Below are 233,925 nucleotides of genomic sequence, written 5' to 3'. Positions count from 1 at the left end.
TCCAAAATAAACAAGAAGAAAGTGAGCGACAACACTGCAGAGCAATAGACGGATGTGTTTGAATACTCCAAAGTCATAAGCAAATATGGTGTTACCGGAATAGCAACACCAAATCCTTGTATCTTCCTCGGTGCATGTGATAGTCACATTTTTGGGCAATCAAGCAAATTGTCTAAAGGACGTCACAAGTTGCGTCTGTGCCAATAAGGACTATACAACCTCCCAGAGCGAGGCGGTGTGATTGACTCACAAGCGCCCATCTAATCACTGTTCTTTTGTAATCTTGGTAACAACAAACTCAAGCAGTCACTTTTACTCTTTTTGACGTTGCCATATGATTAAACCTTTCAGTCATTGTGCCCCTGATTCTAAAACAGAGCAGACACAAAGACACATCAAATCTCTTTGGATCCCCGTCCATCTTCGCAGTCTGTTGCAGTGTATTTTTAGCCTTGTGCGTAAACCTTCAGAGGAGTGGACAGACTGTCAGACAGATGTGCCCTGTCTTCACCCCGCTCTCCTCTTTTTACTTCTAAATGAGTCAAGATCAGATGCACAGAGCTCCTTGGCAGCCTCCACATTTCACAACGTGTGGTCCAACGATCAGTGCAAATTCGCACCCACAAACACTCATACGTGCGCATACACAAGAAATCTGAGGAACGCCAACAGAAGGGGGATTTTTCATTCATAAAATCATTTTTTGTGTGTTTGCTGCTCTTTGCTATGGCATCTTCTGTCTTGATTGTTTGTGTCTCTCAAATTAAAAGATTATCTTTTGATGTGTAATTGTTTGGTAATCGTTCAGTGGATCTTGTAAAGAACCTTTTTACCTGGTTCAACCTGTTTCAACTTAAAAATGTTTCTTTGCTGCCATGAAAACGTGAGTTAAGGGAACTAAACTAAAGTCAACTCCTTAAATATTGTAATGTGAATCAACTGAGTTAAGTAGCTGCCTGAGTGCAAACAAGTTTGATAAATGTGAGATATTAAGTTCAGCCAACAACAGTTTAGTCACACTGATGCACATAACAATAACATTTCCGGTTACTCAGTTTGAGGAGGCACACAAAGGCTTTTACTTCACTCATTGTGCATCTGTTCCAGCAGGAGCCTGATTTGGGACCATTTACAAATGTGCGAGGCTACTCAAGTACAGTATCTGTCAGAGTCTCTATTCCTTTCTGTCTTTTCATGTCTTTTCATTTTTACCAACTCATTAATCATCTTCCTTACACAGTAATTTACACACACATTCATTCTTACCTCCAACACACTACACTGCAATTTGTTGCTTTTGATGACGCCTTCAACCCTTAACCATTGTTCAGTGTCATAAACTGTTTTTTTTCTGTGTTGTCTTAGTGTCTGTACATTTATTACGCACAACTTTGTTGCTTTCTCTGTCATACTGCTCAAAATTATAAAAAAGTTTGAGTACAGTGATCAGGTTGGTTTCCATCAACTTTCTGTGATTGTTTTAGTTCCTAAATGTTTTATTATGTTCATCAGCTTTGTCTTATTTGATGCTATATATACAATGTTTTAAACAATGAAATCACATTGCTTCACTGGTTTCATGTTGTCATTTGATAACTAGAGGTAAAATATAGATTTATGAAGTTCAAGTTTTTTTATCTGTTGTTATATTTTTAAGCAATGAATTACGCGAACCTGGTTTAATCTATTCAAAACTAGTTGTATGAAACAAGACGAATAATTAAAAGAAATAAAATCAAACCTCCAGTAGTGCTCATAGTATAAAGAGCTGAATAGTAGTCGGTATAATTCAAGTATAACAACAAGTTTTGTTAGAGTTTTTTGCATCTCCAGTCTCATTCCCTTCTGCACCTTGTAAAACTACTATTTTACTTATAAGCAGTTTAATTTACTCCTTTATTGTCATTTTGTAAATATTTCGGGGGATGCCCTTCTTGTTTCTGGGGTAGCACTTTATCCACTGACACACGAGCAAATTATAGGATCATCGTTCCTAATTGGGTGAGCTCACGGTTTCTTTAAGAATACTCAGTGTTTCCACTCAAAATGATTTATTCAGATCGCCCGAGGATCCCGTCACATCATGTTTGGCCTCACTCATTTTTCTTCCCTTTCCATTTGCTGGGCTTTCACGAGCAGAGGTTCACTGACCCTGAGGCTCATGTTTCCACGTGCTTGACAAAGAGCTGGTCATTGCAATGGTGCTGAAAATGAAGTTCATCAATTATGGATGTGATAGGTCAGTTCTCACGTTCACTGCAGCACTGCTGTGTCACAGTTATGTTTTGTTTTATAATGTCAAGAAAGACATCGTTCCTGTTCTTTTTCAGTGTGAACACTTTGCATGCAGGATAGGGGAATGAGTTCATTTCATCCCTGTGCAAGTCTCTCTCAGCCTCTTCATTTCCTTCCTGGGCCTTTCTGACGTCAGGGTGTGAGTCTTGGTTTGTCCACAGCAAAAAAGACATGTGTGAAGGTGAACGTCAGAGAACACGCAAACAGGCAAGCCAATACACAAGCTCGGCCAAAACCAGCATATCCATGTGGGGGAGACTGTGCAACGAGGAGAGAGAGACATCAGTTTAGACAAAGACTGAGTGACAGCATATGAAAGGCAGGCAAACACACAAAAGAGATGAAGGAAGGCAGAGGCTAGGAAACTAAGATAGAGAGATGGGGAAAAATGAGTGGGCACAGTGTGTGATAAGCGCACATCATCAAAGTCTGAAGACTTCAGAGAAATTCTCTCTGCTAATGGGCTTTTTGCTTTCCTGCACCAGAAAATCCGTACGTCCCGTGACCACCCAGGAAGCTGCTGTCAGACAAAGAGGGCTAATGTATACAGTTTGCGAAGAGGAACTGCATTAGTCATAGTTAAAGTTTTTGATGTAAATTTCTTAGGATGGTTAACTCATGGCAGGGAAAGAGGGGGTGTTCACAGTCATCTCCACAAGTATGAGAAACTGGAATTTGAAATAGAAATATTGAAATAAATGTCTATGTATATGTTAGGTGTCTCATATTAATATAATATGAGCTTTAATTCTGTTTAAAGTTGAATTATTAAACTTGTCTTGAGTTACAATATGAAATAATATAAAACTTTAAACTTATTTGGTTGTAGTTTGTATGTGCCTCTTGTATTAGGAACATATGTTCTATAAAAATGTATTTTATTTTTAAATAAAATACATTAGACTGGCTCCTTCCAGTAGCTACCAAATCTTTGTACCAGCACCAGCTTCATGTACACTTCATTTATTCTTTAGAAACACAACATGACTTGTATTGGTGAGCTTTAGAGGTACTGAACGGGCAGCTAAAAGAGAATATGTCAAACTTAGCATCCTAACATGTAAGAAAAACTCCACCCTCGAATCCCCTGCAGCTTCTGTTCATGTTTCTCAGGTTGCCATGCACCAGACATCAGGTGTAAACTTGTTACAGTCAGTATTTTGGGATGAAAAAGGAGATATGACTGTGAATAGCAGCATGTTGGGGACAAAGATAGCCTCATGTTGAGAAAAACAAGTTGCACCCTTCCCCCCAAACACATGGCATTACAGTCTGGCCTCTTCATGGAGATTCTGTAAATTCTGTCTCATATCATTTTATAAAAGTGACTGGAGATTATAGCTTTTTGACCACAACCTCCACTGCAGCGAAATGATAATACACGTTAACATCTAAAATCAAAGGTGAAATAGGTTGTTGTCCAAATATCTAAATTTCTTAATAATGTAAGTAATAAGTCTATACTCAAAAACATTTTTACTCTTGCTAGTGTTGTAGGAACAACGGTTACGCCCTCATGCTGTCTGTTTTCTCTAATTCTAAACATGTTTATTGGTATAAATGTTGATATTAGCTCTTGTTAAGGTTTAAGATCATTTTTTCTCCTGTGGTGCCATGACTCTGACAATAATAATAACCAGCCTTGTCCTGAATGTTTTTCAACCATCCTTGCACTTACAGCTTCTAACTGGCTGAACACACCTGATCCAGGTAATTAGCGGTGCATAGAGCAAAGACAAATTTGTTAATATGCTGGAAATTGTGCCAGATGGAATTATAAATTAACATACATGCACAAAACCAAAGACCTCACAATTTACTACATATATTTGTGTTGGAATCTGTGTGTACCTCTGAGGCTCACTACGCCTCATGTGGGTCTTCTGTCAACTCATCCCCTCCCACTAACATACAACAGTTTCTCCTTCCTCACCTGATTTCCTCTGCTTGCTTCACTGATCTCCTGGAACCCTAAGTCTCACGCACACAATACATATATACAAGGGAACTAATGAGGGAATGGGTGGCAGGTGAGCAGGTTGGTGTGGGGGAATCAGGTTACTGGAAAGGTGGGAAGGGCTGAAGCAGATCATAGGAGGTCATAGGAGTGTTAGGTATAACATGGCAGCATGCTCATGTTAACGTCTTGCTCAGAGCACTGTGGTACCTCAAACAAACAATAAAATGAAATTAGAAGTTTTGAAGGAGTTTAAGAACATAACTGTATTTATATCTGATGATTTATCTAGTGTAAAGAAGTGAGGGTGTTTTGTTTTGAAGAAAGAAAGGTGAGACCATGGTAAGGTGTGAAAGTGATGAATAATTAGTGAGCTGTAAGACAGAAAAGACTAGATGTGTGCGTCTGTGCGTACAGGCAGCTCAACCAAACTTCTTGGAAGTTTACAGTTTGCGTGTGTGTGTGTATTTGACAGTGTGTTTAAGCACACAAATGTGTATGTGCATATGTCCTTGCACTTGCAAATACATGCATGAGTGTGTGCATCGTAATCATCATGGTGAGAATTAATCTGTTGAGGGGGCTGATTCCGGGACACATAGTCACATTTTCAACCTGGCTCGTTCCCCACTCTGCCCCAACCCTGAATCATGCCTCAGCACCCTCTCTCCCCACACACACACACACACACATAAACACAAACTTAGACAGCTCATTCACCCACTCGCTGTACGTTATGGATGTACAGCGAGTGGGTGGAGATAAAATAGATGCCTTCTGCACATGGTGATCAAAGTGACATGGGTGACTAGAGAAGACCGTTCAGATTGGCGACCTTCACCACATGCTCTCACACTATCACACTGATTAACACACAACAAATACCACCTCCCATTTCAAAGGGGCTTGACAGGAGCACCATGGTATTCTCCTTAACAGTTCAGAAATAGCAAAGCTAGTACATGTTAGTACAAAAAAACTTTACTCGTTCACTTGTTTTCATGTTTATCCTCATTTTTCCATGCTTTTACTCGGGGAAAAATACTGTGAGTAAAATAGTTTGTAGTTAGTGATACATGCTGTGATGCTCAAGCCAAATGTGTCACTAAGGTTTCTTCTATATAATATTGTCTCTATTCATTGTGTTTGTGCCAACAAAACTAACTTTAGCAGATGTTGCGCTCATCATACCTAACAAACAAAGATGACAGCCACACAACGAAGAAACTCCCACTCACTTCTGTTTGATTGTTTCTTTATTTTTGTAATAAAGCAAAACACTTTTCTAACACATTTCACCTTTGGAAAAATACAGAATATCTAGTATCTTTCAGGTTGTATGTAGAAACTCACAGTTATGATTCAGGTTTGTTGAACATGTGGAACTGACAAGGTACATATGGCTTCCATGATTAATACAGCTGACAGTCAGATTGGATTGGTGTTGTGTTGAACAGATTGCCAAGTAAATACTCAACCTTTTGGAAAAACACATTGGAGTCATAAAGGTTCTCTAATAAAGTAAAGCTTTAATAGAGGAGAGATGGTTTTCTGTAAAACAGCTTGATCATTGTGATAGGACTACAGTCTGTATGACAATAAAATACAGATATATCACTGAAATCAGATAAAAACTCACAGATTTATCAATCGTTCAGGATTCAGGATAAAAAAAAAAAAAAATGATACACCCATTCACATTCCCATGTATTTTTGACAATATACAGCTGGTTGTTAAACAGTTTTGGGTCCAAGTGATGTTTCATTTTAGTGCATAAAGAACATGCAGTATACAAAGACACACACACACACACACACACACACACTGATGCTGACCACCAGCAGGTGAAACAGTAACGTAACTGGAGTCAGCCAAGGTTTTAAACAACATAAAAGGCTGTGTCAAACTCACCCCTGATGTTGTTCTCACCTAGTTCTGTGTCTGTTTGGGCCTCCAGAGAGACAGACAGGAGGAGGACTCATATTTAAGGATTAAACAGGCACATGCACACAGGCACTCTTTTCAATAGGAGACCTGATTAGACTGGTCTTCTTTGAGTCTTTTGGTCTACGTCGGTCCACTTTCACTCACACACAACCAAAACAAAACACACACTAAACAATCAGAATCTGCAGAATAAGCCTTCCTCCTTTTTCTTGATCTTATTCTCTCTTATTCTCATTAGCTCTGATATGTTTAATCACTCCTAGAAATCAGTTTTACAAGTTGACAGAGAGAGGAAGAGACAAGACTGGAAAAAATGAGGGTGAAGAAGGAGTTTCCATATTTCAATTATTTGCCTTTCAGTTACAAACTAAGTATCTGTTGTCGTACTAAACAGTACTAAAAGGAAAGTACAAATCCAGCTAGTCTAATACCACAGAGCTGTGTGCGATGCGTGTATGTACAGTAATGGTGCGTGGTATGTACAAGTGTAGGCGGCGGTGGTGGTGGTTTGCTGGTCTCTGGGATCACACGAGACTTAGAATCTGAAGGAGAGACGAGAGTCGCTCTTGGCTAAAGACCTAATGATGCTCTCATCCTTTTCTGCCTTTAGATGAACATCTAAACTTCACTCTGCTCGCACTGTATTGATTTTCTTTTCACATCTCCCTTGCATTTATGTTTTCTTTGCTCTCAAGCCTCTCATTATCGTTGTAAACTCATATCTCTCTCTCCGTACTTCTGGTGGTGCCATGTAACCTCTTACTCACCATTTACAGTCATGATGACTTAAATAAATTAGTGTTGGATAATGTTACGGGTGATTGGATTGTGAACACTGGCTGATATAGAAAAAAAGCTGCTGATGTATCACAACGCCTGCGCTGTTTACTGCCGTGATATCAAAAGACATCTGGAAACACCACCAACTGTCAGTACTTCGTGCTTTTATCATTTCAGATTGCTGTTGTAGGTTTCTGCCTTTGTGCTGTCACTATCCATGTTCGCTTTTATGAGGTGATCCCTGAACTGGTAAGCAGCAGCTATTTCAATACGGAAATCCTGTCCTGCTCTACGTCAGCTCAACTGATCTTTGCTCTTTAAAACATCTCCCTGCTGCCTCACCTGTCTCCTGTGTCAGTGTTGCACCCCCTGCACCTCGAGGAGGTAACTGAAAGGAATCAAGATACAGGTTTTTGTTAAAGTTGGAAAGAGCAGGGGGAGAAAGGAGAGAAGGAAAAAGACTGTGGATGGCTGAAGGGTTCAGCCAAAAATGAAATGTAGGGATAGTGTGACCATGGAGAGACAGAGGAAGTGAAGGAAGGATGGGGTGATGGGTAACGAGGAGGATGAAGAGAAGGCTGGATTGTCATAGTTTGGAGGGCACTCCAGCTCGTAGCAGCGGATGGAGGAGTCTTCATTTCCATAGTTGGTCCAGTATTCTTCTGGGTCCACCTTGGGGAGCGCAGCCTCATGCTCTGACAGCTCGTACTTGGATGAGAGAGATTCAGTGGGGGTTTTGGGGACGAACTGAGGCTTGACAGCAGAGAAGGGGAAGGACTTTACCGACTCCGAGCTCTTCTGGTACAAGGCCTTGGATGAAGATGCGGGCTTGTGCTTGGAGAACCACCAGCGGGTCTTGGTGCTGAAGGTGGTGGTGGTGGATCCAGCCAGTGAGCCGGGGTCAGGCAGAGGGCAGAGGGCAAAGTCCAACTCCCGGAGAAATCTGAGATCTTGGCCACGACGCTGGGATGGGGAGGTGCACATGAGCTCAGAGGAGGAGATGCGGGCATCACGAAACCACTCCCAGAGGGCACGGGCCTCGCAGCCACAGGACCAGGGGTTGTCATTGAGGCGGAGGAACTGGATACCCTGGGTGTCTTTCATGGCTTGGCCTGGCAGCTCGGCCAGAGAGTTGTTGAAGAGGTAAAGGATGGTCAGGCGACCCAGATCTCGGAAGGCCCGGCGGTTGACCTGCCTGATGCGATTGTCATGGAGAAGGAGACGGTCCAGGTTGACCAAGCCTCTGAACACATTCTCAGAGAGGGCGCGAATGCGGTTTCCATGCAGGAAGAGATGGGTGAGGTTGACCAGATCAGAGAACAGGTCATCTTGCAGAAAGTGGAGCTGATTTTCCTGGAGCAAAGTCAAAATACAAGAAGTCAGTGCTGTAGAAAATTCTGAGTCAGTGATTACTAGCTGCTTCCTTTGACACTACCATATATGTACACTATTTGAAAGTAGCTTTGAAAGAAATGACCTCAACTGGTACCACAGTGAATGTGGGAGGGATTTTTTTCATTCCCTGAAGGCATCTTGGCAGGAACTTATTGTCTGATCCAACAGCTGAGCCTCATTGTCAGCTGCCAAAATACAATTATGGCAGAAAATACAAGTGATGTCTGGAAAGATTTCTGCAAGCTAATTTTCACAGTGAATTAAAACTGTGAAAATTCAAACAATAAAATGGTATGCATCACCTCTAATGTAAATAAAGTCTGCCATTTAAAGGGAATGTTGCATATACATTTGGTTTGGTTTGATGTTGTTCTTTCAGCTAAATCTTTTGTATGTAAGCACCTGCTTCTTTTTTAACTATTCATTTATATGTAAATGTAGGATCTTGCAAACACTGTTTCAGTACTGTTTATCCAATGCACTAATAGCACTAATTGTTTTTGCAGAGGCATGTTGCTTCAGTTCTAAATCTTCTTAAATATGTTTACAGCTTGAATTTGTTTTAATTTTGTGCATTTCCTGTGGAATAAACTGTTGCATGTATCTGTTTATACATATCTACATTTTATATATTTATTATATAAATACATTTGTTTATTGTTAGGTGTATGTGTGAGTGTGGGAATTATTGATTTACCTGCAGGTAGAGAAACTGGAGACTGTACAGTTTGTGGAAGATATCATGGGGGAGAGTAGCCAGCTTGCACCGATGCATGTGCAGGCTCTGCAACTTCTCCAAGCCCCTGAAAGCTCCACCTTCCAGGTGTCGCAGCGAGGGGTTATCGCCCAGATCCAGCTCTTCCAGCACCCTGAGGTTGCTGAAGGCTCCAGCCTCGATCCATGTGATGTTGTTGCCATATAACCAAAGCACCTGTACAGGACGGAGAGAAAATAATGGGTTGTGAGAGGACAAAATAACAGTAAGCAATTCAAATACAGGTTGGGAATTCGGCATAGGTACACACTCACACACACATAGTACAATTTTTACCTGTGTCTCAAATCCAAATGAGTCTGCACGAAGCTCTGTGATGCGGTTGTTCTGCAGGAAAACACGCTGTGAGTCATAGGGCACACCGGCCGGCACTATGGTGAGATTCTGGGACTGGCAGCTGACCGTCATGGGCGTGGGGTAACACACACACAGCCTGGGGCATGGAGCCACCCCGCCCGGCTTCATCACCACCAGCCACAAAATCAACCATAGGGAGAGTCCACCTGTAGAGAGGCAGAGGAGATTATTTGTTACAGAGAAGAAAAAGACAACTGCCTGAGGTCAGATTGAAGCAACGATGAGAACGGAAAGCTGTGTGTATTTGAAAAGTTGACAGATGAAGAAAGAGTGGTTGATTTCAGTGTTGAGCCTCTCTTTGCTGACTGTCTGTCAGACCTGTTGTCAGTGATTGAGAGCTGTGCTCTCACCCATGACTTGTTGATGTCCTCAGAACTTTGGGGTTCATATATAATTCACTAGGTTACATTACAGAAATCATTCACCCATTCATATCCACCAGATCACTTTACATAGGTCTGGGTGCCCCTTGTGTCACGGTTATATAACTCTGAATTTCAGTCCTTTTAAATTTAAAAAAGCACCATAAAAAGGAACCAACCTTTATGAGACTAAAAACGTGAATCACTCGTGCCTGAACGCATTAAATTAACCTGGTTGCCTAGTTCTCATGCTATCTCCACTACAAGGATGTTTTAGTGGAAGAGTTTGTTAAGCAGAGGGCACGCGTAAAACAGGTAATAAGACTCGGATCGGTTTCCGTTCTCATCAATAATTCCGCAGCTTCTTGGCACAGCTCTGATAACTGCGCACAAAAGTGACCACAGCGGGAAAAGTACATACATGAAATAATAATGAAGTTCCCATTCATCTATTGTGCGCAAGATTTTCCAGCGCCTCACCTCTTGACCTATTCACAAGTTAGACTATTAGCTGCGCTGGACGCTGAAGGAGTGTAGAAGACTGCACTTCTAGTGGCATCGTTACCTTTAAATCGATCTGAGAAATACATTTTTAAAAAGCGCGTAAAAGTCAAACTTAGACGTGCATCGCTTCATGCCCAAAGGTGATGTGGAGAGAGAGAAAGCGTTTTGCTAAACTTTACAGGACAAAACGAAAATGCGAAAACGAAAATTTGTCATCACATAAGAATAATTTCACTGGACTTCTTAAAGACCTTATACTAGGGACACCGTAAATTGCCCTAAATGTCCTCACTGGGTGCTTCTCAATTTTTTAGATCCACTTACAAAAATTTTACATTAAAAAACACAATTCAGATTTAAATGGATGTTATACACACGTAATCGTTCCTATAATTTCAAATATCCGCAAAATGACCGTGCGTAAAAGAAGCATTACGCATATAAACATACAGTTTCCACAATTACATTGAAAATCTACAGCAATTTTAAATGTACAGTTTTTTATATTTAAACTATGTACAGCAATACACTAAGTTGCAAACTTCTCTCTAAGTTAACAGAAATGCATAACAAAATCAAAAACCGTCGATGCATTCAAGCTGCAGGTGCACGATCGAGGTGCGTAACTTACTCTTAAAGTTGCGGGCGCTGGAGCCCCTCAAGGTCCTACGAGTCTGCATCTCGAACCAAAAGCCGAAAGCGAGTTAGCCTGCGCGGCGTGGAGGTGCCTGCTTGCTGCTATCTCTGCTGAGGTTCAGCTCTGGTGCTCGAGGTACTGCGGCTTGAGGCAGTGACGCTCTGGAGTCCCGGCAAGCTGTTTATACTCGCGGCCGGTGCTCGCCCACAGCAGTGGGCAGCGGAGGATCCTCTCTACGTCAGCCCGAGAGGAGGGGTGAGAGTCACCGGAGGAAGCGACAAGAAAGGCAGTGGCAAGACGGGCTTTGTCACAGCTTTAACAGTGGCATTGCCTTAAAAGTAACCGACAAAGATTATTTCTGGATAAGGCTTTTAGGCTACTTATTATAATGATGCAATCACAAGACATCACAAGACATTGTTGCATTGTCAGACACGTTTAGGTTTGATGACCATGAGGAAAGTGTCCAAATTTGTCACCGTTCAAGGATTCATACCCCGAATTTAGTTAGAGTATGAACTTTATTAATTAATTTAAAAAAAAAACAGTGTGGGAGGAGGTCGACTGCTAATGAAGGGTGGAGGTGTGATGAACAAACCAGCTGTTTGCTGGCAAAACATAAGAAGTCTTAGTGCTTGGCCACTGCTCGTTAAGTAGACCGTTTGTGTGGGTCCACCGTGGCACATGCGCTCACAGCGGGGCTGGAGGAGGACAGGACGTGGGTAAGCTAACTTGATATTAAAGCCAAAAAATCATCTGTCTCATTTAGTGTAGGCCAGTTTGGAAAGAAGCCAGAGGACGCCCACAACTCAGAAGAGCAGATGGACATGAAAGGGAAACCCAGTGGTGGAGCAAAATGATCTAACATAGCTGGTTAGATTTGTACGAGGAGGAGAGATGACATAGTGCTGACAAGTTCCAGTGGGATAACACACACTGTACATCCAGTTACACTTGTCACCTACAGTAAATACTCTGTCATGTGTATTAAAGCAGGGTTATCTACTGTAAATATTAGAATACGCAGTATTCTTTGTATGGAGCATCTGATTAGGGATGCTGGCAACTCAGTGCACTGACACTGATGGTGTTGGACGCTTTGAGCATATGTGAGTCAATAAGTCGCAGCTTCGGCCTAATTGTCCTGTTGGCTGCAGTGCAAACCGTTTTCTGGGTAAGGTGCGGGCGGAACGTGGGACGGGACAAGAAGGGACACGGAGGTCTTGTGCATGTGTTGCAGTGTCAGGCCATGGGGGGTGGGTGGGGGGGGGGGGCAGCTTTACTCATTTCTCAGTCCTCCCCTCATGGCCAAGAGAGGGTCAAGACCAGGTCCAACATGATGCACATCGTCTGTTCCCAAGTGAACACACACTCATCACAACGTGCTCCACGGAAGGTCATCTGCAGCTCCAAGCTGTGAGCGCAGAGCAGGGCGGCATACAATGGCCGTCTGGAATCACACGGTTTTTCTTGGCTGCCGTGAAGTAACGAGGAGGCAGACAGCTCACCGTGCAGGCACGCCTCTGCAGGGCGCTGTGGTTCAATTAAGGTCGCATGTGTGTGCGCGTAATGACACTGTTCTTGGCTCCAGGGTAGTTGGGGGAGGCAGCCAGCTCACCAGATTCCATCTTCAGGGAGGTTGTGGGAGTGTGTGTGTGTGTGAGTGAGAGAGAGAGTGAGAGGACCAATGGTTTTAGGCCATGGGAGTGAAGTTCTCACTTTCCCACATCCCTCCAAGGCCCTGATTGAGGTTTAAGACTTGGGTTAAATTTAAAGCAGGGGAAAAAGGGTTAGGGGCGGCATCAGGTCAATCAGAGAAGTCAATGTGTGAGTTTCTTGGCGCCCCTTTCACAATATTTATCCAGTCTGCACAGTGATGCTGTGACCAATCTCTGCGTGTTTGTATTTTGCAACATTTGAGACTTAGACACAGTTACAGCATACAGTATATTTGCGTGCTGCTGCAGCCTCGATCCATCCAAACACACAAGCACAAAAATTACATAAATATATGTAACAACATACACATCTATACACCACCCCCACCCCCCTCGTCCTCTCACTAGTCTGCTGTGTCAAAGTGAATCACGGCACTCTGGCATTTGAACTGGTGTAAACACAACATGTTCCAAGGATCTGTCCTGATCCTAAAAAGGAACGTGTTGCTGACTCCATCCATAATCCCCACTAATCCACACACACACAAATTCACTCAACAACAGTGCTGAAGACCTTATGTGTAGACAGAGTGTGTTTCTCTGCCCATAGGGTCCAGAGGTGAGAAAACTCCAGAAGCTGACCGTGAAAACACTTGTCAGAACTTGGTGTTCAGTGATTGCTTAACTTTTCTCAGAGCTTCTGCAACTGTGTTGATGTTTTGACATTTTGGTGTATTTTCTATGGTATTTCTTGAATTTGAAATTCAAGCTTGTAATTAAAAGCCAAAGTTTCCACAAATCCCAGATACTAAAATGGGTGTGAGGGTCGTATGTGTAGAAGTGTGAATCAGACAAACTGTGGGTGTCGTTTGGGACATCAAAGGTCTGACAACACTCTGTTAATGAGATAATGAATCATTTGATATTTACTAGCACTGTGTTGGTTACACTGTGTGTAAAGTTCACATTTGTAACTCGTTTAAATAAAAACTTTGTTAGGCTCTTGAAGGCCTAAAAATCATCCATTGCATGTGACGTGGGTGTTTTTTTTTTTATCGTAGATTAGATAAAAATCTAAATTACAAATCTGAAAGCTAGTTTTAAAACCAGGAGAGATAAAGTAAGAGAATTACAAACTGTGTGGCATTTAATGTGATTAGCCACTGAAAATAGGAGGAAAAAATAAATAAAAGTATATTTAGCAGGTAAAACACATATGGAGAAACATTACGTGCTTCCTGTTGTCGTGTTTGTCAGTAAGTGAGCACGTACATTACCAGAGCCCGGGAGCTGATTAAAATGCAACAGAGCAATCATTAATGTTGTTATATGCACCTGTGCTTTTACTGCTTTGTCAAGTAGAATTGCCGGTGAAAAAAAATATACCACACAGTTAAATACTTAATTTTACATAATAAAAGTGCATAATCATGAATTCATACGCAGTAGAAAAATGCACAGAAAGTATCAAAACTAAAGGTACCCAGGTTTTATGTTATAAATTATATAGCTGGTTTATTATTGTTACATTTCAGCTTTTGCCTATATAGCTGTACTAACTATACTGTTTAACATTTAGCAGCATCTTTTTATCCTGCAAAGAGTAAAGTACTAATACTCCAAAACTGTATAAAAAAAGTAAATGCACGCAAAATGTGTTAACATGGTTGTCAGCTGATGTTTGTAAATGATTCTCATGGCATTTTATTCCCTCGCTGGCAATTACAGAAAAAATCTGTGACTATTAAGACTAATAAACACTCACTAGGTTCATTAGTTGGATGGGTTGCAACCCACAACATGAGTGCATAAATAAGCTGCGTATGGCAGCCTGTTGAGCCATGCATGCGTTCAGTTTCAGAGCTAATTTGCTTACACACCAGCTCCCAACAGCAGATGGAAAACAGCACATTAGCACTGACAATGTGCAGCCATCACATTTTTTTTTTCTACTGCACAAATCAAAAGGAACAGACATGAGTTAGTTGGCAAATTTTGAGTAAGCCTGTCAAATCTATGTGTCATAAAGACATCCTCAGAGCAGTCCCTGCGACACATTCACTCCAAAGAAAAAAAAGAAGAGCATAACACACAACAGATCACCTCATTAACGGCTTATTTTTATCCTACACTCCTCCTGCGTTCGCTCGTATTTTTGTCATACATTTGTTTATGCAAGTCTGTATTTTTAAATCACAGAGATGGTGGGGTTGTGACCATCAATGACGCAGATGCATGGAAAGAACCTGTCATTGTGCACTTGTTCTCTGCACACACACATGCGTGCACACACACACACACACATTAGTGTGGAGCTGCATCAAGTTTTCTGGGCTCACTGTGTTATGTCACAGCAGGTGCACAGAGAACTCGAAAGAGGCTGTTGTGGAGGAGTGTCCCTGTTATTTCAGGTCTGAACCCTGCCAGAGATTTTCCCCCCGAGGATTGTGCCCTGTGCTATCAGTAACAACATGGCAACTCCTACACACACCGATAAGAATCTCAGTATGACTGAAGATGACAGTCCGCTGGGGCTGCTGTTAATCCTGCAGATTTAAACACCTCTTTTGATTTTGTTCTGTGGTGTAGAGCTACAAAAAGCTGTTGCCTTGCCACTGATGGTTATCTGATCCCTTCTCCTACAGCCAGTCCCACTGGAGTCTCCACAGGACTATGGAAGGGAATGCCACAGATGTGCATTCATGAAGTTTGTAGACTTGCAAACAGGAGCATCAGAGTAGGTGCAGCAAAAACCAAGACTTACACACCTTGATAACATCTTTCATTAGACCTCTATGGCTGGGAATTACTCGTTTCTTTAAAACGCTGCACTTACAGCATGCAGCACAGGCTTTGTTATAGGGTTGTGACATTTTTAAAGTCATTTTCTAAGACTTTAGAAGACTTCTTCCGGAGCCCCAACACTGCCCCTGATCCTCCTGTAAGTAAACAAATTGTTTGCGCTTTAACATTTTGTGGAAAATCGTGGTTACATCAAAATGACTCTACAACATCCACAAAATATATATAAGACAAGTTCTAAGTTGCATAATTTGCATAAAAAAACACGTTTCATTCAGTGCTACACAAAAAAGAATTTTAATAGTTACATTTCTAATCTTCCATTAATTTGAGTCTTGGTACTTCATAAAAATACTGTGTCCCTTTACAATTCTTTACAGGCCAATAAAGTTATGGCACATTTTCACTGAGAAACATCATCCTTTAATAAAACCCAGGTTCAATGTTTGACATAATGGTGTTGTGACAGCTCCGCTGTGAGGCCAACAGGTGGCAGAGTGGTTTCCTACTCTACTGCCTCATCAGCAGTGATCCTGAGCTGCACATAGTGAGCAAAGAGAGGAACTTCACTTAGTAATGTCCAAGAGTGAACCTGAGTTATCTTATAACGCCATACACATGAAAGACTGATGTTTGTAAAAAAAAAACGTCCCTTATAGAGTCACTATACAACCTAAATACAACCTCACTGGTGTTTAAGGACAGTACATAGGAACATATTCATATATGTAAACATCTATAATTTGTATTATGCATTATGCTTCAGCACTTGGATATCACCATTATCCTGGTGTGATTGATGGCTAGGATTATACCAAATAGAAAAACATGACATGAACACATTATAGGCTTACATAAACAACAACACCATTACTCCAAACACTTGTCTGCAGCTAGCTGTCCAACAAACACATCAGCACCAGGTCCTTGACTACAACACAGTGCTGAGATCAAATACTGTAAAACAGAAATCACATGGACTAAAATTATGCATCAGTGAAAATAAAATGATACCATGTCAATTACACATAAAACTTTGTGCAGACTGTTGGTCGGAGGAGGCTGCAGAGCAGAAGCTTCTACAGTGATTATTACACATACGTTCAGATTGACTAAAATGTTCCATAGGTGTGGTGAATGTACTGTGATGCAACTCAAAACCGCACTTCAGTGCAATCTGAAATGCATTTCAAGCACTTGCTGGTACATTTTAAATGGTAAACATGAGACAATACACTCACATTAGCAAAATGAATGAAAGAAATTTAAAGAATACACAAGAGAACATTTAAGTGCGAGTTAGAGGGCCTCTTTTTACAGACTTTTACTGAGAGGACGTATTGTTTGCTTTGTTCTTGGCTCGCTGGGAGGCAAGACTTCGGCAGTGCAGGTAGACGGAGAGAGGATGGATGAAAGCAACCAGGCTGAGCAGCGTCAAACCGATGTTCACCTGCAGACACGTGAGAAGAGTGACACGAAGAAGGTGATTAGAGATGTCAAAGGAGAGGAAAGATCCCAGGAAGAAGGCAGGATTGACCAAAAAACTGTCAATTTAAAATTGGCATGTACTCACATAAAAAGGGTCTCCTTTCAGAACTCCATTCACCAGAGCGAAGCAGGGATACTGCAGCAAAGAAAACACTGCAGACAGAGCCATGACCAGACCGTACAGCTTCCCGAAGTGGCATGGAGGAAAACTACACACACACACACACACACACACAAAGTAATGACTTAGCAAGAAGAAGGTGAAAAAGACAGTGAGCATAGAGACAGAAAAACCAAAACCCTTAAAAGCAAAAGAACGCGCCAAATACAGAAGCAGACATGCTGATGAATGTGCAACCAACACATTGGTATTAGTTCCCCCTGTCAATGCAGTGAATATGACATGTATTTTGTACATATTTCTTTTTATTTCTTTAACACTTACGCCACGCTGATGAAGGCTGCGTTGCCACCATACAGGAAGGAACGGTTCAGCACCTGCAGGATGAAAGTCAGGTACTGCAGAGGCAGGTACTGGGTGGAGGCACAAACTGAGAACAGCACGCACTGCAGCGCTGTTATGAAGAGAGAAAGCACTGAAGCCCGCAGGTCAGCCTCGTGTTCACTCTCTCCTGCACACATGGACACAAATGTGCAAATCAAAACACGTGTGTCCTCAAAATAATGATGTTTACTGATTATAGTAACAAAAAATAAATAATAAAAAAAGTAGAAGCCATTTAACCACTTCAGTTATGCAACTCAAAAACAAAAAAACACAGCCAACCAAAATGTGCATTTCATTAACAGCTTTGACAGTTTCTCTATTTGGTATTGCAAAACCATAAAGAGGAACAGAGAGGAGTTTTTGCCGTGCCTCTTTAATGTTTTGCTTACTTTTTAGAGCCCCACTGAAACCCCCAGTGTTTGGGTCCATTAGTAGTCATTATTACCTGGAAGACGGGGTTTGCCCTTGAGTCTGTCCATGATGAGGCCGTTCCAGGGAGCACAGAGCACGCCACACAGCTGCGTGATCGCAAAGGCATTGAGGTACTGACTCACTGCAGAAACATGCAAACAAGGAGAAGATGGGTAGGGAATTAAAGACTCTAGTGACAATTCAGGAGAGTTGAATGATTAGAAAGGTTTTCCTACATGTGTAGGCCAGTTTATTCATCTAGTTTATCTATCCTCTGTGTGGATAAATCCTTAAAGAAAATAAGGAAGCTAAATTACATCCTCACTACCCTACGTAGATACTTACAAAAATATTAATGACGTAAGTTCTTGTTTCCATCCAACCATTACCCAACTTTTCCCGATAGTCTGTTTTCTTTACCTACATTTAGGTAACAGTATGACGTGGTTCTTAAACTAGGAACAGTCTAAGTGCCGCTAGAACTACTTTGTCTTATGGTTGCTGTTTTGTTGTGTGAGTGCATTTACCCAGTGAAGAATCATTAGCTGCCAGCCTGTTCAACATGGAGTAAAGGGTGCCGATAAACAGGTAATGTCTGAGCTGCATCACTGACAGCCAAAGCAGGTGCCACACAAAGAACCTGGACAGCAAACACTGACGCAAACTCTTCACTGACAGAGTCGAGACGATGGAGATGAAAAGAAGAAAGATGAAGCAAATAATGAGAAATTACACGTATAATCCCTTTATTCTGTCATGACTGTGTATTTAGTCTACACACATGGACTATACGGTTGTGTTTGCCAAAGAAAAGTGTAAAGACCACTACTGCAGCTAACCTTGTTTCGAAGGGACATCCTTCTCCAGTGGCGTTTCCTCCGTTGCCCGGCTCACTACGTTACTGTTCTCTGCCACCTCTGAACTCTCTGATTTGCCGCAGGTTATCCTGACACAAGTTAAAGGTCACAGAGAGGTCAGCCGCAGACTTAGGAGGCTATGGAAGTTCTTTGACAAATATTTAATTTGGCAATGAGGTTTTAAGTTTCAGGATGAGGTGGTGATGCCTGTGCTGTTTCTCGGGAATTCGTACCCATATGTGTAGTGATCAGGCAGTGGGTAGGGGATGAACTTTCTGGGAAGCAGGAAGAAAGTCCTGAACAGGTGAATGACGCTGCATCCGGAGAGAAAGAAGAAGGAGGCTTGGAGAGAGATGCCAGCCTCAAACACCAACTGCAGGGGAAAAACGAAACCGAGTGATGATCATCTATATTGAGGTAGTATCGGGATTTAAATCATGACAGTCATGTGTGAGTGTTTCTTACCTTGACGACAAGAAAGAGTGCTGAGGAAGAGTCGAAGGCCCCGTTATAGAGAGTGATGATGGTGGAGCGATGTGAGCCGAACAGGTTCCCGACCTTTAGGAAAGGAATTCAAACAGATCAGATCAGCATTTCTTTTCAAACTGAATTAGAAATCTGCTCTTTTGCACAAATCTCTTGTCATTCAATGTAAAATGCCGTTCTTGACAGTTCTTTGTTGAACGTGACTCTGGTTGATCCAGGAGAAGCTCTTGCAACCATGCATGTCAGTCAGCTTACAACACATGTGATAGACAATTAAAAGTTTAAGTAGTAGTTTAATATAGTTTTCCCATGTGATTACAAGATGTGTGTTACAACTATGCAACATATGAACAAACAAATGAAAGTGTAAGCGTGTCTTTGCACACGATACCTGCATGTTGGTGACGAGAAGCAAGATGCCACCCACTGCCAGGAGGGAGAGAGCCGGGAAGAGCAGGTTGGCCAGAGCTGGTGGAAGAAGATAAAATGAAGAACAATGAGAATGCACGCCTGTCATTAGGAGCGTCTCAGGCCTCGTATGCTGACATGAATTTGAAACAAACACATGAAATATGTACCTGCAGTCGACACAGCCACCATCAAGGTGCCCGTGGTGTAAAGAAATCTGGTGGGAAAAAGAAATCCTTGTGTTGTCAAGTGATTTTACTGGGAGATTCACAGTATCAGCTATGAAACAAACAAACAGTGACAGCTTTCGAAGGCTGATTGCTAGAGAAAGAATCAGACAAATAAAAAGGCGACACTCGATACAATGATATCACACTAAATACACATTCACATGCAGGTTCAGTGCTTCTGCTGCTGTTTGGAGAACTTTTGACCCACTTTAATTTCCTTCTCTCAGCCCATAATAAGCTAAGATTCATCCTCATCTCCAATTTCCATCTCTCGTCTAACTATTTACCTTCCATGTTTTTCATTTTCCCACGAGCCTGTTTTAGTGGAAACACCTGGGGACTCCTCACGACCAGTTTGTTGCTGTGGATTTAAACTTATCTGGGGCAATAAACTGGCCCAGGATGTGTATGTTGTGACATGTTAGGCTATATGATAAATTTAAACTTTGACCCCTATTGTCTGTGCACAAACAACAATCCACACACACACACACACACACACACACGGATTTACCACAAATACAGAAATAGCCTGTCTCTCTCACCCTCCCTCCTTGTGAGAAAACAACTGTTAAGCAAACAGATTTGGGAATCCCTCAGAGCAAAATACCAGAGAGACAGACTGAATTTATTTTGTTTAGTCACCAGGAGTCACAACGGTAAAGACAAATGGAAAAGAGGAGATAATCTGCCTTTAGTGAAAATATGTTCAGTTGAGTAAGTGAGTTCTGTGTTGGGTTAGATTTGACTTTTGATCTTGTTTTTCTTTTGCTCCACAATTTTACTCCTTGCTAAGAAATCTGAAATCTAAATCTTTTGTTTTCATCAAAAGACTTTTTTGTTTTTTAGTTTAAATTGAAAAATAAAAAATACTTTTCTACTATTTACTTATTCTTCTCTTTTGTTATACTTTATTAGTCAATATTTATCACCTTCTCCCTTTTAACATCCACTATGTTCTGTGTAAAATGAGTTGAGTTGGACTCACATTGCGAAAAGCCGAGCAACTGTAGTCCCAAACTGGTCAAACAAGAAGCCATTGGGCAGCGTCAGGAAATTGTTTAAGAAGGAGGCGATGGTGAAAACAAGAGAAAACTGCTCATCCTGTCCACTGCAATCTGCAGATACAGACAAGGTTTAGAAAAACATGGTTACACCGCTGATTTTCATTCATGTTTTCTATAGCTGCAATGTATTCTTAAAATTCAGGTGTTGGGTCAATATCTACACACATTCAGAAGTCGAAGTAGAGAAGGTGAAGGCAAACTGACCTAAGGGATGTGTTGCATTGACTCCTGTGCTGTTGACACACAGAGAGCTGAAGTATCCATCTGTCTTCAGGACAAAAACAAGTGAAGCCCATCCAAACACAGCTCCAGCAAAACACAGACACTCCACTAGACCTGTGAAAAAGGTGAGCCATCGGCGGACTGCCATGCTGCTCTCACCACTTGGCATGGTGTCTTCCTCTCTATGTCACACACTCACACACACAAGCAGGCAATTCAGAAACACACAAACAGGTGGCTTCCGTCAATGCATCTGTGGTAAAGGGAACAAAAATTGAAATGGATTTGGTTTTCACCTGAGCACACTCTGCTGCAAAGTCATGATTCACTTTTCACAATTTCAAATCAAATGGCAAAACATTAAAACATTAAAACTGCAAACATCCATGAATAAAAGTTAAATAAGATTTTAACAGTGCACAGAGTTAATTAAAATATGCAAATATGTATTTTGTAAATAGTGGCTTTCCTGTGAAGCCACAAAGAGTTCTGCAAAAACTAAATGTTCCGTTGTTGTGCTGTAATACTTTCCAGTTTTCTACTCACAGTCCAGCCAATGAGGATCTATCCAAATGCTCTGGTCTAACCCTACTCTCTTTATTTACATGGACCAGCTTTACGTTCCTCTTCCTGTTCCCTCCCTCTCGTCTCTCACCAGTGTTTATCTCTTTCTCACTCTGTCTATACTTCAGCAGAGAAAATACTTTGCTCTTTGCGATGTTGGCAGCTGCAGAAAATAAACAGTGCTGCATTCCAAGGCAGCCGTCCTACTGGGACCCCAAGAGGTATTCCAGATGTGGATGGTTGTTGAGCCTGATGTTCCTACAACTGACAAAAGACACAAGTCATGTGTGAAAACGTGTTGTTTGTATCATAACTTCAACATCATCTCCAGTAGACCTTACCACTCCCAGACAATGTGTAAGAAAGGATGTAACTGGTGTAACTGTGTTATAACTGTGTTGTAATCACTGTGTGTTAACCCAGTGTTACACAGCTGGGAACGTAGCTGCTACTGGAGTGTTAAAAGTCCCATAGGCTGTACTCTATTAGGGAAATCCGGCTCTCTGAGTAGGGTGCAGATGCTGTGTGACAGTAAACTTTGAGGTTTCGTGGGTTTAAAGTTGGTTTGGCAGCAGCCTGTCTGTGAATACCGAGTGCATCTGTCCCAGCTGTGCAGACTGCAGCTGTACTAATGTCAGCAACAGCGAACATCGCAAGCCTCTCACACGGCGTAGATAAGATACAGATATAGCCTAAGGAACATCTCACAGTGTTTAAAACCAGTAGAACCATTATCTGCTCTGGAATGACTGGAGTAACCAGTTTCATGTTAGCTAAATAACACTGGGTTATTTACTGTTACTTAATGTTATGAGCTTAAGTATGTAGAAACTTCGAAAAAAAAGAAAAAGGCTTTTAAATCCAATTTAAGTCACTGAGTTTTATCCATTGAACATGTTCAGGTTTGATCTACTCTTCAGAAGCTTGTTCCCGTCAGCTTGGAGCTATTGTCCATCTGGTATGAATATTATAAATAAGCTCGGTTGCTGGAGAACATTGCTGACTAAGCAGCACTGTGGTAAGATGGCATCAAAAACGAAAGTGTGAGAACACAAATCATTCTCTCTTTTCTTCCAGTGACTGCGTCAAGCTCCATTTAGTGGGTTGCTGCTTTGGCAGATAAGAAAACCCAGTTCATACATCTAACACTGCTCACGAGGCCACATAACATGTGGTCAAACATCATCATCACAAGACACAGGTCTATTTACACATATATGCTGTGTGGCATGCAAACACATTTCTACCCACTTCCTAAAACGTTAATCCACTACTCTGTATGTCTTTATGCTTTTCAGATGCACGACTCAAGTTCAAAGAAATTGCCATTATTTCCATGACAACTGAGCCAATTTTAGCATTATATATTAGTAGATTAATTAGTGAAAGTTCAAATTATGAACTAATAAGTAGGGAGGTGTAATAGCAAAGTGACAGGAATGGGCTGCTGGTCCCCACTAACCTGCCGTTCAAGAGTTTTCTTCTGCTGAAATGACACGTGTCTGAAAACAGATCTATAAATTAATCTTTTTAAAATAATTGAACACATTACAGTAAAATTCAGTAATTGCTTAAACAGGCATTGCCTTGAAATCTGTCTGTATTAGATGTATTTTCGACAGCAACTACAGCATGAGGTCTGTGGCAATAGGTGTCAGTCAACTCAACAAATCTAGACCCAGTTTTACTTCAACGTTCTCTGCAAAAGTGTTCGCGCTTCTCTTACATTCTGTATCTCAAGTATCCAATAAGCATGGTTGTTTCTCTCACTTGCATCTTCTCCTTGAGTCTTAAGTTGCATCTGAAAGCTCTTTTAAGATTGATCCTCACTCGACCCAGATGTTTTTAATGTCCTCCGAGTGTTGAGCGTGATGTTTAAGTCAAATCTCTTACATTATCTGTACATGCATTAAGAGAGAATATAAGAACAATCTTATTGTTCCCAAAGGGGTCAGACCACTGTGTGTGAATGTTTATTATAATGTTTTACTGCTTCTGTAGGTATTAACTATTGGACCAGATGCTTTAGACACATGTAAATTATGTAAATATATTGCACCGTATTTCCACTGGATCCAGAAAAATGTTCAGCCTAATGTGGCACATCAAACTTTTAGCCAGATGGTAAACGTGAAAATAAATTAAATGAAAGGTTTTAATAGATTCTGTTGTTAGACAATGTGGTTTCAGATCAGTGCAATCATCTGCAGCCGAACACCAACAGGTTTCCAATGAAGAGGTGTCTGTGCAGTAAAAGACTTCTGTGAGGGATGGTTATGTGTGGCCTTATTTCTGACTCTTGTCATATAAGACACCTGATATGTCCTATAGCATGGAGGACTGGTCCAACTTTGAGGTCAAGAGAGGATCAAGAAATGAACAATACTATGAAGGATGCACCTACAGACAAATTTCCTTATATTTTGCTGCTTTCATCTAATGGTTTACTTCCACAAGTCTTCCATGGACTGTTGCAGAGAAGCATCCTCACGGCGTGATGCTGCCACCACAATGCTTCACCACCTCTTCTTCTTCTTTCACCATCACTGCTGTAAGCAGATTTACCATATTCCATCTGTTTTTTTATTGACAGATTTAATCATATTCCAAGGGATATTCAATCACAAACTTACTGTTCTTTGTGTTCATGGTGTAGTTGTTGCCAAGATACTGATTTACCAGTAAGTGGGCCTTCTAGATAAAGTGTGTGTAGCTATACTACAATCATGCGAAACACATGCACTACATTTAGGTGACTTACTTTAAAGGGGGTGAATACTGATCACTCAGTTTATGTTTTATATTTCTAATTAATGTACATCATTAATTATTGATCTGTTTTCATATTGACATGATGTTTGATGTTCAGTTAAAAAAATAAATCAATGATAATTTATTGTTAGAAAGATTACAAGTTCAGGGTACAGGTGAGTTAGAGGTGATGGAGAATGTCTTTTTAAGCTTAAGAAACATGCATGTGTAAAAATGTGCTTACATAACCAACAGTCAAACACACTTTTGCAATCGTGCCAAAGGGAATCAACTGGTAGAACAGCTAAAGGCCATATGTCATCATTGTTCTAATAATGAACTGGACCACGGGATCTCTTTCTTCATCACACTCACTACTTCCTCTTTCTAAAATGTTGGGGAAAAGGGGAGAAACATAAAAATGAAATGCCACACATGACTTAACAGTTCATCACATGACAAAATCCTAAAATGATGTAGTGACACGATTCCTCAGTACAGTGTTTGCTATAACTGTTTGCAGGTGCATGTTTCCTTTTTGTTGAATTTTGATTTGAATTCAATTAAATAAGTTTGTTATAAAGCTTAATATAAAATATGTTAAATTGCTGTGAACTAAATGAGAGACTGCAGAGTTCAGTTTGATTGAATGTAAAAAAAAGTCAATGTTTGCCTGCTCCTGTCACAGGGTTAAACACATACCTGGAATGACAAACTGGTTAATGTTTAAATGTATGTGTAAACGTATACCCCAGAAACAAATTAGTAAACGGTAAAATAAAAGCAAAAGTCTGTTCATTATAATTCAATATTACTATTCACAGGCAGTCGCACACCTCTCCGAACTTCATTTGTTTCTACAATCTTTTTAATAAAACAATGAGAGAAAGTGCTGATGTTTAACTTTACTGTTGTTTGAAGATGTACATCTATATGTGGTGAGCAAACAAACACAAAGTCCCATGAAGCGTCCAAGTATTTTTTATGATTGGATGATGTGATGACAATAACCAGTTAAACTAAAATATTTACATTTGAACGAATACCTGTGTAAAATTCTCTGTGGTCCTGTGTGAAAATACACCTACTGCAGGTTATTTCACAAATCACCTCCTCATGTGTGGTTTAATATAAGTTGATCCGTGAAGTCACTTAATCCTGGTCTGAGATGACATTAAAACTTACTGATAAGTTAGATACTGTTTTGTATAAAGAGGTGACACTTAAAAAAGAGAGAAGTGCACAGAAGCACCAAAAACCTCTTATTCAAAACAGTATCTAACTTAAATTAAACTTATCATATCAACAAGTTATCAGCTTATATATACTCTAATGGAGACACTCAGCAAAATGTTCACAGTTATTATTTCCTCATTTTGATGCAGCAGATAATAAATAGTATCACTGCCACATTCAACTGTATTTTACACTGAGCTGAGCCATGAATGAGATCAAGGGAGAGCTTCTGATCTATTTTCACTCTATAGCCTCCTGTCTGGAGTTTTATCATGGGAGGATGTATAGCCTACTTACTTGATGGTATGCCCTCCTGCTGTTACCCCTTTGTCCATACCATCCACATATTGTTCGTCCCATAAGATGCGTGAACCGTTAGAGTCGGGGGGAGGACCCACACAGTGTTGCTGCTGGAGACAGGGTGGGTGGGGTTGAGGCTGGAAAAACCAAGCGACTGCTTTTCTACTGCTGCTCTGATGCTCCCATTCCCAAGGGAGTGGCCAGAGCGGTGGCCAGGATGGCACAGGCCACCCCCATAAGCTGATTGGACTGACCCTGATGCACCCCCTCACCAGAGATAGAAGGAGGGGGGCAATTGGCCTCAGATAATAACTCAGTGTTTAACTTTCAGCACAAGGAACTCTCCAAATTTGAGGATGAAATAAACCAATATCATGTATGTATCATATATCAAGTAAAAATAAATATTGTAAACTTTAGGAGTAATCATGTTTGTTGTTTATCATCCTACTATTCTGCAGCAGTTGTAACTAAGCAGATCATCCCTGGGTTTTTACCTCTCTGCAGTTGTTTGTTGCTTGTAGCTGTTATAATAAGCATTAAGTTTATTATAAAAAGGTTTTTAAATGTAACCCATCTCACAAATGTGTCACCCTTCTCTGAGTGAGTGCCCCAGTTTGGCCACCTCATTGAAAAATTTCTAAAGCTGCTTCTGCCAGTTCCTGGTCTCGTGGGTCTTCTTCCAGCTCTAAATGCCCTTTTATTCAGCTCTACTGCTGGAAAATAACAATCACACATCAAGAAAAACTTGCTTAGAAGCTTCATTTGTGAGTCTTAAAGTGAACTAAAATTGATTCACAGTCATTCAGGTCTTTGTAGATCTGGTGGTAACGATTCTAATTGTTTATTAGACTATAACTGTGCTTATCATTAGTAAATATAAGTAAAAATAAATGTATCAAAAGCATTATAGAATTGAAGCTTCAAGACAAAACAGTTGAATTCAGCAGCGATCATGGAGATGTGTTTACTGTCTAGTCTGTTGACGCCACCATGTGACACCTTCAGAACATTGCAATGTTAATATTGCCTTGATGAATAATGAACATGTACGACAATATAATATAATGATAAATAGGCCTTACAGCAGTGGTGTCAAGTATAGTATGTTTACTTTTCTAATTCATGCCACTGTTGATTTCTTCTCCTCTATATTTCAGTGGAAGTACTGTCCTGTTTTACAGCCGGTTTAGTTACACTGCAGATTTGAAATGCTCCACACATCCCTCATCAGTTAGAGGACAAAGGACAGACTGTACTAACTTCATTAATATTTCCTTGTGATGCAGTGTTAGCACGTCTCCAGAACAGTAGGTGGTGTATTCAGATCCGATTGGGGCCAAATAAATGATTGATTCATACATGGTCTTTTCACAAACTTTTACAATTTTTAAAAATAAGTTTAATTAAAGAAACAAATTCCCTGTTTTCAGTGCATTTCTAACCTTAACTGACTGGCCTTGTGAGAAGGTATGACAATCTGACTCCTTATTAAAACTCCTTGCATCATCAAGGTTGAATTAATGCCTTTGTTATTGTATTGCAACCCTCCTAAAATTCCACGGTAGAACTCAGTGTGTGACCTTGTGGCGCAATGGTAGCGCGTCTGACTCCAGATCAGAAGGTTGCGTGTTCAAATCACGTCAGGGTCAAATGGCAACAGGAGTCTGCAGCTCAACAAAAAAAAATGAGCTGGTTCACTTCTTGCTGTATATCATTAAATAAAAAATCTTTATATGCTCCATCCTCTGACACAGTTTGCATTTGAGTCCCAGAAAATGATTAGGAACTATCGACAGTGCTCTTCCAACTTTACCCTTTACATTTACATGTTGAAACTTTAGTTCATGTCAGCATCAAGATGTATTCATTAGGAAATTAATGAGCATTTGTTTCCTAATAGAAAGTGTTACTCCATGGCCTTACGGGCATTACAATAAATAAATGGTGTGATATGTTAGACAGCGTTTTCTGTTAATATCATTAAAACGTAAAATTAGGAAGTAACATCTGTGCAGAGATCAACTCAGTACTCAGTCTCGCTACTTGATATCCACTTGTACTGCAACCCTCTTAAGTTGCCATCGCAGTTTATGGATATTAAACGAGTTGCACAACGATAGTGTGTTTGACTCCAGATCAGCTGAAGTGTCAGGTTGCATGTTCAAATCACATCAGGCTCACAGCATAGAAGGTAAACTGAGTTGTAAAACCCCCAGAGGCATCAAATTGAATTCATTCAACTCGGACTTTGACTCATACATAAACATCGTTTTCATGCTGCAGAAAACCAAGTGGTTTCTTCCAGCGTCAAACCCACGTATAAGTAATCGCTAAATGGTGACAACCAATTTATTTATTCCAGGGTGTTGCCATTTATATATAGTTCAAAGACTAGTAAACAACAGGCATAGTGGTTCACCACATGGCCATTATGAGCAAGATGTTGTGGACTCACACAGACATTTAGATCATCAGCACAAAGATAATAACTTAAGATGATCCCTGAACAGCAACAAAAATAATTAGAGTTCTGCATACACACTCATACTCCATTAAAATGTGTCTGTTTAAATCTCAGTATCTCTTTTGTTTTCCTCATTTTATAGCATCAAACCCTTTGGGTTCACAACACAGAAAGTGCAACAGATGCATAGTTGTGCTGCAGTGATTGGGCCATAAACAGGAGAGGGTACACTAATGTATTTATAGCACCCAAGAAAGTAGGGAGGAGCATACAAGGATGTGGGGGTAAGAAAAGATAATGACAAACAGTGGGAATAAAGATAGAAGTTTATTTTTAAGACCATCTGTTTTGTGTTGAATGAGTAGATACAGTGTTCAGCAAGGATGGCAAATTGAGTGGCCTTGTTTGTACCATGTATGTATGTTATGCTAATTGTGCACTTTGTTGTTGCTCAAATTTTAATTTGAAAGAATTTAAAAAATGAAATAATAAAAAACACATAAAACTATTTTTGAGATGTTATGATGGTGAAAGAAAAACCTTAATTGAAGGGAAATGTAAAAAGAAAATGTGAATAAAACAGGATGAAACATTCATATTTAATAGTTTTACATTTTTACATTTTAGCATTATGTCCTACAACTTCATCCAAAGCTCCTTTAACCCTGTTTGTGGGAAGAATAATAAAATAATAGAATAAAACTAATCTTATCTTCTTTCATTAATCTGAATATAAATAACATGACTTGTGGTTTTTAGGGTTTTTAGGCGTCTCTTGTGTTTGCCCAACCATCTTAAGCAGTCATGTGCAATATATAATATAACAATATATCTACTCACGTAGTTGACAGAATCAGTCTAATGTCTCTGCAGTCTATGCTAAGCTAAGCTAGATAGACTTCATCACAATCATGTAATGCTTTGCAGTGAAACAAATACATGTGTTTCCCAAATACCGGAGCATGTGTTTTAAATGTGTGTGTACAACTACGGTTTCCACAGCAGGTGCAGCTGCCAAGCCTGTTGGATTGCGCCTGTGTCCGTGTGACTCTATTTCAGGACCCTGTGTTGTTCAAAAGGTCAGATAAAGAAGCATAGGAATCCTCACAAAGCGGAGGGTGGGGGTGTCGGGTGAAGTAGGGTGAAGGCGGATATCCACAAACCAACACACATATCACGAACACGGGGTAGTGCTGACAGAGAGAGCAAAGTAGAATAGTCAGAAGCGGAGAGGGGGACAGTCAGCTGGGCTCCTGTGAAGAGGATTCACCTCTGACTGAATGAAATCTTTCTAGGGAAGCTGGTAGGGATCACGCAACATTGCTGAAGCATTAGGTTACTAAACGTCTGATTTGACCTTTGATCATGGATGGAGAATCACTCAGCCAGGAGACGACTAATCAGACTGACACCAACAACAACAACAATCAGGTATGTGTTTTTATAATATTACAGTAAAATGTTAAAGTAAAAAGTTTGACATTTAAAAAACAGTCACTGGTATCAGGAATGGACAGTAAGAGTATTTGTAGCTACGGCAGGGGTCACGTTTGTAGAGAGGCAGACAGGAGAAGCAGTTTTGGCTGCATTTGCTGTGCTACACCTGTTCGTACTCCTGGCACCCACACACACACACACACACACACACACACACACACACACACACACACACACACACACACAATTTCACACACGTCATGCAAAGTAAAGCACATGTGCACACAAAACACACACCATGGAGTTTCCTATTCCCTCTGATGAGTCACTACTCCAAATCTTGACCTGCTGTTCCTGCAGTAGGACATTAAGAAATCAAGGACATTGGCTTGATATTGATATTGTTAAAAGAAAGTTACATTCAACTCTCAAACAAATGGACAGCATGCCACAAAAAAGCTTTGCTCGGATTAATTTTGTTCCTCACTTGTAAGTCGCTTTGGATAAAAGCGTCTGCTAAATGACTAAATGTAAATGTAAATTAGATTAAATTAACTACATGAGTGCCAGAGTTGTTTAGTTTGTCAAACTATATATATATCTATCTTTTTTTTTTTTTTGGTTATGGTGTTTAAAACAGCTCATTAAATATCTAAAAGTTCAAGCTAAATTTGTGAAATGCACCAACAAATCCCAGCCCGGAGAGCATCGGGTCTCACATTACGAGGACCATGTTATCCCTAGAGTAAAGTGTGGCCACTAATTTTAGTACATCTTACATAATGTCACAATTTGAACTCATGTTCTTGATATCAGATCAATTGAATCTTTAATGTAACTTACATGAATTTACTAGTTTATCTGCAGTGAAACTGGACCAGGGTTGCTGCTTTAATTTTTTATTTGAGATGCAGTTGTTTCTTGTCTTCCAGCAAGACGAATCTGGACTGGGGGAGAATAAAGACCCAGGGACAGAGCACTCAGGGGGGGAGACAGCAGACAGACAAGGGGAGAACAGGGAGGAGGCCACAGCACCAGAACAGGCAGGAGAAGAGCAGACCTGTGCTAAAGATACGGACAAGCCTGCAGGAGACGCTGAAGAGGCTGTACAAGATACAAATAAAGCATCTACGGGTGCTGATGTGAAGGATCCTGAACTGACAAATGAAGACAAAGAAGGACAGGGAGAGGCTGAAGAAGACAAGGAGGGAGTAAAGACTGAGAAAGATGGAGAAGAGGTAAAGGACAAACGCAAAGATGAAGTAAAAAGTGAGGAAAAGACGACAGAAGAGAAGAACGATGTGAGTGGAAAAGCAGCAAAGGAAGCTGAGAAGAAGAAACAAGAGAAAGAAGCTGATGTAGAGATGAAAGACAAAGGAAAGCTGAAGGAAATGGAAAAGCAAGGGAAGCCCAAGAGAAAGAGTGGCGCACCTTCCTCTTGTCTTTCCCGACCAAAACCCTCTGCACGCTCCATTAGAGCGGCCGCCAAAAACGACATTATTGCCAAGTTCCAACAAGGTGCATCAGAGTAAGTCACTGTATGACACAGTAAATTTGAGAGTTTTAGAGAGTGAATGATGTCTAATGAGAAATCATGTAATAATGTGGGATTTTTAGAAAGCCTATACCTCGCAACTTCAAAATTCAGAGGTCGTCTACAGCTGCGGCTACAGGAGCGTCAATCAAACAGAAGATACTCCAGTGGTGTCGCAACAAGACTCGTAACCATGAGGTGAGATCAACACACAATCTGCATTTGTCTCACTTCCAGATTTAAAAACCAAAGAAGGCTCAAAGTAACTAGATGATTAGATGAGGATGCACTTTTCTCTGTGTTCACTTCTTGTTTTTTGACTATTTTAGGGAGTCAACATAGAAAACTTCTCTTCATCCTGGAGTGATGGGCTGGCCTTCTGTGCTCTGATCCATCGTTTCTTTCCAGATGCTTTTGACTACACCTCCCTGAATCCAAAGGAGAGGGAGAAAAACTTCACGCTGGCCTTTCAAACTGCAGAGTACGGATAGTTTAAGGCTCTTTCTCATTGTTCTTCCTGCTGTGTACATGTGAGAAGTTAGTTAGACTCAGTGGCCTCTTAGTACCACTGAGTCATCATATATACAGACAACCAGAGGCCTGCAAGTAACACTATTCTTTAGTTTGTGGTAATGTTTTACGTTTCATGATTTATGCACCAAGACCACAATAAGACAGAAGTCTAGGATAATTTTGGATGAAAACAGCAGAAAAGAATTTTCACTTAGTTAAAGGTCCTTTGATCCAATATGGGGTTCAACAGAAACTGCTTCAGGAAACCAATTTAAAACTTTAAAGCTGATATATTTGTGAAAAAACAGAAGACTAGCTGACTACACTCAATCTGCTGATATGATTAAAGGCTCAGAAACTGTTCTCTCTCGCTCTCTCACCGTTGTGGAAACCACACTTTTTATTTTCATGTTTTTCTATTTTCCTTATTATTATTGTTATTATTATTCAGCTTATTTCAATGTTGTTTCTAATAGTTTATTTATCTGAAGTGGTGGAGAGTTTAATTCCTGTGTCCTCTTGTCCCCCTTCACCTCTCTCCCTCCAAGGTCGCTGGCTGACTGCTGCCCTCTGCTGGAAGTGTCCGACATGATCATGATGGGCAACAACCCAGACCCCATGTGTGTGTTCACATATGTCCAGTCCCTCTGCCACAGTCTGTCCAAAATAGAGAAGGAGAGGAAGGACAAAGAAAAGGCTGGGAATGATGGAGAGGCGAAAGCGAAAGGAGAGGACGAGGATCCCTCAGGAGAGGTCTCAGAGGAGAAGGATGAAGCAGACAACGGGACGATTGACAGTCACGTAGGAGAAGAAGGAGATCCAGAGACAGAGGGAACTGGTGAGGAGAAAGAGGCGTCAAAGAGCTGTGAGATGGAGGAAGGTGGAGGGGAGTTAGTCGAGGCTAAGTCATAAAAAAATACTGACAAAAAAAAAAAAAAAAAAAAAGACCAAAAAGAGAGTTGATGGTTGCAGTTCTTCAGTGAGTCTTAGCTTGGTGTTAGACTGACTACGCACATCAAGATGACTCTCAGATGTTGGTTATGTGTCGGTTGTATGTTTAAAAGTGAACTGTGCTGTTTGTTTGTTGTTGTTTTTTCTTTCATTCACTGCCACGTTATTTTTTAGGTTTGTTTTGAGCACAGAAAGCAGAAATGTTCAGTTCCTAAATTTATTGTGTGTTTACAGGAAAATGCATTAAACAATGAACCTTATGTGAAAAAGGAAATCGGTGTGTTGTGATATTTAACCAAGACCGATGAACCAGGACAAATCTTCTAATCAGTATAGAAACGTATTTTTTTCATCTGAGATACTGTAGTACTAGATAGTACAACAAATACATACTGCATGTTAAAGGGATGATGTGAGGTCTATAAAAAGTGCTGGCTCCATAAATAAAATGAATAGCCAGCCTGAATAACCAGCTATATGTATGGGTCTGTAAATAAATAACAGTGCCTACACATTAATGCATCTGTAATAATAATGCAGTAATATAGTAAATAACACAACTTTCATGTGGCTCACTCATGTATACTTTTAGTAACATGCACATTTTGCAAATCAAGCATCAGATTCAAGATCAATCCACTCAGGGCATCAAATGCTGATGCGGTGTTAAAATCATATGGTGCATGCAAGGTACAAAGCTTAAGAATGATTAATGCAAAGATGCCAAAGGTTCATTGGTATCAACTTCTCTGATTTATCATAGGAAAGGTAAGTACTCTTAGATTTTTTTATAGGATTTGTTCAAATTAACATAAATGTAGAGAATCCATGGCTTTATCCTTTGATTTTTAGTTCTGCAGGTTTTGTAATCACACAGTTACTCTACAAGACAGGACCATGTGAATGTAGGATGCTAGTTTATGTAGTTCAGTGGTAAATTAGATAACATAATAACATTTGATATTGTTGTGATGTGGATGTTGTCTGAGTAGAAAACCTGTCAACCACCAAAACACCAGGTTGCCTGCGCCGCCTGCGCTTTCTGAGTATTACGGTAATCAGTCTCATGCTACCGGAAAGGCCATTGTGTTGTCTCTCCTCTAAGCTAACCCCACGGTTCTGTCTCGCTTCTTCTTTTTTTTTTTTTTTTTTCTCTCCAACATAATTCTCGTCGGCAGCAAAGTGAAACATGTCTGCAAACATGCCGCCGGGCAGCCTGAACCTGGAGTCCCAGCTTTTGTCCATAATGGACGTGTTGGTGAAGGCGGCGGTGGCGGAGATCAGCCAGTTGTTCTCGGAGAGCTCGGCGTCCCTGCGCCTGCATTTAACCCAGAGCCTGAAGGAAAACGAAGCCCTGAGGATGAGGATGAAGCTGATGAGGAGCGAGCTGTTCTCCCTCAGGCTGCAGACCAGGACGAACCGGCCGGCGAGCCGCTTTTCTCCAGTCAGAGGAAACCTCCCCAAACCACGGGCTAAACCACAAGGTAACGAGTACTTCACAAAGTAACGCACCCTGCCAAAATAAAACTCCAGCTTGTTGCTTTCGGTTTCCAAAGAGTTCGAAGAGTTTAATGTTTTTGCAGGAGAAAAACCCCTGATCTATACATGTTGAACAGGTTGGTAAGGAGGGCTGCAGCCTTTCACACGTCCTGTCAAGAAGCTGATCACATTATTGTGAGCTCTATTTCCTGATGGCATGTCTCCAAAGAAGTGATCCACCCAGTCTGAGACGCTCAAAACGCACTGAGCAACCACGCACATGTGTCATTTGTGGTGGTTTTGTGTCATTTTCTAAGTGTTTTCCACTCGTCTCGTCTTTTGTAGCTGCTTCCTGCTCTATTTGTGTCGTTTTGCAGTCATTTTGCGTTACTTTGAAGCTGTTTTGCATCTCTTTGATGGGCCCCCGGGGGCCTCTATCCAGCAGGCGCCTTCAAAAGTCCAAATATGCAGTTTGATTCTGCATATTTGAAATATCACACTCTAAATCAAGCCAAACTCAGTTATTGATATTTTATCTATCCACCTGGGCAATTAGTAGAGGCAGCTGCATAGGATTAGTAGAGAGACAGATGGAAAACATGGGAGAGAGAGCAGAGCATGACATGCAGTAAAGATCCCCACCAAACACCAAGGATGCTGCAGCTATAGATAGATAGATAGATAGATAGATAGATAGATAGATAGATAGATACTTTATTGATCCCCAAGAGGAAATTTTGGTGTTGCAGCAGCCATTACACACAAAAACATTTGAACATTAAGTAACATAATCTACACAACAATACACAAAAACAGTACAAGAATAACACACAGTATAGACAATAATAACAAAAAAACACACCGAATGTAAAGTGACTTAGTTACACATTGTTAAACCATCAGCGTGGACACTGACTCTCTGTCAGGGAGTCATTGTACAGGCTGATGGCTGTTGGCACAAATGACTTCCTGTACCTTTCCTTGTCACAGCGTAGCTGGAGAAGTCTCTGGCCAAAAACTGCTCCGCTGTTTAATAAGCAGGCTGTGGAGAGGATATGAGCTGTTCTCCGTGATGCTCAGCAGTTTGTGCAGCATCCTCCTCTCCACCGCCTGCTCTAAAGGTTCCAGAGAAGCCCCCAGCACAGAGCCAGCTTTCCTGATCAACCTGTTCAGTTTATTAGTGTCGCTGGCTCTGATGCTGCTGCCCCAGCAGACGACAGCAAAGAATATCGCACTGGCTACAACAGACTGGTAAAAGATCTGCAGCATCTTGTTGCACACATTAAAGGACCTGAGCTTCCTCAGGAAGTAGAGTCTACTCTGTCCCTTCCTGTCTCTGTCTCTATGTGTCATGCACTGTAATCATCTGGCTACACAGGCACACCAAGGGTTCAGGGTTCAGTGTCTCATCCAGGGACACTTTGACATGGCTTCATTGACCCACTGCCCCTTGTAATTTTTAATCATCTGAACAATCATTAAACTGTTGATTTTTATTAGTGTAGTTTGGAAACTATTCTTGGATAGACCTGAATTTGGACCACTCTGTGAGGATGTGCAGCTTTGTCTCCACAGCAGCGCCTGCACACTGTTGAATTATCATCTAGGTGTCAAAGTGGTGTACATTTTGTCTTCATCAGGAAATCAACACACATGATGTTCATCTGTAACTACACCGACAACAGGGCTGACTGTCTTTTTCCTTCCCCCTTCTAGTTGTTGTAAAACCACCACTGACCCAAAATCCTGTTGGGGAAGCTGCTTCTATTTCCCTCCAATCAGACAATAAGACTTCCTCTACTGCCTCTCAAGTGCAGGTAAACACAGTAAATTCTTGTATTTTCAGTATCTAATTGTTTTGTTTGTAATGTTGTTTGCTAATGCACGTCTGACTTTGTTGGTTAGTGCACAGATGTGGAGAGTCCAGATGTGATCCTGATCAAAGATGAAGATGACATCACAGGATGTGAGCCAGTTGAAGGTGAGAAGGCTGTTTCTAATAATGTAATGCCACATGAACTGAGAGGTGTTCCTTGTCTTGCTCACAGTGCACAAGCACATCCTCATTAATTGAGGTTAAAATATTGATCAGATTCCAGTGTTTTCTGCTTCTAAATTACAATAACAACAAAATGTTAATGAATAATTTCCTGGTTCTCTGTATAAATTGGTTATGAAATGTGATCTGATCTTCACCAAAGCCACACAAACATGGCACAATATCCACGGGGATTATTGTTCCTCACAGAACTACCTCAGCTCAGCCATATTTTCAGGACGTCTGGTGTAAACGTCTCTCGTAATGTCATTCCACAGCATCCTGGGAAATGTGCTCGGCTGCTTGATTTCTTAGTCTACCAGCCACAAATGAGTGAAAAAGTTAATTTCAGATCCTGGAAGTATCCATGTGATTGTGTGATTTGTCTTTCCAGGCCAAGGTGACTTTGCAGCCCACAGCAAGCTAAGTGGTGTTGCCACAGATCCTGCTGCTTCCTCCTGCCTGACAGGTGATAATGAGGAGCTGAGAATAGTGAGCGTTCACGGCCGAGGAGAAGGGCCTCTGCAGGAGGAGAGCGACACCCTGTTCACAGCCTCTGAACTTCAGGCTTTTAGCTCTCTGTCTCCTGACCATGGCGTCACTCAGGACAGCCTCATGACTTTCACCTCGAATGACAGAGCACCCATGCAAGCGGTGCAGGATAACAGTGTCGGGCTGGTGAGAAACAGTCATCTGGAAAGAAATCATTCCACCCAGATGGCTTCAGCTGCATTGAATTCTTCAATTAAAACAACTATAGCAGGATCTGATTGCCAAGTGGGGCACCCCAGTCACATCAGCCAGTTGCCACAGCAGCAGAACGTCTTCGCTCACGGCGGCAACAAATCCCTGGATTGCAGCTTCTGTGGCGAGCGCTTCCTCAGCCGAGAAGACCTGATCGTTCATCGAGCAAGTCACACCGGGGAGTCGCCCATTCCTTGCCCCCTGTGCGGAAAGTCGTTCGTCAACAAGACCACGCTTAGCATCCACATGCGCATTCACACTGGGGAGAAGCCGTACGCCTGTCCGCAGTGTGGAAAACGCTTCACTCAGAACGGCAGCCTGAAGATCCACCTGAGGACTCACTCCGGAGAGAAGCCGTACACCTGCAACCAGTGCACCGCCAGCTTCAACAACCCCAGCAACCTGCGCAGACACATGATCACACACAGCAGCAACGGGGGGCTCTGACCATGACTGATGAGAAAATGAAAATGGTTACACAGAGTTTAACATGTGTCAGCATGTTGCTTTAATTACACTTTGGCCAAAGTGTATATTTCGTGGAAATGTATTTAATGGTCTACAAGTACATATATATCTGTTACTTAACTTCCACTAAAACAACAAACGAGCTGTTGTTGTTCAAAACACACAAATAACCAGTTATTCTAAATGAGGAGACCAATTCAACAGGAAAACAACCTTCAAAAATAAAAGCTGGATTGAATTTTTATACAGTTGGAAAAGCGGACAGACTTCAAGTTCAAGCTCAAGTCCATCATTTGAGGTGACAAACCTGGGTAACCACTCACTTTCTGTTTTTACTATAACTTTTAACAACTTAACATAAACATGAACAATGGAGTCAAAAGGACAGAGGGTACAGCTTTGGATGAGTGACATAAATACAGTTTTTATTACTGTACGTACTTTTATAATGGAATATTATATACACAGTATACTGTATTGTGGTTTTTTGGGAAGTCAAGAAAGGGAGTTCTTTAGTGTTTGATAAACTTTTTTAACTTTTTATTTTATAAAATTTTGACAAATCCAGTGAATTGAATATCAGACAAAAGTATTAACATTAAAAGTACCTTCAAATATTACCTGAAACATCTGACCTAGCATACATTTAGTTTTTGCTCTCGTCATTATAACAAAAGGAACGTTTATGGTACGTATGGCAAAATCAACTTGTGATTTGGCTGATAGTTTTTTTTTTATTATGTCACAGTTTATATTTTCACCCTGTTTACAGTATATAATGTTAAACTTTGATAATTTAAAGTGTTTTTAAAAGTTTGCAGGGCACTTGAGCAGTTGGCACAATTAAATGTTTAAATGTGTGGCTTGTTTTATAGTGAGGTCCATATAAAGGGAGGGCAATTTTCCTCTCCAGTTCTGTGTATGTTTCATTTTAAAACAAACTACCTCCAATTTTGTCTCTTCTCTTCCTTGTTTATTACTTCCCACATCGTTTCAGACTGGGCAATAATAATTAGTGTGGATTCTGTCTGTGGTTTCGTAGTCTGCATCTGCAGTTATGAATAAATAAAATTTTTTTAAAACAGTTTTTAATGTCTGACAAGTCTCACTTTGCACCTCTAGAGTGCAGCATTGGTTTTTTTATGGTTTTGAAGACTCAGGTTGACTTAAGCATTGTGTGTGGGGGGGGGGTCTTTTAAGGAAACTGGCGGAAATTCATTCCATTATTGCTCTCTCCACCCTGACCAGAAAGTATTATAAGTTTTTAAGTGTTTGGCTTGAATTTCACCCAAATATGCATTAGAAGTGCTGAAAATATAATAAAAATACTTGTTTTAGAAAAAGTAAACCAACTGAAACATAAATTTAGTTGTTTTGTTTTGCTTTGTTTTGTTTTACAGTAATACTGTGGTCCCTAAATAACTGTGGTCAAGCTTGATTCATCTATTACTTCATCTTTTACCGATTAGGTATTTGTGGGGGATCTGGTGGTCACTGGTAATGTTTGTATGCGGCAGTAGTTTTGTCGTGTTGGTGTGGAATGCTGTTGTTGTACTTCCCCATAAAAACGCTGCTTCCTCTCAGGCTATTGTTCTTGGGCAATCAATGAAGTGACCTCAGCATGTGTATATGTGAAGGAGAGGGAGTGACAGAGGGAAGAGAGGAGGAGAGAGGAGGTGCTGGGTGGTAGCCTGACTATTCCACTGTTGCAAAATTTGAACTCCCTACTACCATTTATCATCATAGAGTTACACACGTCAGTGTGTGTTTAAAACCGACCTGGGTTATCAACAAGGCAAAGTGCAAAGCTGCCCAGGGGCCCCACAAATATATTGTTAGAGACTTGCACTACTGAACTAGAATATTAACTGTGTCAGGTTCTGCAGCCTCCTGAATAACACTCAGAAACCTATTAATCTGTCATATGAGTACGGTTGTGCAACATAAAACTTCCATCATCAGTTGTATCAACGTGTCTGACATTACTGACAATACTTTATTTTATACAGTGCAATAAAATCAGTCAGTCAGATTTGTTACTTTCGCATATTCTCTCAACATCTAAAAAATATGGAAGTGACTGTATGGAAACTAACAAACCCTCACATTTGAGTAGCTGAACCAAGTGATTTTTTCTGGCATCGTTTGCTATAAATGACTTGAGTGAGTCAAAATTTTCCAGATTGACTAATTAGGCAATTAACTAATCATTTTATCCAAGGAGCAGCTCACTGTTGGTTTCTTTGTGCCTGGGGAAATAATATAACTGCAGTACAGTTCAAAGGAGTGTAGTCCAGACTCTGCACTGTCCACTGTCAGCACCAAAAGGTTTTTCTTTCCAGCTGATGACTCCTCAGGGACTGACCCGCGGAGCAACTTGTGACAAACACCTGTGTGAGGGGAGGAATTGTGCGTGCGCGGTGATTACGGTAAATCTGACCCCGCCCTCCCTTTGATAGAAAACTCGGTGATGTCGCTTCGTCTTAAACGAGCTTGACCCAGAACCCGGAGCAGGAGGGGACAAAACACACCCAAAAAACGGAATAGTCTCGAAGGGGTCGGGGCAGGTTTTCCACGAGCAGGTGAGTAATATTAATAAATGCTACTGGATGGTTTAAATAACGAGGACCGGGGGGGGGGTTCTTTCCACAGATAGTGGGTGCACTGCAGCGTTGGCAAAGGAGTGGTCACATCATCGACTCTCCAGGCTAACGCTAGCTAACGGTGCTAACTTAAAGTTCATGCCGTGATAACACTGTGATACCTCATTTAGTAGCCCCTCATTTAAAGACGCACCTTGCGGTCTAGCTTTAAAAGAGCGCCTTAAAGTGCCGCTCAATCAAACAGACGCTAACTCCAGCTCGTGTGGCTAATCTGTGTTTGCTATGCTAACGCTAGCCTAGCTACTTGTTGGCACAGCTCTCAGTCGGCTATGTGGGTTATTGTGATGCTAACGGGGCAAGACAGCCAAACCAGGTCACACGGGTGCTGAGCGAGCATCGTGGCCAACTGGGCTGATATGATCTCCAACATTGTCATTTATCTGAGCTGTGGCGATAGCAAACACCGAGTAACCCAGCGTTCAAGCGCCTGAGTCTTTGTTCGTGAGAGTCATTTCATGGAAGCGTCTTTTTGTTGGCGCTACTGTTTTTAGCTAACGCTGCCATTTCTGCTCGCTTCTCCTGCCCTAGATTGCTACCGTGCTTTAAAAAAATAAAAAATAAATTACTTCACTGCTGTGTGGGGCTGATGATGGCACTGCTCTCGAAGTGCAAGAGGCTCCAGATGGTTCACAGCAAGGTCTGCTAGTTAAAGAGAAGTTCAACAGGGATTCAAGCTGACATGCCAACGTGACGGTCAGCCGGGTTTACAGGGCAGAAGTAGGCTGGTTTTGGTTCCCCAGTCGTATATATTTGCTGTGGTTTGGCCTAGTTAACGTTGCTTGTCTTATTTTTAAGCGCCTTTCTGTCGGGAGCAGACAGTTTTATCAGTCGGAGCAGATAAGTAGATTTCATCACCACGACCCCGGAGAGAGGAGTGTGATTTAGGGTAATGCAAAACCTCTGTAAGTCGTTTAACTGAATATGTACATTTTGCTGGTTTTTGTTAAGCTGATCTGTTCGTTAAAGGGTGGTGGTCTTGCAGTTGTAATCTGTCACACTGGATTTTAACTTTGTCAGCCCGGGAACCTGTTGGGTGGGTCCTGTGTGGACTTGTTGTGGAAGGAAAATGCCAGGGTGGGGATAACTGTCAGCCGGAGTGTGAACAAATAAACTAGCTTTGCTCTTGTAAACACCGGTTTCTTCCACTCACATATTGCAGTGTAGGTGAGTGTCTCCTCTGTGGGCTTTAGGACTGTCTTGGATATGTTTTTACAGGTAGTATGCCAGTATTACTGCGTCACGTCTGTAGTTGATTTAATGTGCTGCAGGTGCCACCACTAATAACACATATGGGACAGTGAACACTCATACATTAAACTCCACTGGATACTTGTCTCCAAGGCATTGTTTGATTGTTGATGCATGCTCTAAAGCCGACCACAATTGTGTCTGCTCTCTGGAGGTGTGCAGGTTAATCCACAAAGGGCCTAATATGTGTGTGCGTGCGCGCTTGTGTGTCTGTCGATGTATGTGCGTGCATGTTAACATCATGTGTGTATGTGTTAGGAGGTAAGTGGATTAGTGAGTTAAAGCTTCAATCCCATTACAAGCCAGGCTCAGCTTAAACTACCACCGGTGGCATCACACTGACTTAGCAGCAAATTGCAGCGTTGGTTACCTTCAGGTGTGTGAACAGATGTACCTTTTGACAGTGAATGTGTTGTTTTAGTTGGACCTCTTTGCTGCTGGTGGCGTGTGTAGGCTCTTATTGCATTAACCAAGTTTAATTAAGTTTACAAAGGCTGTATTGTTGGTTGCGTATGTGTATGATCACAGATGTCTACTGGCAGGGTTGAGTGAGTCATGCTGACTGATAGCTCCACGGTCAGATGGAGGTATGTGACTCGTGGTGTGTCAGGGCTCAATCAGATGTTTAAAGTGTGCGTGTTGCTGACCTCAAGGCACTGTACTTGACATTTTGCTACCTTCATGTTTTTTCTCTCATTCTCTGACACTTTAAAGCTAAAATAAAATTGTTATTCTGCTAATAGTTACTTTTGTCTGATATTTGACATGTCAGTTTTTTGACACAAGATATCAGATGTAATACAAAGTTCATGTAATGTTGTGAATAAGGCTCAGCATGCATGACCTCTACCGTTAGTTTCTGCAGCTCTCACCAAAAGAAGTGTATGAAGATGAACTAATGTTCAAATATCAGAAGTAGAAACTGGGAAGTTTTAATATTTTTATCTGAATATTTTTGACCTCTGTTACTTTAGTGTTTCAGCAACTTTAAGATGAACTACAGTATATGAGGGTTCAGTGGTTACACTTTGGAAACACTTCTGTAAATAAATAAACCGAAATATAGTATTTATTAAAAAAAAAAAAAAAAAGAAAATGTGGTGATTCAGTCATGCAGGTTCACAGAAATGGCTTCAGAAAGTCCACGAAAGCAGAACTGGTAACTGTGGATTGGGAACAATAATAGAAAAACGAGAAGAGACTGGAGGTCGTATGATTAGCGTGTTGACTATAGGGAATATTTATTGCAAAAGAATTCTAGTGGAGGTCAGCTGTCGTAGTAGTTACATGGGTTTTTATGGTTTTGTGTGCAAACAGTTCTGTCAAGAAAAATGTTTTTTGTCCAGCCAAAGTTGCCTTTGTGTCCCTTTACTCATCTCTGATGTTGGATCCATAACATCCTGTTTCTCAGGAAGTGGGTAAGAGGGGAAAGGGGAGGGGAGTGGCAATGGGACAACACTGGTTGTTTTCATTGTTCAATAAAACTCACAGCTGACTTTCAAGGCCAAAACTAACAGCTTTGAGTGAGGGAGACAGGCGGAGGACAGAAGTCATCAGTGAATATAGACCAATGCGAAAGCGACCCCCTCCCAGGCACATGCTAACATACTCACACTCAAATGTGTCCAGTGATATCCTCCTCAATGTCCAACCCTTGTCACACTCGAGTTCATGTTCTCAGTTGCACAAACTTCTCATTGTTCCACCAACCTCCCGGACTGACAGCTGCAAATTCCCTCCTCTGGCTGTGGTTAACACACACTAACACACACACACACACACACACACACACACACACACACACTCAGAATCACGTTCCCAAAAACACTTGCCAAGAAATATCTATCACAGTTTATAATTAATCTTGTATGAATGATGGCTGTGCTTATTAGTGCAATAAGATAGCGTGTGTGGCATGTTAATGATTATTTGCTGCGTCTTGGAAGAGACCAGAAGTGATGTAGTGTTTACATGTGGCTTTAAATTAGGAAAAAGTTCCAGAGGAGGAGAGATTTGGTTTGTGTTTGTCTGCATTTGGCTCCTTGTTAGTGATAAACTTGTCTGGAAGTACTGCCACACATCTCTAAATGATTATTTGTCAGTTTCCTGCTAAGGTCTTTTTACAATAATTGTGTGGGTGGGCTGCTAAACTGGCAGGAGACAATGCTAGGAATGCAAGATTAGTTTCTGTCTTTCATTCAGTCCTCCTTTACTTATCTTTAACCTCTTTTTCACTCCTGCTCACCCTCTCCCTCCCCTTCTGACTTCTCCTCTGCTTGTTCTATTTGTTTGCAGCAGTCAGCCCATCTCTGTCTGTCTGTAGCAGATGATATCAGCCCCGTCCTGCCTTTGACCATATATAGGCATTTGTGATTTCCCCAGGTGGGAGGTCATGACTCAAAGGCGTTACAGCTACTGAGCGGGGGATAGTGTGTCACTGTGTGTATGCAACATCATGCTTTCCTGTCGGTCAGCCTTATTCCACATGCAAATTCTGCTTTTGGTTTCTATAAATTCCTTTGTGTTGTGAAATTCACTCCAGCCACTCCTCTTTTTCCTTATCAGGCAATCCCACTTTCCTCCCTCTTTTCCCACACTAGGCGCACCCCAAGCTAGGACTTTAAATTTTAAACAAGCAGTGTTGTGTTAGTCATTAATTTAACAGTAATAGCGGAACAGACGTAGCCTGTGCAGGCTTCACCTTTGCCAGCTAAAGCGTGTCGTAATAGTCTGCCTATCAAACGGTGATATCATGTCTGTGTTTTTGTTAGAGTTGAAACTCTGAGTCTCTTGCGATTATTTCCCCATTACTTCTCTTTAGCTCATTACCTTTATCTTTACTTGTCTGTGTATTTGTACTTAACAATCTACCTGACATGCACACAAACACCTGTCATCAGCAGTGTAAATGCAGGTCCCAGTTTATTGCCCAAACTCCTGACTCTTAGTGTGTCTGTGCATGTTGGCAAGACGGTGAGCAACACTGAGAAACTGAATTTTTTTAGCCCCTCCTCTACCTTGTCCAACCGGTTGTGCAGGTGTATGTGTGTGGCATTGCCTGAGCTTACTCACCTTTCAAGCTTGCGCTAATGGCAAGCTGGGCTGCTGCAGCAGAGGGTGTATCAGCTGATAAGGAGATCTGCATCTCTACTTGTTTAACACTGGTAAAACAGTTTCTTTGTTTGAGGGCACAGCGAAGATAAGAGAGATGACAGAGATGGGGGGGGGGAAAGGATTTAAAGTTGAAAACAGCAGAGTAGGAACAGAGGGCCAGAGCTGCAGGTTGATCAACATCCTTCAGCTAGCTGCCGTATGCGGGCCAAATGTTAAGTTACAGGGTGTGTCTCAAAGCTGGAGCTACTGAATGTCTCTGTCTCTTTGTATGTTTTTCTGCTCACAGAGCAAACAGCACCCTGTTGACACACTTGTACAAAATTCTCACCGTGTTGCTGTTTTTCAAACAGAGGTGTCTTCACTAAAACATTCTCCCTCTCTGAGCTTATTATTCCTCTCTCTCCACCTCTCTGTCTTTCTCCTCCTGCAGTCCATTTCTTCCTGTTTCTGGGCTTGGTGGTTTGGTGACCTTCTACACATGAGCAGCTAGAGCTCAACCTCTGACCTTGGTGCGATCTCTCACCTCTTCTACCAAACCACGCCTACAGGTGAAGGTGTGTATATCTGACTTTTAAAAGAGCTTTGAGAGTGTTTATTTTTTGGTATTTGTGTGTTCTGTTTCATACTTAAACTGTAAAGAGAGTTATGCCGTTCTCCTCGTACTGAACGTTGTGTGTTGTGGTGTTCAGCTCTCTTCCACCAGTGTGTATATAAAGGGTTTTCTATTTGTGTGAAACGGCAAAAATATGCTGAAAACTGAGCTCTTCTGAACAGTTTCTCTGCAATTAAAACCTTTTTATTTAAAGAAAAAAACCAACAACAAAAAAAACTTGTACTTAGACCAAATGAAACTGAAACTGAAGCTCTTCTTAGAGCACTTTAAAGTTTGTCTCCTTGGCCTAGATATTTGCTTGCTTTGTGCCTCACTTGTAAGTCGCTTGGGATAAAAGCATCTGCCAAATAACTAAATGTATATGTAACATGCTTCAGATCTTTCAGATTTAAACTGGTGGTTTAATTTTCAGTTCATTATGTGTAATTTATCACATCAGCTAAAACATCTCCCCATTATTTTGTGAAGAATATTTTTAATCTGGCTCTATGTGCCTTCTATTTTATGGAGTCTGACTCTCCCCTCCACAATCAGGGCCCTTATCCTGCAGCATTTGTCCTATATTCTGTTGGTCATGCCTGACAATGGTGCAGCATCATGTGAATTATACTTTCAATATCACTAATTGATCATTCTGTTGTGTATGCTTTTACCAGACACCCTCATGAAATGATATTAGTGATGCACTTAGTGTTGGCAGTGATGCACTTGACCTACTTGCTGTCATGCTGGTTTCATCAGTCGTCACACGGTCAGGTCTTGCCAAACACGCAGTCAAAGAGAGACACTTTTAATGTCTCAATGCCAGGAATATTCCACCGCCACAACAGACATTTTAAGGAAGAGGAGTTGTACACAAGAACAAAGTGTAATTTGAAGTTTTCATTGAAATCCACTGTTGTGTAATCCCTACTTAACCAGTGGGTTGGTTAAGTAAGGACGTGTTGTGTCAAACACAATTTGTTAGGCACATTACATATCAACTTATGTTTCTCGCGTATTAATAAGACGCACACTTGCTGCATCATCTGGTTCTTGCTATACCTTTTATTGAGTGGTGTGTCTGTTTTTGTTAGGCACCTGCTCATTGTGCTGTAGCGTGTTTGAGGTTGTATGGATGTGTGTAACACCCCTCCCCTCTCTCCCTTTGGGGCTGTGTAGTGTGTATGGAGCAGTGTGAGAGCGCAGCGGCTCTGCTGGAGTCGGTCAGGGAGCAGGAGGTGCAGTTTGAACAGCTGACCCGGGCACTGGAGGAGGAGAGGAGGAGAGTGGGCCTCCCTGCTACCAGTCCCTCGGCGCTGGGTTGCCCTCTCCCTCACACACAGGTAATAACTCCTCAACAAAACCTAACATCACCGCCCTGAGTCTAAAGCGCCCATCTTTCATTGCCAACACATGAGCCATCATTGCTTCCGTTGAGTCTTTCAAGTGAATTTATGCATCTTTTTCTGCCTCTGATGTTCGTTCATCCATCCATAACTCGCCCCTTTTCTCCTTTGCCCCGCCTCCTCTCCTTCACCTTCTCAACGAGTTTGTGGCCATGCATGTTTGTGCGTCATCACTGAATGTTGGATATTTTTTTATTTACTCTGTATCTCTTCGGACTTTGTCTGTTGGTCTGCATCTGCAAACATATCATCTCATACCTATGTTAGCGTGCCTGAGATGGTCATCATCAGATATTCAGCATGCCGTCACAGTCACTCACCAGGAGTCACATACATGCACCTTTCTAAGATTCCTGTTGTGGAATCTCGGTTATTTTCATCTCTGTTCGAGCATGTTGTCTTTGGAATGCATTTGTTTATTTTGTATGTGTCGCATAGTCCTGCGTCCAGTGTGGTTTGTCATCATGAAGAATGTTATCTTTTATCAAATGGGTGATAAACACAAAATTTAGGACTTCTTTTGTATCTGCTATACACTTAGTCTTTTTTGCATGCACAGGCTCTGTAATTTACAGTAATGAAATGACTTGTCATTTCTTCTTAAAGCATGTGTGTTGGGCTGGGGGTTGGCTGTTTTGTTTACAAATTACAGACTGTTTACATGTATCAACCGTCGCAGGTCAATTGGGAAGAGTGTGGTTTTCACAGTTTGCCAAATTACTTGTTTTGCTGACCAGCGGTTCAAAAAACAAGATAATGAAAATTGAGGGCAAAGAAAAAAGCAAATATTTACATTTGAGATGTCATTTGGGGCCTTTTGCTAAAATACATAATATAAAATGGATTCTGTGAATGCCACATTAACAGTGACTTAAATATTTTGTGATTGTACAGATCACATGTGATAAAGCACATTGATCTGTTGATCTACATTGCTGGACAATCCCATTAATAAGGTTCATTTGTTTCTTAGCCATCTCTAAGTTCCTAAAAATAATTAATCAAAATATTGATAGTGTGATATAGATATATTTTATATTTCCCACTCCTGCTACTCGTATGTTTGTGTCTGGAGAGTTTTAGGTTTATTTTTGTTAGAGTTGAGTTGTTTCTTTGTTCTGATTTGTAGTTTCTACTGAACTCCTTGACTAGAAGATCACTGTACACTACAATAAAGTCTCAGAAGGCTTGTAAGAACAATTACAGCAGAGCCAGTATCATTAGGTTCTCAGGTATCACAAAAGGATGAGCAGTGTATTTGTCAGGGTTTGACATTTTAATCTTTCATCTTTTGAACACTGTGTAGACTTGTTTAAAAGTTTTCCTGGGTATTTTCCTTCCTTGAAGGATTTACTGGCATTGATATGAGCTCATGTTTTGTCTTTTTCAGTCCTTGCTTGTGACTCATTTGATTAGCATAGCGGGATGATGAAGGTTAAGAAACCAAGAATCTTTATTTCTGACCTTGTGCTAAATGTCAGTGTTTTAGTTCTAAAATTATTAATGATGATGAAGACATGATGGGGCTTCTTGTAAATGAGGTGGTTATTATAAGAAAGACCAGCTGTAGAGGAAGCTTGCCCTTGTTGTAAAAATACAGTCTGCATTGCTTTTAATAACAGCTCTGCCTCCTTGTGGAAATAACATAAAGTGCAATATATATGTTACTGTATTACTTTGACGTGGTACAGCTCATGACATTGTTTTGTTGTATTAGTCAATAGTTTCACAATAATGCTGAAACTGACAGTCACGCTGTGTAATTTCCAAAGGAGCCAGATTTTACGGTGTTCACATGTGATTTAGCCTCAGGCAGTTGCATTAAAAGTATTACTCAGGTTGGGAATATAGAGGCTGACAGTCATTGATTATGTAACACATCAGAGGAAGTAGTGTGTGAGAATGAATGGCTGAACTCCAAAATGTCCTCCTCCAAGTCTGGCAGTGATTCACAGACCATAAACATGCAGGGACAGTTTGGTCAGCACTGAATGTGCCTCAGCAGCAGTAATATCATCTAGGCGGTTGTAGGAAAGTAGACACCAGTGGGTCCTGGGAATAAGACACTCGGCCTCACTTGTGTGACTATTTCAGTCATATTGTTGGGAGGGGGGGGGGCTTTAGATTATCTTTACACCATTTCACAATTGTTTCTTTTTCACCCCAGAACGGGCGTTTAGGGGATGCAGACATAGAACGATTGAAACTGACTGACTCCTATATAAACGGCGCACAGGTACTGTATGTGTTTGCAATTGAATCATGTAAAGGTGTGCGTTGTTTTGTTTTTTCTCCATGTTTATGCAGTAAAAATGTCAACATGTGCTGTGTTTTTGTTACAGTACAGAATGGTGGACCCTGCACACGGTGCTCTCGATGAGAGCTACACACCAGAGGATGACTCCCAGGAAGTACACTCAGTCTTTTCAGACGAGGGAGCCACACGGCGGCCAGACAATGGGGTAGGTGATGTAAAAATGTTCCAGTTTTATTGATGTCATTGGATTTTTTTGAATTTCAGAATTTCCTTAAGCCCATTTTAATGCATAACTTCTATCTCACTTTTTCACAGATGAAGAAACCAATCTCTCGCACAGTACTTCCCTCTGACACAAAGTCCATTGATGGGGGCTTGTCAGTGTCTGGTATGAGTGGCTACAGTGCCACTCTGGATCGTCCTTACAGACATCTTGGAGCAGGGGACTACCCCACTGCCACAGTACCCAGAAACTACCACTATGGCCCCATAGGGGGTTATGATGACTACAGACCAGGCCCACCATCAGAGGCCTATACTAGTCTCAGCAGGGGCTCACACATGGACGAGCGCTACAGGTACAAGATCCATTCATAGAGGAGAACCACGAGCATATCCACAGATGTGTCATATAATACATTGGTTGTATTAACATAAATAAAACACAATTTGCATTTTGCATTGTTGCACAGAAATTCCATGTTTAACAAGGACCATAAATATATGTCAGTATTTACATAATTCAAACCAAAATATCATCTGTTAAATCGTTCTTACGGAAAAGCCTGAACAGTGGTTCAGCTGGGATTGTCTTACTTAATACCCTCTCCTTATAGGAATGTCAGAGAGGCTCTTCTAAACAATCAATAATGTGTAGTTGAGAGGCCTAGAAGTCGACACCACAATAACCAAACAGTAGCATTATTAATGTAGAAAAACATGCTTTTATCCACCCTACATCAACATTTGTCTCCTTTTAAGCCAGATAATATGTTGACTACTTTAGATTATCTTGTATTATGTTAGACTATAGTTGACTATGTTGTGTCAAATCACCTCTGATTACTTTTCTTTTTTTCTTCTCTCCACAGGCCAGTTGATGGGTACAGGACTCTGGACTCTGGCTACCGGGCTCCAAGCCGCCAACAGCTTGACCCATATGTAGCACAGCCCCAAGTGAGCCGGGGAATGAGGGCCTTAGGCTCAGCTTTGGAGATGCGATATGGCCATGGCCACTATGGCCTGGACGATGACCAGCGTAGTGTGGGATACGACGACTACAGCATGGCTCCTCCACCCATGCACCCTGGAGGCTATGGTACCGTGCCACGTCTGGGGCTTGGCCCTGGGGGTATAGACAGACGCAGGCTCAGGTAAAATAGACAGAGACAGAGCTTTGCCGTTGTCGTGACACCCTTTTTTTTTCTGACTGCATATGAAAAGTATTTAACAGTGCTAGCACTGTTTTGTATGATGTTACCAGTAACCCTGAATCTTGAGATGCATCTAACCAGTGTTTCTTTATCTATATCATTAAACAACACTCAGGAGCTGTGAAGATACTTTGGAGACTGACATGGGAGGAGTTGACCCTTACGCCTGGGCTGTTCCCATGACGATGGACAGGGGGAGCATGGCTTCACTGGACAGCACACTGAGAAAGGGACCTCCCACCTCATGGAGGCAACCAGAGCTGCCTGAGGTCATTGCCATGTTAAACTACCGTCTGGACCCTGTCAAGACCAACGCTGCCGCCTTTCTCCAGCATCTCACATTCAAAAATGATAAGGTGACACAAAGGTCACACTTTAATACAGAATATTTGCATTTCAGTCCCATTTATCTTTTCTGTTTGAAATCTGTGTCTCACACACTCACTGTATGTCCGTGTGTGCGTAGGTTAAGTCAGAGGTCCGTCGCCTTAAGGGTATCCCAGCCTTGGTGTCAATGTTGGACAACCCCAGCAAGGATGTACACCACTCAGCTTGTGGGGCACTAAAGAACATTTCATATGGGCGAGACCAGGACAACAAAATTGCCATCAAGAACTGTGACGGAGTGCCTGCTCTGGTCAGGTTACTTAGAAAAACCCATGACCAGGACCTAACTGACACCATTACAGGTATCACAGAAAATCCATTTATTTTTTTGTTTTTGATTTTCATTTTTGTGTGATAGCTTGTAGCCTTTTGATTTTACTCTACTCTACTTTTGCATTCAAACGCACATTTAGGGTAGCTTCATTTTTAGTTGTAACCTAGAATCTGTAACAAAATCCACAAATTCAGTCCAGCATGGATGAGATAAGATATAAAGGGTAATGGTGTGTAATACAGCTGTTAAGGAATGCTGTCCCACTACTACATTACAGACTTGCAGAAGTGCTTCTCCACAAACACCCCACACCGAGCTTTTATGGAAGAGTCATGACTGTTTTTAAAAGGATAATCAGTTTTGAGGGCACCAAATGAGTCAGTTCTGAGAGCTGCAGGATGCTTCAATTATTGATCATATTTTATTATTAAGAGCCAAATGGTCTCTTCTGTTTTATTGTCAGTAACAGAATGTCTACTCTGTTATCTTTCTCCAGGCACTTTATGGAACCTCTCATCCCACGACTCAGTCAAGATGGAGATTGTAGACCACGCTATGCACGCTTTAGTTGACGAGGTGATAGTTCCTCACTCGGGCTGGGAGAGAGGGAACAATGGAGGGGAGGAGAGCTGTAAACCACGCCATCTGGAGTGGGAGACCGCCTTGACCAACACTGCTGGCTGCCTTAGGTACGAAAGGGATAAGTGGATGGAAATCAGAGAATGCCAAAAAAGGAGAAACAGGCTTATTTTAAGAGATAAAAACATAATTATGTGTTTAACTCTCTCCAACAGGAATGTAAGTTCAGAACGCAGCGAGGCCAGGCGAAAGCTGAGAGAATGTGCAGGATTGGTGGATTCACTCATGTACGTTGTTCAATCACAGATCAACCGCAAAGACGTGGATAATAAGGTGACTGTTTACTTTACACAGAAAACCTTACATGTAAAAAGATATATTTTACCACAGCTTTCTCTGCATCTTCACATTTGATCATTTTGTTTCCTATTTCTTCTCCTCTTCCTGTAGTTGGTAGAGAACTGTGTCTGCCTCCTGAGGAATCTGTCCTATCAGGTTCACCGTGAAGTCCCTGGCTGTGAACGCTATGCAGAAAACACACCCCTCAACCATGGGCCAACCCCCGCTAACAAAGGTGGCTGCTTTGGCTCTCGAAAGGGCAAAGGTTGGTGTCATACAGATTTTACATGTTAACCTGTGTCTGAGTTTCTGTTGAGAGATGGAAAGCTGCTGGCGGCTTTGAGCTTGTCGGTGTTGGAAGCACCTGTCGCTGTTTTTCACACTCTACCACCTTTTCCCTCCTCTTTTCCTCCCTTGTTACCTTTCTCCCTTCTTTCCTCCAACCCTTCTTTGCTTCTTCCCTTCTCTCTGCTGTATTTAGATGAGTGGTTTTCTAAAGGTAAGATTCTCCTTGGTGTTTATGCAATCTCTTTTAAAGCTGTTGACTACCCTGTCATCATCCATTTCACTAACTTCACTACAGAAATAAGCTTGTTGAATAATGTTGGATTCACACGCGGTACATGGGCATGATCACTGGATGTCACGCAAACAACATTGCACGCACACAGTGCTTGTTTCACTGGTTGCATGGTTGCATTTTACTCAACAATATGTTACAAGAGTAGAGGGCTGGCTGAGGACTGAATGCTCATCTGAACCATTAATTCATTTATTTGTGACTTTCTGTAATCATTCTTTGACGTGATCTCCTTTTTCTTGCTTTTAGGAAAGAAGGATGGAGATGATGGAAGTGGAGATCAAGTTGACATTCCAAAGAGGACAACACCTGCCAATGGTATGTATGTTTTCTCCTTTTGAAAATATTTATGAATCTGCTCAGCTTGGCTCATTTATTTGTACAGATTCCTTTATGTCCTACTCATACTTGTTTCATGGTCTATATGCAACAAACATTTGTAATCTGTCCTTTTTATTATCAAATTGAGTATAAGTTTTTATTAATGGGACAGAATTATTTAGTAACATAATTATTATGTGATGTCTGCACCTCATCTTTACACTTTTTTATGATTCACCTCGTACAAGTTCTGTTTATGCTTTATCTTTGTCCATCTCTTTAAATCAAAACACCATTCTGTATCTTCAGGTTACGAGCTGTTGTTCCAACCAGAGGTGGTTCGTGTTTACACGTCGCTGCTCAGGGAGAGCAAGAACCCCTCGGTGCTGGAGGCTGCTGCTGGTGCCATTCAGAACCTGTGTGCCGGCCGATGGACTGTTAGTGTTATTTTTTTAGACACTTTTAAAATACATATAATTAAAAACTGTTAATGAATATTATGATATTACTTATGTGCATTTGTCTGTTAAAGTAGATTTCACACGTTGTTCACTGGGATAAGATACTGTCAAGTTATTAGAATGAGTCTGCTAGTTAGTGAGTCTGAAAGTTAATTCATGACTCATCTGTCTGATTGTATTTTAAAAATTTTTATTTATTTATTTTTTTAGTATGGTCGCTATATTCGGGCTACTGTGCGTCTGGAGAAGGGTCTTCCCATGATGGCAGAACTACTGGCTCATGGTAATGACCGTGTGGTCAGAGCAATGTCTGGAGCCTTAAGAAACCTTGCCATCGACAATCGCAATTGTGAACTGCTTGGTAAGAATGTACAACATAATGTAGACAAAATTATTACTTAAAAATTAGATTTTATTTTCTGATATTGCTTGATATCAAGATTTATTCTGCTATAAGCAAATTTGTTGCTCATTGTTTGTTTTTTGTAGTTTGCGGAAAGCTGAGTTGTATAGTGTGTGTCTGTCCTCCGTAGGTTTACATGCAGTGCCTCACCTGGTGGCCAACCTGCCTACAAACCAGAGTCAGTCTGGGCGTGCTCTCTCAGAGGAGACTGTGGTGTCTGTACTGAGCACGCTCAGTGAGGTTCTAGGCAACAACCTGGAGGCAGCAAAGATCCTCCGAAGCTCGCAGGGCATTGAGAGGCTGGTCCTTATCAACAAGGACGGGTATGTGTGTTCTGTAATGTTTCTGTTGCTCAGCTACTTCTGTTATTTGTAGGTATTTGTTCCTGCTTGTTGCAATAAACATACTTTGTCTAATAAAAATTCTATACCTTCCTGTTAGGAAATCAACCTTGTTTTTAATTTTTCATTTCATTCATTGTGTGAAAGCTAAACATTTATAAATGAACACTATTTTCACCTATCCAACTACTGTGAATGGTCAGTCACTAAGACACTTGCTGCTGATTGCACAATTCTGAGGTAAAGTGACTTTTAAGTGTTGAAAAGTAAAAATGGCTTTCTGTGCTGAACAAACACTTGTTTGTATGTCTTGCAGAAAACGATCAGAACGAGAGGTGCGGGGGGCAGGTCAGGTGTTGCAGCTCATCTGGGCCCATAAGGAGCTGCGCCGGCCTCTCGAGAAAGATGGCTGGAAGAAGACAGACTTCATGGTCAACCTAAACCCCAGCACCACTACACCAAATGGCCCAAGCACCCGTGCGAATGGCACCCATGAAGACAGCACAACACCGTTACTGGACAGAGGTCAGTCTACAAGAAATAATTAGTGGTTAAAATCTACAGTGGTTAAAATGGCAGGATCTTGTAAAAGGCAAAATGTGTATAAAGTTTGTTTTGCTTCATCTTAGGGGAAAAGAGGGACATGATTCCACTAAATGATCTTGGCCCTGGTGAGGAGTTATTTCATTTCATTTTCTGAGAAAGACATTTGCAGAAAACTCTGGGCATGTTTCTCATTCTTGTCATATAATTTCAGAGGCCTATTCCACACTGGACCAGAGGGAGAGGAGACACACTCTGGATGACACCACAGACACTTTACCAGTACGCTGATGCACATCCTCTTGGATTGCTCACTTAACTACACTAACCCCTAATCTCCTTCACCACTATGAATATTTCCTGACTTTAACCATTTCTGTTGGCAGCATTTAAAACCTCAGAATTACTGACAAATTTCTTTTTTCACACTCACACACTTCTCTTTTTCTTTCTCTGGTTGTCTCTCAGAGAGGGGTGTATGGGTACAGAAAGGGCTCCCTGCCTCTGTTGGACTCCTACGATGGTTAGCCCTCCCCACTCCCCTCTTCCCCCACTGCATGTTACAGCATGGTATGTCCAACTGACCTCTCGTCCTGCATGGACTCTGAGCTCTCTTCCTATTGTCTCTGAAACTTAAACGAAAAACCTGGTTATCACTCTGATACTATGACAACTTGATGTAACGTGTACATGCTGGTATAGTATGCTGCAAGGTGCTCCTTGTGTGTGGTGGGCCATGCAGTCTGTCGGCGCAGAGATGAACCTGCAGCTGATAACAGAGATTCAAACCCTCAGAATAATAGCTGTTTGTACCGTACTGTTGTCACAAAACTAGAACTTTGACTATGATACCATCACTAATTTTAGTTTAAAAATATCATAACTACTACAACACAGCATTAAGGATCAGCCCAGGATTTGTGTTGCAGTACACTCTAGTGGCTGTGCAGAGTATTGCAACAACTCATTTAATGTATTTGATTTCCTTATTCATGTTTCAGTACTGAACTTACTACCTGATACTGAGTAACTTCATATCGGGATTGTTTTTGGTTGCGTCATTAAACAGTCTGTGGAGATCTCTTCCATTTACAGGTGACTCTGACTCTGTTTTCCAGTGATATTTGTGTTTTTACATGATGGAAATTAAATGTAATGAGAATATCTCTTTGTACTGTAAAAAAACGCCCAGTGTCTGCTTTATACTTTTATATCCATATTTACATTTTTCTTTCTTTTCGCATTACAGCAAGACAGAGTTGGATTAAAAAGTAAAAAAGTACACCAAAGTATTAAAGAAAATAGTTTATTTTATTATTTAAATTGCGTGTTGTGTTTTTGGTTGAAAAACACAATGAACCACAGCTTAGTTTTAGTGCAGCATCTGACAACTGTTTACATTTAATTTATAATACAATTTAATGTCTTCTGTCTAGTGTTCCATACTAAAAGAAGGGAATTCATGGCATTACATGCTCTATAAAGTAAACTAGTCAAAAATAAAAGTGTAGACCTGTTTTATGAAGTATATGCTCACGTTACAATGTACTTTTTAATCTATACATACAATGTATTTGTAATTTAATATTGGTATTGAACAAATGGTTATTGTGACAGCACTACTGTGCACTCTGCCATACTTATACCACAGAGTGAGTGTTTCTGTTGCCTCCTTATTTATTCTGCAAACTACTCCCATTTTAATTATGTGCTTCTATTTTAACGTAACATATTTTACTTTTTTCCTCCAGAAAAACTGATTGTGTGCATCACCCAGACTGGGCCGTCCCTGCCCTACCACTGCTACTGAGGAGAGAAGATCCAGATGCACAGTCTCTCTCCCTGTTGTCTCCCCCTTTCCCCTTCTTTCTTTTATTCTCTCTCTCTATCACCACACAGATGGGATTAGAAGATGAGGGTTGGCATCCAAAGAAAGTTGTGTTGCACACAGAGAATTTCATGCAACGCGCACACACACACACATACACACATATACAGATTCATTCCAGTGTAGCAACAATATAATACATTTTTAAATTATAATTCTTCTGTAAAGGCAATCATCTTTGTTGACAATCATTTAATTCTGCTGTTGTCATCCAGCTTGATTTTATTTTTTCACTCTGTTGTTAGCATTTTTGGTAAAATTTGTTACAGTTGACATGTTGTTGCCAACATCTGCATCCTAATGCTAAAATTGTACGTAGACCTCTATGTAGGGTATATACTGTATATAAAAAGAAAATGGGATGACTGCATTAGTTTTGGCTCATTAATTTAAATTGTCCCTCTACTGGGATTGTTGGGAGATGGGACGTGCCGACGAGCGACGGTCGCCCTGTAGGTTGAGAATGTTTATAGAGGATTTATTTTCCTGTCTAGAGTTATTTTCTCTCGGTTGGGATGAGCATAGGTGTGGACAAGAAAGGGCAGGTGTGTGTATGTCTTACATAGATCTGTGTGCATGTGTTTGAGTGTTAAATATGGACCTACTGAGTGAGAGAGGGCGTGTTTGTGTTTGCCCAATACACAAGACCACATGTTGATATTTCCATCTGCCTGTGTTGTCTAATTTTTATTGTGTGCTCCTGTGACAAAGGATTTTTATTTTCTTAGTTTTTATGTACTGACTGCCTCTTTTTGTTTCCTACCTTCATTTCTGACTTTTTTTTTGTTGTTGTTGTAAACTCCCCCAGTGGAAAAAAAGGTCAATTTGAGCTGCTGAGTTTTGACTTTCCTGTGTAGTTTTAGCCAATCAGACAAAGTAGAGCACAACAAACCTGTTATGGAAATGTGAAGCTGGGGACAAACACTACTAAACCACTAATACATTCTGACATATGGCTTCAGGAAACGTTCCTCGCTCTACTGTAAAAGAGTCACACTATAGCTGCATCTTACTTTATAGTTTGTTCTTCATTTAGAAGGTAACTAACACTTCTGGAATCATAGTCTAAGTATGATATGTCCAAAGGAAAAAGTCACTACTTCCTGTTTTTTATGTGATGTAGCCATTCACATGCAGATCTCCATTTACAGTATGTTCTGCTGTTTTAAGGCTTCCTCACTCACAGGGCACTCACGTTTTAAGTGACAGACTGGGGAGAGATACTGATGTTAAATATTAGAGGTGGAGAAAAAGCACATTTTGGTCCATTTGTTATTATCTTTTTTTCTTTTTTTCCCCCACTTTGTGTCCAGTTTGTTTGTATTTTATTTCGGGGTTTATACGTGAGGGAGCCGTGGGTGAGCTTTATGCAATTTGTTCTACATTTTAGTCAGTTTTACCACTCAGTTGTTTTAATGGCAAAAGAGACCAATCTTTGTTTTTGTTTTGTTTTTTACTCTCCACACACATAGTATATTTGTACTGTTGCTTATCCATGTAAAATTATGATGTACCATTCATACCTGCCTTGGCTCTGAGAAGTTGCTTTTTTCAGTAAAGTATGTAACTGGTAATACTGTTGTTTTTATAAATAAAGATCTTTTCTTAGACCAGATTTGGCAACATGTGATTGATGTGGCTGGATGTACAGGCTGCTGCATCATGTAGATAAACATGTCTAATTAAAGACGGTCCATCAGTCTGAGTAATTTCATCCCTGTGCTCTTGTTCTTGCAAAATGGCAGGTGCACAAACCTGACACCAACTCCTTAACTTTAGCATGCTACATTTTTTAATTATTTATTCAGTCATTTGTGTCTGCAGACCTTTATATACTCTCTACAAATGTATTAATGATCCAAATTAGATCCCAAACTGCGCTCAGGTTGTTAACGTTTGAACACCAAAGATTGTTAAGTGTTGATATTTCAGCTTTGTTGTACACAATGACTTTGCTGTCTGACAGGGAAGAAACTGTTTTGCATGTGTGTGTTTATCAGACCTCAAGACATGTTGGAGCACACAAGGGTTGTTCGAGGTCGTGAAAGTGTGTTTCCAGTATGTAACACATCTGAAATGGATCCCATGCAGATTGGGAAGCAGCTGCTGCATCACGAGGGCTTTAAGTGCATGTCAGTGTGAAGTTTTGGTATTAGTCACACTATGATGTGTATGTGTTGGCCTGTGACCCCTAACAGCTTCCACAATTTAACTTTTAAATAACAGTGTGAATGCTGATAAAGGCGAAGACAGGTTTACAAGTATTAAACCGGACATGTTCACTTTCCCCACATTGTTTAAATTAGTGTGGGAGATCCAGGATCGTTCTGGATGTGACAGTGAGAACATTGTGTCTTCTTGAGACCTTTGGCACCATCGGGACTGTTAATGTTCTACAGTTACAAACATGCAAATAACAACTTTTATAGGCAGATTCCAGTGTACATTTCCAAGCGGCCCCTCCAAATGTATTGGAACAGAAAGGCTGGTTTTATTTTTGCTGTAGACTGAAAACCTTTGGCTTTGACGACATAAGATCAATATGAGGCCAAAGATCAACATTTTAGCTTTTATTTTCAGCTGTTTACGTCTGGATCTGATACACAACTTGGAAGATAGCACCTTTTGTTTAAACCTGCCCATTTTTCATGTGAGCAAAAGTATTGGAACATGTGACTGACAGGTGTGTCCTATTACATTGATTATTCGAACAATGAATAGCACTGAATGTCTATGCTCAGTTTCAGGTTTTGCCTGTCCAGACTGCATTTATAGTTAAGAGGTTTAACCAACATGAAAACCAGAGAGCTGTCTGTGGGTTAGAAACAAGCAATTGTGAAGCTGAGGGAAAATGGAAAATCAATTAGAACCATAGCAACAACACTGGCACAGTACAACCATTTGGAAAGTCCTGAACAAGAAAGAAACCACTGGTGTGCTGAGTTACAGATGTTGAACGAGTAGACTAAGGAAGACAATAGCAGTTGATGACAGAAACATTGTAAGAGCTGCAAAGAAAGACTCCAAAACAACTGTTAGTGTATCAACAACAACCTCCAGAGGGCCGGAGTGAAGGTATCTCTATGTACTGTTCACAGAAGACCTCATGAACTAAAGTACAGATGACACCAGAAGATGCAAACCACTCATTAGCAAAAACAGCAGGAACACCAGGCTGGAATTTGCCAAATGGTGCAGAAATGAGCCTCAGTGAATGAAATGAAAGTTGTATGGACTGAAGAGACAAAGATGAACTAAAGTGACGGAAAGGCTAAAGTTTGGAGAAAGACAGAATCTGCTCATATATTTTATTTCTTTAAAAAAATCTAGTTTAATTGTTTTGCAATTTCAAATAGAAAGTTTCCATCTATTCATCCAAACTTCTTTTTCCTGGATAATGACGGACACAGGTCTTCTACACTAGACCCCCTTTAGACCAGATGTTCATTATTGTCTGAATTTTACAACTCCCCTTTGAGTAATTTGGATTTTCTTACATTAGTTGAATTTTCAAATGGGAATATTTAACTTAAACATACAGTATCTTTTCTAAATATATTTGACATCCCAAAAACATTTTTGAAAATGTGCAACTTCAAATTCACATTTACTTGACACTAAGCTGCAGACAGTGTATATATCAATAGAGCTTAATACACAGTCACAAAGCAGCCATGTTCTGCTGAGCAAACTATTTTCATTCAAGTGGGCGTCATTTTTAAATCCAGTATATACAGTAGTTCCAGTTACAAGTAAAAGTATTTTCCCACCAGTATTATGATTTCAAACCAGGAATTTGATCTTTGTATTTGTAAATAGAATTGAACTTTTTACGTGTTAAATACCTTAATTTTACATGTGATTATCTGTGGAACTGTGTTTTGTTTGGAGCTAGCTGTACAGACCTACATTAAACATCAAACTTGGCCTTACCAGTCAAGGCCTTGTGAGTTTACTGTCACAGAAATATCTTTACAACACAAAACCTAATTTAGCACAGCACAAAATACTGTGTTATGGTGGATTAGCTTTGACTGGCGTAGAATATAGACCCACAAACATTTCAAAATATCGTTTCAATAAATGTAAACTGTTGTGAGATTAATTTTTTTCAGTCTAGAGTAGTGTCTACACATATTCCTTTTTTAGACTGCACACCATCAATGTCCAGTAAGGTAGAGCAGCTGTTTGCAGCTCATTCAGATTATTGCTTTGATCCTGTGGTGATAAGTGACTGAGTTTCAACTCAGATGTTTTCTCTCTCTCTGGACGTTTTTTGTCTGGACAGTTAGAGAATAATATGCATAAAAACTGTAGGAAACAACCAGAATCAGTCAGATTTCCGGTGGTGCAGTGGGAGAACGTGGACACATGACCTGAGTATGTTATATTTAAAAACGTGGCTACAGCCCTAATAAGTTAGCTCCACCTCTCACAATTAGAATTTGTTGGCACGTAGCAGTCATTGTAATTTTATTAGAGCTTTAATAAAGTCTAAAGAATATATAAATGTTGCTGCTGCAAGCATGTATCTGACTGACAAGTATGAGTGTCTGTGTTAGTGACTGGATGTTTAATGTCTGCAGCCTGTGCAGCTGGTACACACACACACACACACACACACACACACACACACACACACACACACACACACTCCTTTCCTTAAACTTGAGATGACCAAGTGCAGCAGACTCTCCCTCCCTCCATGTGTCCTGTCACTTGGTGTCATATCTATTTAAGGCTCCCACGCTCTTCTTCATTTCCTCTTTTACTCTCTAAAGCTCAAATAGAAGCTGCGACATTTAACTCCTGCACCCGAGATCTGAGGGAAAACTACTGGGCGAATAAGACCCAAGGAACATAGGACATATTCACAGATTAATGGTCTCTGCTGTGAGGAATGAGGCAGTGGATTCTTTACAGTGAGAGTCCACGTTAGGGACACTACAAGGCCTGTTACCATGATAAGGAAGGAAAACCACACCACTGTTTCTCTCCTGATGATCCCTGGAGCTGAATTCTGGATTATAGTGAGTACAGATAGATCCGTTTAAGAACAAAGGAACTGCTTCGTTTTGAATTATAACTCATGGATTCACTCAGTGTTCCCAGTCCATCCTCTTCAAACTCTGATGACGAATCCCCTGATCGTACTCCTGTCCCAGACTCCTCTCGCCACACCTCTCACACCGGGAAGCAGAGCGGGTTCAGCGGCCTGACCTATGGGCTTGGGGTGGCCTGGCACCACCTGCGACCCTTCATCCCCTTCTTCCTCATCAGCTTCATGGTTGTGGCTCTCGTCTACTTGATGCAAGCCATTATCTATGGGGGGCCCTTTAAAGACCCCCTCTTCTTTGTCAAGTTCAATGAGCGCTGGCCCAGGCCCACTCCAGACCAGCAGGACTCTCCAACACCTACCAAGGTTTTCAGTCCGGTCTCATCATCATCCTTTGAGCAAATCCTAGGTAGCTTACACAGAGACAATGACACTATGTGAAGAGTTTTCAAAAACTGGAGGAACTATTTCTTTGTGGATATAAGCATCAAGGACTCATCTGGGATAAAACCAGGTCTCAGTGCTATTAAAAGAAAACAACACTAACATTTGACTGTAAATATAAATGCTGTGTGTTTTATTTTGGCCATATCTGAGCTGTGTTGTACAACTCTAATAATCAGGCCATGGGTTTGGTCATAACATAAAAGACGCCAAGCCATGTTAGCTATATGACAAAATTTTGACAATTTTTGTCTCTATAGTGCTTTTTTTTTAAATCCAAGTACGCATTAATCTAAGTAGTTGTGTTTCTGTTAGACTACCTAAATCATCTGTAATGTTCTCATTTGAAAATGCAGCTGTCTGACATTTTTAGTAAAGCACCATGAATATCATATGTTTTGCCTGTATTTATGTCTCTAACAGGTGTTGTTTACCTTTTTAAAAAAACCTTTATTGTTCCTTTAAAGTTTATCTGTGATAAATACAGTAGCACTTAAAACCTAAGATTCTCAATACTGCAATATCTGTTTGTACATGGTCCTTTAAAACCGCACAAAACTCAATTAGAAAAAACAAAACAGCACAAGACAGAAACACAGTTTTGAACAATGATACAACAAATTTATCAAAAAACTCAATGACAAGCACCAGACCATTATCAGGATTTCATAACAACATGACTATTCCTGCCAGTTTCAGTACATCTGAGTTATACAGATTCATCAAAGTTCCTTTTCGGATTTCTACGAAAGGACTTGTACTCACTTTTTCTGATGTCAAACCTGAATACTAAACCCGACAGCAATTATTTTTACATAAAACCAAACATTTTGTGGCACTTATTTTATGAGACACGTGGATAATGTCATCCTGGATGATTCACTTAATAAGTTCAGAATTAGCACTGGTACCAAGTTGTGTATGAGAGCCGTGCAGTCCTACTCCATAGCAGACTGATAAAAGCATAAAATCATAATACATCATAAGTTAAGTCATTAGTTAATTATATTTTGTTGTAAGATTCATCAGCAAAGTAACCAGTAACTAATACTGTGGGATAAATGTATTGGTGTAAAGATTAGCTATAATATTTTCCCTCCTAACCTTATAGGAGAAAAAATAAAAGATAAAAAACATGACATGGAAATACTAAAATAAAATTGAGTGGATGAGTAAATGTACTTAGTTTCTACCTCTGCCATCCCTGATTAGTGACTCCCACCAAAGAAGTTCTAGGCTAGTTTATTGTGTTTTGAGACGAAAGCGGAAGTTTACTGCGTGAACTATCTCGTCTTTAACACTGTTTCTTTACTCTTTGACTGACTGGCGGTGAACTCTCCTGCCCCCTGGTTGCCAAGAGACGAACTACAGTTGCACGTCGCCGCTGACCCGTGGATGACCTCGCAAGACTGGACTAAAAAAAAAAACAACAGACCGAGGGGGAAAGTTATATTCAGTAACTTTAATAACTTTGTTTTCAAAAAGATAAACTTTTAAAAACTAACGAGGTTTCTTTTTTCTGCCGTTGGAGCGGATTCATAGAGGGCAGCGAGCGGGCGGTGAGTGATGGCGGTGTTTGTCAGTCACCTGTCCGCGTTTTGACCGGCTCAGTCTATATAGTTTAAATAAAGTTAAAGTCACGTCAGCCGGCCCAGGTTGTAAATACTCCGAAGTTGTTTTTGAGTCCATAATGTGATGTTCATGACATGTTAACTACCAGCTAACCAGTCATGTATTAGCTCTACAGTTAGAGCGGTCGTTAGCTGGTTGCTAGCTGTCAGCAGGTATGCTAACATTTGCAGGTGTGCGGTGATGCTAGAGGGCAAAGCTGCAATAGCCTTAGCCTGCTGAGATCATATCCAGAAATCACGTAGAGCTTTGTAGAAGTGGAACAAAACTATAATTACCCAGATCCGATCTTTTACCAAAACCTTTGTGTAGAAATGTGCTGTTTAAAGTGAAGGTACTGCATGTGGAATTGCTTAAGTAAAAGTACAAAAGTATTAGCATAAATAATATACTTAAAGAAACAAAATTAAATGCGCCAAAATATTCTGCCTCAAGGTTGTGCGGCAACAGAAATACTGTATTTCACATGATTTCAGCAAGTTCTTTGCAGGAGTTGTAAATACTTACTTTCCATTCAACATGTAATTTGCAAAATATGTATTATTGCATTATAGGTATGTACATTTTTAGAATTATATTTATACTAGTAGTATTAGTACCATCCGTAGTCACTACCACAAACATTTTGGTTTTATTTCTTCTACAAAGTTATGTTTGTTTTCCAAAACATTTTCAAGCCTTCATTACATTTTATTAATTCACCCTCACTCCCCTGCTCTCTGTTTCCCTCCTGAAGCGAATGGAGAAATGTGGCGCTACCAAAAACCAGGGTTTGAAGCCCTCCTCCTTGCTGAGCTGCAGAAACAACAACAGTGTAGCCAGTTTTGTGACACTCTGCTCAAGGCAGGAGGTATAAAGAAACTAAATTAAATTATTTGATATTTCGCTGTTTTGTTTGCATGTAGTACAACTCCTTCCTGCCATTATCGTTATTGAAATCTTTCCTCCAGATGTTTCAGTGCCTGCACACAGTTGTGTTCTCTCAGCTGTCAGCCCCAACATTTCCTCAGCTCTGTCCTCCACACCAGTGCCCCCTGCAGGACAGAGTCATCTTCTGGAGTTTCGAGCTGTTGACGCGTGCACCCTGGTTAACATGGTCAGACTGCTCTACTCTGGAGAGATGGCTGGGGAGGGGGAGGAGGAGAAGCAAGAGGCTATTTTGGCAGCTGCCAAGTTGGGCATCCATGGGCTGGTGGAGATCACAAAGAGGGATCTGAATAGCAGAAATGAAGAAGGAGGAGGCCAACACACGGATGTTGGAGTGCAGACAGAGCCTCTAATGCCTAAGGAAAGTGAGGTGAGATTGGATAGGTGGAGGAGGGAGGTGAGAGATGGTACTACTACTCTGTGGAAAGAGATTCCTTTAGATGGTCAGAAAGACATATGTACTCAGACAGAGGCGCTGCAGGTAAACACAGTTCCCCCTACTTCCTCTAACCCCTACCCAGTGGCTTCCTTGAAGACCATTGATCTAAGTGCTCTCCAGGGTTTGGGGCAGACAGACTCCCATCTTGTTCCCCCTCAAATTCCCTATGTTCCCTTATCCCTGATCTACCAGCCAGATGAAAATGAAACGCCACATCCTTCCTCTGATCCTGCAGCTTCGATACAAGACTCAACATCAGCTGGATACAGTTCTGTTGCTGTTGTGGCACCACCAAACTCCTCTGTCCCCCTATCTTTTCTTACTTTTCCCAACCAAGTGATCCCATGTGCTGCAGACCCTCAGAGCTGGTGGACTGGCCCTTCAGGAGCAGATAGAGATGTCGTAGCTGGAGAAGAATGGGAGGATGAGCAGCTCGAACAGTTCCAAGGCAACATCCCAGGATTTATCAATCACTTTCTCAACCCAGACCAGGAGGAGAGCTCCCACCGGAGACAAGCAGGAAGGAGGCGAAGAGCAAGAGTAAGAGGTGTCAGGGGCGCCGGGACGGGTGAGAGACGAGCCAGAAGACCACGAGGAAGAACAGGAGGGAGGGGGAGAGGAGGGTTAACGCAGACGGTGGACGTGCAAGATGTAGGGGTGAGCAAGCTGCAGAAGCTGTTTCTGCAGAGAGGGGGAGTGAGAGCATCCAGGCCTGGTCAGGGCGGAGGAGCAGTAGGCAGGAAGTTGTACCTGATAACTAGAGACTTTCTGAAACCAACCAAGAGCTGTCGGAGAAGACCAAGGCACAGCAAAGAGTGGGAATTCAGCCAGACTGGAGACGTGCTGCGTCTCAGTGGGGGAGGAGGAGGAAATAACAAACAGTGTGGAGGGAGAAAAACAGAGCAGCGTGTAAACCAGGTGAGTGTATTCAGTTTGTGGCATCAACAAAATGTAAATGGTAGGGTTGTAGTGTTTGTTCTGATTTAATGAAAACACAACACATTTTACACCCAGAAGTGCAGCAGTTTATTTTTAAAATCATCAATCAAAGGTCAGAAACTTTGTAAATGAATCCACAAATTTTGTTTTGTGTAACAGGAAATTGCACCTGCTGGCAGAGGTTTGACTGTGAGAGCCAAACCAACAACGTCCGTTTCTCTATCTTCTCCTCACGCGAGATTCGACAGTGTTCATACTCTCTCTGGCTCCAGCTCCTCCGTCCAGTGTTCTCCATGTCCCAGCCTGCTCACTCCTGCAGATAGCCACGTGTCTCCAGCACCGTCTCTCCTCCACACCACCTTGCTCCCTCCTCCAGCTCCTCCTCCTAATGAGGAGCAGCCTGAGCACATTGACCGTCTTCTGGAGGAAGTGATGATGGGTCTTGACATTTTAACAGACAACAACGGTCCTCCACATTCTGATCCTCTTGATCAAAACAGTAGCAGGGGTTCTTCCAATGCTTCCTCTGGGAAAAATCTGACCCAAAATAAACAACAAAACCAAACCACTCATCACCTGAAAGCATGTCCAGGTTACCATGGGTCCACACAGGTTGGTGCTGTAGCAGGGTCTAGTGGCTCCAATTGTGCAAACAGTGAGGTGCCCATTCTGCAGCAGCAGGAGGAGGGAGAGCTGACTGAAATCCTGGAACACTTCCTTCAGTCGTTTGAGCAGCATCTTGAAAACTCTAGCACCAGGGAAAAGGAAGAGATGCGTGGTGGGAATTCAACAAAGGTTAACCAGCCTTACACAGTCCTGAGCAAACACAGGAAAACAAAGACCCTCTCCCCCTACACCCCTCATCAACAGAATATATGCAGACTCCAGCCAGTCAGACACTCTCAAACAACTGAACTGCAACAGAGTGACAAAGCGGGAGAATCGGGAAAAGCCAGAGCTCCAACCAGACAACAGAAGAAGAGAAGAACAAGCCAATATATGTTCTCATTAGAGAAAAATAGGAAGAAGTCAGTGTCACCTACTGCCCGAAAGCCTGAAACCTTTCCTGACCAAGACAAGCAGCTCCAACTGATGCCTGTGGTGAGATTAGAGAGGAGTGGCCCACTTCCAGTCAAAGTTACACTGCAGGTACACTGTCAGAATTGAGAAGTCAAGTTCATAAATACCTGAGTCTGTTTGAACTGATTTCAAGGCAAAATTGAATTGTGGCAACAGTAGAAGGTGAAACACATCTGTCTCTGCATATGTATTTGTTTAGAATCCAGCAAACACAAAGAGCACGTGGCCCATGTGGGGCAGCACAAAAATATACCCCATCAGGAGTCGGTTGAAGGAAGGACATATCATGGTGAGCATTCACCTTTATTAGAAGATTGAAAAGCTAGTGGTGACAAATGTGTCTTTCAAACATGTTCTGAGCAACCGTGTTCTTACATTTAAACTCAAACATGTTCACTGTTTGATTAATTGGCATTAAACATTTATCCAGTCATGGTGCCCAGAGGTGAGTAAGTACAGTGTTGCAGAGCTGTTAGCGTCTCCGTAGACCTTTAGTCTTGTTTTTGTATTTCTTCATATAATGTGGTAAGTTTGATTTGTTTTACAGGACTGTTATTTTGAAGAGCCATCTCCACATAAACCAGGCAGGAGACGAGGTAGGCCCAAGAAAAACAAGCAACTTCCCATCTTATCAAATGGTGAGGGTTCAACACCACGGATTCAGCCACAGCCTCTAGAGCCCTGTAGTATGGAAGAACAACTAGAGAAAAGTCATGAGAGACATGGACACGATTTGACTGTCCAGCCCCTGGAGGAGACAGAGGGGCCTACAAGGAGAGGAAAGAAGAGGGGAGCAGAGTCAGAGGAGGAAACAGGTGACAATGCCACAGTGGTCAAGAAGGTTTGCTTTGATCAAACTACAGAGGCATGTATACTGAGTTCTCATTCTGCAGACTCTGTCTCTGAAGCAGCAACTGCAGAGATGGAGGATGTAATCGATGTGGAGACTGTTTCACTGACCAGTGTTGGAGATGGTTTGCTGTTTGGAGAAGAAGACAAAAAAACAGTATGGAGTCAAATCATATTCAGAGAAACTAAGGACAGTCTGCTGGATGAAGAGATGGAAAGCTGCAGTGATGCGACAGTAGATGTGGATGGAGACTCTGATGGAATTACGGACCTGAAGAAACATAGAGATAACTGCAAAGAACAGGCAGAAAAAGGCCACTGCCCATCCAGACTAGCACCGGCTCTTCCACATTTTGTGAGCCTGGGGTCAACAGGAAGCTGGGAAGACGAGGACATTGATGTGATTGGAGGTTCCAGTCCTCTCCCAGATCCAGTGATGATCAGCTGGAGGGAGTCTTTAGAAGTCGAGGAAGAAGGAGACGAGGACGTTGATGTTATTGGAGAAAAGACGGACAGCACTTAATCTTTGTTGCTATTTGAGAAGGTGAGCTTCTTAGGAGAGATGATTAGACAGAGGTGCTCTGAAATTAGCAACTGTTGTGTCAACATTTCCTTTTCTGCTTATCTTGTTCGCTTTCTGTTATTCCCCAGAAAAAAATCCTGAATTTGTGAGTTTTAAGGGCAGGTAGAGAAAGTAGAAGTGACAGAGATCACGGCGACATAGTTTGATCAATAACATTTGGTTAGTGATGTCTTTTTATTCACCTGACAATCATGCAAGGAATGTTTATTTTCCTGCTCCCTACAAAAAAAAGAAAGAAAAGAAAACTTAGAGCAACGTTTTTTTGGACTGAAAACTAAAAAGGAAATAAATGTGTTTTGCATAAAGACACTCAATTGATAAACAAAACGAGGACTGTATAGTAAATGTAGGCTATAGAGCATACAGATTAATAATTGTGAAGCTGATAAAGATACAGAGAGTTTTTTGCACTTTAACCATTGGTTTTATATAAAGAGTTGTTACTGTTAAGTTCACTAATTGTGAGTTTTAAACACAAATGTTCAGCATAGTTTGTTTTATCTAAGTGTTGAAAATAATACCAAGTGTGTCAAAGCAACCAGGAGTATTTTATTAGTTGTAAAAATGACTATGACTGTTTTAGTTGTAATAATGTCAGCCTGTGTTCTGCCACGTGTTGTAAATGTTCTAGGAAAACTCTTGTCTTCCTTGTTTTACTGTTAGGTTATGTTTTAAGTTATGTTCCAGGACTCTGATTTGTGCAATAAAGATTTTGTTTCAAAAAATAATTAGTATTTGGGATCAAATCACAACATACACACACACAAAACACTAAATCAGCTAGTGTTGCAAGTGTTGTAAGTTGACTACCCAGCTATGGGAAACACAGTTTCAGTGTCCACAGGACGTTTCTGTATTATTTTGAACTTGTGGTTCTGTATTCGCAGCACATGTTTATGCTGCTGTCAAATATAAACTTTGATTCTCTTCTCTCTTCTGTTTTATTTATTTCCTGGGCTTTCTCTAAATGCTGCCAGCGTTTAAGCTGCACTGTGTTCAGCTGTTTTGCATTCTACTTGTGTTGTTTGTAAAAAAAAAAAAAGATATACCTCTGAGATGAATAATTGAAGATATTCCTCCTGTCCCTTTCCCTTCCCTATTTTTTCCCATCAGTTCAAACAGCCACTTTACTGAGATTTGACATGCAGGTTTAAAATGTTTGCAGTAACATCTACTAAAATCAGGAACCAGATTTATGTCAATTGCACTGCAACGCAATAGTGATGTTATAGAAACCTGAAAACCACTCCTGCTGCACTCCTTGAGACTATTGCAAGTCCTCTGAAAATATCCCAACTGACACCTTTCAGTCTCCCTGGTTGTTGTGAAATCACAGTCACACAAGAATACATGAAGTGAAAACAAGTTTATTAGTTATCATCCTGTGAATCAACCTGCTACACACAACAACAAAACACTTCTGAGCTGCACCACAGTGCTGATCATATCTGCACCGAGGAAAGAGGGTGAAGCTGGTTGTGGCACCACGGAGGACCTTGTTCTCCTCACTGGTTGGTTCCAGCTTGCTGAGGAAATGCTCTACTCATCACCCAGCTGAGGTGAGAGTGCAGCGCAGATGTGTGTTTGTGTATGTGTGTAGGGACCTCTAAACCAAATAAAAAGACACTGAGTGTCAGTTATGTCTGCGTGTGGATGTGTGGAGCGTGTGTTTCCCTGTGCTTTTAACAGTGCGATATTGTCTCTTATCACACTCTGGCAGCGACTGTAAATCAGTAGATGTGTTGACTCGGGCTGACGCGGCTGCTGTGGCTCAAGTCAAGAGGAAGGAAAGGACTGAAGAGAAAAAAGGAGAAAGAGAGGTGGGGAAGTGGAGAGGAGCTGCTGTCCGTGGGCAATAGCCTCAGTCTCAGCCTGTCCCCCTCTCAGTGCTGGATACGCCTGATGGACTGGATCTGGGGAGTCTGACAGTGGGAGCCCCAGTTCCTGCAGTGCTGGTAGTCTCCACTGTGTCTCTCACACTCCATGATGTACTGCTGGCCCCTGTAGCCAGGGTACTGGTAGCACACAAAGCTGTGGGAAGGATGGAGAAGGCAGCGGGGCTTAGTGGCACTATTTTAAGAGGGGAATGAGTTGCTGTGACTTATAAGGGGTTTAGTACAAGCTTAGAGCTTCTAGCAGCTATGACTATTAGATACCATACAAACTGATAGTGGATTATAGCGATATAGAGGATAGAGTGTTTATTTGAGCTGAAGTCTGTAGATTAAATTAGATGATTAATGGTCTGTGTCGGCGCATTTTTTATTAAGAAAAAGATGGAGAAAAAGTAAACTTACGCGCCACACTGCACGTGCATGGAGCCAACTTCAGGCATCATCCAGCCCATGGCCTGCAGAGAGGGGTAGTCATCACAGATCTCCACACTGCGGCCCATGAAGTTCTCCTTCTCGAAGATGATCATACGACTGCTCTGGTGGGACTGTAGGCGAAACAGTTGTCATTTGTTGGGTTCTCGATTATTGAGCCAATAGCTGACTGTCACCTGAACACTAAGATGCACTCACGGCACAGTAGATGGGGCGCAGAGACATTAGGCGCTCCACGTGGTAGGAGAGGGAGCCGCTGTAAGCGTCCCAGTGGGGGTACTCTCCCCTCTCCAGGATGAACTGCTGGCCCTGGAAGTCATGGTGCTCGAAACCCACCCAGCTTCACACAGAGAGAGAGACAGGGAGACTGTTTACATGATGATCCACGGGGAATTTGAAGACAAGATGTGCAAAATGCTTATTCTGATGTCGAAGTGCAGCTTTGCATAAGACACATCTGAGCTGATACAGTTCTTAAAACACCCACATGACCCTTTATCTTCTCTTTTGTGTCTAGGATGGATGCATTTATAGAAAACTAAACGAAGCAAGCTTCCCTTATTTCACCACCATCACTACGTGCCATTATAGAGGACGTGCTCCTCACATCTTTTTGCTGCATCTCTTTTCTGTCTGCTTAGACAAAGTTAGTGAAACTTACGCTCCGCTCTCCACCCTGATGGAGCGAATGTTGTCCAGACCGCATTCCTGGATGTTGCAGCACTCGGAGGTGAACTCCAGGCACTTGCCCTGGAAGTGCTCCTGCTCGAACACAGTCACCTGAAAAGACGGAGCAAAGGAGGAACATCAACACAGAACACAGAAAGATCATACAGGAAATGCTTTTGAACAGTCTAAATCCATTTGTGGCAAAGGTTTGTGCTCCTGTGTGTAGAGTCTGGGTGTGTTTACCTTGAAGAAAGGTGCCATGCCCATTCCTGAGTTGACCAGCGGCTGCATCATGGGGGACCTTGTAGTTCTGTACATCTTTACTCCTAAGGTGGCACATGAGGACAAAGAGAAGGAGATAGGAGAGGACGTTGCATTAATGGATCCAGTTGGAGCACAAACGAATGCTCTAAACACCAAAATGAGAATCTGTTTTTCTAAATGAACTGTAAGTGTGATGATGCCCAGTACAGTGCCACTTCCACTTACAAGACAAACACATTTTTATTTAGCTGCAGTAGTTTGTCACATCTCACTGTTAAACAGATCAAATAAAGGGTCAAACTCTAAAATAAAGCAGGTGAAATGTGTCATAGAAAGTCAGACAGCTACCACAGTGTATCACAGCTGTTTCAAACAGTGCTTTGGAGTTTCAGTTCCTGTCTGTGTGACCCTGGGCTGAGTTGAAAGCAGAGATGCAGCCTTACCTAGATCGGCACTTTATTGGAAGAGCTCGGACTGGGACGTGCCTGCCTCGCGTAGAGCTTTGAGAGAACCTGGCGCTTCAGTTTTATACCGGTGCTCGGGGTGCGCGCCGGTCACACTGCGCGTCCGCGACGGTGACCCGGACCGTGGCCCAGCGTCTGTGTGACGCAGCCGCGGCGTGGCGCGCTCCCGGCGTGGCCTCTGGCTGCTGTTGTCCCGCTGTTGTCCCGCTCCATCGGCCAGCTCAGCAGATCCCATAGAGCTGCTGGGGCTCTCAACAAAGGCGCTCCGGTATGTTCGGACCCCGGTCAGCAGTCCTGCGCGTACCCAGGCACAAAGGGCCGGGATCGGGCTGGAGAATGTGGGGATTAACTGCAGAGCAGATGCATCGCAGGGGCGCACGAGAAGGAGGCAACTGGGTGCGTCTGGTTGAATGTAAAGGTTGAATTAAAGTCCTTTTCACATATTAGGATCTGATTAGGTCCAAGTAGACCTGCGCACAGAGATGTGTAGTTTAACTGAACCAGAGATCTTTCAAAGTGAAGAGGAGACTGCAGCTTCACTCATTTGAGTTTGTACAAGCACCAGCTCCAATAAATTTCATCAAACACAGTCCTATTAAAAACCCTTTCAGGTTTTCTTTCCTTTAGTAATAACTATCAAATAGAGGCTTGAAGTCTCATGAGTATAAATGAGGGTGTTTGAGGGAAAGGTTTTGGACGCCTCAGGCCTCAAGTAGAGAAACTTTTCATTCAGATGTACGTATCACACACAAAATGTTACACCAAAGACCTTTTCTACTACTTTAAACTTTGAAGCCACAAACAGACACTGTCATCACACCTGTATACGTTACTCTTATATTAGGAATAAGTACGTTTTCATGGTGAATTATGTTGAATACACCTAACAAGTATTAACCTGGTAAAGACACTAACTACTAAAAAGTTGACATTCACTTGTATGTCATTAGTTACAAACTGTCTCCAGTTAGCTCTCAAACTTCTGTCAGTCTAGCGCTGTCTCCTCCCGTCCCCTCTGTCCGTCCCACTCTGATGATGTAGGGTTTCTTTTGTCTCTTGTCTCTGACCTCAGCAGGTTTGTTTCTGTCCCCATAATCCCTCTCCTGTGGGCGCCAGCGTATAAAAGAGAGGAGCACAGTCCGAGCCGCACACACTCTGAGTGAGGCTCGGCACCGGAATCGCACACACACACAGGTAAGGTACACACACAACACACACACGCATATATGCAGGCAACACCTGCAGGTGTGTTGAGCTACAGATCAAGAGAATTAGACTAGAAAATACAGATTCCTTTCCATACTTTAACTTTAACTGTGAAGTATCAGTGCTTTTTTTGTTGCTTCCTTTGATTGTTTTAAAATCCTCACATCACTCAGCATAGGTTAGATTCAGCTCATGATCATACCTTCACTCAGCGTGTTTACCTCTCTTCCTGCCTAGTAATCATGTCCAGTGGAGACAAGTCCAAGACTTCTTCCCAGACTGACGGCAAGGCTGCTCAGAGCAAGAAGTCTGAGATGGGAATGATGTCCTACAAGGTGGTGCCTCTCACACACGACTGCTGCTTCACATAGAGATAACTGTGTATCCCACCACTGTCGTAGTAACTCACTCGTGTTCATCTGCCTCCTCTAGATGTACGTCTTCGACCAGGAGAACTTCCAGGGTCGCATGATCGAGATCAGCAACGAGTGCATGAATGTGTGTGAGCTGGGCATGGACCGTGTGCGTTCCCTGCGTGTTGAGTGTGGACCGTACGTATCAAATCATATATCTAGTTTCATATTTGAGCTAGATGGGTTTGCATCGATTTGATAATATTGTTTCATGTGCAGCTTCGTGGGCTTCGAGCAGATGAACTTCTGCGGCGAGATGTACATCCTGGAGAAGGGAGAGTATCCTCGCTGGGACTCCTGGAGCAACTGCCAGAAGAATGACTACCTGCTGTCCTTCAGGCCTGTCAGAATGGTAATGAAACAGATCCAGTTCAGGTTTCTTGCTCTTCTTGTTTTTCAGTTTGGCTCTATAAACGTATGTTTCCTCTTTTTCTCTCTCACAGGACCCTGAGAAGCACAAGATCTGCCTGTACGAGGTGGGAGAGTTCAAGGGCCGCAAGATGGAGATTGTGGACGATGACGTTCCCAGTCTGTTCTCTTATGGCTTCACTGACAGAGTGGGCAGCATCATGGTCAGCTGTGGAACGTGAGTATCTTTCACTGAACCACTGATGGGATGACTCAAACAGCACATTAAATCTATCCTAAACTGACCTGTTTGCTCATACTTCTGCAGTTGGGTGGGATACCAGTTCCCTGGATACCGTGGCAGCCAGTATCTGCTGGAGAAGGGCGAGTACAGGCATTTCAACGAGTATGGTGCCCGCCATCCTCAGTTCCAGTCCGTGAGGCGCATCCGTGACATGCAGTGGCACCAACAGGGCTGCTACACCATGGCCAGCAAGTGAGGCTCAGGGAAGGAGAGAAAGAGAAAGAGTGGAAGTGAGGGAGAGGGGCGGAGAAAGAGGGAAAGGGGGAGAGATGTCTGAGGCCTTTACCTTTAACGGTCTTTGATCTAACGCAGCGAAGGCAAGGGTGAGGACCTAAATCTGCCCATGAAAAGAGTCAACACCTCAGTGGAAGGACCAGCAGGACCACCAAGACCCACCAGACCACCCTCCATCCCTCTCTGTCTCTACTTTTCTCTTTCTCCCCTATGGGCTGAGCTTTGCTTTCCCCCCTTTTCTCACTTTTTTAGTCCCTCACTTCATCCCCCGCCACAGTCCTCGGAGACATCGAAGAGGGAACATGATGCCTCTTGCTGTTTTACACACACGATTCTTGGCTCAGGGTATGATGCACCATGGGAAACTGAGTCTCTCAAGCCCCCTGTCCCCCAGTCTTCTTGCCCCTGTGCATTACACATCCTCTCTGCTGTACAGACTCCTGGCCAAGTTTTCAATAAAAAGGAAAATCTTGATTTCAAAGATGGTTGTTGCTGCTTATTATTGGAGAAAAAAGATGTTTGTATGGACACATCCAAACTTATGATTTGATGTTTATGCATGCTTTGTGCACAGATACTGAATGATACAGTTGAATGCCCATTTAATCCACAGTTACCTTTTGATACTGGCTGGTCTTTATATTATAAACTCAGGTTTTAATCATGTTAGTGCATGTTGAATTCTTTTTTAGGTTATAATAATACAACCATTCATTCAAATTTTGTAATTTCTTTTATTAGAAAATACTAAGTACAATTTTAAAAACAGGGTTTTACACTCAAATACAAGCACTGATATATAAAAATACATCTAAAAACACAACTTCATAAATATTCTCTATGATATGTCTCCGATTCTGTATGTTTATCGCATCTCAAGTAGAGACGTCTTTAGTTGTTTGTGCTATTGCAAATTCAAAGTTAATTTTAAGTAGTTGAATATAAAAAAAAATTATATACATGCTCTGAAGAGCAGAGTAGGAAGGTCCACTACAGCGTAGTGTGTTCTTTCAACCAACAGCAACATCCGGCTGATGTCAGTCTCACATGTGGACACCTACACCAGTCAGCGTGACATCATTCGCACAAACTCTGATAAAAGAAGAGAAATGAGTGAGACGGAGGACGAGAAATGTGGACACTCGACGGACAGTGAATTTCTCTCACCTTCAAAATCAACCAGACCGTCTCCGTTGAGGTCGACGTCTCGGAGGATCTCGTTGATCTCTCTGTTGGTCACTTGTTCTCCCATCAGCTTCTTCATGGCCTCGCGTAGCTCAGTTAAACTGATCAGACCGTCACCGTTGGAGTCAAACTGCAAGACGGAAAATGACACACATAACACATTCTTCACATACATGGTTCTTAAATATTTTCCTGATATGAAATGTTCCTCTGGGCGCCAACAGACTATTTCAGTAACTCCGTGCATCCTGACCTCTTTGAATGCGTCCCGTAGCTCTTTGACTCCAATCATGTCTGCTGTCTCCGCCAGCATCTTGGGTCCCATCAGCTCCACAAAGTCCTCAAAGTCCACTTTTCCTCCACCTACAGGACACACAAGGCTAAATGAAAACCAGCAAGAAGCAGAAGATCCATCCTGCTGCCTAGTTATCAGTAATTTCTCCTGATGTCCACAGATCTCCATGAAATGACTGCAGTAAACACTGAATAAGTTTTGTAAAGAAATTATTATTACTATTTTGTTCTATTCTTTTCTGGTTCTTTCCACTTATATTCTACTCAGATCTGTGTGTCTCTCCTAGTCTGTTGTTGTTCCACTCACAGATCTGCTGGCTCAGTTCGATCAGCTCCATCTCTGTAGGCATGTACCCCATGGTCCTCATGCACTCTCCCAGGTCTTTGTGGCTGATGTAGCCTTTTTTATTCTTATCAAACTCCACAAACGCCTCCCGGAGCTCTGGTCAACAGACACACATTAACATTTGAACATCAGTTATTCAGGCGCCCTAAAACAGAAACACTATCTGTTGCTCCAGAAAAGTCATCTCACCATCAAGCTCCTCCGGTCTCAGCTCTCTGTCCTGTCAGGGGAAGACGATTCACACATTAGTGTCTCGCTTCACATGGAACAAAACACACTCATATAAGAGAGATATAAACACAGTCAGATCCAACATCACATTGGGGCTTGTTGTACAATAGTACAGTATAACATAATAATACAATACAGCTGAAGAAAGAGTGTATGAGAGGTTGACCATCTACACTGTTGACTGTATTTTTTATTCTTCAGTATAATTTGCTAATGATGATTTGGTGCTGTGTGTTTTTAAAGTTTGTATTAAACAGCCTAACCCAGTGCATGTTGTATGAAAAACAGCTGTGAGTATTAAACAGTGTACCATCTCATAATATCAATGATATCATGAAGAGGTGACCAGATTATCTGCGGGAGGCTGATAAGCAGCAAACATCTGGAGATTAGGAGATGAAACATGTCCACTCTTTATACATATACATAATTTTTCCATATGGCAGATTAACAAAGCTCATTAAAAGCCAACATTCACTCAGTGGTAGCTGTGATTCAGTACAGAACATGTTAGGACGAGAGGTCCGGAGAATAAACAATGTAGAGCAAGTCCCAAAGGTGCTCTTCAGCGACAACTGGACTTGCTTTAAGTTCGTGTTTCAAGAAATTCAAGCAGGTCCAGTTACTGCTGAACAGCAGTTTTGGGATAATCATGACATGGGTGACAGAGAAGTTCCACAGGTTATACGTAACACATCCTCTGAGTAGTTGGTCTGACGAGACCCTTTCTTCATACGACAGTGGAACAACACAGCTGGAATTCATCATGGTATCTTTGACATGAAGGCAAATTATACTAAATACTATGAACTATGTAACTAGAATATACTATTTACTATGCTATCAAATATATTGAAAGGATGTCAAATGTGCTAATTGGACAAAAAACCCCATCACATTATGCTAAGAAGTTAGCCTTAATGTCCGAATTAACCTGTGACACACAGACACACACACACACACACACACACATGCACAAACAAAGGATTGTGCCACAAAACCAATCATTAGTTTTCCATGGAACTGATTGATTGACCTCTTTGAGAAGAGATTTGATCGTCTGACCCAGAGCAGTGATGCAGCGGGTGTGGCGAAGAGCAGGAGGGTCAACCACGATGTATGGATGACAATGAACTGACACAAATGAAAAAAGGTTGCTCGCAGGGTCGTGTGATGATGACACAGTGTACACACTCAATGTGTTTTTACATACGAGCGTCTGAGAGATGCCCTGTCTAAGGAAGATGCAGGCCGGGCCAACAATGTGGAGCATCTTGCAGTTCTTCAACAGCGCACCAAAAGGATCCTTGAACAGCTCATCCTCCGTGTCTTGATCTTCCTCTTCCTCCAGGTGCAGATCCTGCTGACCCACAGCCCTCACCTTAACCCGGAGGGGGCCCTCCATTACCCTCTTTAGGGGCAGACCAGGCTGTTAACCCACCACTCTCACTGTCACTGTCAGTTACACACTGGCTGTATGTACAAAACATAATTACGTCTTTCAAGGAACAAGGTTTTCTAGTCACGCACACATTAGATAGAGCGTGGCCATAAGCCTGGATTACATAAGCTACTTATTATTTCAAAGCAATCCATTCACATCAGACATTACTGCAAAAAAACCTTGATTTCAACGGCCTCCTTATGCATCCATGCTGCTGCTGCACCACAACAAGCAGAGGGGGAGCTGTGGGGAATCTTTTCCCCCACTCCACAATATTAATTAATTTATAATTGTATGGTCATTTAAATGAAAATACATAAAACAGAAGAAAATGCAACATTAAAGTTGATTTCAACTACATATTCACTATATGTTAAGTATTTCAAATTGCTACCCCCTTTTCAAAGCGGAGCCATGGTCCCCTGAAAAAACATGTATATTTCAGTAAAGGTCAGTGAGTTCACCACCATCAGTAGATATGTGGGAAAAACAAGTAGTGCCACAATTTTATTATACATATGATTAATAAAACTGGCATTCAAGAATTCAACTTTTAGGGGGAAGTTGCTCATAAACTTGGATTATTTTGCTACATTAACTGTTCTGAAGTCAAGAATGAATTTCCATGATGACAGAGCCAATGTTTTAGTCAAGTAAACTATCCAAACGCAAATTATTAAAATAAAGCTACAACAAGCAAATGCAAGCAAAAGCATGAAGCTCCTGCAAGTCAAGTGCCAACAAAGATGAGACTTACCTTCTTCATTTCACCTTTCATAGAAGGTTTGGTGCAGTTGCCCATTGCCCCTTGTCGACAACCCTGCTGTTTTCCCCTCCCTGGTCAATATCAAAAACGTCTCTGTTCCTATTTGTCTGTATTTATCTATTCCTCCTTCTTTTCACCCGTCTCTGGACTTCCCAGAGGTCCCGCTCAGATTGGAGCTTCCCATGCTGGATGCTACTCGTTACATCTGACACCACAGAGAGGAAAAGCAGCTCCAGTGCTGAATGACTCCACCCATCTCTACATGAGCCAAAGTCAAGCGATGACACCAAACAAACCAGCCTGAAGAGTAAACTAACTGAACCAGTTCACCTGAGCGTTTTCTTGCGGCAGCAGCATCGCTGTCCTTTTTCTCTTTACAACACACTGATCAGTGCTTTTAATCCCCCCCCCCACCAGTCCTTCCTCTCTCCCTCTCTTTCTCTCTCTTGCTCACATGTTCAGCATCAGCATTCAAATGACTTCATCTACAGTATGAGGACTTTGAGAGGGAGAATTAAGAGGACATAAACAGACAGGGATTAATCCCTACCACTTCAGATTAAAGAGGAAGCTGGGGTGAGGAAGCGAAAAAGAGAAAGGGAAAGAGTAACAAGTAGAGGGGGAACTTGACTTCAGCATCAGTACACTACTAAAAAAAAAAAAGATTAAATTGTGCTGAAAATGTAAACATATAGAGAGTAAAAATAACAATAAGTTACAAAGGAGATCAGTTTACTTTTGAATCAGAACTTTGTATTCTTCAAATTGAGGATTCACATTTTAAGATTCCTTCAAGTAACAGCAACAATCTTTCTTTCTAAAGGGTGAAAAGTGGTCACTGTGCTGTTTGGTGTCATGGTGTGTACCACAATGAACACGAACCAGAGAAAGCAAAGGAGAGAGATTGGAAATAAAAATGATAGACAAACACGTTAAAGGTAAAGTCTGTCAGACCATCTCCGAGCAGCTTGATGCTCCTGTGACTACAGTTGCACATATTACTCAGAAGTTTAAGTTACACAGGACTGAAGCCAACCTCCCTGGACATGGCCGCAAGAGGACAGTCGATGACAAATTGAAGAGACTGGTAACCAAAGAGCTCAGGACAACTTCCAAAGACATTAAAGGTGAAATCTAAGCTCAAGGTACATCAGCATCAGATCACACCATCAGTCACTGTCACTGCCAAGTGGATTTAATGGAAGACGACTGAGGAGGACTCCAATGTTAAAGGAAACTATATAAAAACGAGAAAAAAAAACGAGACAAAACTGGGGCTTTTTGGCAAGTCACATCAACTCTATGTTCACAGTCAAAAAATAAGCATACAAAGAAAAGAACACTGTACCTACTGTGGCACATGGAGGAGGCCTGGTTATGTTCTGGGGCTGCTTTGCTGCATCTAGTGTCTTAAATCTGTGCATTGTACAATCAAATCTCATTGTACCCTGACTAGACAGACTATCAAGATATTCTGTTCTGGAGCAAAACGTGCTGCCCTGTGTCAGAAAATTTGCTCTCAGTCATAGCTTGTGGTCTTCCAACAGGATAACGACCCAAAACACAGCTAAAAACACCCAAAAATGACTAAGAACAAATGATTGGACTATTCTGAAGTAAATGTTAGTAATGTTTTATTTATTATTACTTTTGTCAGTTTCAAGTTTTTCAGTGACCTTTGTGGGTTTTTCTTTCTTTAAGGGTAGGGTGCTAATAATCTCGTCCATGTCTGTAAACCTTAAAACTAATGAGCAAGTGCAACACATGACTTGACTTCAGCGAAAGGCAGCTTATGCAAGACACCAAGAGATCAAGAGTATCAGTCGCTTCAATCAGAGTCCCCTTAGGTCAAACTCAGCGGGATATAAGATACCAAGCAAGGTGGTTTGAGCTCTATCACATCCAAGGCTTATTTCTGCCATGATCTCTAAAACGATGACGACACAAAAAAATCACAAGTTATGGTCATGAATACAGCTCTAAGTGGTCAGCTGAGCTTGTACGAAGCATCTGTCAACAAATCTCTCCCAAAGCAGATTTGACATTCTGCTTACTACAGTACATCCATATGGAGATCACAGCTTGTGTGTTTGAGTGTGCGTGTGTGTGTGTGTGTGTGTGCGTACATCTCTTCAGATAATAGTATACAAATGCAATAGCAATAGCAGACTGAATATACAAGGCTTTTACAGCTTATACGTTTTAACTACTACTACTACTTCCTTTTACTACTACTTTTGGATCAAAATGCCAAAGTGCCTTCAGAGAATGAAACATTTAGTCTATAAGTCTGAGTAGCAGTCACCACTAGAGGCCACTTTAGGACAGGTCTAACAGCTGGGTTTAATCCGACAGCTGCTGCAGTGAAAATCTCACACAGTAATGATACGGCTACTATTTTTAGCTGAACTTTGTGGCAGATTGAGCCTTCGCTGAAAAATATGCAGATTAAGAAAACTTTAATGGAAAACTACACATATTTTCTATCAACAGGATCTCCAAAGTTGGTTAGAGAGTCTTAATCTTTTTATTTTGGTTTTTTTGATGCAGACTTTAAAGTTTTCGCTAACGGGTTCATGCATATAATTACACATTTGAAAACACAAAAGAAGTAGAAAGAAAATATGAAGAACCAGAGTGATGCAACGAACCCCTATTCCATGTGTACATGCACACGTACAGCACATACACTTACACTTTAGCATCGTTCATAGATTCGATCTGTTCCTGATGCACTGAATTGATTCAAAGTGTCGTCTTTAAAATCGATTTTATGATGTTAATGATGTTCAGTTTTCACAGTTGGTTATGTTGACCTCATTGCACTGAACTGCTGTTGTTTTAGATTTTACAGGAGAACCTTATAAAGTGGCCACTGACAGTGTTTTCTCCACAGTCTGTCTCACATCTCATCGTCACATCTTTCTAAACCTCAACAACATTATAAGTCTATTAATATCGTTCCTATTAAATTCTCTGCAGCTGTGAAGGACTATAAACTCCATACAGGACAACATAACCTTACTAATCAACTTAACTGTCCTTCTCCTTCACAATTCGCCCCACTGCTCGTGTCTTAGACCAAACTGACACCAGCGACTGCATGAATAACCCACGACTCAACCAATACCATTAAGCTGATTATTTACCAGGTTGATACTCCTGCACTGGTGGCTTCAATTAATCATGCAAATGAGATGCGGTTGGTATCTCTCCTCTCTCTCTTACACACACACACACACAAACACAAGCATATTTATGTTCCTGGGTTTCTGTTTTCACAACTCTCCAACTGGTTGTGTCGAGGAATGTAATGTTGTTGTATTATGGAAATTTTTTACATTATAGTCAACTGTGTACTTAAGTTCAGTAGTTGAGTAAATTTAGTTATTTTGCATCTTTGCTAAAGCCAAGTTCAAACAATCCCATTTAGGCTCTTATTGTTATTCTTAAGTAACATACCATTCAGTCAGACTGCAGACCTGTTAACAGTTCAGTTGTGATGTAATGTGTGTAAAAGTAATACTGAGTGAAATATCACTTTAAGAAAATGATGAGTTCATGCCAGAGTGTGGGGGATGAGTGTCTCTGGGAATAACACATGCTCACTGTCTATGATCTGCCTGTTACGCACAAGTTTCATGCTAAAATGCACTGGTTGCCAAAGTGAGGTTCAGGGACCCCGAGGGAACCTACAGTAACGCCAGGAGATAAATCATCTCTTTTCCTGCAGATTTCTCGGATGTGGTCCTCTCTCCCACTCACTCAGACATCCTCTCTTAATTTAGACCACTTGCATCACCGTTGCCATCAGATTTCTTTTTTTTCTTCTTCTATTGATTTTCTGCTTCTAACCTTAGCCTCGTTCATCATCACTTTGGTGACGCGATCAGGTGGATGTGCCTCTTTCTTCACACGGTGACTCACAGCAGGAAGTGAGTTGGGCTTATAACTTCTGTGTAATCTCTATTGATTTTATTTTCATACACAAACACGCCGCTTCCTCACGCTGTGATGTCTGACCCCTGGGGTGTCAGATGCTGTAATAGTGAAGCCTACCTGCTGTATCACGTGTCACCGCTCACCGTGTGAGTGATGGGCTGTGATGTGATACCGAGATGATATAATGGCTGCAGCGATCAGACCTCTGGCTGACTATGGTCATATCTGTTACGGATTACACTTTCGTAATGTTTGCCAAAGTAAAGAAGCTTAAATCCTCACAAACATGCCATCTCCACCCTTATCTCCAGCTCCCACCATTTCCAAAAGGATTTAGGGTTAGATGAGAAGGCTCAATGGTTGCGGTTTGTGTTGCTAGTGAACTTAGCTCTGTGCCCTTCTGCCATGTGAGATCCAGGAGGGCAGTGGTGTGCGAGAGACGGCTATTTACAGAAACTGGAGCAGAGCCAGGCTTTAAATTTAAATTGGAGGCTTTGGGTTTCAATCTAACTTTGGCGAGCTATTCAGTCAGCCAGAAAACTGGATGTCGCAGCACATGAAAACACACAGAGTGGCAGAAGTGGCAGATACACAGAGGTGCTCACACAGATGCAAACAGATGAACTCATGAGTCACACATGCTGCAGCAGATGGGTCCTACCTGCCCATACACAGAGTCCACTATGGGCAGCAGGTCGACAGGCTCGTCCTCCTCCTCTTTCTCCTTCTCCCTCCTCTGTGGTCCCTCCATCATCTCCTCCAGCTTCTCCTCCAGCGACTCTCTGTCCTCCATTGTCGTTGTCTGTGGACTCTGAACACCTTTCTGATGGCGAGCCGGCTGAGGAGTAGCAGCTTGAATGTCTCCGGCTCCCCCTCCCTGGTCATTGGTTTTCTTCTTCTGCTTCTCCACCTTCTTCTTGATGGCCGCTTGTACCTGAGAGGAGGTGGGGGCAGAGCGTTGTGTGTGTCCCTTCATATCAAACATACTATGATTAAAATGTTATACACTCCCTATTTTGGAAATATTTAACAGTGCACATAAATGCAAAAATACTGGGACAGGTTGTCCTGATGATTTCATTTAAAGATCATATTCGTTTATGGATTTTTTTTTTTTAAACTTTACCATGACAATGCTAGCATAGCACTTTATAATTAAAATCACGTTTCCCCAGTGTGTCAACTTTTTTATGAAATAAAGAAAGCAGTCTTGTACATTTTTGGAAACAATGGGAAGGAGCCTGAGAGATGAGTTTCTCCACCCACCCAGTAGCATGTCAAGTGATTGAATTTGTCTCAGAACATGCTTTTCATTAGGTAATAATGTCATACTTTGCATCAATTAAAATTTTTATCAGTTTCAATTCATCTTAAACTGAGTTTGGTGAAACACTATTAACACATGCAAAATAAAGTTGTTGCAAATGCATCTTTTTGTGAGTACAGTTACACATACAGAGGCACATGTAAAACATCTTTAAATACACACACACACACACACATATACACACAAACATACAGCATATATACAGTATTTGTAGAAAGGGAGAGCGAGAGACATCCACACACTCAGACACACACCTGTTTTGCACTCCTCTCTGGTGGCGCGCTCATCGCTCCAGCACCGCCTCCTCCGGCGGACGGCTCTCGAATGATCATGAACATCTCTTTGTCACAAGCTCTCACACACACTATCTCTCTTCCTCACTCCCCCTCCCTCGCCCTCTCTCGTTCCTCTTCCCTGCTCTCCTCTTCTCTGCAGTCTTTTTCGCAGTCTTTTATTTTATGTCCAAAAAATTTTCCACAAACTCAACAAGTCATCACTAGATTTGCCCGGTTTTCGGAGAAATTGCTTTGAAGATTGCTCCGTTGACACAGCGGTGATCTTTTCTGTGTCCCAGATTTCTTTTTTTTTTTTTTTTTAAACAAACGAACGAGGTGATTCCAGGAAAAATAATAGCTCAAATGTTCTCCTGTTTCTTCCTTCCTCTTTCTGACCTAGTATTCCCTTCAGGTGTTTTCCCTCAGTGTTGCACTGAGCTTCTGTCCATATCTTTCTCAGTGTGTCCAGGTGAGGAGGTTTTATCATCAGCCGTTGTCTTGTCTCTGGGATTGAGTTCCTGCACCTCTGCCCCTGCTCCCTATCTCTTGGTCTTTAGGTGACACTTTATACCTCCTAAACTTTACCTCTCCTGCGTTATCTACCAGTAACACATTGACCTCTCTCTCTCTCTCCTTTTCTTCCTCCCCCTTTTCCACCTTTTCTCCTCCATCACAGGTAAACACTCCTCCTGTTGCCTGGGTTCTTTGTCTCCGCCACGTTTCCTGTCTGTGTGTACGTCTACTTTATGCAATGGGGGGGTTTGCTTCTTGTGTTTATCTGTCATGTTTTGTTCTTCTTATCTTTATTTTTTCTCAGAATTGTCTGTCCTCCCACTCTCGTCTCTGTCTTGTCACCATCATTTCCCTGTGACAGTAATCCCCGCCGCTCTCCACACGTCTCCTTTTCCCTGTCTCTTTCAGTCTATCTGCCCTCAATCCCCTGTCCTCCCCCCTGTCATATCTGAAGCCATTTGTTGTAACACAAATCAGATTTTTTTAGAAGGTGCCCAGGTCAGCTATTCATTTAGTGACAGGGAAAGATAGAAAAGGAGGGAGGGATACAAACTCCAACCTAGCAGCTCCGTTATGATGACTACAGCTTTTGTTTAGCTGTAACACATCACCTCAGTGTTGTCCTGCATGCATAATCTCATCCAGTAAGCATGACTGAGTACACACACATGCACACACTAGTGAGCATGTCACCACTGTCCTCTATTTTTAGACATGAACGTCCACAGAACCCTATAAACATATTACAGTGCTTTTCAGCTCTCGGAAACAGCTGTATAGCATCATCGCTTCTGTGTATAACAACTAATTCTACTAAAAGCCTCACCTTGCTATGAATAAAACATCCCATAAACGTGTTGCCTCCCTCTCTCCCTCCTTACAGAGGAGAACAGGGATGTTGGCAGGTGTTTGGCAGCTCTAAGCTGATAAAGTGTCTCACTTTCCCCCCCCATTTTGCCCTTAACTGCCTCCCTAGAAATTGCCCTCCATCTTAACCTGCATTAAACATTTCTCTGTCAAACTGAAACCCTGAAGGTGTATATTCTCCAGACTTAGGGATAATGTATAGCTGGACTTCTCTTCAGTTTCTAATGAGGTTTCCATTATTCACATCGAGCCCGTCTTTCAGTTGCCTCCGTTTCTTTCTACAGCCCCTCTCACCATCCCTCTCCTCATCGATTATTGATGGAGGAGAGAGGCAAATTCTTGAGTGGATTTCCATTACAGAAAAGCTAACGAACACGCACTGAGGATTAAAAATAGGAATTATATTTTGGGAGCAGATCAATAGTCCGAGACAGGAAAAGATGATGGTTGAACGAACAAGACAGAAAATGAGTTAGGAACATAGAGGGAGAGAAAAAAATGCCTCTAGTTTAGAAGAACTTTCATCTCAGACTTATATTTCACCTTGACACTCCCTGAAACAGATCAAAGACAGAGATGGATGACAGAGGGAGTGGCAGCTGAGGAGTAATGTAGAACTGAAGGCTTGTGTTACTGCATGTTGATCAAGCTGCAATGATATCTAATTACAGATCATTTAATGGAATAAAAGGGCTGGGCCGGACACGAACATCTTGTTTTATATCTCAAGGCCAGCAGTCTATGAGTGATGTGTAGGCAGATGGCGTGCACAGACAAATCTGACAACATAACAGATGTTTTATTTGATTCAGACTATTTCTCATTACTTATTTGTTCGTAATAGTAGTCACAGATGATCAAACTGCTCAGTTGGCTCAAGGAAACTCATTAACCTTGCTTAACTGGACAGTGAAAAGGAACACGATCTGTGACACCAAACTCAAACACAGAGAAGCAACAGCTAATCACTTGATTATCTTGGGAAACGGGGATTTCAGCCACCAATCACAATAGAAATATGAATCAAATGTTCTTTGCTTGTCGTTGTTGAGCTTATGTGTCGTTTCGCGTCCATGCCTGTAAGTTGAGTTGAGGTTTATTAATTAAATGATCATTTTATTGGAGATAAAGTCTTCTCTAAAGGTTTTGAGTGTGCTGCCTTTTGTTATCTTGGCCTCGATATGTTTCATAAAAGCTGTATTATACAGTAACAACCACTCTAGGGCAGATGGATGGTGCATTTAACACGAGTTTTGGGCACCCTCTGGTGGAATCAAATGCATAAACAACAGGAAATCTAACCGTATAATTAGACACAAGCCAAGTATCTAGACAGTGTTTACTCTGATCTTAACCTGGATAGAAATGACATAGAAACCATTATTAGAAGAGTAGTGTTGAACAAATATGCAGGTGAGAAGTGGCAGATGTAAATGGAAATAGAAGTTACTATTGTGTGTTAAATACACCAATGCTTTAGATGTGCATGTCATCACAACAACATGATCAGATATAGAAAAACTGTAGAAATATATCATGTTAACTGTGTAAAAACAAGAAAAATATTGTAAGAAAGTTACAATTTTAAAACCTTTCTGGCACAACTCTGCCAGTAAAAGCTTACATTACATTGTAGTAGCAATATGCCTTACCCCAGTTTCTAATGAATTCCAATACAAATTGTTAGAAGATGAGATTACTCAGTATTTTTTCTTGATGTCAACAAATCCTATGAAAAAGCCAAAACCGTTTGTCATTCTGTCTTTCAGTATTTTCACTCTCAGCACCAGGTCCAACTCACTTCTACTGTGCATGTAAATATTCCAGTCAGAAAAATAAGGTTGATCTTCGTGAACAAAATGTTTAAGTAATTTACTTTTATGGGGAAAAATGTAGAATATAACCTTGACCGTGCCCTTTAAAGTGCTCTCTATCTCATCTTTTAGCAGATCCATCACCTTATCTCCCGAGTACCCGCCATTTATCATCACAACGTCCTTAGTTCAGCAGAGTTATTATGACATCGGGCAGATGAGCGCCATGTCCATTAATGAGTCAATCTAAATTAATTCATGTTAAAATTCTTTTTGCACTTTTATTCTGAACAGCTTGAGCTCTCGCATAAACAGAAACCTTCATCCCCAGTGTGGCGTTACTATGGTGAGCGGCTCCCGGTTGTGTCCATTGATAATTGGCCAGGGATTGAAGTACGGGAAAACGGGCTCTTTGAAGTTCGCTTCATAAAAGGTGAAGAGGTGGCTCATGTCTCCTGCATCATAAAACCCCACTTCACCACGACCATAGTCCAGGTAGACCCCCACCCTCTTGGGGGGTCTGGAGGGATATAACAAGTTCTCCTCTGAGTCTGTGCATGCTTCATAGTCACTAGTGTTGTTGCCATTGTCCCTCAGCACCAGGGTCCAGAAACCATCATCCGGGCAGAGGCTGATCTCCTCCTTTCTGTTGACAGAGGCCGCGGCCACACCGAGACCCCACGCTGTCTTGGAGCCCACCTCTACCTCCCAATAGTGTCTGCCCGACGAGAAGGCTTGAGAGCCCAGGACGATGTTGTAGCGAGTGAAGCGCTCCGGGTTGTTGGGCAGGCTGGCCTGGATTTTGCCCACATGGACACTGGTGCAACACGGAGAAACCCACAGACAGGGGTAGGCTGTGTCTGGGTCGAGGGTCACAGCTGTGACTGCTGGGAGGGAAAACAAAACAAAAAAGTTAGAACAAAGATGTGTTTTTGGAGAAAATTCGACAATCTGTTGAGTTTAAGATGAGTTCAGTCAAATGGATACAGATTCATTTAATTTAATCCTCGATGGTATCTCACAGGCAAATGACCCAGAATACTCAATATGTCTTTGAATAACTGAGTTACTGACAAACTAATTACACTTTAATCTTGAAATCCAACTCGTCCAGATAAAGCAGGTTGACACTAGACTAAACATTAAATGCTAAGAATTGTGAAGAAATAGACAACTCTTTGAAAAGAGGCACTCCACCCACTTATCGTGCCAAAGTCACATCATTAGTCACTGAGAATCTGGCACAACTTCATCTAATTGCAAAATAAAATGGAGAAAGAACATTTCGAGGACTTGAAGTAATGAGTAAGTAACGTCTTATGTGGCTCTGAAGGAGTTTTCAAATCTTCAGTCACAGATTTGAACGGAAAGCCAGCATTACAAACTTGAAAGCTTGAAAGATGAATAGGCGTCTTCAGTAAAGTATACTCCGCCAAGCACAGAAGTGAAACAGAACAAGTTATTGTGTTGCAGTATAATCCATTGTTTTTGGAGATTAACCACTACTATGTACTAAAAGTCAGGATATCTCAGCCTCTACTTGTGTTTAATGTTCTTTTTTTTTTTTTTTTTAAATCTGTCTCTTACAATCCCACAGCAGGAAAATCAGAGCAACAGGCAGGTGTGTCGGGGAGGTGTGTGTGATTATATACCTGGCTGAAGAATTGAGCTAATTTTCCTCCAGAGTCTGTACTGCAGAGGTCCCACAAACTCTCCCGACTGCAGATCAACACTCACCTCTGGGGAGCATTGAAACGAGCTCTCAGCCCTGAGAGAGAAACACGGAGAGTAGATCAAAGTCTGGCAATGCAAGAAAAGGATTACATATAGTAAGGAGATAATGTAAAAGATTGTTTGGATTACATTAGACGTATAGTTGTGAAGTAGTTGCAAGCATACACACATATATACACATATATATCAGCTATATGAATAAGAAACTGCCAAACCCTTCACTGTCCAAGTCTTAAATTAGTTTTTTAATGACAACAAATCCTAGTGACTACTAGTCAGCATGAGAATGTGTGACCAAATTTCCAAATCACGATCACGCTCCCACATCCTGTTTCAACAAGATTCATCGTTAACAAACTGCTTTCCTCATAACAGTTGATTTAGGTCCACAGTTATGTAGAGACAGTGGAGATAACGTAGAAATCATTGAGCAACTCTGTAATAACAAACTGCATGATCAAGATCATACTCACCCTCCAATGAAATCTCTGATTCCCTGTAAAAACACAACAGGTTCATGATTACAAAACACTTCCGTCTCTTCTGAAACACGTAACTGCTATCTGTGACGTTTCAGTTCTAGAGTATCAAACTGTCAGATTCATTCTCCCCAGCCCACCTCTCCTCTCTCACCTTGAGTTGCTCTGCGTTTTCTTCGATCAGTTTGAGCTGCAGCCGGTCAGCCGTGTTTTCCAGTTGGCTGATTCGCTCCGTCGCTCGAGTGAGCGCCTCCTCCAGCTGGTTGAGCTTGTCCTCTTTCTGCTTCTGCAGCCTCTCCTTTATGTGTTCCTCCTCCTTGAGTAGGAACTCTCTCAGACGGCCAATTTCTGCAGACACCATCTCCTCCAGATCTCCTGCTCGCTCCTGAAACACAAGAAAAGCCTCCAGTGAGACAGGAGATCTGAAGGTAACATGGTCAATATTAGTTGTGTTTGAGTATTTTACACAGTGAAGTTCATTTAATATTCATTATATCTAGATTTGGCAGATGTACAGATCTTTATGGAAGAGCCATTCGCAGGAAAAGACTAATTGACACACAGAGAAAAAGAAATCTGGAGGAAGAAAACGAATTGACAGACTTCCTCCCACCCTTGTTGACCCACATCCTGTCTTACTGACAGAAACAGAGAAGTGAAAAACTGTGAATGTGCACATAAACTGGGTCAAACAGACAGACAGGAAAATATACAAGCTGAGACAGGCAGACAGGCACGATAGAAAACGACAGCTTGTAGTAACCCACGGCGCAGACGTGTAGTTATCTGCTGCTGCAGAAATGCTCCACATTACGCACATATCTCACTTTAATACACACATGTACGAATGTGCACTAGGGCCTGTGTTTCACACTAACAGATAGAGAGAACTGCACACAGAATTTAGGCTGTGTCACTTTTCTACCACAGCAGCGTTCACCTCAAACAGACGTTGCTCTGTGTGTGTGTGTGTGTGTGTGTGTGTGTGTGTGTGTGTGTGTGTGTGTGTGGCTGTGTGTGTGTGGGTGTGTGTGGGTGCCTTGCTATGAAAAACGTGAGGGTGATGAAGATAAAATACTATAACGTGTACAGGAAGTAACTCCACATTTACAAAATATGAGAGTCAACTTGTTCACACAACAGTGAGTGATGACCTGCTGTGTCACTGTCAGTAAAGCAGTCAGTGGGACGAGTCATCCGTCATTCACGTCCATCAGGCAGGTGAAGGTGGATGACTGAGAGTGAACATTACACAACTACCAGAATTTCCAGTTCCACTCTAGTGACAACTTTGTACTTTTAGATTGCTTCACTAATAAATAGCCCCTACATGCAGTTACACAGACACACACACATCTTGATACCTTAATGAGGAGAATCTTTTCATTGGTCCGCCTTTGGAAGAGCGTGGCCTCCTCCGTCTGTAGCTGAACCCTCTCTAGAGCCGCAGACAGCTTACCCTGGAGGAAGCGGATTATAAAAAAAAGTCATGCATAACACAATTAAAAAGTGCTTCACTGTGAACAACAACCCTCTTCTCTGATGCCAGTCATATGATGCCAACTCGTTCCAAAACCCTCACACGCAGATTCAAACAAAACGGGAATTCGGCAGCAGTAAAACATGTTGAGGCCTCTCAGGGTGAGTCTCCAGACCAAACTGATGGTGGCAAGACCTCACAGAGGCCTGCTGAATTCCTGTAAAACACAAAGTTCCCAAAGGCTGCCACGGCAAGCAGGGAGTTTAAAAACAGCTCTGTACTGTCTGTGAAAGCTGTGTTTGTGAACTGCAGCAGGGGAGATTTGTTTGTTCTTCAATTAAATCTTAATAAAGGAGGTTATTTTGTTTAGACTTTTGGGAATGTTAGATCAAATTTTGAGATGGGAGTTCCCTCAGCGAATAACGAAAGGAATGTCCAATGAGTGGGATGGAGTGTGGAGGCCCTATCCTGGAGATCACATTAAATTGAAAAAGAAACACACACTGAGACATCAAGTCAGAAAGTCAGTGGCCTCTTTGATCTGATTTGAGGGTTTGGTGGCTACATCCATACTGTAGCCAAAGCTGTTGTCACTCCCTGAGCTACAGGACTGGGACACATCACAAAGAAGCCAAGAAGTCAGTACCTTGTAATTCTCCAAAGCCTCTGTAATCGGGATGACATTATGGTTCTTGTGGTCCCGGGACATTCCGCACACCACACAGATGGGGAGCTGGTCGTCTTCACAGTAAAGCTTCAGCTTCTCCTCATGCTCCTCGCACATATCCATACCCCGGAGCAGCCACTGCCCGACGGACAAAGCCAAGCTACTCACGCTGGACCCGGGCTCCTGTTCCTCCGGCTCCGGCAGCACATGTTCCGACTCCCGACCGGTCGTCCCCGCGGCCGTGTCCAGGGTCCGGGCTCTGCGCACACTGTCCACGACGTTGCACAGGAGCGAGTTGGGCCGCAGTTTGCGAGCGCACGACTTTCTGCACTTCGGACAACTCGACAGCTCGTCCGCCTTGGCTTCCCAGCACTGGATGATGCAGACCTGGCAGAAGTGGTGTCCGCACTCGAGGATCACCGGATCCCGGAACAGCTCCAGGCACACCGGACAGGTGAGCTCGGACTGGAGCTCCTCCAGCGCGCTGGCCTCCGCCATTCTCGGCCGCGCAGAGAAGAGAAAAAGCTGACGGCAACAAGTAGCTCCGGCTGAGTGGGGGCTGATCTTCCGTTCCCACTGAGGGAGGGAGGGGTCTGAGGCCGACAGCAGAGCTGAAGTGTTCACGGAAGAGACGGAGAGCGAGCAGCAGATCACTGACATGAAGCTGAGGCGCGTCTCTCTGCGCGCACACGCAGAACTGTATCATTAGGAACAAGGTATTAACTTCATAAACAGAGGAGTGGCATTCAGTCTAATGTAGGTTATTATTATAACCTTTCATTTCTCCTATAATGTTTACAGAGCAGCTAATTAAATACAACATTTGAAACAGTTCCCATCCATTAAGACTTGTTTGTAGAAGATTTATTGTCTTTTAATTGTGGTGATCATTTATTGAATGGTGCTGTATGAATAAACATAAATTACAACTAGCCTACAGTAGTTGTAATATATATATTGTACATTGTTGTATTGTCATTTTAAAGCACTTTATGCTTCTGTCCTACAATTCAGAAGGAATAGTTACTAAAATATAGACTTATCCTATAATTATATAGTCTTAATATTTAGTATTTGTACTTGTTGTACTCTGGTGCTTGTATTTTTGTTCTTTTACTTAAAAAGGTTTTCAAAGCAGCACTTTCATTTGCAACAGAGTGTTTACACACAGTTCTAATGATATTTAGGTCAATTGTTTGAGGAGACCTCCTTCTTCCAACAGTTATTAGTCTGAAGTTCGTTAGACTGATTCACCTAAAGCAGTTCTGCCAGAAAGCTTCACTGATTAACCTAAGCAAGCATTAGGTGTGTTTGCACTCGAGTTGGTATCAATATTTGCTAATCATGTACATATACTGTGTTTATTGTCACTCTGTAGAAGATAAGAAAAAGTCACAATTTAGAATTCAAATTTGTGTTTGGTATCCATCCCTTATTAACGTGCACAACTGTTTTATTTTATCAGCAGTTATGATCAAAGCCAGTTATAATAAGCCCAGGATTATTATTTCCCAATATTACACCCACAGGACAGTGCAAGAAGTGTGTGAAGTTAAGGTCATTCTTCATTGTGGTTTTCAAATTTATCTGGACGTATCAACTATTGTTAAAGTAAAAACTATTAATACATAATGTAAGAGAACGTCTCACGTAGAGAAGCACAAACAGGAACTTTAAAGGCTCATTGTGCGTCAGGACAGGTAAGTGAGCAGGTGTTACGTATAATGTCTCAAACACACCCTGCAGCCTCTGAGTCAGTGGCACAGCACGCAGAAGAAGAAGGGAAACCTGCTGACGCAGTGTAAGTCACTAAGGAAGACTCAGCAGTTCTCCTCTATGTGGAAAAAGCCGTGGTAATTCCAAGATCTCCACAGGTTACCCCTTGTCACCAGTGACTAGTAAATGTCCAGACACCAGTAAATCACTCACAGTTTCATTGATCTGGGTGTGATTAGTTTCTGTAACCATGTAGTTGTCAAAGATCCAGGTGTCATATCTCAGAGTGTTCACTAGATGGCCACGACACACAGTCTAACACTGACGTTTTAAAGCCATGATTTATGCAGTTTGAGCTCCACTTGTCCCTCATCAAATCCTTCAGTTTCAAGGATGTCCTTCAATTTTACAAAATTAAAACAAAATGCTAAGATACCCTGTGCTAAGTGTTGTTACACTCATACTGTCTATACTAAAACGATGTTACTATGAATTCATACTGTAAATTAATGTGTCTGTTAAAAATAATAATTAGTCTGAGCAGGATTCCCAAGAGAAACTAATCAACATATTCAAATCAAAAATTCCAAATGATTCAATTACATTCATTCCTGGTTTTATCAGTCATCTATATACGTGTGCATAAGGTACCCTCTGTTATTACATCTAATTTAAGAAAAGTTTTTAATCATCAGCTTTCTGAATGTGTTGTCACTCATCTATCAAACTGAGGAAGATGACAAATAAATGTTGTAAAAAGTACAATACGGTTAGCTGAATTATAGTGGTGGTAGAATTGTAGTGACATAAATAGAAAAACTCAAGTACAAGTGCCTAAAGAAATTATGTTCCAAACAAAAGTGGCTTTACTAAAGGTGTGTTTATTCTCAGAACATGATCCAACATGTGACAGAACACTCTGCTTTTGTCTGCTGGTTTCAACCCTGTTATTGTCACTATAGATACTCAACAAGTGTTGTATTGTAAGTATAGTTTCTTCCAGACGGTTAAAGATACAGTACTTCATGAGCTGTATCTGATGTGTGCGTCACTCTGGTTTCCCCTACGTTTCTCTCTACAATCTGACTTTAACGCAGTGAAGTTAGTTTCACACAGTGGTGCAAAATGCCAGCGACAGGACTTTCCCATTAATATTTGAAGCACATAATGCAATAAAGAAGCCACAAACCTTTTTTGTAAAATGACAGTTGAGAAATGATGGAAGTACTATGTACGGGAAACTCAGCTGTAGTGTTTTTCCTACTCTGGTTCTCAGAACAGAGTTTTGATGAGAGGATGAATAAGAAATCGCTCAGCAAAATGTTTGTGAGAGAATAATAAAGTAAGTAATAAATTGTCAATGAACATGTGAACGTGCACAAAACAACTCCATTTTAGGAGTTTCAAAGTATGTGGTTTTTAAACCTGGTCATGAAGGGGAGCTTCTACAACAGCTAAAAACGGTACTATCAGTTCCTGTAACATCTACCACAGCCCATATCATGTTAAAATGCCTCGTGAAGCAGCCGACCTACACAACTGGTGGAACGACTATCGCACCTGGAAGATAATTAACCAAAATACAGGTATTGTAGGTGTCTTGTCAAGATCTCGTCTGCCTCAGCTGACTGATGCAAAAAGGCACATGCAGTGTTTTCCAGAAAGCCGTCTGACTGTTGAGCAGAGGAAGTTTACTAGAAAATGGGGGTTGGAGGAGTTAGAATCGACCACAGATCACAGGTTTCCTCCTGTGAGTATAAGAGGGAACCTTGGTGACAGCACACAAGCACACATGTGTCTGATGCTGAATGGGCTCAGAGTGTGGAGAAAGGAACTACGGTATATCTGTTTAAACATTGGACTTTTTTGTCTCTGAGGACGTGTATCAGCACAGTTTGTTTGCTGGTGTCTCTTTGCTGGTGAGACTTAAAGTTGGATCTCTCAAAGGAAAATGCTGCAGTTCTCCACGGGGGCTCTTCTTCTTCTTCTTCTTCTACAGGGGCTTGGGGTCCTGGTCCTTGGAGAGGTCAGCAAAGACTTTTCCAACTGCCTTGATTTCTTCTACAATAAAACTCCACCTAAGGGCATCAGTGCCGCAGGATATCAGCCAATATGCCAGCGCTACAAAAACCAGTACCACTTCGCCAGCCTGTATGACCGCAGGCGCCGTATACCACTGTACTCTGCGTACATGCTCAGCTCACCAGACGGCAAACGGCCCAGTACGCCTTGGATGTATGAACCACAGGTAAATCCAGAAAGACAATAGTATTTACCTTTTCAGATTAGATGTGTTTAGATATTGTATGTTGTGAAAAAAATCATGGTTTAAAAAGCCTTAAAACCTTAAAATTAATCCTCATCCAATACAAAAATACTGTGACATTAGTCTTTTCTTGGGTGAGGTAACAAAGAAAATTGTTTTTCAGTATCAACTGGACTTGTTTTAAGTTCGTGAAGATGTTTCCCCTTTTATCCAGAAGGCTTAATCAGTTCTGACTGTCTGGCTGCAATCTGTCACTGAATCGTTGGCACTTGTCACAATGGTCGGGTGTAGGTTGTTGTACCACCTGGCTTTGATGCCACGTGGTACCACTTGACCACTTGATCACAGTGCGACTCAGTCTCCTATTAACAAAACACATAAATACACATTGCTATTCCACTCACATAATTTAAAAGGATCAGAAAAACACTTGTTTCGCGTCTCAACACTGACATGTCCTATTTTCTCTGACTTTCAGCTGGCCTTTTCTCGTGCCAGTCCAGAAATGGCACCTTTCAAGATCCCTGTTGACCAGAATGTAATTGAGAGTCAGGCGGTGCTTCAGGACTATAAGAACTCTAGCTTCACCAAGGGCCATCTCAATCCCAGCATGCACCAGAAGACAAAAGTAGACCGAGAGGCCACCTTCACCCTGACTAACATTGTGCCTCAGCAGGCGGGCTCCAACTCTGGCCCCTGGAGCACTCTGGAGAACAAGGTGCTGAGTAAATTTAAAGACTTCTGCTTTGGATCTATGTATGTGATCACGGGGGCCATGCCTTATGCGTCTGGAGAGCGCTGGATCAATAACAGGGTGTCTGTTCCTGAGTACATGTGGTCTGCTTACTGCTGCCCAACATATAATACCAGCCTTCCTGAGTCTGCGCAGTCATTTTTCCCCACATATGCTGCAGTGGGAAGAAATGACCGCAACAGTGGAGAGGAGATAGTGCCAGTTAATGTCAATGTGAAACGCTCAGTCAGGGGCTTTGATGTGAGGGAGATGCCTGTGGAGACTCTGGAGAGTATCCTGAAACAAAGGCTGGCCATGCCCATCAGTCTGTTTCATGAACAGTGTCAGTGACAAAGTGATGTCATATATATAATATATAATAAATGCTTTATTCACTTGTTGAAATCATGTGTTAACTGCTATGGTGTGTGCACTGCAGCATAGTCACCATGTACTGTTCATCGCTTCAGCATCTGACTTTACCCAAGTTCCTCTCTCTTTAGTTACTGAGTGTAAACTAGAATTGTGGTCAATCTTATCTTGTAACATGCTCAATAACTAAACCCATTCTGTTACTAAGATTACTAATAAAACTATTGTGGCTAAACAGAAAAGTGTCACTTATTATTATTTTTTTTTTAAGCATGCCACTGGTTTTAACATCAGTGAATAAAAAGGTTTATTAGATGTTAACACATTTAAATAAAGTGGTTGCACTTTTATAGTTTGTTATCTGTTAACACTCTCAGGCAACATTAGAACAAAAGCAGTCGCTTTAACAATTGTTGTGTGCGACTTTGTCCTTTTTTTAAATGAGGTGTTACCTTGGTAACAACCATGTTATCATGCATGGCTGGATTACTCTGTTCAGGGGCCCGAGGCTAAATGAGCTAATGGGCCCTCATTCATTTCCCCAGTGGATCACACTCTCGGTGTGTGTGGAGTTTTCTACAATGAAAATCTGACCTGTGTGGTCATTTGATGAAACACAAAATGCAACATATACAGAGGTGGTTGAAGTACAGTACAGTACACAAACTCAAGTGTAATGTACATACTTGTAGATGTTATACAAGCACAAAAGTGCATGTGTTTAATATGTGGGCACATACAGAAAACTGTATTATTAGTTTGTGTGGTTAGTGTGGGTTAAAGTGTTAATCTGAAAACAAATCATAATCATGATGTCATGTGAAGTGAGACTGGAAATCATGTGCTTGTCATAAAGTCGGTTTCATCACACAATACAACAATAATTTAGAGAGATGCAGCAGAAGATTCCTCTGAAAGTGTCTTCTGCTTAAGTTGTTACCCTTTCCCATCTCTATGAAAATGGTTTTCACAACTCTTCCATCTACTGGAAGGCTGAATGAATACTGAGGAGTTTGGACCTTGTATCATTCAAATTCAAGTAGAGGTAAAGAAGTGACAGATAGAGCTGTGAGCTGTCACTCGATCATGTGCTGTTTTGTGAGATGACGCTAATAATTTCCCTGAAGGTTAAAGAGTTTTGAAAGGTTGAACTGAGAACTTTAATTCTTTTCAGCTTGAAGGAATAAACCTTGGTAGGACTAGTTTGTCCGAACGGAGGTCTGAGCACACTCTGTGTTCACAGTTTGATAATAGTCTTGATAATAATCATCTCCTTCTTGACTATTTCTCAGTTATTTGCTTGTTTGATTAAGGATGATTGGTTTTATTTATGTTTATAATAATATCATAATATCCACCTGTTGAGTTGATCTAACAGGGCAGATGATTTTAGTTGAAACCTGTCAATCCAGATGATGCTTTTCCCACCAAATTAAGCAGCTTTTAACAATAATTTTATAAAAATTATTGGTTCACGCTTAAATGGCAGTGAAACCCAGAATGCATTGGGATGTAGTGATTTTAAAAATAGATGACAAATCACCTGCAAGCATTTAGATATGAAAGAGGTAAAATCATGTGGTACTGACACAATTCGCATATTTATATTTTTTAAATTAAAAGATCAATTAATCTAATACATATTAAAGAGTACAAAGTGATTTGTATCCTCTTAAGTGGATACAACATGTTCCAGTTAGTTAAATCACACATATTTCAAACTGTTGTGTACATGTCATTAACATTTTTGGTCTTTTATTGCATTTATTTTGTTTAATAATATTTAAATTATATTGGGTACCAACATAATTAACTTTTCAAATGTTTAAGGAAGAAGGAAAATTGGGAAACACATGCACATATTCATACACATCTCGAACACCAACAATTGTATGTTTCCCTTCCCTTGACACTTAACTGCTACTGTAAGTTGCAAATGGAAAATAATCCAATGAAACTTTATTATATGAATTACAATTAAGATGACAAACACTATGTAGCATATAAATTCACATAAATTAGACATGATGCATGTGTGTTCAGTCATAATAAACAAAAAAAAACAGTTGAGGAGTTTTGTTAAGATGGAAACAATCTACAATGTGCAACAAATATTTCTTGCAAGATTCACTGCAAATAAATTCACAGCTGGTGTAGTTAAGGGTCTTTATGTGAGCAAGGGAAGAAAAATGTGTTAAACACAAGATCTTACAAACGCATTACATACTGTGTTTGTGTGCATATCTAAAATTGTGTGTGGGTTGTAAATGTGAGAAAGAACGCTGGGAGTTCGTGTCAAATATACTGTGTTAAATAAAGTCCCATTGTGGTCAATGTGTGACCTGTGGTCAAGGGACCCAAACGCAGTTTTTTCTTCACTTTTCAACTTCTCTGAAACTCTATACAGAAAACTGCACTTCTCATTAAATTAACTTTAACTTTCATTTCTTTTGAACTTTCCACGCAAAGGGGTTTAAGGATGAGCCAAGTGGTGCTTCAGGATGACGAGAACTCCAGATACACCGGGAGCCATGTCAGGAAACAATAGAAGACTTGAAGCCAGGGCCAAAGTTTTACTGTGGGGAAATTTTTCAGACAACTGAGAAATTTAAGAACTTATATTTTCTTCAGAAAACCTGCACGATTCCAGTTGACACCAGGCAAGATGCAGTGTACAACCTGGACAACCAGGCAGCCGTTATGGGAATGTCTGAGACTACGCTGACAAATAACATTATAATAAAATTTTACACAGTCGACCATATGAATAAAAATAAAACATAATTTTTTTATTGAGAAAGCCTCATGAGATTGATATTCAGTACAGCGCTCTACGTTTTTTTTTGTTTGTTTGTTTGTTTGGTGGCAGCATCAGGCCCAGCCTACAGTGGAGTTGAGTTTTATTATCTGTGACAGCTTGGCTCTCAGTGGGAAGAAAAGTCTCGGTAAGAACAGTTTGTAGAAGTCACTTGTCAGAGCTCTAGGGTAATATGAGTTCTCTCTAATGTTTCTGCAGAACAGGTCCAGCTACTTCACCTCTGTTGTGCAGGATTTAACAGAGGAAGGTGCTGCACTTCTCAGCAGGGGTTCTGTTACTTCTAGTACTGTCCTTTAATTACCTCTACTACCTCTGACAACCTTTTTGGTTGCCTGTTTAGTTTCTCTTATCTTATCTTAGGGTACTTTTCCCATGACAATTCCTCAAACCTCAAATACATCAAGGGTCATCTTGCCCCTCTTGGGCACCAGAAAAGGCTGAAAGATCATGAGTCCACCTACACCCTGGGACGATAGGGACGATGTTGGGTCTGTGTGCTGGTTAAACAGAAAGGTTTCTGTTCCTGAGTACATGTGGTCTGTCTACTGCTGCAATGTTATTTTGCAACATGTTCATGTAACATTTTCTAACAAATGTCCAAAAAAGCAAGACTGAAAGTGAAAGATTTATTTCTTAATAAGACCAAAACACAAACATACAAAACACCAACATGTCAGTTATATCGTCAGAGAGAGAGAGAGAGAGAGAGAGAGCAAACAAAAAAAGGGCAGCAGCTTTAACGTTTATGGATAAAAAGATAAAAAATTTAATTTTTGACATTTATTGATCATCATAAATAAGTACAAGCTTTGTAGTACAAATAAAACACCTCATATTAAAATGGCTCAAGATTGATTTTATTTCTCCTCCTACAGAGAAACACCATGTACAACTCTGACTATTTGCCTTTATTATTTTTATTTGCGTTATTACACAAATCACCCACACGTGTATTTGCTCCTTTATCTCTTGAGTCAATTTCACTTCTTGTCATGTCAGAGTGTAAGAAAGGCAACTCTAAATCACTGAGAATCTACCACTCCCATTCATAATGTAAATTCTACCACATTCAATTAAAAAACACCTCTCTTTCCAGTTCTGTAAGAGGTCTGAAGCAGAGGCTCTAAAAGCACTGGTGGCTTTTCAGTTGCTCCACATCATTAAAGCCCCGTCCACAGCTGGCACACTGGAGTGCTGTCTTTTCACTGTTGTGTATGAGTTGGTGTCTCTTTAGGTACTCCACGCGACTGAAGCGCTTTCCGCACGCCTCACACCCGTATGGCCGCTCACCTGTGTGGATCCGCTGGTGCCGTTCCAAGTTGCCGAGACGGCTGAAGCTGCGTCCACACTGTGGACACCGGTGCGGCCTCTCCCCCGTGTGCACTAGATGATGCCGTTCAAGGGAGCGTGAGTGTGTGAAGCGCTTACCGCAGATCTCGCAGCAGTGCGGCCGCTCAGCAGCGCAGGCACACTCGTGGTTCTTAAGGGCCCAGGCGTGGCTGAACGTGTTGCCACAGTGGGCACATGGGAAAAGACTGTCCTCTGCTCCACTGCTTGGTAAATGGGCTCCCCCTAGTGGACAGGGGTGCTCATCCAGCTCAGCCTCTGAGGTGAAGCCTCCTCCACACTGTGGGCAGAAGTGGAGCAGGTCCCCGCCACCCTCATCTTCCCCTCCGCTCTCCCCGACACTTCCTGGAGCAGAAAGGTGGGGCAGGTGGTCTGAATCTCTGTGCTCCACCACATCCTCTCCAGTCACAACCGCACATGAGTCGCCATCTCTTAGCTTCTTCGTCCAGCCTGCCCTCAGCTCTCCCCCAACCACTCCTGTCCGTATGCTGTCCTTCACCCTGCTGTGCCCTACCTGGTCCTCTCTTTGCAGGGTGGGTGGCTGAGGCTCCAAATCTTCATCCTGCTCCATTCCATCGAGACCTATGTACTTGGGTGCTAAGTTTAGTTCGCTGCCTCGCCCCACCTCTGAGGAAGGGCTGACAGGCTGGGAAGATGAAATGGCAGCCTGCTCACGGCCTTTTTCAGCCCTCAGTGCCGACTCCAGACCCCTTAGCTCATCCACGGTCATGCCCCCTTGTGGCTCGGCTGAATCCACCTCCCAGTCCTCCTCCTCTCCCTCTCCTGGATGAAGAGTCGGTGGACGATCTGACAGGTCGCCTGGGGCAGACGGAGGAGGAGAGAGAGTTGGTGTGAGAAGCCATTTCCAATTTCTAGAAAACTCTTGGTCTCTGAACATTTCACTAACTTCCCCTCCCTCTATCAGTGTGTCGTGGGCTCATTACCTTCGCTTTGGGCTCTGGAGCCAGTGTGGAGGTTCTGGTTGGGCGGGTCCATCTTCAAAGCCTCCTTGATTAGCCGAAGAGAGGTGGGTTGATAGCTCTCTCTTTGAGAAAACTGCAACGAGAATAGAGAGTTAGATAAAGCAGCTGAAATCAGGTAGAATATGCAATCTACTGTTTATTTTCTAAATGTTATCAAAGCACTAAGGCATAAAGCTTTATGATTAGTTAGATTTCTTTAAAGCCATTTCCTCTTAGTCATCAAAACAAACCTTAAAAAAAACTTCACAGGGAGGTTAATAACATGCTTTGAATATTCAAATACAGACAACAAGTTGAGGAGTAGATCTGTTCCCTGCCACTTGGCCCTGTGGTGGAATAATAAACAGCTTTTCACCTCTTTCTACCTGAAAGCTCACTGCACTTGAGCTATGGAGAGCCCTGCTCAGCGGGCTCCTCTGGAAGCTAAATATCAAATCAATAGCTTTCCCTTTACCAACTACATCTCAGTAGTCATTTGATGGCTGAAAAACACCATCAAAACTCTCTGTCTCTCTGTGATCTCGCTCTTCTTTCTACGTTCTTTCTCAATCTAAACCGCAGAGCAGTGCAGAGATGCTGTGCCACTTTCTCCTCCTACTCCTCCTCCTCTGAGAAAGCCTGTCTCCCTCACCTCCTCTTTGATGTTGGCCGTCTCCTCCCCCTCACCGCTGAGGCTGCCCTCCCCTTCCTCGTCCTCCACCATCCCTTCCTCATCCTCTTCATCCCTGGGGAAGTGGATGAGGTACATCTCCCTGGCCTCCTTCCCCCCTCTTCCTCCCGCTCCTGCTACCATCCCCACAGCCCCTCCACTTCCTCCTCCTCCTCCTCCTCTTCCTCCACCACCGCTGCTGCCACCTCCTCCACCTCCTTCCTCCCACACACCTCCAGGCCAGCCTCTGCCAAAGGCTGCTGCTGGGCCCTTCTTTGACTTGCCTCCTGTGGAGAAGAGAGGAAGATGAAGGAAGGGTGGGAGGGAGGTGAGACAGGAAGGAGAAAGTGAGGAGGGGGGCAAAGGGGAGGTAGGACACAGGAAGACAGAAAGGAGAGAGAATGATATATGAGTGGAAGAGAGATAAATAGGAGGAGTAGATTAGAAGGCCAGGAGAGAGAGCAATGAAGGAGAGAAAAGATTGAGACAGAAGGAAGGGGGAGAGGAAAGGAAGCAGAGGAGAAGGAGTGAGCATGATGAACGAGTGAGAGGGGACGAAGAAGGACAAACAAGAGTGAGAGACAGAGAGAAAAACATGTGACAGAGAAAAGGAGCAAGAGAGGCAGTGAAGAGCGGGAGGAATGGAGTGGGCAGGGGGAGGAGGAAGAGGCAAGGGAGGAGGGGGAGGATGAAGAGGTGGAAAAGAGGAGAGAGAAAGAGAGACAGGGAGGAGAAGTGGAGTGGAGTGTGTAATTATAGTGGTGGTGGTGGAAAGGAGCGGGAGAGGAGAGGCGTGGAGCAGGAGGGGGAGGGAAGGGGAGAGTGTGTGTGCAACGTGATGAAGGAGAGAACAGAACAGGAGGAGGTGGGGGGAGGGAGAGGAGCAACACAGGAAGGGAGGGAGGGAGAGAGGGAGGGAGTGAGAGAGGGAGGGAGGGAGTGAGAGTATGTGCAAAAGCACAGAGGAGTGGGAGGGACAGAATGCAGCAGGGAGAGAGAGGAGAGGGGGAGGTGAAGGACAGAGGGAGCGATCATGAAGAGGAGGCGGAGGAGGAAGGGAGGAGGGAGGAGGGAGGGAGAGATCAGCTCTTGCCAGATGGTTTCCAACAAAACAAGTGCGTCTTCACATAAGCCCTGACTACCAGCAGGAAAAACAGCCTGAAACACACACACACACACACACGATGGTTTAGCACTGTACTGGCACTGTACTGTGGATGACACAAACTCACGCAGATCTGACTTGTTTGAGAGGGAAAGCGCCATCAGAAACACTTACGGGCCACCTCAACTTTTCGTTTCTGCCGCCCTCCCGCTCCATCCTCGGACGCCGCCAGGCCGGCGTTGCGGCGGCTGGCGGCCCAGCCCATCCCGTACTTGCGCTCGGTTCTCAGTTTGTTCTCGGTGAGCCTGAGCCGCAGTTTGAGAGCCTCGTTCTCCTTCCTGTTGAGGGACAGCTCCACCAGGTAGTCGTTCACCGTCTCCTGGAAGAGTTTGGTGATCTCACACACCGAGGCTCGGATCAGACTGTCCATGACAGCCGTCAGATGAGTCTCAAACGTGGTCACCGATTCCTCCATCATTTCGACCGCAGGCTCGGATATAACCTGATGACGGTACAACAACAACAACAACAACATGATGTGGTTCACATTTAAACCACTTTTCCTACATGGATCACAAAAGTTTCACAGTGTGTAATCGCTTTAACAGCCCGAGACGTTGCACATTTCCATTTTTATGCATAACAACATGTGCCAGGTATTAAAATAGTAACTTTATTTGCCGATTAATCCAGGGGAGCAAGTTACAACACCTCGACAGCGACGTGTGACAGGGCTCAGTAAATCACACTATCATATAGTGGTTATTCAATTTCAATTCCCACCTTGCTGGATTGTTTTTTTAAGTACAACAGCGACGTTACAGTTGAATAAATATCCTACGTGCGGCCACTTTGTTGGTAAACTTGTGTAATTGAACGCACACTGATGTTAAAGTAGAAGGAAGCAGTAGCCTCTAACGGTGCTAGCTGCCTGGCTAACGTAGCTTTATATACGCACCGTTTGCTAGATGAAAAGCCGAAGGAGCAACTTAGACGTGAGACGGCGACAGACGGTGTGATCTCACAGATCAGGGATGAGCTCGGTCGTTGTTCGGGAGCCCAGAAACACGGCGACAAAGGGAAGCGCCATCCAACTTCTGCCCCCTCTCTCTCTCTGCTACTGTTTTCCTTCTCACCTCCCTCAGCGCTGCTTAATGATGCTGGACGGCACTGCGCATGCCCGGTACCGTAATTACCCTACACTCAAGACCAGCCGCACCCTGGGATTATCATACACCGAGATTTCACGCATGGATTACTTTGGAGTGTGGCCCAACAGCGTTAGAGATCATCATTTTTAAGGAATGAAGGAAGTACTCACACAAACTCATATTCCACGCGGTTAGCGTTGTGTTCAGCGCTTGTCGCCGACAGTGTCTTCCAGGGTTGATGGGGGCGCTGTGATCATTTTGCCACATGATTGCACGCTCTCCTGCAGAAGGAGACGTGTCTAGTCTTGTCTTCCGCTAGTGTCGGGGTAGAAGCAACATCTGAAACCTTGTGAAGGGAAGTAAGAGAGCACTTGAACAGCCTAAACATGCCGATGTTCGTGGTGAACACCAACGTGGCCAGAGGCGATGTGCCGACAGCTCTGCTGTCCGAGGCCACAGAGGAGCTGGCTAAAGCTATGGGTAAACCTGCACAGGTAGGCCTGACCGCGTATTCTGGCACAACTTGTCTATTATATCTGAAAGTAAAGCTCTTTCCGCCATCATTACTCAATATACACGGATCTATATGATTGAACCTGCATTATTCTGTTAAGCTCTCATTTCAAGTTATAGCTGTCTAATGAATGAATTAGGCTTTTTCTAATGTCAAATGGTCACTTATGCTCGCAGGTAACAATACTGAGAGATTTTAGGAAATAGTTTTGCCTTGTTGCAGAAAGAAAGGTTACCACAACCAGAAAGGATCCACACCAACATAAATACAGAATAACTCATATATATATATATATATATACAGAATATGTAAGATGGATGAAAATGGGTCAATAATTATAGTCCAGGGTGGAATGACAACAGATATATGACTAGAAATTGTGCGTCCCCCCACCCCTTACAGAGTAGAGTAGAGTTTAATTAGATTTAGGATTCAGATCCTAGCTGTGATGACATCAATGTTTAGTTTGTAGCAGAGTGAGTTCTGATCCTCGCCTTTGTGTCTCTGTCGTACCAGTACATTGCTGTTCAAATCAACGCTGAGCAAATGATGATGTTCGGAGGAAAGGGAGACCCCTGCGCACTCTGTTCCCTCCACAGTATTGGCAAGATCAGCGGTGCTCACAACAAGCAATACTCTAAACTCCTGTGTGGACTGCTCAACAAACACCTGGGCATCTCTCCTGACAGGTGACCAATACACACAACAAGTACATTTGCTGCACATCATTTGAGGTCAAAGTAATATGGTGACAGAAACATACAGACTTAAATACCATCGTATCTCATATACCTTAATCAATGTTAGTGTCACTAACCTAGTTCTCTTTGTGTCTATTTTAGGATTTATATTAACTTTGTAGATATGGACGCTGCCAACGTGGCCTGGAACAACACAATCTTTGGCTGAGATGGGAGTCAACACACAGAAATAGTCATTCCAGTTTTCCAGTATTATCTGGCAGTACACAGGCAAATATACTGTATGATTATCTTAAAAGCACTTAGTTGGACCCTTTAGCTTTGCACTGATTATTTTACATTTAAATGCAATAAAGCAAACCATGAAGACCATAAATGAATCTCTTTTCCTTGATTTTCTAAACCTGCAGAAGCATGCTACATTTTCCAAGCTCAGCATTCATTCATCATTTCAAATCTCTCATTTAATCAATATAATAATGTAATTAAATATATTATAACAGTAACAGCTATCTTTTTATTAATATTTACGCCCATGAGTTTTCTCAGAATTCAAAATTTGTGGATTTTATTGGACAGTTTAAGAGAAAACTTGTCCTTTCTGGAAGAATGGCCAATCAGAGAGGTCCCACTAATGAATTAAAAATGTTTAAGTCAAGCAAAACCTCATGCTGAATGAGAAATTTTTCCACTGCCTTAAAGCCCATTAATGGATTTTAACTAATTTATAAAGCACTGTGTACATAACATGATTTCATAACCTTTAACAAAGACATTAATTCAAGCATGTGCATCTCCAGAAGCATATATATACAGACAAATATTTACAAATATCATCGGGGTCTTATAATTGTATAATCATAGATAGTTTAGGGAGTTGGATTACGCTACAAATTATCGCGGGTCGCCAAAAGATGACGTAGTAATGACGTGTTTTTCCTCCTTTCCTGGATAGCCTGTGTAACAATGGCGGATGGATGGTTTAATGTGTGGCTGTTGGCTAAATTTTAACGAATAAATGGCACAGAATTAACATTTCGCTATCAGGTGTCGATAAGCTGATTTACTGTTTATCACACAAGGTTCTGAGCTGCGGTTTATCAGTGCAGTCAACGCGCAGTGGGTCTTGTGCCGGACGGTCAGTATGTTTTGCATAGTCGGTCAATAGCCCGCCATGTGTAGCATATCTTAAATATACAGTATGTCTTGTTAAGGAAGTGTGTCCTTCTCACTGTAAACCACCAATGTATTTAAAATAGCAACATTGGTTTGTTATTTCCTCCAGAGAAAAGTACAAACACAAACGGAGCAAACGTTAGCTTGCGTCAATCTGATTTAGGCTTGTTTACGTTTGGCTAACGCTAAACTGCGTTAGCCAAACAGCTTAATTATATTGATTTCATTATAAACAGTGAGCCAGCATTACAGGACCAGGTTGCCCCAGGATTCACCAGTTGTACACACATTTCAGCGTTATTATGTTAATGTTAATTCCTGGCGGACGTCCCTAATTCTAGCATGGACGTGTTTATAATTAAGATGCCTTTATGTTGTGGTTGATGCATTGCTGACTGTGTGTGTCTGCTAAAGCAAAAACAAAAAATCTAATGTTCCATGGTAATATTTGTGGAACAAGCCCTCAAGCATACTGTTTTGTTGTTGATTCTAGCCTTATACCTTGTATCTCTGTTTAGGGATAAGCAATAGTGGTTGGTGAAAAAAACAGTAGAACATCACACAACACTTCCCGATTGAGGACATCTGTAAACTGCTACCAGCCATCTTTAAAGATGTCTGACTATCTGAAGAGAGCGTTCAGAGCCCAGCTGACCACAACCATGGACTCATTGCTGAGGAGTGCTGTGTTTGAAATAATGACCGTCTTTGAGAACAGTATACATGACCATCAGATGGAGTTGGCGCACAAAGGAGAAGAGGTTGTTCAACTTAAAATTAAGTTACAGACAGCAGAGCTCAAGCTGCGGGAACGTGAATGTGGAGGTGACAGGGGATTTGAAAACAATAAAACTGTGACGAGTGAAACACAAAAACAGCCTGAACCTGTTCAGAACACCCCTGAACAAACTTCGGATGTTCCTGAGATTGATGTAGAAGGTATAGTGTTTAAATGAGATCAATAACATCTCTGTATTGTAATAATAATATGAATTATTATCTATTTTATGTTTAAATATAGTGGCTGTTGTTTTAGAGGTACTAGTGTAGAGTTGTTGTCTTTATTTAAACTTGATTTTCTAAGCTGACTTGACAATGTTGTCAAATCTAAGATAATATTAATTTTAAGTTCATAGAAAGGCAGAACATAGAAAGTATTTGTTTCTTACCAGATCACAGAGTAAAATGAATATATGTCTTTGATATGAAGTTGGACTATATTTGTGTTTTTGTGCAGTACCGGATGACTGGTGTGCTCCACTGGGTTGCGAGACTGGGACCAAAAAAGATGAAGTCGCATGTCCAAGTGTAAGACTACGTACGCTGTCAATTCCTCTGTGGAACATTCCAATCATCAAGCAGGAGGTGTGTTCCCCACGTCCCTGTTTGAATTATTTTGCATGGCTTCTTATTGGAAATATAAACACTAATGTCTGTTTTTTTCAGACGGGAACTTATCACATTGACCCACATCAACAAATAAAGGTTATCAGGAAGTCCAAGAGAGGTGAGTTTTTCTTTCTTTCATTCATTTTTTGCTGCTGTAAATACTTGGCATTCTCAGACTGTTTATCTTTACTTAGTTTTACTTTTATTTTCACACATAGCTTTTTTATGACTTCTAAGGCTCACTTTATAAATAATATAGTTGTCAAGTACAGTTCATCTTCCTTGGAATTACACCAGAGATCTTTAACCATAAAAAAGAGCCAGTAACACCAGCCAATCACCTGTGATGCCAGTTAGTTTGAGTTAACCCAAGCACATTTATATCTGGGCATTTCTGTGGCAATAATAATAATAATAAAATGAATGCAAATGTTACAAAAGTGTTTTTTGGAAACCCTGTCGCTTTCATAAACAACTTTTAGTCTTTTTGAGTATGATTCTACAAGCTTGGTACACCTTTTTTTGGGCAGTTTTTTCTATTCTTTTTTGCAGTACCTCTCAAGCTCCGTCAGGTTGGACGGGGAGCATTGTGCACAACCATTTTCAGATCTCTATGTTCAAACGGGTTCAAATCTGGGTTCATTTAGAAGAACAGAAGTAATTGCTTATCTTTTTCTGTCACAGGTTCCTCATTAAACAAGAAGCACGGTCACACTCAGGATCGAAGCTCACCACCATCTGATCAAGAATCTCGACATCCATTAGTGAGAAGTGACAACAAATTTCTCCAAGAGATCAAACGGCAATATTCAAGTGGTTTGGGTCTTAGAAGACGTAGAACTGCTGTAGAAAAGGAGCAAGAAAATACAGTGAAGGCCAAAAGATTAGAAAGAAAAGCAGCAGAAACCAAATCTACAAAGGCTGAGACAGAGAAAAATGACGGTGAAAAAATTTACAACTGCAAGTTTTGCAAAAAGGCATTTGATACGTCATTTGGCCGAAGTGTGCACATCCGATCACACAAGAGGTGCCGCGGTTGCAAAAAAGAGTTCCCTTTTCCAAGTGCTCTCAACTATCATAAACCGTCTTGTGAAAAACTCAAGAAATTGTTGGCAAGTGAAATAGTACACGCTAACACTCCAAATTCTGCATCCTCTGAAGAAAAAACAACTTCACCAAGTGAAATACAGGCGAGCATCAAGAAAGAACAGTCACCTTCTTCTAGCAGCCACAGTAAATCATCGATCCAAAATGATGCAATGAACAAAATGCACCATTGTACACACTGTGACAAGAGGTTTAGAAAGCGCTGCAAACTTAAACAGCATATGTCTCTTCATACCTGTGAAAAGCCTTTTACTTGCAGCGTGTGCCTAAAGAAATTCCCCAGTAATCATGCACTCAAACATCACATGACAAGAATGCACAAAGGCCGAATGAATCCCAGTGAGAAAAATGGAGACCTTGCATGGACCAAACCTTTAGAGGACATTGAAGATAATCAAGAGGATTTGATTTCTCCCAGCGACAACAAGAAGCATACATTAACTTGTAACAATGTTCTGAAAGAATGTAGTCCAAGATGGCAAACAATGGGTTTACGAAACTCTGATGGTTTCAACTGCCTGTTGTGTCAGAAGTTTGTAAAAACTAAACGGCAACTCACGGAACATTTTCGCCTCCACACAGGAGAGAAGCCCTTCAAATGTGAGAAGTGTCTTGGAAGGTTTCGCACTTGTGGACAGCTATTCAAGCACAAAAAACAGAGCTGTTGTCCTGTGCCATCGATCCAGTGTGACAAGTGCAGGAAGACTTTTCCCTCACAAGAAATCTATAATAAGCATGTGTCACTTTGTCAAAAGAAGTGGCCTCTTATCTGCAAGGTCTGTGGAAAAGGTTTTATCATTCAAGGACGCATGAGGAACCACATGGAGCGTTGCCACAGCTAAGCCTGCATACAGTTAGTGTCACCTGCCTGTGGATGAAGAAAAATTAGATGTCCTATGTGCTTTTACTGATTTACGGTTTTTAATGACTTACTTTAAGCTGTCCAGTTTTTCATGGTTTTTATTCTGAGATCTAATCATAGGACATATAAAAAAAAAAAATGCATCAGTGTTCCACATTGCTGTCAGATATTAAAATAGTGCTGTAGTCTAATCTGATTGATAATTTTGGTTTAAAAAAAAAAAAAGTATAATTCACATATGATTTGCTTAAATAAAAGTATCACCGGGAAACATGAGAACAAGACACTTTATGCTACAGGTATTTGGCTAACGATTGTTGTAGCTTAAATTGTCATGTGTCTCTTCAAAGTAAAAGCTCAGAGGAAAAGCTACAATGTCTTTGTTCATGCCCAAAGTCCACCACCAAGGATTCTGGTGAAAAATTTTGTAATATATTGCAGCTTATTTCAGGAAATTGAGAAACAATGCAACAGAAATTTGTTTTTTCAGTGAATACCTCATATACTAAGATAATTCATCACATTGATGTAAAAACCAACAATGCCTTAAAGCAGACTTTATCTTTAATGTCAGTATTCACCACAAACAACTGGTAAAGAAATGGTTAATCATAAGTAAATTTGTCTCAAAGTATACAGGTCATTATTACATTGCCCAAATCTGATTTGGCTTTTGCTCAATGTTCAATAATATGCATTTGTCTTCTATTTGCCATAATAGCAGTTAGCACTGTTTTGAAGTTAGAGAAAACACCATCACTTAAATACCCTGAGTGTCTTTTGATGTGCTTGGCTGTGGACTGTGTGGTCTGTACTGTATTTTTTTGGCCAAATGTAAGGCTTTCCCTCATATTGTCTTCTGTCTCATTTTGACAGAAATCTTAAAACATGGCAAATGTTGATTCACAACACTTCAAGGAAGTATGCAGTTGTCACTGGCAAGGTTCAGTGTGAAGTTTAGATTCCTATAAGGCAGGAGGAATAACTTATCTACGGGTATATATAACTTCACTTTTCTTATAATCTACTCCCAATGCTAACCAAATCAATACATTGTTAAAGTTTCCATTCATGTTGTTCTGTTCTTCTCTAAGAGGACCACTGTTCTATCTGATGCTTTGAGTTCTGAAACAAAAAGGTATTTGTTTTTTTGCTTTAGTAGTTTTGTGTATTGCTTTTCAATGATCATAATGCACATAATGTAATAAGTGGTATTGCAAGACTACTGACCTCTTTATTTAAGTATGCGATCATGATCCTTGTTTGACATGTTGCCAAGACGACTCCATTAAAATCAACAATAAACAATTAGCCTGGTGTTTTGTGTAATAAGGTTATTTTTTATTCCAACGTTTCAAATTTACATTATTTGACCTTGTACCATTCTGCTATTGAAAATGTAAAACAGGAATCCAGAGTGTACATCAACATCTCGGAGAGGTCTGCAGCAGCTGAACACGCCAAGCTAGTTATCGCGAGACTTGCAACGTTATCACACCACAGAGAACCTGCTAGCCGGATGAGGAGTTACCGCATCTTTGATTCTTACTGGACTGTTTTCGTGGCTTTTCTACGTTTTTCGCTGAAGATATTTGGCCATCGACTTTGGAGACTTGCCGACACGTTTCGTTAGTTGTTTCTGTTGTATTTACACGGCTTGCTTGAGTACCAGCTTGACTAAGTTGCTACGGTTCGTTGGCTCTCTTGTTTACACGCTAGCTAACATTAGTAGCAATGTCAGTTAGCAATCATAACTGCGTTATAATATTGACTGTATTACTTGTTTACAATCTGTTTTTCTGTGTAACTATCTAGGAGGTGGTTAAGTATATGTCCTTATATTATACAAAATGATTAGGTGGCTTGTCAGGACTGGATAAAACAGTAGCGTTAGCTCACAAGATAACACCATTGCTTTCTTGAGATTGGTTGTCCAGAGATAATTACAAAGGCGATTTGGTTAGAAAAGCAAGTTACTGCGATAGATGGCTGTTGGAGCTTATGTCGCTACTCTGCATGGCAACATGTCATGGCAGTTCATAGATGCCAGGGCAGAGCAGTGATCGACCCTCAGCTGTATCCGGAGGCCAAACAGAGAAGACTGCGTTGTCAGTTTATCGTTCACATTAAAACATCATCACAGAAACGTAGGACAATGGAGTCGGTGAGGAGTGCTTTCCACGCTCAGCTGGCTACCGTCATGGACTCTCTGCTGGCAGCCGCTGTGTGCGAGATCGCCAAGATCTTTGAAGGCAGCCTGTGTGAACAGCAGGCGGAGCTGGCGCAGAAAACTGAGGAGATCTCCATCCTGCGAGGCAAGCTGGAGAAAGTCGAGAGGAGACATAAGATGAAGAGTGCAGGGAGCGAGGAAGGGGAGATGTCATCAGGACACAGAGAGGACACCTTGAAGCAGCAGACCATGACAGGATCAGGTATTACATCTAATTTGATCTTCTAGTCAGCAAGTCGTTGTCATTGTCTTTGGACAGAAGAGTGAAAACTGCTCCAAAGTGGGCATACGGTTTCAAGAAAAGAGGCTGTATTCTCAATTATCTCATAATTAAGAACATTTTCACTAATATACTACCCTTTAAAGATACACTGACTATCTACTGTACATTTTTCTTACACAGTACAGAATCTGGGAAATGATGTGTTGTCTAATTCAGACCCATCAGAAGGACTCAGTCAGAACCTCAGTAGGCTGAAGGAGGAAGTCACAGGCCAGGAGGGAGCTTCAGTAAAACATGAGGTGAGACCAGGTGCTGCCTCTTCATTATTTAGATGTTGGCTGTTGTATTCACTCTTTTATTATTTTATGCACAGCTAAAAGTGACGTTTAGACCATGCCTGGCTTTTTAGGTTTTCTGCCTCTTACAGATTTGTTTTTCTTATTCTCGTCAGCGTGCTGCTTCACGACCATCCTTGGGGTCTGTCACTGTCCAAGACACAGAGGGAAGCCTTGCTGCTGGGGACCAGACTCAGATAGATACCCAGTCTGCCACACAAGCCAAACCCAAATGTAAGAAGCCACTACATTTTTTTTCCACTATCGGCTATTTAGCATTTAGCCTTTTCAATTTTACACCAAGACAACCATTAAACTATGTTAAGTATAAGGGTATTTTAATATAGACTGTGGGATGGAAGTGTATTAGCCGTTCATTTCCTCTTAATTTCTCTGCAGTATCTCACTGGGATCAGGGCAGTCGCAGTGCCGACCACAGAACCCTCCAGGATCAAGCCACCACCCCTTTTCTGTCAATCTCCCAGAGTGGACGCTGCTCCCCCAGGACTGACCCAAGCCTAGCTCAACCGGGGGAGTGGCTACCAGGTGGGGTGTCTAGTCTGGAGAACCTGCAAGCAGGTGGCACCAGCTGCTCTGGGCCAGCTAGCAGCAGCACTGGCACAGATGCACCCTGCTTCCGACCTAGTTTTGTGTCTGGTGAGACCAGCAATGAAGATGACGATAGTTGTTTCCCTTTCCTGGACCAGGAGCCTGAGAACCAGAACTCTGATCACAACTCAGGGCAAGGCCAGGGCGTGGGGCAAAGGGTGGCTCGCCAGGATCAACTCCAAGCTCCTCATGGTGAATCACCCTGGAGACCTAGAGAGGACAGAGCTGAAAGAGGCACCATTAATCACACACGGCGTGGCACAACCTTTGGCAACAGAGACCCTCTCCGACCACAGTCTAACTCACAGTCCCTCACACTAAGGCACACAAATGCTATCGGCCTCCCTCCAGCTCCCGGTGGAGGTAATGGACGACCTTACACATGCCCATACTGTACCAAGTGTTTTACCTACCCTTCCCACCAGCGCAGGCACCTTTTACGCCACACAGGAGTCAGACTGCATCCTTGCCAGTTTTGTGACAAGAGCTTTCTCACTCCCTCTGAGCTTACGGTACACACTCGAACACATACGGGGGAGCGACCTTTTGGCTGCACCCAGTGTGGTAAACGTTTTGCACGAAGTGGAAACTTAAGAGCTCACCAACGGGATGTTCACATGGGGAAGAGGCCTTTTGCTTGTACAGAGTGTGGGAAAAGATTTGCTCACAGGGGGAACCTGAGGGTACACAATCACAGAGTCCATCAAGGAGATCCTTACTACATTGATGATCAGCAGGAGCCTGACATTGTCACTAATGCCATTTGAAAGCATTTTAAAAATAGTTCTGCAGTTCAATTTTGTTTGCAAAATAAACCCTAGGAAGTTGTTCCATTGCCTATTGTGCCCCACCTTAATGTGTTACTGATAACTTGAAGTAGCATTTATGTAACAGAAGGTATTTAAGATATTTTGTTTTGTTTTTGTCAGATTTGATGTGGGGCAGCCATAATATTTGTCACCATTGAAATTCGTGTGATTAATGACGTACACCGCAAAGCCAAAAGGTAGACTCTTGTAGTGAGCTGTTTTTTACATAACATAATATAATCATATAATCGGAAATACTGGCCATTGTAATTTCCCATGATGTTCTTGCTTCAGTTCAGAGGAACATCACTTAACAGTACATTTCAATTTAAGTCAAAGAAATACAATATTTTTGCATAAAGCCAATAAAGAATGTCATGTCGGTTTTAGATTCAGACATGTGGCATGTTGCAGTAGGATAGCATGGCTCTTCATCATTGTGCTTATGTACAGACAATCTCCTCCTAATTTTGATTTTGACTGTGCTTTCATATAGAAATGTTATTACAACAGGTACATGACTGCATTGTTAAAGAACTGTGCTTTAATTTCTCATGCTGTTTTTGCAAAGTGAAGTTCAGTAATAGTACAAACTGTTGTTCCTCAGCATGAAATGTCAATGCATTGTAAAGTGTACTCTCATGTTGTTACACTACTCTTTGCTGAACACATGGGGGCAGTGTCGACATATGAAGGATTTATGGAAATAGCTCCGAGCTGAAATATATAAATACATTTTTTATAGAAATGTTGCTCTCAGCATATTTTACGTATGTGCCCCAAATTTTCACATCTTTTTCCCTGATGGATGCACTTGTCATCATGCATCTCTCTCATTGAAGTGGTCCTTATGCATGTGCTTATAAGGCAAAATCAAAATGTGAATATATGAGATCTGCGATTTATGTGTTTACAAGCACAAAACCTAAGTTCTCTTGGCAGTTTATAGTGTGTGTAAAAGTGTGGACTGTTTTACAAAAATACCAATACAAGGACATTTTTACATCAGCCCTTCTGAATTATTTAAAATTGTCCTAAAGCAGTATGTATATGTATCTGTATGTGAGTGAACATTTCCTACAACTGGTTCTCTTCACTGCATTGACCATGAAAGGTTTACTTGTTAATGTGATTTTGTGGTAAGTGATGGAGGACAAAATCCATGGTTCTTGTAAAATAAGCTAAAGTTAATGTGAGGCGTCAGCAGTCTGAGTTTCCTCTCTGTGGTTCTGTCTCTCGACTGCAGTTCTCAACACCATATGTGGAACAAAAAGGGAATTCTCCTCAAACAAACCAACCATTAAAAAAATGCACACTGTTATTTAAATCAGAGGCCTGAAGCTTCGATTCGTTTCAATTGAGCTGCTAGAGCTAGTATTTTTACACTGAACGACTGTGGATTCACTCCTCGATCACCTACTTACAGAAATGCCAACATAAAATGCCTCGAACACGTGGGATGTGCGGGGGTTGATGAAATTTTTGTCCCATCGCTCACTTCGACTTCTGAATGAAACCTGGCCAGGTGCCTGTATGTATTCTCCAGGCTGCTGAGTCTTTGGTTTGCTTATTGAAAGATTACATTCAGTGACCCCTCTCCAGTGACCTCCCCTCCCCCAAAGGTCACATGTGTTTGTCTCTCCTGGTTTTTATGCTCGCAGTTATTAAAATAAAACAGTTGTAAGGCTGCAACTAGGCCGACCAAACATCGTCTGTGAACAGGGAGAAATGCAGACATTAATCGGAATGGGTGCATGTCTCACTTATAGAGTTTTATTTTTATAGATTTATGAGTCAGATCACAGCAATCTGTGTGTGTGACTGAACTACCATTAATGTGAGAGGATTGAATCCCCACTGAGTAAAGCTACAAGCTCTTACAGACCTTTGGTGCATGTACTATGTAAGTACTATATTAATGTGTGGTTGAAGGCATAGGGTCAGATACAAACCCTAATCTATATGCAGATTTGGATCTCAAAATAGGTGTGTGTGTATTTTTCATAAGCAAGGGTCACGTAGGCTTTGCACTGTTTTCTGTTTGTATATTCGGTTATGTGTAATCTCCTTCTACTCTAAGCAGCTTTGCCCCAGGGGGGACAGGCAACAAATGAACAGTTGACCAGACTGGAAGGACTTTATACTACGGTTGCTATGAATTTATGTAAGATAAGTGTTGCATAAAGGTATTTATGTAGCTATTCTATCAATATAAACCAATAATATATAGTGTTTTATCCATGTTTGACCTTCTGACCCTGAGAAAAAATAGATAAAATCATTTGAACAAAGTCTAACAACTCTATACTACATTCCTCTAGTGGGTGTGTTTGATATAAATTCATCCTCTTTTTTTTCCCACAGTCAATATTTAATAATAACTGCATTCCTGTCAGGTAACCATGTCCTAGGCAGTGTTTATCACCTGGCAATAGTGTTATCATTATGTTTTCCAGCCGTGGATGAAGGGCTCTAATGGGCTCTCTACCATTTATGTGACACGTTTTCAGTTTATTTCGCTTGCCCTCAGGGCTGCTGCTTTAATTTCAGAAAAAAGAGAAACACACTACCTCCTGCAACCCCATTGCCTTCAGCCCAAAAAATCATTCCATCACCATCCCATAATCCTCCACAAGTAAAACGATCCCCCTGACACCCTCCTCAACAAACACAGTCACAGAAAATGTCACAGTAAAAAGAAAGAGGATCATTTGACCTCCACTGATGAATCAGTGGCATTAAACCTGTGAAAGTTAATGTGTGTATTTTTTTTTTTTAATATTCAAAGCATCTTTACTGTACGTGTGTGTTTACATGAGTACACTTAGCAGTTTCTTCCTGTGGTTGTGTATTGGGGGCTATGAGGGACTTAGCATTGCCCCAAGGCAGCTCATAATCTACCCAGTCCCACCATTCCCCAGGGGCTGTGGTTTCATGCAGGTTGCCATTACTGTAGTGAAACCCTCGTTTAGGGGATTACAGTGCTGTCTCTTGCTCAAGGCAGTGAGTTGATCCATCGTCTGTTGACTGTATTTAAACACTCACTTAATGTGCTAATACTGTTAGACTGGGGAGTAGCTGCAGAGCTTTTAACTTTCATCTCTTAATGCTCTTTGTCTGTAAAATGTTGACTTTATGGCTAATGGGCTTAAATCCTCTAATAATCGGTCACAATCAAAGAATATAAAGTGAGGTTCTGGATATAAATTTGATGTGATACGGTTCTTTTTAAAAAAATAAAATTTGCTGATGGGAGTTCTTTATAATTATGTTTAATGTACATTATTTACGTGATGGCTACAGCTGAGTGCTTTGTGTGCGCGGGTTTTTATTTGTGTGAATCCACAATAGTGAAGAGCAGTCACTGGGTTGAATCTCCTCTAGCGCTTGGCTGTTTCCCTTCACATATTGGGGGTCACGGTGCATGATGGAGGGGTGGAGTGGGAGCACATTATCTTCCTCCTTTTGAGTCCTTAGGTTTTCGAAGCGCATGTGTGAGTGTTTGCACGAATGTGTTCTCCATAGGTTACTCATGGGTTGCTAAGCAACCGTGTGTCTGCACGGTGGAGTGGGGGTGGGAAGCGAGAGAAGCACCAGGTCAACAGAGACAGACAGTCGCAAGCATTGCTGCGTCGGATTGGATACATCAGTGCCCCTGATGAATGGCTGTTGGCCTGGACTGTGTTGGGGTCTTAAAGTCGGGTCCCTCCCTCTACAGAAGGTAAAGTCCATTTATCTGTATCACACACTGAGAATCCACTTTTTGACTTGCAGAAGAAATTAATGAGGTATGGATGTCTGCTTTAGTTTGAAACCACACAGTGAAAGGCAGGTACAAGTTAAAACAGTTTCAAGTTATACACGGATTCAGTTATTCTAAGGATATTTTATAGAAATTGTATCATATAATTTCTGAATTTTGTAATATAGACATATAAAAAAGACGTTTTTTACTATCAGTAGGAATGCAGAAAAACATTTGTCTACAATCTTGATAATTTATAAACAACTTTAAAGCACAAACCAGAAATTCACAGGTACTAGCTTTTCAGATTTCCTCATTTAGTTTCCCCAATTTTCTGTAACACTAAACTGAACATTTTGTGTTTTTAACTACTCAAACAAAGGAAGACTCCAGAATATCTTAACCTCAGGACATATTTATTTTATTATGACCTTTTACACACTGATCAATTAATTGATTTTTAAGGAAAATATATTGGTTTAGTTCATATGATTTACAGAATTTTCTGATCACATTGTGTATTGACTTTTTTTTAAGTTACCAGGCATCTGGGGCCATTGCTTCTTTGGGCTGGTTGATAATCCAGCCTTGGATTCAAGAGGTTGACAGTAAATCACCTCAAAAACACGGCAGGAAGGTAGAGCCTTTCCTCATCAGAACTGCGTGTTTTTCCTGTGTGATTACACTGGACACAAATAATCTCGCCTCTCTGCGTGTGTGAAGACTTAGATGTTCTGATAAAATGTCAAAGATCGAATGAGGATTCCCTGAAAGTGTTTAATGGAGTAGATGATGAGAGGAAACAATACAGCTCAGATTCACTGCAGGGCAATGGGTCCAAGCGACAGGATGGGTGGTCACGCTCCACTGCCGCCAAAGTAACTGGACCAGTCTGAGGCCTGAACAGCACGACCATAACAGGATAGAGATCTGAGGCTGCTGTCACACAGGGTGAGGTTATAAAGGACAAGCTGAGATGGATTTACTGTACCTGAACAAACCCTCCCTAGGCAGGGATGATGATCGTATTACGGTGATTATTATAATGATGAGGAGGATTTTACAGTTGAGAGGGAGGACAGTTTGGGAGCTGATAATGTCAGGCTTCGCTTCGCCTGTGACATGTTTACCTGTAAATGTTGTACTGTTGTATAAAGGTGGAAAAACTACTCAAAAAGTATATTTACAAGTAAGTCTGTCATAAAACATCCTACGTATGTAAAAGCATAGAAGTGGTAAGATACTTACAGCCTCATTATGTTTTACATGATTTAAATGAGAAGAAGCACTGTGTAAGCAAATGCTGTTTGCAGGGGGCACTGGGCAAAAAGGCAAACACTGGTTTAATATATTAAAATGCTAACCTTAGCCAATATGTTTTATTTAAAATAATAATTTGAAATGTAGCACCAAGACTTAGATATCAGCAAACAACCCACCAGCACCAAGTACAGGCAGACAACAGCTAGCCATGGTCCTCTTAAGAAAGTTAAACCAATTTAAAGCAGTGTTTTTGTTTTTGTTTTTGTTTTTGTTTGTTTGTTTGTTTTTTGGTTAGCCGTGCTTAAAGATCCAAGAATAATATTGCTGGATCAGGAAACTGAACTGGACTTGAGGTGTGTAGACCAGAAAGAGAAGGAAGCAAGTGGGAAACCACTTATCGTTAGTCAGTGTTAACCAGCAAAAATATTTTTCTGTTAAAGATGGACAAAATAGTTTAATACGTGTTCAATTATTTGATATTTCTGTTGTTCACAAACTAAACTTGTGTATAGTTGTCCCTGGCTTGAATATTTCAGACAGGTTGTACTCCTGGCTAAAGCTAATGGGTGATGCAGACAAACATTCAATTTAAAATACAGCACATTTCTAATATCTTTGCTTTGGACCAGATCTTACACTGATGGGACCTGCAGTAAGAGCTAAATACCAAACCTTATGGGGTTATAGACTTAACCAGTGGGTGATGCTGGTGGCATATGGTTGGGGTGAATAGGTGGACACATGCAGGTAGATCACTAGCTATATATGGGGAACAGTAGGTGGGCTTGAGGGGGGCTTTGTGGTGGATGTTAGGCTGGTAGGGGGCAGTTAGAAGGGCAGATATGCCGTGTGGAGCATTGCCCGCCATTGGTAAGTAGTGGGTGGGGGAGGTTGATGCTGGCAGTTTTGGAGTAAGTCAGATAAACAGCTCGTCTTGTTCCCTGCTGTGGGAGGAGGGGGGGTTTAAAGCCTGGTGGCAGACAGCCAGCACCAGTGATGGCACCAACTGTCACTGGCAGCCCCTCACTCTCTGCTGCCACGCTGACTGAAGCCTCTGTGTGTGTGTGTGTGTGTGTGTGTGTGTGTGTGTGTGTGTGTGTGCGTTGGCGTGTGAATTGAAGTGTTTCTCTGTCAGTCAGTGGTCATTCAATATAGTTTCTTCAAATATTTGTCTTAATACTAATAAGGATGTTTTCTGACATTTATATATCTGCTGCTGAAGATATTAGTACACATTAGTAGGGCTGTGTGAATCTTACTCTACTGATTGTTATAATAATTACACATTTGACCATTTAGAGGAGAAATTATTAATTTAGTAATGAATTTGTTAATTAACAGTAAAGGATAGCAAGGAATTCATATCTTTTGAAGTGTTGATCAGAGAAAACAGGCAACTTGATGACACTTGATGATGGTGATACTTTGGTACCTTGAATCCGTGATGGATATTTTTCTCCATAATTTCACTTCTTTGAATAAAAAACAAACAAACAGAGAAAATAATCAATAGAAACTATAGGTAAAAAACATCATAATACATATCTGATGCGTGTTATGATCTGAGTTCTTCCCAAATTCTTTCCCAAATTTTGCAATAGAAAAAAAAAAAAGTAGTAGAACACAAAGTCGATAAGATCCTATGATATTATACTGCACTAAGTTTATAAGCACTAAGATATTTCTGTTCTAATTGAAATATATATATAGCAAAATAGGTGAACTGCTATTTCTCATCCTCACTCGGCTTTCTCTTTCATTAATCACAACCTTGTGAGACACTCTGCTCCCCACTCCTCCACCTCTCTCTGTGTCTTCATCATATTTAATCACCTGCAGTCAGTGGTCACGGAGATCTCAGCTCTAAAATGATTGGCCGAGCTGAGGAGGGGGCAGGGCCTGCTCTGATGCATCATACACATGTACAAGCGGACAGACCCTCTCTCTCTCTCTCTCTCTCTCTCCCTCTCTCTCTCTCACATACACTCTTCCTCCCCCTCTCTCTACCTCTCACTCTGCCTTTCATACATACGCAGGAGAGCTGACTGCCGCAGAACGCAGGGCCAGTAAGATTTCCCTCCTCACACTGGAATAGCCGAGAAACCAGGGAGATAGTCAGCAGCTGAGGAGGAGAGAGACATTATTCATGGAGAATCTACTGAGGAGTACCTGACCCACCAGCTGCCAAGTGTCTAGGTGAGTGTGTGCTTTTCCCACTGTGTGTCCATGCGAGAGAGTTCACTGCAGAAGCGGCAGCAATGCAGATACGCCGACCAAGGGCTCTGCTCATCCCTCTCTCCCCTCCCCCCACCCTCATCCTCTTCATCTCCACTCCTCTTCTTCTCTTTGAGGATTCAGTAACAAGTAGGGACTTTTCATGTTTGAGAGCACAGGGTTATGTATGTAGTGTGTGTTTTTGAGAGATTAGATTTGGTTTGGCCACACCTGGAGTCAGCAGCTGCAGGGTAGATATAAGATGCGTTTGATTTGTATACACGGCTGGTGTATGCTGTTGTGGGGCACAAATCAAGCTCACCTAAGGTAGCTTTTGAACTGCTTTTAAATAATTATCCCCCTGCAGGTTTGTTTGGACTTCTGTACGCACCCATTCCTCCTTCGGGACTGGCCCACTCCCTCTCTACCTGCCCCTCATCTTCATTAAGGATAAGATGCCTGGCTCTGCGCCCCTGTGCTAAAGAGGCGTCGGCGGGCATCAGCATGGGCGCTGTGCTGGCCGGCATCCCCACCACCCCCTCCACCACCGATCTGCCACCACCACACTGCCCCACCGAGACGGGCACTCCTCCCAGCCCCTCTGATGGGCGAAGACACTGACACCACCCCGACGCTCAACCACCGCGGCTTCCTCCCCGACCACAACTATGTGACTGAAGGTAAGAAGATGGCAGAGAAAGCTGTTTCTAATATTTCGTCCGTGTCTATGTGTCTTTGTATGTGTCCATGTGTCTGTTGGACTTTCTGTGAGTGTGTGTGTGTGTGTGTGTGTGTGTGTGTGTGTGAGACCAAGTGTATGGGTGTTTGCCTGTCAGAAAAAACAAGCTCAGGATGGCTTCTTAATCTTCTATAAGCTCTGTGTCAATCAGTATTCAGACAGAGTTGCACACAGTGCAACAAAAACTAGAGAAGAAAACACTCTGCAAAATTAAAACATCATAGCAAGTTTTTATCTAGGCCCGTACTCCTGTCACCTCTCTTGTAATAATATTGTATTTTTCTAAATTATTAATTATTAATTTGATTTTTGCACCTTTTATTTTTGTTTTATTTGTTTGTGTTTTTCTAGTTTTCTTATTATGTCTAAGCCAATGTGTTACACTGCAGAAAATTGATCTGGTGTGTGTGTCTGAATGTGTGCGAGTTTTTTCTATGCAACAGCTGAAATTTCCTGAGAAACAATCCAGAAATTTCTACAACGTTCTTTTGTACACATCACACTGCATGTCATTGCTCCCGTCCTGATAAAATCAAATACATGCACGTTCTGTTATTCTCTCTTCTTGAATATAACAGGTGCAGGTGTCAAATTAGCATGTAGCATATTGGTCCTCACACTGGGAATATTAAAAAGTCCAGCAGCACACAAGCCACTGAATTCCTTTGGTTTGCTTCATACAACTGATGATTATAACCTTTGTATAACTCCCAACCCTCAATTTCACCACTAATCTCACCTGCACAGTAGCCTGTCTGTCCCCGATCTCTTTCTTACACTCAGCTCATTGTTTACCACGCCTCTTAGACCAGAACAGTGGATTATCATTTGGGGGTCATGAACATGTGGCTAGCTCATTTTGTGATCCTCATATCACTACAGAAAGGGAATTATTCTCCCTGTTTCTGTGCTGTAATATTAATTCCTTCACACAGGAGCACATACTGTAGCCAGGAGAAACCTGTAGTACTGCCTGTTGCTTGTGTAAATGCTTTTGTGTACATTCAGCATCTTGAAGATAGAAGAATGTTTGTGTGAGTGTATTTGTCAGTGTGTGTGTGTGTGTGTGTGTGTGTGTGTTATCTTTACGTTGTTTTCATGAGCGAAATGTGTCTCTGTCTATTTCAGTAAAAGACTTTAATGAGTGAGTGGCAGAAAATCAGTCTTAATGTTCATCACCAATGATCCATTATTGCCATAGCAACAGTTGATGATGATAAACATGCTTCTTTTCATGCTTTGCCAATATGATTGACATGTCATCTCCACCCACCAATAATGGCAGTATTAATTATTCCACACATCTTGGGCAGACACAGACATTATTCAGGTTGAATTGCTGATGAGCTCACACTAAGGTCGACACGTCAATAAACACTGCTGCTGTGAAGAAGATGTGCAACACATGGAAAACCTCAAGATAGAAAGAGAAGAAAAAGTTCAAATTGTGCTCTAAAAACCAATCTCACTAAAATTTCAGGGAATTTTTCTGTCACAAAAGATTCATTACCTGCCTTTTCTTCAACATTCACTCCAACTGCATCCACCTCTTCTCCATCTGCACCCCCATCCCCCGTTGACCTCCCCATCTCCATCCTTTGAGCTGCTGAACCCCCCCCCCCCAGCTCCTTTTCCCCATTGGTCGTCTAATGCAACTCAGTACTGCGCGGTGCATAAGTGGCACGTTTGTCAAACAATTATCCAACAGTGCTCTAAAGGCTGCTCAAACCCAATGTGCCTGTGTATGTGTGTGTTTAAGAGAAAGACTGAGGGTGGTGGAGATACAGGTGGTGCATGTGATATTATGGTTGGGTGTATTTTGTGATCTCTTGTGTGTAACCATCTTGCTTTAGTTCTGACTCTCATATTGCACTCATATCCATGTATGTGACTTTGAGAGCATACCGTCTTTTTTGTTTGTTCAGGTCTTACGTGTACTATATGTATGCATGGGTGTGTGTCTGCAAGTGTTTTGGGCAGACATAACAATATATGTGCGCACGTGTGTGTGTAGACCTTCCCATGGGGATTCCCCCTGCCCTTTAGAGGGGAGGGATGCTTAACCTCCCTCTACCTTACTGCCCCCACCTCCTTCCCTCTGTCCATCTTTTACTCCCCTCCTCTCACTTCCTTTGCCTTTAAGAAAACTGCACATTAAGTCTCTAGAATTAGATTTTACGTAGAATGAAGACCTGATAACAAAATGTACATTCTTAAGAGTTTTATTAGTGAATGTATGAATTACATTTCATGATTAATACACTGCATCATATTCTGTTGAATGTCAGCTGTAAATTATTTCATTTCAAATACGTGAAAGAAACATCCTAGTTTTTAGACTGATGTGTCTAGTTGGCTTTAAAATTTCAATCCTGTCACTGGAAATCCAACTAAAAACACAAAATCACAATATTGAATTTAGAAGTTGTTGATGTTGATGTTACCTAGATACAAACCAAAAAAGCAAAAAGATGCATGTTTGTAAAATCTCCACTGTATGTATCTCTACTGTATGTAAATTGTGTATGTAACTCAAAACATGAAATGACTGCCTTTGAATGCATACATGAATGCATTTTGGTCTTTGTAGTATTTTGTAACCTGTAACGAGCAGATTTCCTTATGTTTCACATTTTATAAGAGAGGACTCATTAAAAAATAACAGATTCCTCAATAATGAAAGTAATTGTAGGTCACAGCCCTAATAGATACATGTACACACATCAGAGAGCTTTCAACATTACCTACATCATCAGACTGGCCTTATCATTGTCACTCCTGAGAACAATGAACACTTTTTGGTTTCTTCTCCCTGTGTTGTGCATTAAGCACAAATATGATGACCTGCATAATAAACAGGCCTGATAAGACATACTGTCCAATTAGTGATCTATCTCTGTTCATCCTTCATGTCTTGCTAATAAACCACCCTGACATGTGAATATTTCATGTTACATAGATACAGTATGATCATGAATACACCACCAGTAGAATTTCTTTGTTAAGTGCTCATGGCCGAATGTGGTGATGTAGTAATAAGTCCCTACCCTTAACCCTACCCCACCTGCCTGGTCGTCCTTCCTTACCCTCTGCCTCCCTGTTGCCCTCCTCCCTACCTTCCTTTCCCTCCATCCTTGATCCTCTTGCAGGGCTGCTCCTGGCTATAGCCTGAAGAGCTCCGCCCATCCTGTCCACCCCTCTCCACCCTGGAGTCCTCCCCCAGGATGTTGAGCCCCATCCAGGTCCTGTGCTCCGACATCACTACTCTTTCTCTGGAGCCTGAGCCGTTTGCCTCTTATACTGAAGGTGTGTGCTCTATCCTCTTCTCTCCCAAAGGTCATATCTATGTCACACAGATGTGCCACCTGACCCCCGATGTGAGATCTTATATATCTTACCTGTGTTTGGATGGAGTGTGTGAGGGAGTAGTTTGAGTCAAGTGAAATCACATGAGTCTGGGTTTTATAAATATCTTAAACATCAATTTGTCTTTGTCTGTCCTCCACATCCTTTTTGTGTGTCTCTATTTTTGTACCTGCCTCTTTATTTTTGTCTCAGTCTGGCTGCATCAGTCTGGATTGTGTGCATGTGTGATTGATCTCTTTAAATAGTTCGACCAGACGGTACCCTGTCTGCTTAAAACCACTGCTGCCTCAATTTAATAGGAGACAAGACACAAACAGACATTTACTTCCAAGCATACAAACATGCAGACACTCTCTCTCTAAACTTGTAAAGAACATGTATATGCACACATGCATGGATTCAATTAAGTCTTTTTTCTTCATCTACCAATGATTTGATCTATCAGTAAATTAGAGTGTATTATCTATAAAATGTCACCCAGTGTCATCAGCTGCTTGTTTTATGTTTTAGTAATCTGAGTTGTCAGTATTGCTGGGTTTAGATTGGGTGTAAACCTACAAAGCTCCCAGTCTTTTAATGTTACTGTTCCACCAGTGTGAAAGAACAATGTATTGATTTCTTTAAAAAAAGAATCACGCAATAACAGCGTTGTGAAGTCATGGAGTCAAGGCGTTTTTGCAGATAGAAAAAACAGGTGCATTTCACACATGTGGAAGCTGGCTTGGTATGTCATTCTAATTGTTTGTGTCTATAACCATTAGGCTCAAACCAGCTCTGCTCCATTGTGCCGATATGTGTTTGGAGAAATGGCACATTCCCTGCTGCGCTGGGCTTAAATCACTCCTCTACACACATGCGCGTCCTAACACAAACACATGCACCAGTTTTTTCCAGATAACTCCAAAACTGCAGGACAGGGATCAATTTAACGTCTCCCTCTGGCAGTCTCTCCCCTCCTCTCTTTCACTCCCTCCTCTCTTTCTCTGCTTCCAACCCGTTTATTTCTCTACAGGGTAATTGAGTACAGACACTTGTGCACACGTACACAGGAAATGCGGAGTGAGCGAGCTGCAGCACACACACACATCTCCTGCTGAGCTGTGGCTTGTCCATGCTTTTAAGGAGTGTGTGTTTTTGGCTCAGCTTTAATGGTCCATGTTTACCCAGACCTAAGATATATATAATTGGGACAGTAGGATGTCTACCCCCCCTTCGTTCCCTATTGTAGCCTTAACAAAAATAAGGAAATCCTTCCTTCCTCTGTCTGCCCATCTATCTACCCATCTACTCTAATCTCTCCCATTAAACTCTTTACCTCTCCTGAGTGTTACACTATGGTTGGAGCCAACAATTATTATTGGTGACCTACATTTATGATTTGCTTTATAAAATGCCAGAAAATAGTTAAAACAAAAAATAGTTGTTGATTAACAACCGAGTTTCTGTCTTTTTAAACACCTCAGTGTTTTGAGGGCTCGTGTGTTTAGTGTTTATCACTGTTGTGTTTTTATTCTTCTCTGTGTCACTGGGTCCATTCATGTTTGTGTGTTGTTTTGTGTCAATGTGTACTGTACATTTGGGCGCATGCACTTGCAGTCACAGTGTGTTCCCCCAGCTCCTGCAGTGTGATGATGAGTCAGACAGGCTTGCTGATGCTAATGGACTGTCTGTGGGAGACAGATAGTATAGCGAGCTTGCAATACTTTAGCACACACACACATCCACACTATAAGACACTGACTTATAGCTTTACAGTCAGGTGCACACACACCTATACACATTAAATCAATACACTGGCCTGTAGTGCATCTTGGAGGAGAGCTACAACACTCATGGCGATGCTTGTACCTGCAGTAGCTGTTTGTTTTCTTGGTGTGTTTTTTTCCTCAAATAAAGACAGCGAGAGAGACAGATGGGTGTGAGCTGTGTGTAAGAGAGGAAAAGCAAGCTATCTCTGTGGTTTTGCTTAGCTTAGCTCTTTCTCTGTGTGAGTGGAGACACAGTTGTCTGTAAGTGTGAGTCTCAAGCACTCACATTTGCAATGCATCATTATGTGCATTTGCAACTTCCTGGTGTGCCAACGGGTGTTTGTGAGTTTGACTCTGTGCGTTTGTATGTGCGTGAGTGCAGTCGTGTGTTCATGCATTAATTATCTAAATATTCTCAATTTGGGCCACAGTGTGGACAAAACTGCAACACAAAAATAATTTACTGGGCTTCTTGTTCCTGTGAGGATTGGATTGATGAATCCCACTTCCTCCTTCACCGTGCTGCCATATACAGCTAACAAGTATCGCTGCTGCTGGTTGGCTCAGCCTGTTACCATGGAAACCTCTTCTCACTGGAGGACCCCTCCACTGCCTCCGCTGCTGCGCTTCTTCCCTCCACCTCCCTCTCCATCCCTCCCATTCTTCTACCACCAGCATCATCATCACTAGGTTTCATGCTAACATACAGCCAAGCATCGGAGTGCTGTGGGGGAAGGACGAGAGAGAAATAGAGAGAGCGATGAATGTGGATAGACAACCATGAAGAAAATGGGGCAAAACAGAGAGAAACTGGGGAACCAGAGATGAGAGATGACAAAAGGAGGCGTGGGGAGATTAGTCCTAGGAGAACAAGGGAAAACATGAAATGGAGGAACGAAATTGAAATTGAAAAAAGAAAGTACTTCAGTGACTGAGAGATCAACATCAGCACAATGTCAAGTAAAAAAATGATAGAAATAGAAGCAACCAGTAATGCGTACAGTGTGTGAGGTGCAGGTGAAATGTGGTTGTGCTGGTGTAGAAATTGAGGAGCAATCCCTGCCTCCCCTCATCATAAAATCTGTCTCTGTCAAGGCCACCACAAAATAATCAAGGTTACAGCTTTGAATCACTCCGACACTCTCCATGCTCTATTTTTATTATTGTCAATGCTTATAGAGACCTGTGATCTTTTCACTCATAACTAAGCTCAGTGGACTCCTTTGTGAAAGGCTTGGTGTGATGCAGCATCTGAAATGAGTCTTATTTTTAAACATAATCTCACATGTTGAAGGATATTTTTTGATTATGTGATTGTGCAGTGGCTGATTTGAGCTTTAGGTTTACACAGAGCTTTATGAGGCAGGACTGCTTCAGACACAGCAGCACTTGGTCAGCACTGGTTTATTTTCTTAATTAGCTTAAACACCATTTAAAGATAATAGTAGATTTTGTGTTTTAGGTGCCACAGATTTTATAGTTGAAAGAGAGTAGTAAGACTTTCCTCTGCTAGGTTTTTATGTTCCATTAGACATTTTAAATAATCGACTACTGTATATGATAGATCTTTGCTACATATCAGTAAAATGTGCACGCTTGCATATTTTTCCGCAGTGATTAGCACCCTCACATTACATGCAGGTTATGCTGGTGACGGTGAGAGTGAATGGTTCTCTGTCTCTATAGTTGCTTTCAAACATGCACTGACACCTTGAACATCTCTGGACTTTACCTGGGTGGACTGTTTGTGAGAACACAAATGTATGAATTATTCTGCTCTGAGATTGACTGGACTTTATCCTGTGAACCCCCTAGTGCAAAGTCTGCATAGTGTCCATGTGAGCCCAGGTGTGAACGCAGCATATGTGTGACTCTGTGATACTGTGGCCACCTCTCCCCTAATGTCAGCAGGATTTGGCTTCAGCCTCCCTGCCACCCTTAACAGGATAAATGGTAAAAGGTAATAGATAATGGATCTGCAAGATATATCAGTGAATTAAAAGAAAATATATATAATAGTATATAAAGTGGAACTGAATGATGTGTTAGCACAGCAGCAGATTACAGTGATAGAAAGACTCTTTTTAGAAATAGGTGGACGTTTTGGGACATACACATATCTAGTGTCTAGCCAAGAACTAGATAATCTGATCAATAGCAATCTCGTCTTTCTAAACATGACTCTATAACCATCAATCTGGCTGATTAGTTTAACATGAAATACACCAGCAGCTGAACAGCTGAACAGAAAACTGAACCACAGTATGTTGGTAGGCGTCACACAACAGATATTATAAGGATCAAATGTGATTTTTCCTTTCCTTTAAACTGGTCATGACCAGTCTGAACATGATCCAGTCATCGCTGAAGTCATCACCATGATGATCAGCATCACCAGCAACTGTCTGTCCTTGACATGGGTATTTACATGTGTGAAAACTGTGCAGAGAACAGTGCAACCACAGATTGGACACTTCACAACAGAACTCATTCAAGTGAACATTCAGTTCACTTCTGTCAGTAAACAGACTGGCTTGTTTCAAAATGATGAACATTAAGAGGCATGAATTTATAAAGTACAAAGACAAAGTATGATGATAAATATATTATATATACGGTATATATACATGGTAATGACTTTTTATTAGATTTTTATTATTATAGCATCAGCCTAATTACATATTAAAGCAGGTTTTAAATTACCGGGTTAGATCCCTTCAGAAAACTTCCCGATTCCAGGTTAGCTACATCTTCTCTTACTGTCTCTTTTTTAATCAACCTGTAGTCACCGTAAAAGGGATATTTCTGCCTCTAAAGCAACACTCTAGTCTCCTTCAGGCTCCAAAAAACCTTCAACCTGCAGCACAAAGCGGGATTGGAAAGAGGGTAAGCAGACAGCAGGAGAGGAGATTACATGCAACGTTAAACCAGATTCAAGTCTCAGATGTCACACTCGCATGAGTGTTTTCTATTTCACATTCTGTGTATTGTATGATGTAGGGAGGATGACTGAGAGCACTGAGTCAGTAAAAGCTAAGTGGGTAATAATGTGCTCACTCCTTACATTACAGAGTTGTCACTGAGTCAGACTGTATTGGTGTTGCAGAGCTAGTGATGGGGAAGTTGTCACAAATATGCAAATGACTGTACTGAAAACGAGTCCTTGAATGATATTTAATCACTAATTCAGGTGCACTTGCACAGTTGTGTTTACACTTTCATACACTGCAGAGATCATAGAGTGTATAATTATTCCTACACACTTTAACACAAACAAATGATGTGACACTGTAATCCTGTGTGTTGTGTGTCAGTGGAACACGGCTAACACCTGTGGCTAATGTGAAACATCTGTCTGTCTGTCTGTCTGTCTGTGTGTGTGTGTGTGTGCGTGCGTTTGATTTCCTGTATGTTTTGACAGACTCATACAATATATACTGAATATCAGCATTTAAAAATTTACACACAACTGATCAAATATTGTTTTATTTTACATGTTAATTTGCATATTTCAATCCAATTACATGTAAATACCTTGGCTGTTGACTTGGGTTAATAATTTAGAGTAACATAAACTGATTGTGTCCATAAAATATGATGTGTGGTCAATTAGCTAATAGCTTTTCTCTCCCTCACTTCCATGCCATTCCTTCCTCTCATCTTACATTTCTTTCTCTCTCTCTCTCACTTCCTCCATCTATGTCCCTACGTTGCCCCCTCTCTCTCCCTCCAGCTGATATCATCTCAACTGTTGAGTTCAACCACACAGGAGAGCTCCTGGCCACAGGGGACAAGGGGGGCCGAGTGGTCATCTTTCAGAGAGAACCTGAGGTACAGTAGACACACACATACACACCAAGTCTCACACACTTCCACCTGCACACACAAATGCACCATTTTTCATTTCAGCTGTGAGAGCAATGTTGAACGTACACTCTTCCCTGCAGCTACACTCTAGAGTGATTGATAAATAGTTGATACCCCTGCTGGGTCAGTATATAATTTTTAGCTCTGCAGATTCCGTGCCTAGCATGATATTTCTCCACACGATCAAGGGAAGGGCGACTGACTTGGGCCTCGGGTGCTACATGACCCTGTGATTGTACATCTGAACATGAGCACATTCATCTCCCCTCATTCATGTAACTTTTCCTCCATTTTATTTCCACAGAGCAAGAGTGAGCCATTCTCCCAAGGAGAGTACAATGTCTACAGCACCTTCCAGAGCCATGAGCCGGAGTTTGACTACCTTAAGAGCCTGGAGATCGAGGAGAAGATCAATAAGATCCGATGGCTGCCTCAGCAGAACGCTGCACACTTCCTCCTATCCACCAATGGTGAGAGACCCCATTAAGAATGTAACCTGAAGAAGATCCTAATTGGTCTGAAATGTTGTCATATTTGTATAAACAATATAAACGTTTGCTTTGAATTAGTGTGTAGGCTTTGCTCCTTTCCACTGGAAAGACCCCCCCCCCCCCCCATTCATCATCAAACAGATTATATTGTATTTATAATGTCAAAAGTCATTATTTGAGCTCTCATCTATGAATTGCCTTTGTTTCACAAGTGTGAATGGCATGGTGACACTGCAATTGAGCCTGTTATTGGAGTTTCTTACATTCAAAATATAGTTTTCCTTTGCCTTAAGAGCCAAAAGTTGCTTATGTTGCATCCCGGTAGTTGTGCATGTGAGGTGTCTGTCCCGGCAGTGAGGTGCCACTATCAGTTTACATTCTGATTTTATGGCCATAATGGCTTTAATCTTTTCCTTGAGAGCCCTGTTATTGATTCATTTAACTGTTATATTATTTATGATCAAAAGTAGGAAAAATGCAAGGCCTGCTTCAGAAGTCAGTTGATGCTACTAACTGAGATGCTTACTGCCATTTCTTTCCTGAAAAAATACAAAGACTTTTCTGTCTGTCAGTGTTTGCTCATTCAGAGTTTCAGTCTTGCTGAAAGATTTGTTGGTTTGAAGTTATTTTGTGTATTGGTTTGGTATTGTTTAATTGTCCTGTCTGTTTCCCAGACAAAACCATTAAGTTGTGGAAGGTGAGTGAAAGAGACAAACGGCCTGAGGGATACAATCTAAAGGATGAGGAGGGTCGCATCAAGGACATCACCACTGTCACCTCACTGCAGGTATCAATCTATCTATCTATCTATCTATCTATCTATCTCTCTATCTATCTATCTATCTATCTATCTATCTATCTATCTATCTATCTATCTATCTATCTATCTATCTATCTATCTATCTATCTATCTATCTATCTATCTATCTATCTAAATACGCTAGGTTGTGTCTGTGTCAGTTGGTACAGATGTGTCTGCATATGCAAAAATGGGTCACTAGCACAAAGTAGGGGAGGGGATATCCCTTATTTCCAGCCATAACGAAAAGCAACACAGCATCTGCACTGGATTTAAATTAGTAATGCTAAGGTTTCGAATTTTGAAGTTAATTATATAGTAAAAATTGGAAGATGTAGCAAAATGACTTTCAATATATGCTGTTAGTTGGCACTCTACTATCAAGCCTGTTTGGGTTCTAGCAATAATATATAATTGATGTCAAGAGAAGTAATGCATTAAATATTAATTCATAATGTAATAAAATGGTCTGACTTTAATCTAATCTCTGTATGTCGACTATTTTTCTTTTTCTAACCAGTTGTAGGACTTAAGTTGTCACCTCTCTCTCTTTAATTCCTAGGTGCCGGTGTTGAAGCCGATGGACCTTATGGTGGAGGTGAGCCCCCGGCGAGTATTTGCCAACGCTCACACCTACCACGTCAACTCCATCTCTGTCAACTCAGACTATGAGACCTACATGTCAGCTGATGACCTGAGGATAAACCTCTGGCATCTGGACATCACAGACCGCAGCTTCAGTATCCTTTGTGGGTTAGAGTGTGCATACATAGTGAGGAAGCAAGCACCTACACAGCAGTCATGCAGAAACACACAGGCACAAACACATAGACAGAAAAAGATTTACTGAAGCTCAAGGACACAGATAAGTACTGCATAAATTAACTTATAGATGCTTACACATGCTCAATAATCAATCACCTGCCCACATATACACGCATAGCAAACTCCCACATTGCAAATTCCACTTTGTTGTATAAAGAAATGCACAAAGACACATGGTGTAGGGGGAGGGGAATATTATTCCTGAGGAGTGGAAATGTAGCTTAATGAATAATTCAAAAGCTGCATAAATATTTCAACCTCTTTTCTGAGTTCTAATCCAGCTCAATAGGACACAGTACAGTCACATCCCAGACCAAGACAGGATTTATAGTATTACGATTTATCTGAATATGGAATTACTTTTCTCCAAACAATCCCCCCAAGATGCACAGTATTTATGTTGATTTGGTTTATTGCTGCTGTAAATTATTTACATTATGTTGCCTATGTGTACATTTACATACACTTGTATTTGGATAATGGGCCTCAGTGGGTTTCCACATGAATGAATTCAAATGAATGACTATATTTTCATACAGCGTGTTAGGCTTCAGCAGCTAAAACAGGGAAAAACAGTTCAGGCTAAAACCAAACAGCCCTGGGAAGATGACTGTTTGTTGTTTTCCTAAGCGACGCTTTCTCCCAGACATTGTGGACATCAAACCAGCCAACATGGAGGATCTGACAGAGGTGATCACAGCAGCTGAGTTTCACCCCCACCACTGTAACTTGTTTGTGTATAGCAGCAGCAAAGGCACCCTGCGCCTCTGTGACATGAGAGAAGCAGCGCTGTGCGACAAACACTCCAAATGTGAGTAAACCTGCTGAATATGAAGGGACACAACAGCTATTTTTCACCTGTAACCTTGCTCTGGGAGGGTCCTTGAAACGTCTCAAAATGTGTTATTGGTAGTTTTTATTGTTTTAATATAAAAACATAAATTTGCAGCATTACATTTCTACCTCAAAGTTGTTAAAGCCCTACTGTACCATAGATTTAATATACAGTCCATTCTTTTGCCAGGATGATGCCAGTGACATACATTCACCCTTAGCCAAACTAGATCTGCTTTCGCCACACATGCTACATTTTCTTTATTCATGTGTGCTGCTGTAAATACAAACTGTGACCATAGTCTCTCATGGTCTATTCCAAGATCTGACATTACATACTATGTAATTTTGTAATTAATTAACTTGAACGTACTACAAAGTCTTTGTATGTTCAGTCATTGTAAAATGTAAAAGCTAAATGTCTTTGAAATGTAGAAGCACAATAGGTTACTTTTTCACAGTGTAGTAATATTTCTATTTACTGCAGATCCATTTTTTCATTTTTATCAAACATGATTAGTTTCTTCATAAATCTGCTGTCTGTAAGGGACAACAATTCAATTCATGCCACATTTCTTCTGATAGTCTGATTTATGGTTTCCAGAAATCCCGTTTTTTGTGGTTTGTAATTTTCAGTTGAAACAGCCAGGTTCCCTTGTGGTTTATTGCTCTAACCCGTGCGAGTGAATGGTGTAGTAAACACTGAAAATTGTGTTCATTGGAGCACACCTATATTCAGTGAGAAATATTCTGCTACTTAGTTTCTGTCTGTGTTTTGTTATTATAGGAAATTGTTTAATTGTTCTCTTTGGGTGGTTTGGAAGTTTATCTTGCAGATGGTGCTGCTGTCTGATTTTGTGTATACATACAGTGGCAAGAAAAGGTGTGTGAACCTTTTGGAATTTCATGATTTTCTGCATTAATTTGTCATAAAATCTGTTCTGATCTTCTAAGTCAAGTATTGCAGAGTATTAACAAATATAATGTGCCTAAAATAATCACATAAACAAATTTTGATCTTTTATGTCTTTATTGAGAACAACCATAAAAAGCTCATGGTTTGGACGCCTCGTGTGTGTGACTCTCTTCAAGTCGTTCCATAGCATCTCTCTTAGGTTGAGGCTGTTGTGTGTTTTGGGTCATTGTCCTGTAGCATCACCCAACTTCTACAGAGTTTCAGCTGACGTACAGACATTCTCACATTATCCTGAAGAAGTTTTGAAACACTTGGGGAATTCATCTTCCCCTCAATCACTGCAAGCTGGCCAGGCCCTGATGCAGCAAAGCAGGCCCAAATCATGATGTTTCCTCCACTATACTTTATGATTGGGGTGATATTTTCCTGATGATATGCTGTAGCCTTTTTATGTCAGATGTAGTACTATGTGTTCTTTCCAAATATTTCAATATAGTTTTATCAGTCCATAAAACATTTTACCAAAAAAGCTGTGGAGTGTCAATGTGCTCTTTGGCAAACTTTAGCCGTTCAGCAATGTTCTTTTTAGTAAGCAGCAGCTTCCTTCGAGGTGTCCTGTCATAGACACCCTGCTTGTTCAATGTTTTACCTACTGTAGACTCATGAACAAAAATGTTAGACAGTTCCAATGATGTCTTCAAATCTTTGGCTGTCACTCTAGGTTGTTTATGTACCTCGTTAATAACTGTTTGTTGTGCTCTTGGGGTCATTTTGACTAGTAGAGTAGCCACAGTCAAAATAATTTTCTTAACTTAGGCCAGTACCTCCAATTTAATGACTCTAATTAGCCTTTTGGGTAGTCATTACTCTAAGACTTCATATACTTTTTCCACTAGCACTATGAAGTTTTTATGGGTGTTCTCAATCAAACATTTGAATTTTTTTGTGGTATTACTTTAGGCACATTATACTTGTTAATACTCTTGACTTAGATGAAGATCTGTTCACATTTTATGACAAATTAATGCAGAAAGCCATGAAATTCCAAAAGGTTCACACACCTTTTCTTGTCACTGTATGTATACAAAAAATCATTCAGACAGCAGCACCATCTGCAAGATAAACTAGAGTCAGTGTTAAGACACAGTATTCTCAGAGGTTTTGCCTCTGCACCTGACATAAAGACACATAAATTATCATAATCAAACACACACACACACACATACTCAGCTGCATAGTGTCTCATCTGACTGCAATCACCTTCCTTTCTCTCTCACGCCAGTGTTTGAGGAGCCTGAGGACCCGAGTGCCCGCTCTTTCTTCTCCGAGATTATCTCCTCGGTGTCAGATGTCAAGTTCAGCCACAGTGGTCGCTACCTGCTCACCAGAGACTACTTGACTGCCAAAGTCTGGGACCTCAACATGGAGAGCAAACCCCTGGAGACATACCAGGTATGTGCCTGTGTGTATTAAAAATACATGGCAGTGTTTGAATACAAGTTACACCAAAAATCATGTTTTCTCTCACAATCAGCTGCTTTGACAAAATTTGTGCTCGTATTCCAATAACTAACACTATCATACAAACACAGAGCTCAGGCGTAACACTGAAGTTGTGGTGTTGTATTTTTGCTGCATCATTGTTTGACAAATCCCATCATTGTTGCCTCCCAGAATCACAGTACCCGCTGATGATTGCATTTTCCAAAACCTTTTAAAGTTGAATTGAATTTAATTGAATTGATTACATGCCAGAAAATGCACTTCTTGTCATGAGAGCAGAATCACCAGAAACCTTTGCTGTGGCCTTTAACTTGGACTATACATGTGTCTGTGGCAGCTTAATGCACGAGACAGGTACAAAAGAACAAGTAAAGTAAAAGTAAATTTGTTGGGGCAAACACTATGTGAAAAATCTACACAGAAAACACTAAGTACAAAGCTAATGGTAATTTTTTTACACATCTACACTCACTTACTCTTAAAAATGCCGCTCATGTGTACAATCAGCCACATGAGTTTCTGTTTGTGCATTTATATGAAATAGAAGTATTTACCAACTCTTTCTTTGAGTGTGTGTTTAGTATCCCTGCCATAGGCTGTGGGTGAACATGTGTGTGTGTGTGTGTGTGTCTGCCTGACAAGTGAGAACCTATGAGGCAGCCTGGAGTGGGTGGCTCAGACGCACTGGAGCTATTTATAGGCCACCAAGCCTCCACTCATAAAGTTGAAGCGGGAAGGAGGGATACCTTACACAGCGCCTGACACATAGATCTGCAATGCAGCACACAGAGAGAGGAAGAGGGAGTGGAGGGAGAAAAGGGGTGAGGTTTGGGGATGTGTGCTGTGGGGATGGTGGATTGGAGGAGGAGAGAAGAATAAGGGTAGAGTGTGTAATTGAGCGGATGAAACAGGAAAGGCAGAGGTTAAGTAGAATAAACAGTAAGAAAGTAAAGAAAAAGGATTTTTACAGCTGAGTCTACACTCTTTTTCCTCCTGTACCAGGAAAAATATGCACACTCCATGTGGGATGATGCACTGTACCTTAAATCAGAGATCACGCAGATGCAAAAAATAAAAACAAAACAAAAAAACACAGTATATTCAACTCCAGCTGACAATGTATCATTTCACCTCAAGCAGAAAGACCCACGGGGAAAAACAGAAATGCCACTGGGTTTGATGTACAACTATGAGCTGACATCAGCTTGACCGTTATTGATTGCAAAGCGACTGTTCGCTGCTGACTTTATGCAGAATGTGAAAACAGGGCTTAATGCAGAGCCCGGTTCTTTGGAAGAAGGTGTAGATTTCAAGCCCTTGCATCACTGAGCGGACACAGTGCTGACACCGGCAGGTTGAATAAAAGCACAGGGGAAAAGAGTTATTAGTTTGTGAATATGCATGTGTGTGTGTCTGTATTATCATGCCCTTGGTGGGTTTCATAATAGAGAGATGGATATTAACGGATTTACTGATATGGAAAAGGTGTTTAAATTAAAACGCACTCCTGGACCTTGCTTTGCTGAGGGCTGGTGTTGTGTCTTATTAGTGTTACCTTCAGGGAGGTTAGTGGTACAACTTCATGTGTTTTGTCTGTACTGAGCTTTATATCTTCTTTTTCTGCTCAGTTTACATAAAATGAAGACGTAGTAGTGAAGCAGCTGTGTGCTTTGCTACTTCTACTTTTATCTCTTTGTGTGTTTGTCCCTCCAGGTTCACGATTACCTCCGCAGCAAGTTGTGTTCGCTTTATGAAAACGACTGCATCTTTGACAAGTTTGAGTGTGCCTGGAACGGCTCGGACAGGTACCTGAAGTGTCCGTGTGCTTTCGTGTTTTAGTAATTACTTTAGGGCTAAAACTAAGTGTCCCATCCCAAGTAACACCATGCAAAACGTCTTAGTAAGTAAAGGTCAAAACGACTCTTTCAGTGTGATTTATATTGTTGTATTATTACAGTTTAATAATTTATACAGCTGTGTAGTTTACCTACAATATTTATCATATTTTTATCATATTTTATAGGTTTACATATGATCTTATGGTATGGATAAAAATGTAATGCACAAAGTAATTAAAATAAATAATAATAATTCAAATGAATTGGATGACTAAGGTGAGTTAGGAAACAAAGACGAGTTCAGTACTTAGAAGAGTTAAGAGATGAGTGTGTCTGAGTGTTTTAGTAATGGGATCTTTCTCCTCTGTCCAGTGTGATCATGACTGGAGCCTACAACAACTTCTTCCGCATGTTCGACCGGAATACCAAACGTGATGTGACCCTGGAGGCGTCAAGAGAGAGCAGCAAACCTCGAGCTGTCCTAAAACCTCGAAGGGTCTGCGCTGCTGGAGGAAAGCGACGGAAAGACGACATCAGCGTGGACAGCCTGGACTTCACCAAGAAGATCCTCCATACGGCCTGGCACCCGACGGAGAACATCATCGCCATCGCTGCCACCAACAACCTGTACATCTTCCAGGACAAACTCAACTCTGAGATGCATTAATGAACGGATGTCAGCGGCGGATACAAACAAGTTTACTCCTTAACACACAGCTATGCCAGAATGTACACATCTACAGACACACGGGCCTAACACACATCCACACACATACACAGGTGTAGGTCTACTCTGACACACTCCTTCACCTAGCCTCCTAGAACTGAAAGGACCTATAGAGGGCTAGAAAGGGAACAGGCTGGATTACGCAGTGGGTTATGGATTATGGATTGCTAAATTGTCTGAACTGTGGATTTCTTGATTGTTAACCCCTGGATTGTGCTTGATGGTGTGCTGATTGCTACAGCTCTGAGCTTCTGGGGAAGATGACGCTTAGACTGGAGAGACGTTTACATGTTTGTCCGTTTTTTTTTTTCCTTCAGATTCTTTTTGCTTTCTCCACCTCCTCCTCCCCTCTCCTCTTCTCTGTATTTGTGTGCTCGAGCAAAGCCTATTCTTATCCCTTGCCCACTGTTTTTGTGTAACAAAAACCCTTTGTGGTTGTCTACCAGCGGCACTGATGAAAAATGGGGCATTTATGTAACTGGCTGTTTGTTTGACTTCAGATCAGCTACCCCACATTTGTTTTTGTAACTTCTTGTTAAATGATGTTAAAGATGGTAATTATGATGACGACAGTTTTAAAAATGCGCGATGTACAAGAATGAACTCGGGACCTTCCCTTAACACAAGTGCACACAGACACCTCTGAGTTCAGCTGAACTTTGTTCAGTGAGGTCAAACATTTTCCGTCCTGCAGATAGAAGCAGAAGTTAATAGATTATTACAACACGGCCTAAATTTGAGGGCGCACATTCATATGCGCTCCACACGATGCGTTTTAGTCATTAATGTTCTTTCTGCTGAAAAAGACCTTTCAGCTTCTTGTGGATTCTGCTTCTGGTCTGGGGCTTTGTTGTGTGCTACTTTGCCATTTAATACAACAACAACAAAAAACTAAAAAATTTTAACAATCAACAAAAACATGCTGCATGTCCAACTGATTTAGCCTAGGTGTTTATAAATTGACTGACTGACTGACTTGGCTGCCTTCTTAACCATTTAGACCCAGCTGTACAAAGGCTTCGGGGGCCTCGGGGCCCTGCGCAGCACGAGTAACCATAGATGGCCGAGCTCTTCTACCTTTATTTGTGTCTTCTGACACTGAAGCATGTTTACCAGTGTTCGGTTCTTACACTGACATGTACATTTTGAATGAAGCCGTCCAGGAATCAGTTTCTACGTGACTGAAACTGACAACCAAGTAGAATGGTGAATGTTTCTGATTAATGTTGTACTCTAAAAGAAAAAGAAAAAACAAAGGGCCTAAATGGTGTCTGTATATATCAACTCTGTTTTGACATGTATGACATTTCGTTTTTTTTTTTAACATCCACAAGCACCGCAAACCTGATCATCTGTCGTGATGATCGCCTCCAAAGCTACAGCAGAGAGATGGTACTTTAATCTCTTCAGCCTTCCTCACTGATTACTTTGCTGATGTGCAGAAGCTTTTATTTTTAGAGAACAATTTATTGGTTTATTTACCCTCTTTTTTTCTTTTTTTGGAAACACCTCACGTCAGTTTCACTCCACATTCTGACCAAACTAATGTTGATTCACATATTTTTGTGTTAATGTATGTTGATGACAGAATCGTCAAATGGACAGTTATAAATATTGTTAATATGTTTTTTTCTGAATAAAGATTTCAACGAAATTGCATCCAATGAGCGTACAGCTGTGATTTTTATTCCACTGTAATTAAACAGCAGCTTGTAATATTGTCATTATCATAACATGCATACTTTATGGCTTCACTTTACAGGGGCCTATAAGGGGGTCATGATTACAGCCTGTGATATTAGTGAGTTTCATGTTGTCTGAGGCGCCACCATGTGTCTTCAGTCTTTTATTACACCTGAAGATAAAAATATCCTTCCATACACTGTGGCAATGCTGGATTAAAATCCCTGACAATTTCTTTGTGAATTAATCTAATTTATGTCTTTTTCACAGCAAACATTTTGACTTGTACTATGACGATGCTAAATGAATTTTGCACAGTTTTATCTGTATCTTTCCTGCTGTGACGTGTCCTCAGTGACTATAGCTTGTCACACTACTATAATTTAAGAGTAAAATAGTCACCACTTACTTCAAAGAGTTTGCTTAGAAGCATTTGTTTATAATAAATGATAAAAATAAATGAAAACAACAACAAGCAAATGTTTTGATTTTGTTTATAGGTGGCAGTACAGAAAACAATAGCGTCATCCTATCTTAAAAACACATCACTCAGGAGATGCAAATGTTCAATCTATTAAATCCCTGCACAGCAGAGATGGAAATAAAAAAGGAGAAAGATAGCAGCAAGAGCCAAGAAAAGCTAAACTAATCACTCTGTAATAAATACAAGCAGGAGTATTTTAAAAGTAAAGAGATTCAGCCAATTCTCTATGTTTAATATGGCACTTCAAAGTAACATCCAATACCAAGCTGTTCAAAATGACACCCTGGGCATGAACATCGTTAAAGCTTGACAGCAGTGAAAGTTAAAAGAATCACATCAATGTTGTGTAAAGAAAAAACCTTGACTGTAGTTTGCTACTGTAGTTTGTAGGTTTTTACAGTTTGAGGAACCGTAAAATATCAATACTGATGACTTTAATTGCAACACATGTCATGATATGGACCAACTTAAATAGAGTTTTGGTGCAGTGAACTCAGTGTTTGTTTAGCAAAGAGACTCACTGTGCTGAGAACAGCGCAGCTTTAAATAGGATTGAGTCTTTAAAAGAGATCATGTTCTTCTAGTGTCAAGTAGTAAAAACTAAACATAGCACTTTGTGTTTCTCTAATTTATATTTATAATTTCATTATATTATATATTGTCTGACATTTTGACTCAAAAGCTATAAAAATGCACCAAACACATTCTCACTCAGTCCAGATACAAAAAATGTCTGACAAACTTTCCTATAGTTCTACATAATCACCTGCAATTAGTCTGTTAAGAACAGAGGTGTACAATCATTAATGTTCTTCAACTAAATAGTGTCATCACTCACACCAGGTTTTTTTTTCTATTTCACCCAGAGGTATGATTGTCAGGTGTCTTTTTCTCCACCCTGCTCCTCCACCACAGTCTCTGTCTCTGTCTCTGAGTGTTGCTCTAGCTGAGCAGTCAGAAATGGGTTGAAGAAAAAGTCAAAACCAAACTGTAGGGCATTTTGTGCCGTGCGTCTCCAGTCATGTTCGATCTTATATTGCCTGCGACTGGGCACGCTGGCATTGCTACACGACATGCAGTGAATAGCTTTCAGTTCAAACACGGGCCATTTGGAGCCTAAACGTCCCTCCAGTATGGTGCTGAACTGCACCAGGCTTCCTGTGTTCAAGTGTAAAAGCACAGACTTGAACTCATTACTAGCCCGCAGAACAATGTCCTTAGTCGCATCTTCATCTTCTATAATTGTCCCATTCCTGGTCTTCCTCTCGAGTGGCATCCCCATCGTGACTTCAAATTTATATCGATCAAAGCGTTTGATGTGACATTCGTGCTTTGCCAGTTTTTTAAGTTTACAGAGGGGGTTTTCAGGAGGGGGAGCCGGTGCAGGCAGAGGCTGGGGCTCAGCTGTCTCGTTTTTCACCTCGTCACACAAAGGATACGGCTCACCATACAGACACCTCATCCAGTTCCCCACAAATACAGGCAGCAGGTTGATAACCGACTGCGGCCCATTCTCAATGTCAGTCACACGGACATATTTGAAGCGCCCGGTCCAGGTGACACGGTGTCCTTCAAGATGAGAACAGAGAATCTGAGTTTGAGCCATGTTGGACTCTTTCCATGCCAGAGGACCGCAGAGGTTGCTGTATTCAGGCCAGGTCAGGGTGGAGTTGTATACCTTCATGCCTTCAGACCTGTAGACATACATCCAGCAGAATAGCACCACTGCACTGAGCCACACTAGGATGAGCTTGACGATGCTGCTCCGTGACAAAGACCGAAAAACCACAATGGGGTTGAGGCTGAAGCGGGTCCAAAGCCTCAGCACTACTGGCACAAAACAAACTGTTACCGTGACCAACATCTTGGTCAGCTCTAGGGCGAAGAACCACTGCAGTAGCTGGATGATGAGCATCGTGGCCAGGCCCAGTGAGAGTATAGGAAGAGCGAACAGGAAGAGGAAGTAGCCCACAGAGGTGCGGATTAGTCCGATTGCAGTGGCGTTATTGAGGAACACCAAGCAGAGCTCGCACCACGTGAAACATACCAGGTAGGGCACCAGGCACAGATAGGTGCCTTTGAAACCTCTCAGCTGGGCCATATGGAAAAGGAGATAAAAAAGGTGTCCGTAGAGCAGGCATGGCACCCCCAGGTTTAGTGCCACCATCTCCCCAAAAGGCACAGTGATGAACGTCATCCCAAAGACCCTGAGGAACCAGAGCGACTCCGGCAGGAGTTGAGTGAGGGAGCAGGCACCGGAGAGAACCTCTGTGAGGAGGGCTTTACGAGCGAAGAGCTGAGCAGAGGCGTGAAGGCTGAGGAAGGCGGTGACAGTGAAGAAGAGAGCGACAGCAGCCAGTTCTGAGCAGGGGATCCAGGATTTATCAGCAACGGGGAAGGAGAAAACCACAAAGACCACTGAGAGCAGGAAGTACCTGAGAAAACAGAGAGGGGATGTATCTGCAGAAGCATTTTAGCTGACTTTGCGTATTGTGAGTATCCATCATCTTGATTTTATTTACGGTCTTGAATTTTCCCTATTTTTATTTTTATCTAAACATAGTACATGTACACATACAAATAGAGATTAACTTACAGGTAAGGCTCTAAGTGCGTCCATCCAAAGTTGGTCTCAGCTTGCTCCAGATCTAGACTAGGTTCAAAGTGAGCCAGCAGGTCTGTTAGAGCGCGAAAATTTTCCCATGCTTTAGAATTCTGTAGAAAAAGACCACTGTTTGTTCATTTTACCTGCACAGACAGATGCATCTGGTCAAATCTATAATATTGTGGCTAAATTATTATTTTTTACTGTTGCACAAATAATGCAACAGGTCACTACTAACCTGGAACACACGCAGCGTGCAGATGACCATAGAGAAAAATGAGAGGTAGAAAACCAGCAGAGGAATAATGAAGATGAAGAACTCGATTGTGAGGTTGGAGATGATGAAGAAGAAGATAAGTGCGTTGACGTGGTGTGTGGGGATCAGGGCGCTGAGCCACTGCATGCCAGCCCTTGATGCCCAGTCGATGAGGTGCTCCTTGATCTCCAGTAGAGCGTAAAGAGGAAACTTCAGGAGCTGGTGGAACCAAAAGGAGGACAGAGTTAACAAGATGGGAATTCTCTAAGGTACATTTAGCAACAATCACAGTGAATATCAAAATACCCAGGGAAAAAAACAAAAAACAGCAGCAGACCAGACACAACACAACCTGACAGCTTCCCACCTTTTGGTGCAGAGGCAGTTCATCTGGATTCTTCACTAGTACATTGACATCGTCATCATCATCGTTGTCACCTCCTGCTGCAGCCATGACCGGTGATGGTGCAATACCCTGAGCATATTTCTTAGTCATCTCAACGAAGTCGTCAAGACCCACGTGGGAACTGGCTGCAAAAAAAAAAATATAATTTTTTATTTTTTTGTAGCTATAATTTTATCCATGCAACAAGTAAAATAAAGAACAAAAAAACAATCATGTTACTAGCAACGTTTCTCCTGTGTATGTTAAAGTAGCATGTTGCAGTACACACATACCTTCGCTGCTGACCATAGTCTCCAGGACTCGCCTCTGTTTCTTGGCCGAGCTGTTAAGTGGACCAGGGGACACTGGTTTGCCTAAAGATGGAGTAAAGTCAGCACTAGATAAAAAAAGTCCTCTTATTATGCAATATCTCTGAATTTGAGTTTCTAATGATTTGACTTTTTAATTTTAATTATTAAAATAAATTCGATGGTGCCATGGTACCCTATGTCTTCTCTCCTACCTGGCTCTGCGTGGACATGTTCAACGTTCTCGAGCATCTCAGAAACAGCCACCGACTTCTTTCTGTCTGGATTCAACTTCCAATACATGAGCAGAGCTGCTTTCCTAACTCCTCTCTCAAAGCGTGTCTCTGTACACAACTTCTTCACCTCATCAAAATTCTCCAAAGTGATGCCTGAAAAGCAACAAACACACAAATATGATCACTGATGATGGAAAAAATTTCCCAGCATCAGTTGAAGTGTAGCCGAACTAACTGATGAAATGCTAAAAAGATAATAGTCGGTAGACCAATGATAGTGGTGAGCACCTTTCCTGGAGGCTAAGCAGTGCTGCAGCAACTTGACGGCGTCCCTGCGGCCCTGTTTAGCAGCCTGGACCAGCCAGGTGACTGCTGTGCAGTTGTTCAGTTCCTCGTCTCTTTCTTCTGCCAGTGCCAGGAAGTAACGGCCCATCTGGACACACACATACAGACACCAACTTCTAGATTTGCAACACTAGCATTAGCAGGACTCAATGACCCGTCCTTCCTATTATTATGTGACTCTAAAATAACATTTATCGTTAGATGGCCAATCTGTTCTGTGCCCACCATATGGCTAGTAAAGCCAACAGTATTTAGAATATGTTCTGACACTGACCTTTGTCTGTGCTTTAGCATCTCCGGCCCTTGCTCTGTCCTCCAGATCTTCAAAACTGATCTCCTCTTCTGGCTCCTCTGAAAGAAAAGAAAAAAATAATTTACTTTCATGGGTACATTTCACAAAATATTTCATAATACATTTATGAAATTATTGATATTGATTGATTGTTAACACAGCACTGTACAAACGTGCTGTTTTGGCAATGCTATTATGACCATATAAAAATGTCTTTCTCAGTCTGTCCTTTAGAATACTTCTGGAAATTATAGCAAGAATGCACATAAAACATAATAGAAGAAACTGCTTCTGTATCATAACCTTTGTAGTGGAATATGAAGATGTCAATGACTAAAATAGTTAGTTAAATAGTAGTTAGTAGTAGTAGTAAAATAGTAGTTTGTATCCACATATAAATCTGCCCTCATGGGTGTGACCTGGAATACACTGTGCTTTGAAAGCTAAGCATTTAAATTACCCTTATTTACATGACCTAAAACTGTTGACCAAGAAATTTCCAATTAAAATGTCTGTGTTTAAGTGGCAGGAAATCAGGTAATGATTTAAACTATACAATTAGGTTTTGTTCATGTTGGGTATTTAAAAAATAACTACTTTTCATCCCTTTTGGTTTTCACACATAGATAGATATAAATAAATATAAGAATAAATATAGAAACTTCTAACACTTCCAGAGTGTGAACATGAGTCAGAGGCTTCCAGAAACATGTCCTGTCCTGCTACAATTGTCCCTCTGAACCTTTTCCAATATTATCACTTTCTTTCCGCTGATGACTCCGCTGATGAGGAGAGATAAGGTAAAGTAAAAAAATAAGAGGAAATCTTTCTCACCATGTACTCTGGAAAAATGTGGGGGTGGCAACAAATATGGAAACAAACAAAACTCAAAGTACCCAAAGGCTTTTGGTAGATGGTCTATGTCTATTAGTCAGAGGAAGCAGGAAAATAGATAGATGAGATCCAAATTTTCCATCAGAAGTCCACGAAAGCTCCTGGTTAACTGCTGACACTCTAACCCTCTGCCTGAGTCCTAATATAACAATTTTAGTGAACAAAAACTGCTGGCTCCTCCTTTATATAACACACACCAAAGTGATCTGTCTCCACTTTTTACTTAAATGTGATATAGTGATTGTCTGCCGAATTGTAAAAAAGGACGATGCATGATGCAGGGTGTGTGTTTTCCAGGGAGCACGGTTGGTTGTGATAGAAACAGTAGAGCAAACAAAATGTCTGGGGTATTAGATTTCACATATGACTTTGCAGTCATGTTTCTCAGTGTCTGTATCGAGACATGACTGCAGAAGTCAAATTTAACTTTGATATTCCCAGAGCTGCTAAGAGATGTGGTTATTGGAAACTACGAAGGTTTGAAATGGCCTGTGAAAGACAAGGGTGAGACATGCTAGTAGTCAGTAAAATAGGAGAGGCTGCTTTACATACTGTGGTAAATATATACAGTTGTCATGGAGACGCCACAGTACAAGTAAACTGTGACAACTGGCTGCACTGACTGTTCTACTAAGAGTAGGGGAAGATTGTGTCTTACGATTAAAACTACAAAAGACCAAAAGTCTCTCACCTGGTTCAGGGGTGGGTGGAGTCTTTGGAGCTGTGGTAGCAGCTCCAGAAGCTGAGTTTAGGGGTGATATGGGATTCCCTATGGAAGTTGCATTTAGCTGGGACCTGCCCACCTGAGAGAGGCTCCTGATGGGCTGGCGGAGAGGTGAAGAAGAGAGTGTGGAAAGGGAAGAAGAGCGGGAAGACAGCCCGGGAAAAGTCTGACGGGACGCACTGCAGTTGGTAGATGTGGGGGTGGTTGGAGATGTTGGCATGGTGAGTTTAGGACTGGGTTGGTCTGAGGTTGGTGTAGTTGTTGTAGAAGATGAGTTGGCCAAAGAAAGACCTGCTCTCGAGGTGGTGGGAGATGAGAGGCTGGGTTTTGGGGTGGATGAGTTGCCAGTGAGTGGTGGTTCCATAGCTGAAAATAAAGTCAGACAACAACATTAAGTTAAAATGAAAACTGAGCATGTATCACTCTATGAATGTGTTTAATCCAAGACAATGTACCATACCCTTCCTCCAATACTGCAATAAGGAATGAATCTATTCCTTACTAAATTCATTCTTCAAAGAACAAGATAAACAGTCAGATTCATTAACAGCGAACAGCCACATCTGTCCCCATGGCACATGGACGGTGTTGACATTTGTTAACTATACTGACACCTTTTTAAATATAGTCTGAATTCTCCCTACGGCAAACCCAGGTTGTGGTGTACGTGTAGTTTGGTTTAGCTGCACAAAAACCTTTGCTTTGTGGTCAGATTCAGGAGTCTATTTTAAATAGTATCAAATGAGTCCTGGGTAGCTATATTGAGAAGGTGACACCCTTGAAGTGCCCTGACTGAAATGTGTCCTGTTGCAAATTAGGAAACCCCCCTTTGGTCAGCGAGGAGGAAAGGATCCAAACACCCTGATTTACCCAGTAGAGGGGACATGCAAGAGTACTTTAATGCTTGACTCTCTACGTTAGACATTTACCAAACGTTGACATGTATTTGGCAGGCAGCTCACCAGCTGATACCACCGGCTGTTTTGTTGCTAATGCTAACATTCACATTCACGTTCACCAAACATTCACTTTTGTTGTCCGCTCACCTGTGTCGCAAAAACACACGTTTATTCCAAATCCTCCAGATGCAAAGGCCTCGAGAAGTATCTCAGTTTGTTTGTTGTTCTCTATCCCAAGTCATTCTTCTGTTTCACTTGTGTTGAAGCTCCCCGTCCTCTGCTCTCTGTGTTCAAACTCTAAACACACACGATGCTCATGAAAGTCTGTCAGCTGCTCCAGTTGTGGCTCCCGCCCACTTTGTATTCTGCGCGTTATGATTGGACAAAAATGATGACTCGCCTTTTGACGCGCAATTTGATTGGCTGTAGTGGCAGGAAGTTTAAACAATTTCCCTCAGTCAAGATTAATCAACCGCCGACAGAACAGACAACAGATGAAGTGGCTGAATCTTTAATGTGATACCAGGGCCAATATTTTATTGTTTATTGAAAACACTAATTTTAAATTGTCTAAAATTTAAAATATATTAATTTACAGTTTACTGCCTGTTTAATAGATTATAGATCATCATTTCTTTTTTCCAGTAACGCAATATTCATTTTTTACCAGGAGATGTCAGTACAAGGTATGTTTTCTCACAGGACCAGGTATTTGTGCATTTTTATATACAAGAAATTTTATATTTGTGCATTCTGTTTGCAGTGTATTACCCTTCTTATGGTGAGTGAGTAAAGAAGCTTAACTTGAAAAAAAGTCAGTGCTTGATAAATGAAGTCAGGCTGTGGGAACATACAAGAGCCAGTGCTGTTTAAGAATGTAAGAGAGGGATAAGCTCGACTGTGCAATCTGTTTTGCTAAAAGATTCAGTATTTGTCCAACCAACTAATCACACATCACATCCAACCTCCTTATTATGATCTGGTCAGAGAATAGAGGTAAAACTTATTTGTTTATTTGTTGTGTAGAACAAAACTAAAACTGAATACAATATTTTCAATATATATTTTGAATTTCATTATTTTAAAACAACATAAGCTAAGACATGAGATACAGAAAATGTTTTATAACGAGTGGATGTGAAGCTTTTTGTGATCAAACAGAACAATGAGACAAGAGAAAGGAAGCATTACGGATCAGAGGAGTGTCACCCAGCCTAAAAAGGAAAGAGGGCAGACAATACAATGATGTGAAAAGAGAAGGACTCAGATGAAAGAGTGTGATTAAAGTTCAAGTCTGGGAATGACAGTAGATACAACACTGTGGGAAAAGAAGGAAATGGGGGCAGTAATTGCTTAACTGCAGCTGCACTGAAGCAATTATGTAAACGGCTCATGATTAGTAGATTAATGCAATCCAGTTGAAACGATAAGCAGGATCCTTATACTGGTTTTGGACTTTCACATCCACACCTTAATTTGATATTAGCCAAGATGTATTTTAAATGCGCTTAGCCACACATGCACTCAAAATTCTCATCTAAATTAGGCAAAGCAGCTCAAGATAGATATTTGTTATAATGAGCTTGTTATGAGTCCAATCTCTAGATTATGTAAATCTTGTGCATTTAGGGCTGCAGTACCTCTTGCCCGTGAGATAAAGGTAGCACTTGCAAGCTTTTACCATGTGGCCATTAAGTGATTGAAAATTAAAACAAGCAACTTTATTCTATTTGTTATATCCCCCGAGGAAAGTTCCCCTGAGGAAAGTAATTAGTCAAGACTGAAGGGATGGAGACTCCCAATCGTTTTTTGTAATCTAATACCTGATAATCCTTCTTCCTCAGCTGCAGTTATTAAAAGCTGCTGTAAGACACAACAACATGTCTAATGTACTCAATCACAACTCTATATCCCCTATCTGTGTCTGGTTAACAGGTTCCTGTAGATACAGTACAGGCCCAGCGTTTCCCCCAGCACTGCCAACAACAGTACTCTCTCAGGAAGAGAGATCTGACAAGGAGGAGAGGAGGTATCGTCAGTAACCATAGCAACCAGAAGGGTTGTGCCAGAACGGACTTCGACTGCAGTAAATATGAGTGTTGCCATCGCAAATGTAGCTCAATAGCTTCTCTGACCTTTGATGTTTCTCTCTGCTGGGATGGGGGCTGTCATATTTGGATGGATCGTAGCCAGCTCCATTTTCAAGACCTATAGTCGGTTTAGTGACACTCTGTGTACTAATAATATCAAACCAGCTTGTTTATGTTATGATACTAATATAAGAGCTGAAGACATGTGGACATACAATCATCTACAACACAAAGGACAGGAAATTCCCCTCATGTCTCCAACAGGGATTTAATCCATCTCCTGTAATGCCACTGACTAATCATCTTAGAACATGAGCTATTTTTATTATAAAACTGTTTATTATGACCTTCTGTTGTGTTCACATCATTGGCACTTCCTACACACTTTCCAAGAGGGGAAAACGTCTTCCTGTGGGTTATGGCTCATCTTCAGCTGCCAACCCTCTTTATATTGATCCACTGCTATTTTGAGGCCTTAGTGGAAAACAGAAAAGTAATATATAAAACAAAAAGAATAGGGGGAATTGCGAATTGCCGATTTGAATCAAACATTTGTTTAGGTTTTTAGGTTGTGGTTTTAGTGACTGAAAATGTCACTGAAAAGTGCTGTCATTGGAAATATCTCTTACAGAGGAATGTGGTTTCATAATAATCAACAATATCCAATATTAATAAAGACTTAAATATTGTATCCTGCCAGAAGTTCACTTTGCAAAACGAAAATGAGGCAGTACATTGTTTATTTACATTGTGAGACACTGGAACTAATGCTAACACAACTCTCTAACTCTCCTCTTTGAGTCATACTGTGGATATATTGAAAAACCAGTATTATGATGTGGGGCGTGGGCAGTAACGGTGCATTTGTAGAGGGAAGCACGGGACTGTATATGTGTAATGGAACATTTTCAAGCCAGCATTTACATAAAACAGTTAGAAAGTTAGAAACGGAGATAGTTTGTGTCTGGGTTTGAAAAGCTTTTTGGAATTTTAAACAACTTTAAAGATCATTTTCTACTGAGCTACATTTTCTACTCATCTGGTTGTTTGTTGTGTTCATGTCATGAATGAAGGTTTTGAACATGGAACATCAGGCTCAGAGTTTTAACAGTGGTGAGTCATGCCTGGGAAGCCTAATTGCCTTCATATGAAAGTGAAACGTCACCATGAGCACTCCAGACTGGGAAACTCGGGTTTAGATTGTGGAAAATAGGTCAGTTTGGTGACTGGCTTTAAAAGTTGCTTTAAGGTGTCTAATGTTTGAAACAGTGTCCCTCTGTGTGTGTCTGTGTTTCTGCTAGATCATTTAGCAATGGCACGTTAGCCAGATAGATTTCTCATTTGATTCTGTGGCTCCATCTGTATACAAAGGTCATCTCTAAAAGCTATAACAAGCTTAATCTGTAAGCAGTCATGAATATGCTAAGCGTTTTAGGGACAGCTCCTGGTTATGCTGAAAACCTAAGATGATTATGTTAAGTTAATAAAACCAGTGACTCTTCACGTTACTGTGCCCCTCATAATTGAGCCAAAGAAATGGAAATAGGCTGACTGACTAGATCTACCATTACCACTGCTACCCGGTGAGATTGTATAGTGTTTCAATTAAGATATCTGCAAATTAGAGTATTTAATAACTTGACAATTAAGTTGAGTAATTTTCCCTTTTCCTAGATGCCTAACACAGGTAGAGGAAGCTTTTTTCCTAAACATGTCACCATATTATCACCTGAGTCTTGTAACACCTTGCATTGTTCTGTTTCACAATCTATCACAAGGTTGTTGTGACGTCAATTGGTAAAAGTTTCCTTTATCCTCTTAAAGGAATAAAAAAAACCTCAGGCAAAACGATTAACAGAAACACTTATTAGCGACTGCTCTCTAGCACACATTTGTTCACTGAGTTAATTCTTCAGCAAAACGAAATCACTCTCTAGCTCCAAACACAAAATTTTTTTCACTTTATCACTTGATGCTGGTGACTGTTTACAGGAACATGAATGGAGTGAAGCTTAATGCTTTAACTATTCCCTTTTGTATGAACAGTATAGTTTATCGCTTGTACAAGTGGTCCATGTGTAAAAATAGCACAACCCTTAAAAGTCTGGAAAATACCCAATGGGACTCCAGTTCTGGATGAGTGACCGGCCACTGCAGATAGGTTGAAAGGAATGCAATCGAAGTTTATCCCTGACTGTGTGCTTCTCTTTACCCACTTCCTCTGGCCCACACTGCCCTGCGGCACTACGCTGCATATGTTGCAGCCACAGAAAACTCACATGATGTGTGTGTTGCTGCTGGTGAATGGCAAATAGACAGGCTCAGTGTGTAGAGGCAGAGACAAGCAGCTGTGCGTAAGTAATGCATCCTCCAGAATCTGGGTCACCCTGGTCTCACACCACTTTCATGTTGTCAGATTATTTCACCTACTTTTATGATTTGACGAGTCATATTGTCCTAGATAAAAAATACTGAATTTAGAGGCCGGTGGTGCATGTAACTGAAGCATTTCACCTACAGAGCATCGCTGTTATACATCAAGATAGAGGGAGAGACAAATCTGAAGGGATATTTTTAAGATTTTATATGATAATGGTGATGATGGTTCTTTAGTAATGAACAATAACAAGCAATTTCTACGTTACAGAGCGCAGTAAAATCATTTGAACAAAATACAGTCTCATAATTAGCTAATGTACAATAAAATAAGCATATCAAGTGCAAAACAAATACAAAATATATTATTTAGCAGCATTCATAACATGGCTAAATAAGTACTAATTAAACAAATATTAAGGGAACCAAGAATATTCATTTAAATGTATTTATTAACATATTGGTTGCATTAATATCACTAAAGCAAGTGGCTAATGCATGTTTTACCCTAATACTCTCTATGCAATAATCCTAATACCAGTTTGAAGGACCCTGTGCGCCTCTGTGCGCACTGACGACGCACGTTTCTCCCGCACCGTCTGCGTGTCCACGCATTAACCGCGCGCGGTGTCATTCTTGAACACGCAGTCAGGTGTCGCGCTCCTATCACGCTACCGGCGACGCCCGCCTCGGTCCTTTTTCTTTTTTTTTACCCCCCCCCCCCCCCACGTTGAATCCGCGTTATTCAATTATTTAATTCTTTATTTCCTCCTGTGGATAAAATGTATAGCGACGAATGACGTCGTGTGTGCGCGCTCCTGCAGCGTGAGCTTGTGGGCGTGGAGGGGAAAGTGTCAATGTGCGGCGAAGGGGAGGGGGGGGGGGGGAGAGAGAAGCCGGAGCTGGGTCCGGACTGTGAGCTCAGCTCTGGAGGATGAAACCAGTGGACACACAACTTCAGCTCCTGTGCTAATTGCTGGGAAAATGCGTGAGGAATAAAGTTGTAAACTGTGTCTGAGCTCGGCATCTTGACAGTGCAGGAGGGGAGTCGAACAGCTCGACGCCCAGCCTCCCTTCCTGCATGTGAGCCACACGAAGCGGCGTCGGTTCGACGGCAGCCCACAGGAGACCACCGACCGCCGAACCTCCATTTCAGGTGAGTTATCTCTCTTTCTTTCTTTCTTTTTTTTTTTTTTTTTTTATGTTGGCGTGGGCTTTGTAGCGGCAGACAACTTCAGGAGACTGATTTGGAGACTCTCAAGAGGCAGGTAGCTGCTGTCACACCGATGCCGCTGCCGCGTTTCGCCCGCTAACGGTGCGGAGGAGCCGAACTGGCTGCATCGTGTCTGGGTTTCGACGCGAGTTCGGGCGAACGAGCCTCACACCGAGCCACGGAGGCGGGAGCTTTTTCTCTTGTGGCTGCACGGTGCATCTGTATGACGAGTCTGCCTGCAAGCCAACGAGGAAGTATGAAGCCTCCTAATAACGTTACCCCACAATGATGATGAACATCAGCTGTCTTTACAGTACCGGGTTCTTTCCGTGTAGAAGCAGGCCAACATGGACCATCACGTCAGTCTGCAGCCACTCCACAACCGAATAGTGGAAATGCTGCATGACAGTGGTTCATACAGAAACATCAGCACGCTAAGTGTTCAGGAGCCTGAGTGCAAGGACATCCGACCTCTGTGGCCGGAGGATGCTGCAGCAGCTCCCCGCATGTCGCCGTGGGGTGTGGTTGGCGAGCCGGGCGGACAGGCAGGCAGGCAAGCTGTTAGTGTGATAGCGCTCCCTCCAGCAGCAACTCGCCCCTTTAATCTGCCATTTGACAGCTCATTAGAGAGCTGGTCACATCCCATTAAGCCATCCCAGCTATCCAGCTTATCCCCTTTTACACCAAAGCAGACCCCTTGCCACGCAGCGCCCAGCCCGTCCGCTGTGTTTACTGACGGTGGACTGTGTCTGTCTGTCATAACAGCTCTGCTGCTGGAACAGGCGGCTCCAGAGGCTCGTAAATCTGCCCCAGTGGACAGCCAACATGTGTTCCACACTGACTTCTGTTTGATCAGCCTGCACAGGGCATGCTGCAAAAACGATGATGCATCATAGTGAAAAATAAAACATAAAAACATAGACTCAGTGTCTAGAAATAATGATTTAATGTTTTATTTTCTCCCCCTGTCAACATGTTATCTGCTTAATGTTTGGTGTAACATTTAATAATGCTGACATTTGTGGTTTCCCATTCTTCTCCCCCTCACCACTGCTTTTCTTGCCCTAACTTACATGTACGTTGTCTGACGTACTCTTCATTCATAATCCTATCACACCTTCCATACCACTGCCTTCCTCAGCTTAACACTTTGAATGATGGGCTGCTACTGATTTAATCCCTGTGGACTATACCCACAAGTGTATGCCTCTCTCTTGGATCTGACACCTTCCTTATCCTAATCCATTCATGAAATCATACAAGGGCATTTATGATGCAGGCTGTTGAAAAGATAAATCAGTGTTTGTGCTGTATATTAATGTACATGTGTAAACAGTGTTCATATGCAGTAGATATACATGCACATACTAAAATACACTGTGCTTTCAGTAATGAACAGTGGAACTGACACTGGCACACACAAGTGTAATTGTATGACAGAGACACAGAGCAAATAGAGACTTTTTGTTTCTCTGTTTGGGTTGAATAGTCATTGGGGTCAGTAACGTGTAGCCACTCTGTTGACATAGTAGATTTTAGGTCATGAACTCCACTACTTGGCTGCATCACTCAGCCTCTCAGTGGGACTTTACAGTATCTTAAGTGTGTCTCTAGACAGCTGAGTGTCTGTGTAGGGACTATGGACATATCCTGTTCTGACGGTGCTGGTTTGACTATGATTAGGAGGTGTATTTGTGTGTAGCCTACCCTTATGAGATACTGAAGTGTATCTTCTGGCCACACCCTCTCTGTTGATTTTGTATACTGTCAAGGAAGTGTGCAGTCTTTGTTTGAGCTACCATTTGCAGCCCTTTTTATGTATTTATTGGGCCTGTGTTTGACACTGAAGCCTAGTAAATGTTTGACACTTTGAATTTGTGTGGTCTGTCTGGCCTTGAGGAGGTCCATCTGTAAGTGTGTGATACGCTTGTGGATATCACAGCTTTATCTGACTACTTAACATTTTGTACTTTATTACTTCAATTTATAAACTACTATTTTACTCTGTTAAAGGGGAAAAAGTTAACATCTAAGCTGCACTATTATGTATTTTTACTTAAATATATGTGATGGCTAAATGCCATGAACAGTTATTGAACTAAATGTAATGTGTTTATTTTTTTGCAGTCAGGTATTGACAGTGTGGATGTGTGTTATATTTTTTTGTGAAGTAACAACAGTTTTATTGCACAAATGTAATACCTATTTCACTACCACTGATGAGGTAGGAAGCAGAAACTGCAGGAACTACTGAAGACATAGTGTTACTGGTTCCTCTTCTTGATGGTATAACTTGGTGACAGGACAGTCAGATCCTTTGCATTACTGAGAACCTTTCTGAATCCTCAGCAGGTGTCTGAGAGTCACAGGTGTTTTGAAGCCCAACCCGTATACCTCGCCTCAGCGGGGAAGGCGGGGGGGGACTAACTTAGACTAACTTAGCCTTAACCTGCGGAATGGTTTTAGCTGCAAGTTCCTGTCAGCCACAGCCATCTTGAACTGATCTCAGCTCCCCAGTGGTTTTCCTAAGTTGTTTGGGTTCCAAACCCATTTTCTGCCAGAAATAACTTGCAGATGTTGCTGGAAAACTGAATCAGGCTTCTTGTAATATTTAATTAACGTAGGCTTATTGGGATTTGTAAGGTGTGGTAAATTAGGTAGTCCCATAAAGAAAAGCTGATGTGTACAATTACTTGTGGATTTGCTGTTGTTCCTATCTTACAGAGCATTATATTAAATGTCATGTGATAGAACAAAGACGTCCCTCATAAATTATAATGGGTGGTTTTCCCAAATTTAATAAGTTTTATGAAGCAAAAATTAATGAATTATTTGAGGGAGGGAACTGCAGATGAGTCAGTAATTAAAGTAATTGTTAGCTGCGGTTCTAGCCCTTTAGATAGATAAACAGTAAAAACTGGTTACTGGTTGTATTGCAAACTTGTAGGTGGACAGTTTTTGTTGTAAAGGTTTCTTGTTTCAAATGATCAAAACAGTCTCCAGCTCTTAAAGTAGGTTACTGAAGGCACCAGTTCACTGCTGAACTTAAAGGTATAGACCACGATTCTACAGCATTACAGCAATAGTCCTTCATATTTTTCTTGCTGTCCGTTTCAGCCAATCTGCACAAGGAATGATGTATGTTGGAAGGTCAAATGAAGGTCTTTGAAATGAGGGTGAAGACTGTGTGATCATGGGTGTTGCTTTTCAGGTGGATAGACCTCCAACACAGCATGAGGTTTTTGTGCGTGCACATATTGAACGCACATCTACAGGACCTTTGTGAGTGATTTATTTTTTTATTTTTTTGCTTTGCGTTTGCAAAGGTTTGCTGTTGTGAAGTTACCTTCAGCAGCTGAAGGCTTTCACAGCTTTCTATTGTAGTTTTGCTGGCATAATGTTTACATGAAGTTTGGAGGTGTAGTTACTAAAGGGAGGAGCTTTTTCAAGCATTTATGCTTGCACCATTTCAGTCATTAATCTAAAAGGCAAAACTCAGGAATAGCTACAAAACAGTTGACAGTATTGTTGTAGCCAAACACCATAATTTCACCCAGAGTGAAGTGGGATTTCCTGAGGCAGTTATGAAACACTTTGTGAAAGAATCACAGTTACAACATCAGCCAGTGGCAGTGAGGTATGAGCATAAAGCCTTGTTTGTATTGTTTATTATATTCTTATGCTGTATGGGTGCTGATGGACTCATTTTGCAGATTACTTTTTCAGGTTGGCCAAAGGTGGTCATAGACCATTTCTAAAATAGACCAACTGTTTATACTCGAGGGGATGATTTAGCTTAACAGATTCCAGCTGTCACCTCTACTGGCTTTTGTTTACTTCTGTGAACATTAAAGTTGCTTGTTAGCTGCTCTGTGCCCCTATAAATTGTTCCAGTTTCCCATATAACATGACTTTCCATCAGCTATAAACTTCCAGAAGTAGCTAATGGCTGCCATTTTAGTAACATGTGCCTGTAACAGGCTTTGTGGGATCTGTGCATCCTGTCTGCATGTTGGTCTCAACTAAAATCAGGACCTATTGCATGTGAAATATACTGTATACTGTGGATGAAACAAACATGCAAAGCCGCAATGTAGCATCCATATGTTCTTTATTTGAACACTCGCACTACTACCTGAAGAAAAACAAGTAAAACTAAAGTTCATACCTCTCAGCCATTTTACCGTGGGTACACCTGGTCTCTGATAATGGCACAGACATGCATAAACTTGCTAAAAACAGTGACAGAGTGGAAGGAGTGCAGAAAACATTTTGCAAACTGCTGTACACATCCAAGTGAATCACTTGTATTGACCAACTGTAAATAAATATCATTTTGTTACTAATGTGACTAAGTCTAGAGTCTTTCGTGCCTGAATGAACAGTTGTCTGCTGTGTCACTAGTTATTCTGTTTAAGAGAATGTGTGCTTGTGTCTCTCTCTCTGTGTGAATGAGCTTTCTCTCCCTCTCCCTTTTTCTGTCTCTGTGAATGAGAGTGAGATCACTGATTGCCTCTGCTCAGAAAAATCACAATGCCAGCAAGTGGGGGTGGACGGATATAGAGAGGTTAGAGCATGTAAGAGGAGATGGTTAAATGTTGATTTCTCAAAAAACCTTCCCTGCCCTGTGGCATTAATCCAGCTCAGTTTCTCCACTAACAAAATCATGTGTATGTGCGGTTTTCACACAGTGCAGTTCAGTTGTGTGTGTTTCAAATTCACCACGAGACTCCCCTTCCCATCATCCTTTGCTATGAGAGCAAAAGAGTTTTTGAGAGCAAGGTTGCCTTGGTAACTATTTCTGCCATCTGTGTATGTTGTGTGAATGTTTGGCAATGTATGTGTGTAAAAAAAAAAAAAAAGATGTGCCTGTGGTCTTAATGCTTCAGCTCCCTCTCTGTTGCATTATTTATTTAATAGTCAGCATAAAGAGTGGAAGGTTACTGGGTTACAATTCATTCCAGGAAGAGATTAGAGGAGTCTACTTTCAGCTCACTGAATGTGTGTCATTGTAGTGACACATCTACAATAAAACAGGCCAAAAAATACATTAACCAATACAACGGCAGCCTGCCTTCACTGTGGAAAAAGAGATTAAACTAATAATTAATATAAATCCTTCTCTATTTGCCTTGGTTTGTGCGGCCACTCTTTCCAGTTCTGTTGATGCATATCAAATTAATTTTTGTTGACTTTAAGACCAGACAAATGATACCAGTGGCCACTCTTTCTGTTATGTCTTGTATGTTTAGAGAAGTAAAGGTGGAGATAAATCTTGTAGTCGTATTGTGCTTATGGATAAACTGCAAAGATCGAATGGCAGTAATTGAGGCAGCTGCTCTCTGTAGCTACCTGGTACAAGGAGCTGAGACAAAATCAATCACATATCTATTTAACAGTAATGTAAATCATGATGCAAAAGTGTCATGATAATGACAACAGACAGATAAACAAGCAGCAATGAATGACAGCAAGTTCTAAATAAAATTTTCTAGGGAAACTTGATGCAAGTGCAAGAAGTCTGTTTTCAGGGAGTTATATAGATTATATATAGATAATAATATGTAATTATTTTCTCTGCAGGATTAAGTGGACTACACTGATACCAGAGCTGCCCATTATTCTTTATATTTGCAGGACAATATCATGTGATCTGTGGAAAGAACAATGTCATCAAACTAGGATGAGGTTATTAGCCCATAGAAAGACAGCCGTACCATTGAGATGTTAGAGGGCATAACTGTGGTAGCCAGACACACTTTCATGCACTGTGAAGCTTCTAAGGATGGCCCAGGGACTAGAATAGGGTGATGGGCCTATATATGTTAGAAAGAGGAGGGAGAGTATAAATGTTAGTCACAAAAATAGCCTGTTTTCCCCAGGCTGTAGTGCGTCATATGGCTTGTACCCAGTGTATTTTGCAGAGTAATTTCGTGTAACCCAGTTTTTTACACTGACTCACGCTTTTCCATTTTTTCTTTTGTCCATATTTTTCTGTTTCTCCGTATTAGAAACTCTCAGCATCCTCCAGCAACAATGTAGACTGCACTAAGACGTGATGATGATGCAGGGCCTTTCAGGGAGGAGGAGCAGTGACTGACTCTCCTCCGTTTCACCACACCTGGCACTCTATGTCCGTCCTGATAGGGCGGCCAGAGTGCTATGTCATCAACCACACCCTCTGCGGCACCACCCCTTAAGAAGGGAAGGAAGCCGGAGAGATCGGAGGTGATGGGTGACTCAGTGCAGGCCACCAACGAAGAACTGAGGAGCAAAATCATGGACATCCAAATTGAGCTGCAGCAGGAACGGGGCAAGGTGAGGTGGCGGTAGAAGAAGATGAAGAAATGGAGATCTTGTGTAGAAAACTGATGACACTGACAATAGTGAAGGAGTCCCCTTTAGACCATCACAGTAGAAGCAGAGGAAAGAGACTGGCAAATGTAAAAAATGTAAAATAAATTATAAAAGAATAATTACATACATTATATAGAATCATTATAATTCAGTTAGATACTTATTAACACAGACTCACAGTCACTAAGTCACAAAGAAATTAGATGGTTGGCCTGTCCTTGCATTTTCATTAATGCAAATTACGTCTGTGAACTTTCTCTGTGTCCTTTGTGGTTGTACTATAACAGCAGCAGTAAAAAAGTATTACACTGAAAGATAGGCTCTGACATCAACTGGGATACCTTATAATTATGTCATGATACAAATTTACTGCCAAAGCTGTAGGGAGGTACATGCAGGAAAAATGTTTTTGTTCAACCTTTATTTAGCTATAACTCTTTTTGAATGTATAAATCCCTGTTGAACAATAAATCACCACTTGATAACCTTAGACTGCCAGGACTTACAGCACACTAGGGGCGTATGTTATTTATGATAAAGACAGGTTGTTTGTAATCATATGCAACTCTAAAGGTAAAATTTGTCTCACTACCAGGTATGCAAGCTCCGTGAGCGGCTTCAGGAGCAGCGGCAGGCTCGGGAGCTTGAGCAGCACAAACATGCCGTGGCACTCACTGACCTGCGTGCTAAACTGCACGAAGAAAAGCTCCGTGAGATAGCGGCAGCCCGGGAGGCCCTGGCGCGGCAGCATGAAGTTGAACTAGCTCGGGCCATCAAGATCCGGGATGCTGAAGTGCAGAGGCTCCAGGGGCTTGTAAACGCACTGAGAGATGGCGCAGCTGAGAAGCTAAAAAGTGCCCTTCTTGCAGAGGCACGGGAAGAGGCCAGGAGGGCTTTTGATGGGGAGAGGCTAAAGCTGCAGCAGGAGGTTCGTCGTAACATTTATGAGTGACTCTAGTGGCTTATTGTGCTACCCAATATGCCTATGCCTAATATGCTCCTCTGCTTTTCACATATTTGATCTCAGCCTGACATCTCTTAAAGCTGCTCATTAAAAGCACCTTTGCATTAACATCAACTGTCATTATGGTGGTAGACTGTGAACTCACACAACTGCAGAAAGAACATTGAGGGCTGGTTAATATCTGATGGTACCGTCTGTTGTTCTTAGTTTGTGGAAAGTTGTCATTCTTAAGGGATTATGTGAGTATGTGTATGTCCTGTATGTGTGTGTTTCTGTGTGCTTATTTGGGACAGAGTAAAGTTTAGTAAATTTTCTGCTGAAAACAGGAAGCAGCCCATTGCCAAGCTATTGTTTCACTGTAGCCTTTCCAGTCAAATGGGTCATCTATCTTTATACCTGTTTAATGAAAGAGGTTATGTGTTTATAAATGGAGGAATCACTCTCTTTGTTTTTGGATTTGCGTGTATTAACATTAGCACGCGTGTATCTGGTCTTTTAGATCCAGGAACAGAAGACTGCTAGGAAACAGGCTGAGGAGGCTCTGGCCAATGCCGTGCAAGCCGATAAAGCCAAAGCAGCAGATCTCCGCACAGCCTACCAACAGCACCAGGATGAGGTGCATCGTATTAAACGGGACTGTGAGAAAGACATCCGCCGTCTGGTGAGACCACATGCTGCTGGACGACACACTCTATAACCTCGAATAATATCTTCAATTTACATGGCGATGAGCTAGTGTCTCTTAGATAAAGGCTAATAAATTAAATGATTGCCTAAAGATACTGTTACACTTTTAGAAATTATTTAATCCTAATCCTAACAAAATTAATACATATTCATTTTTCCAACACTGAAGAACTGAGATAATGTTGAAAGATAAGCAAACAATCCCACGGCCATCATCACAGTTCAGGGTGAGTGGTTCAAATCCAGGCTGGATGGTGGTGGTGGCTTTTCTGTGTGAAGTTTGCATGTTCTCTTCTGATTTTGTGGGTTTCCACTGGCTACTCTGGTTTCCTCACACAATCCAAAGACAGAGAGCTTAAGTTAATTGGTGATTTTAAATTGCCTGTTGCTGTGAGTACTCGAGCACGTCACTACCCTTAAAGAAAAATCAGTTTGTATAGTGAACGAATGAAAAAATAATATACAATAAAACTGTAATATGTGTAATGAAAAGGCTGCTCTATAAACCAGAAATTATTATTTTGTGTGTTTGACAAATTCAACAGCTGTTATTTCTACAGTCCTCATCATCAGTCCTGTCTTAAACACAGTTAAATATCATCAGTGTCGCACGTGTTTTCCTGCTGCTGAAGTTCAGCTCAGAGTTTATTTTGTTGATTTTGCATGCAGGTTAGAGGCTAATTGTTGCACTGTCTGCATTGGACTATCTCACCATGTGGTGTTTATCTGCAAAACTAAAACTCTGTATACCTGCTTCAGTTACTCATCAACTGCAATACATACAGCACAGCTGGGTTACAATAACAAGCACTATTGTTTGTAGAGGAATGTTTAAGTTATGAGACTTAACAATATTTAGAAGCAGAGTGGTAAAACTGTAAAGCATTACTGATTGATGGACCGCAGGAAATACCAGGGGATTAAAATAACATGGCAAAGGAAGTAGAACTTGACATATATGAATACAGAGCAAGAAGTAAGCTTTCCATATTACAAATAAGCTAAATTACTCTCTTTTACAACAACAGCATATACAGCTTGTTACAGTAAAGATGTAAACTGTATGGTACCTATGAAAAGTATGAAAAACATTTAAATCAACAGAAAAATAGCCAAGAAAAATATGTCATGACTTATGCAGATACCGACATGTGTTTGGTTATGTTGAAAGTTCACACAAATTGTAAAAATCAAAACATGGTGCACTTATCTACTCCCATGTGACAGACTTTATTACTCGGCTGTGCCTTATCTCCAGTAGGGGTCTTTAGGCAAGACCTCCTTATGCTTCCTCTGCCTGTTCCTTGTACTTTGTATCTCACTTGTAAGTCGCCTTGGCTAAAGGCGTCTGCCAAATGACTAAATGTAAATTGAATGTAAATGTAATGTAAATGTAACATGATGTCAGAAATAATTGTACTAAATAAGATAAGATAACACTTTATCCATCCTAGGGGGGATGGGGAAATTCACGTCACAGCAGCAGAGTTAAACTGACAGTAGAGTAAAATAGTCCAATAGCCTAACAATAACACACAATCAGAAAGGTGAGACACAGAAAATAATAAAGTTTGCGAAAACTAGAATATAGAATAAATTATTGGAAATAAATTCACTAATATGCAGAAAGTATTTACAGCTCATAAGTTTTTCCACATTTTGTTATGTTAAAGAATGAAAAATGCTGGGGCCCTTTCACAGTGACCACCGGGTTCTTGGTCACCTCCCTGACGAAGGCCCTCCCCACTCGATCCCTCAGTTTGCCTTTTGAAATCATGTCCAATCAACTGATTTTCCCACAGGTGGACTCCAATCAAGTTTTAGAAACATTTCAAGGATGATCAGTGGAAACAGGAATACACCAGAGCTCAATTTTGAGTGTCAGGCAAAGATTGTGAATACTTCATTGGTTTTTATAAATTTGCAAAGATTTCAAACAAATGTCTTTTCCATTGTCATTTTGAGTTATTATTTGTAGAATTTCTAGAAAAATAATACATTTAATCCATTTTGGAATAAGGCTGTAGCAACAAAATTTGGAAAAAGTTAATACTTTCTGGATGCACTGTAAATGGGGCCTTTGGCTGGACATAAATGTAAACTTGTGGCTCAATCACTCTTTCCACCATTTGTTACTTGGTTCCTGCCCGTCTGTCTTATAGATGGATGAGTTGAAGGCGAAGGACCGTGTGGTGGGTGCCCTGGAGAGAGAACTGGGGGCGCAGGCCGGCTATGCCCAGAAACTTCAGCTTCAAAAGGAAGCGCTGGATGAACAGCTGGGTCAGGTACGCGAGGCTGAGAGGTACAACCATGGCAGCCCGAAGAGAGAGGTGATGCCTGGGCTGGGGGACAACACAGAACTTCTCAACAACCAGGTACACACATAAAAATGGTTGACACAAATCCTCCGAAATAGGACCAGTACTATTTTACATGTTGTATCTGCCTGTAGTCATCATTATGGAGTGATTATGGATTCAGTCATACATGCACATATAGCTCATACATTCATGGTATAGCATGTGGAAACTGCACACACTGTACATGTTCATCCTTCATCTCATCACCAACTCTTTCCTATCCATCTCCATTACCTGCCTGCATGTTCTCCCTTTTTTTAGTTTTTATCTTCCTCCTCCTCTCCTGTCCCCCCTGCTCAACAGGAGGCGGAGGAGCGTGACCTGAGGAGGTTCCAGCTGAAGATTGCAGAGCTGCACTCTATCATCAGGAAACTGGAGGACAGAAATGCATTGCTCGCCGATGAGAGGAATGAACTAGTGAGGAACACTCATGCAGAAGTACATACAAGCTGTGACTATAGCCATGCAAATATTCACACACATGTTGCATATACATGAACATAGATGTCTCTGTAATATGTAGTAGTAGTTTCCAGATCATGCAGCCTTGATCTCTCCTGTTCAAGCTGGAATTTCTGTGTCAGTATCATGCAACACTTAAGATTACATTGTTTCCCCTCCCTGTTTCCTTCCTCTGTCCAGTTGAAGCGGGTGCGAGAGGCAGAGAGCCAAATGAAGCCCATGTTTGAGAAGAATAAACGGCTGTCCAAGAAAAATGATGACCTCCTGCAAACACTGCAACGCATGGAGGAGAAACTCAAGAACCTGAGCCGGGAAAATGCTGAGATGGTGAGAGGCAACCAGCGTGTGCTTTACCTCTGCTCTCTGCTGTCTCACTCTTCTCTCTCATTAAAGACAAGTTCATAGTTTCACTATTAAAAACAGGATGTACATTTATTTTAATGTGTAAAGGAAGAGAGATTGTGTTTGCCCTTTTGTTCACTTAAACTTAATTCAAAATTAATGCACGACCTCTACTGGCCATTTCAGGAAATACTTGAACTAATTTTCTTTACCACCATAATGTGGCCTCTTGATTTTTCTCCACTCCTCAGAAGGAAAAGGCCTCCTCTTCTCGACAACCCTCACAGCAACAATCCATGCAGCCACAGCTGAAGCGGCCGAGCTCTCTGACAGACCTAAGCCATGCCCATGAAGAGCAGGAAGTAGAGTTCCTCAAGCTGCAGGTTGCTGAGCAACGTGGCATCATTGATGAGCTCACGCAGGTCAGGACTTTACTCAGATGTCAGATGCATTTGTATTTTGTAAATAAATCAGTTATTTATTTATTCACTGGTGAATATCCCTTGGAGGAAGTTAAGACCATCCTCTGAATGTGTGTCAAGCTGCTGTAGGAGTGAGACTGTAAATATCTGTACATTATATAAAATCTAATCTGCAGTCATAATAAGCTTTAACCCATATCTCCCTACTAAATAAGTGTATCTCATTGTGAAAATACTACTCCTTATTTCCTGCTTCTCTCCACCTTTTATATATCTCTCGGATAAGTTAGTGAGGGACAGTTGCACCTAAAATTCACCTGTTTTACAACAGGAAACGTATTTCTTCTTTGCTCCTTCGTAAGTCCCCCATAAAATAGAGCTTCAGTTTACATGCTTTATTTCTATTTCTGTTATTATACTGTTTGCTGTCTATTATTACCACTTCATCTACATTATCTGTTCAGCTGAGTTTAATTTTCTTGTTTCTTTTATTTGACCTGACAAATTCAGTGGAAACGCACAAAATTGGACACTTTGCGAAACCGTCTATTCTGATGACAGTTCATGTCTTGATTGATCTGTGTGCAGCCTGCACTGCTCGCTGACTGATGAGCTTTACCAGAATGTCAAAGTTTGAGATGTTGATCTGCTGCGTATTTGTCTTTAGGAACGTGACAGATTGGTGATGAGCAAAAAAAACAAGAGGAAACCTTTCAAACTGTCAAAAGTAAGTTTGCATGAGTGTTTTAAAATCTGAGTTAATCCAGTGATGTGTAACTAAGCAACTGCCCTATCTGTGGTTGACTGATCCTTAAGTACTGTTTTCAGTTGAGTGTGCATTTCTCTCTGTGTGTGTGTTTGTGTTTAATTGGACTCAGGAGAGTATAATGACAGTATCTCTCACAGCTGGGAGCATCACACTGAGCATACACGCAGCTCCTGAATGAACCATTTCCCCAACTAGTAGAAAATACCTGTTTTTTTCTGTTGTAGTTTTATTTTATTTTCTATATGTGGTGATGCTATAGTATGAAGAATACATTTATCAGAGAAATTGCAAGGTTATTGTGGATGCAAACATCGTATTTTGTGCCGTTTGTGTCTCGGTGTGTAAATAAAGATGGCAAAGAGCTAACTGACATCTAATTGGATGAGGTGATCATGTCAGAAAAAAGTAATTGCTGTAATATGTGTGTGTGCTTTTTACGTGTGTGGGAAAATACATTAGGGGACAGTTCAGAGTCTATGATGTTGCTAAGAGGAGGAGTTTTTAGATGCATGACACATCACCCCCCCCACCCCCTTTTTCCAGTTGGAACCAGTTAGTCACCTTGGTAAGGTGGATACGGGATTGGACACACCGACTTTGCTTATGGACCTGCATCTGGATATTTGTCTCTCTATTTGGAAATTTGACGCAGAACCAGTTTATAGGAGTTGGAAGGCCACAATCAAAATCTGACTTTTTGCAGTTGCACCTGTTAACCAGAAGCTTTGTTGTCGGCAGCAGGCATTTGCGTTTTTTGGACATTATTAAAGGCCCGCAGACAGTTTGTATAGATTAAGTGGAAAAAAATCGGCAACAGGACATAAATATTTCCAGGAGATTTTGTTTTGGTTTTTGGTCAAGTTGCAACATGTCAGAATACATCCTCCTTATTCTCTACTTCTCTTCCTTTATTTGCCTGTGTGCTCTGGTCTGCCTCTACTTTTCTGGTTGCCAGGAGATGACTTATAAACATGATGGTAAGGACTTGATAGAGTTTAGAAATGTTAAGAAATAAACATGCAGGGAACTGATCTGAGGGCCTAACTTCATGACAAATGGACGAAATGGTGGTGAATAGATTACCACTGTAAAAAAGAAAGCTGTTTTGTGGAAAAATAACTATACATGTAGGATTTAGGGCTTTAGATGCTATTAAAATTGACGTTTTCTCATGTTATTTATGTGTGATAACTTAGATAAGTGTTTTTTTTAAACATGCTGAGTGGCTTTCTACAGAATGGTCAACATCACAACTGTTCAGATTTGTGTTTGATGTAAAAATGTGTCCCTTTTTTTTTTTACTCCTCTCTGCAGAGGCATGTTGTGGAGACATATTTTGGATTTGATGAGGAGTCGATAGACTCTGAGACCTCTTCTCTCACCTCCTATAACACTGACCTCACTGACCGGACACCTGCAACTCCAGAGGAAGATTTGGAAGAAGTAAAAATAATTATTATGTCTAGTGAAAGAAGTGATTTAAACCATATATTTATTCATTAGCTGAAAGATGCATGACATAAATATTGAGATAACTGACAAGACATTAACAAGGCAGATCATTAAAATGTATTTAATAGAATAAAAGATGGGCTTACAAATAAGTTAAGGTGAAGGTTTGTGAGTTAATGTGACTCCATCCTTTGTGACAATACAGAGTGTTTCCCGTGAGGAGTCAGAGCTTCGTTTCCGTCAGCTCACCAGAGAGTATCAGGCCCTGCAGCGGGCCTACGCCCTCTTGCAAGAGCAGACTGGAGGCTCTCTGGATGCTGAAAGGGAGGCCAGGGTTTGTACTACTCCTCCACATGTTTTCAATTTTCTATTTTGTTCCATGTTGTCCTATTAAGAGAGTCTTAAACTTTTACTTGGCTTGTAGAGGTTTAGATTCTGTTCCTCTTTGCCTGGCTGATAAACTCACACTGGTCCCTGATGATCTCCCTCCCACAGACACGTGAACAGCTGCAGTTGGAGCTCAGCAGCTGCCAGGCCAAGATCATGGACCTGGAGAAGGCCCTGGCAGAGCGGGGGCAGGTAACAAAGACACGGAATAGGGACAGGAGCTCTGTGGCCCTGCTCTCACTGGCCCTCCTGCATGTCTGTCTGGCTGCTCTGTTCCTGGGCTGGCGCTATGCCGAGCATGTCTGCCGCAGAATCCTATGATGTCACTTTATGCACGTGTGATGTCACAGCTCTATGCCTGCATGCTCAGCCTCACCCTCTGTCTTTCCTGTTGTTGGTTGTGTTTCTTGCCATGGTGACCTAAACCACACATGCCTGTCAGGTGTTAATAGATGAATACAAACAATTTTAAACCAACAATGCCTCATATATGAAAAGACACAGTTTTAATTTTATTTAAGATACAAATAAATTATTGTGAAAGTTAAGTAGAGGTTTTGGAGAATTGCCTTGGTTATTTTGAACTAATTATAATAAACAAAATGGTGACAATGCCTAAATTCGCTGACAGTTCACTAGTTTATATGACTACTCTTAGTTCCTTCATTTGTTCTGAATTTTTCTTTGTACTACTGCTTGTGTACAGCATGTTGCCTGCTCCACTGTGCCTTGATCCAGCTCTGTTATTTTAATTTGCTGCTCTGCTGTTTTCACCTGAGATTGCCTTCTGTTCCTCCCGTTGCTGTGAACTCTCGATGACTGTGAATGCAGCTCTTTTGCCTCTGTTATCTCAGGAGTGGGCTTTATTTCTCTGGACGAATAAACTGCTGCTACTCTGTTCCTGTCTTCTGGTGTCTATGTGACGTTCGCATGTGTTCTTTGTAAATAAAGAAGATGGTCAGCGTTTTACCTGTAGGTTGTGTGAGTTGGCTGATTGTACTATTGACAGGTATACCCTGCTGTTGGGAATCATTTACTCAATCTTCTGTTCCTCCCAGTTTCATTTCGTGCTTATGTTTGATTGTCATGGCAGGACTCAAAGTGGGTAGAGGAGAAGCAGTACTTGCTCAGGACCAACCAGGAACTTCGAGAGAAGGTAGATTTTAGCCTATACACACTTAGATACTTTATCAAGATACTATGAGGTTGCATCTTTGCATACTTAATGATAGCTAGATATTCTTTAAGACTTTTCAATGCCATTGGTGATGCAATACCATATATTTTCTATCCAGATATACTTTTTCAAGGCCTAGATTTACACAAAATAAACTGTTGCTGCAAGACTTTTAACAAAAGACAATAATATATAAGCACAAGCAGTCATACAAGAAATGAATACCCTAATAAAATACAGCCCAGAACGGCAAAACATGTTGTTTAATCAGTGACTGATCCTTAAAGGGAGTTTATTTTTGCAAAATGCATTTATTCAGAAAGCCATTTAAAAGTGTTTTACATTCTCTTGGATATACAGCATAAAGGGCTGCAAATTAAGGTGCTGATTTATGTGTGACAATGTTAGTTAAGTTTAGTTAAGTATTGAATAAACAAAACATTTTTTAAACTGTACTTTAAATTATTGAACATTGGGGCAGGTTTTTTATCTTCTACATGTTTGTTCAGTCTCTCTAGAACTACAACAATATAAATCATAATTTTACAAATTATTGAGTAACTATGCTGCATTTCCTACCAAAAAAAGTACCTGTGAAAGCTTGTTCTTGTGTTTTAGTTATTTATTGCTAGCCATCTGAAGAAAAAACAAATAATAACTAGAGGACACAAATTATTTGGAGTAGTCACAATAGATTGCAAAACATAACAAACGATAATACTTGTGTAACAAAAGTGTGTGTGTGTGTGTGTGTGTAGATCTGTGTGTTGCAGCAGGCAGAGTCGAAGCTGCAGGCTGAAGTTCAGGATGCTCGGGACCAGAATGAGCTGCTGGAATTCAGGGTGCTGGAACTGGAAGTAAGAGACTGTAGTAACGTCAAACTGTCACCAGGAGGCAACAACAACAGTCTGACCTCTAGAAGCATACAGTGACATACAGTCACTGTCGACAGTCAGACATACTGTTCACATCCTCGTTCATACGCACTTACACACAAGGAGTCCCCCTTGTCCTCTGGTCTTACTTGTTTGCATGGCAGCTGTGTGCATACCCCCTCCAGTGACCTGGTATATTTTGTAATTGGAAAAAAAAAGTACTGTTTAAATGAATATAATTTTTGTTTGAATAAAAATGTATTTAAGTTCACCATCCATTCCCATCTTTGTTCATTTTGTCTCTCCTTTTTATTTGCATGTCCTACATTTAGTTTGTTTTAAATGTGATACCACCTCACATTAATGACTAGTTAAGCACAGAGGGTTAGTATAGTGTAGTTTTGGGATGTTTGTTACACATATTCATGGCAGTCAGCTTCTTACATAGAGGTTAAAATGCATTTGTTAATCACATTTATAATAACTTCATCACTATCACTCATGTCAGTCAGTCCTATTAATTGATTTTTTCTTTTTGTCTAATTGTGGACGGTTAGAGTTTCAGCATGTGTATTTTAACTTCCTATTAATTTGGTTTGGTTTGGTTATCCTTTTTTAAATCTATGGGTTTCCACTTCCCTCATTTTGGCAGATCCCGACCATGTTTTCAGTGCCATGTAAGTAAACCCGTCATTCATTCACTCCCATTCCAAGTTGCGTCTACTGTCATATATGTTCTGTGCTGTGTCATTCACATTTTGTGACTCACTGCTCACCACCAGTGGCACAGTACGATTAACTTTAACTTCAGTGCAGGATAAATCTTGTAATACTTTCAGGTACAGTATGTGTGTATGATTATTAACATAGTATATACTTCTTGTAGGAGAGGGAGCGCAGATCTCCTGCCCTCAATCTCCACCTGTCTACATTCCCTGAGAACAGCAGCAGTGCTCTGCAGCTCTACTGCCACCAGGAGGGAGTCAAGGTGAAAACCCATTAACAAAACCTACTTTTCTTTCCTTGAGGTTCAAGTACACACAGTTAATATAATGTTTGGTTTTGACCACTGTGCAGGATGTCATCATTCCTGAGCTGATGAAGAAGCTGGATATCCTTGGGGATAATGGGGTGAGTTCAAACACTAGGTAGCTTTTTAATTGTGAATACTCTTGTCATTTCTGACAATTATGTGTCGTATTTTCTGTAGAATCTCAGAAATGAAGAGCAGGTAGCTGTGATCCAGGCAGGGACAGTGATCTCCTTGTGTGAAAAGGTCAGTGGGAGACTTCAGAGACATGTTGTATCTTTACTGACACATAGTGCCAGTCATTGCAGTGAAGCTTCTTTCCCCCCCTCTTACAGTCACTGCATTTTGGTCCCTTATTTATATTTAAATATAAAAAACACAGTTTCTATGTTCTGATAGCACATCATCTTTCATCTCTCCCCTTTTGTCTCAATACTCCCTTTGTAGTGGTTGAAGCAAATCGACAGCACAGAGGCCGCCCTGACACAGAAGATGATCGATCTGGAGAATGACAAGGTGATAAACAAATTGAACCTTCATAACATGTTTATTCTGTTCAAGTGGCATCATGCAGATACTCTTGAATTTCATTACAGACATGTTTTTGGTCTTTTTGGTTTTCTGGTGTCCAAACAAACAGCAAAATGCAGCTCCCACAGTTTTTTGTAATACCACAATACATTTTCTACTGTTTGTATTTATAGGTTTGTATTATATTATGTTACATCTTGTTGCAGGAGTTGTTTAGTAAGCAGAAGGGATTCCTCGAGGAGGAGCTGGACTATAGGAAGCAGGCCTTGGATCAGGCCTACATGGTACGGAGCTTGGAGCAGCTTGGTTTTACCTTCAACACCTGCTCATATTAAAGACGGCTAAAGACAAATTTCACTCAGATTTACTACAGTGTAAATTAAGGTTGTTTAAAAGCCACAGTGAAGATAAAGAGATTCAGGAATACAGAGGTGCAACATTGTCATTTCAGCATGCCTCGTATACATTTGAAAGCCCATCAAACATCATGAATGCAACATGCTCCATGACGGTAAAATATGTCACATATTATTGGGATACTGCATCTTTTATCACTGAAATCTAAATTCTGTGAATGATCTGAAAACTGAATTGGCTTCTTGTTTATCAGCTTGTCTTTTATAATCCTAGAGGACCAATCACTGACTTCCTCTCTCTTTATACAACCATATTATGCTTTTCTGAATATCCTGTGTGTACTTACTTTTGTCGTGTTTATTGTTTTAAATGGATAATGAACTACTGAACTTGAAGAAAATTGAGAATGGCTTTAATAAGATTTTAATGTTAGATATCTCAGCATGAATGCTCTTTATACAGTACACCTTCCCCTCCCACTAGCTTTAATCGATTCTACTCAGAAAAGAGAAATGTAAGGTTGAGGCCGCTCTTCATATAATTCTAACAATTTAACTTGGTTAGTGTTGGTGTTGGTTTTTGTCCCACGTTATACTGTGCTGGTATAAACTTGTTTTTTTTACATGGTAACTTTCCTGGTAGAGTCGGGCAACTGTGGAGTTCACCTGATGCAACCTGAGAATAAAAACACAGTTTGTGTTGTTAATATAATGAAGTTACCATGTGAAGGACAAGCCAACATAACCCCCAGTATAAAGTGGAACAGTGTTCCCTATATCTGCCATGGTCACAGTGGTGTGTGTATGTGTGTGTGTCTGTGTGTTTGTGTGTATGTTTGCCTCCGTGTGTGTGTGTTCGTGCATGCCTGTGTGTTTCTGCATGTGCACGTGCACGTCTCCGTGTGTCTGTGTGTGTCTCTATGTGTATGTGACTGGCTGTGCAGAGGATCGAGGAGCTGGAGGCCACGCTGTATAGCGCTCTGCAGCAGGAGCAGCCGGCATGCCAGGCGGTGGCCGAGTCGCTGACAGACAGGCAGAGGGAGGAGCTGAGGCTAGCCGTGGACAAACTGCGGCGTCAGATTCTCCGGCAGAGCCGGCAGTTTGACAGTCAGATCTTACAGGAGCGCATGGAGCTCCTACAGCAGGCTCAGCAGGTAAGGCTTATAACAACTTTAGTCAGGTTGCTAAATCCTGCCCCCAGTCTGACCCCCTGGACCCTGTCTGAATTGTCTGACCACACCAGACCTCTGGTGTTATTAAAAAGATGCAGTATCCCTTTGTGTGCTATCTCTAACTTGACCTGTGCAAATGTAGAAATTAAAAAGTGCTGAGAGAGAATGACCTTTGACTGTGTGTGTGTGTATGTATATACTGTATGTCATTGTGATCTGAATGCCCCCCACTCCTTCAGTATCCCTCCCTCACAGTAGTTTTCACCCATGGCTTGTATTCATTGACTACATTAATAAGCACAGCACCTCAAGCTTCATTTGAATCTGTTGTACTGTGACTTACCAGCATAATGAACACCTCTTACACCGTGTTATTAATAAGCTAGTCGTCAGGTACAACCTGTCAAACCAAAGTAATGGTGAAGACAAAGGACAGTGTCTTGTATGTGTTTCAGATCCGAAATCAATCAAGGTTTCGTAGGATAACAACCACTATTGTTTAGATTCAAAATATCATGCCTGTCCTAGTGTATCTGCATAAGCATTCATCACCTCCCTTTTTTATTTAAGCTGATGTGTCAGGAAGAAAGAACAGAGTCAATGAATAAGCTGCTCAGATGTAAAGTCTCAAAGATGGAGTCACTTCCACTGTTCACTGTTAAATCTGCTCTTTGGTTGCCATGGCAGCTGATCCCTGTCCCGCACAGCTACCATGGAGACAGGAAGCATGATGGGAAGGAAGAATAGCTGGATCATTAACTATTTAACAACTGTTTGTTTTTGTACAATTTTCTATTATAGCACATTTTGACCATTTTAACCACTTCTGTCTTTACCTTGCAGAGAATTAGAGAGTTGGAGGACAGGATTGACTTGCAAAAGAGACAAATAAAGGAAATAGAGGAAAAGGTATATCTTCACATTATGTACATTTTAAATATATTTTCATTGTAAATAGAGTTTTGTGTTGTAGCTGAGAAACCATAAGTTGACTAGGAAAAGCTTAGCAGGAGAGCTGTGCTTTTTCTAAACATATTAACTTTATAAACTGTTCCTTCTCTCTCTTCTTCTCTCTCTCTTTTCACTTGTTGATTAAACCCCCTTGTGTTCCTTTAGTTTTTGTTCCTCTTTTTGTTTTTCTCTTTAGCGTTTATTCTTTGGCCTTAAAGAAAGTGACTGTGGACTTTCATCAGGTAGCATCTTCATTTACTGCATTATTTAGCACAGTATTTACAACAGTTATGGGCTGTAGCCATGAGGAGAAAATGTTTTAAACATTTTTTCTTTTTCTCAGGTGTTAAGGTGCTGTGGAGGCAAGGATGAAACAAAACCTAATTGTTTTTTATGCATTTGTAGACAGCTCAAGAAAACCCTATGGCCTTTTTGATAAATGTGCACTTTTGCAGAAGACCCTTACCTGGAATGCAAACATATTTGAAAAAGTAAAAACAGATATACATGAGATTAAAATGAGATTTATTTATAAATAACATACACACTAGTGGTTTTTGGACCTGGGACATAAAACCATAACTCCTCTCTGAGAAGCAAACACAAATGGATTTATTGAGAGAAAAAGAAAACTCTGAATCAGAGGCGCAGAAGAAAAGTTACAGCCTCGGTTGAAGGAAAGCCAGTGGGCCGATAGACAAGGAGAGATGCAAGAAGAAGAAGGGGAGTGAAAGTACAAGGCTGAGTGAGGGGGTGACTGAGCCGGGTGCCAACTGGATAAAGAGGAATCTGGCAAAGTCCAATTTCTGTGGTGTTTCTAAGGAAACAAGAGCGCAACTAAGTTCACAGAGCAGACGCTGAGCTTACTGGAAGCTTGTTGTTGCAGTGAAGAGCAAATCCAGGTTATTTACATTTCCTCTACTCAATTTGTATGTTTTTATTTGTATTTGTTGTATTTGTTATTGAAATACAATTTTACTGCTCAAAATCTTCACAATGATTTTCAGGTTATAAAATGTGACTTAACCATAGACTTAAGGTTTCAGGTACCAAGGTACCAGGCTGCATGTACCAAGTTGTGCATTAACCATGATTATTCGCTGGCTTACTTATTAGGTTGAGCTTAACGACCAGCTACACACTTAACACAATAGTCAAGTGCACATTTGTTCTAATTATATAAAATGTTTATGAGGATCATATGAGGCTATTCTGGTCTGTAGTTTTAACATTTAAGTTAATATTATGCAAATATGGTATAAAATTCAGAATCATTCAGAGTTGTGACAAATCTAAACAGGGACTTATACAAAAGATTTTAAAATTTGGTAAAGCTGTATTTAATTTGACTGGCCTGGACTGCTGAACTCAAATATTATGTTCAGGTAAATGTAAGGCAAACATGTTTCAATACACATGCAAGTATGAGAGTATGAAACATGTGACACTTTCCTGTAAGTTTTCAGAATTGTAGGAGGAGCTAAAGGGGACAGGATTAGGAGGTGGGGTAACCTGAGAGATACCTGTGCATAACAACTTGCTACCAAGCTGTTGACACTGTGAATAATAGATAACTGTGTGTTGTGCATATTTATCTTTGTCTATGTATTTATGATGGACGTGCATGTAAAATAAAACAAGCGGGCTAGAGAGGGGTGGGGAGACGGTTTTTTTATTTATGAATTAAATAGGTAGTGACACCGTCCTTGTGTCACAGGTGAAACCAATGGAGGATAACATGACCTCATCGTACCAGACGGGTACCGGAAGCAGTTCTGTTGCTATGGTAATGGACTCTACGAGAACTGATCCGGATCTGTGTGACAGAGTGAAGGTCCTGGAGCAGAAAGTCGGTTCAACCATCCAGTCTGACAGCTATGTGAGGAACAGGTGAGAGACAAGGAGAGACTGGATCCAGTAACACACACACACACACGCACACACACACACACACACACACACGTACACCTGCTGCTATATAGTCACTTTTGGCTGAGGTGATATCACATATCAAATGATCCTGACTGCACTGCACATGTGCATACGAGCACAGTGCTGCTGACATCCCCACTGGAACTGGTCATTCTAGGAGATTTCACTTTTGTTTTCTAGCATTAGAAGGTAAAACTGATTCTAATGTGTTGATCTGATAAAGTGAGGAAGAAATTAAATCTGCCATGTTTATGTTAATTGCCAAATTTGTGCTAATCAGAGGATGTAACGTGAGCTTGTCTGTGCTGTGTGATGTCAGTTTCAGGCAGTTTGAGAGGTCAGACAGGAGCCTGCTGCTACAGCTCTGTCAGCTAAACCCCAGCATGCAACATTCCCAGAGGCTGGACCAGAGGCTCCACTTGCTCAGGGAGGAAGTCAGGACCATGGTGAGTGCTTGAGATCTCTGAATGCATCAATAGGCACTTGTGTAATGTATGAACTATCTCAGCTGAGAAATGAGCAGAATGAGTGTACAAGGGATGCACTTAATAACCTTACATAGTCTTTTTCCATTAAAAGTATTTGTAATTTGACCAAATCTTGCCAGTTTTACCAATGTAACTTTACATCACTGCTCAGAGAAACACAATAAAAATAAGACAAATTAATTATGTGAAAATGGCATATGTTAGTTTTTTGAGTAACCTTACTTTTAAGTAACATCTCTTTGTTTAATTGATATAATATATAATAGCAACTTCATTATAATGGTTTATCTACAGTAAATGCATACATTAATGTCATCAACACGCAAACTATTGATATTCTGTCTCTCAGGAGACAGCTTAGCCACCACATGTTGTAAAACTATGTTTTAGTAACAGTGTTGTAATTACTATAACTGAGGAGACTGTTTTCTAAACCCTGTTCTGGGACCTCTGTTTTTACGGCTTTTCTCTCCTCCTCAGACTCAAGAGAAGGAGCGAGAGGAGCGAGTGTGGAGGGAGCGACTGCAGCGCTGTCAGAGGCAGCTGAAGGCCAAAGAGGAGGAGATGAGTCGCCAGTCCCAGTACTTTGAAAACTTTAAAACCCAACTCCAGCACAAACTAAGCCTGGCCCGGGACAGAGAGCAGATCCTTCAGAACAGGATCTACACTTTAGAAAAGCAGCTACTTGACATGACTGTGAGCGCAGCCACTGGTATTGCAACAGGCGGTGCAGTCAGAATTACTGCTGGGTCCATAACATGCTGGGAACAACAAGAAAGGCTAACTTCCATAAGAGGAGAAGGTGAAGGAGAAGAAGAGAGGAAGGAGGAAAGGAGAAAGCAATGGCAGTCGTGTGTGGGAGGAGGAGAGGATGATGAGGGAAAGACAGAGATGGAAACAGGAAGTGAAAGAAGCAAAGACACAAGGCAGAGCTCAAATGAGGCCAAGCTGCAAGGTTTCATCCTGAGCCTCCAGGAGGATCTCAGGGTGCTGCTGGAGAGAGAAGAGGACGGGATGACAGAACGGAGGAGGCTGATGGAGCAGCTTCAGGAGGCTCAGGAGAACAGCCACTTCCTGAGCTGCAAATTGGAGGAGATGAAGGCAGAAGTGCAGCAGCTGAAATTATCTGAATCCTCACTGATGGAGGAGGTTGAAGGGCTGAGAGAGGAGAACCACAGACTAGAGCAGATCCTCAGTGAAACTGCAGATCAAACACACAGTCAGTCTTCTCAGATCTCTGAGTCCACATGCCCGAGCCTTATGAGCAGCTCACTGCGCTGTAGTACAGCTGTTTGTCCTGTGCCCAACAACACTGTATCACGTGCCACTGCCACGACACATTCCTCAGAGTGGAACTTGGGGGAGGTGTGTAAAACATAATGTTTGTTATTATAAAAGATATTAAGTTAGATAGTTGTATTGCATAAGATCTCTTTTGCAAAGGAGAGCTGAGCAGGAGAAATAGAAGTGAGATAAGATGAATAACAGCAAAACGCTATTCATACAAAAGGCAGAACCAATCACATACAGTCACAAACTTTACTGGTTTTAAAAGTTTAGTATTCACTTGAAGGGTATCAAGAGTCAGTCCTGAGATCTCATCTGATAAGCTGTAGTTTGAAATTTGAAAAGACGTGTTTAGTAGGAGGCATTTCTAAACAAAGCAGACCGAATTTGAATCGAAATCATCACTAGAAAACTTCAAAATCAAGACAATTATTAAAACGCTACACACTTTTGAATATTCTCATACAGTTACTGTTTTAAAATACTTAACACATGAAAATCATCATTGATGATTATTTGGTTTGATGTTATCATTGGTTTAAGGTTTTAAGTTTCCTCTTGGTACTTTATGATGAGCTAATAAAGCATAAAAAGGTTGATGACACCTGAAGAGTGAAAGCTCTGTTGCTTGTATTTTAGTGTATTCCATATATATCCACACCTCTCCACTGGTGAAGTGGATCTACATTTTGTAATTTAGCTGTTTATTTTTTTATAATTCTCTATTTATTTCCCTGCATACTTGTGATCTCTGTACAGGTCCAGCCAACCTTCGATGAGGGTGTAAATCAGTCATATTCACCTGCAGTTTCACATGCTCACCACCAGGCTGCAGCAGAGACCGCTCATAACAACACTGATGATCACTCCTCGTCTGCCACATATGACCCCCTTAAAGTCCACAAACCTAACCCCAGCTTCCAGTCACTCTCCTTGACTTCAGAGACAATAAACGAGTTCAAAATGGGAACCTGGTGCTCTAGAGGGATCTTAAACCTGGAGGAAAACCACAGCGAGGAATCTGATGCTTTGAGGGACGCATGCAAGAGTTTGGGTTTACAGGACGATCTCGAGCCCCTTCAAGAGCAAATTGACGCCCTGAAGGCTGCTCTGCAGCGCACACAGCAGCAGCTGCAGGTGATGTCTGAGGAGAATTCTCAACTGAAATTACAACTTAAAAAGCAGACAGAAGAAGAAGTAGAAGTAGAAGCAGAACAAGAGTCTACAAGAGAAAAGGTATGTCACGGGAGTTGCAGTATTTCCAGTTTTTATAGAGTTAAAAGACTGGATTCTACATCACTAACTTTAGTTCACTGATCAAATTCTACCTTCATGTATACGCAGATTAGTCCTCCATCCACATCTGATGGAGCTGATCATCTCCAGTCCTCTTCTATCTATGATAACACCATTCTCACTCTCGCCCAGGATGATCTGGTCCAGGCCCTAAATCAGGAAAACCAGGCATTGGCAGACAGGATCCAGAAGCTGCTGGTTCACATTGAGCTCAGAGAGAAGGAGATCGTTAAAGAAGAAACACAACTAAGAGAGCATATCTCCAGATTAGAGGTGGACAGAGCCAAGATGGAACAGGAGAATGAGGAACAGGGGTGTTTGATTACTGAACTCACCAGAAAGACTGAGGATGATTTGAATACCATCATGGATCTGCAGCAAAAGTTAGAAGAGAGCGGAGAGCAGCACAACCAAGAAGAATCTGTGGACAGTATGGGGGAAAGTGTGCTGAAAGGGGAAGAAGCACAATTGATATCCACTCAACAAATAGATGACTTGACTACAGCTTCAGTAGCTGGATCGCAGCATAATGATCACAATGATTCAACACAGAACAATCCACAAACCAACACTCTGCATGTGGGCTCAGTTGCTGATCAAGTGGACCAGCTGACCAAATTGATCCAGTCCCTCAAAACAGAACAAGAAGAGTTGTCGGGCTACATCAATTCTCTCAGAGAGCAGCAGAGAGAAGTAGCTCTGTCAGTCCAAACACAGACAGAAGAGAAACAGCAGTTAACTCGGACAGTTTGGGGACTGAAAGAGGAGAAAGACAGAGTCTCTCATTCTCTTGCCGGTCTTAAACAAGAGAGAGAGGAGCTAAGCAGAACAGTGGTTGGTCTGAGAGATAGCAGAGATAACTTTGTTAGGTCCACGAGTCAGTTTAAAGAGGAGAAAAAGGAGCTGACTAAGATTTTATCTGATCTTGAAAAAGAAAAACAGGAACTGATTGAATCTGTCTCAAGTAGACGAGAAGAAAGAGATCACATCATGCAATCGGTACAATGTTTACAGAGGGAGAGGGAGCAGTTAAACCAAGTAGTTCTCAATTTGAACCAAGAAAGAGATGAACTAAACAATTCCCTTAAGTGTCTGAAAGAGCAAAGAGATCAGGACCAGTCGTCTTATACTTTACAAGAAGACCGCAACACGTTGATGAAATCAGTTAACAGTTTGAAAGAAGAAAAACAACTAACTGAAGACTTGATCAGTGGTTTAAAACAGGAAGAAGCTCAGATAAGGCTCGAGATCCAGGGCCTAAGAGGAGAAAGAAACAGCCTCCAGACTCCTCTCCACAGCCAAACACAAACAGAGGAGAGGAAAACGAAGCAAGATCTGTCAAATCTAAACTGTGCTGACATGACACAGAAGACAGAGACTGTTCAGACAGCAGAACAGGCTGCACAACGAAATCAGACCAACAACTTGAAAGGAGACTCTATACAGGTATCACCATTAAATAAACATACATACAGTGATCTGTGCCAGTGTCTCAACTCATTGAAACATGTAGTGGGATTACTGTCAACTTACACAACATGGTTTTGATGACTAATAGGAGCAAAGTGATCTGATGAGGGAGATTGAAGCTTTGGGAGAACAATTAAAGAGATCGCGAGAAGAACTGGAAAAGACTCATGCAGAGGTGAGCATCCATCTTTGTCCTTTATGTTTATCGTGATACAGTAGATTTATTAAAATACACTGAATGGTTTGTGTATTTAATTGGTACTCAACATTTGTGAGAGGAAGATAACATCCTATAGCCATGATGTTTGTACTGTGCAGGTCCTACGCTGACGTGAAATATAATTCAATCCAAACTCTCACCGTGCTGTTTGTGACAGATCGACATACTAGAAACAACAACAACTTTACAAACTTTATGTGTTCATGTTAATGTGTGGTCAGATCAAGACGTTGCACAGTGAATTGTGTCAGTCAGAAGTGAGGAGGGAGGAGGCAGAGAAGAGGGCAACGCATGCGGCTGAAAATATGATGAGACTGACAGATGTAGCCGGTCAGATGGAAGAAACCAGGCAGGAAAACGAGAGCCTCAACAAACAGGTATATGTTATTTGTATGGGTTTTATTATGCATGGTAACTAACGTTGTGTATCCCTTAGTTTGAGCAACTAGTGGTTCTTCTAAATTTAGTTATTGACAGCATTTATTTGTGTGTATTTAGTTATGTTATATTATTTTGTTTTTCTGTTTGCTCTAATCTGTGGTTTATTCTGCCTCAGGTGAAGGAGCTGCAGAGCAAACTGACACGTCTAATCAGAGAGAAGACTAATACTCTGTCACTGAAGACACAGGCAGAGGAGCAATACAGCATCCTTGCAGCTCAGCTCAAAGCTAAGGTACTGTATACATGACAGAATGTTTTCTCTTTGGTTTAGTTTTATATCACAACTAACTCTAAGCGCCAGTATGTGGCAGTGTTATATTTCATTTGATCTCAACTGTTTGTTTGTATTTGAACAAAGAATATGTAGAATGAGAACTTGTGCGGCACAAAGAGCAACTACTATGAGCTACTGTATGTGCTGTGCCCTTTTCAAAAAATCAACCTAGCAGCACTGATGCTTGTTGATCAGCGTGTGTGTTTATGTGTGTGTAAAACCCCACAGACGGTGGCTCTAGAGGAGCTGAACACTGAGTATATAGCTCTTAAACGAGAGCAGACCCGCAGGGATGATCTGAGCACTGTTCTCACATCACTCCGGACCCGCTACGATGACATCAGAGCCAAAGTGGGTTACCATTCAACTGAGGTTTTGCAGTTTGATTTAAGTTATACAATGTTGTGATCTTATTTTCATGGAATTTTTAATGTGTCTAAATTGAATTTGTTTGTAGTATGATGCACTCCTGAGAAGAAAGAGCCATACAGATCTGGATATAGCTCCTTTAAAGGTGAGGAAACATTTATAGATTTGTATTTTATCACTGTTTATGCCACCTAATAATGTGGACAACATGTCTTACTCCAGGATAATTTTTACTGATGGGTGTTTTGTCCAATTGCAGGCCAAGCTGTCTTGCCTGGTGTTGAAGTGTCAGGAAAGGAACAGCTTGTTGCTTCAGATGATGAAGGCCATGCACCAACATGGCTTTGTGGACTCCACGCTCACACAACAGGTCAAGCAGCTGCTCAGTGACGCTGCTCTGCAGGATTACACTGCAGCATTCCCAACAGGAACCAACACAAACACCTGGGATTACAGTTCAGGATTTATTTTGAAATCTAGTGGACCCACAGCTGATCTGAGCTGCTCTGTCTCAGTGTCACCCTCAAATAAACACCAACATGGATCCATAAGTAAGGATAATCACAGAGACCTAAAAAATGAAAATAACACTTCTCACACTGCCAGTGAGTCTTCAACAAGCCTTCAAGACTGCAGCGGTGAAATCCAACCTGGTCCAACAGCAATCGTAAAGAAAGATGCCAAGTCATCAGTGCCAGTCTCACCAGTGCAAGAGCACACCAGTGTTCAGGTGTCGCCATCACCTGCAGTTCCACTGAAAGAGGCCTTAAGTACAAACACAGCACAGGTGAGATAATACACACTGTATTTATTCACTTTTAAGGCTTTGGGTCAAACTGCGGTGGGATGTAGTTTAAGGTGCTGCATTTATAATAACTACAGAAAAACAATTTCTATCATTATTAGTGTTTATATGTGACATTGCTGTAGTTTGCATTTGTCATCTATGCCATTTTATTTTGCAATTATAAATTAAGTTGTACAAAGTAAGAAGAAATGTGAAAGCCTTTTCTCATTTCCACATTAGCTGTCTGTCTCTGCCAGTGGACCACATCAAGCAACTAGTGATCCAGAGAAACTTGGATTTCATAATCTAGACATCAAAAGGAAGTCTTTCCCAGATCTGACAAGTGCAACTGGCTCCTCACTCATTCCTGCAACTGCACACTCTAGGACAGGTGCCAGTCTGAGCAGGAGGCTGAGTAGTCCTGAGAAGATCATGAACCTGCACGAGCAACTACAGAAAACTCTAAAGAGCAGCTACCAGGTAAACAATAGCCGTATGAACATTCCCTTTTATATGGTCATTTTACTCTCTATTCAAGTATGTTTCTAGTACATTTAATAAATCTGTTTGTCTTCATTCCAAGGCTTCAGACAGCAGAGGAAGAGGACAGCAGCCCAGGAAAAGTCTCTCATTTTCAGCTCCTGCAGAGCTGTGCCCGGCCTCTCAAACACAGAAACCACATACCAACTCTTTCCCAGTCACCAGTGTGTCAAGCCAAGTAACAACTAAACCTGCTGCCACTAATAAGTCTGCAACACTTTTTAACGCAGTTGCCTCTAGATCTGCTCATCTTGCACTCAGCTCATGCACTCACATGTTAATAAACAACCACATTAAATCAAACATGTCTAAACCTACGACATCTGCTCTTTCTAGCTCTGTTGTACCTAATAGAGCCAAATCCCTCTCAAGCAGTAGCATTGATTTATCAGTATCAGCAAAACCTACAAAAGAAGTAACTGCTATCCCTGACATGTCTACTGCAACACACAAAGCTTCTATTCCTTTAGCTCTGAAGGCCACTAACTTTGAATGTAGTATTTCAAATTGTTCTGACACTAATCCAAAAACCACTGCCTCAGACACAACTGCCTCTAGTGTATCAGCTGCCCCAAAGGTTAATATTTTTAACATGACTTCTAAAATGGATGGTGCTGCATATGATGGCTTTACATTTGCTGCATCCTGCACTCAATCCCCTCATCACTCTCCTGAGAGCTCCAGCAAGTCTGCTAGAAGGTCCACCACTGCTCTAGATAAAAACAAGACCTCCAGACCTAAACCAGGTAATGCACATGTTCAAAACCTGAGATTACACAAAGGAGAAAGAACAAGAAATTGTTTTTTATGAAAAACTTAAAATGCCTTCACTATATGACACTAAACATTTAGTAAACTTTGAACACTGTACTACACACATTGTGGTGTTCTTTGTATTATGTTGCAATTTACCATAGTAGAATATTATTTCTTGTAGCCTCCTTTGCCTGCAATGTGATTGTATCTACCCGAGAAATGGGCTGTTCTCTTTTATATCTCTTTTATTGGAGCGGGTGTTGTATCACATCCTGATACATCTGATTCTCTAGATTCTAGTTCTCCCATATTTGCTGCCCACATGACCACACTCCAGTACATAGATATATGTATATCTATGAATATAACTAATAAATATAACCACATTTGTCTTGTATGCACACATAAGCAAGCAGGTAAGGATGCATGACCTGTGTTTTTCTGATCACCTCCAGAAGCTCCAGCAGAGGTGTGCTCTGTTGAGGTCATCAAAACAGTGGGTCAGAGTAGCCTCTTGATTGGCTGGGAGAGGCCGCCGCTCGACGAGCTGGGCTGCAGTAACGGCACGTTTGTCTTTGGATACAGAGTAAGCAGAACAAACTGGCAGGTACACTGATACATATGAATTTTGATTTTTGGAAGATTTGTTTGTCTCAACATTTGTCTGTTTTCTCTTTTATTACATCTCAGGTGTACATAGATGGGGACTTCCACAAATCTGTTATGAGCTCAGCATGTACCAAGGTATCAGTCTCTCTGGCGATGCTTACTAACTGCATGCATTATTGAACTGTGCTAACACTTGAAGGATGAAACAGCAGTTCACGTATTGCATATCTTGTTTTTTTTGCTCTACAGTGTATTGTGGAGAATGTGGACCTGAGTGTCCCAGTCAACATAAGTGTCCAGACCCTGGGCTCTAATGGTCTCAGTTCAAACAGCGTCCATACCATGTACAGAGCAGACCAGTACTGACTCACAGTACACTGACGGAAAGTACACAGTTACTTAGATCAGAAAGTAAGTCCAGGTTTATCACACTTCTCTGAATTTTCCACTTTGACTGCATCAAATTTAGGCCAGTGTTATATTTTATGATTTTTGTTATTGTCTCAGTAGAATTACGGCAACCTCTCAGTGAAAGCTTTCCTCATCAGACACCATAGTTTGAATGGTAAGTTACTTGAATCCTTTTGTCTAAGTGGTAGTATATTTATAACAGTACAGTACGTTTATTGACAGATAGATTATACTGTCTAATGTGCTTTTGTTGGTTTTTTTATTCTCCTGTGGTTGCGTCCAGACGAATATCAGATAAATATAACAAAGTGGAAGTTAAAATCCAATATAATGTAATCTGATTGCTATTTCAGAAAATGGTTTATAAGACACTTTTGCTTGTCAGTGCTTCCCTTCTGTAGTTTCCTGTGTGTTCCAACAACCTTTGATAAAAAAAAACAATGCATATTCTATTTTTCCATCTATCCCGTGTGTCCTTTGCGTGTGTCCGTGTGTGTGAATGTCCTTCAGTGTACAGCCATCTATAGCTGCAGTGCTCTGAGGGACCATCCTAACCTTCACCTCACTTGGTACACTGTCACTCTTCTGGGATAACCTCGCCATGTGAAGCTCAGGTCAACCACTCAGAAAAACTTATCTCCCGTGGTCATTACCTGTTAACTATGGACTTGTACATAGTGACCTGTGGTGGCCACTAAACCTCAAAAGGATAAACTGAAGATGTCAAACAAAATACTATGTAAGATGTCTCTGCGCTGCTACATTTTAAAAAGGTGAAGATTAGTTGTATCCTTGTTGGAAGACCTTCCTCTGTCAACACCTGTTGAATGGATGAGAGGCCAGAATGGCTGCCAAGAAACTGAAAAACTGCTAAAAGCAAATGTCCATAACGCCAGGCTCAATCAAAAGCTGCCCGTGACTAACAATGTTCAACAAAGACAGAAAATGGATGTTTGCATCTGATGCACACTTTTTACACTGTGTTAAACTGCGAGAGACCTTGTGTCATAGTGCTCCATCGATGATCCCTGCTGCTGTCTCTCTAGGATCTGTGACGTCAACTGCTGGTTAAAGGGACGTGTAGTGATCGCAAAAGCTTTTTTAAAGCAACACTTTCTGTATAATCTGCTGATGCAACGTCATCCTACTTGATTTTTATACATGAAGCCAAATATGAGAAAAGATTCACCCCAAAGACTTGATCTGTTTCCTTGTCCTCACATACGTATTTACAGGATTACTTTAAACACAGAAGCCAGATGTTATTTTAGTTCTGAAATTTGCACTCAATAATTAATAAAATAAAAAAAAAAACACTGATATTTTTTGTAGAGAATATAATAAAAAATATGTCAAGGGTATATACAATATTATAACACATATAACTTTTTGTACAAGTGACACTTAGTGTTCACAACTAATCAATGTCATGTTTATGTTCACAGCACACACAGGTTTGTTTTTTTTTTTTGCTACTTACTGTATGTATGGGTGTGGAGTAATCATGGTGCAGCAAAGGTATTTTTCTATCAGTAATTGATTATATTGATTTCCCATTGATTGTTTACAACTGTACAGAAAATAAATGTTTATATGATATTAACTGTCACTAAAGTGTCTGTGTCTATTAAGGTACAGTAAGACGTTGGATGTTTGTTGTGTAGAAATTCATTTTCCTTCTCATTTAAATTAGACACTTCCCATTAATGAACACCAGATGGCAAACATTTTGGATCAAAACCCACAGCTCAACAACTGTAGTACTGTAGCACTGTGTGTGTGTGTGTAACGCAGTCACTGCCTCTGACAGCTGCTTTCACCAGAGATTTAGTGGTGTGGATGATGCTGACGTCCCAACAAAGATGTGCTCAAGCAGCCTAAAACATCTTAGTGTCTCCTCTCTCATTCGATATGAATCGGGCACAACACCAAAAAGTGAAGTGGAAAAAAATAGGAAGAAGCATCAGCAGCAAAAACGAGGTTAATAATCACCTGCTGTGCTCGGCAGCTTTGGGAGCTCCTCCGAGAACGTCATCACTCATGCTCAGCAGAAAGTGTAGTGTAGTGTCGAAGAGGGAGAATTGTGTGTCGAGGAGTTCAGGAAAAAGGGTTTCAGTACCTAAACTGTGCAAAAAGAAAAACTTCTTTACGCTTTTCCTCCTTTCCTTCTCTTTTTTTCTCTTGTGTCTGGACATATTGTAGGTTAAAAAAAATGTATTATTTATTTATTTACAGCATGTAATTTTATGCCATCTGTTGGAAAATGATTTAGCATATTGAAATAAGTATTTCTCTACATTCCAGTTCGACATACATGCAGTAATTATGTAAGTGCTTAATTATTCAAATATATCAATTTTATTTCATCATATCTTTGTACCTCACTATAATTCATCAAAATACTGTGCTTTTCCCTTTACTACTTATATAAAACATTTTCTTTACAGGTTAACATAAAACAATATGATGAGTTTTTACACATATTTTGCTGTTAAAGTGCAGTAGATTCCACTCTGCGAGTAAATAAATAATTAAGTCATAGTTAGGAAGAGTTATCAAGTATTAGACACAATTGTCTGTATTGAAGTTTGAAAGTTTGCCCCAGCCTTATTAATACTTAATAACCCTTTAAGGCCTTTAAGCACATCTATGAATGACTTGAACATGAACAGGTTTTTCAGACGGATCAGGTTTAGTTTGCAATGATTTCGTTTGTGGGAAAGAACAGGGGTAGATTTTGCTGCAGTGCAAGTTAGATCATTTATACCTGCCTTATACCTGTTGTGTTAGCCCCAAGTTTTAGGTGGCGGTCTACTGCACTGCACCAAGTAAAGAAGCTTTAAGAGAAACTGCAGTGCAGCTGCTTTTGTGCAAATGGCCCCTTAATCAGCCTAAAGAAACTTAGCTGGACCCATAGGACTCTCATTACACTCACCTTCATTATTAACACACACAGCAACATACATGATGCACATGCCCCAGTACAGTAATGTGTGCTTACCATCTTGTTCACATGAGTTAATGACGTCTGTGTTCATTAATTTTCTGTGCTGGATGTTAATGATGCCATGCTCAGCTATTCCCATGTAGGCCAACATGGGAGTTAGGATGATGCAGGAGCGGCACGAGACGAAGGCGCAAACAGGACATTAAAGAAAGTGTTGTATGTGTGTATGGCTGGTTACAGGGGTGTTGATTACAACAGCAGCTGGGCTCAAGCCTCCTGCAGGAATATTCTGTTGTGATGCTTAAAGACACTTCTGCATCTATGTCTCAGTGTGTGTGTCTATGTGTGTGTGTATGTGTGTGTGCTCAGCATGTGTGTCAAAGGATGTATCAGCACTGCAGGGGATATCTCCCCTTTGCAGGAGTGTGGGTTTCCGTGCGTACTGTATGTATATGCAGTTGTCATCAGCCGGATGTCTTGAGGGGGGGTTGCTGGAAAAAGGTTGGCAATTTAAAAAGAGGAGAAGATGGGTGGTGTGTTGAGGTTTAAGTTTCAGCCACAGGGGACGCGCTGTCACTCATCGCTACCACCACCACCTTGAGGGTCCAGAGCTCAAGTGCTGCGTTAGTCTGGAGTCAACTTCCAAACCTCCAGGCCAACGTTTTCTTCTCACACCCACAGATGAGCTCTAAAAGTGGGTTTCTCCTGCTGCTGTGTCTGGACAGATGGGTCTTAGCGCTGGAAGGTTGTTAATTTGTCATAAATCAGCGTTGTGGTTGTCATACTACCCCTGCTGAGTATGTGTGTTTTTCACTGCAGGCTTGTTTATGTGTGTGTGTGTAAATGCTGGCACTTGCATAGATATTGTCATATTATGCAAACGCATAAATGCTAAAAATGTCATCACACGAAAATTACCAGTTGGTGAGAGGTAACACTTTTGTGTGCGCACAGATTTGACATTTTGTATCCCGTCTTTCTCTGATTCTTGTGTTGTGACGCCTCCTTTATTCTCTCCGCCTCGGTTTTCTGTTGTTGTGGCTGTATCAGACCATCAGAGCTTGTTATATTTAGAGGCAAAGCACTATAGGAGCTTACAGCTGGCCGCCTGTGATTCAATTCTGACAGATCTACAGTGTTCAAAGCAATCTCCTCTCTTTTTGTCTCGCTCATTTTTCTATCGCCACCTCCTCCCTCTCTTTATCTGGCCTCCCCTCTCTGTCCTCACTTTTGTCTTCTGTCTTTTTTTTATATTATCTCAACCTTTTTCCTCTTTTATTGATTGTGTTGTTTCTTTAATCTCCCTGTTTGTTCTTCTTCTTTCACACAATGCTGATTATCTGTTTTCATCTTTACTGTTTTCTCACCCAGCTCATATATATTTCTGCCTTTTTCTCTCTTCTTTTAGATGCTTCTTTGACAGTTTGCCCCCTTTTCTATTGAATTTGGAGCGCCTTATTGCACACCATAAAGCTAGCTCTCCTTTAAATCCTTGTTTCTTCTCCCCTCCTTTCAATTTCTCCACATTCTTATCACTCACGGTTTCTATCAGGTACACTCTCTCATTCCAAGCAGAGAAACGAGAGCTTCATTGCTTTGAGCAAATCCATATTAAAACAAACATCAAACAACACAACTTCTAATTTGGGAAGAGACAAGCAATTAGCTGCTATTACATTCCTGAATCTGTGTGCAAAGGCAACCCTAATCTCATTAATCATGAACAATGGGGGCGGTAATAGAGAAGCATGTTTATGCAAATTCCCCCACACAGTAATCTCCTTCATGCTTAATAGCCAAAACAGTGGTGGCGCCTCAGACAACAATCCTCCCCCTTCCTTACTCCACCACTTGACTTGCTTTTATTCTCCCCCACCTCTGCTCTGTTCTCTTTCACCCCGCTCCCACCTTACTCCGCCTTCATCAAAAGTGAGCCAGGACGTTCAGAGTTTGAAGAACAGTATTGATCAACCTAGTCCCCCTTCTTTCAGTTTGATGGCCAATAACCGTGAGATCGTATGGGACATTGAGTTTTACATCCCACCTCCAGCTAACGCCTCCTCTCCCCCTCCTCCTCTTGGCAGACTCCCCACCTCATTCCCCTTCTCCTCCATCAATTCTTTCTGTTTCTTCTGTTTTTATGCCTCCCATTTGCATTTTTATTGTTTCATTGCTTGCCTCCCTCTCTCTGTCCTCCATACTGCCTGTTTACATTTATTTCTTCATTTCTCTTCTTCTTCTTCTTAATTTTGCCTTTATTACTGTATTTTGCATTCCAGTCTTCAGTCCGTAGCCATACATGATTCAGGACTAAATATAGCCCAGAAAGACATTATAAGATTATCTCCCTGCAGCCACTTTCTCCTTCCATCTTTCTCCTGCACTCCTCCTTTCTGTTCCATCTTTCCTTCTCTTTTTTAGTCGTGTCATCTCTCTTGAGTTACTGATATGTGCCAGTTTCAGATAATGATGATGATAGCTTGGTGTAAAGCCTGGTCAGGATGGTACGGTGGCCTGGAAAGGTCAGCAGCATGAGAAGCAACACAAGATCAAATTCAGTCAAATCCAAATGTATCATTTGAGTGGCAGCTAGCTGGGGAATAATACTGAGTTGTTTAATTGTGGAAATAAATTCAGCTTTACAACAAGAAGTAGTACAGAACATAATACTCAGTGCAAGTACAGTTCACTCAGTTGACAGTTTGTCAAGTACATATGGATAAATATAATATAATATTTTCTCCTTCATGATATTTATTTAGACATATTGAAATATATATAATATATAAACAACAGATGCTCAATTTAATATTATAAATGGCCAGTTTACACAGCCCATTTGATTTACTGATCTACTCTGTGTGTGTGTGTGTGTGTGTGTGTGTGTGTGTGTGTGTGTGTGTGTGTGTGTGTGTGTGTGTGTGTGTGTGTGTGTCTGCAGAGTGTAACTGTTTGCTCTTCATTTGGAGGAGTGAGGAGAAAATGGATTACTGTTTCCCTCTGTTGAAAGGGCAGATGAATCTGATAAGCAGGTGAAAAGAAAACAAGCGGAGCTCAGCAGATTGCTTCATTACTACAGTCCCAGAGGTGGGTTGTAGATTTAAAGGAAGTTTCTTGAAAACTTGAATTGTAAGCTCACTTCTAACAAGCTGTTATTGTCTTATTTGGACAACAAGTATTTATTTCTTTAACACACTTCCTCTGTCTCTCTACTTCTCTCACTCTCTCTACATGCACATCTCACTCTCAAGTAGGCACCAATCTGGACACATTCAGAGGTGGGATGGAGGAGGGAGAGGAGGAGGAGGAGGCGTGGGGGAGGGCGAACAGGAGAAACAGAGGGAGATCACTGTTTCTTTTTTTTTCCTCCCTCCGGCTCAGGAGGACGAGAGGCGACACAGTAAGATGAGCGCACTCTCCTCTGCGTCTTTCACTCTGTTGGATTCATACACTGCCAAAAGAAGTTGTATTGATTACCACTTTGAAGTGAGGCTGCTGCTCCAGCTGCTGCTGCTGCTGTTTCTGAATTACTCCTGGAAACCGTTCTCCTGTACTGGCCCAGATCAGCCTGCTGTGTCCCAGGTCACCGTCCGGATGGCGGGTTGTGCTAAACGCTGCAAACAAGGACTTGTCAAGTTTGCCATGTCTTTGCACAAACTGGTTACTGGAACTCTTATTAAAGGTATGTAAGTGCTTAAATGTCTTTTCCTGTTCATCTTGAGTTCCTGTGCATTCATTCATATAAAGTACTGAAAGTAGTCTTAAGTGTGTTGTCAACAGTTGTAATGTAGCAGGTGGAGTCAATTCAAGTGTAAATATATTAAAGTGTCACAGAAGCAGAAGTGAAAGTCTAGTCCACCTCATCTTTCATCTTCAGCTCATAAAACTCTTTTCTTTACTCTCTTCCATCTCCTGTTGACCTCGTTCTGTTCGGTGTCTTCTCCAAAGGGAGGAGTGAAGGAGACAGAGATGAAGGGAGTACGCAGCTAATAGAGAGGAGAGATAAAGTTGATATAGAGCAGAGAGTGTGCACGCTTGTGATGAATGTAAGTAATAAAACGTGTCGGTGTGGCAATGGGGCAGAGGAGATGTGCACACGCCGAAAGGAAGTGAAAGGTTTTGCTTTTTGTGATGCGTTAGGTGATATTTGATGTGTGAGTTTGTGTTTGTGTGCAGCCATGTCCAGTGCTTACAGTAGAAATAAGGCTCTCGGGTTTTTATCATATTCTAGTGCTTTTATTAAAGAAGGGAAAGACAGCTTCAGCTACCATACAAAGCTTTGTAGCTGCCTGGATACACACACACACACACACACACACACACACTAATACAGTATAATGCTTTTTGAGCCAATTGACATTTTGTCTGGAGGGATGGAACACGTCAAAGAAGTAAGTACACACATACAGTACTGTAGATGCTCAAATGCACACACGCACACACACACACACACACACACACACACACACACACACACACACACACACACACACACACACACACACATACACACACACACACACACACACATGTATTTGTGGATGAGCAAAGCATTCAGCCACAGTGGGTAGACTTGCCCTCAAGGTCTTATACTCAGACACACACACACACACACACACACACACACAAACACACAAATCATGAAGGAATTGCTGTTGAGGTTAGGTTGTGTAACACGTTACCTTAGATAAAAAAACTCATATGTGGTCAAGTGGGGTAACAGGAGCAAATATGAAAACACACACACAAAAAAACACAAGAACACACACATTTATGAGAAACATGACACTAATATGTGGCTATTAAAACATGCAGACGATGAGGAAATGGGTTGTAGGAACAAGAGGTCTGGATCTGCTAAATACCAGATGCCAAAACACAAACACACACACACACACACACACAAACACACACATACATGCCTGTACACAAACACACGGCGGGTCTACATCTGCTGTTTCTCAAAGCTCCAGAGGGAGAAAGAGCTGCAACCACTACAACATCAGATTAGAGTACGGTCATAAAGGCAAATGGTCTTCACACACACACACACACACACACACACACACACACACACACACACACACACACAAATTCCAGCTCCTTAAAGGGCCATTACAGTTTTGTAGTTTTATGGATTGTGCTTACTACCCATTGCTTTTCAATTTGGGATGTTGGACTTTTAATTGGGCATGAAGTGAAGCTGCCCTGTGCCCTGTTTGATCAAACCGATCCACTGCAAGGAAATAAACTTTGTTCTGCTGTCATGATTTAACAATATTGGACGCTTTTTCACCAAATTGTCACTTTTATTTCAGTTTGTCCTGAGCCCAACTTGAATGATGTCATCACCAGAAACTGGATAGCAGTAAAACGATCAGTTATGAAACCATTAGCAGTAAATGGAAATAGACTAAATGAGACACAGAGACTTGATTTTATGTTTTTCTAATGGTGCTTAATGGTGTCTAACACTGGAATATTTAGCTTTTCTAAAGAATCGATTTTCCATATAGCTGGTGAAAGGAGCTGTTTCACTAATGTGTGTATGAAATTGAGAATAGTGTGCAAGAGCCTGTTGAGGGCCTTAAATTAATTGAAAGATAATTGAATATGTACTCTGTGTGATTTAGTGCTGCAGATTTAAAAAGCTGGTTAAACTGATTTAGCAAAGGAAATGGCATTCTGACTTTTAACTTGTATTCAGAACAAACTAACACATCACATGTGAAGAAAAAGAGAAAATAGAGGATGACATTATGAACAGCAACAGAAAAGACACAAACAGGCTCTTCAAAGAAATAAATATGTCGATTATTCCCACATTGTTGTGGGAAAATCCTGAGGCTTCTGTATTCACTGTACTGTAGAGGCAATGAAAACACAGGTGCTCTCAAAGGAATCAAATCTGTGCAGCATTGACATCTGCTGGTAACTCTGAGAAAATACAAGTTAGCAAAAAGAAAATGCCAGTGGGCTAGTCAAATTGGTTTCTATTTCTAAATTCAAAAAGCATCATTAATCCCTGAAGGAAATTGTTCTGCCTTGTTAAAGCGGTTCTCTGTTCAAACATAAAAGAAAGAACCACAAACAGAAAAATACAGATCTCTACCAATCAGGAGGGGAAAGCAATGTAATAAATAGCAATGATATAAATAACAGTAAATAAGTTCCTGATCCAGGTTCAGTTTCAGGCCACCTCTGTCTTACAGAGGCAAGGTTTAGACAGTTACTTATCCTGGATAGAGAGAGGAGCGACAGGAGTCCACCACCAGTTCATTTGTATTATTGATGTTGAGCTAGAGACTGTTAAGCCCACACTGGTCCACAAAGCGGGACTTTGAGTTGTACCTAAAGTTTGAGGCATACAGATAAAGAGGAATGGAAAAAGAACAGCCCCCTGTGGAGCATCTGTGCTGCACATCAGAGTGTCAGACACACAGTACAATTCACTTTAATTCAACATATTTAAATAGGGCACTCCACATAACAAAATACTGCAGGAGGACGGTCAGTGAAGTAGTCCATGATCCAAGAAGTCAACCTGCATGTTTTAAGATTTCTCCCCATGCAGGGCAGGTTGAATGTAGTTGAAACCAAAACTCATAACTGTCATTGTGTCCCATGGGTGTGGGTGTGGTGGACCAGGTCAGGTGAGGAGGAGTTGGAAGGACAAGAGAACAAAAGTGTTGATGATGTACAACACAATTATTCAGTGGTGAGTGTACTAACCTGTAGCTTCAGCCCAGCTCTTGTCACCTTTTATCTGACCTGGTGTCCTGTCCATTTGTAGTACCATAGATGTATTAAAGTGAAATATATCAGTATATTATCACAGCCATGATAGCTGAATTTATTTATATCTAGTTTACAGAAATCTCAGGCTGGAAATTTCCAGTTCTGCTCACTTTTTTTTAGCCTCAGGGTGATTAGACCAAATCCCTTTCATCACTCTGATTTCCTCTAGTTCATCTCTGACTGTCTGTCACTTCCACCGTTGCCTTAGCTCTAAACTTCTCTTCAGCTTCCTGTCATCTCTGAAAACCCTGTAAACACTGTCAAGCCGTGCCAGGCTATAAACAGCCTGCATGGTTTCACTTATCCTCTCCATGCAGCCTGCCTTCTGGTGCTTTCCACCGGTGTACAAATCCAACCTGCTTGGATGCAGAACAGTGTGCTCTGTGGTGGTCTGGGCACAGGTGAAGGCACCTGATGGCTGCCATCAGCTAACAAAACCCTGTTTGGCTGAAAACCCACAGCTGAACATAGAAAACACAACGGAATCATTTTCTTTTTCTTTAGCCAGAGTTGAGCACGGACGCCTGCAGCAGCTTGAATCCCATATTAGTCTGAATCCAACTCATGTCTTGCATCACATTGTTTGTCTGTTTTGCTGCCTCACAAGATTTAACAAAGTTTTAAATAAAAGTTTAATAATGAACTCACTGCTGAACGATAGTACACTACACGCTCCTGTAGAGGATTTTCGGTGTTGTGAAATCAGAAATTTTCCAGGAGGAACAAAACAGCAAACTTTAAATGAGCTGACTCCTCTCAGTCTTCTGTTGGGAATTGGGGAAACATGCAATGTTAATCACCCCTCCCCTTCTTCCTGTCTGTTCACGGCCTCGACGGGAAGAGCTCAGGATGACAGCTTAAGATGACTCTTATTTTAATAAGATTGAGAAGTTTGTCCGTGTAACGTTTCAGCTTTGTATGTCCTTTCTTCACATTTGTGTTTCTATGACTGCACAGCAGAGGGCATCAGATTTCTCTTCCTCATTTTTTTACCATTACATTAACCACATATACCCACATTGTCAGGGCACATCAGAGCAAAAGTGAAGTTGAGTCTTAACCAAATGAAGCTTTAAATATTTAACATCTTAAAGTGCTTGCTGATGAAACAGCTCTTCCTCTGATGGATGGTGATTGATGATGGACAGTGAGGGGGGGACTTCTAAAAATGAGAGCTCATCAACATTGACCGCGAGGACTCAGATCTGATGTGTTCCTCGTAACTGCTTAATGAAATATTCAGCAGCTCCTCTGTTTCCAGCATATATTCGCTTAGAGTCTGGGGGACTTAACTCCACTTTTGTATTCAGAGGAGAGAAGGAGTGAAAGTAGGATGGATGAGTCAATGAGAACAGAGAGCAGGGAAGAAAGAAAAATGAGTGTGTGTGAGTGCGTGTGTGCATGTCTACATATGTGTGTCTTCGTGTAGACATGCTTTGATGTAAAGAGTGGTGTGTATGCGTGTGTGTGTGTGCTTTTTCCAGTGTACTGCACTTGTGGGTTTGCTGCTGCTGCTGCTGCTGCTGCTACTTCGCTCCAATACGCTGTCATATCACGTTTAATGTGCAATAGGGGACACATTGAATGTTTAATACAAAATATAATGCATAATAATTCATATGGAAAAGGCTCTCGGGGGATGAGATGCTGCTCTCGCCGCCAGCACTGTAATCAATCCCCAAGCTGCATCCAATTAATACTTCCTTCAGTCTCATCTGCTGCGAAGGGAGGAGAAGGGACACACAGAGGGGCTGAATCAATGCAGGTATTTGTATTCAGTTCATACAAACCACCAGGAGAACTTTAGGTAAAGAAAGAAGACCTGGCAGCAGTTAACAAAGATGTAAATTGGATTTTTATTTGCACCTATGAAGCTCCTTGTTGTGCCATGTGTTAAGTATCTGTTTCCAGGAATAGTAGTAGATGGTGACAGGGTTTGAGTACAGTAGCACCCCCAGGCAAGGTGATGCTGTCTGTAAAACATTTATGGTGAAAAGAAACCAGTAAATATTTCAACCACACTGGAAGATATATCGATGAACAGCTTGGCATTACTGTGTTTCTTACGGGAGTTTTGTTCTGGGGAAGTTCACCTCAAGCTGACAGGGTGACTGAGAGGGAGTAGGTTAGATGGTTCCCGCGAAGTGGAGTCATTCACATCTTTGACAGGTGACATAAAGTATGTGGGGGACGTGCAGCGGGGAATCTCTCTCTGTGGGACGGAAAAATAGCAGCAGTGGCCTTGAGGAGAGAAATAGACTGTTGTCATGAGAAGGAACCTCAGACAACACAGTCCCCACAGTTCCTTCAAACTGTTACCACTGACCATCTTGTTTTAATAATCACACTCATACACATAGATTTTGCTCAGTTCAACGAGGTTTTCATAAATCCTCAACACTGACAAGTTAACTTTAACAAATTAAACTACAATCATGCATGCAGTCCTGTGAGGATGATAACAGACTGACAGAATGGCAATAATAACACACTGATGCTGAGCAGGTTTGATATTTATCACTCTAATAATGTTTTGTGTTAGCATGCTAATGTAATGCAACTATAGCATTAATCTGCATGCTATTTCTTCATTAGCTCGTTGGTTTCATCTCAGAATGTAAGAGCATGAAAGTTATTTCCTGAGCCCAAATAAAGTTTTTGAATTACGTGGATGCATAATTGCAATCAGCTACTTGATATTTTGCAAGGCAGCAAAACAGCTTGTTGATGTTGATACTGTAAAAAAGCGACGGAGTAATGTTATGATTCATGTCACCCAACAAATGTATGTACATGCATTCTTTTTAGTCCTGTGTTTTTGTCTGTATCATCTCTGAGGGACACAGCTGATGCTGTTATTGGTCAAGCGCAGTCACACGATCTATCATCTATTATTGGGATTAACAGAGACTCGTCACTGACATCCATCTATCTCAAAGATGGATCCCTCATAACCTGAACAAACAAAAACAAAAACAAAAAAAGAAGGAAAAAACAATACTATCTGCCTGACTACATGCTAATGGGTGAAATTTGTTTTTCCTAATTTGGGTTAAATGACCCTTCAAGCAATGATGATATGTATCAGCATTTGTAGCACAAACCCTTTCTACAGGCAAAATGATTCTGCAAAGTGTTTTGTCTTTTTGCTGCACATTGATCGCCGTCAGGCCTTGTTGCGCTGCTCGGACTAGTTTGTAGTCTGTGTAGCAGTAAGTGACGCGTTTAGCTTTGTTAGAGGAGAAGCAGACATGTGATTGAGTCTTTGCAGGAGGAATCGGCTGTTCTCAGCTGTGTTACACCTCATTCCCATGTCTGCCGGGGTCGTTGAGCCCGTCTCCTCCGCTCCTCACTCCAGTATATTAATCCATTTGTGCTGATGACTCAGACAACACTGAGCCCATTTGAGCCAGTTAAGCAGTCAGGTGTGTTTTCACTTTTCCCTCTTTGTACTTCACCTCGCTATTCAGACTGCTCCTTCTCTTCTGCCACCCTGTCTCTATTATTCTTCAGTCCTTCGCTGCATGTGCACCCTCCCTCCTTTCTTTTTCGCTGCACATATCTCCCCTCCATCTACTCTATCCTCCCAATTCTCTGCTCTAATTCTCTTCTTTCCACCTTCTCCCTTTCACTCCCTGACCTCTCCCCAATCTATCACAAATTCTCCACTCCCATTTGTCTCGCTGTTTTCTCCTCCTCAGTCACCTCCCTTCCTACAGTTATTGCCCCTCATCTAATATCCTTCACCTCCATGCTGCTCTCCATATTCTTTCCTCTCACTGCCCTCATCACTAGGACAGATTTCACCCAGCTTTCCTCTGATAAGACCAGGCAGCAACTAACCAGCCAATTTATTATTCACTGCCCGCTCACCACATTTCCTGCTTGTCAACACCTCCTCTCTCTGCTGTCAAACGCGTTCTACCTTTCAACCCGACAGTCTGACCCCATCTTTTCTGTGCCTTAGCCTTGGTCCATCTATCCAGACAGCATCTCAGTCTAGTAAAAGGTCTGTTGTGTAATGGTTAATAAATGATGAGAAAGAGGTAGGTTGGCACTCAGAATGATCCACAGCACCCTGGACAGGGCTGAGTCGCAGCACAGACGATGTCAGGCTTAATGTTCTGGAAGAGTTTGGCTCTCGGCCTAATGTGATGAACCTGTTGCTGTTAGTGTTATTGCACTGCAACTGCAGATCTGCAAAGCTATTTAGGTTTCCTTGGTTAAACCACTGGGAACTTAATGGCTTCGTTTTTTTGTCTGTTTGTGTTAGTCAGTAGCATATTTCCAAGATATATGAATAATTAAAAAGACCAGATATTGGTGGTGACTTACAGCAGATCTGGATAGATGTGATAAAATATCATCAAACCAAAGTTTCCTTAATCACATTATTGTGTAACTTATTATTTTATGGATCCAAAATCTTAATAAGTACACTAATTACAAAGTTTCTCCAGAAAAATGAAACGTCAGCAAATGCACAGAAACGTTATATCTTTATATCTGGAACAAAGCTTATGTGACTGTAGGAACTACTGGACTCTTTGCCATCATTAATATAGGGAGGAAAATGTGTCACATTGTTGTAGCATCATAACATCCACAGATGGAAGAGATTGTAGGTTTAGTACATACAGTGTTTCTGGTTCTTAGTGCTACACCCTAGTCTATCTACATATAAATAAAGTAATACTAAATAGATACTTCATTCAGCAAGAAGCATTCATGCATTGTAAGTTGGTGCTTTTTCAGGACGGGTATTTTAGAGACCTTTTCTATTTCCTGAACAAAGAGTTCTCATCCGTGCTGACTTTCAGAGTCGAGATTGAGATTCACTCTTGACCTTTGAAAAAGCAAAGGAGCTTTTGATCACACTACAAAGTCTCCCTTAGCCCATTGTTGTAAGATTGGTTTGTTAAATCTTATTTCCAAGAAACCTGTCAATTCTCTTGCTTATTCGCTGATTCATTCCGATTTTTAAACAAGTTCATTCGAAGCTGTTTGAAAACTTGGTATTTAGAGAATGTCAACTTTGGACGGACATGCCGACACAGCCCAGCTTCCAGCTTTTCTCCTTTGGGTTTTTCGGTTTCTCCAGTAGCTTTTCAAAGTGTTTGATCAACCACAGTCTTTTTCTCCACTGTTAGATGTTTATGTAACCCCTTCACTGAAGTTTAACATCATCACTACAGCAAATCACGCTCCCTTATCTCGTCTATTCAGCCGAGCTTTCAGAATTTAATCAGCGTGTATGTGTGTGTGTTTGTGTGTCGCTGCCGTGGTGTGTGTTTAAAGACCTGTTTCTCTCTGTTGATATATTGCCTGTGTTACTTGTGCTAACCAGTGGGTGTTTGAGCATGTTTGTGTGCATGGATGTGTAGTAGTGTGAAATGTGTTTGCTCGAGTTTGATTAGAAACCGCTGTCAGATCTGTCTCTCTCTGCAGAGCTAGAAGAACGGAAAAGAGAGGGTGTGTGTTGGGGTGAGCTCTTGCATACCCAAAAATGTCTCTCGCCATTACGCACACACTACTGCCCCGCAGTGCTCCTTGTACTCGCTTTCTTTGTCAGTCTCCCTTTCTCTGCTTCTCTTCTCTTCAATTTCTTTTTCTTTCTACACCTCAGTCACCCGCACCTCCTCCTTCGCTTGTTTTTACTTTGCATTGATCCTCTGTGCGCAGGCTACTGCAGCCAGTAGCTTTTAATGAATGTTATGCCCTAATGACTTTATCATTGGCCTTGATGGCCTCAACTCAGCCACAGCGATGACTTGGCTGTAAATTGTTTTCTTAAGTAAATCCACGTGAGGAATTTCAATAGGGGGCTGCAGTCAATAGCATGGATGCAACCCGCCAATCCCAACAGCAGCGTGTTACACGAAGTGCAGCAAGGGGTTAAGCGAGATTGACAGAGGAGTGCATGTGTGAGGCGGACTGTGTGGTGGACTGGTGTCATTCCCCTGGCTGTGCTGCTGTGAGAGGGTGTTCGACCTGTGTGTTTGCATCTGTGTGGAGCTGATGGATTCACGAGCAGACGTCTGATACAGCGTGTTGATGCAGGTGCTGACATGTGCGAGTTGGCGTTTCTCCAAATGTGGTTTTATCAGACGTGCAGGGCTTTGTCTTTGACCCACCCGCTAGCTAGCAGAATAATTACACATGCACGCACAGACACACACACACACACACACACACACACACACACACACCACCTGTCAGACCCGTGCATGTAGAGATAAAGCTGCAAATACACTCTCCACAGTCAGACTGTTTGTCTGCTGAATAGTAAGAGGGGACAGATCAGGCTAGCTCTCCCTTATCTCCCTTCACCTCTTGCACTCTTCATCTCACACTATCTCTCTCTTTCACCCCCTTCACCCCCACCCTCCCCCCCTCACTTTGTCTCCCTCATAGTTTGTGAATTCCTGTAATTTGTCTTTGTCTCTTCTTTTTTTCTCGCCCTCTTCTCTCCTTCCTTCTCATCGTTTCCTCATCCATTTTTCCTGCTCTCTACCAGCTTTCCCGGGAGTTTCATCCCCACATACCCCTCTCCCTCGGTGTGTGTGTGTCTCTGTCTTTTCCTGTGCAACAGTGTGCAATCCCTCTTTCCTTACCAGGCAGACAAAGAGACAGAGCGACTGAGACGAACAGGAGGGGAAGAGGGAGCAGAGAGAAGCAGAAACACAGAGAGACAGATACATAAAGAGGCACAGAGGAATTGATGGAATGACAGTCTGGTGGCAGGGGACACACTGAGCGAGAGAGAGAAAGAGAGAGTGAGGACAGACGGAGAGGAAGCAGGAGGGTGTGTGAGGCAGACAGAGAGACAGAGGGGATGTAAAATAGGCAGCTTCAGTGACAGCATAGACAAAGGTAGCTCCAGAGTGCATGTGCGCCCTCTATTTCATTTACACACACTCACACACATCTCCTCTCTCTCTCTCTCTCTCTTTTTCACTCACTCACTCACACAGACACACACTCACCCTCGAGCAGAAGCAGCCGAGCTGTGTGGGTGTGAGGCAGCATGAGAAGTGATATCTGTACTTCCACACATACAGCTGGCTGATGGACTAACTTAATTACAACACACACACACCTACTGTACGGATACTCACTAGCACACCTTTATACTATACTATACACGACCAGACACACAGTCACACTCGTATACACAACCTGTCTGCGGCCAGAAGTCAACATGGGTCTTGTGATGGGAACCTTTTCCATGCAATCCAAGCAGGTGAACTACCACAAAGGTAAGAATGTATTTGTATTTAAATTTCAGTCCTATATTTTGCTTCACACTCGGGATGTGTTTCCTGGACATGAGCACATGTGCTTATCGTATGACAGCAGTACCTGTGATGTTGTTGGAGCCTTAAGGATGGAGTCTGGCGTGTTTGCTCTCAGACATGAATATTGCACAAGAAGTGCATTATGGGAATGAGCTGAATGTAAACTGGGCGGCAATGTAAAGTTGTAAATATATATATATATATTATTGGTTTATGGTGCAATCTTGAGGCCATCTGTCCACTGTGGGTTTAGGAAAGGATATGCTGCTGTGCATGTGTGCAGCTGAGCCATTAATGTCTATAAAAGGTGATAATATTTACCCCTGTCTGTTCTCTAAACCAACCTGCTTCCTATCTGCCCTGCCACTGTTTGACAGGAGGAAACTGGCTCATCTGTGCTAGCGTGTGTGTGTGTATTCATTCATATCAATAAATTAGTATGAGCCGCTTCATGAATACAGCACTCTTTTATGTAAAATCTAGAGGCTTGGAAGGGTCATATATTTTCTGTGGGTTTCGTTGGGTGGCAGCGGCGTGTGAATGCTTGCAGTGAATCAGTGCGGTGTAATCTGTCAGCCTTTGGCCATGGTCTGTCCTGCGTGTGTTGACCTCAAACTTGATGGTTATTGCTGGCAGACACTGAACTACATCCCAGACAGTCAAGAGACAGAAAACAGGAGCGACATCATGTTTCAACACACTGTCATAGAGGGAAAAAAGGGGGATAGAAATCTATATTTGGACCATTAAGAAGAGTGACACACGGCCTATGTGACACATATGTAACACACATTCTGTGTGCTACATATGTTGTGACAAAAACTGTAGGCGGTGTAAGTGATGTAAATTATGTTGCGTATATCCCCCCGGGGAAAACACCTTTCAGCTGTCAAACATTGTAGTTGGACCCACACTGAGTATTTGAAATAGCTGTAAACACTTTGGAGACCCTGTAAATGGTTTTCTGAAATAGGCATATATAGCTTCCTGCGTGGGTTGTTTATTTTAATTCCCGACCTGCGCCTCATTTCATTGCATGGCAACAGCTCTCAGCAGATACTTCTGATCTGTGCTGAACAGATACTTGAAGCACATTTTCAAGGTGGATGTTTCCTGCTGTCTAAAATATGAAACCTATATTACTGAAGCCACCGAGAAAAACAAATGTGTCACAAACCCGGCCATGTTGTCCTCTTCCATTTCAAGCACAACCCATTTACCAGTTGTTGTAGACAAGAATGCTTGCCTAGCATGTATTTTTAGCCAGTTTTGTTCAGGAAAGGTTCTCCCCCAGTTAGGGTAACCTCTAAATAGCAGCCACTTTGAAGTTTGCGCTGTGAGGGTGTGAGGAAGAAGCAATGGATGAGTAAAAGTAGGAAAAAAAAAAGTTGAGAGAGAAGGCGAGCTTGCTCCTCAGGGGGCTGCAGTGTGAGTGTCAGCAAATGTGTGTGTGTGTGTGTGTGTGTGTGTGTGTGTGTGTGTGCATGTTTCACCATCTGCTGCAGTGTTATAAAAAGTGGCCTAATGAAAGCAGGGCAGGATTCATTTTGCATGGAAGGTTGGGCCATCCTTGATCACAACTCAACATGAGGCAACAACCAGCTGAGATGGATCCAAAGTGAAATTGCTGAAAATACAGACTTTTTCAGGATGAAAATGAATTTCTGGGGCACCGTGGAGTAGGGACGAGAGTCAAACTCATTAGCTGGATGACATCAGATGTGACTGGATGACATCAAAAAGACTGGGTTATAATAATTCATGACTTCCCTCGAGTTTTGTTCCTTTATTTGACAGAGAGAGGTGTATGAAATGAAAGACGAATCCACCAGCCAGCACTTCAACACGTGGGTCACAGGTGTTTTAACTTTATGTAGGATTTCTACATAGAGTCTAACTTTTTATCACATATACAACTGGTTTACGGAATTTGCATAACACGGTTAGCCTGACCCAGAGGCGACTGAGGCTCAGTCCTGCAGGAAACTGTACGCCCACTGAACACCTTAGACAAACACCAAGTGTTGTAAGTTGAACGAGAAGCAGGAGCTCTTCGAGCAGTGATTTTCAACCCAGAGTTTGGAACCTCATCATTTGTTTTGGGATGACAGATCTGCAGAATAAACCTTATTCCATAATCATTTATTGTAATCTGGCAGAGGTGGTCCTGGAGGTAGAGCAGGTTGCCAATTAATGACCGGGTAAATACAGAATGGCATTTTGGTTTAAAAGCAAATGCAAACACATTTCCAGCCCTGTCTGGAGCACATTATGGTGATGAATTAAGCTAAATGAATTGAAAGAAGTTGCTATACAAGCTAGAGCAGGTGTTTTTGTTTTCACTCGACTAAATGAAGCCAAACGAATGCTGTGGCCTATATAAAGTCACAGTTATTTTCATTAGGGAAGGCAGAAAGCAGAAGCATTAGCCGGCGTCCTGACCAGCTCATATGGCCACAGATTGGCGTCAGGGCATTTATCCACACGTATCGTTTTTCACCTGCGGCAAAAAAAGAAGGAAATTTGTCCTCTGTCACCGTGCACAAACTACTCTGCTCGTATGAAATATTTCCCTGCGGGTATGTTATAAACTTCAAAACCTGCAGCTTGCCAACACATTTATCTCCCCGTCCGTTGCTCCATTTGTTTTTGCCTCCACTTTCATTTCTCTGTATTCTTGCACTCTGTCAAGCAAATTTTTACACATACTCTCTCTCTCTTTCTTTTCTTTCTTGCTCTCACCTCATTTCACCTCCATATTTGTGTGTTTCTTCTTTCAAGTTTTTCCTTCTGTGTTCTCCATACGACTTTTTTCTTGGTCTCTGGCTACTTGTCTGCTTTTACTGTTTATCCCAGGGTTTCTGTCTCTACCACTCTCTCGAGTCCTCACATCTCTCTCTCTCTCTCTCTCAGATAGCCTTGTCCTACTCTAAGATCACTCCAGCTGTTTGAAGTTTCACTTACTATGTAGAGTTTTAGTTTGGGGCCAGCAGAATGCGTGGAAATAGACGCGTGAGTTCATATGAGTCTTCTGGAGAACATGTTGCGCTTAGCTCAACGTTTCCATCAGCTGCAGGGCTAAAGAGTAGCCCCGTTTCTTAATAGGCTTTACAGTTTCCACCCCTCTCTCTCATCCCTCTACATCAAAAGAAGTGCACCGAAAGGGCCAATTAAGCCAGCAAAAGACCTTTATTAGGCACACGGCAACATGAAAACGAGTTTCTGGTTAATCCCATGCCCCAAGCATGTGTGGGTTTGTGTGTGACTGAGTATGAGCGAGTAATGATGGAATTGTGATATTACAACCTCATATCTTATATTTCCTCATGCCAAAATACACTGTGTAGACATTCACTGGAAGTAGCATCATTTCCATTTAAAAAACCTGCTCATGATTTAGGATCTTCTGTCAGCGTTTGATCTTTCAGTGTTGCAAATTAAAACCACATTTGAGTGAATTAATAAATAAAAAATCAATATGCTGTATAAATAAAGACACTTTATTTGCATATTTGAAGGCAACGCTTCGCTGAGTTCTTCAAAGATAAACAACATTTTCGATGCTATTTATTTCCACACGCAGCTCATCCCTGTGCTCGCCTTAAGGCCTTTGCAGTGCTGGAGCCAACGAAGGACATGCATGATGATGAATATAGATAGCTGTGACTATAGGGTAGAGTCTGTACAGCAGTGACGCACATCACTCGAACTAAATTAATGTGACAGGTGAGCTGAGAGCAATACAGAGTAAAGAGTTATTGGTACCAGCATCACATGCGCTACAACAAACATCTCACTTAATTTGAATTCAAAGCAACATTTAAAAAAAGTTTTTGTCTTTTAGCACTTACTGGACCTATAAGTGCAGAAAGAACAAGGATGTCATTGTATTGCATGTCATTGCATGTAGATAGTTTGAAGTTTACTTATAGACGATTATTAGATATAAAGTTTATCCAAACATTCGTCAATCGAGGGTCTAATTAGTCATTTTAGCTATGTATCCATTGCTCTAATTAAGCCCCACAGATAAAAATTCATTTTTTTTAAACTTAACTTTCTAACTCACTGAGGCAGCAGAAACAAATTTTTTACACAATGGGCCACCTGTTGCCAAAGTAATCTATGCCCCTGAGTTTGGTCTGTAACCTCACAGAAATAAGAAAGCTGTGGCCATGTGCAGAAAGGAAAAAGACAATCATGCACTAAATCAAAATCTGAAAGAAAAATAAGAGAGAAATAGGAGAATTTGTCATTCTTTCACTGACATTCACATACTCCACAGTAAACAGTATTTCTTCATGAATGCGGGATGTTCATCAATGAATGACTGGAAATAACCCATTGATAAAAAAAAACTCGAGTGTGTTAGCATGTCTGTAAACATTACATGATGCCCTTTTATGCATCAGGTCAAGGATTCGTGGTTAGCAGTTATCTACATTAGTTGCACTAAATGTTCATGTATTTAATTGATAAACAGTTTTTTCTTAAATTATGAAAAATGAAGCATTGAAATAGTTTGACTTATCCAAGCATCAGTCCAAAGCCTAGTTAAAAACAACTGATGATTTAACAAGAAAGCTCCTGTGACCTGATCGAGTGATTGTGCAGATGTGGGATGACTTTTATTTTATTTTATAGTTTTTTTTTTTCCTTTCTGACTTAGCATTTAATCATTTGACACTAACAACTAGCAGCTACTGGAAGTCAACCAGCTCCCTTTCCGAACTATAGTGAGTCACAGCTCCTCCTGTTCCTATTTGAATTCTGCATGAGAAACGTCTTTAAACAACCTACTGAGTCATGAATAGTACTTTCCTGCTGTCCTGTCTTCCTCAGCATTTGTGTTTGTTTACTAAGATATTTTTGTCGATCTTGTTAACCATGAGGAAGTGAGGGAGCACAAACTGTGCGATAGACGGCTCTATTCCTTTTGCCCAGTTCTTCTGTCTGTGTCTAAATCTTCCTTATTGATCTCCTCTTTAATCACTCTCTGTCTCCAACTCAAACTGTATCTCCTGACTAGCCTCACTCCAAATTCTGGCTTTTTTTTAACTTTACTTCTCTTTTTACTCTTGTCCATCTTTCCTCCCTTCGATCATTAGTTCTCATTTAGATTTGTAGGCTGTGTGCCTACATCCTTGCATCCTTCTCTTCTGCCTCTCTCCAGACGACACCAGAGGCTGCTTTGTTCATTCACTTTTTTCATAATCTGATGAGAGCCAGCAAGAGGCCCAGCATGCGGCCACTAATAAAGATACAGGGGGATGCCTATGCAAGAAGTAATTTGGACAGTGGTAGATATTAGTATTGATTTTGCTAATAGACATGCTCTTCACTGTTAAAAGCTATGCTGCTCCTGATAAGTAATTACATAGCCTCGCGTGCTTAAAAAAACAGTGACATGCAGCTGCTTGATTTATTTATTACCTATAACTGCGGGGATGAAGGGGGACTTTTTTCGGTTGTAGGCCTGCAGGTTAACACTGAGGTTGGTCTGAATGTGCAGCTCTGAAGAGCTGAGCTGATTTTCTAAAGCTTCCACCCAGCATTTCAATCTTAATCAAGATCTTTAGAGTTTCATTTTCTCTCACACTTGCTCCCCTATTTTTTTCTCATTCTCTTTGTTCTTCCCTCCTCTTCTCCGGAAATGTAATGTTTGCATGTTCCACTCACGCTCTCTTCTCTGCCTTTTCTTTCTTCCGATGCCACTCGCCCACTCTCCTGGCTCTTGTTACCCACTTCTTTCTTTTTCTTCTGCTCTCCGCATCACACTCTAATCTCCTGCTGGAAGCTTTCCTGGTGTGTTTCCTCCTCCTTTTGATTATTCTTCTTTCATTGCCAAATATTGTATGTTACTATCTCTCTCTGTGCTGTTTTATCTTATTCTACTGCTCTTACCTATCTCTTCCTTGTCTTGCTGTTCTTCTCCCATCCTATCTCTCTTATCCTCTTTTCCCTTAAATGTGTGACAGGGCTCTTGTAAAACAGTCTGCAGACATTCCCTCACATACCTGAAGGGAAACACCAGGCAATTCAGCACCAATATTGTAAACACAAACACTAAAACAAACACACACACACTCGAACCTCTTGCTCTTTCTCTTAGCTCCACAGACACACTTTGAAATGATTACTAGAAAGAGACGCATTTCTGTCAGTGCAATGGAAGCGGGCCTGTCAGAGACCGGAGGGAGATAGCGAGAGATGGAAATTTGAGTTTGTAACAAGCCAGGAATGGTGTTTGAAACGACAGGAACACCAGGCTGATGCATGCAAAGAGTTTTATATGGAGTGATGGCTAGGTAAAGGCGTGTTGGCGTGGGCTGTATGCCTGGAGACAAATTCATAGATGAGTGGGTGGAGAGAAATGGATAGACGAGGTTTAAGGGTAAAGGTGAAGCAGGGGGCAGCTAAGACAGGGAGAAATCATTTTGATATCCTATATTCCTGCAGTCACAATACGAGCACTGTGTTTTGTAGCAGAGCAAGCAGAGAGAAAGACCACAGTATTTGTGTGTGCAGCAGGTAATGGTGACGCTCCATGGTGCTGCATGCTGTTTGCACGGAGTCCATGGAGACCTGACTGTATGATCAGCCATTCTCTCGCTCACGGTTGATGCATGTGCACAATGTATGTGTGTACATATCTGTGTAAGCATGTGTGTGTGTGGGCAGGGTGAACATACTACTCCCCACCGCCGTCCATTCTGTCTTTCTCTGTGTGTTGTGTGTGTGTTTTACACACAAACATTCATGAGCACATTTTCACAGAAACAGATTGCACTTTTTTTTTTTTACTCACCAAACTAAATCTTCCCAGCTAAATCTTCCCATATGGCTTCATAACAATCACGCCCGGTTCATTATTCACCATCAGCAGACAAAAAGTGCCCCATATTTAGAGGAGTAGCCACATTTTCAGAAGCATTATTACTGACGGCTGGCTTGATATAAAAGGACAACGTGTCTATTCTCCAACTCAGCTACGCAAAATTTGGCCATAAAACCTGACATGTGCATGCTTCGCTGAAGCAATTGTAACTCTGTAACATTATTTTCTTTGCACATTTAGGGGCCGAGAAGAATATTGGAAACATTTTGGTCCTTGAAACAAACAGTAACTTTTATTATAGTGTACAATGACATGTTAAATATTGTATCCCAAGGCTAGATGGGCCATATGAGAGCATCAGTGTTATTACCTTAACAGCTATGATTATTTACTTTACTTGTTACTTTGCAGACACAACCATGCAGAAAATATACACAGTTCTCTCTCCCAGTAATTTATTAATAATTATAATATAACTGCATTGCTAACACCACAGTTCTGCCTTAAATGTTCTACATCATTTTTAATTTGTTGTTTACATATTCATTGTCCCGTGGGAACATAATGTATGTGACAACATAAAATTTTGAACTGTATGCTGTTTGCATTATAAACACTTTTACTTTTCTACTTTAAGTTGACATCACTCTATTACTTCTGTACATTTACATGAGTAAATTATTGAAAGCAGGAATTTTACAGTGTGTGGTTATTGCTGCCTTTGTTTACTGTAAACACTGCTTTAGCCATTTTCTTTTTCATTTTGCACAAACACAGCGTGTTGAATGTAGTTTGTCGTGTGTGAGTGTCTTTCATCACGTGAGACTGTTTACCTTGTTAGTATTGATCAGGCTCTCATTAAAAAGTGATTTAATCTGGTGTGTGCAGTTCTTCCCGACAAGAGCACACACTCCAGCAGTATTAGCTGCCTCTCGTCTTGATCCGTCTATTACTGCCTTATTAAATATCACATATTTCAGTTTTTAATCTCTCTCTCTTCACAATCTTGACTTTAAGCTTTTTCTCCCCTTTCTGCTCTCTTGCCGTCTTCATGTCTCGCTTCCATTGTTTCTTCCTGCCCTGAGAGAAAATCTGCCTCCTCAAACACCCTCTCCATCCCTTTATCCATCACATGAGTGTATACGTGGTGGTGTCACGGATGAATGAACAGGAATGGCAGACAGAGTAAATAGAGATGTTGATGGATTGAAATGGCCTTTAGATGAACAAGCAGCGTTGTTGAGGAAAAACGGAAGTGCTGCACAGGGATTGTCCTAATTTTGTCAAATGCACGTTTCCCTTCACGCATAATTCATATTTACCTCTCCAGTCAATTTGAGCCTGCATCTATTAGCATGTTTGTCTTTCATCAGAGGAAAACAGAGGCATTTTGGTGTGAAAACGTAACAGGGCATGTTTGTTGTGTTTTTCATGGAGTGTTATCGTCTACAAATCGATGGGTACACTCATATTAATTTATAATTTAGTGAATCAACATCCTGGCGATTTCATACAGAATCACTGATGCTCCTCTCTGGCGTTTGGCTCGCAGCAAAGGTGGGAGGGAGCTGGAGTGAGAGAGAGGGAGGGTGGGAGGCTACAACCCCTAATAAAAAAACAGGGAATTGGGGGTGGGACATAGAGAGTAGGAGAGTGTGGGGAGAATGGGGGGAGCAAGAGAGAGGGAGAGGTGGAGCGCCACGAGATAGAGTAAGAAAGCATGAGAGGATGGATGATAGAAAGAGGGTTTCTGGCAAGAGCAGCCATTGAGAAAGAGGGAGGGGAGAAGGAGAGAGAGGAGGATGAGAAGAGGAAAGAGGGCGAGTGAGTGTGTGTGTGTGTGTGTTCTAGCCTTTGAAACACGTGACGGAGAGACACAGACTTCAGCATACAGACGCGCTTGTTTCCACGACGACGACAGCAAACATGGGGGCTGTGGTGGGTACACTGACCATGCAGACTAAACAGAGGAGGCCGTCCAGGGGTGAGGATACACACACACACACACAAACACCGACACACCCACGTAGACACTCATATGCACACACACACACATACACATATACTGTATGTAAACATAAACACAATGTATGCTTTCACACACACACACACACAAACACGTATACATGCATTCGTACGAGCAGTGAAACTTTTATGCTCACTATAGCACAAATAAACAGCTCACGTACTACACAGGCTGCAGAGGAAAGATTAATAACTGGTACTTTGGTTCAGATGCAAGAAGGAGGGCAGGAAGCGCGAGACCAACAGGTGTTCCCTGAGGAGAGAAGAGTATGTTTTTATTGTGCAAAAGTTTGAGTGCTCCATGCGGTGGGTGTTTGTGTGCACCCATGTGATTATTTTTGAGCATATCTTTTTTGACAGAACAAACCAAGGGAGGAAAGTAAGAGACGTCTTCTTTGACTATGTATGAGTCTGAGTCTCTCTGTGTGTGTGTGTGTGTGTGTGTGTGTGTGTGTGTGTGTTTGCGTGCGTGCGTGCGTGCGTGTCACTCGCTCTGTCTGGCTGTTTGTGCAAACGCCAGCATCGACACTGGTAAACACACACATGTCGAAGGTATTTGTCACTCTGCTCACACACTGCTTTTCCGTCTTGCTGTTACCTTGGAAGCACGGTAGCCATGGCAACAAAAGATGTCAGTTTTGGGGCGGGAGTGGTTCGGGGAGTGGGTGAGGGGAGTTTGATGAGATTGGGGTATTCCTAACTAAGTCAAGGCCATGTGAAAGAGACAGAGCAGTCATGTGAAGGAGATGCGAGTATGCAGATGATACAGCGAGGGTGTTTTTTTTTTTTTTTAATGCAAACCTGTTGCCAGTGAGAAACCCCTCGTAACTCATTCTAATAAAATCCTGTAAATCTCATTTACATAAATCTAACAAATCCAACCTGGCTGCTCCAATGAATGGGCACACTGAGCAGGGGATCAGTGCCAGAGTAAAAATATCCCATTAATAATGTGTAAATTGTGTAACTATATTTGTTGAGGCAGGCTATTATTGGTTTTCCAGTGCAAATTAGACCATGCAGGACATTTTCCAAGTGAGTGCATACTATGAATAAGCTTTTTTCTCTTTCTCTCAGTAGCTCAAACAAACACATTTCCCCTAGGGCTTTTTAAAATGCAAGGTGTAAATTTGTTGCTCTTTTGAAAAATGAGGTGGTTGTAGATGCATTCACATGGTGCAAATGTGTGAAATATGACTCTTTCTGCAAATGAGAAACCCTTTTACCTCCACAAATGCCCCACACAAACATTAAAAGGACAGATGTATGAGCCGGAGCTATTTGGAAGTAGTTTGTTATTTTGGCGTTGTGTGCTGGGACCATCTTTCTCTTGCCTTGGTCTGACATGTTGGCTGCATGCGGGATCAGTGCAGCAGGAGGGTTTGTACAGTATTGTGTGCGACTACCTATTCCGTGGTCCTGCAGATAATGTGTTATTTGGAATCGCAACACTGAGGGAGAGCCCTTTGCGTGGCTGTAATATTGGAAGATTAGATTTCTACATGATTGATTCTCTGAGCACAAGCTCATCAATGTGCTCTAAAAAAAAAAAAAAAAAAAAAAAGACGCCACACTGTGTTTGCATCCTGCTCCTGCCTGAATATTTGCATTCATGCTTGTCTGGAATGTCTGTATTCATCAAGACTCCTCTTTGTTCTTGCAGCTTGCTCCGTTTTTTTGTGTTCTTGTCTCTTTCCTGACAGTCTGTCTGTGGTGTGGGTTTTCTCCTACCTGTTGTCTTGTCTGCCTGGTTTTGTCTGGCGGCTTTTCTCCTCACCTGTTGTGGTGGCCTCTGACAACCCATCTCTCTAGAAATGTTTCCTCCTTGCATTTTCCTTCTGCTCCCTGGTGAAATTTTAATTTGTTTTCAGCCTCTATATCTCTGCCTTCCTCATTGTGCAGCAGTGAATCGTCTCCCTTTAGTCTGTTTTTTCCCACAGTTTCACATTGTTTCTCTTCCATTTACCCCATTACTTTCTCTCCTTTCTGTAGTTTCCCCCTCCTCATGCTCCTACTCCGTTTACAGCTTGTTTCTCTTTATCTGCCTTCTTCTAATGTCTCCTGCTGCATTCACATGCCACCAGCACAATCTGTTGCTGGCACCTTCCTCTCCATACCTCTCCCTTCCCCTCTCTTTCTCTCTTTTTTTTTTATGCCTTCCTCCTTTCTCTCATTTGCTCCCTTTCTCCATCACCCACGCTCCCATTAGCTGGTGCGAGTGCTTATTAAGTCATCTCGTCATTCTCCTCTCTCTTGGCATGCTGCAGTGTGTGCATGCTTTCGTGTGTGTTTGTGTATTTTTTGCAGATTCCGAGTCTAGACATGTATTTACTCCAAACTCAATATTGGCATGCTGTTACGTGTGTGTGAAAGAGTTATATTTGACTGTGGCAGTGACACGTTAATATGGTAAGAAGTGACATTTTGTAGGTTTCTGTATGTGTGTGTGTATGTTTCCCCTGTACATACACACTTACTTACAACGCTGCAAACACCTTCTAACACTTCTTCACACATTGAAGACTAGTTCGGAAACAAACTGTATTTGTCAATATGCATGAATAAGAGTGTACAGTATATCGTTTTAGACGCAGCGGTGGTTTAATCCTTCTATGACCCTTAAAATAATGTGTTCATGTTTGACTTTTTCTGAAATGTGTGATGAGTGTATGCACGTGGCTCTCTACTTGTGCTTTTGTGAGTCATTGAACTTTCCGTGAACCACCCAAAGGCCTCTCAGAGATTGACCTTGTGTCCACTGGTTGGGATGTTGACTAATAAAACAAAGCGTCTCACAATACGAGCTCAAATTTGCACCACTTGTGTATGCTGCTTTTCATGGTGTAAATAGGACTGTTGCAACTTAAAATCTATTTTTAATATACTTCCTCCATATAACCTCCCAGGAACACAGAGCCAGTGAAGCAGCTACTTTGCTGGAGAGCGCTCTCCACCATTGGAGAGGCCCGGTGAGAGCAAGCCTTCTTCATTTCCGCCAGAATAGCAGATTAGGCTAATTCAGATTATGCAAATGACGTACTCCGGCAAGGATTACAGGACGTCGTATGAGAAGGAAAGAGAGAGCGTGGCAGGGATAGAGTGGCGGAGTGAGGGGAGAGTTTGGCAGAGTGAGCGAGATAAGGAGCGGAGGAGAAATGGGTATTTGGTGGGCAGCAGAAGAAAGGAAGAGATGGGGCAGAAATAAGAGCTAACATTAAATTCAAGAGCCCGTCATGGTTAGAGAGTAAGCTAGAAGTTAAATCCTGTTTCTAGGCTTTCTGGGCTTGTACTTCTTGTGATAGGGTGCTGACTGGAGAGGGAGACAGCTCCTTCTTTGCTGACAGTTCGAGCAACCACTTGACACTCCTAATAAACTCTGAAAGAAAAGCAGTTCAGGCTTTTGGTCACTCTTAAACTCCGCAGCCACATAATAGCTAGTGTAACGGATGGAAGTGAAGCTCCCAGAATGGCTTTCTAGGTTGGGTTAATTTAGCTTTACCCAACCCGCTGAGTTTGCAGATTCAGTTTGGAGCATGAATCATGTGGGTTTCTGGACCTCACCTGGTAGCAATAAAAAAGTTTTTACAGGTAACTTACTAACTAGATATAAATAACCACCACCTTTCCACACTGTGTCCAAGATCTAATCTTACTTTTAAAGTTCTTTTCCCCTCAATTAATCTAATATTCGAATACTCAGGAACTATTCGTGTCATTAAACAGAAGGAATCGTTCCTTTGCAGCGGAGCTGATATCCGTGTCCACGGATGGATTATTAAACAGGCTTAACAGGCCCAGTGTCCCATTGGGTCAGGGGGCTCCACAGTAAGAGCTTCTCGTGAAAATGACATGAATACTTTAATGTGTCACAGAAAAATCTAGGGGTCAGTTAAATAATGTTGAAGCTGATGTCGTACTAGAGGCTATTTTTATTTTTGACAACAAACTCCATGACAAGACCAGACCTCTCACACTCGCCTGCTCCCTCCACCTGCTCACCTGTTCTCCACTTCCTCATTAGCTCCCTAGTATATACCCTTCCCACTCGGACTCTGCCAAATCGTCTACTGTGCCATCCCAGCTGCAGCTTTCCACCCTTTTTGTGTGCGCTCATTTGCCTGCCAGTTTTCAAGCCCCTGCATCTTTTTGGACTTTTGCCTGCTCTCTGTTTGCCTGCCTTTTCTGCCGGCTTTTTACTAATCACTGCCAGTCTGTTGACTTTGCCCTTCACTCGGGTCTTTGCCTGCCATTGCCTGTGTTGCCTTTTAATAAAGGCGAATTGCTGGAACTGGTGTCTGTGAGTTGTGCAGTTGTGTTTATGAGCCAGGACACTATCTACCTGACACTAATCTGATACATAACTCAGCCAAACGCAACTTAGACTGCAGCAAACCTAATTAGTGAATGAATTTACTACACATCTGTTTCTTCTACTGTAATAAATAAGAACTACATCGCAGGTTTCCTTTAGTATTTATGGTATAATATGCCACAGGATGTCTGTAATATTGGATTTACTGTGACTCAGAACTTTTTTGTGCTGTGTATCTGCGTGTTTTATCACGACAGAAATGCTGTTGATTGGTCACAGTTGGAGCCAGCTCAGGGTTGATGATGTTAAAAGGCACAATAAACACTTAATCATCCTTATTGTTTTCTCCACTGAGCCTCTTTTAAATGTGTGGCAAATTAAATTAAACGCCAGTCTTGCCGTTTCTATTTAATTTTACCCAGGACTGCTGCTTTATTTCAAGAACAGTAAATAAAGCAAACCTTCAGCTGACAACACTGTGGGAAACCTCCTGATACAGCAGAGCCCCCTGCAGTCAGCCAGTGGCCACGCTTCAATCACAGCTCATATTTATGGTCACTTCTACACGATAAATAAATACCAGCTGGTCACAATGCACAGGTACCATAGAAAGAAGCCCGTATTTATTTTATTGTAGATTTTACTACTGTGCGTGAGTACATTTGAATATAGCACCACATTTTATCTGACAGGGAAGACATTTTATTCAGATGTTCTTAGCCTTGTATATGACTAAACATATCTGCTAAATCTTAAGTAATAATGTAATGAAGTGTATATGGCAGCTTTATTGTGGGCTATGTGTTAGTTTCTGCTGCCCCCTGCTGGCTCATACAGGTTAATTCAATTCACGTGCATTTACATAGTGCCAAATCATAACAGAATTATCTCAAGGCACTTCACAAAACTCATAGAGAGAACCCAGCAATTCCCCTTGAGTAGCCCTAGTAGAAGAACCTATAGTCTGAATTAATGCTGTGATCTCATCTGCAGGACAGCATGAGCTACACTGGAATAAAGACTGAAACTCACCCACCACTCATGTACTGGTAACATGTATGAATCCCTGCCACTAATTGAATGTTAGAGCATATAAATGTATTTTAAGTTTTGATTTAAAAACCTCCCAGGCCCTACAGCCTGCTGACTTCTTTTTGACTTCGGGGACAGACAAGAGCCCTGTATTAAGAGAGCGAAGGGTGAGAGGTGGAATACAAGGGTTCAAGAGATCAGACAGGTATGAAGGGCCACTTCCATTCAGGATTGAATATGTCAGTAGAAGCATGGGGAGCCAGTGGAGGGAAGCTAAAACCGAAGAAATGGTAATGGTAAAATATCCTGGATAAAATTCTAGCAGCAGCATTCTGGACCATTTTAATTTTAGCAGTGTTACGTAGGTGAATGAAGACAATCTTAGTGATATAGAGAAGCAAAGACCAAATATCACGCCACGATTTTTGACTGAGAAAAGAATTAAGGTTAAAAAAAATCACATTTATGTTGGTGTTGAGGTGGGCTGATGACCAGAATCTCAGTTTTCTTTGAATTAAGAAGTAGAAAAGTTTCCGACACCCAGATTTTTACAGTTAAACAAGTTTTTACAGGTAAACGAGATTGGTATAGGTCCTGGTTTATGTAAGTGATATGCATATTGTCCCAGCCCTGTTAAGTCAAAGAAGTCACTTTGTAGGAGGTTAAGCCTCGCATCCTTTGAGGATGACTGTGTCATAATGGGGACAATTATTCAAGTGCTGATCTGCTCATTGCTTAACACACACATACATGCACGAGCGTGAACAGTCACAAAACAAACACATAAGGTCATAGAGTAGAAGTTGAATTTATCATTATTAGAGTGTGTTCAGGTTGGACTCACAGGTAAAAGCCTGTTTCTAAAGAGTGAAGGGCACAGTGACTCTAACAGAGAGGGAGGGAAGGGGATGGGCAGAGAGGGACTTAGTGGGATGGAGAGAAGGTCGGGGTAAAAGAGAGACATGCCCCAGGGAGTAGTGAGACATGGGGATAAAAAGGCAGAGACAGAGAGAGGCAGGTGAGTGCTGACTAGAAGAAAACAGGATGGAGAGAAACTTTATAGGCACAAGAGGCGACGTGAGAAACTGTAGCTGAGTGGAATCAGAGTCTAGTTGTACAAGATAAAAGCTACAGTCAGTATAAGGAAAACAAAACAAACAAAAAAAAGAATAAGAGAAAGTTACCTGTTAACAAGTCCAGCAGGAGGAAATAATTAATCATAATGGAGAGAGAGGAGCAGAGTGAGAACAGCCTGCACACTATAGCCATCATTCTGCTGTGCTGTGGGGCCGTCAAAATGCTGCACTTACTGGGAGTCATCACTGTGGAGGGTGAGTCAGTGCTACAACTACTAACCCAAACTGCAAAGATGATGGAGGGATTGTGCCTTTTTATGCTGTCAATGTGTAAAAAAAAAGAAAAAAGATCTGTATTATTCATGTTACAAAACAACACAAACTATGAACATGCTGTTTGTTAGAGATGTTAGATGCTGCCGTCTGCTCAGTACTGGTGGAAAAACACACTCTTAAACTCCTCTAGTTAAGTTTTCTTTTATATTTACTTAAGAGAGCTGCCACATTGTGCTGCTGCTGATATTCTAAACCAGTCTTCAAAATAATTTAATCAGATGAATCATTTTAAAACAGACATCATCACTTGTGTTGTTGTCACATATTTGCTTTCATTGAATATTTTGCATGTATAGTTGTGTTCTAATGACTAATATGAATACATTGTGTTGTATATATTGTATTCTCTACACTATATTTCCTTCCTTGATATTATTTTGGTGTTTTATAATACAGTTTTAATATTGTATATCTCACCTGTGGAATTAAGATAAATATCACTTATTTTGTTATTGCTGAAGTTTTTTTTCCCTGATACAATAGATTTTATAATAATCAGAGTACAAGACAAAATATTGAAAAAGCTTTGTGTCCAAACAGCATTTGATCTGATTTATCTGACTCTCTGAGGTTTACTCTTGTTCTGTTGTTAACACGCGTCTAGAATTCTGTCATACATTTAGCGATAGGTGCAGCAGCTTTAAAATGTTGCTGTACATTGACCTTTGAGATGGGACGTCCTGCACTGTTAAGTTTTATGTAAGCATGTTGAGGCAACCACAACAACAAAAATGCATAGCTACTATTGTGTTCAGGATCTGCATTATTGTGTGCCTTGGCATGTGGCTTTTTGTTATTTATTTATTTTTTTGCAGTAAATAATATACCTTAAGACAACTGGAAATTTGGTGTGAATAATCCCACCTTGGGCATTAGTCTGCACTTCAATGTGACACTGACTGACTGAAGTGACTAAATTATGAAATGAATGACCTTCAGGGGCTCTGTGAGTGGAGCGTGTGTGTGTGTGTGTGTGTGTGTGTGTGTGTCTGTGTCTGTGTTAAACTAAAGGATGAGGAGCTATACATAGAGGGACAACTCAGTATCATGAGTTACACAAAGTCATGATGCTAACACAGAAAATGAATGGACACAGTGCATTACGCTCTTGCTGCACAATATAGTGAAATATTGTGAAAAATAAAATAAACTGACTGTTACACCTTTAAATTAAGTGCATTTTATTTTGTCACATAATTGCACATTGATGAGATATTTATAATATCATACCTGATGCTTAAATTCAAACACATTTCTATGCAGTTACAGCATCTAAACAAATAATCCTGCTGAGGAATAAATTGGAAACACTAGATCCTGTATCTGACAAGGTGAGAGTGTTGACCGTGGTTTAATTTACCCATAAGATGAAGCTTTCACTCCCTTACAGACTAAAAATGCCGACCTGGTACCTGTGATTTATTGAAGTTGAACTGAAAAGACTTTGGTGTAATGAAGCTTTGCAAAGCACTAATGGTTTTGCCACACAGATAAAAATGTTTCTATTTCTGTTGAGGTTTCAAAATCTGGATTGTCAAGGACAGCGTGAACCTTCAACTCTGTGACACTCAGTTAAAGAACGGGAGCCATTAAAGATACTTTTGCTCACCCGTCTGTGCTGTGTACTCACTGTACCCACCTCAATTCAAACCACTTCCTACTGAGGTTCTGTTGTAACTCAGACACGGACAGTTCTGTGTAATCTGATATAAGGATTTAATTTTTACATATATGATAACGATAAATGTGGCAAACAAGGCCACAATCAGAACTCCAATCAGATATTAGAACTCCAATAATCCTCCTAATCATTATAATTTGTCTGTTTTCTGTTAAATTGGACATAGTTTAACAGGATGCCTAATCGTTATTGTGTAAATTGCTCTAGAAAAGATGTGTGCTCGTGCAAATGTGCAGACGAGTGTCTGAGAGAGAAATGTAGAGCACTTTTTTTGTGTGTCTATATATGTGTGTTGTCTCAGAGTCAGTGGTTTGTCCTCTCTCCCCTCCCCTGCAGCGAGGAGAGTAATGAGTTGTTAATGATAGGACTGGTGAGAGGAGGCACAGGAGTTCTCTGACTGACCTTTACCTCTCTGCACCTCCATCTCTCATCCTCTCCTGCACTTCTCTCTTTTGTGTGTGTGTGTGTGTTACTCTTTGTACCATTTCTGACTTTTCAGAAAGATTTTACCGTAGTTACAACATGTGTGCAGTAAAGCTGCGCTCTTTCTTTAAGTCATGTGGTAAAGAATTAAAACATTTTTTATTTGTTCTCTCCTTGTTTTTGTTTCATCAGATAAAGCTGATGATGACTTGGAGATGACCATGGTGTGCCATCGACCAGAGGGCCTCGACCAGCTAGAAGCTCAAACCAACTTCAGCAAAAGAGAGCTACAAGTTCTCTACAGGGGCTTCAAGAATGTAAGTGTGACTTTTCTTTCTGCTTAAATTTGTCATCTTCAGACATACAAAGACAAAGATGAAACAGATACTTATATATAAAATGTACAAAATCAAACAATGTCCCCAAATATCTTGTTTGTTTAAGTGACATCAGGCTTAAATTACAACATGCAGGATTTTATCTAATTATTTTTGACATGAATGAAGTGTCTTTTACTTCTTCTGATAAGTCTGATAGATTTTATTTGAGCTCTAGGAGCTGTCCACTGTGTAAAACATGTATTTTTACTTTTGTGGTATAAATATGATTCTGATGTCAGAAGGTTTGTAAAACTTAATAACAAAATATAATGACATAAACACATGTGCTTATTTGCTCATATTAGGGGCACATGGTGTCTCTTCTGTCAACTAAGATAAAGCTGTGTAAAAACTAGACTCAACAGTGACACCCTGGCTAGAGGGGGAGAAAAAAAGCAACTGCAGCATTTCTGGTGAAATTAGACAATAGCGTTTTATCTGCTACAAAATTAAAACTTAATATTTGACTATTAAAAAGTCATCACATAAAGATTTATGCAATGACCCCTCTCCCGGCTTCCATCAGCCTCTGTTGTCCTCTTTTCCTGACCCGCCCTGGGGTTTGTCTCTCTAATGTATGTCTCTCACCTCCTCTTTTTGTCTGACGCTCTCTTTCCAGGAGTGTCCAAGTGGTGTTGTCAATGAGGAAACCTTCAAGCAAATATACTCCCAGTTCTTCCCACATGGAGGTGAACATGCAGTGTGTGTGTGTGTGTGTGTGTGTGTGTGTTGTGTTACAGTACCTTTGTTTGTCTATGTATTCTTTCCAACCAGTGCACTGACGGGTGTTTCCCTCTTGTCCTGCAGATGCCAGCACCTACGCACATTATCTGTTTAATGCGTTTGACACAGCACATTCAGGATCCATAAAGTTTGAGGTCTGTTTTATTCTGTAACATCCACATTTTGGCACATTCATGCTTTGAAGAGGTTAAATATCATTCAAACCAACTGTCATTTTTAGTTTTTTTTTTAAGTTTTGCTATTTGTGTTTCTGTTGCCATCAGGACTTTGTAACAGCTCTGTCCATCCTGCTGAGGGGCTCTGTCACAGAGAAACTCCAGTGGACATTTAACCTTTATGATATCAACAGAGATGGATACATCAACAAAGAGGTACTGAGTGCATTCTTTTTTCTATATCTGCAGCGATACACACTGCAGTCCACTTCGTGTCTGAGTTTGTGTGTGTGTCTGCTCTGTCTCATAGGAGATGACAGACATAGTCAGAGCGATATACGACATGATGGGGAAGTACACCTACCCTGTCTTGAAGACTGACGCACCCAAACAACATGTGGATGCCTTCTTTCAGGTAGGAACGTGACTGATGATCTTAGAAGTACAGTGTAGAAGAAACAAGACAGCAATGAACGTGTGCATTAATGTGTGTGTTTATATTTCCCGTCACAGAAAATGGACAAAAACAGAGATGGGGTGGTCACTCTTGATGAATTCATCCTTTCTTGTCAAGAGGTAATTTTGTTTCCTCTTTCATGATCCTGAAGACCCATCTTGACATGTGACAGTAGAAAAAGTACAGGTTTAAATAATACAATCTAACCCTAATAATAACCCAGTACCATACAAACAGCATACAGCTGTGCCTTTGCAAATGTTAGTAACACCTCAGTTACTGAGTGAACACTTTTGTTCACTCAGATTCACTGTTCATCCCGTTTGCAAGACCCTCTCTATTCTCTATTAATTATGGTCTTCGCCCTCTTTCATATCGGTGTGTTTCTCTGCAGAGAGAACACCAACAGTTTACAGGCTTTCACTGCCCCCCAGTGGCCAGTAAACTGAATTAAATGGCGATTGTTGGATGACTTTCTCCTCACGGACAGCTTCTTCAATTCCCATCTTCTTTTCACAGGATGAAAACATCATGCGGTCTCTTCAGCTCTTTGAAAACGTCATCTAGACAGCATAGAGGAGGGAGATGACGCTATAGACAGAAGTACAGAGAGAGAGAGAGACGAGAAAAGAACAAAGGGAAAAAGGAGGCGAAGGAGACGTGGACATGCAGGAGAATAGCTTGATATAAAACTTCATGGAACGTGTCTTGCTGTAACAACTCCCTGGTGACAAACCATCACTGGTTTTGGAAAATGTCTTGAATCAGACTTAAATTTGACCACTCTGTGACTGTTCACCATGTCTCGGTTTCCTTCGTTTGTTTCTGTCATCTTGGACAGTGTGTCCCTCATGCCATTGTGTAAATACTGATTTCTTCACATTTGGTCAAACATCATTCTAAAATAAGGAAACTGAACACGGTTAGCAAACAGAACTGGCAATCTTGAAAGCAGCTCAGCAGTGGGATCAACCAAATGTATATTTTGTGGATTATAGGCTTAAAAATATCGGTTCAGTACAACAAATATTAGTATTATTGTGAAGCATGCAAGACAGAGGCCTATGGTATATTTACCATATGTGTGCCATAAATAAGGGATGGCAAAACACTCAATTCCTTGGTAAGTTTTTGCATTTGGGAAGTCAGGCGTGTGTGTGTGTAGCATCTCACAGAGTCGCCTCATCTGTTTTCAGTCGTCTACTAAATTCCGGCACAGGCCTGTAAAGGTTTGCAGAGCTGACTCTGAACTCAGCCAGCCTGCGACACCATTACGCCTCGTGCCAGTTTGCGACAGTCTCCAAAAAGCCCCGTCTTAACTCCTACTGTGTGTGTTTTCAGTGGTGTCGGTCAGTGTTTCAGTGTTGTAAATGACTAGATTGTAAATATTTCACTCTTGTATTTGTGGCTTCTTCTTGCCGTCTGGACTCATTCGTGTCCGTCTGTGTGTTTCTGCTTCTGACTGTCTGTTTGTCTGTCTGTCGAACTGGATATATAGAACTGCAATTATTCCACATCCTCATTGTTAAATAAAAAGTCAACTTAGCTGAAACAGATGCAGGGTGATACAGGTATGTGCATGTGTCTAAGTGTGTGTGCGTGTGTCCTAATGTAAAGTTTGTTTGCCTGAATATTAGAGTGTCTTTTATTTTTGCATGTAGCTTCATCTTGTGGACACTCCAGTCAGTGCTCCTGAAATAACCGTGTTTCTGCCAGAGAAGAGAGTTTTGTCGTCAGTTGTGTCTCTTAAACGTGTCGACCAAGCTTTCACTGTGAGGGAGTGGAGGGACAGAGGAGTGGAGCTCGTGGTGGAGGAAAGAACACAGGAGGAGACAAAGGTGAGCGAATAAGACCGAAGATGAGAGTAAAGACCTTTTCACTGATTCTGAAGGAACGGAAGCCATTTTTTTCAAACAAGAGCCATCATTGTGAAGATTGAGCAGGACAAAAAAATAAATAAATACAGATTTTAGAAATGATTTACTGTCATGCCCGCTCACTGTGCAACCAATAGTGTAATAAAAATCCTTACTGAGATGCATCGCGGCTCATCTCAAATGTACCCAGACATACGTCCAGCTAGACAGACAAGAAGACAAACAGGCATACAGTACAGACAGACAGCTTAAAACTGTCAGAATGAAACAATGTGTCTACGGAAATATTGTATAAAATCATTATATTTATCAATAAACTTTTCAAGAAACAAAAATGAAGCAGTGCTGCTATTTGTTTTTGCCTTGTCTCCATAACTTTCCCCCTCTTCTTTTCATAGCTTATAATGATTGTGTATTAAAAACCTTAAAACGATTTGTTTTTTTTTAATGGTGCATCGTAAAGATCATGAGCGAGAAGAGTCACAAGAACAGTTTATACTGTTATTTACACATATACAATAAAAGTACAAAAAGGGTTGTACATCTATGCCTCAATCCTCAAGGACACAGCCCACAAATAAAGCATAATACTGTGCATATGAAAAAAAATATGTCACCACTATCACTGAACATGGATCATTCCCTTTATTACCCAACTTGCAGCCTCTTTCATATTTTCTTCACTTCTCTCCCCACTAATTATGACATTTATTTCCCCCTTCTCTTACGGCTCACAATAGCATTTGTCCATAATGTACCATTTTGGGAGGGGGTGGATGAGACGGTGTACCACGCCTGTTTATGTACAGGTGATTGTGGTGGTGCATTGGAGTCAGATGGGATATATATATTTATAAATGAGCTTTAAGGACCCAGAACAACTTAAAAGAAACATGGAAGCACGTTTTTATCCGTGTTTTTTTGTGAAGATATTTTGGTTTTTGATTTAACAGAGCAGGAGATTTATTTAAAACTCGTATTTGATGCACGTTCTCCACAGTCTGGTGATGCATACATTGGAGGCTTTGCCATTTTTTATAACTGGTGTTTCTCAGCCTGCTCTTTAAAGCATGGCCCAGTTTGTCCTTCAGAATAAAGAGACAGATGTGTTGAGAGGAAAATATCTTCACAAAACATTCAATCATGTATCCTTGCGCAGAGTAACAGCCTCCTTCAGATATGTAATTTTCATTCTCACACTTATTCTAATTAGCAGAATAAGTAAAAGCAAACCAGAACAATTACAGGGGACAAGGAATTTTCACAATAAGTCCTGTTTTAGCTCCTTTTTGAATTTGACAACTCGCCTTTTTTCCAAGCACAGAGTTGCAAGATAGACTCCAAGAAACGTTTGTTTGTGCTTCATAACAGCAATCACTCACCATCACTTCAGGTCCAGTTTCAAATCCATCCACTTCAACTGCTGTGAACCATCCTTCAGTTTTTCTGGTCCAGCATTTATTTATTTTTTCTCCATTGCATGGATCAAAGTAAGTCCCGCTGTCCTCTGCAGGTCTAATTGAATTTTCTTATCCTCCCAGGGATAATAGATGGTGCTTATTGATTACAGCCTACTGGCTGGTTCCTATTCCCTGTCCTCGGCCCAGGGCTGGAGGTTCTGCAGGGCATAAAGGGAGGAGTTATGGGCGCACAGTGGATCCGACACCGCTGATTCGCTGAGGGACTTCTGGAGGGCGGACTGCTGCAGCTGCAGGATGAGACGATTGGCCTGCTGACGCTCCGCCTCCCTCTCCTCGGCTGTCTGTCTCCTTAAAGACGAGCCGAGAACTATTATTAATAAGTAAATCCAAAATTCAGGTTATGTAAGATTAAGAGGTGGCAGGAAGGGTCTGGAATTGTTCAAATTCCTATACACACAAAAAAAAACAAAACAAAACAAAACAAAAAACAAAACAAAAACCGCTGTGTTCTTTTCTTATTTTGATGGGAAATAAAAGAATCTCTTCAGGGCGGAGCAGAGATGAAAATGTTTTTCTGACGGTGAATGATTAACAAAATAAAAAACGATTTATTGACTGTTTGTGCTGTTTTTAAAAAAAGGTACAATTTGAGATAAAATTAAGTTGTTTTTTTAATAATCTATTTTTTACAGTTTGGCAGAGTTTAGACTTTTAAAAAGAGAACAATGTCAGGAAAAGTCGTTTTTAGTTGTTACAGTTTTTTTTTTCATGCAGTTGTCCACGGGGTCAATTAACAGGAAATTACGCGCAGGGTCATCGGTGAAACGAGGAAAGTTTGGTGTTTGAACATGTCGACGTTAACGTAGGAAGAACGGCAATGTTCGGGTTTTCTGTGTGAGGAAATACTGGTATAACTGTAAATTCTGACAGCCTAGATTTGAATGTGACATTTCATACCAACCTCCACTTGGTCCTGCGGTTCTGAAACCAGGTTTTGACCTGTGCGTCCGTCATCTTCAGACTCTTGGCCAGAGCTGCCCGCTCGGCGCTCGCCAGGTATTTCTGCCGGTGGAAGCGCTTCTCCAGTTCGCAGATCTGAACTCTGGAGAACGAGGTGCGGGGCTTTTTCCGTTTGGGAGGTGTCCGGTTCTGGTAAGGGTGTCCTATCCGCCGAGTGACGGCGAACGGCACCAGGGCTGCTGCAGAGAGAGAGAGAGAGAGAGAGGCACCGGTGAGTGGAAGATGAGATTGTACACAGTTCCAACCAGACTAATTCACTCCCCACTCTGTATGGAAATTCAAGTCCATATATCACAGATATCTGCCCTGTTTGACAACAATTCCCTCTTCAGACTGTGTAGGCCACGTGTGAGAAATGCGAGCTGAAATTTATTGTGAGAGATGAGTCTGGACAAAGTATTGGAAACAACACAGTTCAAAGAATCGTCTTTAACAGATCATCTCTGTTAATTACAGAGAGGACAGCGGGCCTATTGGCCTATTTATCTTTTCTTAGTGTATTAGAGGCCCTGTGCTAATAAAGGCTCTTATTACCCTCCCTTCAGTAAAACTAGATGTGCAGCTGCCTTTGATTAAACGATAAAACATTTAACGTTTAAACTTTAATCTAGACTCTACACATAAAACATTTTACAACCTCTATTATTCACAATTTCTATCATCTCTATAATTAATTAAATAAATTCATTGTCAGCCTAGTAAATTGGCTTTTTTCTGATTCAACGTCATTTTAACCTAATAATAACATTTTTAGATAATTTAAATGAAATGTTGAGCCCATTGTTACTGTGACACAAACATAATACAGCGGCTGTGTGACTGTACATTAGTACACTTGGTTTGCTGATGTACGTGATGGAGAAATGAATAATTCAACTGTAAAACATGCAAACAAGCCGTTTAATAATCATCTGGATGTAAACTTTTATTCTGTTGTTTTCATCTGGTTTAATCCGCTTAACGTGTTCAAGTTAAACAATTCAGTTGATTGTAAATAGACTTTACAAATATTTGAGGCAGGTGTTTGTTGTTTTATTTCTTCCAGCAGCAATTAGTGACGTTTTAAACATGATCAAATATTAATTAGGTCTAACAGCTGGCCTACCTGATATCCTGTCCTTGGCGAACCTGTTTCCTATCCAGGGGAAGCACAGCCCTCCAAATCCGGGGACAGCGCCCTGGACAGGAGCTGGGGGTCCCGGGGCTGTCACCGGTCTGTGGGCCGGGACTCGAATCACTCCCCGGCTGCCCAGACTCCTGGTCTCCCCGTAAGAACCTGAAGCCTCCACCGGAGGCATTATACCGGAGAGGGAGATAGACAGCGCGGTGTAGGAGGGCGCACCGGCCCCGGTCGGGCTTCCTAAACTGTAATACCCGTCCCCGTTGCTTAAATCGGATCCACTTTGTCTTCCGGTCGTGCGCCCATTTTCTTGCTCTCCACCGGCTCCCAGGATCTGGTCGATGCCGAAGCTGATGGGCTCGTGATGGGCCGGTTTGGGAGGAGGACTCGGCGCGCTGGGTGCTTGCTCCATTCCCGTCACTCTGTTGCAAAAAGGACGAAAAACTGAACAAGGTGCTTTCAGGGAGGGGGGGGGGGGGGGTTTACAGGAAGGGTCAAACTGGACCAAAACTCATCGCCAGTAGTGTCTCCATCGCTGTGCAGCCGTCTGTCCAGACTCCAGCGCGTCCTTGCTGTCTCTAACGGGCCTCTTTCAGAGGACTGGGTCCTCTCTTCAGGCTGTGGTGAAAGTTTGATGGGCGTTTGGAGAGATGTGACGCTCTGTCCTCCTCTCACCGCGTCAAAACGCACCGTCTAGCAGCTCCGTCCTCCTCTCCATCCCTCTCCACCTTTCATTGGCTGGCATCAGAATGACTGATTGAATGTTAATGGGGGCAGGTCCACGATTTGGCACAATAGCCAAGATTTCCCATAACCACGGGCGTCAGTTTGTAATATATATATATATATATATATATATATATATATATATATATATATATATATATATATATATATATATATATATATATATACGGCAAGATATGGCACGTCCATGTGAGGGAGTCAGTATTTGATGCTGTCATTTTTTATCATTAGAATGGAGCGTGAGGAGCAAACGACAACCTCATGGAAATTTATATGACATATGTAAAACATCGCGCCAGAGAACAGTGGTGTTCTTCTGAGCTGTTTGCTGACGAACTTCTCCTGTTTTATCGTATGAGCCAAATAGTGTGTTTTGACATTCATCTGTCAGTGCCCCGCTCATCACATAAATGTATTTACTATCAGCACGTTTATCCATGTTGGTGACAAATGATGTCATTTGGAAAAAAAAAAAAACAAACTTTTTTACACACCTATAGTTCTGATGAATTAATGCTTCTTTCACTATGACTGTTCAGACTAGAAGCATAGTGCGCATCATTTGTCCTCTTGCAGTCTGTGTTATTTGACACATGGAATTCACGGGAATAATATGTTCACACGAAAACTGGTTGGAAGCTGGTTGGGAGCTATTAGGAAGAGCTTTACAACTTTAAGTCTATTTATCATGGATATATTATGAAGCAGAGACCAAAAGGAAGAAATGTCAGTGTCGGTTTCTATTTCTTTTTTGTCTGTTGATTTACATACTTCACATCCTCCTCGTCTTATAATGAAAAAGAGACATATATTAATGTAGTTTATTTAACATTCGCCTTCACCGTGGTATCCGTGTTCAGCTCTTTAAAAATATTGGATTTTTAAGATGACCTTTTTTTTTTCCCACTAAAACTATTTTCACTATTCACAATGCGTCGGATTTAAAGCCTTAAATATTTCCACTTGATAACTAAATGCATTGCAGTAAAACTCTTGTTAATTCATGTTGATTTTAAAAGTAAAATAACAGACAACATTTACTTCCAACAGCTGTATATTATGTCATTTATACTGGGCTAATTGTAACAGAATTTAAATGATAAAGCCACGTTAATTGCTTTAAACTGTGCGTACTTACGCACATCCAATTCATGAAATGAACCCCATCACGTCCCCCTGTAAAATAAAACACCAGAACATGTGCAGTGAATCAACAGCACCTATTGAGCTTGGCAAAGCCTTATGTGGTCTTATTTGTTCCTGGTACCTAGTGCCACATTAAATGACCTGACAAGGGAAGGCCATGGGCTACTTCAGATAAAGTGTCCGAGCTCTGGAAGCTGCTAACCGCTCAGATTCAATGTAACAGGCGCCCAAAGTGACCGGATAATCTCATTTTCACTAACTTGTCTCTGGGACAGACAAATGCGTGTCGGGTTTGGATGCGGCAGGTGGCTTTTTAGGCTATCACATTACAGCTCTTTAACAAACTAATACCCAACGTATTCATTTATTGACAGTGGATTCTGCATTCATAGGCACTTATACAGTAAAATCTGTAAGACGTGTTCTTTAATCATCTGTATTTTAATGTCTGATAATTGTAAATGACTACATTTTACCTGTATGTGTGTTTTCGGCTATTATTATCAGTCCATCACCAAAATGAATTGATTTGATTCATCACTGCACGAAAAAAAAAGTCAGATGGAACAAAATCAAACGGAAATGCAAAGATGCTCTAGTAGGTAATATATAGGCTATTTTAAAAAGAGCCGCTTTTCTCCCTTCACAATAAAGTCTTATGAAGCAATATGAGATGGGACAAGGCCCGAGGTGTTTGTTTGGCAATATGGACAGACTCTGAGTGTTGGCTGCTTCCCCCTGCCATATGTGAGCTCACCGGTGGCTTTTGATGGGGGAGAATTGGTCTGTTATAGCTGTCATCTTTGGACATTTTTATGTTTCTCTTGATGACATTTGCACAAATAATCCCGCAGCAATAATTATGGTGAATCAAAAACCCATGTATAAATGTATACATTTTTATAACAGCCCTATTTGTTGTTTTTGTTTTTTTTGTTTTTTTGAAGATGACTCATAGTTACAAACAACTGAATGACTGGTACACGAAAATGAATAATGTTTGCGTGTTTCCTGCCTCTTCAGAGTGAAGCAGTCCCTCCAGACTGCACAGGCCAGACGGGGTCCCACTGGTTGCAGATGTTGGGTGTTAGTAATCCGGTGTAATCCAGTGATTATGACTGATAATGACACATTAACTCTGGCCGGCCAACCCGCGACACCAGTTATCCAAAAAACGCACCAGGAGGACTCCTGTCCACCATCCTGGATTTATTGATGGTGTGAATATTGAAGGCACCATTGGACTTTTTCATCGCTTCCTGATTAGAGTAGAAAGTGCGAAATTGATATCAAGAGTCAACTTAAGAAAAAACAAAACAAACACACACACACACACACACACACACAGTTTGGAGAGCGGCCTTGAGGTTATCTCGTTTAGTCCAAAATATTTGGATAGGCTACCGTTTGAACAGCCCGACCGAGCAATTAAGACGCGCATCAATCCTGTTTTTTTTCTACAGGCAATAAAAAAGCTGACACCCTGATTCCAAAAGTCCAAAAAGAAACGACAACAAAAGAGTGAAAGAGTGCGATTTGTTTGAGAAATTACCTCTTGATCTGCATAATCGGGGGTCTGGGCTGCAGCTCGGTACCCGGGGGCTGCGTTTTTATTGCGCGTCTCTTCGCCGTTATCAATTTCAGCAGCGCGCCTGACTTTTTAAAAGGGGGACGAGGCCGGCTGCTTCTGAATAATGAATGACACGCTTTTATATTGTCGCTAAAGTGCCCGTGATGTTACAATATGAAAAGGCAGCGGTAAGTAATAGTGCATTTAAAGGGGATGTAGTGTATTATTATGATGTAAAAGAGAAAGAGAGAGGCGGTGGAGAGAGGGAGATGAGCGGAGAGCAGCACCCGGAGAGAGAGAGAGAGAGATTGTTTTATTACAATAAGAGGAGATGAGTTTGCCTCGCAGCGAAATGGGGACCAGTTAATGAAACTTTACCGCAGCTAACGATTTCCCCTCCCTAGCTCTAAAAACCGCCCTTATGAAATATTTAAACTATTTAATATAGGTAGTATTAAGCTGAAAGACACTGGCATCGGCCATCTGACAACATTTACAAGGCGGTGGATTTTTTAAAGTTGGGTAAACAAAGCTTTACGGCCCGCTCTCCTCCTGCTCACATACAACAAAAGTCTTGTAGTAAATCACGCTCACATTGAGTGCAATATAGTGGAAATGTGTTTTACTGTTGCGAGACTTGATTTAGTCTAATTCACACTTTTCTCCATAGCGCGCAATGCATCTTTCCACACACACAGATGGAGCCGTTTATGGGCTCATCCTATCAATATAAGCCTGTCTTGACTATAATGGGAAAGATAGCCTACCATGGCCCCATTGTGGGGAGATAGTGTTTCATATTGACATGCTCAGTGGGATTGTTGGATGAGAAGAGAGCAATGGGATCCCCCATCAGGGACTCAGCCAGTACCATCATCATCCCGGCGCTGTCACTGGACCATTGCTCTGTAGTCTGTGTGGACACGATTTATCTGCCAGACACTTAAAACAGCAGATAAACCATGTAAAATGTCACTCTAAATGTCAGATATATGGATTTGTAGATATCAGAGGAGTTTAATTACAAGGCACGAAGCCTGTCATAGTGAATTGTCTTTATTGGAGGATATTTAAGTCATATTTCCTCAAGTGATTTATTTTTAAATGATGCAGCAGCTGATTAGAAAAGGATCACCTTACTTACAAACACACGTACTTAAAGACGGAAATAGATTTTTGGAAATCACTGCACATGCAAACAGCCACTAGTAATGCAACTTTTAATGTAATCCTCCTGCATAAAAATCAGTCATCTTCTTTGTAAGTATCAAGATGCACATTCAACCACATAAAGATGCCCCGATATGGTCGATATTTGTTTCAGTTAACGTTGCATTCGTGTTACACTTGAGGAACAACATGCTTTGACTCTGTGTGTGTGTGAGGGTAGACCATGTCAGCCTGTCTGATGGTTGAATGCACGGCTGCTTCTTCACGCTGCTTAAAAGTCAGGGAGGGAGGGAGGGAAAGAGAGGAAGAGACTGAGGAAGGGAAGTAAGAAACCGCACAGACGTGAATTATAGGGCTGGACGGAGAGCAGAGAGTAAAAACAGGATGGATCAGACTGGGATGTGAGAGAACGAGTTAAAGCATTAATGGGGGTCATTTGGAGCTGATGATAATTGAACACATGTCTTGAATCTTGACAGCAGGATTTCCCAGAGCGTTGTCTGCTCTGTATGTGGTTGTGTCTTTTGAGACTTAATTTTTGTCTTATCTGTTCTGAGTGCTAAGTAGAAGTTTATCTGCTGATTTGGTGGAGACATTTTATTTTTAGCATGTGATCACGCTCAGTGGTTCTCAGAGGGATCTGTCATCAACAAAATGACTGATGTAATTAATAAGTAAGCGTGTGCGCTATTGATTTAATGGCTTATGACTGATTTGTGTGTGTGTGTGTGTAAGTAAGAGAGAATGCCAATGTGGGTTGTGTTTAAGAGCAGCTGAGTGCTCCTGAACGCCCCTGGTCGTGGCACTAATGTGTTAATTCATTACTGCTTGTAGTCAGTTGCATTGTGTCAGAGCTGCGTTTCCAGTCTCTCTCTGTCTGTGTCCTCTCCGCTTCATAAAAGCTGATTATCCCGCATGTCGCTGCCGTTCCACCCATTCTCCACTGACTCTTGACCTCCTCACCCCTCCTGTTGCCTGCCCGCGGGGCGCTCATGCAGGGGAGGAGGGGAGGGAGGGACACAAGACCAGCTGCCACCAGCCATAGTGCTCTGGTGCCTGGCAGAGTCAACTACTCCAGCCCCCTGCTTTGCTGGGCCTTCTGGCCCCTCGGGGTGGAGGGGGGGCACCAGCCTCATGCCACCAGCCCCACCTGTCTTGCCCCAGGCGCAAGAGTGTGACCAATTACACACACACTCAGATATATGGTCGTAGTATATTACTACTGGATCACCACAAAAATGTCAGCTCTCCAATAACTTAGATCCAACGTGTTTTTAGAATATTTTGTAAGCCTCAACACTTTCTATGGTTAATTTCTGCACATAACCAGGAAATAAATTCAGCTTCATACACACTCCTGAGAGATTTCCTCCATACACATGCTCACAAGTGCACGGACACACACACACACACACACA

General features: G+C 41.4%; 20 protein-coding genes and 1 non-coding gene across 36 annotated transcripts; 13 read left to right on the top strand and 8 right to left on the bottom strand.

Moving 5' to 3' along the window:
• Positions 1–5,955: 5,955 nt before the first annotated feature.
• rtn4rl2b (reticulon 4 receptor-like 2b) lies at positions 5,956–11,140 on the bottom strand. Its single transcript, XM_026357976.1, has 4 exons — positions 11,005–11,140; positions 9,427–9,653; positions 9,073–9,306; positions 5,956–8,333 (listed from the first exon to the last, which is right to left on the bottom strand). The coding sequence occupies exons 1-4, from the start codon at positions 11,051–11,053 to the stop codon at positions 7,461–7,463; spliced, it is 1,383 nt and encodes a 460-aa protein (XP_026213761.1). The 5' UTR covers positions 11,054–11,140; the 3' UTR covers positions 5,956–7,460.
• Positions 11,141–15,870: 4,730 nt separating this feature from the next.
• Positions 15,871–22,051, bottom strand: slc43a3b (solute carrier family 43 member 3b). Its single transcript, XM_026358043.1, has 13 exons — positions 21,694–22,051; positions 21,130–21,400; positions 20,847–20,976; positions 19,799–19,845; positions 19,612–19,688; positions 19,200–19,292; positions 18,968–19,107; positions 18,717–18,823; positions 18,405–18,548; positions 17,912–18,019; positions 17,404–17,590; positions 17,044–17,167; positions 15,871–16,920 (listed from the first exon to the last, which is right to left on the bottom strand). The coding sequence occupies exons 2-13, from the start codon at positions 21,314–21,316 to the stop codon at positions 16,795–16,797; spliced, it is 1,470 nt and encodes a 489-aa protein (XP_026213828.1). The 5' UTR covers positions 21,317–21,400; positions 21,694–22,051; the 3' UTR covers positions 15,871–16,794.
• Positions 22,052–27,578: 5,527 nt separating this feature from the next.
• trnaw-cca lies at positions 27,579–27,650 on the top strand. The gene has a single exon. It is a non-coding gene; the product is annotated as a tRNA-Trp (tRNA).
• Positions 27,651–29,668: 2,018 nt separating this feature from the next.
• Positions 29,669–33,165, top strand: smtnl1 (smoothelin-like 1). The gene is made up of 5 exons (XM_026358682.1): positions 29,669–29,896; positions 30,835–31,430; positions 31,520–31,634; positions 31,766–31,917; positions 32,498–33,165. Exons 1-5 carry the CDS (start codon positions 29,831–29,833, stop codon positions 32,859–32,861), a joined length of 1,293 nt encoding a protein of 430 aa, XP_026214467.1. The 5' UTR covers positions 29,669–29,830; the 3' UTR covers positions 32,862–33,165.
• A 40-nt stretch (positions 33,166–33,205) lies between these two features.
• Positions 33,206–38,911, top strand: LOC113161139 (zinc finger and SCAN domain-containing protein 2-like). Its single transcript, XM_026358681.1, has 4 exons — positions 33,206–34,384; positions 36,096–36,196; positions 36,285–36,360; positions 36,812–38,911. Exons 1-4 carry the CDS (start codon positions 34,090–34,092, stop codon positions 37,606–37,608), a joined length of 1,269 nt encoding a protein of 422 aa, XP_026214466.1. The 5' UTR covers positions 33,206–34,089; the 3' UTR covers positions 37,609–38,911.
• Positions 38,912–40,068: 1,157 nt separating this feature from the next.
• LOC113160190 (catenin delta-1) lies at positions 40,069–58,076 on the top strand. 7 transcript variants are annotated; one of them, XM_026357290.1, is made up of 22 exons: positions 40,083–40,211; positions 45,085–45,208; positions 46,429–46,592; positions 48,823–48,891; positions 48,998–49,117; positions 49,228–49,490; positions 50,004–50,285; positions 50,461–50,701; positions 50,812–51,034; positions 51,503–51,695; positions 51,801–51,918; positions 52,036–52,189; positions 52,406–52,423; positions 52,754–52,822; positions 53,135–53,262; positions 53,497–53,647; positions 53,820–54,012; positions 54,347–54,555; positions 54,660–54,701; positions 54,788–54,855; positions 55,042–55,143; positions 56,325–58,076. In XM_026357290.1, exons 3-21 carry the CDS (start codon positions 46,434–46,436, stop codon positions 55,099–55,101), a joined length of 2,760 nt encoding a protein of 919 aa, XP_026213075.1. In that variant the 5' UTR covers positions 40,083–40,211; positions 45,085–45,208; positions 46,429–46,433; the 3' UTR covers positions 55,102–55,143; positions 56,325–58,076. The 7 variants fall into 7 exon arrangements, with proteins under 7 accessions (XP_026213074.1, XP_026213077.1, XP_026213078.1 ...); XM_026357289.1 differs by lacking the exon at positions 45,085–45,208 and having other exon boundaries at positions 40,069–40,211; XM_026357291.1 differs by lacking the exons at positions 40,083–40,211; positions 45,085–45,208 and adding an exon at positions 43,359–44,704.
• A 5,331-nt stretch (positions 58,077–63,407) lies between these two features.
• Positions 63,408–68,780, top strand: LOC113160936. Its single transcript, XM_026358402.1, has 7 exons — positions 63,408–63,520; positions 64,327–64,440; positions 64,541–65,688; positions 65,839–65,874; positions 66,055–67,044; positions 67,175–67,264; positions 67,523–68,780. The coding sequence occupies exons 2-7, from the start codon at positions 64,338–64,340 to the stop codon at positions 68,345–68,347; spliced, it is 3,192 nt and encodes a 1,063-aa protein (XP_026214187.1). The 5' UTR covers positions 63,408–63,520; positions 64,327–64,337; the 3' UTR covers positions 68,348–68,780.
• A 1,510-nt stretch (positions 68,781–70,290) lies between these two features.
• Positions 70,291–71,721, bottom strand: cryba1l1 (crystallin, beta A1, like 1). The gene is made up of 5 exons (XM_026357872.1): positions 71,647–71,721; positions 71,396–71,514; positions 70,933–71,074; positions 70,705–70,847; positions 70,291–70,438 (listed from the first exon to the last, which is right to left on the bottom strand). Exons 1-5 carry the CDS (start codon positions 71,719–71,721, stop codon positions 70,291–70,293), a joined length of 627 nt encoding a protein of 208 aa, XP_026213657.1.
• A 1,858-nt stretch (positions 71,722–73,579) lies between these two features.
• Positions 73,580–74,598, top strand: LOC113160556 (beta-crystallin B1-like). Its single transcript, XM_026357871.1, has 5 exons — positions 73,580–73,672; positions 73,770–73,888; positions 73,970–74,102; positions 74,194–74,336; positions 74,427–74,598. Exons 1-5 carry the CDS (start codon positions 73,580–73,582, stop codon positions 74,596–74,598), a joined length of 660 nt encoding a protein of 219 aa, XP_026213656.1.
• A 1,018-nt stretch (positions 74,599–75,616) lies between these two features.
• On the bottom strand, positions 75,617–84,509 carry cabp2b (calcium binding protein 2b). 2 transcript variants are annotated; one of them, XM_026358102.1, is made up of 7 exons: positions 84,426–84,509; positions 83,506–83,778; positions 76,651–76,681; positions 76,423–76,557; positions 76,075–76,184; positions 75,804–75,951; positions 75,617–75,728 (listed from the first exon to the last, which is right to left on the bottom strand). In XM_026358102.1, exons 1-7 carry the CDS (start codon positions 84,507–84,509, stop codon positions 75,703–75,705), a joined length of 807 nt encoding a protein of 268 aa, XP_026213887.1. In that variant the 3' UTR covers positions 75,617–75,702. The 2 variants fall into 2 exon arrangements, with proteins under 2 accessions (XP_026213887.1, XP_026213888.1); XM_026358103.1 differs by lacking the exons at positions 83,506–83,778; positions 84,426–84,509 and adding an exon at positions 77,906–77,980.
• A 2,097-nt stretch (positions 84,510–86,606) lies between these two features.
• Positions 86,607–92,640, bottom strand: LOC113160711 (zinc-binding protein A33-like). Of its 2 annotated transcripts, none has more exons than XM_026358100.1 (6): positions 91,980–92,640; positions 91,218–91,313; positions 90,008–90,238; positions 89,848–89,870; positions 89,293–89,408; positions 86,607–88,524 (listed from the first exon to the last, which is right to left on the bottom strand). In XM_026358100.1, exons 1-6 carry the CDS (start codon positions 92,496–92,498, stop codon positions 87,962–87,964), a joined length of 1,548 nt encoding a protein of 515 aa, XP_026213885.1. In that variant the 5' UTR covers positions 92,499–92,640; the 3' UTR covers positions 86,607–87,961. The 2 variants fall into 2 exon arrangements, with proteins under 2 accessions (XP_026213885.1, XP_026213884.1); XM_026358099.1 differs by having other exon boundaries at positions 86,607–88,527; positions 91,980–92,613.
• Positions 92,641–95,372: 2,732 nt separating this feature from the next.
• On the top strand, positions 95,373–97,312 carry LOC113160636 (endonuclease domain-containing 1 protein-like). Its single transcript, XM_026357986.1, has 2 exons — positions 95,373–95,964; positions 96,461–97,312. The coding sequence occupies exons 1-2, from the start codon at positions 95,668–95,670 to the stop codon at positions 97,064–97,066; spliced, it is 903 nt and encodes a 300-aa protein (XP_026213771.1). The 5' UTR covers positions 95,373–95,667; the 3' UTR covers positions 97,067–97,312.
• A 3,428-nt stretch (positions 97,313–100,740) lies between these two features.
• On the bottom strand, positions 100,741–103,104 carry LOC113160225 (zinc finger protein 568-like). Its single transcript, XM_026357362.1, has 3 exons — positions 102,867–103,104; positions 102,197–102,308; positions 100,741–102,071 (listed from the first exon to the last, which is right to left on the bottom strand). Exons 1-3 carry the CDS (start codon positions 103,026–103,028, stop codon positions 101,029–101,031), a joined length of 1,317 nt encoding a protein of 438 aa, XP_026213147.1. The 5' UTR covers positions 103,029–103,104; the 3' UTR covers positions 100,741–101,028.
• A 2,287-nt stretch (positions 103,105–105,391) lies between these two features.
• On the top strand, positions 105,392–106,731 carry mif (macrophage migration inhibitory factor). Its single transcript, XM_026357363.1, has 3 exons — positions 105,392–105,634; positions 106,171–106,343; positions 106,497–106,731. The coding sequence occupies exons 1-3, from the start codon at positions 105,527–105,529 to the stop codon at positions 106,561–106,563; spliced, it is 348 nt and encodes a 115-aa protein (XP_026213148.1). The 5' UTR covers positions 105,392–105,526; the 3' UTR covers positions 106,564–106,731.
• A 436-nt stretch (positions 106,732–107,167) lies between these two features.
• Positions 107,168–112,200, top strand: LOC113160223 (zinc finger protein 345-like). 2 transcript variants are annotated; one of them, XM_026357360.1, is made up of 5 exons: positions 107,168–107,493; positions 108,050–108,470; positions 108,769–108,839; positions 108,978–109,038; positions 109,605–112,200. In XM_026357360.1, the coding sequence occupies exons 2-5, from the start codon at positions 108,146–108,148 to the stop codon at positions 110,867–110,869; spliced, it is 1,722 nt and encodes a 573-aa protein (XP_026213145.1). In that variant the 5' UTR covers positions 107,168–107,493; positions 108,050–108,145; the 3' UTR covers positions 110,870–112,200. The 2 variants fall into 2 exon arrangements, with proteins under 2 accessions (XP_026213145.1, XP_026213144.1); XM_026357359.1 differs by having other exon boundaries at positions 107,171–107,493; positions 108,769–108,896.
• Positions 112,201–112,396: 196 nt separating this feature from the next.
• LOC113160224 (zinc finger and BTB domain-containing protein 17-like) lies at positions 112,397–116,103 on the top strand. The gene is made up of 4 exons (XM_026357361.1): positions 112,397–113,321; positions 113,523–113,641; positions 113,794–113,911; positions 114,077–116,103. Exons 1-4 carry the CDS (start codon positions 112,919–112,921, stop codon positions 115,051–115,053), a joined length of 1,617 nt encoding a protein of 538 aa, XP_026213146.1. The 5' UTR covers positions 112,397–112,918; the 3' UTR covers positions 115,054–116,103.
• Positions 116,104–122,140: 6,037 nt separating this feature from the next.
• Positions 122,141–140,854, top strand: LOC113160045 (serine/threonine-protein phosphatase 2A 55 kDa regulatory subunit B gamma isoform). 2 transcript variants are annotated; one of them, XM_026357079.1, is made up of 11 exons: positions 122,141–122,299; positions 122,685–122,997; positions 126,206–126,362; positions 131,904–132,001; positions 132,342–132,507; positions 133,203–133,315; positions 133,890–134,067; positions 134,799–134,963; positions 137,185–137,354; positions 139,119–139,210; positions 139,616–140,854. In XM_026357079.1, exons 3-11 carry the CDS (start codon positions 126,281–126,283, stop codon positions 139,908–139,910), a joined length of 1,359 nt encoding a protein of 452 aa, XP_026212864.1. In that variant the 5' UTR covers positions 122,141–122,299; positions 122,685–122,997; positions 126,206–126,280; the 3' UTR covers positions 139,911–140,854. The 2 variants fall into 2 exon arrangements, with proteins under 2 accessions (XP_026212864.1, XP_026212866.1); XM_026357081.1 differs by lacking the exon at positions 126,206–126,362.
• Positions 140,855–142,301: 1,447 nt separating this feature from the next.
• On the bottom strand, positions 142,302–149,371 carry wfs1b (Wolfram syndrome 1b (wolframin)). The gene is made up of 10 exons (XM_026358586.1): positions 149,229–149,371; positions 148,150–148,548; positions 146,547–146,623; positions 146,216–146,360; positions 145,907–146,080; positions 145,677–145,757; positions 145,366–145,529; positions 144,981–145,217; positions 144,734–144,852; positions 142,302–144,572 (listed from the first exon to the last, which is right to left on the bottom strand). Exons 2-10 carry the CDS (start codon positions 148,544–148,546, stop codon positions 143,015–143,017), a joined length of 2,952 nt encoding a protein of 983 aa, XP_026214371.1. The 5' UTR covers positions 148,547–148,548; positions 149,229–149,371; the 3' UTR covers positions 142,302–143,014.
• A 5,031-nt stretch (positions 149,372–154,402) lies between these two features.
• Positions 154,403–187,509, top strand: jakmip1 (janus kinase and microtubule interacting protein 1). 4 transcript variants are annotated; one of them, XM_026357418.1, is made up of 24 exons: positions 154,403–154,703; positions 160,772–161,078; positions 161,713–162,045; positions 162,581–162,742; positions 164,931–165,143; positions 165,432–165,545; positions 165,771–165,917; positions 166,184–166,354; positions 167,022–167,081; positions 168,438–168,566; positions 168,781–168,909; positions 169,071–169,154; positions 170,056–170,118; positions 170,898–170,996; positions 171,901–172,002; positions 172,092–172,145; positions 172,225–172,290; positions 172,492–172,560; positions 172,782–172,859; positions 173,876–174,085; positions 174,947–175,012; positions 175,220–175,296; positions 175,398–175,956; positions 176,772–176,882. In XM_026357418.1, exons 2-22 carry the CDS (start codon positions 160,923–160,925, stop codon positions 175,268–175,270), a joined length of 2,556 nt encoding a protein of 851 aa, XP_026213203.1. In that variant the 5' UTR covers positions 154,403–154,703; positions 160,772–160,922; the 3' UTR covers positions 175,271–175,296; positions 175,398–175,956; positions 176,772–176,882. The 4 variants fall into 4 exon arrangements, with proteins under 4 accessions (XP_026213203.1, XP_026213202.1, XP_026213200.1 ...); XM_026357417.1 differs by lacking the exons at positions 154,403–154,703; positions 160,772–161,078; positions 161,713–162,045; ... (17 more) ...; positions 174,947–175,012; positions 175,220–175,296 and adding exons at positions 177,306–177,432; positions 177,955–178,839; positions 179,521–179,997; ... (12 more) ...; positions 186,031–186,088; positions 186,445–187,509 and having other exon boundaries at positions 175,422–175,956; positions 176,772–176,944; XM_026357415.1 differs by lacking the exons at positions 154,403–154,703; positions 160,772–161,078; positions 161,713–162,045; ... (17 more) ...; positions 174,947–175,012; positions 175,220–175,296 and adding exons at positions 177,306–177,432; positions 177,955–178,839; positions 179,521–179,997; ... (12 more) ...; positions 186,034–186,088; positions 186,445–187,509 and having other exon boundaries at positions 175,422–175,956; positions 176,772–176,944.
• A 4,966-nt stretch (positions 187,510–192,475) lies between these two features.
• LOC113160085 (Kv channel-interacting protein 1) lies at positions 192,476–224,633 on the top strand. Of its 3 annotated transcripts, none has more exons than XM_026357140.1 (8): positions 192,476–192,563; positions 220,893–221,017; positions 221,700–221,769; positions 221,888–221,958; positions 222,088–222,195; positions 222,290–222,394; positions 222,493–222,555; positions 222,956–224,633. In XM_026357140.1, the coding sequence occupies exons 1-8, from the start codon at positions 192,476–192,478 to the stop codon at positions 223,001–223,003; spliced, it is 678 nt and encodes a 225-aa protein (XP_026212925.1). In that variant the 3' UTR covers positions 223,004–224,633. The 3 variants fall into 3 exon arrangements, with proteins under 3 accessions (XP_026212925.1, XP_026212927.1, XP_026212926.1); XM_026357142.1 differs by lacking the exon at positions 192,476–192,563 and adding an exon at positions 202,652–202,938; XM_026357141.1 differs by lacking the exon at positions 192,476–192,563 and adding an exon at positions 211,645–211,799.
• Positions 224,634–225,898: 1,265 nt separating this feature from the next.
• On the bottom strand, positions 225,899–228,360 carry LOC113160084 (T-cell leukemia homeobox protein 3). The gene is made up of 3 exons (XM_026357139.1): positions 227,860–228,360; positions 226,696–226,933; positions 225,899–226,082 (listed from the first exon to the last, which is right to left on the bottom strand). Exons 1-3 carry the CDS (start codon positions 228,284–228,286, stop codon positions 225,899–225,901), a joined length of 849 nt encoding a protein of 282 aa, XP_026212924.1. The 5' UTR covers positions 228,287–228,360.
• Positions 228,361–233,925: the final 5,565 nt, after the last annotated feature.

This window comes from Anabas testudineus, chromosome 10 (assembly GCF_900324465.2).
Source record: "Anabas testudineus chromosome 10, fAnaTes1.2, whole genome shotgun sequence".
Classification (NCBI taxonomy): Eukaryota; Metazoa; Chordata; class Actinopteri; order Anabantiformes; family Anabantidae; genus Anabas; species Anabas testudineus.
This window is presented reverse-complemented; position numbering and strand designations above follow the sequence as displayed.

Excerpts from the sequence above, each read along its gene's own strand:
- rtn4rl2b (XM_026357976.1), bottom strand. The coding sequence starts at position 11,053 with ATGCAGACTCGTAGGACCTTGAGGGGCTCCAGCGCCCGCAACTTTAAG. Across the intron at positions 9,654-11,004 it reads CAGCGCCCGCAACTTTAAGA|GTGGACTCTCCCTATGGTTG; the intron begins GTAAGTTACGCA and ends GCCTCTCTACAG. Across the intron at positions 8,334-9,072 it reads TCCAGTTTCTCTACCTGCAG|GAAAATCAGCTCCACTTTCT; the intron begins GTAAATCAATAA and ends ACTTTGCTCCAG.
- slc43a3b (XM_026358043.1), bottom strand. The coding sequence starts at position 21,316 with ATGCCAAGTGGTGAGAGCAGCATGGCAGTCCGCCGATGGCTCACCTTT. Across the intron at positions 19,293-19,611 it reads TTCTCGTCACCAACATGCAG|GTCGGGAACCTGTTCGGCTC; the intron begins GTATCGTGTGCA and ends CCTTTCCTAAAG. Across the intron at positions 16,921-17,043 it reads TGAAAGGAGACCCTTTTTAT|GTGAACATCGGTTTGACGCT; the intron begins GTGAGTACATGC and ends ACGTGTCTGCAG.
- smtnl1 (XM_026358682.1), top strand. The coding sequence starts at position 29,831 with ATGGATGGAGAATCACTCAGCCAGGAGACGACTAATCAGACTGACACC. Across the intron at positions 31,431-31,519 it reads TTCCAACAAGGTGCATCAGA|AAAGCCTATACCTCGCAACT; the intron begins GTAAGTCACTGT and ends TGGGATTTTTAG. Across the intron at positions 31,635-31,765 it reads ACAAGACTCGTAACCATGAG|GGAGTCAACATAGAAAACTT; the intron begins GTGAGATCAACA and ends TGACTATTTTAG.
- LOC113161139 (XM_026358681.1), top strand. The coding sequence starts at position 34,090 with ATGTCTGCAAACATGCCGCCGGGCAGCCTGAACCTGGAGTCCCAGCTT. Across the intron at positions 34,385-36,095 it reads ACCACGGGCTAAACCACAAG|TTGTTGTAAAACCACCACTG; the intron begins GTAACGAGTACT and ends TCCCCCTTCTAG. Across the intron at positions 36,361-36,811 it reads AGGATGTGAGCCAGTTGAAG|GCCAAGGTGACTTTGCAGCC; the intron begins GTGAGAAGGCTG and ends TTGTCTTTCCAG.
- LOC113160190 (XM_026357289.1), top strand. The coding sequence starts at position 46,434 with ATGGAGCAGTGTGAGAGCGCAGCGGCTCTGCTGGAGTCGGTCAGGGAG. Across the intron at positions 51,696-51,800 it reads AACACTGCTGGCTGCCTTAG|GAATGTAAGTTCAGAACGCA; the intron begins GTACGAAAGGGA and ends TCTCTCCAACAG. Across the intron at positions 54,856-55,041 it reads ACACCACAGACACTTTACCA|AGAGGGGTGTATGGGTACAG; the intron begins GTACGCTGATGC and ends GTTGTCTCTCAG.
- LOC113160936 (XM_026358402.1), top strand. The coding sequence starts at position 64,338 with ATGTGGCGCTACCAAAAACCAGGGTTTGAAGCCCTCCTCCTTGCTGAG. Across the intron at positions 64,441-64,540 it reads CACTCTGCTCAAGGCAGGAG|ATGTTTCAGTGCCTGCACAC; the intron begins GTATAAAGAAAC and ends TCTTTCCTCCAG. Across the intron at positions 65,689-65,838 it reads CTGGTCAGGGCGGAGGAGCA|TGTGGAGGGAGAAAAACAGA; the intron begins GTAGGCAGGAAG and ends AATAACAAACAG.
- cryba1l1 (XM_026357872.1), bottom strand. The coding sequence starts at position 71,721 with ATGTACAGAACTACAAGGTCCCCCATGATGCAGCCGCTGGTCAACTCA. Across the intron at positions 71,075-71,395 it reads ATCAGGGTGGAGAGCGGAGC|CTGGGTGGGTTTCGAGCACC; the intron begins GTAAGTTTCACT and ends CTCTGTGTGAAG. Across the intron at positions 70,848-70,932 it reads TGCGCCCCATCTACTGTGCC|TCCCACCAGAGCAGTCGTAT; the intron begins GTGAGTGCATCT and ends TTTCGCCTACAG.
- LOC113160556 (XM_026357871.1), top strand. The coding sequence starts at position 73,580 with ATGTCCAGTGGAGACAAGTCCAAGACTTCTTCCCAGACTGACGGCAAG. Across the intron at positions 74,103-74,193 it reads CCTTCAGGCCTGTCAGAATG|GACCCTGAGAAGCACAAGAT; the intron begins GTAATGAAACAG and ends TCTCTCTCACAG. Across the intron at positions 74,337-74,426 it reads ATCATGGTCAGCTGTGGAAC|TTGGGTGGGATACCAGTTCC; the intron begins GTGAGTATCTTT and ends ATACTTCTGCAG.
- cabp2b (XM_026358102.1), bottom strand. The coding sequence starts at position 84,509 with ATGTTCATGATCATTCGAGAGCCGTCCGCCGGAGGAGGCGGTGCTGGA. Across the intron at positions 76,558-76,650 it reads GAGACCGGAGGAGCTTGATG|AGCTCCGGGAGGCGTTTGTG; the intron begins GTGAGATGACTT and ends TCTGTTGACCAG. Across the intron at positions 75,729-75,803 it reads CGGTCTGGTTGATTTTGAAG|AGTTTGTGCGAATGATGTCA; the intron begins GTGAGAGAAATT and ends TTCTTTTATCAG.
- LOC113160711 (XM_026358099.1), bottom strand. The coding sequence starts at position 92,498 with ATGGCGGAGGCCAGCGCGCTGGAGGAGCTCCAGTCCGAGCTCACCTGT. Across the intron at positions 91,314-91,979 it reads AGGCTTTGGAGAATTACAAG|GGTAAGCTGTCTGCGGCTCT; the intron begins GTACTGACTTCT and ends CGCTTCCTCCAG. Across the intron at positions 88,528-89,292 it reads TAGCTCAATTCTTCAGCCAG|CAGTCACAGCTGTGACCCTC; the intron begins GTATATAATCAC and ends TTTCCCTCCCAG.
- LOC113160636 (XM_026357986.1), top strand. The coding sequence starts at position 95,668 with ATGCTGCAGTTCTCCACGGGGGCTCTTCTTCTTCTTCTTCTTCTACAG. Across the intron at positions 95,965-96,460 it reads CTTGGATGTATGAACCACAG|CTGGCCTTTTCTCGTGCCAG; the intron begins GTAAATCCAGAA and ends TCTGACTTTCAG.
- LOC113160225 (XM_026357362.1), bottom strand. The coding sequence starts at position 103,028 with ATGGTAGCAGGAGCGGGAGGAAGAGGGGGGAAGGAGGCCAGGGAGATG. Across the intron at positions 102,309-102,866 it reads CGGCCAACATCAAAGAGGAG|TTTTCTCAAAGAGAGAGCTA; the intron begins GTGAGGGAGACA and ends TTCTCGTTGCAG. Across the intron at positions 102,072-102,196 it reads CTCCAGAGCCCAAAGCGAAG|GCGACCTGTCAGATCGTCCA; the intron begins GTAATGAGCCCA and ends CGTCTGCCCCAG.
- mif (XM_026357363.1), top strand. The coding sequence starts at position 105,527 with ATGCCGATGTTCGTGGTGAACACCAACGTGGCCAGAGGCGATGTGCCG. Across the intron at positions 105,635-106,170 it reads CTATGGGTAAACCTGCACAG|TACATTGCTGTTCAAATCAA; the intron begins GTAGGCCTGACC and ends CTGTCGTACCAG. Across the intron at positions 106,344-106,496 it reads CTGGGCATCTCTCCTGACAG|GATTTATATTAACTTTGTAG; the intron begins GTGACCAATACA and ends TGTCTATTTTAG.
- LOC113160223 (XM_026357359.1), top strand. The coding sequence starts at position 108,146 with ATGTCTGACTATCTGAAGAGAGCGTTCAGAGCCCAGCTGACCACAACC. Across the intron at positions 108,471-108,768 it reads TCCTGAGATTGATGTAGAAG|TACCGGATGACTGGTGTGCT; the intron begins GTATAGTGTTTA and ends GTTTTTGTGCAG. Across the intron at positions 109,039-109,604 it reads TATCAGGAAGTCCAAGAGAG|GTTCCTCATTAAACAAGAAG; the intron begins GTGAGTTTTTCT and ends TTTCTGTCACAG.
- LOC113160224 (XM_026357361.1), top strand. The coding sequence starts at position 112,919 with ATGGCAGTTCATAGATGCCAGGGCAGAGCAGTGATCGACCCTCAGCTG. Across the intron at positions 113,642-113,793 it reads GAGCTTCAGTAAAACATGAG|CGTGCTGCTTCACGACCATC; the intron begins GTGAGACCAGGT and ends TATTCTCGTCAG. Across the intron at positions 113,912-114,076 it reads CACACAAGCCAAACCCAAAT|TATCTCACTGGGATCAGGGC; the intron begins GTAAGAAGCCAC and ends ATTTCTCTGCAG.
- LOC113160045 (XM_026357079.1), top strand. The coding sequence starts at position 126,281 with ATGTTGAGCCCCATCCAGGTCCTGTGCTCCGACATCACTACTCTTTCT. Across the intron at positions 132,002-132,341 it reads TCTTTCAGAGAGAACCTGAG|AGCAAGAGTGAGCCATTCTC; the intron begins GTACAGTAGACA and ends TTATTTCCACAG. Across the intron at positions 132,508-133,202 it reads CTTCCTCCTATCCACCAATG|ACAAAACCATTAAGTTGTGG; the intron begins GTGAGAGACCCC and ends TCTGTTTCCCAG.
- wfs1b (XM_026358586.1), bottom strand. The coding sequence starts at position 148,546 with ATGGAACCACCACTCACTGGCAACTCATCCACCCCAAAACCCAGCCTC. Across the intron at positions 146,361-146,546 it reads ATGCTAAAGCACAGACAAAG|ATGGGCCGTTACTTCCTGGC; the intron begins GTCAGTGTCAGA and ends GTGTGTGTCCAG. Across the intron at positions 144,573-144,733 it reads ACGCACTTAGAGCCTTACCT|GTACTTCCTGCTCTCAGTGG; the intron begins GTAAGTTAATCT and ends CTGTTTTCTCAG.
- jakmip1 (XM_026357415.1), top strand. The coding sequence starts at position 176,781 with ATGGAGGATAACATGACCTCATCGTACCAGACGGGTACCGGAAGCAGT. Across the intron at positions 182,125-182,303 it reads ACGAGAGCCTCAACAAACAG|GTGAAGGAGCTGCAGAGCAA; the intron begins GTATATGTTATT and ends ATTCTGCCTCAG. Across the intron at positions 185,659-185,772 it reads TGAGCTCAGCATGTACCAAG|TGTATTGTGGAGAATGTGGA; the intron begins GTATCAGTCTCT and ends TTTGCTCTACAG.
- LOC113160085 (XM_026357140.1), top strand. The coding sequence starts at position 192,476 with ATGGCGGGTTGTGCTAAACGCTGCAAACAAGGACTTGTCAAGTTTGCC. Across the intron at positions 221,959-222,087 it reads CAGGATCCATAAAGTTTGAG|GACTTTGTAACAGCTCTGTC; the intron begins GTCTGTTTTATT and ends TGTTGCCATCAG. Across the intron at positions 222,395-222,492 it reads ATGTGGATGCCTTCTTTCAG|AAAATGGACAAAAACAGAGA; the intron begins GTAGGAACGTGA and ends TTCCCGTCACAG.
- LOC113160084 (XM_026357139.1), bottom strand. The coding sequence starts at position 228,286 with ATGGAGCAAGCACCCAGCGCGCCGAGTCCTCCTCCCAAACCGGCCCAT. Across the intron at positions 226,934-227,859 it reads CGCCAAGGACAGGATATCAG|CAGCCCTGGTGCCGTTCGCC; the intron begins GTAGGCCAGCTG and ends CTCTCTCTGCAG. Across the intron at positions 226,083-226,695 it reads AACCGCAGGACCAAGTGGAG|GAGACAGACAGCCGAGGAGA; the intron begins GTTGGTATGAAA and ends CTCGTCTTTAAG.